Genomic DNA, 288,358 nt, shown 5'->3' with positions numbered 1-288,358 from the left:
TGTATTTTATTCAAGTCCTTTATATTTCAGTAAAATTACACTGGGAAAAAAAAACCAAAAAAACCCCAGAAAACATCAACTGTTTGGTAATTCATCCTAATAATGAACACAGATATCGTAGGAAAGTATTTTAGCACTGCACATTAGCACCTGATTGCTTGAAATCCTGCTTCAAAACCACACATAGATCTAGTGTGAGTAATACCAGTATGTCACTATGCACAGTATTGCAAAATAATTAACAATTCCAGCTTTACTCAGCAAACCTGCCATTTGAAAGCAACCTGAAAAGAAGTTAGATTTTGGAAGTACCAAACATACTTATAATTGTATTATGACTCACTGGAGTTAATAATGTTAAAAATATAGTGAAGTTCGTGCATGAGTATCAACCACAGAGTGATTACCTACACACAGAGCACCACATAAAGATATTTAACTCAAGGTTTTGAAATAGGATTAGCAACTCAGGCTCTGTTTCAGAAAATCGTTTTTAAAGTCCTTATTTCATTGAAGGCTGAAATACCTTTTGAGAAGAAACATTCCTTGAAATATTTTAGGCTAAACAACTTACTTTCAGTTGTGTTTTTAGTATGTTGACCTGAGAATGTTAATTTGAACATTTCTTCAGTTCAAATTCTGTCTAAGCTATCGCCATTTTACTGCAGTCACTTTACATTAATAAATGATGTGATCCTGTGACTGTGAACATGCATTCAGGTTATATAGATCTTGTAACACAACGTTGTACAGTAATACCTGGAAAAGAAACATTATCTTAATGTGTAATAGAATGTTTATATTTGGGGTCAGATGCTCATCAAGAGTTATCTTGTAAATTTATGTGCCATTTATTACTCCTGAAGTAAGCAAGGGATGATGAATTATTGAGAGACTTTGGGTTGAAACTCTGAGAGCTTGACAGCCTTTCACTAGGAAAGAGAGAACAGAGGAAAAAATCTTACTATGAGGTAAATTAGGAAAACATTTCTTACGTGACATGTAAGGAACTGTAGCTATTACAGGGAGGTTATGTAATCTGATTTTTATTTATTTATTTAAAGAAAAGTTCCTTCTAAATTGAACACATGGCAAACAGGATGATGACTACTACACACTTTAAGGTAGGTCTGGATGATTTGTCTTTGAAGGGAAATAAATTGGAAACTTGCACTGCTTTTGAAATCTTGAATTCCTTTCCTGCAGATGTTTACCATTGTAAAAGCTTTGACAACAATTTCTGCTGTCATTACTTGAATAAAATGCTTTTAAGAGAGCTTTTAGATTAGACTTTAAACTGCAGAAGGCATAAATGTATAGAAAAGTCTCCACTGTCAGTATGTTTTCTATTAGCCAGGCTGTCAAATAGCTAAGCTTGACTCAACCCTGGACTTTACTTAAAAACTCATTCATATGATTATAGAGTGTGATAATCCATTTATGTTAACACATGTTCTAGCTGCAGATCCATGGAATGCAGAACTCACTCTTCCTGCAGTGCATTTCTAATCCATGTTCACTAAAAGTGGCAGCTTCCCTGGAAATCTTGATGTCTTTATTTTGGTGTCCTAGGCACAGTTACAGACACCTTCCAGAACTTATCTTACAGATGAATCTAGGGGAGCTGTGTGCTAATCCTTAGTATTAGATGCTAAATGCAGAGTTCTTTGGAAGGCTGAATTCTGTAGATGCTGGATTACTCGTGGTGAAAATGTTGCCAGAATTCGTTTGAGATTCTCCTTCCACTTAACAGCCATGGCAGGAACAGGTCACATGTGAATTAGGTTAAGTACCAAGTTCCAGCTTTGCCTTCTGGTGATGTGGATCCATAGATATCTTCTTGACTTTCTTTTTAAAGTATTATTTACTTTAAAAATCATTGGGATTAAATACATCGTCCTGCTCTAGTGCACACACTCAGGCTCTTTCTAGCTGTGAGACACTACACAGATTCTCTCACTGTGATTTAAGATCCAATGTTAACAGACATTTCTGTCTACATCTCCTCCTTGACCACTTTCCTGAGATGTAATCCTTGGGCAATCTGATTTTCCCTGCATTTTATATTATATTGACATCAGCCTTTCTGTTGATCATGCTTGGTGTATAGTTTAATACATATCAGGTAGTTCAATGACAACTGAATTTACTGGGAGCCTTTTTAACCTGGTTTGGTTGTTTTATAAATCTGAATCTGGCACATTTCTTACAGCCTGTAATAATATCACTTCCTTGTAATGAACCTGAGCAGAACAGTAAATAGAGATATATTGTTTTTTGTTGAACTGGGGACTTGCAAGGTTGGTTTACTGACTTCAATCTCTTGAGGATTTTCAGGAAATTTGAAAAGTTTGTAGATACATTTTTCTCTTTTATTACTTCATGTTCTTTAAGTCACTGTCATAATTATGGATAGGTCAATTAAATGAATGCAATTCCAATCAAGTTGCCTTAGCTTTACTCTTAGCACACAAAGACCATTGTTGGTAGCTGCCAAAAATGTTATTGTAATGGTATTTGCTCTAGGGTTTGACTAATGTTATTATTTGTCTAGTGAGTTATCACTAATTATTAAGTTGAGGTAATTAGAGTAGTTGTATCAATCTGTGATTTGAGAGGAGACTTCTCAGAGTTTGTTTAATGCCAAGTCCTTGTCCTAGAAGAGGCAGCTTTACTTTTCACAAAGCCAAACTGTGACTTATCTCTTTACCATAATATTGTGTATTTGCCTTAATTTAAAAAAAATTAAAATAGGCATGTTTAAAGAATTGCCAGAGCAGTTTGAAGAAGGCCAACACCACAATAACTAATTCATAGTACCTGTAGTTTAGTTTCTTCTTGCCATTTCAAGACACATGTACACTGTTTATCAGAAATATTTCTGTGAAATTTTAGGGCAGAATAATCCAATCAGTTGTAATTGCAAGATTGACTTCGTACATAATCCAAGCCAAATAATTGTGCCACCCTGCTCATAATTAATTTTCGAGCATGTACTGGGAATTCATTGTGTCTTCATTGTCATTGGTGCTTCTGCAGTGCTTCTGAATGAATTTTTCTAGTATTTTGTATTTTAAATTAATACCTCCAGGTTATTAATCGTGGGTGTGTTCCATATAGATTGGCTGTGTGTGCCAGCCTGTGGGAATCCTCTGGTGTAGCTTTCACTGTTCTTTTTAAACTTATACAGACAGGAAGCACCACAGCTGGAAGTATGCTTGGTGTAGAACTTCATGGAGCAACACTTGAGCTAATGAGGGGTTTGTATTTATAGAAGTTGCTCTAAAGAGGCACTCAGAGCTTCAGAAATTAGTCTTAATTATTTCAGACTCTTGATTATTCAATGGACTATGTGCTTTTCTGATCTGAGGAAATTTCCAGCTGCTGGCTGCCAGCTCTGATTCAGGTAGTTGGCTGTTGTGGAAACTGTCAAGTTATCTGACCATAATAAAAATACATAATATATAATAATAAAAATAAAAATAGTTTCTGCTGCAGGGAACAGAGAGGTTTGAGGCAGTTTGTGCAAAAGGGGCCATCTGTGTATTTCAGTGTGTTTATGGTTAAGAAGTGGATTAGGGACGATGCAGTACAGACTTTGTTACCTTGCAGGAGTTCTTTTACATCACTCATGTCCTTCTGGAGCTGCCCTGAGTACAGAGTTAAATAACAGTTTCATTTTCTTCTCTGTCTCAATGAATTCTCTTTAGAAATACTTCATGGGAAGCAGAGCCTTTGGGTACTGAGGTTCCTAATGTAAATTCCATGCACACTGAATGTGACTAATAATACTTCTCAAAAAAACCCCAGAAATTTATTCCAAAGCCTCTGAGAAACAGTGCAAAGGTGATTTTAAGAAGCTTATGATCTAAGTGGAATGACTTTCTAATATCAACGCTGGGCATGAGATACATATCCTTTATAAAACACATTTTTAGTTACAGCTTGAAAAATGTGATTCCATGCAGAGTCTAAAGAGCTCATCAATATAAAGGAATTCAAGTTAAGGATTCAAAAAAACCCACAAGAGTAATGGAGTTATATTGGTGGTTACTTACAGAGGTTTGTGTTGTGTTGACTAAGACTTTCTAGGAACAGAAGAAAATGGTTTCATTTTATAATTCAGTAGCCAGAATATAGGGAACCAACACTTAAGAGCAACATTTCCAAGCAGTGGTAGAAAAACACCACCTTTCATAGAGGGAACACACTTAAGCTACAGGTTAATTAGCAAAATTTGAAATACTTACTTACTTACAGTAGGAGACAGGGAAGTATTGAATAAATTTTTAAGCATGTATAATTAAACCAATTAATCTAAGGCAATACCTTATTCTGCTCAATAAGCTCTGATGGGAAAATTATTATTTAAACAACTTCGCATATGTTAAAAAAAATCTAATTTTGTCATTAAATTATATAGGTTTATAGATATATGAAGTTTCATCAATACAGGTCTAATACTATCTAATTATACGTACAACAGCATTCTGTAAGGAAGATAAATGATAGCCTATAGCAAATTCATATTAATATATTAAATAATTTGGGTGATTGATTGTTTCAGGTTTCCTTTTTCTGTGTTGTCTCTTAGCCCATTAACACTTTCCAAGAGTCAGTGCCACTTTTTCAACTCTGCTTATAAGTAGGATTGGATTTTTATGAGAAATGAATCAAGGGGCTGTGGTTTTTTTAAAGAAGTATTTTCCTTCATTTCTGTGTTTTCTATCAAATCAGTGCAAGCAGCAGTCCTTTATACATATATGTGTCTACTTAGTTAAATGTATTTATCATTTTCTCAGCAGCTGGCTTCACTCAGCACTGATGACTGTGGCTGTCAGGAAAATAATGGAATATCTTTCAAGTGCCCTCTTCATGCTTCATTCTGAGCTACATTTTCAGTTCATTTTTAGAGATAATCAGGACTCTGAATTGCTTAACCAGATTAAACCAAAATTGACGAAAATTTAATTTTAATTAAAATAGAGTTGTAGCAAAGCAATAGCTCGTGCTTTTTCATGTAGTAAATTTTTGCTTGTTTCACAGCATTAAATACCTTTTCCACATAATTATTGTATTGCTCTTTGTGCAAAAGCCACAAATGAAGTAAAAGCACAGTAGAAAAGATCAGCTCCACTTACAGGCTAAAATAGTGTTTTTGCCCTCTGGTCTGTTATTAGTTAAATATTAGACTTGTTTACTGCAGTTGAACTGCAGGCAGTAAAATTGGTAGCCTGAAATTATGTAAAGGGGTATTTGAATTTTTGCCTTATAATGAGCAGTGGTGGACAACTCAACTGCTCAGCCAGTTCTGTCTCACTGAAGTGCCCTTATGCACCAGGTTTGAGAATGGAGTGTTGACTGCATAGGAAAATCATATTTGATCTTTGAGTGGCTGTAAATATTTGTTTCTGAGCAGAAAACAGATACTTGAGGGCAAATTGCAACTTTCTTACAGCACTATTGACAGGAAATGGTTTATTATAAAACTGCAAATGCTAGTTTGCACTCTTGCATGAAATCCAGTACCTGTGACAATAAAGAATGGTGCTACATGGTGTAGAGGCAATCACAACATGAATCATCTGTCACTTCAGCAAAACAGTGCCAATTGAATTTACAAATGTGGCATCTACTTATTTCTACCAGTACTGAGAAGGAGACAAAATGAAATGGAAGTGATGATTACTTGTGACACATTCCTTTCATGAAAATAACTTCTTTAACTCATGTTGTTGCAATAGCTCATGTGTTCTTTTTATTTGTGTTTCTTTCAGTGAACCATATTTCTGTGTATTTCTTGGGCCTTTTACCTATCAATATGATAGAGTTCAAACATCTACTACCTACAGTAGAGCTGTGGTGCTGGCTCACCAGCTCTGTGTGTCTTTGAGTAACTTCAGGCAAAAAAAACCATGGAACTGTGACAGTGAATAGAATCAGAATATAGGCAACACTGAGGGCTGGATTAGCAAACATATTTTAACACAAATGCTGAATGAACTTTGCAGTAATGATTAAGTGATGTAGGAGGGTGATGCTGTGCCTTTCTCATTGAAAAAAAATCTTGGGTGAGGTTTGTGTCAATACAACAGCACATCAGAGCTTGTGAACTCTGCTGGCAGGTGAGGTTGATGCCCAGACTGTGCTCTCCAGAAGCACATCAGTGGCAGCTGAGAGTTCTCCGTTTCATGCGACACAGGCTTGGTGTGGGGGTGTGTGCGAGCACATCCATGTGTTTGCAGGTCATAATAGTCTGTGTAGGTATCTGTGCCATCATTCTGCCTTAGTTCATAGAGTCACAGGATCAGTTAGTTTGGAAAAGACCTCCAGGATCACGGAGTCCAACCTCTGACCATTCCCCACCTTGTCAACTAAACCATGGCACTAAATGCCACATCCAGTCTTTTCTTGGACACCTCCAGAGATGGTGACCCCACCACCTCCCTGGGCAGCCCCCTCCAGTGCCTGACCACCCTTTCAGTGAAGAAGTTCCTCCTGATGTCCAACTAATTATTGAATCAGAAGCCTGCATGAGGTGATTTTACCATAATATCCAGACACATACATGAATTATGAGTCCTGAATACTTTTTCAGTTCATTTCTTTTTCTGTATATCTAAGTTCAGACATGTCAAGAGTCTTCTTGATAGATGTGGATGCTGTGGATCTTTGAAACCTTGAGGTCCCATTCTTCAGAGACAGATGTAGTCCTTGGAGATGTCAGAGGAGAATAAATTTTAATAGTAAGCTGTTGAAAGGGAGTATGTTTATTAGAACTGTCCACACTTAAGAAGTTGTCAAGATACCACCATAGCAAATACCTGTAACTTTGATGAATAAATGAAACAAGGAACATTGTGCTTGGTACTGACCTTTAGCATAAACAGGTCCTCTCCTTGGCAGAGTTTTTGCACATAGTTTGATTTATGTATCTTCCATGGACCTGCATGTTTTTAAAGGAGAGCCAGGTCCTCTGCAGTTTCAGCTTGTGGAAACAATTTACTTGCTGCAAGCTCTTTGCTAGCACTTGCTGTATTTCAGTAGCACACCTCTTCTAACAGTTTAGATAAGGTGCAGTTGTTACAAAGAGCAAGATTTGCATAGGCATTTCTGTCCCTGTATGTTTTATATTGTTCTAGGTATCATTTAAATTGCATTAAACTTCAGGGTAACTGTCAAAAGGAAACTATTGATTTCTTCTCCTCCACTGCTCTTTTGGTATTCTGCTGACCTGTGTTCTACGTAAAAATAGGAAAAAAATAGGGGAATGGATTTCCTGCTTTGGCTGTGACCCGAGTGAGCTCTGCACATTTAGCACTGTGGGAAGGAACAAAGGATGGCTCAGTGCTGCCATGTCCTTCGAATTCTGTGGCAAGACCCGAGCTAGGAAGGGAATGTTCTCTGAGGAGCTGTAAAGAGTCTGCCCTTTTTATTCCTCTTAAAAGGAAAAGTGTCTTCAAATGAGTCAGGGTAACACATTTGTGTTAATTATAAGCAATGCTTTGAGCCTGCCTAAAGAATGGGAAAAATCTGTGGAACTTCCCTGGTTATATTTTGCTTCTGAAATGTGATATTTCTACAAAATAACGTGTAGAAGCAGAAAAATGTAGAACATGATACCCATTTTTCATTATTTTAGTTTTGGTCTGTAAAGTTTCTGTTGTTTTCCATGTTCATTTTTCATTGTTCTAGCACTATATTTTTCTTTTTTGTCTTTCCAAGTTTTTTATTCTGTTATAGCATTTGGTCTTTCGCAGGTCATTCTCTGTTTAAAAACCTGAGATTCCAAATTCCACTAGCAGTGGAGTTCCAAACCCACTGCCAGGGGGTGCATTATTTTAGATATGAATATAATCTGACAAAAAAAATATTTATTTCCCCCCCAGAAAAAGAAACTTGGGGACACTTTTTAAAATTAGTTTTAAGTAATAATTCAAATTACAATATTCTTATTTTCTGCTGAATTTTAGTAGCTATAATTGGCAATAATCTCCACTGTGTTTGTGGCAATGTTGTTCTATTTATTTAATTTGAAAAATAATCCTAAGTAGCATTTTTTAAAAGTATGTGTAGGAGTATATGTTTATCACTGACTTGTCATTTAAAACATGGCCTGAAATGCAATATTCTGAAATGATGCTGCTGCTCTACCCTTCTTCAACAAGGAATTGGTTTTTTCAAGCATTGCCTTATTTTCTGTTTTCTTACAAATTTTCTTTGCTTCTGATCTTCGTAACTCGAATTGTCCTTGAATTTCAGGGAGTTTAACCTGAACATTAACCAGCTCCTCAACTCTGTTATTTGAAGAAAATGATTAATTTTTCATGCTCATCTCAGGTTGCACAAGCTCATTTGAGGATGCAAAGCTCCTTACAAGAAATGGTTCAGAAATCATTTAGGGGCCAAGGGCTCCTTTTAGAGTTTGGAATGAATATTCACAGAAAATATGCTGTTGTGCACAAAACAAAATCCAGTTCTCCTGGGTGTTTGTAATCGCCTTCCGAAGCTGAATCCAGCAGTAGCACGAGTCAGCATGAACATAATAAAACATTGCAAATACATGAGCAAGTTATTAAGTAAATTAAATACCAGTGTTCATATCTCTGAGGAGCACTGCAAATAGATTATGGTTTGTTTGTTCTGTAATCCAAGAAATAAACCAATATGTGTTACAAGGATTTCCATAGAGTCAGAATTTTAGGAATTTCTGAGCGTAGCTCTTTCTCCACTCTGTACTATCAACACGATTAATAGGGGTCTGAGAACACCTGAATCTTCATTTCAGAGAACTGTCATTTAAGATTGATTTACCAGGATATTTCTTTTTCTTCAGTAATTTTAATCAGATTATTACTGGTACATGACCCTATATATCTGCTTTATCTGATGTTGAGTGTGAAAGATTAATAAAGAGGAACTGAGAACTTGGAACACTTCCATTGCAATCTGGCTTTTTAAAACCACTGATTCCTCTCTGTGTTTCTTTTGACTGGGTGAAAGCCCTTTAGCACAAGACAAAAGCTGATAGAGATTTAATTTTTTTTTTAAACTTCATGTATGCCTTTGATACATATAATCAGAATTTAATGTGAAAATTAGCATCTCTGCAGTTTCAATTGCATGCCCCACCAAAACAAAGCTAAATGGTATTAACATACTTTACATTGCTAGACATGCATTATTAGTAGATTTATCGTCTTTTAAAAATGTTTTGACATTAATATCGTGCAAGCAAAATTAACACTACAGCTTCTTTAAACTGCTAAAACAGCAGATACATATTAATTATTTACAACTTTCAGAGAGAATATTAGAGGCTGTCTTTTTTTTTTAAATGGTTTTCTTGAATTATCCCGTAATTCCTTGAAAAAAATAGAGAAAAAGGATAATATAAAGATTTTTCAGTTATTTTTTTAAAATCTGTAAGAAGCTGTTGAATTGATGTGCATATCTAAGTGTCATTCTGTGCCTGGGAATGGCTTTGTGTCCTAGAGGATATGGGTATTGTGGGATACTGGAATTGTGGCTTGGGAATACAAGGCTTTGGGTTGAATTGGAGGAATTCTTGCCATGCCTTCCACCTCCTTGTCCCAGCTTACCTCTTACTCTGCTCATTTATTTAAGAGCACTGATTTTTGAAGTGTGCTGATCTGCTTCATAATATGGCTCCTGAAACAATTGTGCTGGCACAATTAAACTCTGGTGATGCCAAACTGTGACTTCTAATGATTTCAAACAAATCTGGAAAAATGCATCAGAGATATTTATTATTTGAGAAAAGCATGTGGTACCACAGATAACATACACAGTTTTATTTCACGACCTCCTCCAAATATGTACAGACAGCACGTGGTTGAGTCATTGCAATGTTCACTACATGCTATAAACAAAATAATTGTCATCCTAAACCTGTCATTTTCATTGTTTTCTTACAGAGTTTCTATTTGCATTCCATTCCTTGTAGAGCACTATAAGGCTTTTATTATTTTTAATAACAGTAAATCTCATTATTGTGAGTAAACAGGGATCTGTGCTTGTTCATAATCAGAACAAGGGTTGAATATGTTACCTGATGTGTGTTCTGGCAGCTGCAAACCTACTGCACATAAAGCAAGACCCTTCTTTTACTAAATGTAGTCTTGATCATCACTGAAGGGAAGGAAATCTGTATCAGTGTCTCATTTCCATGTTTGTTGCTTGTTCCATCTGTGGTCGCCATCACCAAGGTTTGTTTCATGAGGGAAGAAGCTCTAAGACCAACCCATTAACTCTTTAATATGCCAGAAGTTCCTTATTTCTTGAAGTGGTTAACAGAAAACATAATTCATGCAGGAGGTGCTGTGTGCTGTGTTTGCTGATGGGACTTCATGGTCCTACTCTGTTGCAGGATACTCCTGCTTGGTGGCTGCCTGGATCAGGAGGGAGAGAATTGGGGTTTTTTTCAATGAAACTGATAACAAATTCCCTAATGTGCTTGGCACTCGAGTTAAAAATGTTCTGTAATGTATTAGTTTTAAAATCCACCTCTGCCAAGCTTAGTTCACCAGTTTGATTTGTGTTCCCTCCTGCACAGACACACACACACACATACACATGAGCTTCCCTCCAGATTCCAGTCCAATATCCTATAGCTAATAGTCTGGGTAATATATTTTCTGGGAGCAACAAACAGGTACATTTCACACATAGGCTTGCAAGTATAGGATTCCTGAAGTAGTTTTCCCTAAGAGAAGGATTAAAAAGCAAAGTCCAAATATGTGTCTGATACTTAATAATTTGGATTGTGCAGTAGTTCTGAACATCAGAGCAATTGCTTCAAGTAGTTCTGCTGAACTCTATTGGATTAATAACTTTGCATATTTTAGGAAAGTAGAAGATATCAAATTATAATCCAAATTAAGATTTGGATAATATGGTTGCAGCAGTTTGTGGTCAGCTTTTTACATGGCTGATGTTTCTGAGTGTTTCCAATCTTTTCAGCATTGATTAATTCCACACACCCCCCTTACAGTGGGTTGTAGCTATGATCTTATATTTAATGAAGGTAGAAGGTGCTAAGCAGATTTTCTGCTATCAAGAATGCCTCAAATAGAATCCAAAATGAAATACTAAAGTATTGAATATGCTAGTTTGAATTCAGTATGAATGGCAAAGAATAAATTGTGCAGAACCTTATATTTATGATTATTGAATTTTTAAAATAAGCTTATTTTTAAATCATCAAGAGAGATTTATTTTTTGTCTTGTAACCCATAAGACTTTGATTAACCCTTTTAAATATCCACCACCACTGTTAAAATGTTGGACATTGGGAGGTTTCTTTGTCATGTGGCCAAACCTGCTGTCTATCAGTGGAGAGTTTCTTTCAGTTCCGTAGTGAGACAGGCATTTGCTAACACAGGAAAACCTGAGAATTGTCTTGCCCGTTCTCTCCTGCTACATTCCATTGTTAGTAGAACATAAAAATATGATTTAGCTATTTGTAATATGTGGAAGAACTGCTCTTTCCTTTTTACAACTTAGTGGTTACATAATTGTAGGATACTTAAAAAGGAAAAATTTTACTTCGTGTCAGTTGATGTGGAAATGTTATGTAATGCTGCTCTATTTTGGCCACCTCTATGTCATTGTATTTATTAGTCGCTACAATGAGCTAAGTGGAAAGGGGGATTTAAAATGTTGAGGGTATTGTGCAAAGTTGTTTGGTTTTCTTTTTATTCTTGCCATTTTATTAAATCTTCTCAGAAAGGAGCAGGGAAATTAATGAGATGGTTTTGCATCAGTGTGTCAAAGCAGTTTCGCTTTTACACAATAAATGTGTTGCTTTTTATTCTATGTATCATAAAAAGAATCAAGACTGACAGTATTTTTAAAGTACATTAAGTAGGCATTAAGACAAGAGTGATTTGCACTGAGAGAGAGGGGAGTGATGTTTTTTTTCTCTTTCATGGTGGTTAAACACATTTCCTTGTGAGGGAGGGAAAAAGATGACAGCAAGTTCTGGAGGGTTTGGGTTTTTTTTCGTATTAACTATGGAATATTTAGGTTTATTTTTAAGGATGGCAGAAATCAGTTTAAAGAGACAGTCTTGAGTAATACACAGATTTGCATCCACTCCCTTGACAAAATGTTATGCAAACAGAATACAGTGAATATACTTTAAAAAGCAAATCAGTATTTCTATAGGATTCTGGTTTTCTCTGTGTATCAGTGGATGTATTATTATTATTTGGGGAGTTTATCACAGGTGGTATGGTATCTTCAGTTTTCTTTTAAACTTTTTGTTAACTCCTAACATCATAGGAATGTGAATATTTTAAAAAGCTGTTTTTGAAGAATTTTTTTTAACTATCAGCAATGTTAAGACAAAATTGAAAAATGTTTTTTAGATCCTTTCTGAGAATTCTCAGTAGCTTGTTTCTCTTCTGGGTGATCCTCACTGCCTTTCAGTTCTGTATTTCCTGTAAATGTGCATAAACCTTTCACAGGCACAGACATCTTCCTCACCCGTATCTCCAATCACTACATAGTTCTAAGCATCCCCTGCCCATTTGTGGTCATGCATCCTGAAATGCAAGCTGCCACGATGCTGTTGTGATTCATCATCTCATGCTCCATTGCCTGTAAAGCTGCTTTGAAAGGCCTTTCTTGTGGCTGTTGTTAAAATCCCTGGTTGCAGAATTCTAAACTTCTTTTTTTTTTTTCTTTTTTAATGGAAGAGAAGCAAATGTTTTTCTCTTCCTCCATATTTCTACAAGTGGCTAGTGAAGCAAAGCACTTCAAAGCTGACATATGTTCCACATTGTAGTTCCAGTGGGTAATTCATAGAGAACTGAATAAAGACATAGCAGGAAACTTCTTGTTACCAGTTCTACTCTGTAGGCACCTGCTCCAGGTTCTGCTCCTCTTGGGTAACTTTTTTCTGTGCCAGTTATTTTTTTGCTTATCCTAGCTGATATTTGACAGTCTGAAGTTTGGTCTTCTCCTTCCCATTAATAAAATCAATTCTTACTTCCATTTTAAACACCATGGAGTGTTCAGCACCATTTTTGTTAGAGGAAGAGGTCTCTCTTTAACTTAATATGCAGAAAAACATTATTTGACTTTGGAAGTCCAAACTGAGCAGATGTGGAGTTCATTCCTAGAATTTCCTGTTCATAACTATTTGCAGAACAGCATCAGTTTTTCTGGGTCAGTATTCTGACTGTATACACTTTCAGCAAGAAATAACAGCTAGAATGAGTTTCTTTGTTCAAAGAGAAAATTTAGGAAGGCAAAAAATATGTCAGTGACTTTGTGAGGTGTAGCAGGCGGGTGCATTTTATAACAGAGGCTAAGTGGGATGTGAAGGTTTACTTGAAGGCTGATTTTTTGGGTTAGAATAGTTTGCTTTTAAAATGGACATGGGGACAGTATTGTAAGCAGCTGTAGCTGAAGATTTAATCAAGTAGCTGCTGCATAGCAAAATTACAATGATTACCAGTCATGGTGTGAGTTTAGTACCCAGAGCCACCAACCAGCTCATGAAGCCTCCCTGTCATAGGTGCTGCACAGCTCATTTCAGTTTGAATAAAGCCAGAAGAACCACAGATAAAATGATTTTTTCAGAGAAATATAAACAAATCATTGTGGCTGGCTGCAGGAGAACCAGTGGGAGCTAACAGCTGTTGAATGTTACCAGCAAAGGTGGGGGGAAGCTGTGTACGAGTTCAAAGCACAAAAAACATAAATGTCTACGACATGTCAGTTTGTACATCTTTGAGTTTGTCATGCTTAATACAAGATCAAGTGCTGACAAAGGACAGTGCAGAGTATGCACTGGGAATGGATAAATGGAATGCACTGCACTAACTGTTCACTTCAGGCAACTGAGTGACAGAACTGTCTTACTTGACCAAACCCATGTTATTCTGTCTTTTATGCTCTAATTTATTCCTGTCACGTGCTGTGAAGTCCTGCTTGGAGTGTCTATTCTCAGCATAAAACTGTTTGTCAAATTTCTATTAAGCTTAAGGTGAAAAATTAATGAGCCATTCACTTCAGATATTTCAAAACTAATACTGCTGTATTATTAATGCAGCAGAAGGTCAAAGATGTGGGTACGTACAATTACGCCCCATTGTTCAGTCGGACTACTTTTTTTGTCTTTATTTTTGGGGGAACATCATTAACAGTGTTTCAGGTCATAGAAGAAATTATTTTGATGAATTCTGTCAGTAAACTTTTTAGACAGTTTTAGTTGTTAACTTTTTGGTTTATCTGATCCTGGCAGAAGGTGCCTTGAATAAACAGATAATGATGACATACAGTGCTCTGTCCAGTCTCACTTTGAATTTGGAATTTAAACAAAAATGAAGAGAAAGTTGATTTATATAGCACAAAACTTCTAAGGGAAATATAAAATACTATTTGCATAATACCGAGGAAGCTGTGGGTGAAGCAATATTTTGGGGCTAGAGAAGTATGACCTTGTGACTAACTCTGATTTTTCAGTCTTCAGAAAAATCACTGAAATGATGATAAACTTGTACTTTAACCTAGAATCGAGTGGGGTATGGTGCACAAGTGTTACTATTAAGTTCAGAAATCTCAGAACGTGTTACCAGTATGTAAGTAAGTAAGTAAGGTAGTAAGTGAAGGAGGACTGTGAAGTGCTGGGTTAGACTGAGCAGTGTGGAAACTGGTGCTCAAGGTTTGAGCTTGGATTGAAAAAGAAAACATCAAACATCAAAAGTCACTGCAGAAGTAGAAATGCAGGCCTTGCTTTCCATGCAGAAACTTTCTAAAGATTGCATCTTTTTGTGCTCCTAAAATTAACTTAATAATTGATTACTGTATTTTCCTGCTCGCTTTACAGTAAGTTCTCCAGAGACTTTCCTAATTAATAGTGGTTCTAGGCCTGGCAGGGTTACGCTGTTAGACTTGCAGAGAAAAAGGAATTCTGCTTCTTGGAAGACTTTCATGCTATAAAACTAAATTTCATTACAAGCAAAATGTCAAATTTAAATTATCCTCGAAGCATTTGTTGTTCCCACAGATCCTGAAAGAGCTCTGTGCTCCCAAGGGTTTGGCACCCAGCAGAGAAAGTGCCAGCAAGAATTGCCAAGTTCTTTCGATACGCTGGCTTTTTTATGAAGTTGCACTGCACTGTTTCACTCTCACTACAGCACCAAGCCCATGAGTATTTAAAAACTGAATGATTAGGCTTTAACTAGAGCCCTAGAAATCTCCAGGATTTAAATGTGCACTGCAGAGATTGGTCTTGAGTGGTTCACTTTCGAAATCTGATCATGATGCATATTGCCTTCCTCAGCCTCCTTAACAAGTGGCAACTAATAAATGCCTGGCAGAGGGAAAGGAACTCCAGCTTTTTCTTTTCACTTCTTTTTTTAAGCATTTTTTAATATTAATTCCAATAGTGCTTTTTTTCTTTGTTAATAGTTTGTCAAGTTCAGTTACTACAGAATTTTATAGAAATCAGGCCTGGAAAAGATGTCAAGAGGTCATCTAATGTAGCACCTTCCCTCAGGGAGGGAATCAGCCATATCTGCATCATTCCTGACAGATGTTTGCTTTCATTTTTCTCTAAAAAGATTTCAGTTGAAGAGATCTTATCACCTGCCTAGTCAAGTCTTCATGAGTTCCTCTATTAGAAAGTTTTTCTTTCAGATAAATCTGCCCAGATAACTTAAATCTGCCTTTCTATAGATTTTTTTTTTCTTTTTCTCCCGTACGTCAAACTCCATCTTTATTGTGAAACGATTAATTTTTAAATACTAAGGGTATATAAAGGAGGGGTTTCTCCTGTAAGCTGTTCTTGAAAGTGTATCTTTCACAGGTTATTCAGGTATGGATCTCAAGTAACTGGAGAAAGGAGAGATTTTCCTCATCTGAAACTTTTTGAGCTTCATTGCTCCTGTAGTACAGTCTGCAGATTGACAAACACTGGACAGAAAATAATGTCTCAATTTCACATCTCTGATGGACTTTTTAGGATTCTTTTTGATTGCAGAAACAGACTTCCAAAGCTTGACCAAAGCGATTTTGCCATCAGTTTACTGAAGTGGCAACTTTAAGAGATTTTGAAGCCAGACAAAATTTGATGAAACAAAGCTTTTTAAAAATTATATTTTGAATGAGCTTTACCTTTCTACTTAAATATTTGTCTGATTCTCTTCAAACTGAGCACTGATAATCTTGCCACTGTGTGTTAAAGTGGAACAACACCTTTTGTCTTTCCATAATTAAATGGTATAGCTTTGGTCGATTTTTGCATTATGATTAAGGGTATACTGTAAAAAGTTTCAGAAGTTCCTAGAACAAAAAGAAAAAAAAAAAAAAGAGGATGTGTCTAGATTTTTTTTTTTAAATGTGATTCAGTAGCAACAGTCCTGATAGTAGTTTTATAGAAGTTTATTTGAAACGTGCTGCTGGTTGCTGATAGCTTTCTCCCTTTGTGCCTGCGCAGAATTTAAAGGATGATGTTGGGTAGTAAAGAACTCAATGTCGACAGGAAGTACAGTGTTTGTTTCACAGAGGTCTCAGGGAGAGGCCTTGTATTCTGAATCTTTAGTTGAAAGTTTGGACATGATTCAGCAGGGGCAGATACACTGGAAGGCTTTGAGGGTGTTTCAGGTTGTGTTAGAGCTGTGTCCTGCCCCAGGCTATCAACCTCTGCTCCTTTTCCATGGTGTGCTTTTCTTCTGCCAGAAGTGTTCTTGCTTTCCATAGGAAGAGATGGTCCCCATATTAGGGCAGCTGAAATAGCTGAGAAAAAGAGGTGTTTTGTGCTGAAGTGCTTCAGAGCATTTCCATGTGCAAAATTAGGCACTTTTTTTTGCCCGGTTCTGTCAGTTGGTCTCCCAAAATACCTCATTATCTCATCAGAAACCTTTCCATGGTCAAATGTTAGGCATGTGTATGGAAACTCACAGTTTTTCAGTTAAAGGGAGATTTTAATATTTGCATGAAACTGCTAATATTGAGAGGTTTGAGTAATGTCTTCTTAACATCTTTAAGCTGTGAATTAGGTATTCTGATGCTTTCTGATCCATATCTTTCTCCACTTGATGTGTGTATTTAGTACCCTCCTATTCCAGACCTCCTCCAGCTGTTCAGTTTTTACTTGAATTTGAAAGTTATTGCTGATCAGTAATTCTGTTTTTCAGTGATTCCTTTAACTACACACCAATTTAATTTGTTGTGTTTAATTCACAATCAAATATCTGCTTGGACTCTTTTAACAGTTTCTTCCTTGTGGAACTATTGCCCAAATACTGTAATATGTTCATGTAATTTTGTAGTACATGTTCTTGAAGAAGCTTTTTTTTTTCAGTATGGTAAGCACAAAACAACAGCTGCTTATCTAAATCACTTATTTGAAGCTATATGGTAGATGTTTGCATTTTTGTATTTGGTTTATGTAGGAGAGAAATCTAATTTTCATTTACTAAATTGCTTTTCTCTTTCTGTTATTTAAGATGGAAGCTACAGGCAAAATCGACTGAACCTCACAACACTTTTGGTACAACCAATTTCTGCAGTGCTTGCCAGAAAACTTGTTTCCCCACCTGAGGACACTGCCCAGAAAGACAGGTGTACTCCCCTCCAGCTGCCAGCTACAGGTAATGCTTTTCAAAGACACTTAACACCTGTGGAATGTTCCTCAAGGACTCCAAATCCACTTTCTGTAACTATACAACTAGGAGGTTTAGCTGATTTGAGGTATGTTTTGCTTAGATGCTTTTTAGAAGAGCCTGTGAACAGTCTAAAACTATGCTCCTAAAATCTGATAGATGGAAGATGTGGTTTAAAAAAAAAAAAAAAATATATATATAAGGCATTGAGCACTAATTCTTAATATTGACTTGAAACCTTCTCTGTGTAGATACCATCACTAGGGAGGGTTTATTAGTGCTGCAGTATGGTTCGTTAGGCCTTGTTGGACTACTAATAATGTGATTTTTAACATTAAGGCATCAGTAACGCTATAATTCTGTGGCTCTTTTTTCTGGTTTTGGAATAACAACACTTAAATTCTAAACATGTCTCTATGTTCCTTAATTTGTTTATTCTGTAGAATAAACAATGTATTGTTATCTGAACCTTCAGGCAGCTTTTTCTCTAAGTTTCACCAGGAAAATGTACATCATGATAAGAGCAAAATACCTTAAATAGAGCCAGATGAATGCATTCATGGTATCTCCCTAGAAATAATGCCATTAGCAAAGTCACACAGATTATTGCTTGAAAAAACTTATTGCTGATGTGGGGGAGGGGGAAAATAAGACTACAGTCTTCCAGCAAAGTTGCTGCACAGTGTTTCATTGAAGGAACATCTTCCAGAGAGCATTCTGGATGAGGTGCATGTTTAAACAGTAATTCAGTTTTGTTTTGTACGTGTCCATCTTTCACCAGAAAAAAAATGTGTATTTTATCATAATGCCTGTTTAAATGAATTGATTCGAAACTGTGGTCTTGGAAGGGAGGAGGCAAATTAATTTTGCCACTGTATCCTGTGCTACACACAGTGATGATAACAGTAAAAACAAATTTTGAGGGCAACCAATGTACTTTCATGTGCTGTATCCCTTGTTTATTGCTTTTGGAAGGTTATTGTGGAATAGGAGTACAATACAACAAGTCATGAAAAAGCTTGATTAATTTTATGACTTGTGTTAGCATACTAAAAAGGAAGGCAGAGGACCTCATGTTTCATGGCTTAAGCTGTTGTGGTTAGGCAGGACTAATGTTGTCCATGCATGGCTGACTAGATATGTTAAAAATGAACTGATTGTCTCCACAACCAGTAGAAAAGAAGAAAAGGTTATTTTGGAAGGAACAAGTGCTTAACCATTCCAGGTAGGATGCATGAAGCTTGTTAGTATTGAAGGAATTTTCAACAGCTGAAGTGCCTGGAGCAAAGCATGAATTTGGGCTGGAAAATGACACTCATTTTAGAAAGATAAAAGGCTGCACAGTGTCTGTTTCTCAAAAAGCTTTGTCTGGAGGCTGCAGGACAGAATCATCTAAAGGGCAGCTTATTCTGCTTTTTCTGTGACAGGTTTAGCATGTCTGTTTTATTTCCCTGAGAAGACAGGTATTCTGTGAGAGCAGAATTTTTGGAAAGAAAGAATATTCCTAGCCAGCAGTGTATTAAGAGCCAGTCCATGTCTGGTTGACTCTGGGTGAACACAACAGCTTGTGTCTGATTTCATGTAAGGTTCTGAACTACAGTAATCCATGTGGGATTTTTAAAAAACTCTCAATTTATTGAGAAAATAGGGACTATAAGAAGAAGCCTTGTATAATTCTGTAATGTACTATGATACATTTTTCCTTGAAGTAATGTGAAGCTGTTGATGTTCTGGAGCACAGAGTGTGCTGTTGTTCAGTAGCAGCCCTAATGGAAGAGAGAAAGAACTGGTCTTTTGATAAGAAATTGTGTATAACTATTTAATAATAGTAATAGCTAAAGAGATAATGCTGAGGACAGCAATGCATTTGAGAAGAGTGAAGGTTGAATTTGCAGTCTTCCTGTTGATTTGAAGAAGCTTAAGAGAGAGATTTCACTTCTGACGTAGGACTCATCATTTATTTGTCAAAAGAGGTGAATGAGCAATTCAGATGATTGGTTGGCTTAAAATTTGTTAGGATAAAATGATCATCATTCTCTCATCAGTATGTTTCAAAAAGCTGAACAGCAGATTCATCAGTAATGATTAAACATTTATATATAGTTTTCTCACATTGCTGCTTTTTTCCCTTAGCCTTGCAGTTTTCAAGAGACAAAATGTGACACAGGGAGTGGGGGGATGGAGGCAAACATCCCAGACAGATCGAGTGCTCAGGACCTACATAGCAAATAGTGGGAATTGAAGTTACCTGTTAGTTTTGTGTTAGGTGAAGTCAGTAATTAAATTTGCTTTTTGTTTGGTATGGTACATTATCGTTAAACCTCATTAATCTGAAATTCTCTGCTCCCATGAACTTTCTCCCAAAGATAGGCAATTAGAATTTCAGAGTGAACTTCTATAGAGAAACTGTAAACTTTTGAAGCTTCCTTTTTTTTTATAAAATCTTACCAGGGTATTTGCTAGAACATGGTGAAGGTTGTTGTAAAACTAAAGCACTCCTATAAACATAAATGAAGAAAGACCTGCTGTGTACAGTGAACTGTCTTTGTTGTTGTTAAGTTTACCACTATTTGGGAGATTGCAGTCATGTACAAATTATCCTTTTCAGTTAAGCTCTTGGGTTTTTAATGTAAATCTATCTAATGGGAATTAATTTACAAAGTGTTTATTGCCACTAATGACCATATACTTTGGTTTGAATGGAAATCCTGGAAGCCTGGTGTTGAAACACATCAGTATGTGTTTAATTTTTCCCTTTGGCTTTAAGTGTCAGTTTTCCTACTCACCTGTCTCATGTCTGAGAAGAGAGCAGATGAGAAAGATCTAGGATTTCAGTAGTGATCAGTCTCCAGGTGTCTGTGGCTCATCCTACTCTTCCATTCTTCCCCTCATTTATGCTGCTGGTCACTCTTGGAGATAAGGACTAGATGACAGGTTGGTGTGACCCAGTATGCCTGAGCAATACAGCTCAATTGGTAGGAAGTGTAATGCAAGCATTCATGCAGTGATCTCACTTAAAAATCCCATTTCTTACCACTTCCTAATGCCTTTTCCTGTGCAATAGGGGTAATTTTTTTTTAATGCTTTAACTTCTAAAATTATAAAACCGAAGCATGAATGGTTTGAGTAACTTGAATGATATCAAACACTGTGTGAATAATAGAGCCAGGTATACAAAGACTCCCAGCATTCTGCTGCAGACAGTAAAATTACTCAGATCAAAATGCTTTTCTAGGTAGAATCTTTTGATCTTTTTTTGGTCTACAAAATACAGTCACTGATCAATACTGAATCATCACAGTGACTGCAGTGCAGAGCTGCATTGTAGGCTGCAAACAAATCTACCTCCTGTAACAAAACGGGTGAGTGGAACAGATAACCAGAACTGACTGTTACTGGAAAGGTTTGTAGCACAACATAATGAATTTTTATGAGACTTTGAACATCTATTTTATGTAGTTCCACATGTCAGATGTTCATTATACCGAGTTTATAGTCAACTCTGATCATGTGAAATTCGAATCATTAATTATACAAGGGGAATAATTGGAAGAGTCCGTTACTTTCCGTATTATACGATCCTCATCCAAGATAAATAAAGTTCTCTGCCAAGTTCTGCACTAGTGCAAATCAAGCCTGTCTTCTTTTCAGTCAGAGGAAGGGCATGGAGTGATAAAGAATATATATCTCCTCCTGTTAAACTACAGCCTTGTGATAATATTATATGTGTTTCTCCTTCGTAGTTTGCTACCTGTCAGAGAAAATAAAAGACTACCATATTTAATAAACTCTGGCTGTGCCATCTCACACTATGATATCAATATGCAAAACAGTACAATAATTTCTGGCTATTTGGACTCTGCTAAACATGAATCCAAGGAAACAAATAGAGAAAGATGCCAGCATACTGTGTGGCAGTGCATGTTATTGTACCTACCAAATCTAGAGTCATAACAGTAGGAAGATAACAAGGTTCTGCAGATGTCTCTTAACTGGCATTTGAAAGAAGAACAAGTTAAATAGGGAACTGATCTAATTCAGACATCCTGTATATGAAAACTTACAGACATTTATACCAGTACTCTTGGATTTTATTTTCATGATCACTTTAAATTCTGTTCGTTTTTTAAACAGAAGTTCATGAGAAGAATTAAGCATGAACAGTGTGAAGCATTTTTTATGTATCTTCTCTCTACTCCCACCTGAAGCCTCAAGAGCTTTTCTAGCAGAATTGTAAATGATTAAGATACATTTTCAGAATTCTGTTCTGCGCCAATATTTTCCTGTGTGATGCTTTGCTTTTGATTGCTATAAAGCAGGTAAAGAATGAAAGTAGTGTGAGGTTATCAAATTCAACTACACCATCTGAAGCATTTTCAATTCTCTTTGATGTTGACTGTGACACATTTATTCTGTATCACATTAGGCCATCCTAGTTTAGAGCCTCCTTAAAGGACTTTATTTTAGGCATTGCTTATTTGCAAACGCTCTTCATCTGAAGTTTTATTTCTGGATTCTTCATTGTAGGTCAGAAAAGATGATCAAATATCACAGAGTTTATTCATTAAGCTCTTGATAGTAGGATTAGGCTTGGAGTCTCAAGATCTGTGAATATTTGTTAAAAAAGGAGAATATGTTGTCAGTAGGCAGCATACTTGATTCATCAGATAGAAATCTATTAGGCGAAAAATATTAGGGATACCAGATTTAGATGGGGAATTGTTTATACACAAAAAAAAGTGAAGGCTTTTCATTACAGGGACATCTGTCTAGGTGTTCTGACATATTCCTGTACAAATAGTTTTATACACACTGTACATTGCATAGATTCAGTATTGATTTTTGCATATGCAATTTGATAGTATCACAAAATATTTTTCTGAGATTATATGCATTATTAAGTATATGCATTTTCTATTTATTCACTTTTTTAAGTGTATCATGTTGCATGCAGTGTTTTTTGTATGTAAGTCCTGCTGTTACATAAATGCGTGTGATGATTATATTTCTTCACTTAAAGTTCTGTGTTTGAACTTAATTTAAAACTGACATAAAATACGTAGTAGATAAGGTTTTGCACTCAAATTGATATGATGATCTGTCAAGTGCAGTTCAGCTCAATTAGTGTCCCCTAAGTCACATGACCATGGATGTTTGATAATGTTTGAAATCTCTAGTTCAGTTGTGATTTCAGACTGATATGTGTTTATTCAGGTGTTGATTTCAACAGGAGCTATCTGAAAAACTGTATTACTTGAAGTTATTCAATGTACCTTATTTCTGCAGTCTACTGAAATAACATCTGGTTTTATGATCCAGGAGCTATTCCATTGAAATCAGTTAATACTTGATTTTTTCTATACTGGAGTTAAATGTGCATGTAGGGAAATCTTGGTCAATGAGTAGCAAAAAATCTTGTCAAATGAATTCAGTTTTCAAACCTGAGTCCCTAAAGATGCTTTTTAAAATCCAGTACTCAAATGCTCAGAAAATTGTCTGCTTAGTGGTATTTAGCATGATCAGGCAAGAATTAACCAACATGTTTGAAAATTAGGTTAAAGCTTATACTCCTGTATGTATGAGCCTGGGATTACAAGCAAAAAAAAGAAGCAAGCATAACACATGTTCTTTTAACATAACTACTGCAAATAGAAGGTTTTTCTCATCCGAAGTACTAAAATTGTCAGTCAAATGAGAGGAAAAGTAGCCATGGATTTCTAAAAATAACTATATAAATGTGAGGGGAGAATGTAGTCATTTGGTATTAGACAATTTACAGATTCCAAGTCAGGGAAGAAATAAAAAAAGTAGCAGTAAATATGTTTGTGTTCTTCTATTCCAGAGCTTACATAAAGACAGTGTATCCTGAATAATGTTAAGGTAGAGTCTCCTCATAGCTTTCCAGAGAATACAGAAAAAAAAAAAAAAAAAAAAAAAAAAGGTGCAAGTTGTCAAGATCCTTAAAATACAGTGTTAGGATGAGAGGTTTGTTGTCAGAACTGTTTAGAGAGGGGATTAAATTTCGCTTCTGCTGTATACTCCAAAGAGTAGTTTCAGCCTTTTCATCTGGTGTTCTAAGCCTTTAAGCCCAAGTCACTTTAAGCTGACTACTGTGTTACATGACTATTAACTCAAGTATCTGATTTTAGAATATGTGTATTGCCAGAAGTTAATTTTCTGTGTCTTTATTGTCAGCTGGAGACTGGATAGCTGATGTCGATTAAGGAAAAACAGTGAAGTCAGTTGTCTTCAAAAGGATTTATCTTCTTTTTGTCTGAGAAGGGGCCTGAAGGAACAAACATCTAAAGTGTTGTAGGAAAAGGAAAGGAGATCACTTTTGACTTTAAAATATCTTTTTTTAAGAAGAGTGAATTGGCTCTAGAATGGTTGTAGGTGAGAAACAACAGCAAGAAGTAACTTGCATAGTTTAGATTAAATTTAAGATGCTTAATCAACATAGACGGCTTGAGCTGTTTCCACTTGTTTTAAAAGACCCTTTGGGAATCCTTTGGGGTATTTTTTTTAATGATTTTTTTTTTTTTTAAATTCTAAAATAATATCTGTGCATTTATTGAACAAACACGATTCATTTACATGGCATTAATAAATCTTACAGTAACTTACATCAGAAGAGCAAAGTTAATTATATGTCAAATAAAATATTAACTTGCTGTGATTGTTGCAAAGTCATGTGCCGGGGTTTATTTTTAATTAACTGCTTGTCTTGCATTTTCCTTACTGGTTTGTTCAAGCAAAATCAGAATTGTCGTAGAGCAGACACCTGTTGATAACAGAAAAGGTTTTGTCTGAATAAAAATAGAATAAATATTGCTAGTACATTTTTTTTTTAAACAAAGATCCTAGCAGTTGGCTTGCTTTTTTCAAAAACCAATGAAGACTAGTGAATTCAAATATATTTTATTTTATTTTTAATAGGATTTTAAAGTAAATTTACCATATGAACCAGCAAATGAACCCTGAAGAACAGTAACGATGTGTTGGTTTTATTTCACACGTTGCAGTAAACTCCCCACTTGCATATTCTGTGCATCTTGGGGAAAGAAAGCCTGGGAAGAAACAGTTACCAGATCTGTGGGAGGATAATAGCCTGGGACATAGAGAGCAGAATGCTCTGTGGAATATTTTAATTTCGGTCTGTGGCAGCTGGGGTATGGACATGGAAGGAATTCTGTCACAGAGATGCCTTCAAGCACAGTTCTGCCACAGGGCTGGAGCATTTGTGGATGGAGGAGGATCTCCCTGCAGGTCTGGGGTCAGGCACTGGTTCTTGTCACACAACTGCTACTTGTTAACTTCCAAGCAGTTTAGGACATTTTCATTTCTCTGTGATAGAAGTTATGACATTTTAAGTGAGCTGGATGTTAACACAATCTGTTACCATGCAAATTAAACGTTTGGAAGGTGTCAGCAGCTCCCCATGGTTGGTTGGTTGGTTTCCACTGTCACAAACTGCAGGAACTCATGTGGTTACTGTGTCCCACCTTCTTTTCATCTATTTAAACTCAGACATTTACTTTACTCTGGCTTTATTCTGTGCTGCAGTCTCAACTGGCAATGCAAGTTCCTTACATTTTAGCAGCTTTTGAAGTTGTTCTGCGTTTGTATTTGCACCATTTTCTCATCTGATACCAGCTAAGCCAAAAACCTGGGCTGCTGTGGGCATATGTTCATAAGGGTACCACCAAAGGCTGTGCTGGCAAAGCTGTGGGGAGCTCTGACTGTTCCCATCTGATTTAACCTAGGGGTTTTTCTCCAGAAGGAAATGTAATACAAACCAGCTATAATTTGGTGAACATTACTGATAGATTGACCTGGGTGAAGGATTAGGTGAGAAAAACCTATGAAGATTAAGGCCAATTTCGTTATCACAGAGTTATGTAAATCCTACTCTTTTAAATTTTTCCTTCTGTTGTATTCTGGCAGCATTTATTGAGTGAATTCAATGATCTTTTAACTCAAGGAGTAGAGATCTCTTTTGAGATTCTGGCTTTGAATCATGCTGCTAAAAGGGGACTAAGAAAATAATGTCATATTTCATGTTCTGATCTGTGGTTCCTCTTAATTTTTTGCTCTTTTAACCTTTTTTTTTTTTTTTATGTGTGTGCAATTTATATATGTGGCCTGTACATTTCTTGGCTAAATAAATAAGTTTAACATTTTCTTTTTTTTTTTTATCTTTTAACAGGCAAAAAAACAATCAGTCTGAACATTCAGTCAGTCACAACTTACAAGACCATTTCTAATGTCATTGGATATTTAAAAGGAGCTGTATTTCCTGGTAAGTATCCCTTTGTCATTTGTATTGATTATTTGTTTCATGATGGCTGAGAGTCATAGCTGGGATCAGGATCCTATTTTGCCAGATAATTCATTAATACAGAGGAAGGAAAAAGACTTTTTTGTAGCCATTTTGTAATTTATGACAGGAAAGAACGTGAGGGTTAAAGCATGATCTGAAGGGGATATTGTAGTTACAAAAAGCATATTTTTACACAAGCAGCAGGTGTTGCACATGGAGCACAGAGAGTATCAGTAGTTTGTACCAAGTAACTGTGGTATTTCATTTTAATATGTTTTTAACACTTGCTGCTGCCTTATTTTGTGTTTCAGTCATGCCTTAAGCTAGTTTTATACAGTTCTATGAATAATAATTACTGTTCTCCATGTCTGATAATTGAACAATAAGACTCTAAGTGCAACTGGGACATAAAGCACAACCCCCCTCTGTCCTTTGATGCTGTACATAGATAATGTTGTAATCAGGATATCATATGATCATTTTGAGATTATTTTGTTAGTAAGTGAATTTACCTAAAAGGTGAAGGGTTTCTGCAACATGAATGAATGCTGGTTACTTACATAGTGCAAACAGTTCCTGGTGTGCAGATGTTCATCAAAACATCATCATGCTTGCCTTAATACTATTTTATTAGGTTATGAAGAAAGAATGGTAATTTATTTACAGTCCCTTAGGAGGTGGGCCAGTCATTTCATATTTTAAGTAATGGAAAGAAGGAGGTGGAAAAAATTTTATTCCTGTTGGTGAATTAACGACTCAGTTTTGTGTGTGCAGAACGCCGTACTTCTCGCCAGAATTTTTGTTTAAAGCAACAGAGGAAGCAATTAGCTCAGTGAATTTCATTTCTATGAAGGATTTAATTTCCTTGATGAATTTGAAGTTACCAGTCTGCTATTATTAATGTTTTGCAAATAGCTGTCATGGAATTGGAAAGGCAGAAAGTGCCATGTTTAGACATTCTGTCTGCTGAATTCTGAAAGAGGCAAGAAAAAGAATAATAAGTGTGCTTCAGTTTCTGTTTAACAAGTCTTCTATCTTCTCTATATCTGAACTTTTCATCTTATTACTACATTTTTAATCAGAAACTAATTTTAGAAGGTTTGCCAATAATGTAAGGATTTATAAATAAGTGAAATAAGTGAAGTCAGTGGCAGTATCCAGATGGCAACAATTTGTCTCATGGATGTCTGGCTCAACAAGGGCCATAACAACTGTCTTCTAGCATAGGCACAAGTTAAATGTCTAATGCACTGTAATGTTTTGTACAGAACTGATGTTAAACCTTTGTTTCTTTCTCTACTCCTCCTGGTTGACACTACAGTCATTCCTCCTCAATTGCTTTGAATCTTGATATTTTCATGGCATTGGTTCTCTGTCATTTTGATGGGGTGTTGCTCGTTTCATACGCATGAAATACTCACCTTTATGATCACAGAAGTACAGAAAGAAGGCAAAATTTATCATTAGTGCCTAATGAAAGACTGCAGAGCATCACCAAGGGTGGAATTTATTTCTTTTTGCTTAAAGACCACCTAACACACGCAGAGAAGCACATCTCTGTAATGGTGACCTTAGCTGGCATTTGCTCTGAGGAGTAGGAACGAGCATCTGAAATGTAACTGAGATGTTAAAATATTTAGGAGTAGATGAAATGTGATAGTTGGTAGCATTTTTAAACCCAAAAAATGCAACAATGATTTTCTGTTGGACATGGTTAAAAATGGGATGTATAACAAGAAAAGACAGGATAAAGAGACTATTTTTAATGATAAATCCCTGTTGTCAAGCCCATCACTACCTTGAACACTATCCTGTCTTATCACCTCCAAGGGTATCTGATGGATATTTTTTCTCTATCTCTAGTCCTTTCTCTTTTCTTTTTTTTTTTTTTTTTTTTTTTGCCATGTGATTCTGAGAAAGGACAGCTGCTTCCCCTGCAAGCATGACCATCCTTTCTCCTATGCTTTTCCTTTAGTCATTTGCTTTAGGGTATTGCCTCTCTTTGAGGGAGAGATGTGCAAAGAAGAATTTCAAAGACACCAGCTGTTAGTTTTGCCCCTGCTCATTCAGCTGGCATCTCCAGCAGTAAGTTGCTGCTTGCAGCTCCTTCTCCATCAAAATATCCTGCATTATTTTAATAAGGGCTCTCTCCTTTCACACAGTCTTATCACAGGCTAAACAGAAATTATTATACAGGGCAAGCATTGATCCTGTCTGATCCGTCTGTGTTAGTGGCACGTTCTTTAATGGCCTAGAGGCCTGTAAGGCCATTCATTTTGGTTCCTAATTCCTGTCATTAAATGAGTGGAAGATTCTGGTTTTTCATTGTCAGTGTAACCTGTAATTAAGCGTTTCATGGTGGAACAGGCAAGTCGTAAAATTATGTGATTTAGATTTCATTTTGTTACATTAAATCATTATATAAGTCTAGACTGACACTTTCTGTATCTGTTTTTTCAAAGAAATTCTCATTTCCACCCCCCCAAGCAGTAGATTGAAAACGTTGGGTTATAGGTACATACCAGATCCTCTCTTTGGGTAAAGCATTTTTGATTCCTTAATAAACAACATGCTTAAATATTTTGTTGAACAGTACTGGTAAAACTCCAGTTTGATAGAGAATGCTTTTATAATCAAAGTGTTCTATTAATATTGTTTCCAGGGAGCAGTCACTGCAAAACATACTGAGTAGATATTTTAATTTTATAAGAAAATACAAAATGTGGGCAACTATCTTAATCCACTTGGCTAAAGAAAGAAAAAGAAAACTTTTGAAAGCAAAATGGCAGAGATTGCTGTGGATCTGGCATCACTTGATAACTGTTCTTCTATTGTCTGTCAGTATCCTGAAATAGGGAAGGAACACCTTTAAAAGTCTAGATCTGGACCAGAAGGAGACTTTACAAAATACCAGGACAAAACCAGTAAGCAATCCTTCAAAGAGGGTTGTGAATTTATCTCACACAGAAGGTGTAATAGTTTAACAGCTCATTCAGAATAACTCTGCTTTGACTTCTTGACAAGCCTCAGTCACACCAGTCAGTCATGTTATGTCATAACACATCGGTTCTAGAATAAAATAAGGGGATTTTTTTCCCTTGTGAGTGGTATTAGGGTTATACATAATGTCTTGAGAGATGAAGATTTAATTTCATTTATCTGGAAAAATTGTTGGGTTTTTTTTTTGGGGGGGGGGGAGGGGGGTGGTTTGTGAGTAACCATAGGCATGTTCTCTATTTCAGGTTGAAACTTCTTGCTTTTCATTCTATAGATGCTTTCTGCCAGCATTAACACAGCTGCTAGGTGTGACTTACCATTTCTGTATCATTCATTATCTCTATCCCTCTGTCATGTCTCCTCTCTGAACCTGCAGTCCAGGTATTTTAATGTCTCCTTCCACGGAAGGCTAAGTCCTGATCTCTAATTTGGCTGCCAGCTGCTCAACTGCTGTTTCTGCCATGTCTTTTTTGAGATAGGGTGGGGAGCACTGAACACAGTCTTCCAGGTGAGGGAGTACTAATACTCTGTGTATTTTCTTTATGTTTCCCATTGTACTGCCACACCTTTTTTTATATTTTTTTTGGATGCTAATGTGTATTGAAGATCATTTCCTGCTTATTATTTTGTAGTTTTTTTCATAAAAATCTACTGTGAGCATGGAAATTTTAGATTGTTTATATGACCTAGTCCTGGCTGTTAAAATGATCTCTATCAGATCTATAAGGAAAGCAATAAGCAAACAATGAAGGCAAGGGCATGGGGATTAATTTAGGAAACTATATACATATATTTATTTACTAGTTCATTTTTAACTAGTACTCACAGTTTTGTGTATATTTGTTGTATGATTGTCTTGTATATATGATCGTGTACATTTTTGTAGACAGCTTTGTGTTGCATTAATGACATTACACACTACTAATACAGTTCATTTTTAGGGTTATTTGGAATTCTTTTAATCTGAGTATCCAGAAAAAAAAAAATTATTGTTTTTTGGGGTTTTTTTTATTCCTCATTTCAGACAGATACGTCGTCGTTGGAAGCCATCACAGCAGTCTGAAGGGTTATGGTGGGCAAGGATGGGCCAGCAGCACTGCTGTCATCACAGCACTGCTCCAAGCCCTGATGGCAGAGGTGAAAAGGGGCTGGAGGCCTGACCGGACCGTGGTCTTCTGCTCGTGGGGAGGAACAGCCTTTGGGAACATCGGCTCCTACGAGTGGGCCGAGGTAAAACAGCTTTAGGAGGATCATTGCAATAAGGATTACTTCTGCTGAAGGCATGGAAACAGTATGAAATTACCACATGGAAATTGGGGCTCATTAACTGGTCTCTGAGGTCTGTCTGCGTTCATTCGTGTACCACATAGCAAATGCAGGGGAAACATCTTTGGAAGCTGTTCCTGGGGATAATGAGATGGCAGGATGTGGCCATGGCTGTGGAGGTTGCACATACAGCACCTTTGGGATCTGATTTCCCTCTCTAATTCAGCACAGCATTGTGAAAGGGCATTGCCAGGGTTTGACAAAGGGAGGAAAACCTCAAAAAACAACATAGGCCCAGGAACAGCTTAGAGAGCTTTTTCACCTTCTTGAGGGTTTAATATTTAATCATTTTTAATTGATGGGCTTAGTGTGGGGAGAAGTGAATCAAGAGAGGAAGAAGAGAACCATGCCATGGTTTACATTAACTAGATAAACCTTGCACTGTCTCCATGGCTGGTGCTGATTCACTTCTCACAGATTTGTGTTTAGGAGTTGGGTAGAATCCGGAACAGAAAATTCCTTGGGCTTTTACTTTCAACTTAATAGGAATCAGCTGAGTGAAAGAAAATACTTCAAAAAGTATTGATGATCATACATGGCTAAAGTGGACTTTGGGTCATAAATTAAAGGAGTAGCTGGCAGAGAGTTTCATGGCTGCTTTTCCAACTCTAATGGTTCAATGAATTAAAACAGTAGATAAAATGACGAGTTAATTGCTTTTTACCGTGCGTAAGAAGCAGACAGCCTTTATTGAAATTTCATACTTCCAACATGATTATTCTTCAGAAACAAGAGGGGGTGAAAAAATCAAATTGAAAAGATCCAGGCTGGAAGCAAAATTTGTTAGGTTCCACTTCAAGTCAGCTTTGCATCAGATGTAATTGAGTTACACCCCTTCTGTTTAATATAAAGAGCCACTTCATGCAAAGAGGAACTCATTACTGAGAAGGCAAAGGGGATCCTTTTAAAAAAGAGATAATAATTGAAACAGTTTGTACATGCTATTTTTATAGTCTAAAATATAATAAAATGAAAACACTGGAAAAGTTATGCAATTCATATCTGAATTTGGTCTCTAAATATTTGAGTCCTGTAACTGTTGATAATGACTGCTTTTGAAGTTTGTCTACTGTCAGGCTTAAGTTTAAAAGGCCATCATGTTGTTTCACAGTGTGTAATGTTTTCATTTTGGCCTTACAAGTGTAGTAATTTTTAATTCCTCCCAGACCTGTTTGCATTTTCTTTAGATGATGTGTGAAATGGAATTATAACTTCTGCTATGTAGAGAAATAGCACTAAGATATTGTTTGAAGTTCACAAGAGCATATTGTAAGAAGCAGTGGTTAACTAATACTCCAGGCATCACAGAGGAGGGAAATGTAGGGTGCAGTTTTCCCCTAGAAGGAACCAAAAGAATAAAACCAGCCTTAATTATAATGATGCATAGTAGTAACCATTCTTCTGCTTTTCTTGTAGGATCTCAAGAACGTTCTTCAAAGAAATGTTGTGGCCTACGTTAGCCTCCATAATCCAGTCACAGGCAACTCAACTTTACACCCTGTTGCATCCCCTTCTCTTCAGCAGCTGGCAGCAGAGGTTAGAAATAAAATATTTGGCTTCATGTGTGGTTTATGAAGTTACATGGTTAATCCCCTTAAAATCAGTTGGCAGTAGACAACGATACGTGGAAGTTGTTTTGAGAATTTTAACCTCACAAATACACATGAAGTGTTTTTTACTAAGTAAGCAGTTAAATTTTATTTTGAAAAATCATGGATTAAGAGGTTGGAAGGGATAACTTGTTTTTACCTGTTCATTATACAAAGCCTCACCATACTTTCATGCCCTACAGCTTTTTTTACCTTTTGACAAGTTTAACATATTTGTTGTTCTTAAGCACAGAGCACATTTTTCTCATCCCATTGAGGTCTTTCCAGGCTGTTTCTCAATTTAAACCTGTGTATTTTCCAGATGTAACATGACACATGGGGAGAGTGTTACTCTTACCATAATAAATACTGTCTAAAGTGAGTATGTCAGGTTCAGTGCTCAGCGATGCCTTTGCAGCTCATCTGGAGTCAGAATATTCCATGGTTGCATTGGTGTAAGGGCACATAGCCCTTAAACTAATGACCTTATTGCTGTTCCTGAGGGTTCTGAAATTATCAATATTTGACATGAATGGAAAACAGTATAAGGCACATTCTAAATGATAAAACCAGTTTGAAGTGATATGCATGAAATGGAGTTCAGTTTGACTTTCATAAATTATGCTTTTTAGATGTTTTTTCAGTAAGTTTGCCAAACACTCTGATGTTTCTTTGACTTGCCTCTGAAGCATTTGTTAATAAACACTCATCAAAGCAGCATCTTGGATTAAATGCAGTTTAAGACTGATCTGGCTTGGCAATTGTTCAACTAAGTTAGTAAAATGATATCAGTAAATTGCTTCTTAGCAATGTCTTAACCACTTCTCCTGTCCAGTGATTAAGTGGTAATTTCCTCATGGAAAGAATCTGCATTTTTCTGTGCAAGTATTATGAGAAATGTGATGCAACATTGTTTAAGAGAAAAGAAAAAAGCTTCAATTTGTGGAAAATTATTTATAATGTTATATATGTGAGTCTTTAGGTGTTATGGATATGTCAATTCAAATTTTATTATCAGTTTTAATATTGTATTTGCAAGAAATACTATCCTGAAAAGTTGCTAGCCTTTTGCTAACCTAGTGGTGTTGGCAGTTCTGTCTCCATTAAAACAAGTATTTGCCATTTAAGGGAGTAAGTTTATTACATTAGGTCCTTGAGCTATTTGGTTTTTCCTCATTTTATTTCTTTGACTTCACAACACGATCCATGGCAGTGATCTGAAAACTAAATTGTCTGGAGCTTTGCAGCAGTCTCTTTATTGTCTATTTTTCACTTTATTAAGACTTGATTCTTTCATTCTAATAAATGTCATGTTAGTATGAGTGTTGCATTCATGCCCTCTATTTCGGAGAGGAAGCAAAGGAAATCTATTTTGCACTTCTACTTTATTTCTGTGGTGTTTTAATATTTTGTAATTCTGGTAATAGCAGTTGTGTTCTGTTCAGCAGTATGGACAGAGCCCCTTTTAGCAGCCTTGCCTTGCAACTGTTAATTAGTAACACATGACCAGAACTTTTTTTTTAGTCCCAGTAAACACCTTCCACCTCACTTCTGTTTCTTTAATTTTGAGAATGTATCCCTTCTGCAAGTTTACCCTAAAGCCCCATTTAAAGAATAAAGGTTAAAATGCCTGGGAGAATTTTATCTGTATGGCTTTCCTTTCTGTAGTATTTATAATTAATATAACTGTCATATAGTTTGTGACATTAAAAAGGTTTGCGGGAATTATTGCTTCCAAATGCTGGCTAGATTTCTGAATTCATGTCAAATGTATTGACAGTGATGGAACAGCCCAGCACAGATCTTCATTTGTTCCCATGGGTGCTCACAATGTGTCCAGAAGATTTTCTCTGGAAAACTGATCTGCTTATAAAGAATATTGATATTACTTCCAGCACTTGCCAGGAAGACAGTGTAATTACAGATTACCTCTAAGTTATGATAGTGCAAATGGAGTGAGATGTGACTTTTTGGAGCACATCTCATCTTGAAGACATTGTGAGTCTATTCACATGAGGTTCTTGTTACAGGTGCAGGCTGCAAAGATGAGCTTAAAAATTCTAATGAGAGAAAAGGATCATTTTAATTTTTAAGAGCTCTGAAATTAGGTTAGAACAGAAAACAAGGTGAAAAAGGAAATTAGAATTAATGATATTGGTCCATTTTAAAATGAAAATATAGAATAGCCTGTCTTGTTTAGTTAGATACAAGCTTTCCATAATTTGTGAATACATTGAAGATACTGCACTGTGCCTTTGGATTCAATGGCAAAACTCATAATTCCATTTTTAGACCACAACAGAAGAAACTGTCATGCATTATTTTTCTTTCTACTGCTAAATAGTGTCATAACATTGTTTGGAGGTAAGGGAGACTGAAATCTCACAATTTGTGTTGGGTTTTGTTCAATGCTCACTGTTGTGCTAAAGTTGTGTGTGAAAGAGAGGGAGAATGTATTCCTAGGGAAAATTAATACGTGTTAGAAAAGCCTGCAGAGTATAAGTTTTAGGATTCTAGGGATAACAGTGAAAAACTGTAGTTTGTCCTGGAAGAGAACTCGAGTAATAATCACACTGTGGATGCTGCAAGGAGCATAATTTAAAGAGAACTGTGAGGAAATAGCAAACTTAGATGAGCCAATGCACACAGCAGTGTTCTCTTTCTGTGCTGTTCTTTTTTCTAAAAGAAAAGCTTGGACAGCTGCTAATCGCTGCAGTTTCCAAAATACTTGTTTTCCCTTAATTTCTGGGGAAAAGTAGGGAAGAAGTTTTATCTGAAATGCAGTTTGTATGGACATTCTAAACTTAACAATGAAAAGAAGAATCAGGAAACTTTGTAAGTTGTCTGCTATGTGAGGTCTGGCAATCAGAGAATAGAATAAGCACTTGGCTAATTAACAGAGACCATGTTTCTTAAAGATGTTTTGTGTAAAGGGATTATATCTTCATATTAGTTGCAGGTTTCAAAAGAGAGCTACATAAGCAGTCTGCAAATAATAATTTTATATGCCTGTCTGTGGGATTCTGGTTGAAACACCAAATTAACACGAAGAAGCTAATTTAAATATTTGGATTAATTAAGCAAAGAGGAACTCAAACAGTTCTGAGACCTTGACATATTTAATTCAAATCTTTTTTATATAACTAATTAGTGTCCACATTAACAAGAGGGAAGTACTGCCAAGTTATATTTTTGTCTACTGTTATTTTGTGAGGAAAATGATGGTTAATTCGCTTGCTCAGTTGGTGAATCACCATTTGTTGGCAGAGTGTCATTGGTAAATTGGGTTTGTTCAAGGCTGGGATTCATTCTCTCTAAATAAGGGCATTAATGATTTTTTCTATAATGGACATGTCACAAAGGAAAAAAAAAATATTATGAAACATAAATTCATTGCTGTTGTCTTTTAACTGATTGTGTGACCATCAGACTCCAGGTCTGCTGTTACTGCTGAGCCCAACAAAACTTACTGCTCCTGTCTCCCAAGGAAAAGAGTGATTTACAGCTATTGATGAACGAGTTGATCAGTAAAAATGACTGTGCCAAGTATTTTTCCATGCTATTTATCAGTATTTGTTTCCACTAATGGAGTAAAAGGCATAAAACATCTCTGCATTTAAAGGTGGTGTTATGGACAGAAAGCTTTTTTTTCTTTATTAAGTAGAACCAAAGATAAGTTTCTCCATAGATGTTACTATCATTATTTCTTGATCTTTTTTCAAAAAAAACCCTTACCTTAATGTCAGCATTGATTCTCTTCTTTCAATTTCTATGTGTTTCTCATTTATTTTTTTATACTTTCATCATTAATAGTGGATTTCTTAGTGCTGTATATCAGTAGTTGTGAGTGAGAAAAAACATGATTATTTGAGTTGCTTGTTCTATGCCTTATAACAGAAGATTTTTGCTGCCCCGTGAGTTTTCAGTCTTTACCTATTATCACTTTTAGCATTATATTTGATTGCTGGTGTTCCTTTTTGTATTTGTGTTGCGAACAAAAGAAAATCTCTTGAGAATCAGAAGTTTATGCTGTGAACTTCTGTCTCAGGAATTCCTAAGGATTCCTAATCCGAATGATGCTGTTAATATAGACAATACTTCATTGCAAACTCTATTAAATTATTAAGATGCTGCTTCTCTAGTGGGAAAAGTTTCATTTAATGGTGGATTTGATTTGCAGGAGGGTTTTTTTTTACATCTTCTAACCACGTCTTTCTTTTGATAAAGTGCTGCTTTGTCCACTGTTACATATATTTTTCATCCTTCTTCCAAATTGAATAATTTTAATAGATAAATGCTGATTCAGACAGTGAGTAATTTAAACCTACTCATATATTCTGATGTTAGGAAAATACTGTTGCTGTTAAATGTGGGGAAAAGGGTTTGTTAGCAAGGCATAATGCAATAATGAACCAGTTTTCCAGCTGTGATCTTACTGGAGATCTGGTACAGTTCCTTTGTTCCTGATGACTCCAGCTTTCTGCTTCCATGTCCTTCCCTGTATTTACAACATAGATTTCTAACAGAGGTGTAAATGATGTATATTTTCAGAAAGGTTTTCATGTTTTGAAATTTAAATGTCTCTTTGATAGCTATTGTGAATGAAACTGAATAAATCTGAGCATTTTATTACCTTTAAGTGTAATGCTGGAGTAGGGAAGTAATTCCTTTTCTGCTGCAAAAATGGGGTTTGGTTCAAGGTTTCTATTGTCCAATCTAGTTAATACTGTCTCATATAATGAGCTGTTCTACATAAGGGAATTGGTTTTTTCCTTCCAGACACTAGCCAGATGAAAGTATTAGAAAAACTAACTTCACTTCTGTCTAAATATTCCTTTGTTTAATTTCATCTTGATTATTTCTCTCCAGAACTGACTTTTCATGATGATAGAAAGATGTTTTCTTAGCAGTAGAAAAGCTTTCATGTAGAGAGTTTAAAAGTAAAATTTAGTTCTTCCAAAAGAAGATAGATTGAGAACTCTGGACATTTTAAATTTTCTACATAAACACAAATCATTGTTTCTTGCTGTTTCTCTCATCATTATTAACTATGTTGCTGACTGAAATTAAATTGACTCAATAGCTATAAGCTGTACTACACAAACGGCCCATGGGAAAGAAATGCACATGCAAAAATTAGGTGTATGGCAAAATAACCAGAAAGAAAGAAAGCACCTTTAAATCAGAATTAATAAGACATTAGTATAAAATGAAATGAGGCTTAAGTCAGGTTATGTTGTTTGGCTCACAATAGCTGCAGCCATGGGCTTTACTATGGCATGTCACAGAAGAAAAATCGTAATTTTGTGCAGCACAACTCACTCTTTAGTTTGCAGATCCATGTTGGGAAAGAAAGCACCTGGGTAATGAAAAGCAGACCATTAGTTTGTCATAAATAAAAATGTGACCTATTTTCAGTAATGCAGTATATATTTAACCTTGCCAAAAGTATCAGTATGGCCTTTCTGAGCGTGCTAAACCTCGTATCCTCCAAAGGGGAAGGTTTGAAGTGCTCTTTAGCACAGTACTACTCCCTCTGTCTCAGTGTGCCTTGGAGCTGTGGTGGATTATTCTTTGGAAAAGCATGAAGATATTTATTTTTAAATGATGTACCTCTCCTTTCTGGTGTAAAATTGTGAGCTGTTTCATAGAGTACTGAGCAGGTCACATACTGAGAAGTCAGAGGAGTGGGAAAAGCTGCAGATCTGTAGAAACCAGGGAAGGTGTGGGGTTTGTTTTTTGTTTGGGTGGGTTTTTTTGGTTGGTTTTTTGGGCTTTTTGGTTTGGTTTGGTTTGGTTTTTAAGCTATTTCTCCCAGGAACAGTAAAAGTATCTCTGTAGGATGGTAAGCCACTAACTGAGGTGAAAATGTTGAGCTGAGCCCCAGTGGGTGCAGTCTGGAATTCCTGCTCGTACTGAGCGATTTTGAGGTTAGAAGTTCTCTTTCAACATAGACCCTTGCCATGCTTGGAGGACTCTTACCTGTCTTGTAGGGTTCAGGTTTAGAAATCACCCCAAAATTATGGTGATTGGCATATTTTTGTTACATAAATTTGTCACCCCTTTAATTTCAATGTTGTCGCAGTAACAGTTCTTACATGTGAAAACAAAAGCTGGATTGCTTTAAGGCTGTTAATTGAATTTCTGTGTCTCTTGTTTAGGCATACCTATATAATAAATATTAAGATTTGAGAAGGAAAAAAAAAGGAAAAAAAAAAAAGCCAAAAAAATCCCCAAACAAACACCTGACCTGGTTAATGTCAGTTATCAGAAGGAAAAAAAAAACCTCTCAAAATTTTAACTTAGACATATTTATTGGCAAGAACTTAGTAATGAATTTCTTTGATGAATTCACTGAAACCAGGTGTGAGGAAAATCATTCCAAATCCATTTAAAACTGTGATAGTTTGAATAATCACAAGCATAAACTTGAACTGTTCTGGGGTTTGCCTGGTTTGTTCATTCTTCATCTCTTTACCACAAGCATAGTGTGGTGATGGTGTCTCATCCAGTGTAAAAAAAGAGACTGAACCGAGCTAGAAGGGGGATTATTGGGACACCATAAACTGGGAATGTGAAATTTCAAAAGTAATTTCAAGCCAATTGAATATATGTGAAAAAAATACGTATTTTTCAAATTATTCCTGAGGTTTTAATTAATTTAATGTAATTAATTGTCATGTAGTTGAGATGCATTTTTATTTATTGAGACAAAAAGCCACAATTCCCACAATTCCTGTCTTGAAGTGCACACAGAATGGGACCTCACTGAATATAACAGAGAAAAATTTTGCAGCAGATAATCTCAGATGTCAGGAAAAGCCAAAATGCAAGAAATAGTTTTCTTGGACGTTCTGCAAAAAGCTTTCTTTCAGCAGCTAAAAGGTCATAAAGCTCCAACCTTTGTCTCTTGACAGACCATTGAAAGGGATTTCAAAACCTGTTTTGTAGCCTTCTATTTTAACACTTTAAATGCTTAAGTTTCCCTTCAAGAGGAGCCTTAAAACATTTAGGAGAGCTGCTGACTTCTTTACTTTCTGTCATGTCATCCTTCTCTCAATTAGATATGTTACTGAATAATTACTTGAAAAAGGATCAGTGTTCTACTGTCCATAGGTAATTTGGCACTAGAAGGGAGACTTATAAAAACAAACACCCCCTAAAAAAATCAAATTGGAAAATAGCTTCCTCTCAGTTTGAACATGGTTCATTTTTTATTCTAACATGAGGATGATCACTTTTCATTTTAGTTGTAAATATTTTTAAAAAGCTGCATATCCAGTTCTAATTTATTGCTATTTATATTTTTTTTTAAAGGCTTTTGAGCACTCCTAGGAAGCCACTGTGTTTTGTGTCTGAATGGAAAGGAAAAACAATATTTAGTGTTAAGGTTAATAAACAACTCATGGGTTTGTGTGAATAGAGATGTAGGTGGTCTTCCTGATGTTTCATACGTTAGCAGTGTTGTGACAGGCAAGGAAGAGATTTGCAACAATTCTGGCTAACTAAAAGTTTTGAGATCACCTACTAATTTTGCAGTTTGAAATCCAAAAATATGTCCAAACATTTGTGGAATAAACCCTTAGTTTATTCACATTTTCTACTACTGGTAGTTACGTAATAAATATCTGTTCTGAAATGCGAGTAATACTCAAAAAGCTTTTGGTCATTTAGCTTTTAGTTTTAAAGTTTCTCTCATGAAATGGACAAGTGACCAGTATACTTTTAAAATCCTGTAAGTTTAGCAAGTTTTTATGTCAGGCTTCTATCAAAAAAAATTACAGAGGTTAAAAATCAGTAGAAAAGGAGGAATTTAGGCTACTAGGCAACATAAAAAAATAGTACAGAAATACTTCAAGTTGTTTTTTCCTTTCAAATTGGACTAGAATGAGGGGAACGGCTGTTTATGGTCATTTTAACTATATAAACGTAAATCTATAGTCTACTAATTAATAACTTACGGGCAAAAGAGAAATTAATGTTATATGGAATAGGCTGACATGATAGCTGGTGTACACGAACTCCATAGTACTATGATATTTTAAATTTCTGTGTCTCATGCTTAGTTACAAGACATCTTATTTGCTTTTAAATTCATTATTTATAAAAAACTTGTCTCGTATGCTGTATTTTATTTCTTGCATTTTTTCTGTTGCATTTGGCTGCTTGTCAAGGTTTGTGTAATGATTAGATTTTTATCTGAGACAAGTAGCAGTCGTTATTTGCAGCTGTCAGTCAAAATATTTCATTAACTCCAAACACCACAAAAGCATCATAAATCTTATTTACAAAATATGTTCAAGTAAGCTTGTAAAACATTTGCCTGCTAAAAACAGCTAGAATGGAACTGAATGCTCAGAATTGAGGGTGCTTTGAAACCAATTATATTGGAGTACATATTTCTTTGGGGCTCTGGGGAATTGGGGGAGGGGGCAAAAAAAATCATTTAAAATCTTTTTCTCCCTGTAAATTAATGGATCATTGTTATAATTGAAACAAACGTGTAGTTTACTTGGTTTGAGTTTGTTTTTTGGTTGTTTTTTTCTATAAAAGGAAATGAGAATTTTATTTTACAGATGCCAAATAGGAGGTGTGATGAGGTAGGATGTACAAACAAATGAATATGCAAAGCACCTTTGATGACACAAAAAGAAGACTTACAAGGGCTTCAAGCAATCGTTTGATTCAACTCCTTGCTCTGCTGCAAAAATGAGTTTCTCTGATGTGTTTCAGCTTCTAGTCTACAAGATTATAAAACTTTCTCAGATGATCTGTGCCTGACTTCTATCACAGTAATTTGGAACAATTTTTATCATTTATTGAAGTCACCACAGTTAAAGAGTAATGTTTTTTTTCCCTTTCTTGCATGGGTGATCTTTATTCTTTTTTGCAACCACCATTTTACGTATTGAACAAAAGCTATCATTATACACAAAAGAAAATTACACACTTTGTACACTGAATATCAGCTTCAGAGAATTGGTACATTTTCCTCAAAGTTAATGTGAAATTTGGTGTTTGAAATTAACTGATGTGTCTCAGACAAGCAAGGGAAGTGACTTTTGGATTAGTTTTTACCACGACTGACGTTTTTCAGATTAACTACTAATAGGAAATCATAAAAATTAGAGAAGAAAATGTAGGTAATTCTCTCAGTCTTGCTAAGTAAATATTATGTTTTTAAATATTGTAAGTATACCAAACACAGCATCTGTAATTGCAAGTTACTAAAGAGCTATGGCATCCTGTCAGTGAAATGAAGAAAAAGCTTGAATGAATTGTGCTGTAAAGTCTCAGTATCCCATAAGAACAGAGCCCAGGGTATCCAAAGTGAACTGAAATGTGGAGGCCAGAGGTGTTCTAGAAGCTAAAAGTGAGATAACATTGAATTAACATTACAAAGGAGAATTGCAATGACCTCTGTAACTGTAGATTGATTAATAGTGATAATAACTCAAGATAAAATGAAATTATAATTGATTTTAAAAGATTTAGAAGGAGGGTAATTAATGCCAGTAAGATTTTTTTCACAGATGACATCTCTGTGTCACGAAAATTCTTTTTAGTCTTTTGAAGGAATCCTGTGTTTATTCTGTAAAGGTAGCAGCACAGACTTTAATGTAACATCTTCTGTGGTACTCTGGAAATCACAGTAAAAACAGCGGTTTAGGATAATTATTAATCATGTATTTCTAGTTTACACAAACTGACTGATAAATCTTCAGAGGTGTTACATGTCAATGGAGAACTGTCTTGGAATGGAGCTTTTCCTACCAACATTTTTCAGACAGAACCACTAAATTCAGTGGTAGTCAACACCTTCATTATTTATTGGATAGAAACCTGCTACTCACATGAAAACAATTGATCTCAGTATAAAAATATTCCCCCTTTTTGAAAGAAAAGTATAAAGTAGACAATATAAATGTTGTGTTTGGCTTCAGACCCACAACTCTGAATTGTGGCAGAAAGGATGTTATTAAATATATCTGAGTTCTTACTTGTGAATTCTGATAAAAATGCCAACCAGACCAACAACCAGGACAATGCAAATCATGTTCTGGAACTTCCAGGCTGTTTATAATTTGAAAATTCCTCTGTGTGTGTGTGTCTGTTTGTGCAAATACACACTTGATTTTGTACCTACAAATAAAACTGGTAAGCTTAGGAAAACTATTCCTATCCATACAATCATTTGTATATACAATTATAGCAGCGAGGCCAGAGATACAAACTGTGGCAGGTGTAATGCACGGAGAAGGATTTAATATTGAAAAAAATGAGTTCATGTTTATGGAATTCAGTAGCTTTAGTCCGTTAAAATATATTGGATTGTGAAGGAAATTTTTTCCACATTGCTGACTAGAACCTGCACCTTTGAAAATTCATGTAGATGCTGTATTATTTAGTATTCTCAGAAAAATATATATGTAGCATTCACTATTCTTCCTTACCAGAGTAAATAGCTTTAGATTGCACTTTGCTGGATTTGTCAATTTGTTTTCTCAATTTGTGCAGTGAAAACATTTCTTCCTTACAGACTGTGTGTGCATTGTTTCAGGAAGTTAGATTTATTGCATCAAAATTAACTTCTAAAGATCAGACTTTGAGGATTAAACCTGAAATATAATGTTCTAGGTACTTTTCTTAGATTATATTGTGCAGTAATTAGAAGCTATCAGTTTTCTGTATTACAGAACTCTGCTAATCAGTTCTGAAATAAAATACATTATCAGCCTTTCTGTGATTTGCTTGCTTGCTATGAAAAAGCTGTGACATATCCCTGAAACCTTGTTAATAAAACTCCACATTTTATTAACAAAATTTAAATGTGTTTTTAGTCCTGTAGTACTTGACAGTACATAGAAATAACAATATCCCTATTCAATGCTATACTTAGGTTTTGGAAATATCTCAGATAATAATCTTAATTTTCAAGGTGCAAACAAACACATCATTTAGATGTATGATGAGTTTTGGGTAATAGCTGGCTGCTGTGTGTTTCATTGAAGATCTTTTCAAAGTTCCTTGGACTAGATCAGATTCATGTGTCTGGTTAAAATTACATGTTATTCAGTTAGTTGTAGTTCTTCTCCCAAGACTTAATGTTTTATAGTTCTTGAAACCAAGTTCAAGTGAACTTCTGTGAAGTTCTTCTATGAAACCAGAAAGAAAAAGTCATTTGACCATATGGCTTTTCCCTTCTCTAGTTTTTTCTCTTCTCCTTTTCTCACTGCTATTTTTTTTTCCTGTACAGAGGCAACACCAAGGACAGTTTCTCATGGTTTAAGTAGATAAAAGTTGGAAGAATCCAGTCAGGAAAAGAGTATTACAGTACCCCACTGCTGTAAAAATAAAATCATTTGACATCTTTTGGATCATTTAATTTATCTTGCAGTGGAGCCTGGAGACCTCTATTTGTGGTACTGACACACTTTAATAAATCTGCTTTGTAATTATCTTTCTGAAAAATTCGATTTCTACATATACTCGATGTCTTAAGTGCAAGTACTGTTATTATACCATTTGCTCAATTCCCACTGAAGTCCAGAAGAGGATTTTTATATGGAAAGTATGATGGTAGTTTATTGACCTTCATGGTCTGTGTGGAGTGGTGGGAGTGTCTTTCCTTCAAAGAATGAAAAATAGGTTTTGTGTGTGGCTTGAAGGGGGTGATTTGTTCATGCATCATTGCTATTGAGAAGTTTCAGTGTCAGACCACAGGTTTCAGGACAAGGTAAAGCTTTGTCAGCAGTAAATTTCTTCAGCCTTGTTCCAGGCTGGTGCCATGAGGCAAGATCAGCCATAGTTTACCCATGTGTCAAGAGAGTTCTTCCAAGAATTATGTCTGATTTTTGGTGTTCTGTGCCAAAAAAAAGCTTCTTCATGTGTGTCTATTGTGATTAAACTTACTCCAGTCTTTGATTACAGTAATAAAGCCAGAGATTTTGATGGCCAATTTCTCCCCCACTTCAAAAACCTGACTGTTGGACTGGCTATACCATGGTTGTTTATATATACGTGTCCCCTCTTACCTGGATAATGTGGTGTTGTGGGTCTGTCCTGCCTCTGTAGAGGTGTGCAGGATGATTCAGTGGGATTTTAGGGTTCTTACAAGAGCTGATATAGTATTGGATATTGGGAGTGTGTGTGGAGGAGCAGGGAATATGTGGCATGTAATATGTTCACTTGTAGGACAGGGATAAATGATTTTCCTTGTTATTTCGTAGTGAAACCCTTGAGTTTATGTTGTGCTCATAAACAGCAGATTGAAGATCTCAGCACAGTGGAAGAAAGCCCTGCATGGGGAAGGGGTGGCAGAAGGCTGACCTCAGCAGAGTTGATGCATCTGCATTTATGGGTCAGCTTTGTGATAAAGCTCATCAGGGTGTCTTTACTGAGCTGATTCGCACGTTGGCAAGTGGTGGTGTGTTTGGGAAGTAGTGCTAGCAAACATTTCTGCTAGAAGTGCCACAGATCCTGAGTTCTGTGTAGCTCAGGAAGTGTGACATGGAATGCTGATAGTAGGTGGGAAATGTAAATTAGAGTAGTTACAAGCTGTAGTATCCATATTACACCCAACTGTGGGCCTAATTTCTAACATTAGGTGCTGCAATACAAATGCAAATTTTGCTCTTTGTGTGGTGTGGTTTGGGTTTGTTTTGTTTTCCAGAAGCAGGCTGGAGTTCTGGGGTGGTTTGAGCCATGTGGTTCCCTAAGTGGGAGCCACTGCTCCTGCTCCTGCAGGCATGTGCTGTGTGTACTGAGGGGATAGTGTTGGTCATTAAAAACCCCATAAATTTACTTTCATGGTTTGCTTTACCAGGTGAGCCTTAATTCACTGTTGTTGGAAGGATGTCATGGAAGCTTTCTCTCCAAATTTTTTCTCTTTGTGCTATTGTATTGAAAACCAGTGAGGAGTGTGTTGCTGCATATTCATTTGGCATCCAACCTCCCACTGACTGACCTGTCTGGGATACTCATGAGATCCTGAAATATAACTCTTCAAAGAATAGAGTGAGTGTGTCTGTCCCCTTCAGAGTGAAGAGACATCTTTCTTCTTTTTTTTTCCTGTGGGGTATGGAGAAGCAAGGCTGTAATCTCACTGGCATAAATTATTTATTATCCACTTGGAGGGTTTAAATGATGCATCCCAAAAATGAGTAGCATGGCAGAGCCTGATCATCACAAAGTTAGACTGCACCAAAATAGGTTTGCAGTCTTTCTGACTCTATGTGTTACAGAATGAGAATGCCTCCAGGTGTTCAAAATGCTTTACAAGCTGCAGCTTGGAGTACAAAATATCAGCCTTTTGAAAATGAGGCCTTGTTGTCAAATCCTAATCATTTTACCTACTTAAGCAGTGTTTTTATATTAGCAACAAATCACAGCACAAAACATTTGGCAAGTCATGCAGTTCTTGTCAAGTCCCAGATCATTAGTGTTTTATACTAAACCAAATTAATTTGCATTTTATCAAACCTGGGTTTCACAGTATCTCAGTTATATGTGTGACAAGTAACACTGACCAGTTTTCCTGCTGCTGAATTAACAGCAAGAAAAACCTTGAGCACCATTAAGTCCAGGAGAGTTCTACTTTTTACATTATCAAAAAACAGAATGAGTGCATCCTTTAATTACAAATCCAACCATTCCATGCTCAAAAATTGCTTATATTCAAAATTTGAAAATACAAGCTCTAAAGGAAAAAAGCATCCAAAGTTTTCAGTGTGTTCAGAGTTGGCTCTGGAGAGAGGTTCCCTCTTGATACAGTATTTTCTGGGTTGTCCATCGTAACAGAATACAATTTTAAGCAGTTTTCTGAAATTTACCATCAATAAACATAACTCACTCAATAGTGAGGCTGAGCCTGTGGTCATGGAAATTCAGTCTTTTAAGTCACTTTACCCACCGTGTTGGAGAGTTTGCCTTTACCTCTGCTGATGAAAAAAATATGGAAGAAGTTCTAATGCAGTATTTTCTGGGGTAAGTGCATACTTTGGAGAAACACAGCTACCAAAGGTGTGTGCAAGTTTCTCAATTAATTTTTTTAAACCTTATAACTCTGTATTTTTAAGGTACTTGGAGCTGCTGATGGCGTTCCAGTTGCAGTCTTGCCACTTATATAATTCATGCTGTGTAATTTTAGCTTAAAATATTTGATTGCTCTGAAATTCTCTTATCAAATGGGAACATACCTGCTTGATTTTTACCTTCCTTAAAAAGCCATTAAAATTCCTAGCAGTTTGTACTGGGTGTTGGCAACATCTGACTCAATGAGGCATGGGACTTCAATTTGGGTATAGGAAGGATAAATGTAATCCAGAATCATATAGCAAGCATCAGGAATCAGAGAGAGACTGTCAGTAGATAAAGTTAAATGTAGAAAAAGTGCAGGATGGAAAATTAAATTTACACTATATAATTTTTTACTACCTTGCTTTTGTATTTCTTGCCAGTTTGATGTAAATTTTGCATCTAAAACGTGATTTAGTCCCATGAAGTACCATTTATTACAAAGATCTTACACTTATGGTCATATTTTTTTAAAAAATAAGACAATTATTTAAAAGTATGCAAATGCTGCTTAACAGAAACCAAAGCCTTGAACAAGAATTACAGGATTAAGTTTGTCTCATGTTTTCTAGCTGTAAACTAAATAAAAAATAATTCCAGTTTGCAAAGTAGTGCAACATACAATGATATATTTAAATTTTTTGCTCCAAGCATAGATATTTATCCATGGTTTGTTTTATAACCGCTGGTATTGTAATTTGCCTTTTTTTTTTTTAGGAAGCCGCCATTAAAATGCAAAAATTTCTTCACGCAATTTTGAAAGGTACAACTGGAGTTTTATTTTTGGCAGCCTGTGTTGCTTAGGTAAACTGACTTTTCCTCAGTTCAGTAGAAATCTGAATACAACATCAGAACTGGTTCTTGGCTAATCTTGGTTTGACCTGACCTTTTGAAAGTATTCTGTTTTTCATCATTTTCTGTTTCTTCTTCTCCTCTGGGTGAAAAAGGCCTTCTCTGTCATGCGGAATACCTGCAGGCTTTTTCAAAGAACAATTATTTTAAAGCCATGTGGTTTATCTCTGAGGCAGTTTTTTCTTGTAAAAAATACCTTCCTGCACAGCCTAAAAAACTGTTTACTCTTGGAATTTCCAGGTGTGGTGCTTTTGTGTAAGAAAACACAGAGTGCTTTGGAAGTGGGGGAATATTAAGTGTCTAATGGTGATCCCTGGGGTTGTAGTGATCTGTTGGAGAATCACCTGCCCTGTCATGAATATCAGAGGGATTCAGATGATGCCGAATTCTTTGTCCCTGATGACTTTAAGTATAATTCTTGAGGGAGTTGTTTTTCCCTGGTGACAAGTTCCTCTCAGAGGAACATGTGTGTGTGCAAGGAACATCTCTCACTTCACTATGTTCAATGCTGAAGAACCCAAACTAGGAGCAATTTCTGGGAGTTAAACTTCTCTTTTCTGTGACTGATTTGCAGTGCTACAGAATTTCACCACAGCATTCGTGTTGCCCTTAAAGATCATTAAATAATGTTCAGATTTTGGGTATTTTCAGTAAAGCTTCATACTTGTTTAAATGAAAATATGTATAAGCAGGAAGGAAAAATTGCTAAGAAACTAAGGAGCCAACATTTTACTCATTTTAAATTAATTATTTTAATCTAAATATAACATTAATTAAATGCAGCAAGGTTTAGTCACTCTACCTCATAGGATTTCTTGGTGTAGTTTTAATCAGGTAATCAAATGATTGCATTGTATAAATAGGCAAATACATCACATTAGTGGTGGGTAACATTCAGGCTATTTAAACCACAACAACTCTCCATCTATAGAATATTAATTATCACCAGCACATTTAGATTTTCCTTTCTTATGTAGAGAAAGAATGAATATAATTTAGAATTATATTTATGCACCTACTTGAATCATGTCAGTTTGGTAAGGTTCAAAATTGGGGAAATGTTGTGCATTTAATTTTTATGTAGTTGTTTTCCTTTATGATGTTGGGTAAGGCAGAAATATTAGGTACCTTGCTTGCCTTTAGTTGATTAGAAAGCACTTTGAGGTCTACAGGGCAAAATGCCTTATTAAATCTCCCTAATAATTTTATGAAGAGCTGATTTGCATTAGTAGCAATATATATAATCAATCAATAAAGACAGAGCAGAACAGGATGTTTATAGCCAAACCTGTAGTCAGCTGGAAGAAAACAGAGAAGTATGCTTGCATAGAATTAATGCAATTCCTAGGAACTCCATGATTTTTTTTCAATAGCCTTTTGCAGTCATCCAATAATATTTTTTAAGAACCATCAAGCCCTCTGCCTCTAATGATCTGTTTGCTGGAGTGTAGCAGGTGTTTCTAGATGAGAGACACAGACCTGTGAGTCCTTTGCTGTGCAACTTCTCTGGCCTTTACTACCTGTTGCTGTTGATTTACATGTTTACAGTAATAAAGATGCTAATCTCTTGCCTTCTGCATTTTTACAAGGTCTGTGGTGAATTTAATAAATTCTGTAGCTCTTTCTTTAGACAATTTTACTTCATCTGGATGGTCTCTTACACTTCAGGTCATTAATTGCACCAGTCCCTGACACAGGTGGTGATTCAGCTCAGAAATAGAGACTGATTATTCATGTAGAATAAGCTTCCTTGTTGTAGTTCTGAAGCTGGGATCACTGACATACTGTGAGAATAACTGGTCATTCTTTACTTGCCCTGTTGAAAGCTCTTAAGACGTTTTAATCCATTTTCAAAAGGTGGTAATGTTTTAAGTTAAGCTGGAGTCAAGTAAAGAAAATTAGTAACCAGAACCAACTAATAAGATCTGCAGTGAAGTACCACTTGATTATACTTTAGATGTGTCAGATCTATTTTAGAACATTAACTCAAATGAAATGTATTTAATTGGCCATATGGTACTCTTCATTTCCTCAAATTTGTAACTTAAACCTGTAAGATGGTGCTAAAACCCAAAATGAGCTCCAGAGAAATAAAATCATGTGAATATGAATAGCCTGTGAATCCTTGCACTGACACGAAGCACTCCTTGATTACTGGCTCACAGTGGCTTGGTTTGTTTCCAGTGAGAAGTCTTGACTGACACAGTGGAGCTCAGCCTGAGCAGCTGAGTGCTCTAAATGCAGCCAGTCTGTGTTTTTTCTGTAAGGCTAACCAGCTGAAGAAATACAGTTTGGCCACTCTACAACAGGGAGTTAGCTGTGTGTTGCTAATAGTTTATCCCAGATACATTTTCAAAGATTTTTTTAAAATTAATTTTATTAATTTTATTAATTGTAGAACATTGTTATTCTTTAAGTCCATTAGTCTGGGGAAACACTTCATTTGTTTAATGAATGCAAAACAACTTTGCAGTTGTTACCAAGGAGTTGAAGAATGCTGGTCTTGTAGAGTCTGCATAACAATAAAAACAGATTGGAAGAGCACAGCATCTTGCATGTAAAGCATTCTCCCATATTAGTGCTGGGTTAAATATTTGTTGTTGAACTTGTCATTATCAGAGACTTGTGTGTCAGAACTGTGAAAGTGAAATAAAACAGTTAAACTCTTAAAATGCTGTACTATTGAATTGAACATTGCTATCGTAAAAATATTAATCCTTTACCATCAAGGATAGTGATATAAAACCCCCAAAATACCATATTTTATAGTCCTCTTAACCAAAGCTGTAAACATTTCATATGTGAACTTCACACATAAGAAAAAATAAATTTCATTGTTGCTGTAGGAAGACATCTCTTCAGCTCCTGATAGGCTGGTAGGAGTGGGGGTTGGTGGATATTCAGAATTAACTGTCAAAAGCTGTATTTCAGAATTTCACATCAATCAGTGAGCCTTTAAACATTAAAGGAAGAACAGGCTACTCATCATTTATGAAACTTGACCAGCTGTGGTGGTGGGCAGTATGAAATGAGGAGAGTCTGATCTCTGCTGCAGTGTAGAGCACTGGGTGATCCTTAAATGCCTTATAATTCCTGGAAGGAGCAGTGGATCTTGTACACAGATATATGCATAAAATCATAAACATGGCTTTTTGTGTGGATGTGTGCTGTGCAGTGGGTTCGAGTGGGAGAGACTGTAGGAGATGCAAGTGTGGTTATTAAAAGCACCTTTTCCAATGACTTTGTTGTTTGCTCTTCTGCTATTTCTGTTAGAACTTTTTGGACAGACCTTAAACAACTGTGAATGTATGTAAGAATGGCAGGAGCAGAAATGCTTAACAGACTAAAAAAAGGAGTAATACAACCACCTTTCAAAATTACTTATGAAATGGAAGCTATTTCTTGAAGGTATTTTAAAATAATTTTCTGCAAGACTCTGCAGCCTTTATTTAAACTGTGTAATATGCAATTGCATTCTTCATAGCACTGAAATGAACTGTTAAGCAATAATTATGCTAATTTTGAATTGGGAAGATACCAAGGTTTGTCTAACATTTTCCTGATAACCTCGGAGACTTTAATATACAGAATTTGCTGTATTTTTGTGTTAAAGTAGAACCAATCTTAAGCTATTCTTTTAGAAAGCCTGTAATTCTGTAAGTAGAGGTGAGGAAGTTATACTATGTAAACTGTTAGCTGAATGCAAATAGTCTCCAGTACTTCAACTTCCTAATATTCCTGAAAAGAAACCTAAGTATCTTATTTGCTATAATAGATGTTGAAAGCCTTTTTGCCTACTGTTTATTAAGTGTTTAATTACCTGATAGATTTAAAAGCTACACAAGTATGTAGCACTCAGTCTGGGCTTGATTTCCAGTTTCTGTATTTATTACAGTTCTGTTGCTAAGATTTCACCATTAAATACTTACGTGAATGAAATACAAAGATTTCACTGACTAGAATTGTTTTCAGCAACTTACACAGAAAATTTGTATTGTGTATCTTTAGCCTTTGCATTCTGTTTTTCTCTTAAGCCCTACTTTGCAGTTGTGGGGAATTCTTTACATTGCCAGCATTTCACAGACAAATCATAGATTGAATATGATAATCTCATGCAGCTTTTTGTTGTGGCAGAGCATGCTATTAACTGAATAAAAAATTGATTCCTTAGTAGCCATTAAAGATCTCAAAATCTTCCCAATGGTACCATGATGCCTTCTAATCTCCTGGCCTGCATGGGACATTCCATGTGCCTTGATTCTTCTCTTGCCTCTCCTGCCATCTAAATTAAATATGACTTTTTTTGTCCTCTGAAAGACTCAGTCATGTTGCAGCAAAACTTCATTCTCTGCTACGTTCAAGATGCTTCAACCCAAAGAATGCTGTTTAAATGAGATATTGCTTTAAGTCTTTAAGAGTCTGACTGCAAATAATTAAGTAGAAGTTCGATTTGTGTTTGTTTTTTCAGAGCCAGGGCTTCAACTGTGTGGAAAAGACTAGATGTCCAGGATCCAATGTGAGTTCTGTGCAGATACAGGGAGATTCGGATTATTTCATCAACCATCTCGGAGTACCTGCCACGCAGTTTTCCTATGAGGACATCAAAGCATCAGAGGTAGCTATGACTAGAAATGGAAAAACTGAAAATAGCAGAAAGATAGAATTATGTTTTCTCAGGCTGTGTCCTGTTGTAGTGGAAATTTATCTCCTCTAAGTACATTTTTTAGGTCTTCAGAGGATTACCACAGAGCTTCAAAGTGACTGGTTTTGTAGGGATATGGTATTCAAAGAAACAGATAAAAATTGGAGGATGTTATGTTAAAAGTGTTAATATTGCTGATAGTTTTATAGGCTACATGTTGTCTAACCCAACTTTTCAGACTGTTTTCAACATAGAGGAAACAGGTATTGATGTGTATTTTTTTACTGCACAGTAGGATGTGACAATCTTCAAAATGAATTCTATATCCATTTGCATACCACGAGAAAAATGTGATTCTCTAGTATAACATTGGTGGTAAAGATCTGTATGCTTGATTGGAGTGTTCCAGACACCACGTTATTTTTCAGTCCATCAGCCTCTGCAAGGTAAGTGGAAGGAAGAAACATTTTATGCTGTTTGGAGTTCAGGTTGGAAATGGACACAAATAAATTGTTAGGAGAGTTTGTCCTTCCTCCACCTTAACTGCTCTAGGTTATTTGCAGCTGGACAACTCAAACTTACCCCCTGTTGGTCATCTGAGGATCAGGAAGCCTGGCAATATTAGTTATTTCAAGATACAACAGGCATGAGAAGAGCTGCGAGTTTTCATGTAAACGAAATGATGCACTGACTTCATATTCTTCTCAATTATCTTCTTTATTCACTTCACTCTGCTCATCTCCTGTGTACACTTCTTTCCAAGTTGAGGAACAAAGCTGAGGCTGGATTGAGCTGGAATGTTTCCTGACACTGCATGCTAATATGCTTCTCTTTCACATATGCAAAACAAAGCAGAGATGTGCCAAATACCGAGCATTGCTGTCGCGTTGTTGTGTAGATTAAAATAGATTAAGTCAAGAATTTATATAAATAAGGAGACTTCTGTTTCTAAACATCATGGCACCTATTAGGCAAAGTTTTCTATTTCAGATTAAACACAAGGCAGAATGCTGTAAGGAAAATCTGAAGGCAGAAGATGTGTGAGTGCAGTGGTTCTGACAGGCTTGTGGTCCAGAGGAATTTTTGTTGTCACTTAGCAGCTATTCCACATAGTTTTCATTCAAGATCTGTGTATATACAATCTATGGAGCATGAGATAGAATCTGCAAAGTTCAGTATCTCAAAATAGTAAGTATTTCCTGGCGATATTTACAATATGAACACTGAAGGTTCCCTTGGCTATTGTCTACTTCAATCCAAAGTTATTCTTCGTGTTCAGTTAACCTTGTAAATGTGCATTTTTGTCTCTCAGAATGACTCATCGATGTAATTAAAATCATAATAGAAAATATTTCCATATTTGCTTAAACATGACACTGTAAATTTGGTTCTTTGTTAAAAATTCAGCTTTTGTCCTTCTTGAAAAATCATTTCCTAGAAATAAACTTGGTAAGTGTAATCTGCAGTCTTTAAGTAGACATACTGCACTTCTCAGACTGTAGGAGACCTTGGCCCCCTGAGATCTGTTTTATGTGAGAAATAAATCTGCTTGGCAAAATGTGTAAATTTCTCTTGGCAAGAGGATGGAATTTTTCCCTGAAACTGAAGTTACACAGAATGATTAAATTTGGATTATTTGCTGTATCTTTGTTATTTATTGTATGGGTTGTTAACAGTCCTTCAGAAGACAGGCTCATTGTCTCTCCTATGTTCTATCAGACAAGCAATCTGTTTATCCTTTACTGTTTATTGCCATTGTTTATTATAGATTCTGTTTACTGACAGATATTATAAGGCAGATAAATTACTGTGTGTTTGCAGCCATATTAATAAACACTGTAGGAATTTCTGTTCGGCAGGTTAGGGGCTGATAAAAATCTGCTGGTTTGCAGGGAGAGATTTTTCCTTGTTTGCTTCGATCCAGCTTTTTAAACTATGCCTCAGCTTTGTCAGCTTCATTGCAAAACAAGATTTGGGAAAACAGGTTTCAGAAATGGACTGTTCTGACATGATTTGTAGGCTATCATTTTGCCAGGTCGGTTTCCTCTTCTCTCTGTTTCACTGCTGTGACCTACTCAGGAATCACTCTTCGTTTGGAATATACATTAGTTGTTTATTTTATCCACCTGTCAGCCTGCATGCAGTGTCAGGTAAAACTGATGCTATTCCACAGCTGAAAAAATCCCTGGTTTAGAGTTAAAAAGCCCAGGACCTGTGCTTGTATTCTGCCTACAGAGCCACAGCTCCAGGTCAGCTTTAGCAATGCATTTCTTACACAGTCGGTGCAATGCCAGTCCACAGAGAGAAGGTCATGAAAGCTTTTCATTGACAGGAACCTGAGGAGTAAATACAAGGAAATAAAAGTTGTAAGAGGAAACATTCAGGCCAGAAGAGTAAGTAAAACTGTCTGGCTTGGAATTACGTAATACAGTGAACCACAGCCTCGGGGAGGTGAAATCTGCCTGGCAAATGCCCGTGGTCAGGTCTGTGAGCCAGTAAAATGCATTCTGAGAATTCAGCCACTGCTGTAAAAATGCACTGGGTGAAATGCAGCTCATTTGTTCACTGGCAGGAAATATGCAGCATTTTAGTCTTAAAGTAAGTAAACTTGGAAGAGTTTCTCTAGTGGTTAAAAAACCGTAATACTGGTCCAATTTCTAAGGTTTCTCTTGCAGTTGCTGAAGAAAGCCTTCCTCTCCTCTTTACCTCTGGTGCACTGGCTTTGCCGTCATACAAGGGTCACATTCTGATTTGTAATGTGTTAGGAGACAAGCTGATCAGATTTTCCTAATACCTGCTGATTATTTTGCTTTCAGGAGGAGTTAATGCTATTTGAGATAATGATTAGTGTGTATCCAGGTCACTGTATAGAGTCTCCAGAGAGAGACCTAAATGTTGATTTCAAATCAGAGTTTCTCTGCTACTGAAAGCCATGATTAGTCTATTAGTCCTCACCTCAGCAGAGAATAGTATTGGAAACATACTCAGTTATCTTTACAGCACCAAGGAAGAGTAGCATAAACTAAGAGAGCTGTTAAATCAAAGACTTGCCTTAGTAACTCTCTGTACTGTATAAAAGCTGGATGTCAGTCAAATTACATGATTGTATGAACATTGGTATGTCAGAAAAAACAACATGGAGCAGGTGATTAAATTCTCCTTTTTTTTCCCCATGTGTGGACTGTTTCTGTGCTCTTGAAAATATTAGTCCTGTTTGTAGAACAATGTATTTTCAAACACAAAAAATGGTGTAACAGGTATAACACATACATGTCCTCCATAATTATAGAAAATACATGCATATAACAGACTGAAGTATCTGTTCATCACAACTCTGCTTAGTGTCTTACATATAAATTCCTCACCTGTGGTGTTTTGACTTTGTAAACAAAATAATGTTATTTATGTGACTGAAACTCAGCTCTTGGTTACCTGACTGTAAATTAAGAGTAACTCTGAAAACACTAGATATGGTGGTGTATGATCTTTGAAACTTAACCTTTGCAACAATAAAAAGTTCATTATTCAGATCTGCAGCTGTAGCAACAGAAAATGCTTTTAGTCACAGTGAAGGCTCGCTTGCTAACTCCTATGAAATTTCTTACAGTGGAGACATGAATGGAAAAGAAACATGAATCCAGGTCTTGAAGTGTTTGGCATAAATCCTTCCTTTCATTTTTACACTGCATTTATTGTATAAAACCAGCATGGCCTGGAAATCTTTGTGTTGTTTCCTGTCTGTAGCTATAGATTTATATAGTTTTATCTGTTGGACAGACTCAGTATGGCAGAAGTTGATCCATAACTCCTCTTTTACCCTCCATCTCTTTCTCTTCTCTCCTCTTTTTCTTTAAGCTTTGCCTTGTTTTTCTTTTTGTATGAGCATCATCTCTGTAATTTTTTATGTTTAATTCAGTTTAATTTTCTGTGTATAATTTTCTTCTTGAAGGAGCACCTTAAAGTGTAGTTTGCTCTGCTGGATTCACCATTCAGATGGCCTTTTTTCTTTCATGAAAGAGGACAGAGAAAAGTAGCTTTTAAAAGATCTGTGTAGTACTGGGCTTCTTCCCTGAAGGGAAAAACACCAACCCCCTAGTTACAAGTCAATTTATTTTGATTACATCTTTCATAGCACAGTTTATAGTGTAGCTGCTGAAGTCCTGGAGCACAAGTAACCAGAGACTGAGAAAAAGAGCCTTGCTGTGTCTGCCTAATGTTTGGGTAGAGAAAATATAAATTGGGTTTTTCCATGGTTTCAGTCAGAGATTTGATTATTTCTTCAGCATTGTAACTCAAACATCATCGAGCTGTTCAGCATTTTGAGCTCCATCAAACTTCAAACTTCAGCTGGTACAGGTGTATTTTGAGTTTTTTTCAAGATGGAAGTCAATTGACTGTTACCATCCATTTCTGTGTCATTGCTGTGAACAGTTTCATGAGGAATCTGGTTTTTTAAATTATAGTTGGATGATTTCCCATGTTATCTGCATATTATTCATCCTTCTCAGTGCATCCTATTATAGAATGATTCCTGTCTGATAAGACAGAATCTTAAATCCCCTCTGTGATAATGTGATAGGTTACATCAACATTAGCATTATCATTTTGCTTGGGAAAAAAAATTGCTGCACATGCACATTATTAAAAAGCAAAACCAACTTTTTTTTTTTGTTATTTATTGATGGACACATAATCATCATGAAACATTTTGTAGCAGGTGTCCACGTTTGGGTATGCAGGACTCACAGAACATTTACTTTTACACCTAGATCATAAAAGTTGTTTTCCGTATCTTCACTCAAACTTAAGTTCAGGCAAGGAGTATAAAAATTACCTGTCACATTATTCACAGGCTAGACCAAGGCAGTGTAATACCATGGACCACTAAGCTAATTTAGAAGAAAAATGAAAAGAGGTTTCTTTATAGAAGGCATTTGTATGTAATATATGTAGAAGAGTTTAGAATTTTGACAGTTTGAGATTGTATCCTCTTTAGAGAGAATGCATAATGATTTTTATTTCTGTTGAAATATGCATAACTTTCTGAAGGTAACTTTCAACTTTCATTAGGGCCCTTAAAAGTGATTTTCACCCACACTGGTGTAAAACAGAGGGCACTAAATCTTAACTCTTCAGTGAATGTGGCTTCTCAGTTGTTCTTACCATCAGCCTCTACATCCTCCTTCCCACCCCATCCTGACCTCTTTTATTCGTTTTTATCACTCTGTGGGCAAACTTACTGCAGTTTCTTGATTTCAGTATTTACATTCTTAGACTGACACATCATGCACTTCTCTCAAAAGAAATTAAAAGCTTTCCAAGATTTCTTTGTTGCGAGAAAAGAAACAGAGGAACTGTCCTTGATGGAGAGGACTTAGGGTCTAGTTTACAAAAAAATAACTCTCGTGTAGCAAGCTGCTTTTGTCTCTTTGATGTGCTTATGTTGTTGTAGAGGGAGGGCTTAGGCAGCTTGGAGTGTGTTTCAGTGCATCTGCCCTGTATCTGTTCTAAAGTGAATGGGAAACTGTATTTGAACCCCAAGCACATTTTATTTTAAATGCATCTGTATATATAATCAACGTGGCTTTGGGGAAGGAAGCAAAGTCTGTGGAGTAGTTTCAACTCCACAGGTACAACCTCGTACCTGTGTGTGCACAGAGAAAGCAAACCTGAGTAGTCTGACCTGCAGTATTCTTTATTGAGAGCTGCTGGGTTTGTATCGGTAATGTAATCACTGGTCAAACAGTTCCAGTGCTTCAAGGCAATCCACTTTCACGTTCTGAAGTTCTGGATCTCCATATTCTTAGTGCAGTTATCTCACTTTCTTGCATCACAGCATTAATCTCGTTGTTACTCCATATCCAGGTCATTTTCTCCTTTACTTCTGGTGTGTCCTTTCCAACCAGGAAAGAGTTAGTATGGCCATGTACATAGTCCTGAGATTTCTGACTGACTGCTTGGATTATCTACAGCTGACCAGGCTCTTCTGGTAAATGTTCTGCTGTTTATTTTATGTTATTAATGTCCTCCTTGATTAAGTGTTACCCAATACCAATTAATTTATCAGAGCCAAGTATACTTATCAGGAAATTCCATTAGAAGCATCACAGCATCATTTTCTTAGAGGGATCAGGGCATACTGTATGCAAAGACACGATGTGCTTAATTCAGCCCTAGCTGCTCAGCAGAGAACTTCAGGGCCTGTGGCATTCGTGTGAATGTCCTTGGAAAAGATTTAGCACTGGTTGTCTGAGTCTGTAATTCCAGGGAGATTCTTACCCCAAACAGAAGCCACGTTTCTCCTTTTGCATCTATGCTAGTAGGGAATTTGCATAATAGCAGTGTGTTTCTATGATGATCTGCAATTTGATAGCTTTTCCCTCTGAAAATAAAGCTCTGCATGGCTCCCCTCATTCCCTGTTTTACTTCTCTTTTCTCTCTGGTACATGTTAAATTTTTTCAGGAAATAACACAGCTGGTAGTTGCCCATGGGGAGTTACTGGAGATGTTTCATGCCTGTATGAAATAATCAAAGTACCATTGTGCTTAGTATACCAGAAAGTCTTAGCAAAGGAGCAAACGTGTATCAGCCTCAGGACAGTTGCTTGGGAATCCAGGATTCCCTTTTCCGAACTGCCTCTGGAGAGTTTGATGCTGTTGCACTTGCTGCTGAGAGAGTTTATTAACTGTGTAGTAGAACTTCATGGGCAACAAGGTGTAGCAGTGGGAGTCAGTTGTGTCAGGGTGAAGAGAGAGGTTTCATTTGTGCTTGTAAAAGCAGTGAACTGCCAGCGTGTAAGAAGGAATAGTTCCAGGAGTCCCCAGCAGGTTGCCTTGGGACTACCTGTGAAGTCCAAACCACAGCTGCCTTTCTGACTTAGGGTCTATGCTGTCTTTATAATAGCTGTGCTTTTCTTTATTCATACTGATTTTTTCCTGACCAATGTGTTTTCTCTGTCTCTAGCATAAATTAGTGTTTTTTAATTTCTCAGTTCAGTCAGGGGTTAGTGTAGTACTCACCAATAATTCTTTAATTCATTAGTCCATCTGTTCATTTGGGCACTAATTGAGTTGAATTTGGTAGTGAGAGCATGGTGAAATTGTTAAGGTTAATGACTCGGTGTTTTACAAGACAAAATGCGTTTGATGTTCAATTGATTGCTTGAGTTGTTTTATTGAATAATATGATTATTTAGCTACTTAATTTCATGGAAGAGCATCTTTGTTATTGCACTAATGCTAGTGAAACTGATGACGTCCTCATCAGTTTGGATACATTACTCTGCTCCAAAAAAATCTGTCTGGCCTCACAAATCCTGGTGCTTTGATGTACCAAACATCACACAGTGCATCCAGAAGGGAAAATTTCTTTATGTAAACTTGCCTTATAGTATCAAAATCACACAGCTTCTTTAGCATTCATTCACACTGCATGAGTACATGTTTGTGTAAGCTCTGTCCTTGCAGATTCTCTCAGAGGCTCCTCAGTGTCTTGGAATTGACTGAGGATTGTTGGAAGTCAAGGGAAGAAAGCCTGGGAATTAACAGGATCAATGGGATATTGGAAAATGTGAAAAATTTGTTTAGACACGAATTAATTGCTTCTGTTTGAAGCATCTAGTTACTGAAAATCTGTATTATGTAAGGACAGATGTCACTGAATTATCTGTTCTCCCTGGAGAATTTAATAGCCTGTTGCATTCATGGTAATGTTTTACCACTGTACTTCTGAGTGGCTAAATTCAACTGACCAACTGAAAATCTTCTGGTAGAATATCTGGAATAAGTATCAAAACTTGTTTTGTGTCAGTAGATATTAGTAGTGTGACACTCAGTTTTGTCTTTTAATACTTGGGGGGAAAAAGTCAAGATGACTGGGCAATCAAAGAGCTGTGGTTTGAGTCAACGATGCATTCTCTCTGATAAAATTTGCAATATTTGAGGTATCTTATTCTGTCCATTAAAAAACTGGTTATTAAGGCTTTGATAAATAAATATTGTTTGAAGACATTATTATTCTTAGCAAAAGACAATTTTCATTCCTACTGCAAGGTGGTGAGCCTCCCACCCACACAGCATCTGTCCAGTGTCTAGCATCAGATCTTTTCTTTCAGTGTAGTAAGTATCTATTTGAGCACTGAAAATAAAATCTGGAAATAGGAAGCATTGAATCAGGAAATAAAAGCACTGTGATTGATAATATTTGTGATTGTGAAAGACCTTGTCACTGGGATTCATGACTTCCAGGACAGTTAGGATGATCTTCCTGGAACCTCATGTTTCCGTGTGATTTGAATGTTCACAGTTGATGATAAAATGTTACAAAATGTTCTCGTGTCCTTCATACAACACATCCAAGAAAAGCTGTTTTCTCTCAGATGTAGTGAATCTGAGCTGAGCCTCCTGTTTCTAACATTCTGAAACTTAGGGAAGATCCTCTGTCAGGTTCCAGATTTCTGACTGGGGCCCCTTCCTCCTGCCTAAACTGCTGATTATGCTTTCAGTGTAAAAAGCACCAGGGGAAAACTGCAGAGGAATAAAGCCAGGCAAGTATCCTGACATCTTAAAAGTTGCTTTCTTTGTGCTGCAGTCTGTGAATTTATAGCTTTACAGTGATTATTTCAATTCACTTACTAACATAAGGAAGAAAACATTAAATTAAAAGAGATGAGAGAAATGTGCTTATATTCTTTTCCTTATGACTGTTGGCTGGGGTTTTTCTGGCTGCAATTGAGTTGAATAATAAAACAACTTGTGCAGCAGTGAATCCAATTCTGCCTCTCCTGTATTCTGTGCAGTCTTGTTTGTCAGGCCTTGCTCATTTTGTCCAGCATTGAGTGGCATTGCAAGGTCACTGCGCATCTTTACTAGAATATTCAAACAGAAAATAGATGTGCTTTTGTTTCTTTTCTGAAAGTTCTTCAATAAACTGAAATGGTAAAAATACCAAAGAAAAGACTCTTGCCAGAAGCTCCTTCTGACAAGCCCATTTTCCAGAGTAGGGGCATTCTCACTTTGTAGACACGTGTTAGGCTGTGGCAATTGCAAAGCTTTGCTTTATTAAAAAAAACATCTATTTTATGTCTTTTGCATCAGTGAAACGATCTTTCACATCACTTTATAATCCTTTGTGGATTTGGGAGGTCATGTTTAATTAGATATCTGGTGCATTTTCTAGAAAGGGTAAAGTCAGCTTGCTAGTGAGATGGAGAGGCAGGAGCACTTCTGCAATATATTTGCAACCCTATGGGCCTTTATTGGTGAGAAATCCTATATGCAATACTTTAATGCCTGGTATTATTTCATCAATTCAATTTAACCCACACTTTAGAGAACCATACTTTGGCTTCAGTCTGTTCTATTCTACATAAACCACTTTTTCAGTAAATCTGCTTTAGTCTGCAGGACCCTCCCAAAGTAAAAGTAATCCAGATAGCTGATGATAAGCCATATTTTAGTCTATGAGATACCTTTTCCATTACTCTCTTTTTGATCCTTCTTACAGTCAAACCTCTGGTTCAATCACCCTGCCAGGAGGTTAAAAAAAAAAAAAAAAAAAAAAAAAAAACGGAAAATGGGGAAGAGATGGATTTTTAGCTTAGGTGAGGTGAAACAACTCTTTCTTTTCACTGTCTGTGTGAAGAAAATAAACATTTTTCTCTTGGCTTCCATCCTTCTTTTGTGTGTTTGCCTTGCAGCCTTTTTAGCAGTGTAAGATTAGCACATTTATACCTCTTGCCTACCTGTACAAATTTCAGAAGGATTTCTGCTCTCACTGCTTCCTCTCTGTTTGTACCTTTCCTGGTGCCTTCTTTTTGTCTTACTTCTGTGCAGTATAAAATTGGTGCCATGAATATGGTGAAGTGCTGAAGGGCAATGCTGCCCTGAGGATGGACAATTCAGACAAATGTTAACAAGGGTGAAGTCAAACTGGATGAAGAACTTTAGTCTAAAGATCGTTTTTGCAGATGGAGCATTATTGCTGAGTGGAGAAACCTCCATTAACTGTTACTTTCAAAACAAACAAACAACAAAAAAGCCACACCCCCCTCAACAGCACAAAAAACCCAAAAAAACCCAAAAACCAAAAAAATGGAGATACTTGTGTGTTATTCACCAGGTTAAGAACAGATGTTTTTAAACCATCCTTGATGGCAAAGTGGCTGAAAAGATTCATTCTGTTAAGAACAGAAGGATATCTTCTTGTAAAAGCAGGGGAACATTCATCAGGCAAGAAAAATCTATTCCGGTGTGGAATGAGAGCATATTAAGGAATTATTACTTACATAATTTGAGTGCATAATTTGACAATTTCTCTAACTGGTAATTTTACTGTTTCTCAAGTAATAGTCCAGAAAAATAGTCTTGAGGATTCAGCATTGTCCTGGCCTAGTAAAAAAAATTCGCAGGTATTCACAGAAATAATTGCAGTTCTAAGACAATGTGTGGTAAAGTTTGATATTTTTTAAACTTTTTTTTTTTATTTAATGACAGCAAAATAAATCTCTAAAGCATGTCTTGGTCTTTATTCTGTTTTACATTAAATCACCAGAAGTGCTGTGGGATTTTATTCGTGATTTAAAATGCAGTGGTTGAAAGTTGGCATATAAATTGAAGGCATGTTATAAGAGAGTACACAAGGGATGGCAAATTTAGTACCTTTAGAAGGTGAAACATTTTGTTCACTTAATTAGTTGGGGAAGGATAAGTTAAGTTAGAAAAATGAGTGTAGTAAATCAGAAGTGAATTTTAGTGCAAGTGTCCATCATAAATAAGCAAGAGTAAGCCAGATTTGGGGTTTTGAGAGATTTTCACCTGCATTTTTTGATCTCCATTTAATTGATTCATATATCAATTAATTACTGTCACAAGACCCAAGGGCAGCAGGAAATTGGGTTCAAATTAAAAAGAAAAGGAGACAATTTGTTTTAAGATTGAAAGTTGAATGTTCAGTCGAAGTTTAATCAGAAGTGACCCATTATTTGAAAAGTGGAACATCAATGTCATTCTAATCACACAGAATGCTTCATTAAATGAGTATTGAAAAGACCAGGTTAACTGGTCATTCCAAAAGGAAGACGAGACAAAGGGAGGGTTTGGAAACTCACTTCCAAATACATGTTATGCTTGTTCATTTCTCTTCTGATGAGTTTATAGAGGGAATTCAAGGATTATTAGGGTGATCCTTTTTGGATTGTAAAGTTTGTATGATGAAAATGTAACTTCATCTCAGAAGAGCAAATGTTCTTAATCCATTTGGATAGCTATGAACTGAAAGGAAAATTAACAGAACACAATGAAAAGCAAAGGAGAAAATTTTCAAAGCATGACTGGAAGTTTGGTCTCCTAAATTTTAGGATGTCTCACAGTGGTCTGGCCTTGAAAAGATTTTTCCATAGTTTGATACCATCTCCAGAGCATTCACAATGCATGGAAGACTCTGCCCTTTGTACAAGGTGGGGGTGATCCTAATGCCTGGCTGGGGCAGAGGAGGATGATTTGTGTTTAGGAGGTGAATGTGGGAGAGGATGAAGACAGCAGCTGCAGCTGTAGCTCCTACTGTGGCTGAAAAGCATAAAGGAATAATACAATTGGTTTTAATGGTTTTGATTAGCAGGTCGTTTTCTTGGTGTGCATTTACTAGAAATTTGCTTAGCAAATTGCTGTTCAAAAATACCAAAATACAAGACTCACTTGTTATTGTGAGCTTGGTGAAAGAAACAGTGAGAAGTGTGATTCTGTTTCCAGCTCTTGGAAGGTGTTGCTCTTCCTGTTAAATGCTGAGAGGTGCTCTTGGAACATCACTGGGACTCATCTCTCTGCCGTGTGCTCCCTGGGATAAAGAATGGACTTCTGTTAGTTAGAAAGTTCATGCAGCTTTCTCTGGTGAGCATACTGCTTGAAAAACAACAAAAAGCAAGAGAAACAAAGTTGGCCTTTCCAGCAGTTCTTTATGGAGGAGCCTTTTATGGAGAAAAAAAAAAAAAGAAAAAAAAAAGGCAACCACAACTGTTTCAAACATTTCCTTTTACAAGTGCAGAGCAAGATTATTTCAGATGCCAGAAAGCTAAACAGCAATCCTTTTCAAGCAATCCTTTTAGCAAGGAGGGTCTTGATTCCTTCTTGAGCAAAACCACTTGTTATGTCCAAATGTGTTTTGATTTATTTGCTGATCGTTGCCTATTTGTGTTGAGTTCTTCCAAAGGCAGAGGCTCAGGCAGCAGAGGCTGCTGGTTTACCTGGCAAGCTGGAGTCTAGAGTGGAGTGGGAGGAAAACCCAGTGAGCAGTGTCTCCCTGCTTTCCAGGCAGCTGATCCACCAAGCTTTAGATTCCAAAAAAAGGATATTTGTCGAGATGGAGCAACAGTCTGATTCCTGTAGCAAATCTCATTTGGTAGTCATTCCCTCCACTGCATCTCAGTAAGATACTCAAGAGTAAATATAAATAATGTAACTGTCTCTAAGTTATTGATTGCAATTATGTGACTGATGATGAACAGCATTAGCACCACCGCAGCAGAATGAGGGCGTTCCTCAGCAGCCCCCCAGTCAAATGACACAGCTCTGTAAACTGGTGTGCAGCTTGAAACAAAGATGAATAGTTATGAGTTAATACAGAAGTATGTATTTCATCTTTGTAATAAATGACTTCGTGCATCTTCTCCCTGAGATCTAAAAAAAAAAAAAATTCTGAAAGAAAAAATGGCTTCATTTATTTTTGTGATGCTTCTGTGACAAGTTATGCAACACACAGATGCATCACTGAACACAAAAAATTTGTGTGATGCAGTGCTAATTATATATTTATTTTTTTAAAGAAAGTGGTGGGAGTTTGCTACCAGAAATAATCTCCTAGAAATGAATGAAAATACTGATAGAATATGGATCATGAAGGCATCAATTAATAGAAAAATCTAACAAGCAAACTTGCCGGCAGTGTAATGTAATTCCTGTTTTAGGCATCTGGGCACCTTTGAGGCTTGGAGGTTTGTTTCGTATTGCTTTGCCTTTTTTTCCAGTCCACTCCTTGGCATTGGTTTCCTTGAGACAGTAAATATGCAAATAATGTCTTGATTCCTTGCAGTACAAGGAGAGATGACCATCATCTACAAACAATATATAAAGATTGTCTGGTATTAAAAGAGTGGTCAACCTAAAGTATATCATTTTAGGGAATTGACAAAAATCCCTCATTATATAGGTGGTATTACTGGATAGAGAACTAGGATGGTTGCAGAAGATAAAAGAGTATTATTTGATTATTGTGGTTACATTTCTTCTGAAGACTTAAATCATAACGTAGTTAATAAAATGTCTGATTGCTTAGCCCAGAATAAAAGCTGTGTGGATTTTTTTTTCTCCCTGGAGGCAAAATTTTTAGCTGCTTTGGGAAGCATAATTACAAAGACAACTGCCATTCCAGGAATAAAGTCGTAAGACTTAGGGGGTTTTTGCGTTTCTCGGGGACTCGGAATCAGTTAATCAGTGGATCGGTGAAATAAGTTTCATAATCTTCAAAACTTAAGAAAGATTTGAAGAGTTTTTCAATCTGTCAACAAAATCCAATAACTAATTGAATGAGGAAATCAATGTGGAATCCTAAAAAGCTCCTTCTTTCTCACAGAATTCCAGCTTTCTCTCCGAAGCTCTTTTTCCTGTGCATGCAACAAAAACTGAAGAGCTGGATCCCTCCTTCAGCCTGCACGAGACCATTGCAAAGGTAAGAGAAATGGAGATCTCATTTATACATACTTTCCTCTTGAATTTGCTAATAATTTTGAAATATAACCTATTTAATTTCCTGTCAGTCCTTTGAATGTCATTAGAAACTGTGGAGCTCTTTTCACTGAGATCCACGTTGGGAATATTCTTTACTGTTGCACTGGTCAACTTGTGTGATCAAAGCAGTTTCATGTGCAGATGCTTCTTTTCGTGTGATTCAGTTGTATTTTGCATGTTTCACGTTAAACTTCCTGCCATGAGAACAGGGCACTGAGCCCCAGTTGGTGGCAGGAAGTAGCACTTTGTTGCTGTGCATTTTCCAGTGGAAAGGACTCTCTGGGGCACCTTCACACGCAGGTTCTTGGTGTTCCGAGCTGTGGCTGTGTGTTCCCATGGCAGGAAGGGGAGCCCATCCCGTGGTTCTGGGGAGTTCCCTACAGAGGGGATGCTCCCAAAGTCAATGTGTTCTGACTCCCCTCTCGTGCTCCAGTAGAATACTCCCTCCATGTTAGTTATTAACACAATCAAAATTACTCCTTGCTCCAAAGTGCTGCTGCTTCTGTCAACTCAGCAATGTTTCTGCAAAGGGACGTGACTGCAAATGAGCCCAGCTTAATGGGTTTGTACACTTCTAACAATTGCTTACAAACCAGTGATGTAGGTCTCACAGATTTCTTTCTTTATTCAAAGCTGCTTCTTTTGCAAAAGCAGCTGCTGTTGAATCATCTTCTGGTAACAACAAAAGTAAATTCTCAAAAGATCAGCCACGTGTAGATTTAACATGTAGGTGGCTCAGTGTCTTTGGCAAAATAGACAGTGAATGATCTTGGGGTTGTGGTGGTGTTTCTTTATGTTTGTTTGTTTGTTTTTAATCATTATGTTTGCTTGGTTATTAAAAAAAAAAAAAAGCACAGAATCCTAGACATGATTTTAAAGCCTGTCAGAATGTGACAGTTAAGGAACAAGCACCAGACAAGAGTCTTCTCTGAAGCCCTTTTAGTGGAATTGATGTTTTTAAACCATCCTTGATGGCAAAGTGGCTGAAAAGATTCATCAAATATATTTCCAGAGTCTGCAGGAAATAGTTACATGATTATTTACTGCATAGTTACTTTGTGATTTACTAAGTAGTGTAATCGTGTGTAATCTGGATAATCTGAAATTTAGTATTTGGTCTATAATGTTGACCAACGCGGAAAAATTTCTTTGATACTTGACTTGAAGTATTTTGATTCTGTTTAAATAATTATGTATTATTTTAAATAGGGTCATTGAGCATTACAATTTTCTTTGATAAAACTTGATGGAGATTGCACTAAGATGTGACTGTATTTCCATTTTTCTTTTCAGACTGGAGCCCAGGAAGCTTTTATAAAGATGAATAGTATATGCAGCAGTGGAGTGACATCCTCAGCATTTAAGGGAAATGCTATAATTTAATTAGTTAACTAAGCAACCTTAATGCTGTTCCTTAGTCTGAAATGTCCATATTTTCATTGTGGTAGATGGGACCAAGTTATTTCTTCACAAGATTATGAATCTCTAGTTTTATAATAAATTACTCATTTCTGGGGGGAAAAAAAAAAAAAAAAAAAAACCTAAAAAAGGGAAAAAAACCCTAAAACTAGCAACAAATTATCTTGTAGTTAGAATTTCCAGTCCTCAGCTAGAAGTTTATACTCCTCAGTGGTTACCTGGCAAAGACCTGTTTATCACCCCTTTGCAATTGCAATTAAAGCCGGTGTCATACCTGCTTCAGAAATTTTAGCTTTTAAATTCAAAAGACTTTTCACACAAAGCTGGTTTTTTATGCTAAGAGAAATTAAATATTCAAATATAGTAAGTTCAACATTTGATAATTTTAATTGGCTTTTTTTCCATCAGAAATGGTTTATGAAAATATTAGAAACTATAACTTTTTATTCTTATTTTTCACTGCATATCACTCCGAGTCTGCTTTGCTTGTATGGCCACTCAAGCTGGTGGAAAAGCTTGTATTGATTTGAAGCCCTTCATCTCCATTAGGGAAATAGGATTTTAGGGATTTTTAGGTATTTTCCGTGTGTATAGCTTGATACTAAGTAAGGATGTAAAAATTTCAACATAGTTTTTTACAATAGGTTTGGTGTAAGAATGAATAATCAGCTAATTGTGCCGTGTGCTCTCTGGCATCAGTGGTTGCCTTAAGTTCATGAACACTTTGAAACGGAGGAGATTGCTGAATGAGGGGAAAAAAAAAAAAAAGAGTGAGAAATATGCAGCTGTTAAATAGATAGATCTGTAATCTGAGTGCCTAGAAGATCTAATTTGTCAGAACAATTCATATTATGATCTTGGCACTGAAAAGATGGATTTAGGGTGGATTATTGTGAGAACCAGGCTGATCTGAAGCATTCCAAGAAAGGGAAATATATAAGCTTCCTAGTGGTGAAAAATGAGGTATTCATTACAGTAGTGTCTTGCAGTACAAAACTTGGTGGTATCTTTAGTGAGATTTGCAGACCTTGTAATTTATCTATATATATTATACCAAGTATTAAAATGGAGACTAGGTGGCAGAGAAGGGATTTTCCCATTTGACCAGAAGTCAGATAAAACTCCTTCCTTGTTATGGAGTGCACACTCAGAAAAGTATGTGCTATTTTTAATAAATTTCATCAGTGTTGCTCAGCACAGTGTTTCATGGTAACCAGCTAATTCAGTGATTAACCAGTTTGAAAATAATTTTGTGTCTGCTGTGTGCTCACCAGAGTATCCTCATAAGACTGGGATCATGCAGACCCCTAACAGGGGATGCCACTGGAGCCACTTACCCCAGGATTAGCCATGGAATAATCTCATATTGATTGTTACTCTGGCAGGCACCAAAGTCATGAAAGCCACACCAGAAGTGACATAACCGGTTTTATGATGAGTTATGGGTGCTGACAGATAACTCTTGAGAAAATTCTTAGTGAACCTGATTATTCTACACTCCAAGTATGGAATTGCATAAAGTAGAACTACTCTAATGCAATTAACCTCTAAGTATTAAACGTAACAGCAAGAGGGAGGAGTGTTTCCATTTCTAGAGGAAATAAGGGGGTTTTGTGTAACATACTGTGATATTTCCATTTTTTAAAAATATAAACACTTCCAAGAAGATGACAGGCAGATTCTCTTCCTAAAGCAAATAGAATGAAAGGTATGCAAATGGAATAAAGAGGCTGGTGGACTGTTGGTAAATGAAATTCACATTTTGACCACAGATAAGGTGCAGCACAACAATATTGACTTGAGGCATTCTCTAACAGGATCATACTGTTCTGTTCCTTTGCAGCCTGGAAGGGATATATCTTCCCATTTACCCGTTTTTAGTCCCATTAATTCTCTAATGTAGGGAACACTCATTCATCTTGGCAATGCAGTGATGTCCATAACTTTGGTGGTTTCTTTCTCTGTAATCTCTCTGAAAATGAAAATCTGTGGTTTGGTGCATTCTACCTCTGCCAAGTATTTTGATCTTTCTGCACAGTGTCTGCCAATGAGCTTGGGTTTTTTTGTTTGTTTTTTTTGGTGGGTTTTTTTGTTTGTGTGTGGAGGGGTTTTTTGTGGGTTTTTTTGTTTGTTTTGTTTTGTTTTGGGTATTTTTGGTGGGGTTTTTTTTGTTTGTTTGGTTTGGGGTTTTTTGAGCACGCCAAGATAATGCAAGGTCTCAAACTCTTACAATTCCAAAGACTTTTGGGGTTTTGCATATTTTGAATCACTAGAATAGTACTGTCAATAGAACATCTGTGTGGCCGAGTTTTACCAGAGACATTTCTAACAGTGTGTTATTCCCAGTGTAGGTATTTCAACAGTGTACATTCACATTCCTGTGTTGTTCCTACTGCATTGTGCCCTTTTGGGATTCAGATCCTTCTTGATAAAGCTCTGTGGTGTTGCCAATGACCTTTGCATCGAGGCATCTGTACATCTGTACGTTCCATTGAGGTATCTTGTGTTTTCATTTAGAAGTTTCCACTGTGTAGAGACAGAGGATTTGGCAGAATTTTTTGATTTCTGAGCAGCAGAGACACAAAATTCCATCAGTCAGAGCTACAGCACCTAAAGTGTTAAAGAGTTTGTATGGTACATGCAGAACTCATCTGAAATACTGAGAAAACAGAAGTCTGATGCACCTGAAAATATCTCATATCCAAGCCAAGCCCAGAAAACCTTTTGTCCTTGCAAGACCCAGGCAGATGTATGGCAGCCTTCCCCCACATCACTGTGTGGAGTGCTATCTGGAAATTCTTCCTGTATGCTCTGATTTCCATCATGAAAATGTGACACTTTGGAGTGTCAATTTTCACAGGTAATTTCTCCAGTTAGCTTTGTTCAGTGATGTATTCTGTTAGATGCAATTTTTAAAATTCCTGTCTTCAGTGGCATGTGCCAGACTTTCTCATCATCTCTGTCTCTTCATCAAAGGCACAAGTTCTGCACAGACCAACAGAACTCTCATGTCTTTTTGAAGGTGAATTATGTTATGATCTTGTTCTTTCAAAACAAATTATTCAAGCCTCCAGCCAACAAACAGGAATATGGACTGGGGTAGGTGACAGAGGTGCCAAATGAGGTTAACATAGCAGAAGCTACAGGTCTCAGTGTATGAAGTGAGGACCAAGCTGGGGGCCTGATCAATATCCATATTTTAGACAGCCTACTGTTGATACTGAATTTTTAGATGTGGAGTTTGACCTTGTTGTGAATATACCAGAAATGTCTGGGGTACCATGTGTGTGCTCTGTCACACATGAAACCACCTGCATGGGTTTTTTGGGCTAAGAAATTGCACTGTGACTTGGGGCATCTCTTAATTTTTTTCTTTGCCCTCCCACAGCAGCAGTTCATGGTTTGTTCAGAGCTCTCCTCTGCCTCAAGGTGAGGTAGCAGCATAGGTGCAGTGTGATGTGCCAGTTGCTATAATCACTCCCTAAATTAAATTATTTGCTTTTTTTTTTTTCTGACCAGCATCTCATACACTGGCTCTGAGAATCTTACTGGTATTTATGGTTTGATGGTATTTGAGATGCTCAAAGCACAACTCTACTGTCTGTGGTGACACTCTGAATACACACAAACCCAGACTTGTCTGTGTTTTTCTGCAGAGCAGCACAGGCACCCAAATTTCACAGGAATGGTTTGATTTAGCACGTATTCTTTTAAGCACACAAGTGAGAATTTTTGTTTTACCTTTAGCCTTTGTGCATGAAAGAACATATAATCCAGTTCAAGCAGAGGGTAAATACAAACCTGCTGAAAACTCCCTTCTACCACCATGTATTTTATTCTGTGGCTAGTGTCAGCAGCAATAAAAACAAGAGCAAATCTGGTGATATAACCTGGCACAGTAACTTTGGGGATGCTCTGTGCATTGTGGTGAACAGGGAAGTAACAACATTCAAAGGAAAAAAAAGCTGTCTGGGGATTTTCTCAGCATTAGATGTGAGAGAGGTGACTTTGCTGCTAAAGACATGAGGTTTTCTGACAGACAGTCATACTGTGTTTGGCCAGACAGCATATTCTCTATGTGCTCCAGCCTAGTTAGGGGAGATATGCTTGGAATTTTTCAGTAGTTCTTTGTTCCTAAAAGCAAGTAGCCTCAAGGACTCTTGCACTTTATACTTGAACTCTGATGGATAAAGACTAGGTAATAAAAATAAGCTGAAATTGCAGAACCCCTGGTAAAAATTTGATGAACCAGCTGCACCATCCAACACAGCTTCACTTGGTTCAGTCAGGTATTAAAAACCAGCTCTATTCCCCTACCCTCTGAAATTTTCCATACCTTTTCTGCTGATATGCTAATATGCTTACTTCAAACTGGAAGAATTATTACAGGTCAGAACTAATTACATTTCCTCCTGTGACATATATTCTTAAGGTTGTGGGAAGATGTCAGTATTACAAGATTGTTTCTGGGCTTCTTTTTTTTGTTGTTGTTTGTTTTTACAACAACAGTATTACAAGTATTACAAGATTGTTTCTGGGCTTCTTTTTTTTGTTGTTGTTTGTTTTGAGTCACTGGAATATAACGCTTTCAGCTTAGAGAACTCTGACAACCAAATCAAAGTATAAATAAACAAAAAATATAAAATATAAAGGTATAAATCAAAGTATAGCTGCCATTAGTAGCATGGCTTGTGTAGAAACCATCCCCGTGGATTGTCTGTGTACATTCTTACCTGTTCAGTTCTCTGACTGAAAAGAGAAAATTATTTCTACATTCCTTAAATAGTTTTGATATTGCAGTAAGACTGCATGTTCTTTAAAAAAGTGATCATTGGCTTCTGTCAGTGTTTCTTAACCAGATTGCTCTTTGGAACTATTAGTTCCTGAAGTCCTCTTTTAGACCTAAATTGTACTTTGTTGCTCCCAAGATTTGTCTGCCAACTGTCAGTGAAAAGGAAGAAAAATATAATCGCATCATTTTTCAAACTGGAGTTGGAATTTAAGTGAAGGAAGCAAATATGTCAGCTCCATCTGATCCAATCAAACCACAGGATAAACACATAAGTTGATACATAATGTATCATCCTAAATCTTAGGATAGAAAGCCAAGATTGATGTTGTTTGTACATCTTATGGAAGACACTTTTTTACTGCAAATTACAGCAATCTGACTTAGCAAAAGAAGGAAGGTAGGAGTGAGAGGAAATGTTGTTTAAACCCTATTTTACATATGAGAAAATGAAATACCATGAGTCAAAAATGGTACTTACAATAACTGAGTAACTACTTCATTTCCTCACCTGAATACAGAATGAGCTTGTAAAATCTGATTTGTTTGACACTGTAGACAAAGACTGGGGCATATTTCAAAGCTGCAGCTAGATTTCTAAAGGTGGAATATGACAAATACTTGGGATTTGGTGAAATTTCAGCTACTGGCTGTGACCCACTGAACTTTTTTTTTTCTCTGTACTGAGGCCACAAGAGTTTCTGTGCTAGTGGGACTTACCCGCCTTGGAAAGAAGTTATGTTTTCCACAGCAGTTCCTTCCTTTGCAGTGCCTTGTTCTGGTTGAAATCTGACTGCAGCTCCATCTGCATTGGTGACAGGCTCTCAGGAAAGATGTCTGTGACAGGGGTCTTATTTTTTTGGGGAGGTTTTGTCTGCTTGTTGATGATCATGACTGTACAAAGAAGCCACTGTTTATAATTGCACAAGTCAAATGATTGTTTTCAGTTTGTCCAATAGTGGCTTTTTACTGTGTAATGAGAAAAATCTATTTTATGTCCTTTGCTTTTATTTCAAAAATATAAGTTTGCTGTGAGGGATGTCAAACAATTGGGCCTGTGCATGTGTTTTTTAAGGAAAGTCAACACATACACATACATTTATAGAATCGTAGAATAATTTGATTTGTATTCAGCCACTGAAATCCAACAACTTTAAATCTGAACAAATCTAAAAAAACTAATCTGAAGCTTGCTTCTCTAAGAGGTAGGAATAGGCCTGGGGTTATTTGAATATTCCCCCTGTTTCCCACTATCCTGTTCTTCACAAACTTACTGAATTTATCAGACTCTAATTCTACTAATCCATTCTTTAGCATCAGTACTACTGTAGGCATTTGTTATCAGCACACCTGTACTGAATTCGGTGGCTTTACAAGGAAGATGAATTTTTCTTTAAAGAAGATGCCAACGTTGTAGAGGGATGGTTCCTTTGGGTACTCTAAAAGTACTTTGTCTGTTGTAGCAGCTCTCTATAGGAGCTCTTCTCTGTCTACAGATCTTTTGACAAAGATGTCAAATCAGACAGTTCTTTCCCCAGTGCATGCATCTTAAAACATTAAGTTTCTACTAACAATAATGTAGTAACTGCTCTTTTATTTTTTCCTTTTTTTTTTTTTTTTTAATTTAGTGTATTCCAATTTACATTTGAGTGAATATGAGATAAAGTCAGTGGAACTTCAGTATGTGCTTTTGTACTAAGAGTTAATTAGCTGGTTTTGCAAACAACTTGCAGAAGGACCTGGGGAAATACAGCTGCTAAAGTGTGTGTTTCTTTGTTCATTTTAGTTTTTAGACCATACTCATAACTTCCTTTGGTGTACAGTTGTACAATGTATTCTAGAATGTTTTTCTTTATATTGTTCCATGATATAGCTACGATCACACTGCAGATCCTAAAGTTTACAGATACTGAAGTTTGCTTCATGAGCTCAGTCCTGAATTCAAAACCAAATTTTTAAGACTTCAGATTCTCTTAAGGAATTTTAAAGTGACAGATTTCCTTAGAAGGCCAATCCAGTGGTTTTAATCTTGTCCTTAAATGTGGACACCTGTTTTAGCATCAAAGTGATAGCTGAACTCTTCTGAAACAATGCTCTTGATGCTGAGCATTTCTTGGGATTGTAGCCATCCAGAGGGGGAGGATAAAACCAAAATTAAACATCTAGACAATGCATGAGAAATGTTTGTCCTGGGAAAAAGCTCCTAAGAACCAGCACATTATGTCCTGAGCTGAGGGGTGGAAGGCCTGAAGGAACCTAAAAGTAAAAGTTAAGCACAAACTAATGTCTGCCCTTATTTAAGTTTAGCCCATAAATCCTGGTCAGGAGCCAAAACAAACAGCTGAAACTTCAGATTTCAGTATGCAGTGCCATGGAATTCTCTATTTGCATTTTACATTGTGTGGCACTAATAGGAGTGGCTGGGCCTGTTTCAAATCCCTGCTCTTTGATGCCTTCATTGCAGATGTGCTGTGAAAATCTGATCCCAGTGGCAGATAACCTTTACTTGAAATTCTTATTCTGAATGGTTTTTTAACTGGTTATGTATGACAAACCTGATGTATTCTCAGTGATAAAAATCTTCAAGATGTTTTTGTAACATAATCCTGTGCATGAAACTGTAGTCTGCCCTTGTCCTTTATTTTCTTTTATTCTCTCTCCTAATACGTTGATATGCAGGCAGTTCAACTGGGTATAACTAAAAAGCACAATTAGAGAAGAGTATTCCCACTTGGATAACGAGGAGGGGCAGAGGCAAATAGACTCCTCCAACCAGGGTCAGTTTGGCCTTCAGGACTCACATGCCCAAGTATGATCCCATTTTCCATTTGAGTCCAACAGAATAGATTCAAGCCTGTGTGTTAACATTAATGAGATTTAATTAACCAACAGGAGTGATCATCCCACCCACCAGCAGTTCCTTGGGCCAGGGGCTGGGTTTTGTCTGTAGCAAACTAACCATAAAACCAAGCAGTATAAAAGATATACTTTCCTACAGTGGAAATGATATTTCTATTTCATAAGCAGAGATCGTATGCTGGCTATGAAGCTATTTTTTATTTTAATACCTTCTTGTAAAACTAATGGCTAGGAGTTTCATAAATTGCAGCCTAATTCCAACCATGCACATATAATATTGATTTTAAAAGGTGCAGCATCTGTATCATCTGCTGAAATAATTTTAGTTCAAAATTTAAACTAATATTACAAAGTGCTGCATTTGGACCTAAAGTGTTTCATGACAAGAATCCAGTGGCCAATAAATGAAAGACAACATTTCAGAAGGGTAGATGAAAAGAAGGGTAGAAATTGTTCTGGGGTGATGGAATAGTATATTCTAGTATGCTGCAGCCTTTTCCTCATCTGAAAGTGATATGACTGTAGAAATAGAGAGAAATGTCTTCAAAATCAGGTTACCAATAAAACTGTATGTCCTGAATGATGCTTACTATGAGGACTCATTCATCAAAAAGTAGTTTTTTCTTAGTTATGTGATAATTCTTCAATCTCAGAGAGTCCTGGTCTTTCCTGAGATGGAAGAATAGCCTGTTTATTTTGTTGCTGAGATATATCAGTAAGAGGTGTACATGGATATCGCATATGTATATTCTGACACAGTGCCAAAGTTCTGCTTAATCTGTTTTAAATTATCACAGGTAAGCCATAAAACAATCTCCATGTTGCTACAATCAGATGTGATCCATCCACATTTGTGGGCTTACTTCTTTAGAACAATGAAACTCTGAATGGAGAACATTTGCTTTCTTGTGACAAAACAGTTCTAATTCCTAAATGGCCAAGTAAATAGCAATACATTTGCATCTGACTGGCTTTTTAAAAATTTATTCAAAGCCTTTAATTGGCAAAGTCATTCTTCTACTGGCTTATTTGAGCTGTCTATACACACAAACTTCATGAAATCAAAATAAGTGGAAAAAGATGACTAAAGATTATCTGCTCAGTGATATTTTCTATATTTTTATAAGATATGTTAAATATAACGCAATTTTAATTTTTTTATTAATTAAAAGAGTACTGACAGTTGTACACTGTGGCAAACTGTACCAAACAAAAATTGACTGGCTTCTTCTCAAATTAGCTTATTTTTTTCAATAGATCACGATTCTAAGGGGTTTATTGCCTTTTATTTTAATAAGAGCTTTAGAACACAAAGGTGAAGATTATGTAGCTTGTATAATTTGTAAATTATTTTTAATTATTATTTCCTCTCTAAGATGTTTCCTTGAGACACCATTTTGAGGAATCTATTTTTAATAACATTGTGGCATCTGTCAAGGTGCCAGCATTTCTTAATCATTCAGATTTCACTTTTTAAAACTACTGATTAGTGCCCTCTGTTAGAGAAATGCACCTGACAAAAACAGATGAGCCCAATCTAAATTTGATTATAGTCCTTGTTCCGTGTACTTCACTGAAGTTTGCTCTGGCTTCACCCAGTATAGGAGCCAATGGTCGACATGAAGAGTGCATATCAAAAATACTGGCTGGTTTCTTAGCTGCTCATGAAGTGTTTGAGCCTGGAAGTGAAGATGCACTCTCGGATTTTCAGGTACAAACTGAGAGGCAGCAGCTGCAGATCCAACTCTTTATAATTCAGAATAAAATGTGTTGTTTTGTTCTGCTTTGTGAATGCCAGACCTGTTGGGAATTCAATTATAAACCATATTCTGGATCCTGTTGGTAATCCCCCAGCACTGTGCCATGCTTGAGACAGGAATTCAGTCCCAAGGCTTAAAAGGACGCAGAGGAGCAGTCTGCAGACAAAAGGCTAAATACTTATATTTATGCAACTGAAAAACTTGATTAGACTCAGTGGAATAAGTGCTCTGCTACAGAAGTTTTAAATGTCATTCAAAAGCAAAATTGATTGAATCAACATGGAGAAAAGTTTCTTTTTCTTCTATTTTCACTTCAAGTAAGGAGATCATTCCTTTGTATGAGCAGAAATTGAGGCTCAGCACACTATGGCCTTTCGTATTTGGGTATTGCTCTATCGTGAGATGATCTGGAAAATGAGTTTTTAATAGAAAGCCTGTATGTAATATAAGGAATTGTATAAATAGTATTAAAGCAAAACAATTTATGTAAGTACTTAAAGAAAATGTAGTAACTTTCACTGCTACATATCTGGTTTTTAATATAATTTATTGACCTTATCATGGAAGAACATCATTGGAATTTAACTTGTCAGTTCAACTTTTTTCCTGCTTTTTAGAGGTGTCTCAGGATGAGTAAACAATTCTTAAAATAATGAGAACTACTTTCTTCCACCTGTCTTTATTACATCACTTCTGATTCCCTACCTCTTCCCTTCCTGCCACCTATATCCCATCAAATTCTGATCTGAATGCCAGGTTTTAACACCTGCTGTTAGAACTGGATTTTCAAAAGGCTTTGAAGCTAATGTAATAATTAAGATCATCAGATGTCTCCATTGTTGAATGTTGCTGACTTTGTGGTTTCCTAGTCCCCCTAAGCCAATCTGGATGCTGCCACAGAGTGAGCAGGATTAGGTTCAATCTGACTGAAAAGTAATCATTTGGGTTTGCTGTTGGTTTTGCTCTAGGCTTTGTTTTGTTTTCAGCTCTCAGATCTGATTTGCCATACAAGCTTTAGTGCCTGTGGAAAGATGACAGTGAAAAGTGCATGTGGAGCATGGCACAGGGGTTATTCCAGCAACAGCATAATTTCTGTTAGGCTTTGAAATCTGAACTGAAAGGGTGTTAAAATTGGCCTGAGGAGGATTAGTTCTTTGCATGCAGTATGGCAAGTTGATTCCTAGATCTGCTTAAAATGCATGCCTTAAATTTAAATCGTCCTTTCCACATCTGTTGTTGATGTTATTCCAATAGAATTGTAGAAGCATCGTGGCTAAACATGCCATGTAATGACAAATTGCTGTTTTTACCAAAAAAACCCAACAACTGGGGTGTTTTGTGAATGGAGTGTGATTTATTTTGAACTTTGAATGAGAACATGAGAAACAGATTACAAAGGCTTTTATGAAATTCATTATTGCATCTGGACTTCAAGAACTCACTGTAGAAGTTTTGATTGGAATTTATAAAACTTGATTAAGAGTTGATGTGTGAGGGCTGTGTGAGTAATTTTAAATTCTGGTGCTAACATCTGAGCCCCAAAACTGCGATTTAGAAATAAATCTATTGCTTGTAATGGCAATGTGCATGGGAAAAATCAAAAACTAATCAAACTTTATTTAGGTTTTATTGGTAAGATTTACATATCTGTTATGGTTTGTATAAATCTGTTGTGGGGTTTGTAGATAGGCTTTCAGATTAGTAAATCCATTTGGACAATATTTGCTGAAAACCTAAGTGATATGCATTACTTGGCATTTCAGGAAGTATATGCTTTAGTGAAATTCCTAAAAACGCTTCCCCATTTTAGTGGTGACAGTCTTTATGGTGAGTTACTGAAAACTGAGCTCTGTGAAAGCAGATTTGCATCTCCCAGTTTTATTAGGGAACCACTGTTTTTATTTACCACTAATAAACTGGTTTCATAATGCAGCTTTAGTGTTGCTTAGTATCTAAAGGAGAATTAGTTCCCGTTCTGTATGTTTTAGAAAGCTCCTTTTCAGAGTTAAATCTAACACAAATCTGGTCAAGCTTGACTTCCAGCATAGTTTGCTGTTTAGTTACTCAGACTCCAGCGTTTTTGTTGTGTGCTTTTCATTTTTTGCAAACTGTGTCACTTGCCACAAGTTGCAGTTAAATAATCACAGTTTGTCTAATTGGGGAAATTACATGAATAAATGAAAGACAAATTAATATCTGTTTTTTTAACAGAAAGCTGTGTGTTCAAGGGTGCATGGTTTTGGTTTGAATGGCAGTGTCAGGTGATAATTTTCTACAGCCAGGTTATCAGATACAAAGAGGATACAGCCATTTAAAGATTTTTGCTTTCCCATTCTGGATAGCCAAGACAAGGACTGTCAGCAGGAGGACAAAGCTGGTGGAAGAGCTTTGGTGGAAGAACACAGGTCCTGTGAAGAGCAGCTGAGGACTTTGGGGTTGTCTTGTTGGGACAAAAGGAGGCTGAAGGGCAACCTGCAGTGACAGGACCTGTGGGAATGGTGCTGAGCTGTGCCAGGGGAGGTTTAGACTGGATATTACAAAGCATTTCTTTACCAAGAGGGTGGTCAGACATTGGAACAGGCTTCCTAGAGAGGTGCTCGCTCCCCCAAGCCTGTCAGTGTGCAAAAGGCATCTGTACAATGCCCTTAACAACACTCTTCAACCTGGTCAGCCCTGAGTTGGCCAGGCAGTCACACAGAATGATCCTTGTAGGTCCTTTCCAACTGAAATAGTCAATTCCATTCTATTCTCTGTGGATCCCTTCTCCTAGGCTTTTTCTTTAACACTGTTCACAAGCCTGGAAAGGTTTGACAATGAGTTTTACACCAGCTTTGTGAAGTCTCATGATTTATAATCTGGTTACCCAGCACACAGAACATGTTTTTAATAATTGACTCTAGAAATTTGCTTGTTCCAAACATCAGCACTAAGCAGCTTATATGAAGCAAGAGGGCTGAACTCTTAGTGAGAAACACATTTTGTATCTCTACTTCATCAGTAGCTTTTATTTAAAATGACAGCGAAGTGAAATGCAGTTAGTTTGCTGTGTCAGAGGTCACATTGCAAGAGGTGAAAGCACAGTACACAGTGCTGAAAAGTTCCTGGGAATTTCTGCATTCCTCTTCAGTTGATTCATGGGAACTTCCTTCTGGAAGAAAGAGCCATGATCCTACAGCAGTGCTCCAATCTCAATCAATACTTTTTTTATGCTTTTTAGCATAAAAGCTAATAATTCATACAGTCTCCAGTATTAACAGTTGCCATTCCTAACAGCTATATTGTAATAAAAAAAGCAACATGATAATGAATAAGAGATTGTAAAATTATATGAGCATGTTAAGACAGGTGTGTCTGTTGGAATCAAAGATCTGGTATGAGGAGCTGATTAGCAACTATTGCAAATACAGTAAGATTAGAGCTGCATGAAAGAACCTGAATAACAGGAGTGTACCTCTACCTGCATCACTGGAAAGGAAGGAGTAAATTTGAATTTAAATGAACACAGCCTGGAGAAGATCTTGAGTTAAATCATGAGAATTTTGGAATTAACTTTCACTTAGCCACGGAATGCTTTAAGATTGAGTATCTGGTCTCCCTGGCCAATTCAAATTTGAATACTATTTATCTTTTGTGAAAGTGTGATCCTAGAAAAAGTACTTCTCAGCTAGGAAAAGAGCACATAATGAGAAATACATGGTGAAATCATTGATTGAACCCCTCTCTACAGCACAGTTTGATTTTGGGGTAATTGGAGGGTGAGGTCAGGCCTTTACATAAATATAATCTTTTCTAAAAGTGATGAAGAAAATGGGCCCACAGAAACATTCTGTCTCAACTGACATAAGTGACATTCTTCTGAACGTGGAGTTCCAGCCAGTGCACTCGTTTTGATTGACATATCTAAGGGTAATTTCAAGCTTTTTTCTTCCTTTTTTCTTGAGATACACTGAACAAACTTGCAGCTGACAGGGTCTCATATGAGATCCTAATGAAGCAAAGAGAATGAAACATTTCTTTTTATGCTGAAGTGCCAAAACTGTAACGACATTGTATCATGGTTTCCAAAAAATATAAAGATTAAGAAAGCTTGCTTGTAACTCAATAGTTATTTTGCATAATGTGGTGGACTGAATGCTGAATGTTGAGGAAATGAGTTAATCAAACTTTTCTGTCTCATCTCTTTTTTGCCTTTTTCCACACGACCCTGGGAATCTTTCATTTGCGTTCCCTTTCTCTTACAGGAAGAAAATCTCTGTCCACAGTAGAATCTCACAGGACATGGGAGAACCAATTATTTGGCAATATGGGACTATTTCTAATTGTTTTCTAAGTAACAATTCTTTTTTTTCCAGATAAAGAATGCTATACATATTTTTTTCAAGTGCTTATCTAAACCAGCCTGTCTCAAAGTCTCTGTGTTCCAAATGCTTCATTTATATCACTTCATTTTAAAATGAGCATTATCCTAAATCCGTAAGTTATTTGCTGTTCCAAACACCACTACTATATCAATGAAACCCACATAAAAATAGCTAAATGTGAAAAAAACTAAGTTGTCCAAATACAAAGTAGATTTTGCTAAAGTAGCAAATTTTAAAAGTAAATAAAATTAGGAATTTCACTTACTTCAAAGCTTTAAAATTTCCTTCACTGGAAGAATTTTTATGATCCAATTAAAAAAACCCCATCAATTATTGAAAATTTCTTTTCAAAATTTCCCATTTTGCCTTGTTACAGTAAACTGGCAGTGCAATGCTGACAGGATTGTTCTTTACCCCACTAAGAATACTGCTGTAGTTCTTTGAAAGGCTCCACTTTCAGTGATTTTCTATTGAAAATTGGATCACTCCTGCTTATGTCGAGAGACTTGAAAGGATGAAACCCCGCACAGAAATATTGCAACATTCTTCTCTACTGTGTCAGAAGTAAACAAACTCACAAAACACAGTCCCAGTAGCAAAGAAGAGAGCAAGAGTGTGACAGCTGAAAGAGATTATGTTGGGATTGGATATTAGGAGGAAATTCTTGATGGTGGGGGTGGGGAGTCCCTGGCACAGCCTGTCCAGAGAAGCTGTGGCTGCCCCATCCCTGGAAGTGTCCAAGGCCAGGGTGGATGGGGCTTGGAGCAACCTGGGATAGTGGAAGGTGTCCCTGCCCATGGCAGGGGGTGTTAGAGATGAACTTTATAACCCATTTAGTTACAGTCTACCTTAGAGGCCTCATTTCTTTCCAAATTACAGTATCCAGTTAACAGATGAAATTATATATACTATAATTTTTAATGGGATAATTCCATTTCAAATCTTGTTTCTTGCTATCTGGCACATTTTTAAATTAATCTGTATTTGCTGGAGAAGTACCAGGATACTCTAGAGCCATTTGTTTTTCTTAGTTAAACAGAAGCAAACAAAAATAAGATACTTGGGTACGGCCAATGTCTGAATCCACACCAATTGCTTTTCTCTCATCATGCTGTTTGAGTTATTAAATCATCAGTCTCTTATTGCCTAGGTGTCACAAAAGAAATTCAGCTTGTTTTTTTTTCTAAAGCAAAACTCTGGAACATGTAACTTTTCTCCTCTTGGTGCCTTCTGCTGGGCTCTACAGCCACCATTTTTCCAGGCCACAGGGCAGGAGAGTGAAGGACTTGTTAAAGGTGCTTGGCTGAGGCTCTTCAGCCCCCATAAATGAACTGCTGGCAGAGATGTGTCTTGTGACTTGGGAGGCCTTGACTTTGGTCTTACTCAGCACTCATGTCCTGACAAGAGAGATTATCTTCTTGCTTGCCTAAGAAAACAGGTTCTTACACTGGCAGGAGCACCCAAATTCTGACAAGCTTTGGACAGTTGTGTTGCAATTACGTAACAGAAAACAGTGGCTACATGGGCACATTTTTAAAAACTGAGCTCTAGTTCCAAATTAAAGAGAAATAAATCTGTGTCCCATTTAATATCCTATGCATTCAACCTGCCCAGAAACAGGTGATATGTTGTTAATGATCTACTTTTCATCTCCCATTTCTATGCACAGTAAATTGCTGGTAGGTTTCCCTGGTGGACTTTTAAGAACAGAAACCAATACTTGCAAATTCATGCAAAGTTTTTAAATAGCAAGCCTTTAGAAAATATTACAGTGCATGAAGTTGTTGCCCAATCTATTCAAAATTGGATCAGAAACCAAAGCAAGGAAGTGAGAATCTTGGTGAGGAACACAAAAAAAGGAAACATGTGGGTTTGATCAGTATGTTCAATTTTTTTTTTTTTTCCCCCTGCTTATAGTTCAGCTATGTGCTTTTATTCTGTTCTAGCATTTGGAGGGGAGGAAAAGAAGCATAAATGATAACAAGAATTTTGTATTCTTTCACTAAACTGGGATCTCCGTTGTCTTGCTTCTGCAGAGATGTTTTATCCAGTAGCCTAGTTCTGGGTTAGGGTTAGTTTTGCTACACAGTGAGAAACTATTAAATAAATCTAGTGGGCATGCAGCTGGGTAGGTTTTGGTTTTTTGCTCTTTTTTAGATGTCGTCAAGAAACATTTTTTAAAGGCCTGTAGTTTCTTTCTTCATATTCTATCATTTTCACTGTGTCACTGTGGGAAGCAGGGTGATTCTGTTTACTGCTTGTGCTTTTCTTTGCCTCAGTTACTATTAAGACATATCTAAATTAAAGGTAATTATGAGCATATATGAAATAAAAAACTTGCATCAAATCAGTGGAGAATGAATACATGCTTAGTGTATCACTCAGAAAAGCTGTGACATATGCTGCTGAAATATTTAATTAAAAACCTTCAATTTTTGTACATTTCAGCTTGAATTGCTTCACTGATGTAGATCATAGGAGTAGAGCTGGTCTTGTGGGAATACTGTGGGAACAACAAAAACTACCTCTTTGCCTTAAAATACATCCTTTACTTGTCATGACTTTCTAGTATCTCATTTAAACTGTTTATATCCTCATGCCTTTTATTGTATTTAAGCAAAGGGGATTTTAGGGAAACACCTTAGAGCTTTAGAACTTTTATAAGGAAAAGACATAATTGGCCAAATTAACACTGTCACAGTCCTCACTGCTATGCAGCATTAGTCTACAGACCTTGGCAGTGATCATTGCTGGATACACATCCTTAACATACCAGGAAAGGCAATTCACTATTACACATGAATTAGACTGAAATCTCTGTACTTTTTACTGGAGACTGAGAGTCCAAATCCATGTTTAAGGAATTTACACAGCACTTCAGATATTCCACTCTGGTTGTACTGCCTGTCTTTTTTATCTGCTTACCTACAGCATCTCATACTGGCTATAAATGTTCTGGCACACTGCAAAACATCTCCACTGACTCCAACTCCAGGAGTTGGGCTCCTTGGTTGTGCCCAAGGCTGTCATATAAGCAGAACTCTCAGGAAGCTGCTAATGAGCATTTTCCATATTCTTATTCCTTATATTTCTTCCTACTTTCATATTGTCAAGTGTAATCCGTTAAAGGTGTGTAAATTGCTTTCAAACAGATGATTGAAATTTATAATACCTTGAATAATCACGTTTCTCTTCAGTACATTACTTGCAAGTTGTGTTCCAGACCGTCAGATAGTCTCACCTTAATTTTTAAACAGCAGCTTCAAAGGGACATAACACGTAGAGAACCCTCCTCCAGAACAGCCCTTCTCTGAAAGATTGTTTTAATTTAATTTCCCTGTAAACCTCTTAAGGTGTAAATTTAATTTCTCTGTAAACAGTTAAAGGTGTAAGCTTACTTTTTCCTCTTTTTGTTGTTTTTTATTTGTTTGGTTGGTTGGTTGGTTTGGTTTTTTTTGGTTTTGTTTTGTTTTGTTTGGGGTTTTTTTGTTTGTTTGTTTTGTTTGGGGTATGTTTGTCCACAGTCTTTCTCAGGCACTCCGTGCATTTCTGTTGGAGGCTGTTGGCAGGGTATTAGCCTGAGGAGAACTCAACCTTAGAGCTCAGCTTCTTCTCCATCAGAACACAGGTCTTGTGTGTCACTCATAGGAGAAATATGGAAGCAGTCATAAAAAACTGGAAAGTAAACAGAAATACAGTCATTTGATTTACAGGTTGACACTTGTCATTTTCACCAGGAGGTAAAGAAAACAGTGAATTTCCAAAGGTTGTAAGAGTTGAAGGCAGTACTTCTTTTAAAATTTCTATTCTCAGCTTGGACAGTTCCCTAAATTTTCATAGAAACTCTAGAAAAACATGTCCTTGTTATTAAGCTATTTCTACCAACTTTTGAGTTTTATTTGAAGATGTGAAGCAATACCACCTTTCTGGAGAGAAACTAACCAATGTTTAGTACTTGCACAAGGAAATTTTTTTTCTAACCTCACTTTGAGTCCTTGTTAATTCATTGAAATCTTTCTTAATTAGAAGGAGAAAAATACATAGTGACCATTCATTCTCCTCACTCTTTGCATGAGCATTTCAGAACTACTTGAACTTAAACTAAGCAACTCACTAGCAAAGTTCTACAAACTTCTAATTTTTGGATGTGTGATTTTCCTGTATTTTCTGAAAAACAGAGCAAAGCATTGGGGGTATATATACCATTGTAAAATCCTGCAGTCTCTTCTGATCCATAACTGTGTTTCTTGGACTATTTTTACCATACTTTCCATAGTTTTAATGGACTTTGAAGCTTCCATTCTTGTATGACTAGGTAGGTAGAAAAATTGTTGAAGTGTGACTTTGAGAATGAGCAACTAATAACTTCAAATTTACTGCCTGTTCCAGTAATCTTAGTTTTCAAAGTGTCTCAAAAGGCATCAAAACTAGAAATCTGGCTTTTAGAGTCCATGTAGGCAATACTTGAGATGATTTTGAGGCATGAGATTTTCATAAGAAGATTTTAATGGTAAGAAAGAAGCTCTTTCTCGCTTTCAGTTTGGTTGGTTTAGTCCACTGAGTTGTGTTGCTTTTCTTGCTAGGCTTAGTGGTTTTAATTCAAAGAAAGTAATGACGAGAAAAAAGCAAAACACATCCTTTACACTGCTAAACAACCACAGTAATATGTTTAGAGAATGTATTGAGCTGCCTAATCCAAAGCTCATGGAAACTGAAAGCAGGTTGATAGCAGTGGGATGTAATTAAGCTTTGCTGACTTTTTTGTTTTTAACCCTTGTGAGTTAAATAAGATCACTTTTCCTGGGAAGCAGATAGTGAGGGAAGGGATGACAGTATCAGGGCTGAGATAAGAGCCAGGGTTGGCTGGTGTCCACTCACGTCTTTGAGACAATAGGTGCTTTTGAAAGGTTATTTCAAAGCTCAGGATCCATTTCCAGAGGGACTGGTGGCACCAGCAGGTAAGCAGTGTGGGATCTTGCTGACTCTACCACCTTTATTTAGTACTTGCCATCTAATGTGCAGTGAGGAAACACATTTTCCAGTTAACATCTCCAGCAATACAAGAGGATTCTTTTTAGTGGACTAAAAACCAAAATTAATTCTAGACTTTTTGGGTTTTTTTCCAAGTCAAGTTTCAGTCACACTGAGCAGTAAGACACAAGAGACAAGATTGTGTTAAGAGTTCTGCTGACCTTCACTGTTAAAATAATGCCTGTACGTAGTGCAGATGACTACACATAGTTTTTTTTATTTGCATTAGTCTAGACAGACTTTGTGACATGCTGCTGACTTTCTTTCTTCTCAAATATGAATTCAGAACGAAAATAAAACACCATGGATGAGATACTGTGAACCATTATGATAACTCATGCTAATTGAAGTTAGATTTCAGGATTTATGAATTATCTCTGCTCATTACATTAAACTAAAGAACTTTGAGGTCATTTAGTCCATTCGTGCTGGTACAATATACTTACTTCCTTTCTTCCTAGGTTGTATTTAACTACAAAGAGAAAAGTCTTGTGCTGCTTTATTTGATGAACTGTTCCACAATCCAGAATGACTTCTCACAAAGTTTTTTTCCTTCTCCTGTTCAATAGAAATAGTTGTCCCTTGATTACATCACTTTTAGTTGTTTCTTTTAATTTTTACTTGGAAACTTGAATTTCCTGTAACTACTGTGTTCTTGATTTCTTTGGTAAAAGAATCCTTTATTTTGAGATCAAAGAATTCTGATGTACATTAGCACTTCAATTATAAGCTGCAGAATGATAGCTGAATGAATAGGGTGAAGGCTTTTTTAGGCTAGCAGGGCTGGCAATTAGAAAGGCTTTTTCATGGCTTGCAGCGTAGTCTATTTTTTTTTTTGTTAAATATGGCTATTATTGTAAATGAAGATTAATAATCACTAATAGCTACTGGGCTCTTTTAATGTAATATTCTGCACAAATAAAGCCCTCAGCTTAGATGGTGCTGGTGCCCCCCTTCATCTCCTCTTTTGCAAATGTCAGTTGTTATTTAAGCAGAGTAAGCAGAAAAGGCAATTAACTCTCTGTCTTCAGTCAAGTTTAACCTCTGTCTCAGGGACATGGGGGTTTTGTGCAGAGAATTGCTGGAGGACTGGGGGTAAAATAAATGGTAATAAATCAGCATAGTATAGTGGTCTAATTTAATATTGTGTCTAGAGTCTGCTGTTCTCAGAATGGAAAATTTAAACATTTGGGAATGGACAGACACAGTGATGCCTCCAGACTCCCTTGGGACAACCGTGTTGACTGTGACCCTCAGCAGGACCCAACTAGCAGCCCTTAAAAACAGCAAGATTTAGTGCCATTTCCAGTTTTCCTGTTTCAAATATCTTGAGAGGTCAGTATTGATGAAGTGAAATGGAGTTTAAATGGTTAAGAAACTTGGAGTTTGTTACTTGTTACCTACTCATTTTGCCTAATGAGTGAATTCTAAAATCTGTCAGTTTCTAAAATTCGTCTGCAAGTGAAAACTATTTTTTTTTCTTTAAACCCAGTGTCAAATACACATTCTGATCAATTCCTCACTCCAGAAATTCCCCAACTACTGATTATTGGATGAAGCTTGGATGAAAATATTGTTCATTAGGGTTCAGAAGCTGTTACAGCATTATCCTACACCCAAAAGATCAGTTCCTGGAGGGCTTTTTAGTTTTTCTGAAAAATACAAGTGAAAAACTAAACTGTGTTTTGTTTTTTTGATTTAGACATTGTACAATAACTTCTAGAAATTTCACTCTGATATCAAAATTCTTTTGAAGATGATTTTCATTGAGTTTAAAGCTATTCAGAGTACATCAAATGCCCATACCCATTTCCTTTCTACTGGCTGGGGGAGGGGGAATTCTCAGAGTCCAGAAAGTCTTAATGTATTTTTAAGTATGAAAATTAATTTTATCTGTAATTGCATCTGTCTTCAATTTTAACATATGGAGGAGTTTTGAGATGAGTTTTTCTCTGATGGTGAATTGAAGCGCACTTGCACGCGTGCATGCCTGTATCACTTCAGGTGCAGTCAGCTCTGCCCCGAATTTATTTGTTCACTGTGGGTCAGTGCCATATTCCACAGCACTTCTTCAGTTTGGGGGACAATTTATTTGGAATTTTACATAATGTGGGTCAGTTATGCTGAGTGCACTCTGATTACAGTATGCTGAAGGACGTTCTAGGATTCTGATACATATTCATTCTATAGGATTTTTTTAATTCCATCCTTTTCTCCCTACCCTTGTGATCAAAACGTTTCTCTACGCTGTAATTGTCGCTTGTCTTGACATATTTGCCTTGCAAGTCTTTTCTCCTCCTGTAATCCATCTTTAGTGTTGTGTCAAAATTATGTTCCTCAGCTGTTCTTTTAATCTTGCCTTCTCCTCTTTCAGACATTGCCCAGGCTCCTGTTGATGTTGTGCAGCAAATTCCAACTTGTTTTTTTTTTTTCTAAATAGTTCACCTTTTTCAGACTCCATCCCTTCCACTCTCCAGACTCTTGAGCTACTTCGCTTTCATCTTACCTTTCACTGCAGTGATGAGACCTTCACCCTTGTTGTCCTTATATTTGGAATAGCAAGTAGTAACATCTCCTGCAGTATTGTAAGATTATATTCTTTTAATATGTGCTTCTCTGTGTAATATTTGCTGTTTCCATCAGATCATGCTGCCTTTCTCCTTTTAATACGGAAAGCACATAAAGATACAGTGGAATGAAATGGCCATCATAATTTAATAATTTTAGTAACAGGTGTATGATTACAGACCCAGATGTGCTAATAAATCTCAATTTTACCTTCAGATACTTTGAGCTTTACTGCTAGGGTTCCTTATGAATTTCAAGGGCCATTCTGTGATCTGAGTTTTCTTCCTCTGTTTTATATAAATATTCTGTAATGGTAAAGATTATTTATTAGGTCTTTATTCACTGTTTTCCAGGGACTGGTTAGAAAGATGAGAGAGTTTCTTTTTCAGGTAAAATGGCAGCTTCAGGAACATGCCAGCTAATTATAAAATACTTCAGTAGGTTCATCAAAATGACCTGGGATTTCCAAAGACTCAAAGAATTTGTCAGACTTGGCATTTCCCCCAAGCCTGAGGGTAGGTTGCTCAGACCCAAACACATTCATCTTTAATTAATGGTTTCTTTTTAAAAGAAAACAACTAACCTTACCCCACCTTTGTTTGTAAAGTTATACTGTTTAATTACAGATCTTTTGAGGTTTAAATATCAAATTATTATTGTAAGTCAACTGATTACTTCTTATTTTAGTTCCATTGAAGATTGAATGTTCTGATATGAAAAACAGTGTGAAAAAATTCACAGAAATTCCTCCTTTGAATTCTGATACTAGTAAGAAGTCTAAATACTTTTCCGGCTCGGTAAATACTATGCAAGTAAATCCAAGAGCGGAATCTAATCCTAATTGAAGTAATTGCCTAAGAAGGAAATGGAGCTTCTTGGTGGATGTTGCAGCATATATTGGTGTCTGGGGGTAGCCCCAGTGAATTCTCCCCCGAGGTAGAATGTGCCTTTTAATGTTGATGGGTCTTTTCTATGAGCTCTGTACTACAGTGTGATGTCTTTTCAGCTTCCCTTGGATCCTCAGCACTGTGGTTCACTGGTGTGTCTCTCCCTCAGGGCCAGGCTGTCGTGTTTAATGAACTGTCAGTGCTCCAATCCTGACTGATTAGAGTGACCTAAGCGGAAAAATTCGTTGTACCTTTGCATCAAGAGGTGGCAAGAGAGAAAAGAGCAATATTTTCTCTGTATAACCATTAAATATCTCAGCTTTTCTGAGTTTGAGAGGATAGGGAGACTTTAATATGTAATATCATTAATCTTTCCATAATGCTTATTCTGTTGAGTATGCTGAATTGACTGTCCAAGTTTGACAAGTTCCTCAAGGAACTATTTCCTCAACACATCATGGTTGATTTTCTACAGGTGTTTCAACTCCTAAATTCAATTTCTTTATTTCATTGTCCCTGGTTCTCCCTAAATTCTGTCTAAGGACTGGCTGCTGCCTAGCATATATTCGTTGTCACTTAGAAGACATAATTCCAAAGAAAATTTGGGCTAAACAGAGTATGGTTTGAGGCTTCTCTAGTAGCATTTCCTCATCCTCATCTCACAATCTCCATAGTCAGGTCTGACTCATTTTGAAGGTAATGCAATGCAAAATTTAAGGATGGTGGTATATTAATGCATCTCAGTGTCCTGATATCGTGATCATTAATGTTGAAAAGGTGTATAAATGAAATGGAGATAGATGAGGAAAAGTAGAAAAAAAAATGTATTGTCACAATAATGGAAGAAAAATAATAATGAACATCAAGGAGAATGACTGTTCAGTGCTGAAGCAGATTATATGCATTATTTTAATGAAGAGTGCTTAATAGTACATATGGTTTCCCTTGAATAATAATTGTGTGCTGATGAAGTATGATTAGAGACTTTTTTTTGGAGTTCAATTAAATCAAATCCATTTTTGTAAAAGGAGAGTGATTAAAAAGATGATATCAAGGTCTAAAGCTGAAGGTTGTGGTTGAAGCTTCCTATTGCAGATTTCTTTATTATTGCACTCCTCTGATGACTATTATCTAGTTTTTAACAATGCCACAAGTTTCACACTGAGTCCCGTAGATTCAGCAGGAGAAGTGGCTTTACAGTTCAAATAGAAACTTGGGAAGTACTTGGATGTCCTTGAATGTGTGATCCGGGGATTGTTTCCAACCTGGGAAGACTCTTGGTTCATGCATGTACCTTGAAGCAGGTGAGGAGATACTTTGATTAATTAAGGCTGTAAGGCAACATAGTGTTTTCTGGGCTGATCTGTTTCTGTAGAGTGCTTGTGAACCTGGGTGATTAAATGCAGACTTGCACTGCTGCTTTTTTTTATCTGTAAGTCATTACTGTCTGCCTTGGAAGGCTCCGAGACCAGCAGGGCCCAGCCAACTGTCTGGCAACTGTTAACAAAATTACCAATTATCTTGTTGAGTCCCATCATCTTGTGCTTTGATTATCCTGTGAGTAAGGAGGGCTGGTTGTGCTAACATCCTGATTGGCGCCCTAAACACACACAAAAGGCAGGGAAGGAGAATGATATTCATTAACTGGGAGCAAACACAGGGAAGGCCGTCGGTAGCGTGGAAGATCGTGGTGTCCTGGCTCTTAATCCTGGCTTGTGTTTTCGTAACACTCCTCAGGAATCTGCACTGATGCCTCTTGTCTGTTATTCTGAGAGGACTTTTACTTTCTTTACTTCAAAATTCCACTTATAACAAGAAAAAAATACATTTTTTTCCCGCATAAGTGTGTGCACTGATAGCTAGCTGCATGTTTTACCCTGCAATGTTCGTATTACACACGCAAATAAGAAAAGCAAGCTAGGTAGTTTTGGTTTAAGGTAGTTAACATCTGTCCAAGATTCAGTTTCTGTACACGATCACTGTCATTAGAGATCTTTCACTCTGATCTATGGAGATAAATTTTGCTTCATATTTCATTATATATTTCTCTTTGTACCAGAACAATAGCTAAATCTGATTCCTCGGGGCTGTCTGTAGCCATCTCCAGGCAGCTAACACTGCTTTTATAAAAAGGACCCAGCACTTCTTCCCTCTCTGTTCCATACCTAAAGAGGGTCAGAGAAGGAAAGAAAGAATCTAAGAAGTCATTTCCTGTGAAATGGTGGTATCTGGGCTTATGGGAATGCTATGTGCAAATCATTCTGCTTTAAAAGCAGACTTTTCAGTATCTGTCACCCTTAAGTCCACAGCTAGTAACCAGAGCAACCTGATGTTAAAGTTGGAGCTAAAAAAGAATTAACACTAGAGCAAATCCTTAAAATTCTCTATAAGAAATCCAGCATGAGGGTTTGTAAAGGTGTAAAGATTTGTGTTGTCGTGGTGTGGCCTCCTCACCCAGAGGTCAAGAAGTGCAGAAGACCATTCTGTTACATCCTTTTGCAGGCTCATAACCACACACTCTGGGGAAAAGTCTGACTAACTCTTTTTTTTTTTTTTACAAAGGTTTTGATCTAGTGGCCCTTCTAGGAGTTAATTCAACACTATCTTTGCACATAGATACCACTAGAATTTGACATACACTAATATGAAATACATGATTAGAAAATCATCTCAAGATTATTGCTGCTTACAGTTATGTGCTCCACAGGTGACTTCATGGCTTACTGTGTTAGCAGTGACCCTGGGTGCTCTGTGCAGACAGTGGCTCTGCCTCAGTTCCAGATTGAGCACAGGTTCATGTACACAGTGCCAAGCCTAACTCAATAAAGCCATTATATTGGAAGTGAGTTGATCATCCCTCTTCTCTGCCCCTGCGGTAACAAGAGCATGGGAACTGCCAAAAATGGGCCACGCTCTGTGTGAGGAGCAGCATGATGTGGATAGAAGGTAAGAGTGCAAAGAAACTCTGGATAATATCAGGGAGTTATAACCCAGGGCTTGGGGAAGCATTGCTCACTATAAATTAATGCAATTTAAAATACTTTTTTAATAGAATCATATAAAATCCTGAGTTGGAAGGGACTTAGAAGGATCATCGAAGCCCAGCTCCTGGCCCTGCACAGGACAACCCCATAAATCACACCATGATATTAGAGAATTCACGTAAATGCATTTAGATACACAAAAAAATATATATCCCCATATACTTACACATATAATCTGAAAGGTAGTAATTTCTATGTGTACACAAAAAGCAAAGCAGAGATAAGTAGGAGTTTCTTTTTTGTGCAAGAAACTGAAAACAGTGGGATGAATGATCACTGCGAGCTGTGAATGAAATCCATCCAAAAAATACTTTCACTGCTCTAAGTGCTGTATATTACTAAATTGGCCAACAAATTAGTTTTTAAGCAAATTAATCTCACTTAAAAGGATACTTTTGACCTTAATTTTTCAGTGCCTCAGAACCTCATCATGAGTCATGTAGAAAGCGTAGTGTGTGATCATGGAAATTGAGATCTGTGTTCCAGAGTGAGCCCAAGCCACCATAATTCTGGATTACCTTAATACGTAATTTTGGGGATGCCTAGTGCTGTGTGCCACACTAATACAAGCAGTTAAGTGCTGCTTGCTGTGCACAGGATACCTGAAAAGAAGGAAAATCCATATTTTATTCACGATTGCTTTTATTTCCTAATCAGTATTTTCTGTGCTAAATGTAAATAAAACAATACTAAATTATAGGGGGTAGGGGGAGTGTTGAAATAAAGTATTTAATATTTGCAAGACCTCACATTTTCCTTGGTCAGAAATAGGTATGTATTATAAATTACTGTGCTCTGATTCACCTGCTGTAGCACAGACTTGCCATACTCCTTTCTCAGAGAGCCCTCTACTGTCCTAAAATACAGCATGTTCCATTGAGTGTCTAATACCCCAAAATATCATTTGATCTGTGATGTGAGTACACACCCTGGTGCCAAGGTAGATTTCAGTAAGGAAAGAAAAAACCAAACAAAAAACAAACACATATGGTACTACTGAATATTTAAGAAATTTGAATTGTTGAAGTTTGACAGCTTTAATGCAAAATGAACATGTTTATGGCCAGATTTCTATTTCTTTGCCTAATCATGGAAATGTGGTTTTCAGAAAGATAGATGCTCAAAGAACTGGTTGTTCTCTCATGCTTCTGCCTCTGATTTTTCTTGTGTGAATCAATTAACTTTTTTGGAGGGTGATGAATATAAAAAAACCTGCTGTGTACTGATTGTACAGGAAATTTTTCCACAGTAAATTGAGATCCCACTATTAAAAATGCTCATTAATTTATCATGAGTCTCATGACTGCTGCCATTCATCTGGTAACACTAGGTGCTGAAATTTTTATTGCCAGGGAATCACAGATTTCATTTAAATAGACTCAATTTCTCATGTTTAATTAAAACAGTCCGATAACAGTAAGGAAGTTGGGTGGATAGGGGGAACCAGAAGAAAGCATATTCATGAAATTTGTCTGTATTGATAAAAACATTTCTTTAATTTTGGAGGGTGGAGAAGGTGGGGAAGGCTGATTATGTTAACACTTGAGATTGCTAATGTTGTGCTTCTGAGAGGAGACCTTAATGTATGCAGGTATTCATTCCTTATTTACATGGGTGTGGAGGCTGAAGCTGTTGTTTATAATTGGTTTAATGTCAGAAGATCTCAGCAGGTCACTCTGCTCATCAGTATGTGTGGGAAGAGAGACTCTTGATGCAAAAGATGAACACCTGAGATTAGACAGTGCAACAGCCAGTCACGAAAGTTGAACCTTTCCACTCACCTTTACAAGGAAAAAGAGGAAAAAAAGTGTTGTTTCCAACACACTGTTATTGATCCCCCTAAACAGCACAGAATCTTGCCATGCTCTTTCCTCATCTGTGAACCCCAGGGTAATGTGTGAAGGGAGAGGTGCCGGGTGTGAGGGCAAATGTGACTTGAAAACAGCAGTGTTGATATCAAAGGAAGTTGAGGCTCAGAGCTGCTCACTCCCTAGGATTGTTTGGGTCTGTAGTAGGCAGTCTTAGGGGCAGAGGGATGTCGAGTCTGTAACTGGGAATTTACACAGGTCTGCTGCACTACCATATTGCATTGCCACTTCTCTCACATGGTTTGTCATGGTTTTGGCAGATTACCTGCCGTGAGTGTGCTAATTTCCTCTGGAAGTGCACAGATGTCAATAAAGTGTTGTTAACGTGCATACAATAAAAATTTTTAAAGTATTTTGTAGGGGTATAGGGCTTGAAATGCAAAGAAGTTGCTGCTGCACAACTCAGGTTTCAAGTAGCTGAGCCTAATTCTTTCCAGCAGGTAAAATTGGAGTATGGCACTGCTGAAGACAGTGTTCACAGAAGGATAAACATGGCAGTTTACCTGATTTTTTAAGTTCTGTTGTTTGTAACTACGCATATGAAGAGATCTGAGATGTCTGTTTAGATTTTAACACTCCTAATGTAACTGAAAATGTCCTAAAGGCTCAGCACTTCCACCCACTGAGGTTTGCATAGTGCAGGCTGGGTACAGCGCAGTTTCAGATTCACTAAACAAAAAACACCCAAGAAGCCCAAGACTGGCGTGTAAACTTCTGTGTTAAACTGCATTCTGTGTTAAACTGCCTGCACACTGCATGCTGATGTTTATTTTAGCAGATTGATCTCTCTCACGCATGATATTTTCGTATGTTCACTAAATACTTTTTCATTTTATTCATCTTGCAAGTTTCTGCTGCTATGACAGAATGGAGGGTGGGTTGCTGTGCCTGCCTTGTCAGTGAAACCAGACAGCACTTCAGGCGTGTCCCTGCAAGGCAGGCTCAGTAACAGCATGCCCCCAAAGCAAAATGGAATCTGTCTGAAGAGAGACTGTGTGGAGCCTTGCACATTTATCTCTAAGCCTGGGCTTAAAGTACTCATGTTTTAAAAAAAAAAAAATTGTATGCCAGTAGACATGCTCTGTGTTGCTAGTAGGCAGCTGGGATTTTTGGGAAGCAAGTTGTCTTGAAAACTGAGTTTAACTCCCTGAGGAAACAGCTGTGACATACAAAGAAAAACCCCAGCCGAACCTTTGATGAGTCCCCCTGAACTCCACTTCCTTTCATTTCCTTTTTTGCATTGTAAAACAGATAAAAAGATAAAATATATTTATAATTTATGTAGAGGAACATATTGTGTGTGTTTAATCCAGGGGTTTTTTTGTCACGGTCCTTTAGGAAGTGTTCTGGATCCGCCTGATGCTCCTGAAAACTGGCTTTTATAGTCAAATTAGGCTTGTAAGTTGAGTAAAATTGCAAGAATACATAGTTCCTGAACGAATAGTTTGTAAAACTTCAGAAGAGAGAAGATCCTACAGCTTCATTTGGAAGTGTCACATGATACTGAATCATCATTAACACCAGCATTTTTGAAAGTTTGTGGGTTTTTTTATCTTTTGGGATCTGCACAATGTCAGAGAGGTGAAGGCAGGGACAGCAGTTATTTCCTTCCTACAAAGATGTTTATGCTTTAAGGTAAAAAACCTTGAAAGAATGTTACTTTGATATAAACCTGTTGTAAATATTCAGATTTGTTTTGCAATATGCATAGAATCACAGACTGGTTTGAGTTGGAAGGGGCCTTAAAGCTCGTATTTGAGCTTTGCCATGGGCAGGGACACCTTCCACTATCCCAGGTTGCTCCCAGCCCCATCCAGCCCAGCCTTGGACACTTCCAGGGATGGGGCAGCCACAGCTTCTCTGGGCAGCCTGTGCCAGGGCCTCCCCACCCTCCTAGAGGAGAAATACAGTATAACTCTACAATTACTGTTAAGTTTTATATTAATACTTATTTTTAAAGTAATTGGAAGTTCAGCAAATACATTTTCACTTACTGAAGAGTACCTTTCCCACAGCCAAGTGCATTGGAAGTGTTATTCATTATTTTTTCTTTCTGAAATAAAAAAATCATTATGGAATGAATTAGCATTCGAACTCTAAGATCTTTTCTTAGACTTGCTAATTGTGTAAATGTTACATCAATTTTTGTGTGTATTGTATGTGTATCGTGTATAAATGCTGTTTGAGAAGTTGTCATTAGTGTTTTAACCACTTCATTATGGGAATAGAATCAATCATGCTACTTTAGCTTTTCACTTCATGAGGAAATTGTTGTCTTTACTCTTTGCTAAATTATTCTTTCATTTAATAATTCAGTAGTCAGTTTGATCCATTTTTCACCTGGGAAAAGGGGGTAGAAGCTTGTCTTTATTTTCCATGTATATTCAGCGTTGCACTCAGGGGAATGGTATATCCAAAAATAAGACTATAAATAAGAAATCAGTAGCCTTTTCTGTCTTGCTGCTTTATGTGGGTTTGATATATGCTTCTGCAGCATTATTACTTACTCTGTTCAAATCAATGCTCTGAGGTTTCCTTTACATGATTGATTTCTTCCAGATTAGCCCACGAAGTACGTGATTTGATAAACACCACTGCTACCTGTTTGCTAGCACACAGATGTCTGCAGTGTTAGACAGAGACTCCATAAAATTTCCAAAAGTGCTTCAGTCAGTCATAAGATTTGGATGGTATCACTTTATTTAAATAGGAAAAACAAAACAGATTTGGTCTTCTATAGTTGAAAGCAAACTAAAATTGCTTGGAAGAAACAGAAATAAGGCAAGAACTTACAAAAATGAAGCCATATTCTGCAGGAGATAATGATAAAAAGGAAAGATGCTTACGAGGGTATTGTCCTCTTTAAATGCCACATTTCTGCTTCAGAAAAGAAGCATTTTTTCCTTACTTTTTTGTTCTTAAACATTGTGTAACGTAAAGTATCAGCACTAATGTATAACTGTTGCTGTCCCTTCCTAATATACCTATGAATGTATATTTGTATTGCCATTTAGTGAAAGTTCTTGCAGAAATGGGGTGTTAAGGAAGAATTTAAGTGTTTTGTGTGATATATTGCTATCCTGGGGTTCAGTGGGTTTGGGGTCCATGTAGAATACCTGCTTTTTATTAGGATGTTGTTCCATTGCCACAGTTGCTTATCTGGAGCAACTCACAGGGTGCTCATGTTCTGGGCAGTATATATTGAAAGAGTGCCATGCAGGACATGGAAGGATTTTGTGTGGCATTTGAACATTTAGAACCAGATTTTTTACAGTTGCTTATGGCTGGATTATATGGACCTGGTTTGGGTGCAGTCTTGTACAAGTTTTAGTTTGCCCTAACAGTTTTTGTGTTTCTATAATACCTCTCTGGTATCTCTAACACCAATGTTTTTAATGCTTTCCAGACACTTTTTGTGTATAATCACTGATGGAAAATGTAATGGTTTTTGAGCACTTATGGCCTGAAGAATTGGGAAGTTTGGGAAAATTTCTTCATGAAAAGTTACTGTGTAATACTTTAACACAGATGTCCAGACACAGTATTTTTCATCTCTAAGTTCTCTCTTAGTTCTTTGTTGTTCCTGATACTGGCCTGAAATAACATTATTCCTCACTATATTTTCTCTCTGTATATATGGTAGGGTTTTTTTTTTCTTCATGCCTTCTGTGATATTGTTTCCTCTAGAGGTAAATCTCAATAGCTTCAGAGCACATCTGTGCTCAGATGTGGGCTGCAGTCTGATATACAGCATGTTCCCTCAGTCTCTGTACCCAAACCACTCTGTGGCCAGGTCATTTCTTCAGTGCTTTCTGAGAAATGTCGTGAGGTTCTATTAATCTTTCTCCAGGAAACTTGTATTTCTGATATTACCCTGCCTTCATCCACTTTCCTGGGAGATGGTTTTCCTTTTCACTTGCTGTACTGTTGTTTTTAATATTACTAAGGCTTGTTGCCTTTTCCCGCCGCTTTCTATTGGAAAATTAAAATGCTACTTTTGGCACAGAAACAATCATATTGCTTTTGAAGGGCAGATATTATTCTTGCTCCCCCAACACCTTGGGAAGAATTGTACAATACGATTCTATTCAGCCCACATTTTTATCAACACGGTCACCATCACCTGCAGCCATCATTCCATTTTAGAGCACAGCCTTACAGGTATTTTTTCCCTTTTTGCAATATCAAGATACGAAGAAGATGAATGAAAGTTTCTTGCATGTTTTTGTCAGTGTGTTTTTATAGCTCCTATGAACAGTGATGGACTTGGCAGCCTGGAGACTGAAATCCTCTGTTTAATCACAGCTAGGTATAGTTCAGCAGAAAGATGTATTTCTATACACAGCCCCTGTAGCATGTCTAAGCCTCGAGCTGGAGAACTGACCTTCTGTAAGCAGAAAAAAGCTCTCAGGCCACTCAGCCCCTGCCTTATCTGTGAACTGTTCAAAAAGAAGCATTCACACCATTGAGTTTTTGTGACAGGTGCTGATGTCTAGTCTGGAGTTGACTGAGAGTTCTCTTTGGGGAATTTCTTTCCCTGAGTTGCTGAGAGAAAGCAGTGTTCTGTCCAGTCTGGAAGTTGTACATCTGCGTGCATCAAGTTGTCACATAACACTTCAAAAGGCAGTGGGTTTTCAGGCCAGCTTGCATTTAGCCCTAGGCTTGATCTTCTGATCATTAATGTCTGTGATTCTTTATTTTAGTTGTGAAAACTCTCAAAATCCAGTAGCTAAGACCAGAGAACTAAGTTAAACTCTAAACTTCATTCCCATGTTTTGAGTATTGAGATATTTTATTTGAAAACAAAGCAAAAAAGTCCATCAGAGACTGTCTGCAGCATCCTAGGTCCCGAGGAGACACACTGCACAGAATTCTTGGGTGTGGTCATAAATTGTATTCTCTGAATATTTTGTGATGTTGTATAGAAAGGCAATGGCCCTGTCCTATTCCTTTCCATAAATATGTGCTTATGGGGTTTGAAACACATTTCCCTGAAAATCCAATATAGTGAAAACATGTGCTATTCCAAAGGAAGTGCTGGCTATTAAATCTGCTGGAAATAATTTGACTGGGTTTTGGGTCTTTTTGTATTTTTCAGCTAACAGGACAAGTGACTTTGCAAATTGCCACTGATCCAGTTTTGCCGTTTAATGCCCTCGACATCGCGTTAGAAGTTCAGAACAATCTGAAAGGTAATTTTCTTTAGAGGAATATCATTCTCCATTTATACAGGGGGGGAAAAAAATCTACCTACTAATCCCTGATACATATTTTCAATACTGGAATAATAGCCAGTGATTTTACTAGTTAAATAGGGTCATTATATAATGCTGAATAAAATGCAGGTTTTGTTGCTAAATAAAGCCGTAAAGTCTTATATTTCTTCTGATGTTACTTTGTCAGTTAATCAATACAGATTACCTGTAGTGTCCTAAGACCTTTGAAAATTATTTGTTTATAGGTTTATGAAACTCTCAAGTTGATCTGTTAAGTAGAGAAGTTCTATAAAATCACACCCGAACTTCACATATCCTTGAGCAGATTGTGGGATCGTATCTCAAGTGTAAAGACTTTTTGCGATCTTGAGGTGCTTCCCCTGCATTTCATTCACTCCCTACACTATAAAGCACCATTTTTCTGTAACACATACTCATAGAAGTATGATACCTTTTCTTTAATCTTTGCCATTCATCATTGTGAAGACGTAGGAGTCAGTAGGCAAGTATTGGTCTGGAATCAGTGAGCATCTAAAAAGACAAGTAATTTTAGCTCTGTTGTGCCACATAAACATTGGTTTAGTTCAGCCTAAACACAGCAGGGGATGATCATCAAATGAAAAGTGTGGCTCAGCTGGTATTCTTTCAGCTGAACATGAGATATCTTCCATTGTTCTTCCTTTTTTCTTTATTTTGAGTAACGGGAAACGTTGATTTAAACTGACTTTTTTCCTCTAACTTCAGTTAGATCATTTATCTCCACCACTTCAGGGGAGAGAAAATTATTTCCTAGGCTGTAGGGCCAGCAGGATAAATTTTCTCACAGCTGTTCACTTTGGAGTTTTGTTTAATGATTTTGCTCATGGCTTTCATGTCTCGTCTGTCTCTGACTTGTATAAAAGAACAGTTTATTTTCGATTTGGAAAACATTAAGACAATGGTCCTTTTTCAGTTACTTAAATGAGAAGTTGTGCTTTTTTACATGGCTCATGGGTTTATTCATTCTTCAAAAGATTTTATGTTGTCCAAACTTTCCAGTTCAAAGTTGGAATGTCTAAGTAAGCTGTTTCCTTCTCCAGCTCAATGCAAGCTGTAAATGTAGAAAAGGTGAAGGTAAGTCTGCATTGACACGTAAAATATGTGCTCTTTAGGCTTAATTTTGTGCCTCTGGGATCTGGTTCAGCCAATTTCTTGAACACAGATTTTATTGCCTGTTGGACTTTCTCACATGCTTGAAGTTAAATTTTGTGTAAATATTTGAGTCACTGTTTTGCAATCTCCTGGATACTTTTTAGTACTGTGTTTATTTATGTTTCTAAAGGATTTAACTCTGTAATGTGGTGGGTGTCTGTACTATTAACTCTGCTAAATTCCATGGGATACTACTCAGCATTTTACAGACCATTTCTTACATTCAGGATAGTCTGGATGGCCACTTATGTCATCCCCAGCATGTTCTTGTGGCTCATGGCCTGTTCCTCAGAAAGATGGGGAGGAGGCTGATAAGTGACATGTGTTCTCTCCCCTTGCACACACCAGAACTCCTGGAAATGTGCCACTGCTTTTGGGTTTATATGAAAGGATGGGTTGGGGCTGGAGAGATTTCTTTTTCTGCATCTGCTGATGCTCTGATGTCTAACAGGAAACCTTGTGGTCATAACTGATAGGAGATGCAGGTTCCAAGACTGAAATCCAGATCCCGAGGGCTGTCAGGCTGTTGCCTGTCTATTCACAGATGTGATATTTTAGAAAAATTTATAAATAGGTAACTGCTTAGAATATTCTCATTAGCTACACCTTGCAGTTGTGTGGTATTTTGCCTTCCATACATTTAAAATCAAGACCCATTGCAACTTGAAACAAATACATTAATATCTTTCTAGGCCTTGTATCCTATGAAAATCCAATTAGTCTTCTGAGGTAGGGTGCAGACAAGATGTCAAATCTGGTGTGTGAATGATACAAAAGGTGCTTTTAAGCACTCCTGTAGAAGTGCTTTTTATGTATACACAAGTAAAAATGTGCAATCATTTGTATAGAAGTATTTTGTATGTATACAATCATTTTTATCCAGAACATATTTGTATTTTCTGCTGAAAGCTCTTAGCACTATGCTCCTTGTAGCCTGTCTTTAGAATCTGGTGTCTGTCACAGCAAGTCTCAGGGGTTGATGATGGAGATTCTCAGGTGTCTCGTTAGGATTAAATGCATTTCTGTACCTTTGCATCTGACTGTCTCAGCAGTAAAAAGTTCAGCCACCCAGTTTACAAAAATAAAGTCAGCCAGGTTGATGGTGTCCCTTGCCTGGGTGCTGTTGGAGCTGATGTCATTTTATTATTGCCAGTCACTTGGACTCATGCAAACCTTTCAAAACTGGAGTCTGTGCCCCAGCCCTGAATTGTGGCTGTGCAGCACCAGGCAGGCAGGGTGAGATTCCCCACTTGTGGCTGTCAGCACAGGCTGCTGGAGCAAATTGTAGCCATCTCTGATAGGCACTGGCTGAGAGGGGGAGGCTTATGAAGACAAATTAAGGGTGGATGAGATTTTCTGGTTTTCCAGAAGTGCAAGAGCTGTTATTTAAAGCTCTTTGACTGACGCAGTGTCAGCTGTGTGTGGCTTCCTATGAGTTAGGCCCTTTCTTCTCCCCAGAATGGATGTTTTACAGATGTTACAGCAGCTGAAGTACTTGGGGTGATAGTAGTAGGCAGCACTAGCAGAAGTTTAAAATAATCTGGTTTATGATAAGTCATTTCCAGGACAGTCTGTGTGACTTTCCACAGCCCTGTCTCTACCCATACATTTCAAAACATCAGGCTAAACTCTGTCCTTAGAAAAATCAATACAGAAACATACCTCTCACATTGAATTGATAGCTGCATGCTCATTGCCTACAGCTATCTGCTGCTCTTCAGCTTGGCATCATTTTACATTCTTGAGTGTATTTCCCTGATCATTTTGGGTGCTTTTCAGAGTTACTCTCTCCACCTGTCTGCAGTGTTCAGAAAGTTTGCCTCTTTACTGTTCCCACCTGTTATTCTTGACTGCAAGAGAGGTGAAAAATGCAACAAATCTGTATAGATGACAGAAATACCTCCTTTGACATGAGACACTGGCATCTTGTCTTCAGAATCCATTCAAGGTTATTATATATTAGTACCTTTCTTCAGCCTTTAAAAAAACAATCATGGAAAAATGCATTTTCCATGAACAAACATTTGGTGCTGAATGGCAAGGATGAGCATCTATTCAGTATCAGTAGGCCATAAGTTTCAGCAGCTCTGTACAAAGTAATTTATAACTCCACAGAATGATAGAATAGTTTGGATTGAAAGGGACCTTTAAATGTCATCTTCTCCAACCCCCCTGCAATGAACAGAGACACCTTCAAGAGGATCAAGATGCTCAGAGCCTCATCGAACCTGGCACTAAATGTTTCCTGGATGGGGCATTCACCACCTCCCTGGGCAACCCAGTGTTCCACCATCCTCATTGTAAAAAATTTCTTCCTTACACCTTGTCTAAATCTAATCTTTTAGTTTAAAACCCTTACCCCTTGTCCTATTTTGAAAGTTTGTCCCAAATTTTCTTAAAGTTCGTGCCCTTAAAGTATTGAAAGAGCACAATAAAGTCTTCCTGGAGCCTGCTCTTCTCCAGGCTCCTGTATTGACATGCAGATAGTAAAATGTCACAACATTCCTCTTTTACATAAATTCTTTGAAAAAGACTTGGAGTAATATGAGATTAGTTTATTTGGGCTATAGCAGTCATGGTAGCAAAATTGAAGCTGATGGCAACATACTCCTTGCACTAAGGATATCTGTGGATTTGTGTTTCTGCCCCTTTAGGGTGCTTCCTACAAAGCTTTCCCGTTCAGATTTTCTACTGCCAGGTCTGCTCATCCTATTTTGCAGAGCATGAAAAATTGTCCTAGTGAATACAGCAGGACACCATAGCTGATTCTGAATTTGCAAGCTAATCAAAATCTGAAGCAATTTCCCTTCTCTCTTACATGCAAACACATGTTCACATGTATGGTGAGCAAGCATCATGGTGCCTTAAAATGCTGATTTGTCTGTGCTCCCTTTCCTATAAGTACTTGTAGGCAAGTACTTTCATAACAGAGGGCACAAACACAATTTAAAAATGCTAACTCTCTAGCTGTGCTTTTCATAAGGGCAATCAGTTACACAGGGAAGGCTATTGTATTCAATGTCTGTAAAAATAAATACCTATTTGGTGTAACTTGTTTCTGAATAGGATCCAGTTACATTTAGCAAGTGCAATGAAATTCAACAGTGTAATTCCCTGATCAAGAGTGCACATGCTCTTGAGTCACTTTCTTGTATTTGCAATTTTATTTTTACAGCAACTAAACAACTAGCTTAGATGATTCATCATGATTCGTACTGGAGACAAAAGGACAAAGAATACAAAATATTATAATGTGGCATTTTTTTCTCTTAAGCAAAGTAACACTTGTGCTTGATTTTCTCTGTAGAAGCATAACAAGGTGTTTAAAACATCATTAGTTAATGTGGGGTTTTATTGAAGAATCATTTGCCCTTCCATTCCCATCTTCTCAGCCTGAGAAAAGCAGAAATCAGTTTCCCTTGGTGGTGCAGTTCAGTGATGCCTGTTCTGTCCTTAGTTGGCTGAGGTAACACTGGCCAACTTGCAGGTTTTGTACTGAGGTACTGTAAAAGGGCCTGGGTGTGTGTTTTCTAACAGGTGGTTTAGAGTGTAAAACAAACACAGGGTTGGTTTAGGGGCTGTGGAGAACAAGTGAGAGCATTTACAGGATTTTTATGGTTAAAAGGATGGTATGGTTGGCTTCATTTCCAAATACAGAAAGATGGATTTTCCCTTTATCTCACCTTCCCTATTGAAAAGGCAAAGCTGACATTTTAAATTGTTTATATAAGATTCAGAATAAAAATTATAAAAGTTTTATGTTACTTGGAATACGAAGTGCTTTGCTGAAACCAAAGGATTCTTTCTAACAGGGTGAATTTAAACATTTCCATATGGACACAAGTCCCAGGGTAAGGTATGCACAGTGCCTGCATTATCCCAATATTGCCATTACATGGGAATGGAAAGTTCTTCAGCTGCACAGGACGTTTGCCGGAGATTTGAAAAGTAACGATAATGATATTTTACAAAATATCCCAAATGTACCATGCTTGGAGAATATTTTTCTGAGGCATCAAACTAACTTGATCAGAATTCAAATTATTCCAATTATTCTAATCTCAACTCATGGGTTTTAACTTTTTAGTTCTTCTCCCCACTCCATCAGGGAAGCCAGAGGGTGTGAGTGAGCAGTTGTGTGGTACTTACTTGCCAGCTGAGGTTAAACCTCAGTGTTCTCCTCAGTGTACTCCAGTTACTATTTGTGATTTTTTCCATGTATATCTTAGACAAGGAAGTTTAAAATTCATTGAACTTGAGTCTTGAACCACTTTCTTGGCTTAATTAGCTCAGTCCCTAAGGTACTGAACTCATTGAGGTTTGCACATTCAGGTAGAGGTGAGACAGCTCCTAGAGCTGTATGGTTTATGTTGATTAAACCATTATTTGAAAGATCTAAGGATAGGTGATTGCTTGTCAATAGGCAAAGTGAATTTTGGCCTTAAGGATAATTTCTGCATCCTGGGAATGTTTGTGCTGACTGATTCTGCTTTTGACTTTATATCAGGTTCAGGCTTTGCTTTCTCTCTCCATGTGCTTGTAAAGATGAGGACGGTGCATGTACACACTGGGAAAGGAGGCCATGCTCTTCACCTGCCCTGCAGGTGGGAGGAGGCTGCACATTCACAGTGCTCCAATTCACTTTTCTCTTTCTGGACTATGAACAGGGAAATACTGAAATTGTGGTGTGCTCCTAAGTGCTGCAGGCTTTTATTCCTTTGCTCTCTCAGTAGGGTTGCTAACAAGGCAATAGTTAACACTCCAAGTTTAAAAAGTTTTGAAAATATTGACTGGATTAGAATATGCATTAGGATATCAATTAAAGTTGGCTCATTGGCATATGACTTAAGTGATTAAGAGGAGCAATTTCACATACCCTCTACAGTTGCTGTTCACCTCTAAGATTCTAAAATGTTGACTCAAATTCAATTAAACTCTGCATATTACAATATTCTATAGAGCAGTCATTATGGAATCCAAGCACAGGCTTTCAGACTTGAGAGCAATAGCATCAAATGACATTGAATAAGTGCAGTCGCAGAAGGAAATGTTGTAGTTCTTGATTTATAACCATTGCTTCCTGCATGCCTGTTTTTCCAATGCTAGAGTTCAAGCTGTACCCCAAAATCATTCCTCACAGGTTATTAGATCTTAAAGCATCAGAGCCCAAATTGATCTTTGAGAAACAGACCAGAGGTTACACGGAATGATCTGTGGCTTCCCTTGACCCATTCCATTCTGCTCACAGGGGAAAAAGAGGCTCAGGTTTTAATTGGACTATTAATTTTGACTTGAAAGCAAGAGTTATAAGTGGTCTCTGAATCACTGGTGACTGTCTTGCTCTCCCTGTTCCCAGGTGATGAAGCAGGCATTCCTCAGCTGCTGGCAGTGGCATCACGTCTGAGGGACACGGCGGAGCTGTTCCAGTCGGATGAGATGCGTCCAGCCAATGACCCCAAGGAACGAGCTCCTGTCAGAGTCAGGATGCTCAATGATGTGCTACAAGGCTTGGAGAAAAGCTTCTTGGTTCATCGAGCTCCTCCAGGACTTTACAGGTACAGTGCCCCGTTGTTCTGTAGTTGAGCTAAAATGGTGTTCAACACTGCTTGGTTTGCAGAACTGTCTTTAGAACGAAAACCTCAGCGAGTACCCAAGAATAAAGCTATTTTTTTCCTATCACATCCTTTCTGCAGAAAAAATTAATTCATTACAATGCAAGGGGTCATTAGAATGCAGCACTGTAGCATTTCTGTCATGACATTGCTGCTAACAAGACGTATGGTGTGATGGCAGCCCAGGCAGCGTGGCAGAAACATGTGTCAGATGGTACAGGAAGCTTTCAGAAGTAGAAAATATTTTGAAGTCTAATACTGCTTGGCAAGCTCCACCTGTATTTTATTTAAAACTTTGTACAGTTCATTGACGATTCAGAACTGTACAAGAAACTCCATAGCATTATTTAACATATTTAATTATATAGCAGCGTTCTTGGATGCATTTCAGCGAGTTAAGAGCAGTACAGTTCAGTTAATGAGGAGGCCTGAGTCAGTCGCTGTTCATAACATCTTGTTTCTGCTTGGAATTCTTTTCTGCTATGTGTTCAGCTGCACTACCCAGGTTGGTTTTAAGATGTCGTAGTCATCCCATCTTTTAGTTTCTAAGAAAGAAGTCTGCAGGTCTCTGTCTCTCGCCAGAACCAACTAAAGTAACAAAACAGTATTTTGATGTCAGTTGATGGGAGAGATTATCCAGTGTCTCATGCAAGTGATGGTGTAAAGTGGACATAAAACAGACATGTGGTGGAGGTGGGAGAGGAAAGGAGAAAGCTCCAGCAACAGGAGGAATAGATTCTTCCAGTCATTAGCAGTGGTATAAAACAAATGCAGTCATCTTTTAACAAAAGCAAAGGTAAAAAAACCAAAGGTAGTTACCAGGAACTCAACAGTGTCAGTGAATAAAAGCCCTACAGCTGTAATAAAGAAAATAGAATAATTACATCTGGGGAGGGGCTAATTTACTTACTTCCTGCTGTGACTGGATTTATAACATAAAGATATAAGCCAAAATGGGATTAGATAAAGTCTAATATTCCAGGTTTAGCAGTGCTGTCTGTCTTGTCTGAACTAGTATGGTGTTGCAAAGGAGCCATAATTTAATAATAATGTTTAATAATAATGTAATATATGTGTGTTGCATTGCAACAGCAACATTCAACATCGTTGAATCTGGCCCAGCTCTTTATTTGTAAAAATAAATTATGTCAAAACTTAGGATTCCAATAAGAGGGGTTTTCACATCTTCTAATATTCGAATTCTTGCAGTGCTTGCATTATTAAGTTTGTTATTTACCAAAATATAATTCCTAGATACACAGACATAATGTAACAAATTTTTCACCTGCTCTCTGTAGTACTTTGGTACAGAGCAAAAGTACTGTCACACTGGCAAAGGAGACACTGTGGAAGTGAAAATGTTGTACTTGTTGCCCTCCAATTCAATTAAATTTGATACAAGATTTAACAATACAAGATTTCTAAGTCTGGGAGAAAACATTGGCTTTGACTTTATTCTGAATAATTTTACCTGACATCATCTGGAATATACAACAGTAAAGGACACCTTGTGCATCATCATTTAGATGCCATTTAAAAAGAATACACCCTTTGTACTGTGCCAAGGTGTGTAATTGTTACCTTTAATGGTAAACCTACACAGATAAACAGAGTCAAGGACGCTGTTAGATTTCTGATGTCCTTTGCTGCCATTTAAAATCTGAAGTATGTTTGCTTAATTAAAAAATAAAAAGCATCTAACCATAAGTCTTGTTTAGATTATTTTTCATTTTTTAGGGATTGAAAGTCCTTCTATTAGCTGATGAAGTTATGTTTTGTATTCTGAAGCTATAATTGTTTCCCAAGAACACTGGAAATACTTGAAAAAACTGATACACTTTTTTTTTTTTTTTTTTGCTTGTAAAACTTTAAGCTTATTCTTTTTGTCATTTGGTAAAGAAAACAAACAAAAAAACCCATCTCACAGCCAGGACCTTGTATGCCATGTTTCATCCCAGTCAGAAGATTGATAGGCAAGTTATAAAGCCCTGAAATAGTGGTTTATAATGGAAATGCTGGCAGCCCTTTAACTATAGCAGCACAAGCAGTACAGCAATAAATACTGTGCTTCATCTGTAAACAGAAATTTAGGATGCAGTTTGCAGCCTTGACCTTCAGGCTCCAACTGTGTTTAGATCATTAAGATTCCATAAATACTGTAATTTACAGCCTTCTGAAGGAAGAATTTGTGTGCACGGTAAAGGACATATTCTTCATGAAAAAATGATTGCTTCCTGTATACCCATTTGGACTCATATTCTCAACCTCAATCAAAGCACTTGACAAATTTGCTGAAGTTTTAGGCATCATTTTTAGCCTTGTGTTTGCCCTAATTCACAGCTCTCTGGATCTGTACTATGTTTTCTCTCCTAGAACTTGAATTAAAAAGAAAGGTGGATTTTTTCTTTATTACAGGGGGGTTGCAATCTGCTTGTGCTTCTCTACTACAGGGGAACTGATATATCTTTTATATATAATTTTTCTATGGTTTGCACACACATTCCCATAGCTACAGTCTCTTACTATATATATGTACTGTAAAAAAATAAATGCCTCATTCCAGTCAATGTCCTAGGGCAATATTTGGGCGTAATTGATGCATTATGCATCTATAACGAGAAGTAATATTAATCAAACTTACTAACAGAATTCAAATTACTAATTTTTTTTAATAATTGGATGAGGATATTTGATTAAATTTAAGTAACCATGATTGACATTGGCAGGTTGTTCAATAGTGTCAGTAAATGCTGTAGTTCAGATGCTCATCCCTCTTAACTGAACTTCCTGACATTGAACTGCAAATTTAACAACAGCACATGTTCCCCATGATCTCTATTTCCAGCTGAGCTGGAAATGAACAAGTACAGCTTTCATCAGGGTATTTTAGTCTTATCCAGAAATTTAGGCAGAATGAAAAATAATAGGTTGAGGAATGTCCTGCTTTGCAAAAGTTACCCTGGGACTTGATTTGGGGTTGGGAGAAAATTGCTGACTTTTATTGTGCCTGAAGAATTTCTTTGAATCCCAGTGGTAACCCTGGGTAGATTTTCTCTTTCCATAATAAATGTGTAGGAATAGAATAGGATTGCTGTTGGTATTTTTCATTTATCTCTCTTTGTTTCTTATAACATAATCATAATATTGATTTGTTTTTTAATTTAAAATTTCTCATTATTTTAATGGGTTAATGAGTAGAAATCAGTTTGTTTCTTACCTTTAGCCATTTTTTGCTTTCCACTCTTACAATATATACTGTTGTGGAACATTTCTGTGTGTTTTCTGATGATCACATTTTGCTGCTAGAGATAATAATCATAAGTTACACAGCAGTGGCATGTACAAGGTTAATGTAAGAACAGAGCCTCTGTTACTTTAGGCACTGTACAGGGGAAAAAAGGATTTCAAGCATATTGTCCTCTCCATGAGATGGTCAGCCTCACCAGAGCCATGAGAAGATTCCATAAATACTGATCATGTCTGCTGTCGTGCTTCTGCATGTTTTTCCCTCTACAGAAATACCAACCAAAACACTGCCACCAGCAATATCAGGGACAGCAAGACAGCATGGATCTTCCTGGTTTTCATAAATACTGAGTTCAAGCCTTGTGTTTGCCTAGGCTCAGTAAGAGGGCTCTCCCTGTTCCTTGTATATTTTGTTTACTTGCTGATCCCCACAGCTTCTGACAACCTGTCAGCCTGATGTGTCTGTCAAGTCTGTGTATGCACTCCTCAGGTACTCACACAGAGATCCTCTCCCTGTGTTGAAAGGCAGAGCTTTTCAGTGTACAATAGTATTGCAAAGAAAGGAGCTAACGAAGCAAACTTCATGGAGATCAGGCATGGCACACTCAGTGCACTAAGATCTCCAGTCTTACTGAGAGTGTCACATTTTTTCAGGTCCAGGTCTAATTTGTAGATTTGATGGATGCTGTTGATACAAGATGGATCCAGTAGTAAGTATGCAGGATTTCCTCGAATACCCTGGGGTGCTCCCCCAAAATTTCCAAACCTAAAAGAGTCACTAAAATCACAGTTTGTGTCTTCAGTCTAAAATTAAAGCTGAAAAGAGGCGTACAAGGGCTCAGGCTGTCATTTCTGCTCCAGTTAGGTGGGTTTTATTCTTAATGGACCATTGCCTAAGGATCAGTTATGTCCTGACTGACAGTTCTTTTAACAGTTTTATAAAAAAAATCAAAGTCAACTTGTGTAAAACCTTTCTTTTAAGAGTTTTATCTTAGCATGCCAAGTTTGTCCTGTCCATTAAGGCTGTATGCACCTGCCACCACTATTTATGGAATTGTTACAAGGGTGATTGTGCTTTGTCTAATCGATGTAATTGAGTGAATTGAGTAATAACTAGGTGAAAAGTAAGGATTTTGAAAGCAATCTGTGTTTTCAACAAAGACCTCCAGCAGCTTTTATTGCTCATTTGTACCAGTTAAACTTCTTCCTTTTGCTTTTCATCACAGATACCCAAGTGTGACATTAACACTTCATTGGGCTAAAAAATTTCAACAAATGGGTACATTTTAATGCACTGAACAAAATACTGGCAAAAAGCAAAGATAGATAGTGCACCCTGAATTTGCCATGATGAAATGAAGGAACAATCAAAAGATGTTTTTAGTACCATTCAAAAAAGGCAATTTGCATCGCTCCTGAACTTGTGCCACTCAAGTTGGTCAACAACTCGTGTGGTGTTCACCAGAACAAATACTTTCTTTTCAGATTGAGATTTTTTATGTACATTTCTGGTGTGTAGATTCTACACAGGATTTATTTCTGCTTTGCTGGTAAACTGCAGCAGATTCTCAGGTTTCAGAATACACATGCCCTAAGAGTCTAGTTTCTGGAGATATGTTTAGTAGGAAAATTAAAGACCTTATTATATCTCCATGAGTAAACAAGCTGCTCATTGGATTTACAGGGGACAAGCATTAAAGATGCAAATATCCTGCTAATCTTAAACAGTAACGTGGGTAAACATGGAGTGCAATGTCACCTGCAAAATAAAACAAAACCCTAGCCCAGAGTTTCTACTGAAGACAGTAGTTCTGTCTCACTGTGTAAACTCTGGAGATTTGTTTCTCCATTTTGAATTATTCATTTATGACTTCAAGCAGAAAACATTTCTGTCTACTTTTTAGTAATATTTGAGATGTTTTTTGACCGACCTGAGCCAAATGCATGGAGTGTTTTTATTGTTCTGCATTGTATTATGTGGAGCAGAGAGTGATTTGATCCAGTGTCGATGATCTTAGTGTGGGAAATACTGAAATAATTCATGTTTCACTGGCAGCAGTAGATAATGTCCTGTCTCTATTATCTGCCATGTGCAATTTGTAAATACAATGCTAGAATTATGTTGGGGGAGAAGGAAAGAATTGTGTGCTGGTTGTAGAATTGTGTACCTCAGATTTCCCCATTCCGTCCGAGTAAATGAATTTTTGTCTTCCAGCAGAGCAATGATTTCCTGCCTGACTTTTGACCCCCATATTTTGCATCTTTCAAAATTTGTAACTTCTTTTCTTCTATTATTTTTTTCACAGCTTATAAATGGAGTTATGAATAGTGGCATTACTTGTTTCCCTTTCTAATCCTTCTCTGGTGTTTCTCAGTTCTGCAGTTGTTGTTCAGCTCCCTTCTCTCTGATAGGTCTTTGTCCAAATGTATTTTCTACACCCAAAATGCCTTCCCATTTTCTTCTGCCTTATTCCTTTGAACTTTACAGTGTTTGAGCAGTGTTATTGTGGTTTATGCGACTGTAAGTATGGAGCAGCGCATTTATCCTAGCACACACCAGTAGCATTTACTAGGTTGATAATGCTCTTACAAATTCCTGCTGTGGTTACTGTTTTTCTCATGACTGATAATGATGCTGAATTATGCCCTTTTTTAATACTGAGGAGATGCAATAAAGTGAGTGAAACTCTTACTTACACCTGATCCATCTGAGTGGCAATTGAGATGTTTTTTTTCCTTTGGAATCACTGATACATGTAATGGCCACGAATTAATGACTGTATTTGTTGTCTTGTAAATTTTTACTATTTGAAGAGCATTTGCTGCATAAATACTACTGAATTAGCCATCTGCAGAGCTGTAATTATGGCAGACTTTAAAGCTTATTTAAACAGGGAACATGAAAATCTTTTCATTACACCTGCAAAAGCAGAAAACCACTGTAATCAGGGATTATGTCATGGCTTGAAAACAGATTTCTGACTTCTCTGATATGAAAAGAAACCTGGTTTTACATATATTAATTTATTTTTCCTCTATGTACTACTCATGAATTTTCTTCCATCTTTTTAATTAGGTTGATTTGTATACTTGCAGAGTTCTCTCTGTACCATACATCAGTCCCATTATGTTTGTGATCCAGTAAATATTATTATATTGTAATTTAACCCAGCATTAGTTGTCCTGAAGACAACACTTTTTCCAGGAAATAAAATTCCTTATGCTTCCCATGAATGTGCATGATATTTGCTGTGCAAAAGAAAAGTAGGCTTTTTTGTAAAATGACATTTATTTTAATATGTGTCCTTATTGGATGTTTTAGCCCATCTCACAGCAATTGTTCTGCTGACTGTAAAAGCCCTTTCACAGCTGTTCTGTGAGCTCAGTGCAGAGCTCTCATGCCAACCTCCAGCAAGTCTTGTGGTTAGGATGCAGCTCCACTCTGTGTCCCTTGCTGGCAAATCTTGCTTGGGTCTGCACTTATGGTGCTAAATAGGGCAAGAATGTCTAGTTCCAGAAAAAAAAAAATCATCGTGATCTCAGGAAGCTGTACAAAGTATTAGATTCTGAATCGTTTATTGAACATGACAGAAATTTAATATTTTATACATTATTTTATCTTTATTATAAACAGTAGGACTGGTAACATTTTTTAGATCCAAGAAATATATGATTCCACATTTTTTGATCATGGCAGATAAGAACCACTCATGTATGGTTGAAATATTAGCCAAGAACACTTCTTGAACATGGGACAAAAATAAATGGCATTCATTTGGAAAATAGTTAATATGCAACATTCCCCCACTAAAATATTACCCAGGCAACAGAGCTTAGAAATGTGTTGATGAGATCATTAACAGGAAAATTACCTTACCTGGGACTTGAGAAAGGTGTTAATTTTGTGTGTGTACCTGCCATTGAAGGTAATAATGATGCCACTTGAGGCATTTCTTTAAGGATGGATTATGTATTATGACATAATCTTTTACGCCTCGTTAACTCTTACGATAATGACCTGTGGTAATTGTCTCATGTCACATGGCACGGAGTTATTTAGGGTGATAAACCCAGTCAGGATCAGAACTGGAGATCAAGGTCAGGCCAGTTTCCTGCCTTAAGCACTGGACACTGCATGCTGCTTTGTTTAGAAATGGGATTCCTCCTTAGGAAGAGGATGTTTTACATCATTTCTAAATAAAAAACTCCATGAAGCCACCAGAACATCAGCTGTGAGCCATTTGGAAATAATTTTATTAATTCACTTCCCTCAAGTTCTTCAAAATAGTAGCACATCTGCTTTGAATTTGAGTGTTTCAGACTGAGACATCCTTAAAAGACAGATAGTTTCCTCCAAATTATGCACACAAGCATATGTTTCCTTCACTTGAAAAGAAAGTGTAGCATAAATCATTCAAAGAACAACATGCCTACATTTGTTACCAACAGCTACATTATTTGAAATTTAACAAAAGAGTATTTCATATCAATTGCTGCCAGCAAATAACATTTTAAAATAGTTATATCAATTTTGTTCACTGCATAGTCACTCTTTTAAGTATAGATATAAGTTCTTGTTCTAAGGAACCACAGAAAACGTATTGGTGGATTTTCAAGGAAGTTTTACATTTCCATGGGGTGTACATCATTCTCATCAACTGCATAGAGGGTTTGGAAGCTCTGTGGCAAAGACTCATAGTGGGTTCTGTGGCTTCTTCAGGAATTTCTACATAAAGTTGATTAATTAATTTCTGTAAAACCCTAGAGAAAATAATGCTTAATTAGAGGACTGCTCTTTAGCAGTGATAAATAGTGATTTGCAGCTTCTGAAGAACTAATGCATCCTATTTTAAATTTTTTTGTTCCCCGTCTGTGTAATCTACAGCTTCTGTTGAAGGTGTAGATTGGATTCTCCTTACCTACTGATCTTGTTTACTCCAAAACAAGAAAGAAATCAGCTCCTAAAGTCAGCAAATTTTCACCAGGAGGAAAACTGTGAGTGCATGGTAATAGATATAGCACTGGCCAATAGATATTTTATTGAAGCCTGATTTACTCAAACTCAGTCTTTAAGATAGTCAAGCTTCTTAGCTCCATTATTCTTATTTGAGGCTGTTCCAGAACATCAGTCCTATTATGATCTGCTACTTGCCTCAAGTTGCCAGCTCCCGTTTGTTTATGGTTATTATACATTATACTAAACACTGTTTGCTATCAAAAGCAACAAAAATTAGGCCATGAAGTAATTACTGTTTATTTAACAAAAGTGAAAAGGTTTGGCTACAGGTTGTCTTAGATTCAGTATTTAATTTTTTTCTCAGCCATTGCAGGACACTGTCCTATTATCAGAAAATCAAGCTTAGCATTGTTAGCTTTACTTTATGTCAATCTTTTCTGTTGGCAGAAATTATTTCACTATCAAAAGAATAGTTTCCTTACATATTTCAGAACAGAAATGAAAGCGAATGTGTACTGTGAATGTTGAGTTTTGGGCATAAAAAAAGTCCTCAAGCAACCTTTCTTGGTTTAAATTCTTTAATAAATAGACCTTTTGCTTTGTCTTTAGGATTCTGATTGCTCATACATGTGCTTTGGAATCTGGTATTGGTGCACTCAAGGCACTCACAAAGATTTAAAGTTGTCAAGGTGCATCAAGCTGAAATTTATGCTAAAGTTAGGGTTAGGTTAGGCTTTAGTGATCCTTCAGCAAGAGATTAGTGTGTTTCAGGACAGTGCATCCCTTACCTTTAAAAGGGACTGTAATCAAAGAGAACTGTAGGGAAATAAAAGATAATGGATCTTGTAACCCGCTATTCTTCCAATTTGGCTTCTCTTTTTCCACTTGTTTATTTGGCAGGCAGCCAAGCCAAGCATTGAGACACTTCAAAGAGCTGCCAAAATCAGGATTAATTTTTTTAAGACCTATTTAAAACTGACCTCTCAGAAATGTACTCAAACCTGGAATAATTACCTCCTTGTAGTCCCATGTCCCAACAGGATTCTGTTCATGCAGACTTACCACAACCTGCATTTGCCATAATTGACTCAATTAGAGGTGTCCTGTCTTTTATTATGCAAGATAAATTTGTATCTAGCAGGGAGTGAGTTTACCTGGTTTAGCACTGTCACATAACAGTGCCTTTGAAATGCCTTTCAGTTGGTTAGATTTTATTTCAGTTTGATATCTAGATTACCTGCAGCTTATCAACTGCTGATGACGTGCAAATACATCCCTTTCAGGCAGACACTCACCTCTGAGTGTACAAGGTTTTAAATGTATCACTTCCTGGAAAATATATTGGTAGAACAGTTCGCAGCCTGTAAATGAGTGTACTAAGGGAAGGCAGCTGATGGCTCTTTAAAAAATGAGAGGATGTGCAGGAAACAAAAGTTAGGAACAGCATATTACAAGTAGAAGATCCTTAAAAATGATGTGCTGGGTTTGTGGGGACTTAGGGCAGTGAAGGAATGGTGACATTTACAGCTGAGTTGCCCTGAATGATTGGCTGCCACATCCCCCTCTTCCCTGGCCATGTGTGAGTTGTTCCATCCCATGGCCCCACAGCCCGTGACTTCCAGCGTTCGGTCCAGCAGGGAACAAGCATTGTAGGAAATAAAGGAGTTTCTTCTGGATCAGCTTTAATGACATGTAATGACAGTTCACCAGGGCGTATATTTTATCCTGATAAAAGTTAATCTTACATGGCCAGCAGCTGTAATTTTATAATTATAAACCTTCTGCCACAATAGTGCTGTGAAATAAAATAGGTAAGATAACAAAACTGCATGTGGGTGTCAAAAAGGTTTAAAAAATAAGAAGAGAGGAAAGGAGAAGAACCACTGGAGATCAAAAGGATAAGGGGCCCAGAGGAAGAAGGAAAACTTTCTATATGTTCACCATAAAATTTCTGAGGTGCAACTTGTGTAAATAAACCAGTATAAATCAACCTGTGCTGTTCCCAGAGAAGAAGAATTTTTGATATTTTTATGTCCTACAATAAATAACCACCATGTGGAACTGGAAGTCCCAATATGTAAATATTGCTAATAGAGTGCATTTACTTATTTACCATGGTCTTACATTTACCATGTCTTACAAACACGAATGAAAACAGACTCCTAAATGTAAGAAAAGTGCATTCAAAATTGAACAGTATCAGGAGAAAGGGAAATTCAGAGAATCCTTGTTCTGGTGTGCTTTTTTTATTTTTTTTTTCTTGGAGAATACAAGAAAAAACAATTTAGGAAATTATGAAATTGAGTTTGTGAGGATGCCGAAGTGAGGATGCACATTGTGTTGTAACTGGAATAGACAGAGGCTGCCCGTAGCATTTATCACTAAACAATTCTACTGTGATTCCACAGAGAAAACCTGCAGTCATTTCATGTGGGACAGTAGACTTACAATCATGTCCTAATGATTGAATAGTTACTTTTCAAAATCTCTAACATGGGCTCTTAGATAGGAGTTTGTTTGTAAGTGCCTGAATAATTCATCTTGTGTTGTACATTACCTACAGACAAAATTTTCTTGTAAGCTAAAAAATCGTTTTTTGTGACAAGAATAATGTGGTAATCTAGTTTCATCTTGTACTGTCCAGTTGCTCCAATATTGAAGTTGTATTAAAGTCAGTATATTTTTACTGTGATCTGTCATTCAAGAATTTGTCAAATTCCTTCTGGTGGGTGTGACAGTACCTCCTTATTTGTGGTTATGTAGAACAGCATTTAATGGCATTATTTTGATCAGTAATCCTTATGTTCCTAGGCCTGCCAAGGCCTTATAAAAATTATAGAAGAGGCTCTGCTTATAGTTTCTTTACTTTGCTAAGGCTGTTTTGTTTGTAGCCCTTTTATATCTTTCAGTGGTACTGCCTGAAGTTATTAATTGGGTTTCCTACTTGAGTGCTACACTTTTCAGGTTACTGGGATGTGTCGTAGAAACAAGCCCGTTAAGATGAATGATGTGTGTTGTAATTTCATTAGTGTCATCAATAATGTATTGCAGTTTTTCTGTTTAGGAGTGTCTTTTTGTTTTGTAGGGGTCAGGCTGACTCTGTGAATTATATTTATAAGATCAAAATAGTTAAAGATGAAGGTAGATACTTAAGCAATTAGGTCAGAGGCTGGAATTGTTTTAGAGGTGTAGGCTACAAAACCAATTTGTGTTAAGGAATGTTTAAGTAATTGAATTTCACAGTGTAAATTAAAGTTTCTTGCTATCATTCTGCATGTTGTGGGCACATGGTGATACCTTGTGTCAATGAAATGGCTGGGTTTTATTTTGCAGTCCATGTGTAATCTTTAATGAAAACACTTTCCTGACTTGTAAAGGCTTGGAAGTAATAAACTGAACTGACCATTTTTTTCATTTGATGGACCTTCAACAGAGATAAGAAGTAAACTTGTATAAATTGACTCTCATGAACATGCATAAAGAGAGAAATAATTTTATGTGACAAAGGGGTGGCATGGCTTGCCAAGCAAAGGTAAGTAATTGGAAAATACAAGATCCCAGTGAGAACTCGTAGCAGAAAATTTGAAAAAAAGGGGTGCTGTATTATGTTACTTACTGTTGTTTGCATACATAAAAATAAAAATTAGGTTCTGTTATACTATGTAATCAGCTATTCTGAAGTCATATTACTATTTCAGAAGTTAAGATATTATTTTAAAATTATGACAGTGGACTGCTTGTCTCTTTCATTCATCAAACAGCTCAGATTTTCTCATCAGACACTAATTTGCCCTGCATTCAGGTGGGGTGGACTAGGAATACTTGTTTTCTCTAGGATCACCTGCCTGTGGATTTACTGTGGAACCAACACCAATTCCAAAATCACAGAAGTAGATTTAAACTGTATTAACACCCTTATATGTCAGGTTAAACCATCTTTTTAGCTTGTGTGCCTTGTTTAGAGCACATTTGAAGACAGGACATGAGATCTGTTCCTATTCACCGCAAACATTGTCTGAGCAGTCCCCGAATGTTCCAATGTTCAGGCCATCCTGTCTTTAGGGTCTAGTTTCTGGCACTTAGTGGCAGTTTCTGAGGTAGTGCTGCTCTGCTGATGGTTGCTGTCTTATGATATTGTTATAAGTTGACATAAAGGAATAAAGGGATCCTAACACAGTCCAGGGCACCAGTGTTGTAGGCGTTTGGAGTAGAATTCCAGCTCAGTCAAACTCTCCCAGCCACCAGCAACCAGATCTCTCCTGAGGGTAGAAAGAAATGTGATTATCTCTAGCACTGTCCTTGCTGTTGGAGGTGCTCAAGGGGCTGTGAGCAGGCTTCTTTCTCCCTGTGAACTACAGGAACTATAGAGGAGAGTTCTTCAAAAGCCTGGTTCTGCTTGCACTGATCTCAGCAGGAGTCCCTGAACTGAGGGAGCAAAATCAATCCCTGCTTTGAAAAATGCAGTGTTTCCCATATCTATGCCTATCCTTAAAAACCAACCAACCAAGAATTTATCTGGGTCTCAACATACACAGTTTTCATTTACTGTATCACAGAGACTGCTTTGGGACAGTCCATGAGATAACTTAAGTCAGCTTTGAGCATGAGCTCCACCATAGCTAGGGAACAGTAGCATCAGCTCAGAGCTAAGGAAGCAGGGAGTTGTCCAGTGGCTGCTGCAGTGCAAGCTGAGGAAGTTATTGCCACATCTGCCTGTTTCTGCACTCTTGATGCAGGTTTCTGTCCCCACTGAGCTGTTCTTACATGCACTCCTAACCTGTTTCAGGCTAAGTGGTCTATGTCAGTGATGACCTATTGTTTAAACTGTTTCTGCTGCAGTCTTGGATTCAAACCCTTTCCCTCCTCTGTTTAGAAGTCCAGTGTATTGCATTGCAGACCCCTTGAACTGTCTGGATGTATTGCTGTAAGGGGATGAAAAACTTACCATTCCTTCTGCACACTGCTGGGTTTGGATGTATAGCCAATATTGGGGGGCAGAAACATACACTGAAAAATTTCCTTATGAGGACAGGAGTTATTTCACATCTTTGAAAAGCATTGATTCTCATACAAAACATTTTTTAAAACTGAAAAACATGGCAGAAGATTGTAGGTGTTCTGTGGTGTCATTTACTGGGCTACTTTGTTACCTTTCCCCCAGGCAGACTGTCAATTAGGTGATTCATAGAATGGTAAGATACACTTCGGTGTTCGTCTGTCTCATGTAAATAAACTTGGCAGTTTTATTACTAATTTGGAGTTGCCATTTGGCATGTTCTGTGGTGCCATTAGGTTACTAACAAAGTGTGCGAGTTGTCCTGGTTCTTGCTGGATTCTCCATAAAACAGCTTCTCCCCTGCCCTGACACCTGTCCTGTATTTAAGGATAAGGTCCTGCACCAAATCACTCTTGCTTTCCTGTTTCAAATTTCACTCACTTATGTTTACAGTCAAAGGAGCTCCTGGGTGGAGATTTATGATATTTATGTGCTCTTCTAATTAGTATAATGATTACACCTGTTTTTGGATAGCATTTATAGTCTGCTTCAAAGAGTCTCATTAAAATCACTGACTAGCTTTGAATCCTGAGCCTTCCACACCTCATACAAGTAACATTTCCAAGGGATCACACAATACTCTTGCATCTGTTTTCTACAAACCATTAAAAATTTTTGCAGATATTATTAGAAGCACAGATTTTGTTTCACAAGGGTTTAGCTGTGTGTGCTGCTTGTTTTCTTCCTTCAGTATGGGACATTAAAGATAGGTTACTCTTGTTCTGATCCCACAAAGGATTATTGATGAAGTAAAGTCTCTGCTGAAGGCAAGGAGACTTTTACCATTGACTTCAATGCAGCTGGAATTTCACCTCTGAAGTGTGAAATAAATAACATGAGAAGACAGGAAAAACAAAAACAAAACCAAACCTGTGCTGAGGGTTCACAGCAATAACCAAACTTTTTTTAGAGGGGAATAAATGGAATCCATCTGAGACACAAAATCCTTCATGAGGGGTGTGATAGGTCTAGGCTCATGCTTTTGAATAAAATCTTGAATGGTCAAAGAGGAATGTGAGATTTCTTTGATGGATTTAGTGACTACTCCAATATAAGTACATGCAGTTCAGTGAATAGGTTCAGTTTATAAAGGCATAATAAATATGCATTTGCCTCTTGCTCTGTCACAGGTCAACTTCACTGTGCACAATATGTATCATCTGTAAGCTGTGGCTGATACTTGCAGGGTTTCTTGATGGCATCTGATGGATTATTTTTGAGTAGGAAGCTTACCATTCTCTCCATTGTTCTCTTTCAGAAATATTCTTTACAGACTGGATGACAGGACCAGCCAGTTTTCAGTACTGCTGGAGGCACTGGAGCACTGCAAACTACATCAGTCAAACGAGACCATTCAAGCAGCCTTGTCAGAGGTTCTGAACAGCATCAATTCAGCTCAGGTTTATTTCAAAGCAGGACTTGATGTGTTTGAGACCACCTTAGCTGGAAAGAAATGAGAGGATTCTCTGCGTTCTAAGACATTTGTTTACAACTTGCTAAACAAAAGTTCAACTTGGACCAGAATTGCTCTGAGGATCAAAGTTTTTCTTCAGCTGGCGCTTAAAGGTACTGCAACACGTGGTTTAAGAAATGTAAAACAGTATTTTGCACTGTTCACAGTATGTCTCAAATGTCTGTTCCTGAATGTATAAAACATAAAGAGAGGGAGTTAACACTTCAGAGATGATTTTTGGAAGGACATCTGCTGTATTTTTGTATGTAGAATACATTTTTATGACTAAGAGCTCAATCTTGCGAAGTGCCAGGCACGTCCTGCGATGTGCTGAAGCCCTGGTTCTGAGACACCCCAGATGTGCACCCAGGGGAGATTTCCATTTCCTCTGTCAGAAAAATCTGACTCAAGTTTCCTAAGGTCTTCAGCAAGCTCATCTTCTTCCTTACTCCGTTCAGAGTAAGTAGTTGAAGGATGTGGTGTTTCCATGGGTATCCAGCACCGGAGTGGAAATGCACAAAACACCTTTACTCCTGTGGAACAATAAATACCTCAGTTCTGAGAATACAGATAAACTTTGATTATTCCATTTCTGTATGAAAATAAAGAGTTGTTTTCTCTAATGTTTCTTGGAGAGGAAATTTTTGTGATGATTTCAGATTATTTGAAGTGTGTGAATCAGTAGTTACACTTGCACAAAAATGCTTTGAATATTTATGTTAAATAAAAGAATTGCCTAGTCTTACAAGGCTACAAGCCTTACAAACTTTCATCAAACATTCCTGAAACATCCCACTTCACGGTCTCTAAATTTCCAGAGAGCTGTAAATAAAAACAAGACCTCCAAATCCTGGGAAAATTTTTGGGATTCCATCACTCTTTGCCACACCACCCACTATTCCAGGCTGGATCATTCCATCAGGCCTGGCATGTAGGACCTGGATTGTTGTCAAAAAACCACAAGGAAGACATAAATCCATTCCCTGCTGTAGAACCAGGAATTCAAGTGTGCAGGCACAAGCTGGTGAGGCATATTGCAGGGCTAAAACTCAAATCTGTTTTCCATTGGTGGAAGGTTCTAATCACACCATTGCCTGTTAGCCAAAGTAATCTGTGAGTGAAAGGATCAGGAGGTTCAGTGTCCTCTGAGGGGATGCTATATATGTTTGAGAACTGCAGGTCTTAGTAATAGAAACAGTTAAAATTGTTAAGCCCTTTTTGGGTTTTACAGTCTCAAATGATTCTAAGTTTAGAGCTTAAATAATTAATTTTATATAGATACTTAGGATTTAAATATAATTTATTTGATGGAAATGTTAAATGCATTGTTACCCTGTTTGCCATGGAAACATTACAGGATCATTTCAGGTTGTAATAAAAATGGAAAAAGTCTCTGTATTAATGTTTAAAAATTGCCTTCAGGAAAATTTCTGAGTGCACAATTTGGTGAAAAACTTTTTAAACTTCACATAGCAAGAAATGAGTTGTTTACAGATCTGGGTTTCTGTTTCCAAAGTCCTTGGCAAAGGGGCCTCTCCAAGCAATGGCCCAGGACTGTGTACATACAACACATGGTGTTGCTACATTTCTTCATAAGTTATGACTGAATAGTGGGCAAAAGCCCCCCGGGCCTGACCAGAGGCAGAGCTGTGCATTTGTACAGCAGCCTCTGCAGTGGGAATTTGTTCAGCACCAGTCAGTGGGACTGCATGGACTCAGACATTATTATCTCTAGCTCTCCTTGGCATATGATTAGCAAAAGTTGATGATGATTCCTTTGCTAATGCTGACACCAGTTCTGTTTAGTGCAGAGAGAATTTGACTTGTGGAGAGTAACATTGTTTATGATGTTGGTTCATCCCCTTGTTTTCATAGTTTTAATTATGGTAAGATTTAAGTGGTTGAATTGTATGTTTATTTTGGGGACTTGGGGATGTACTGTGGATGCTACACTTGAATTATATTTGTAACAGGGACCACTCTTCTAACAGTTCATTTAGTGACATATTTTCTTTAGAGTGCTGTGATTCGATGGTGTTAAATGATGAAGGGTCAGGTGCCATTAGGAGACCAAAAATAGAGATTAACATCTTCTTTAACTCTACCAGGTGAATTTAATAATGGCTTCCTCATCCTTAGAATGTTCCACCAAACCCATCTCTAATGCAACCAAAGTGTACTCAGCAAAGTCAGTGAAATCTGGTGGGAGCAATATCCCTCATGTATGATTTCTCAACCCTGTAATCCCTAACTAAAATATTTATCTTGTTTTCTCACTAATGCCCTTCTGTAACCACTTTTAAAATAGCAGACTTTAAAGTACTCCACTAGAAAGTCACTGCTATTGTAAATGTCTGTCTATTCTAGGACAATCAGATGTTCTTGTTGGTGAGATGAATCAGATGAGCTATTTAGGGACTTAAATGCATTGATTTCAATGTCATCTCACACTTGCAGATCTTTTGTAGGCTTTTATTTCAATGTTCAGATCTTACATGTAAGTGAGTGCTCAGTGATAATATTTGTACCATTATGGCTTTGAAAAAAAAGCACTTTTGAGCCACATCCTTCCATTGATTTTTAAATCCTACCTATTGACTTCAAAAAATTTATAGCAAGTTAAGGTCCTAAGTACCTGATGTGCTTCTAACATAGGGGTTTTGCCCAACCAGCTGTGGAACATCAGCTAAAGGAAGGAGTTAGTAAATCAGAGCAGCTTACCCAGACTGAGTTCATTCCTATGTTGTACTGGAATAAACAGAGTGCCCTTAAAGGCAGAAGTACGTTTGCAAATTGCCTGAATGATACTAAAAATGTGTTAGCTTTCCAGAAACATCAATTGCAAGAGACACTATAACAAATGCACTGATTGCTACTTAATCTAGAGTCATGCTCACAGTGACCAGAAAATCCCTGCAGCCTGCAATATTTGTATGTCGAGACAGTTGATAATAAAAAGCCAATAAAGTTTTATTAGTATGTATTTTAAAGAGTCCATAAAAAAGCTAAAGTACAATCAAGTCAGATGAATAAAAAGTACATGGGAGCTGGGTTTTGAGTACTAACCTTAAAAAAGGCAGTGAATTGTTTTTATCATCCAAGAAAAAAGAGTACCTGTGTGAATATGCAAACACACAAATGCCTTGTATTTTCAATATTAATTTACTTGCAGTGATATGATACATCTACATAAACATAGATGTAAATAATGACTACATGAGAAAATTAGCAAACCCTTTGCACTACCTCACTTACCTTTTAGGAAAATATTTCAGTCTAGAGATGTGAAAGGAGGCACTGCAGCTGACCTCAGTTCTTGCAGCTGCAGGGGGAAAGGTTAAATCTCAGGTATTACAGAAGGAACAACTGGAGGTTCCAACCTCCCTGTTCAAGCAGGGTCACCTAAAAACAGCCTCTCCGGGGCAGCTGTGTTCAGATTATTTTTGAATACCTTCCAGGGATAAAGATTCCACAGCCTGTCTGGGCAATCTGTGCCAGTGCATGGTTACCCTCACGGAGAACATGTTTCATTCTTCTGTAGAAACAGTTCCTCCAACTTTCTCCCTATATTTCTGAGTTGTTAAGTCATTGTAATTAGTTCAATTGCAAACATTCAAAAGGTAACCATAATTTCATTTAGTGAAAACTCTCAGCCAAGGTCTCTAGGATTTCACAGTTACATGTTGGAAAGTTTGTATGAGATTTGTCCTTCAAGCCATGGAGTTTAAGTCATAGAAACTAATGTCCTTATCTTTTGAGGTCCTTTGTACAGTCCCTGGTCCCCAATCCTGGGATTTCTCTGTACTTCAGGAGGCTGATGGAGAACAAGAGATGCATTAGAAAATGCAGGGAGGGAAATCACTCATCAGCACGTGTAGCTGTGTGCTATAAATGCATCTACTTTACCCAGACTTTGGGGGCTCAGTAGGGCTTGTGTTGAGTGGAAAGAAAAGTAAGACAATTCTATGGCTCGTTCTGGCTTTAAAAGAGTCAAATGCTGTAAGCAATGTTATGTCTGGTCTGTGTTTTCCAAGGAGCAGTGAAGATCTCCCTGCCAGGCCCTGTGCTGGGAGCTGTTATCTGTGCCACTCAGAAGTGGGCACCTCTGGCATCGTGGTGCGCTTTGTCGCTATCTCAGGAAACAAGCACAGTGTGGAAGATGTTCCTTCCCTTTGGCACTCTGTAACATTTTAGCAGTGTCACACCAGTCCCAGAAAAGTGAGTGATAGAAACAAATCTCATTTTAAATGCCTTGGACCTGAGTTTGGGAAAGAGTTAGCCTTGTACAGCACTCTTGGTGTTCAAAACAAAGTAAAGTGTCTTCTTTTGGGGCTCTGAATCTACAGAATTTGAGACAAGAGTCTCCAGTAGCACAAGTAAATGTCTCAAATATAGAATACAAAAATATTTATGGTCTATTAAATGTTATAATAATGATAACAATTTCTTGGATACCAATGCAGTGATAGTTTTGGGTGGATTTAACCATCTGGCTGTTTTCTCTCCCTCTAACACCATCTTCTCCAATCTCCTGCATTCAGCTTCTCTAACATCTTTTTGTAATGTGATGATTTTTCCCATCCCTCACCACCTTTCTCAGCCATTCCCCCTGGTTTTCTGTCTCCATTCTGCTTCCTTATCACTTCTTAAGCTCCCCTTTAATTTGCCAACCACCAAGTTAATCCCCCTCTTTTCTCTCTCTGATCTCAGTCATGCCTTTTGTTCCCCTTTCAGTTCTCAACTCACCTCCCTCAAGTTTAAATTATTATTCCTGGTACAGCTGACCATAATAAAGAGCTGAAAGTGGTGGAAAAGTCCTGCTCAGATCCAAATGGATAAAGTGTTAGGAGACATCATCTGTTAAATTCAAAGTATTCACTTCTGAGTACATGTGAGCAGCAGGTTTTCAGTTATAGCTTGACTGAATGGAAGCAGATTTTTTTCCTATCTTCTTTCTCTCTAATGTCTGGACCAGGGAATTCCCTCAAAAGTAGCAGTGTAGCCAGGTGATAATCTTGAAAGTTTTGAAACAAACTTTTGAAGTTTATTTGAATCCAGTTCTGCAGTTGGATGAATAAGAAATTATAGACAAAGAATCAGAATTGGTGCTACCTACTACCTGTCTACAAAATAAAACAGGCAGTATCTAGGCACAGAATTTCTCTGACCTTGCAGGTACCATCCAGCATTTGCTAGATGATGGCTACATACCAAACTCACGTGTGTAATTATGCTGTCCTGCAGTGTTTTACATTTTTAAGGATGATTCAAGACCTGTGCACAAACCTGTACTTGAACATGCACATTTGAGCCTAGGAAGTGCCTAAGAATAATGAATACTCATCTGGGAAGCAAAGGCTTTAAAAATACCTAAATTAGACTGTATGTTTACTAAAATGATGGTGCTGTTAAGCCTTTGGATTTTTCTAATTATAATCCCACTGCCGCTGGTTCTTTCTACTGTTGCTCATACACACTTGTCATAGCTGGAGAAAATGTACACCTGCATGGATTTGCAAAAAAGATTATGTTGCCCCTCAGTCTTACTGACCTGGTCTGGTTTTTTGAGCAGGGTTTACTTTACCATAATTACTTACCAGGGTCCTATTCCATGTAAGCAAGGTCAGCAGAATTTGGCCACTATTAATGGAATTTCCAAAAAGATTCGGTATCAGAAGATCAATTATTTCTGTTTAGTCTGTTTTCTTTAATCTCTCAACATAGACTAAAGCAAGACTATGTATTTTTTTTTTAATTGGGAGGAGTGTCTTGGTCAATGTTAAGTAAGCCCACAGTGCAGAATATAAATGTGTATGTACAAGTGATATAATCTAGAATTAACTTTATAGCTATTATAAATGTTGGCATGGGTTAATGCAGACATACTTTTATAAATTTTGCAGGTTGAAATTAATACAAGGGCTTAATTTAAGAAATTTAATCAGAATAAAGGCATAGAACAACAGTTTTGCTGTGTAAATATAGTATATGCTTCCTCATCTGCCTAATCCATTTGGTTAAAAAAGATGAGCGTTTTATTTAAGCTACTTCTCTCTGATTTATTTTCCAGCAAGCCTTTGAAAGTGAAATCTTGGTCTTTATTTTTCTTTTAAACGTGTTCTGGCTTTAATGTTTACGGAACACTTCTCAAGTGTTCAGACAGTGTAACACCACCTGGTCTGATCGCTACTGCATTATTTGATAGGATTGAGTGGAATTTCAAAGCATGGTCTTTGGGAGAGGGTCCTTTACTGACTGTTACTGTGTTTGATATTTTATACTAGAGTGGCTGCTTTACCATGCAGTGCTGTAGGTGTGCAGTGTGATGCTTTGAGGCACTTATTTAAGAGAATTTATTTTTCAGTCGTTTTGCAGAGACCTGTTAATTTTCCCTCATTTGAAGCTGTACTCCCCTGACCATGCTGCTGACAGAGCAATGCAGTACCAAGTGCTGTTAGCACCTGCTACGAGCCCTTACTGCAGGTGGCATGTCGAGGGTTTGTCTGAGCTCTAAGTACATTTCCAGTTTTTAATTAGTGTCCTTGTAGCCTCACTTGGGTTTTGTGTAGCTCACTCTTGATGCTGGTGTGAATGACCCCAAGGAGAGGTGGACGGGTCTGACTTTTGGGTGAACTTGCTAAAGAAGCTGCTGATGCCCCTATCCTTAAAAAAAAGTGAATAAAATACTTGGCAAGGACTTCCCAAGCTTTTGGTGTTTTCATCCTGTACACTGAGGATTCTGAAATAGTTTTGGATACTGTTTGTTTTTTTCATGCAGTCTCATTTCATGTTCTCAACAGCTGAAACATCTTATAGTCTGTGAATCCACTAGAGGGGAAATAAGGAGATCATTAATATTTCATCCTCAGAGCAAATAAGATGAACACAAATTCCCTGTGTTTTCCATTTGCAGTTTACGTGAGTTAATATGCAACATACTCTTATCCCACATTCTGTGATTTGGTATTCTGAGACAAATAGAAAACGAATGTGATTCCCTATCCAGAAGAACTATATTGAATTCAGGGAATGTTTCATGTCCAAGTATTTTAGCTGTTCACATACAGTGTGAGCAAGCACAAGTTAAGATACTTGAAACAGATACTTTTAGGGGTTTTAGTAAGGTGTGAAAAATAATATTCTTCTGTGTAAGGCCAGATTTTAGCATTGCATTCATACCCAGGTGTGTGGTAACGTGTTGTGTGTCCTCATTGCTGCACCTGTGAGATTAATGCTCAAATGCTGTTATCAGTGTCCGTGCTGCTCTCAATACAAACTGGAATTTTTTAGTCTGCAGCACCTTGCAGAGTTTACCTACTCAGATGGAATATGCAAGTATTTCTGTCTTTTGTGTGCAGAAGAGCAGCTGTCAAGTTGTGTCACCTTTATCAAGCCTTGACATAGAATTTGAGATGCCTGAGTGATGACTCTGTCATTCCATCTACTTCTACATTTTCACGTAGCAAAATCACGTTGCCAAAAATGATAGCTAGTCAATGCAGAATATTAAGTAACTACTTTTTTCTTTTGACCATGAAATAATATAAACTTGATGCAGTGATTTCTGGAAAGCAATAAATATCATGTTGTGTGGAAATGTGCAATGAAAGGTTGATTTTTATGACACTTTATACAATGTTGAGTCTGAATAAAACAGCTTATTTGCAAAATTAGTTTACTTTGTATCAATTTGTACTTTTATAACATAGTGCAATAAAAAGGGAACATTGGCCATTAATGTAAGTAGATTCTATATACTTTGATTAAGAAGCACATTTTATTTGTTTGTGCTCTGAATATGATTCTTGGAGTTTGTGAGAGTGTTTGTACAGAAGGCACTGTGGGCTGAAATTCAGTAAGAGGCATTTTGTGAAAGCACCGTGAGTTAGACAATGTTTTCTTCCATAGTGATATTGTTGCCAGAAATTAAACTGGAATATGCAGATGTGTATAATGTACATTGCACTGAATAGCTTAGAATTATATTCATTTGCTTTTTTGTTGTTTTTTTCTTTCTTTTTTTATAATTGGTTCTGCCAGTAAGCTGTAGCATATTTCTCTCAAGCTGCTGATTCAGTAATGGAGATCCCAGGGCATTAAAGCATAATGGGAACAAGGAAAAAGGCAAGGAAGGAAAAAAACAGCTAGACAGAACCTCAGAACCTGAGATGGAATAATTTGCTGACATGTAAACTTTGAATTATCCACATTTTTGGGTGCTGGTATATATAGAAAGCCCAGATATTCAGGTAATTGGTCTTTCAGGTGGGAAGAAATTGTCCCTCTATTTTTTTAAGAACATAGATTTTGAAAAGTAGTCAGAGACTTTGGGTCAAACTCACAGTATTCAGGGTAAGACTCCTAAAATATATAAAAGAAAGCTGCTGAACAGCCTCAGTACTCTCTGAAGAAAGAAACCAATCCATTCTGAAAATCTTGATTGTATGTAATATTCTGATTATATGAAATTCAGATGATCAGGCTTTTTCCTGTGGTTCAGAGGTCCAGAGATTATAAAGTGGGTTTTATCTCAGGAAAATAGGAATTCCATTTTTTTGCTTATATTACATGAGAACTTGGAGGCTTTTGTGTACTTAAAATGCACTTGAGAGGTGTAATGGAATAGTGCCTTTGTAAAAGAATGTGTATTTCCAATTTTTATTTTCAATTTGTGTAGGGTTTTGGTTTTGAAACTGCTTTCCTGTTCACCATATTGAAAGGAAAAATGAATACCTTGTTGATATTTTCAATCATGGCTAGATAGTTAACCTCATTTGATAAATTAACTCCCTATAAAGTGGAGCTCTGACTGGAATATCTCATGTAATGTTAAAGACTAATTTGTGAAAAATGTTCCTTCAGGATATGTTTCCTTTAAGCCACGTAGACCTGTGCCATGAAAATAAAAGCCACCTGTATATCAACAATTTTAGATAAGTCCCTGATTTGCAATTCCTGGTGATAGATTTGTGGAAGTCAATACTAATGAAAAATGGCATTGAAAAAAACTGGTTTTGCCAGGGTACCAATATCTTCCTCTGTGGCTCTGATTAGGAGATTGGACCATTATCCTCAGTATCTACCTGAGCAGGAATTTTTTTTAAAAAATATATTTAACACATAAGGATTCCAAGTAGTCAGGCTTGGTATAGAGCAGAGAATTTCCCAAGAGATTGGAGCTATATATATCCAATCTTTTCCACTGATTTCTCTAACCTTGAGATTGCCATGGCATTAAGAAATGTATTTCTCATCCAGTAGTAGGACAGAGATCCATGTGGGATTCAAGTGTACAGGATCATGTAACTATGAAGGCATTTGCTTTTTACATGGAGTGCAGGTTTGGTAACCATGAGAATGAAATAATGAATAATTTGACGCTGTCACAGTGAAGTGTTTCTGTACCTGGCTGATGAGCACTAAGGGAGTAGAAACAGATTCTGCCCAGGTTCTGATGGGGCCAGCAGTGGGTTGGAAGTCCCCAGTGCCAGAAATGGGTGTGCACTGGGAAAGGCAGTGCTGATAAGGCAGTTCTGTTGCACCAGGCACCAGAAAGCACAGGATGGAGGGCTAGCTCTTGCCCAAACAACTCTGGTGCTCTGAGTCTGCCTCCAAGTGCACTGCAGACCAGCACCAGAAGTTCATCCCATCAGATGAGAGAGGTGCTGGGAGCCAAATTTTGGGATACTCAGTAACAGCAACTGGATCACCATTTCCTCCCAAAAGGCGAGAACTGGAATGGATGTGGATGAGGTAAGCTGGGTGTAAATATCTGAACTTAAAAAGCCTTGAAGCCTTTGTTGAGGCAAATGCCCAAAGGCACCAAAGCAAAGATTTCTTTCAGTACAGTGACCTTGAAGAGTCCATTGACTTTATTTCGAACAAACCTCAGTGTCTCTGTGCTGATGGGCCTGCTCTGGGCACAGAGGCTCTGGGCTGTGTCTCGAGTGCTGTACGCTGAGAGCGCTCTCTGGGGCTGTCAGCTCACATCAAGTGAAGGGCTCATCACTGGTTGGAGCTCAGCTCAAACAAATGGAGGCATTTCTGACACTGCTTGACTATCTCACTTCAAGAGAACTCTGGTAAGGTTTCTAGTCATTGCCTCCAATTCATCTTCGGTGTATTTGAGTGAGGTCAGTGCTGTGCCCGAGAGGAATTACCCATTGGGTCAGGGGTTACTTTTCCTGCCCAAAAGAGAACACACATCTGAACTAATCCCTTGCCAATACCTACTTCCTTTGAACGTGTGTTGTGGCTTTAACAGCAAGCACTGAACTTAAAACGGGGCCGCTCCCTTGCACAGTTACCTGCTTTTACTTTGTATAATACAAACCAGTTTCATACAGTGTCCTGTATCTCCTAGCTCTGATTGGGGAGGAAGATGATGAGCACAGTGCCCCACCAGAACTGTGGCACTGTATCTTCTGCTTGAAGAGGAAAGAATAGTCAGAAATGAACTATGAAAGCTGAAAATGCAGAAATATAAAATATAAAACTTAGTAGGAATGTTCAACATGGTTATGCAATTTAGAATGAAGGTTTAAGAACTAGTATCTGGAGTGACAGAAAGTGGATAAATATTATGTCAATACTGAAGCATCAAAATGAGTGAGAAAAGCTTTCACTTTCACAGTATAAACCTGTGGAGATTGTTAACACACAGGGAGAAACTTAGGGTTAAAAACTGGTTTGAGTCTAAGCTGCATGGATATGTGCAGGTTGTAATGTGAGAGAAGGTCGCTGCTGTGTGACTTTTCAGACACTGAAGTGTATAATACCCATCAGAAATGAGCTGTTACATTCCCAACTGGAATAGGGCATCCAGAGAAACAAGGACAAAAAAAAAGGACATTGCCATTTGCATCTACCACAAACAGGTTGACATTTCTAACTGTATTTCAGTGTTTTTCCTCTGAATAATAAAAGACCTCAGTGCAGGAATTCGTAGAGGTGGATTTGTCTCCAGCCAGGGTGACAGGCAGGTGTTTGTCAGCGTGGGACTGTGTATGAAAGATGGTCAAATTAGCTGAGTAAGTTTCCACATATGTCATGTGCCACTGCTTTTCCTAAAGTGAAAGATCACTCCTTTAACTGAAATGAAGATGCAGAACTATGCTGGGAGACCTTGATGTGCAGGTGTTACTTATACAGTGAGTGTGAAAAATTAGAGAATATCCCCACGCATGAAGTTCACTTTTTCAAATTCTAGGAGGATGACCCTCTAATGAGCACTGACTGAGCTCACTTTCAGGACTGTGCCATTCATAAAGCATTTGTCATGCTCTCCTAGCACAACATAATCAGGGCCCTACGAGTGAGCAATAGCCTTGTATTCATAGCAAGGAAATTTATTATCCTGTATGTAAAATGACAACTTCATTATCATTCACTATTATAAAATAGCAGGGAAAGTAGCAGTTGAAATAAAAAGGCATCTTTTTAAATAATTCTTTTTACAGTAAGAAAAGCCAATGCATAAATTCACGGCATGTAACATTTTTATTAATTTATGAAGAATTTAACTTGATGTTCTGTGGCACACTTCACTGATGCTTCATTGTTAGATTTAGTGGTAACAATTTGCAGTGACTGGATGCAACATTGTGGTACTTTTTAAACTAGCTTTGTACCTCCTAACTGTGTGGTTTTAGATTGGCAGAATTCTGCCTCGCTTACTTTGCTGGCCATCCAAGGAATTGATTCTAGGCTGTGCAGTTTGATGCAGCTTTGTAAACTGACTGCAGGTACTTAGTTCTGGTCACAATACAGTGCAAAATATTTGACAGATGATTCATTTCTCATGGGTTTTGCTCTTATTTCCATGAGGCCTTCACCATCCATGTGCAATTACTAACTGGTCAGGATAAGATAAACTCCTTTTCAGAATAATTCTATTTACCCAATTTTCTGTCATCTCTTAGCATTTCTGAGAAAACAGCCTTTTCAGAATGTGTTAATTTGCTTCAGATTGCATGTGCTGATTCCCATCACTTTATAATTTTATAATAAATGAAACTAAATGATTGCCCATGATGCATAACTCGTTAAGTAGACATAGAGCAGGTGATATCTTAAGGTGTGATCCTGGTGGAATGGTTGGAAAGGTCCTTCCCAGTGTGGCAATATTGGAATTAGTAATGGTAACTGGGAAGGAGAGTTAAGTGCATTGGGAAAGGGAAACCCCAAACCATCAGATTTACAGGACAAGAACGGGAACAGCAGGAAGTTGAGAAGGCTAATGGAACTTTTTTTTTGTTCCCATCATAATATTTTAGTAAGTTTTTTTTATAGCTTTTCTGCACCAGTTTTCTTTGCAGAGAGTTATGACCAGGCCTCAGCCAACACACTCCAGGGATCTCCAGTCCAGCCCACGCAAGGAACTGTTTCCAAGTTTGTAATTACTTTAATAAAACCTCTTAAGAGGGGGCATTGGCTACTGCTGCAATGCAATCCTTTTTGGAGAAATGTGTCAGAGAAGGTATTTGCATTCCAATACTGTTAGGAATTCAATAATGAGTAATCAATATGATGAAGGCTAAGGCAGAAAGTTGTTCTGAACCTGTAAGTAAATTTATGAGGGAAAAATCATTCTTGTAAATTTTACATGAAAATAAATTGCTGTATTGTGTGATTGCCCTGAGGGCTCTCAGCTGGGCAGTGTCACAGCACCCTTACAACCTAAAGAGGTTTTCTGTTTTCCTCTGCTATCGACAGTGGGACTAAGAAAGAAAAATGCAGGGAGGCTTTGGAGCTCCTGCATTCCTGCAGAGAACTGTGACTGCTGGACTGTCTTTCTTATGCCTTTGTCAAAGACAGAGATTTTTTGCCAAGATAGATTTCTCTAGTCAGAGAACAGTTATATACTGGAGGGTTTTTCATGTTGGTTTTTTTTTTTTTTTCCAAGAGGATGTACAAAGACTTAAGAATTCTCTCCCTGACCAATTGTATGACACTTTGGATAAATCTTTATATGCAATAATACTCAAGGACCTAAGTAATACATCATATTTGATCTGACCTGGCATAAATCATTTATTCATGATATATCATTCATAACTTGATTCATTGACTCATCTTAAGACAAGACAAGGTCAGTAGGAAAAAATGATTAAGCTTTTTGCCTGCAGGAGGAAGAAGCTTAAACAACAAATTCATCTTCACATCTGACCTCATGAAACTTGACAGAGAAGATTTTAAAAATAGAAGTAGACTTGAAAAGCCAAGTTTTACTCCCAATTACACTAGTTTAAGGTCACAGTTACTCCACTTACAATAGAGCAAATGGGAAAAGGCTCTGAAAGTCAGCAGAATCACTCTGGAGTTCGTACCATCAGGAATGAATCTGACTCTGAAAGAGGGTACTTGGACATTTAAAGTTGAAAATCATGTGCCTGAATATTTTAATGGATCAAAGATGGCAAGTCAACTCTGTACCCAGTTGTATCATTAAAAATCTGGTAAGATGACATGAAATTTCAGACCAGTCAGAGCCCCCTGGCAGGCTGAACTACACAGATTCCTTGGTTTACAGTTAATGTTTTAGAATTTTAGACCAAAGCCCTGTTTGCTTAGAATTGAAGACATTACGCTTCCTAAAACATTACCCTTTAAGTTGATACATTTTCTTACTTGGACACACTTAGCTATATATTTACTTTATATAAAAAAAAAAGATTCCAAATTAAGCAAATGCCTGGGCTGACAACCTCAGCCCAGAGATGCATGATAGTTCCAATTCAGGTCTTTTCTATTGTATTTGAAACATAGAGGAAATCAGTTTTACAGGTCAATATTAAATTTATATAAACCCAGCACCAAGCACATATATTAATTGGAGTTTTTTTAAAAAAAAAGAAAGAAAGAAATTGTTATTGGCTCCCTCTTTCATATTGCATCTTTTGAATGAGTAGAACCATGCTATAAAGATAGGAATAAATCAATCACCCTGTCTGGCTGTATTTCTCAATTGCTGTTAAGAACAAAAACTATTAATACTAAAACACGGTGCTCAACAAATAAGGTCAAATTCATTCTGCAGCTATAGTGACAATATAATTAATGAGAGATCTGTATATAGCAAGAAGGAAGAATATTGACCCATTAATACACATTTAAAATCAAAGACAATTTCTCTCCTGGCAATTCTAGCACGTGTGGAATGTTACGTGATTTTTTTTCCCTTTAAATGAAGTACAGAAAAGCCATTTAAAAATTAAAAGTGGTTGAATCTATCAATGACACTTGAAAGTCTGAAACTTGTGCTTCATCATATGTCAAGGTAGAACAGGAAGAGCACAGAGTGATTATATCAGGAGCAGCTGGAAGACTACAAAGATCTGTTCAGAATTTCAGGCTAAGTGCTTTATCCTATGCAGAAAGTATTGTTATTCCATTGTATGTATTAATTAAGCATAAATGTACTGCCCAGAGCTGTTCATGAGAATTCAGGAAAAAACCCTCCAAGATCTACAGTCCACTGTTGTATTCAGTAGAAAACTGCTTTTCTGCATGAGCCAGGGTGGCCTGTGGAACAGAAAGAAAATCTTTAAACCATCAGGAAGGTGCTTCAAAAGCAGAGCACCCCCACATCAACATGGAGTTACTGTGAGACTTCCCAGAGCCTGAGGAGAGGAACAAAGCAAAGTGGTACCCAAAATGATCCTCCTGCACTGTGGGAATGCTCCCCATTTTTGTTGGTGTGGTTCTTCCATAGGGAAAACAGGGCGTTTTTACTGAGTTGAGGTTCCTCTGCCATGCTTGCCATGGTTGTGTTTCTGCATTTCTGTATTTCTCTGCCCTGCAGGTGAAAATATTAACTCTTACAATTGGTTTACTCTTTTGCTTGACATAAATGTTTGGTTTTTACATATTTTATCCTAGTTGACTTTATGTTTTGACAAAGTCTGTGTGAGATCTTGCTACAAGAGGTAAGGGAATCCTTTTCTATACAATTTATGTACTTTCTTCATTAGCCATAGAATCCAGTCATTTCACATCCAGTCATTTCTTGAACACTTCCAGGGGTTTCTGGTGACTCCACCACCTCCCTGTATTATTAAGGTATCTTATTTTTCAGCTTTTCTCCAAAAAGTTAATAGACTCATAGCCATGAAATGGCTGTGCCAAATAAAATAAAGCAAAGTCTTCTGTGCCTACCTCTGAGTTTTTATCATATTGTTCCCTGTGGTAAGTTCAATAACACTAACAAAACCTCTGTCTGTTTTTAAGATTTGTTCTGTACAACCTCTAACTCAAATAACTAAAAAATCTTTGCACCAGAAAAAAGAATGTCACATAACTAAAATACTTGTAGATGTATTCTGCTAAAGCTGTGTTGCCACTGTTAGAGGAAGAATGTTTGTAATTTTCTGATATTGTTTATTGAAATTATTTAAGAAAAATATCAGAGTTTTTTATTTTGAAGACATCAGTCTTAAAGGTCTCTAAATTCAGTCTTTTCAAGAACTCTTCAGTCACCTGTAGGGGATCCAGTTGATAACAAATAAGGCATTTTTGTACTTCTTAATCCATGCTGTGAGTATATGCAGGTAAGAACTTTTTGCAATCCATAATCACAATGTAAGCAGAAACACTGGAAGTTTGTTTGGTCTATCTCAGATAAAATGAAAGGGGAAATTCATAGTTTTAATTAATTTCTCCATCATTTTGGATAAGTAATCAAAAATTACAATTGTCTCTATGCTTAATTTCATGCTGAAATGTCTTTGTCACATTAAATATTTTCTGACCTCACAAGAACTGAGCTGTGAATGAATGTCAGTGCGAAGTAAAATGTCAGCTGACTTGGGATCTGTTAATTCATCCAAATTCCAGGGAAAAACTGCCTGTTGATGTTTAATTGTAGTTGTTTCCCATGACAACTATGTATTTATAGTTCCTATAAAGTTTTTAAGTTCTCCATATCTTTTTTCCCATGAAAGGCATTAAAATGTATAAATGAAAGTTGTTGCTTGTTTATTGGTTGGGCCTTTTACTGTAATATTAAAGTAATATTAAATTTAATGTAGTATTAAAAACTAGCAACCAGTTTCTCTGCTAGGTACAAGAGAAGGCAGAATATTAAGGTGAGAGAAGAAAATAAATTGGTTTGGTTTGGGGGTTTTTGTTGTTGTTTCTGATTGTTTTCATGCAGTGTATCTAATTTGCCCAGCATAGTGTGCTCTCAGGGTTGATCATTACAGAAAAATAGGTAAGCACTGCAAAAGTTACATATTTATATATAAAGTATGATTTGTTTTATGGAAAATCTATACTCTTCCGAAACAGATCTGTCTGAAATGAATCAAGATGTATAATGTGTTGTATGCAGCCTCCCTTCTTAAAGCAGGTATAAATTCAATGTTAAATTGCCATCGTTTTGGCCATGTTTAATTTTGCTTTTTAAATTTTGACCAGCCTGCAATTTATAGCAAAATGCAAAGAAAATGTGAATTCCCGTTAAACAAAACCTAATGCTGTTTTCAGGTTTGGTGCAGTCAGTGTAGTGATAATGAAATATGTTTGCCATGTATCCTTAAAAATTACCACTCCTTGGTTTCATTCTTTCTACTGAAACAGTGGCCTTGAAATTGATTCATTTTTTTCCCATACATTAAATTTGTTTTTAGGAAGTTTATTATATAGTGCTGACATTTCTGTTGTAGGCAAAATACTTGTGTGACATTTTAAAGCCACATTTTTTTTCCCAAACTGAGTAATGACCTATAAGATCTGTGCAAATATTCCAGATCCTTTAAATATTTGTGTTATTTCTAGGAAGAAGCAAAGTTGAAGGCTTTCAAACATGGCTCCAATCTGGATTTCTCCTCCAAAAGTCTGGCTGAATTAAATATACAGTAGTCTTTGCCCAGTACATTGGGAAGAAATGGTGACTTCTATATATAAAGCTGTTAGAAAGATCTGCTTAGTGCCACAGCCTGGTTAGGTGGCTGATGCCAGGATGGTGCAGGCAAAAGCACCTTGGTATGCCTCTCTCTAGGCATAGTTTGTGTAAAAAATGAGAATTTAAAGTCTGCAAATTAAATGGAAATCAAGAATCTAAATTTTTTCCCTGGCTGTGAAAGTTCCTGGCTAAAAAAATAGAAGAACTCAGTTTTCTAAAGGGGTCAAGATAATCGCAGATTAAAAATATTATTTAGTTGCGTGCGTGAATACATAATCTTATGTCATGTGAGAGAAGATGGGTAAAGCAATATCTGTGTGAGAAACTAAGTCCAGTAATGAGCTTTCTTTCCATTTGGCAACAAATAGCTGTGCAGTAATATCAGAAGAACATTTCTGAAACTAATTTTCAGTAATGTGACTCCTTGATATTACAAATGCATGAAACCCATTAAATAAAGTTAATTGAATTTTAAAAGGCCACTTACAGCTCACATATCAGGTAGTTTTCTGTACAACATCATCAGAAATATTTTTTTGTGAGCGTAAAGCAGAACAGAAACAGAGCAGCAAAACCAAAACAATTCCCCCTCTGCCTCTAGTGATTATATTTTACTCCCAAATATTCTGCACTCAATGTGCTGGCACTTCATGCTCGAGAGGTCTGTTCCTGACCCCAGTTACACAATGAAGTGGCATTTCATAATAGTGTAGGAGAAAAAGATTCCCATGTCAAATAAGCAGATCTTAAAAAAACCCCAAAACTCACTGTCTGTGTCGTGGCAAGAAGAAATTAGAGAGGAATGAAACAAAACCTGATGAGAGAAAGTCAAACTCTAACCTCCTCCTGCAGCTGGATGAGAAGACAGTCGATATTCTACACTAGAACAGGTGGTTAGTGAGGATTAGGAGCAGCCTTGGAGTTGCTGTTCTACAGAGGGAAAGAATTGAGCAGATATTTGTGCAGAGCTGGGGTTTACAGAAGAGCCACCCGTTTGCACAGTGCAAGTGAAGCTTTTAGCAGCTCACCTGGCTAATGGGAGCATCGTAGAGCCATAAGATATTCTGGGTTGGAAGGGATGCACAAGGATCATCAAAGTGCAATTCCTGGCCTGTGGACAGCCCCAAGAGCCCCACAGGCTGCCCTTGTGAGTAGAAGGGAAACCTTTCTTCTGCCCTAAGAAAAGGCCAGCTCATCACTGCTATCGCTATTATCAATTCTTCCCCAAGACCTTGGTTCAGTTGTCAGTCGTGCCAGTGCCCTTGGATTTCAGGAGCTGGGTCAGCATTGTCTCACACCCACATAACCAAAACTTAACCCCAACAGCTGTTTTTCAAAGGAAATCCTTCAGGAGCCACAAACCAGTTAAAAATGCAATCACTCTTGGGCTGCAAAGGAGATGAGAAAATTAATAATCAAAGCTGAATAATGAGCAGAATGGCAGTTTACTTATGGAGGGTGCATTTTCATCTCCAGCAAGTGAGGAAGAAATGACTTCTGAGAATACAAATGAGGGAAATAAAATACCTCAAATCTTTGGGAGGAAATTTTGACTTATCAGATAATGAGCTCGCTTTTAGTGATGAGAATGATAACGATTCTGTTACTAATATTGATAACAATAACAATGGCTGTGCGTAAGCTTAACAACATCAAATGGTTTGCATCTGGTGAAAGAAGAAATTGTTAATATAAAAATAAGAAAGACATGAAAAGATACATTTTTTTGAAAGCAGTGTAGGCACAAAGCCTAACAGTAATAATAAATTATAGGGGGAAAAATTGTTATTATTATTTGCAGAAACTAGAATAAAATTGCCAGGTTTAGGAAACTTGAATTCAAGCCCATCCTACTACCATCCTCGAGACTGAGTGCCACGATAAACAGTCAGATGGCCAGAAAGATCAGTGTATGTGCCAGGTTTCAATAGCCTCATCACTTGGGGCTGTCTGGAGGGGGAAAAGAAAACCAACAAACAAAAACCCCCCAAACATAGACTAAAGACAGTGTCCTTAGTTTTCTAGAGCTGAGAACTTTCTGCTTCTTGAAGATGATTCAATGACAGTTATTGCAGCCCAGTTAGACTGAAATGTGACCTACTTTCCCTTGATAGCAGCAGAGCCTTCTCATAGGCATTGATAGGTATTGGAATGAAACCAAAATTATCAAGAAGATTGATAATGACTGAAGTAATTGGCTAGTTGATTATCAAATATACAACTTAAACTGTTTCATAAATCACAAACTGCCAGACTGAGCCTCAAGGGAAGGTTCTACAGAATCAACATGCAAAGTTATATTGATACAGAGAATATTATCATCTGCTGACATTTACCTTCCATCGCTTTATCTAAAATCATGCCTCTATTAATTCATAATCTATGATAAGTAAAATATACACGAGAGCAATACTCTAGGTAATAAACCCTGCATTGTAATTTCCAACCAAGGTAGCCAAAGCTACAGTTTTAATGAAGTTCCACTTCCCACTTGGAACTCTGCAGGGAGGGAGTCAGTGATTCCAGTGGCCTTTAATGACAGTGTTGATCAGAGAACCCCACCTCATGCCTTGCTTGTAGTTTCTCACCATTAGCATTCAGAGAGGAGATGAATTGAATTAAACACGGACTAAAGAGAGTGTGAATTCCCTGGAATCTTAAGCTGCTGCCCCCTGTCCCCATGGCTGCAATAATGCCTTGCCCATTATGTGAGTACTGTGCTACTCATTGAAGGAATTTGGTCCTAAGTGAGCAGCTTCCAGGCAAGTCAGGGCTGGCTGGTGAAATAACACAAGTATAGGACAATTTTTTTAAATGAAAAAAGCTCAACCAAACCACAAACCAGGTCAGTTTTTTCTAATCTTTCTCCTCATTAGTTCATCCTGGCAGACTGAAAGTAAATTTAACAAAAGAGACCAAGGCATGGCAGAAAAGTGGTATTTTCCCTGCACTGAGTGTTTTCAGCTGCTCTCAAGACATGCTTTGTGTCAACTGTACTTAATATTACACAGCTGTTCTAAGTTGTAGACTATTAAAAAACCCTCTGATTTCTCTTTGTTGTAGTTCCAAGATTTCCTGTCCTGAAGGAAATTGGTTTGGATACAAATGTGGAAGAAGTAGTCTAACAGTTCAAAGGATTTTTTCTGGAAAAGTTAGTCACACTTTTGCAGTAGAATTTCCTGTGAGTGGAAATAAAATTATTCCTTCTTTTAGTTAAAGTATTGCATGGATTCATTGTCAGCCAGTGGGTGAAGGTTACTTGTTACAATAAGCTTGGCTATCTGGCTCAAAGTAAAGGCTAAGTCTCATCCAAGCCTTTCCTTCACAGTCACAGCGTCAAGACACTCTCTCACTACATCTCTGCACTTGGGTTTTTTTGGGGGGTGGATTCTGCAGAGAACAACCCCAAGAATCACTCACAACCTTGGGCCTGAGAGCATTGTCTCAACATTTCTTGGATTCTGCCAGTCTTGGTGCTGTGATCACTTCTCTGGGGAGCCTATTCCAGTGCCCAACCACCCTCTGGGTGAAAACCCTTTCCTAATATCCAGACTAAACTTCCCTGACATAACTTCAGGCTGTTCCCTCAAATCCTGTCAGCAGTCACCCGAGAGCAGAGATCGGTACCTGCCCCTCCACTTCCCCTCATGAGGGAGCTGCAGACCCCGATGAGGTCTTCCCTCATCACAGGGCAAGTGAGGTGAAAATTTTGTGGGTCAAGATAAAGACATGGAGATCACCTAACTATGACTGTTGCACACAAAACAGACTCAGCTTGAGGAAAATTAATATATTACCAATTAAAACAGAATTGGATAGTGAGAGACAATGACAAAAATTTAAAGAACACCCTCCTCTCACCCCTTATTTTCCAGCTCAACTCCCACCTCCTATCCTGCCTGTGGATATGGGGAATGGGGACTGAGCTCTGACTCACTGAGTGGTCAGTGGGACCAGAGCTTTGAGAAGTGCACAGTGACTCTTACAGCTGTTGTATTTCACACTTCCTTTCTTCTTCTGTGTCTCCTAAATTAGCTCTAATTTTGATCACAATCTCTTTAGCTCAGAGTGGATCTTCCTTCTAAAGGGCATCTGTATGGGTTGATTTCCATACACAGGGGCAAATGATTTTGCCTAATTTGACCTGTAAATGGAGAAAGAAGGGATTGAGCAACATACACAGTGAATACAGGGACTGTGACTACATGCAATATATAGGACAGCTTTTAAAAACTTACATTGATTAATAGCTTGTATAAATTTAAGCAAGGCAGTACCAAATACAACTATGATTTATCAATATTTAACTGTGAGATGGATTAGGTAATCAATAACAACAGACAATTAGGATACTGAGGTAATTAAGAGAATGGCAGTGGATGGCAAATGGCTCTAATAGCCTCCCGAAATAACTCTAATGATGATAATGGTAATGGGCAGTTGGAGCAAACTGCTCAGCACACAGCCACAGAAATGTGAAAGGCACAATCATGGTTATGTCAAGCATTCCCAAATCCTTGAGCTTTCCCAGCCCACTGTGGCCACCAGGCACTGCTGTTGGTCCTTAGAGTCTGCACTCACAGCTGGGGGCTCCAAACTCACATCACACTGTTCCTGGAGCAGGTGTTTGCTTCCATAGCACTTGTTCCCTAGCAGTGAGGCCTTTTAATGCTGGTCTGTTTCTCCTGGTCCCATCTTGGTATTTTTCTGAGTTTTCTTTTATCCCCTCAAGATCCCCTCTGGCCTTCTCTATTTCCTCAGTTTCCCAGGCTGACAGCTCACTGTTTCTGCTGAGTCACTTTCCCAGTACAGAAGTTTCTTTGTTTCTTTGGGAAACTACTTTCCTGAAACCACCTCCCGTATTTTCCCATATCAATATTCCATATTGACATTTGAATTCCATATTCCAAAGGCAATGTTCCTTTCAAATAGTTCCTTTTCCCCTCATTCTGCAGCTGTCCTAGCTACGCTGTTCCTGCATTATTTTTCCTATGTGCTATTTATTGTGTTAAATCAGCCGTTTGTTAGTTCAGCAGTTCCGCTGTGGTTTGTAGATATTCCCGGGCCTTAAAATTATGCAAAATCAGCTGTTTGGTTAGTTCCTGTCTCACCACAAGTAATGCCAAATGTATTTTCACAGGGTTGGCAAAAATTACACCGAGGCCCATCTTGTCTTTAATGATCCCCTCTCTGCTACTCTGGTACAATATTATGTTAAGCCTATCCAGCTCATTGGTTCCCTTCACCTGAAACAGCAAATTATGAGGGAGTCTATCAGCCTGTCTTGGCTCACTGGTTCCCTTCCCCTGCTATGGAAAAAAAAGCATCTCTCTTGTTTTTGGATTTCCCCTTACATCGCCTCCATCAGGAGAGCACTTAAAGAGAAGTCAGCAGCAAATTCCTCAATTTAGAAAAATCATTTTAGCCTTATTGATGAACAGAAAATTAGCTGCATAGCTTGAAATTTGTTCTTTATCCTCTCTGATACCATTTTTGGGATTTTTTTTTTTCCCTTGGAAATAGATTATTTTTAGAATACTTTTTCAAGAAAATGGCAAAAAATCACGCCTGTACCCAGAGTTTCTATTGCACGCAACATGTAGTATTGGATGCTGGCATGGTACAATGGCATATTTGTATGGGAAAACAATTGAAATGTACTTTATGTTTTAGCTGATAAGGTTACATTTTGAGATAGAGGAAAAAGAAGCTATAAAAAAGCTAGATACCAATTAATCTGTGATTGATAACTTTGAGAACTTTGCAATTTTTGTAAAGAACGTAGCCATTGTTGGACACAGGATATACATGTTAATTAATTGTTGTTATGGTCTTGTCATTCTTACCAATGAAATGGCAATCTTGGTATCAAAAACAATATGTTATTGGTTTTGAGATACATTTTTATTATATCAACATGCAGTCAAGGCAGCCAAAGTAACTGTAATTTTAAGAAGAATCTAATTTTTATTTCTCTTTAAAAGCCCCTGGAATATTTTATGACCATTCAGGAGAAGAATTTTTCAGAACAAGGCCTAGAGGAAGGGTGTTATATCCTTAACTTCTGTGCACTTTACTATTCTTGTAATGAACCTGTTCTACCAAACTCATGAGCACCAAACTAATTTCTGTATTTATCATAGAAATGACAAAACACTAGTTCATGTTTTTCAGTTTGAGATAGTTAACTTGCTCAGAATACATTTTATTACCAGGAAAGCACAGCCTGGACAATTTATAGATTAACAACTGAAAAAAGTGGGTTATGGTTTAAATGAAGAATGTGCCAGTCCTACTAAGAAGTAGCACCCTTTTACTATGAGGTGGGAAATAAGATATTTGTGAAGAAACTGTGTATGTGCACCAAATATTAAATTTTGAAGCATTGCTTTATTTTAACATTTTAACAGGCCTATTTTAACATTAAGCATAAACTAGAGCAGGTTGTTTCAAGAAATTTATTGTCTACATTGAAAGATACTGGACAATCTAAATCTCCCTTACATGTCTTAGTGATATTCTGTTTCATTTTAGATACCATTTTAAATATCTGGTGAGTCATTTGTAATAAATTAGTGTGTGGGGCATAAAACCATTCCTGGCTGGTATCTTGGGAGCACACCATGGATTTTGCCACTACAGATGTCATTCTGCACTATTCTGTAGTGAAATCTCTGATTAAGTGCCCTACCAAAGACTGTATCAGTAAATTAAAATCACATCTTAACACAGTGCCTACGAAATCTCTTTTACTGAAATCGCTGCAGGATTAAAATGATCAGATTATAAAACATCCAGGTGCTGTGTGGGCTTGTGGGTGATACTCCTTTAGCAGCAGCAGGTAATGCCACCAGTTTTAGCAGCAGGATTCCTGCAGAAGCTAGTGCATACAAGGTTCAGTTCTGTTTTCCAAAATTACATCATGGAAACAGCTCTAGGAGAGACAAAATAAGGTGTTTATATGCACTGGGTAAAGGGTAGATGTCCTTGGACTTTCTGACTTGTGTTTTGTAAGGATGGATTGATGGGGTTTCTTTCTGACAGAAACGCACAGCAGCCCAAAACAACACCAGATGCTCTTGGGATGTTCTCCCTGTGGCAAGCTGGTATCAGGGATCTGCTGCTTCCCTGTGATGGGATTTTTGCCTGTAAAGGGCTGCAATACAGTCCCACAGTGTAGCTGATAAAAACTGAAGAATTACTGCTAATTAGAATTAAAACAGTTCACATGCGTAGTCTGTTTTTTCCTAAAAATGTTTTGAAGGATTTGTTGTTCTTGCATCCCTCAGTGAAATGTGTTTGGCAGAAAGACATTTGAACCTGCAGATACGTCTATAATTTGTGTGTGTGCCTCTATATATTAATATATATATGCATATACATGGAGATATATATAAACATTTATATGTAAACATGCACACCCAGTGCTTTTATTTTGTGATTTTTGTTTTCATGAGTAAGGCAGACCTTGAAAAAGCCTGTGAAACCTTTTGAAGTGTTTTTAGGAAGTTTCCAACCAATTTACTACAGATTCTTTAATAAATTTACATTTTAACATCCTATTAAAGCCTAATTATTTGGAACAACCAAAGAGGAAAACTCAGAATTAAAAACAGAGGGAACATTTAAAGCCCTGATATAAAATGTTTTCTATTTTCATATAGTTATTTACAACTGTGTTGTGGCTGAATTAATGAGTTAATTTATTACCTGTATATGAGTATTTATGGGTGGTGTCATTATCATGTGACTGTAATTTTAATTAATTCCTTGACAGCGTGTCTGTGATTTCTGTGTGGAACATTAAATGTCAAATTGGTTTTCTTTGTTGCCTCATTTGTAAGTATTAAAGTATTTATGTACAGTACAAAGAAATTAGTAACAATTACTGTAAGAGATCTACTGTATATGCTAAATGAAAGCAGAGTGCAAAAACCCCACCCTCTTGAGGTTTAGAGTACTTTGGATTGTTTACAAGTTAGATTGAGCACATAGCATGGGTTCAATTGCAAAAAAATAATAATCCGTGTACCACTGTTGCATGTGTGTCCATTTGTGTGTCCATTTAGTGCTTTCTGTTTGATTTTTGAAGAGCACATTATAGAAGGATACTTTTTCCAGTGATACTGAGGCAGAGGTGGGCAGCAGCAGTCACCTCAGTGCTGATTAAGTGATTTTGTGTGCTCGTTTTATTTATATTTAGATTAGTGAGAATCAGCTCTTCAGACTAAGTTTATCAAGAGTCCTCACTTTCTAATTATGTTCAGTGTAAAAATGTTTTCGGATTCTCAAAACCTGAGCATATCAATCAGAATTTTTTTTTTTTTTGCATTTGAAGTATGTATTCTGGCAGCAGAGGAAGTTCCATATAGCTGGAGAATTACTGGACTAGCCTGAAAGTCCAGATACTGCCCCATGCCTTCCCAGCAGCAGCAGGAGTAGTGGTAATAGTGGTAGTATGACCCTGGAGGTCTGGTTTTCCTCTTAACCTCACGCTAATTCTCACTGCATAACTGCTTAGCCAGTTTTATGTCAAAGTACCATGAATGAACATAAGAACTAAGAAAAGTGTGGCATGCAAGATGAATGTTTTGTGAAAAAAAAAAATCTATTTCAATTTTGTTTCTATTAGAAATAGACTCTTATAGATTTAGGCAAAACTTTTGCTTCTTTCAATTTTGTAATTAAATTTCCCATTCCACAAGCAAGCCTTGAAAGGACTGGGCGCTGAAATTTTGCAAACCTGCTAAAGCTGTGAGTAGTTACTACAGTGTGTTGACACCCTGTAATCATTGTGAAGCCCCTTCCAGTTTTTGTACAGGCCCAGAATAGAACTTTAGAGTCAAAGCTGTTAAATAGACTGAAGATATTTTATCATAACTCACTTTTTGAGGTTGTTGAAGGCATGGATACAAACCTCAAGGACAAAACTAAATCCAATTTTTAGGTGCAAGTATTTGGTAGTGAACTAGAATAGGAAACCTCTAATTTTACTCAGAGTGGTCATCCTTATTTGATTGATTATTCTAATTATATAGATTTTTTTATTAGCCTATTAGGATACTGTATTCCTACCAGCAGTTGAAATTTAAAATAATAGATATAAAATACAGATTGGGGAAGACCATTTAATTAACAGAAAAAACTGAAAACATAGATCCTAAGAAATCCAACCATAATTTTAGGTTGATGAGGTAGCCTGAATATATTTTTTTATATTCCGTATTTTAAACCTTAACGTAATTAAAATAGGCTAAATCTTTTAATCTCTACATTTACTTTTTATTTACACCTATACTGATAAACAATCCAGGAGATGCCAATGGCTTTATATAATCCTGACTGCAAAAGAAAACCTTATTTCTCACAGCAGAAAAATCCACCCACATGGAATTTTTTGAGTGGTCCAGATAAATATCTTCTGTATTAATGAGGCTTATATGCATGGTAAACATGCTTATTTTGTGTTTTCCTGCTTTGGTGTCATCTCAGCCTTTCATTTGCAGATTAAACAGGCAACAGAACATGGGGATTTTTTTGTATAAACCTTTTTAATTTTTTGGTTACAGTATTCTTTTGATCCAAGAGCATTACAGGTCAAGATGCTGATCTTTTATGAAGACACCATTCTGATGTTCACATAATACAGTATATGGCTAAAAAGAGGCCAGTGTTAAAGGGAATAATAAGAAATTTCCTTAGGTTCAGGTATCTTCTAAGATTAATGCAGTGGCATAATTAACTGAAAAATATTAATGGGTTAATGAAGACCTACATGAAGGGTGTTGAGTCCACAAAGTTGTCATGCAGTTACTGCAAGAGCTGATTCCAGTGTAACCACACACTGAAGCATTTATTTCATTTTTCAAAACTTTTCAAAATCTGAGCCACAGCTTTCTCAGGACTTGCTCATCAAGTGGCAAGTTTGATCTACATGGGTATATAAATCCTCACATTTGAGCTTCCATAAATTAAGACTGGTTTGACCTGGAGCACAACATTATGGCAGTACTTAGTTCCCCTCCAGAGCAGGGAACCATTGTTCCGTGCACAGGGCCTGAAGATGAAAGACAGATCTGCCCTAAAGAGTTTCCAGTCTAAATAGACCTGGCAAATAATAGGAGGAAAAAGCTGTTATTCATATTCTCATACCTGAAAAACTGATTCATAGAAGATGTTATGAAAAGCCCATAAAAGTCAGGAAAAGGCTCCCAGTGACTGCAGTGGATCTATGATGTTGTATCAGCCAAGCGCTTAGGGACATGCTTAAATGATTGTCTCACTCTAAGGCCTATTCCACACAAGGTTTGCAGAATAGGCTGGAAACTGTATTTCTGGTGCCAGGACTGGATGAATTACCCACAAATGCTGTAATTTTGCCAAACAGTAAATCTATTTATGGAGGCTGTTCAGTCTTTCATCAGTTAGACAATCCCATATGTATGGGAACGTGCACCTTGCATTTCAGTTAAAGCCCCCAGATCTGATTTGTAGCCTATGAAAATCAATTCAGCAGACTTTGCCTGGTGACTCTGGGGAATTTCAATCATTGATACAAGAATTCCAAAATTGATCTAATGTTTAAGAAAGAATTTCTTCCCTGCTACCACAGAAAATGCTGGATTTGTATCATCCTCAGAAATGTCTTATTCATTCTCTCTGAGTAATACACAGTAAAGTAGGTCATAATCTGGGGCATCTGAAATATTAGTGAGTCTTGCATGCAGCAGCCAAGGGCAAGTTTCTCTGCACTCTTCTATTCTCCCTTGCATGGTCTATATTCAGGCTCCTCATCGATGGCAGTAGGAACTCAGCCTGTGCTGGGGTGCAGATTGTGCCAGGAAGGAAATGGAGAATCATCTGGGGAGTGGGAAAGAAACACTAATAAAAAATGAGGTGGTAGCAAGCCATTAAGGAGAGGCTAGCTTGTTCCAACATACTAGAACATTAAATTCACGTTCTGTTATGGTGGTATTTATTAGCATCACTAAACATTATTAATTATGCAAGGAGACAGAACTCATGCCATGCATAATCTCACACACACACACATGCACACAGCATCGTCCTTGTCCCAGAATGTTTATCACCTCATATTTTCATTTGGCCAGATGAGAATGGTCTGGAGTAGAAAAGCATGTTTCCAAGGCACCAGTAAAATTTGTGGTTTTGGCTAGAGATACCTCTAGGAATGAGAAAGGAAAGGAAATCGAGGTCAAAATCCCTTGTCATTCTCACAAGGCAAGGGCATGGCTGTTGTTCTGGCAGCCTTGGTGACTGAAAGGGGGGAAGAAAAGAGAGAATTACAAAAACCAAGCCAGGGCCATTGGCTCAGATGGATTCAGAACACGCTGCTCTGTTAAAAATCATTTCATGAGAAAAAGTGTTGGAGAAACAACGTGGACAATGGAGGGGAGAAAAAGTGTCCTTGCACTCAATCAACCACAAGAGTTCTGTGATAGCTTCACCACCACAGCTGAGAAGATTTAACATTGAAATAATTCACCTGTCCTTCAAAAATCTTCCATGTCTCCAAAAGATGTGTTGTATAGGGGAAAAATCAATTTAATACAAACTCTTTACTAAAGTTAGTTGCAAATATTTAACTACCTGTGCAAGGCAGGAAATTGCAAGTTTAGGACTGTATCTCTGGACTATATTTTAGGACTATATATTTTGTGTTAGGTCACAAGTGACACCAAACTTGAGTGATCTGCAACTGTGAGTACAGTCAGAGCTGCCATGTGTAAGCACATCTGGTTGCATTACAGATGTAATCTCAGCCAGGACTTGGAATAGAAGAGGACTATTGAGGATTTTTGGGACTCTTCAGATTGAAAGACTGGTGGGATATTGAGGACTGTTGGGATTGAAATGGGTCCTAACTATTATTGTAATGTTAAATGTTTCTGTTAAATGTCTGAAGCAAATATTGTCTCCTTGGGTGTCCAGCAAATCTTTAAGAAAAGCCTCGTCTTGCATGTGACACTCAAGAGTAAACACTGTAAATTTAATTTACATGAAAACTTGGTTTTGTTATTGGAGACAGACCAGTGGTAATGCAGGGTAAGCACTTTTCAGTTTTACAGCAGGTAAATAAGAGCTTTCAATGCTCTTGTTTTGAAAGAAGCATTCCTGTGCTTCATTTTTTTACGTAATAGGAATCTGCCAGTTTTGCCTCAGTTTATACTGGGTGTTTCTCCATGCCCTGATCACTGTAGCTGATGAGAACACCTGCAGCCAAAAGCTCTGTTAACTTGTCTTGGCAACTGTGGTTTGCATGTTTCCCTGCCTCTGGCATGGTTGTTCATTTTGCTGTGTCTTTGAAGTTAACTTAGGCTTGCTGTTAGAAGTATGTGTGATTTTCCCTTTCCCAAATGCTTTATTTTCTCATTGACTGACACAAATCTCCCTTAGTTGTCAATGTTCATTAAAAATCCTTGTCTCTTATTCTGGACTTAGATAAACATTAGTGAGTTTCAGGTTCTTTTGCTTTCCTGCAGTTTAAGCAATTCTCAAGACATTCCACATTTTTCAATGGCAATGGTAAGCCTTTTGCCTCTTACTCTCTGAGGAAAAGCTGGATAAAAGTCCCCTGAACTTGTCTGATTTTTGTGGGTTCTGCTGGTAATTAAGGAACCACTGCTGAGTTTGAACAGAAAATGCCTCAGTTCTTACCTGTTGTGAGTGTATCTGGTAGGATACACTCTGGGATAGTATCTGGTAGGATATCCTATCAGATATCTGATGTATCTGGTAGGATGCAATCTCTGGGGCCCAGAAGAAAGGTCCTATAAAGTTTGATTACTCAATACAGAGTCTCCAAAACTACCTGACCATATCTGCATTGCAAATAGCCATTGATAACCATTTGTTTTAATCATATGGAATATTTGGCTGCTAAAGAAAATGCAGCAGAGGTTGAAAACTTGGAATCCTACCAGTTTAGAGACTATCCCTGCTGTCTACAGGGGAAAAGCCATCTGTAAAGATGGAAAAAAGCCCCCAACTTTCTATTGACATTAGATTAGTAAGAACTGGAAAATAAAGATTGACATTTCTGGATATTAGGCTGTTCATAGATTTAGAGGAGAGTTGTGTATTTCATCCTGAGGGCTACTGGTATCAAATAAGCCCTGCGATGCACCAGACGATCCGCAGGGGTGGGGACTCAGCTCTCCAGGGAGGTCCCCCCTGTGTGGTTTCTCCCTTGGCTGGGGAAGGCTCGGCGAGGAGTGTGCAATAATCAACAGTGCCATCTTGTGAGCAAAGCCCACCCCTGCAGATCCATGCGGGAATTCCAGGCAGCAATAAAACGCACATTCCTATGCTGCTGCCTTTCAGGAGTAGCCAGGTCTTTCTGGGCAGCTACCTGTTCAAAACGCCAGGATCATGGATTGTCTCCTTACACTAGCAGACTCCCGTGCTGGTCATACCCTCTGATCTTGTAGGCAGGGTCGTCTGGTAGTTTATCCTGTAAATCAATACCTACTATCAAATACGGGAGTGCACAGCAGTATCTGTACCTCCTTGCATCCTCTGTGACCTTTCTTCTTTGCTTTCTTATTGTCATTCAACAAGTAAGAGCATGCAAATCCACCATGAAAGGAATTTTAGCAAATAATAGTCAATCCCACTTTATAAAGAATGATTTATGGTATTATTTCTGTTACTCGTTATTGGCTCCATTCCTTGAGATGATGAAGGACCTATCTTTATTAACCTCAGCTAGCTGAAAACATTTCATCTATGAGTTTTTTTGAAGAAATGCATCTCGGTAGCTCATGATGGAAAGTGTCTGTGCTGACCCATCAGTGCTGCTATGACTTTCAATATATTATACTTAATAACAGATAAACATCCTTAGCCAGAAACAGAATCCTGCACTGCAGCTTGATTACATCTGCAAGGAGCAGTGATTGCCCTGACTATTTGAATACAAAAACAGAGAGTGATGGCAAGCAAACACAATCTGTTTAAAGCCCTACTGATGAAATACTTTCAATGCTCAAACCAAGGGTTTGTCATTATTCCAAGGTGGTGTGTGCTCCCCCCATTGATTGTAGCAGTTGTCCCTAATCTGGGTGGGGAGACAGTGAACACAGGGGCAGTTTTCCCAGGAACATGCAGCTGAACTTTGTGAAGTAAAAGTGAGGCAAAATGGCCTCATAAAAGATTGCTGGAACAATGTAGTCAAGAGGAACAGCCACTGTGGATTTCTTCATACCAAGGCTGGATGCTGCCTGGAAGATAATGTTTGGACAAATGTAACTATTGTGCTCAAGCAGAATGATTGTAAGAACTATCATGATGCATTGCTGTTATTTGCTTTTAAACCAATTTTAAAGACCTAATTGATACTACCAAATTTATTTTTAGGGAAAAATCCTTAATCATGAACAAAGGTATTATAAAACTTAATAAAAGAATGAAGCCTTTGATGACAAATTTTTTTCTACCTTTGTTGCATTAGTAGCCTCTGTGTTTTGAGGGCCTCTGTGAGTCTCATTGATATTGATTTTATGCTCTGGGTCTGCAACAGGTCAGACGAGATGGATCTCTAGTAGATATCACCTGGGAGGCCACAGTGTGTACAGTGCAGGTAGTAGCATTCAAAGGGTTCAACTTCAAAGGGTTACTAGAATTTTAATGGGTAAATTATTACGGAAACAGGTTTTTGTGGAATAGCCGGTCTTCTTCCTTTCAAGGCCCATTAATTTAAAGGAAAATAGTAAGGAAAAAAACAAACCAAAACAAAACCAGAAAAACCTAATCCAAATCAAATCAAACCAAACCAAAAGAACCTATTCAATTATTTTGCATGTCTTCACCATTTTTCTTGTGACCAGGATATTGTTATGGTATGGTTGTGTTCTGATGTAGAAAGCAAATAATTTTCTCTGTTAGTGCTTAATTGATTTATATATAAACACATACATATCCAGTATATATTGCTGATGCAATACCCAAGGGAAAAGAAAGTAGCAAAACAGACATTTTGGTGTGTTTGTTGTCAGGAAATGTCATGATTCATCTTTCATGAGCATCTGCAAGTATACATCTGCCAAATCTATTTTACTAAAAGCTTGTTCCCAGCCAAACATATTCTCACCCCAAGAGCAGAACATTTTTGATTGACAAGTAGAAAAGGATTAATGATTATTTGAATGTCTCTACAGATTCCCACACTCCCATTTTCTGCTGCACAATAGGAACAAGGACCATGATTCACTCTCACTGTCACATGGTAGGAATAACTTTATCGTTTTTCCAGTTCTGTACACATCCTTTTGAAGTGACACAGAGGGAACAAACAAGGCTTTACAGGATGAAGAGTAGGGCCCACCCTCAGTGGTTAGCTTTGCTTAAAAATGCACTTGGTTCCTAACTGCTTTTTCCAGAGCATTGCATTCTAATCTGCATGAGGCACTACTAATGAAATGAAATTTATGGAAGTTGGTGTCATTCTTGTTTTGCTCTTAAGAGGGTCTATGGCAGTCCAACAGATAGAGCTGTGGTAATTATCAGAGCTCATCAGGCCACACAGTTTCCTGTCTTTCTCTGATTTCATTCAGTTCTTGCTCTCACACCTAGAGAACAAAATTTCCCTTACAGATGTGCAACGAAATTGTAACCAATGTTTTAACAGGCTGAACACAAAAATTGCACTGGGGCATTAAACTAAAGTTTGATATCTTCTAATAAGGATTTACTTTGCTATTCTGTGACTACCCTTCAGTTTGAGACTAAATATTGCAGAGCACATGAAGTTGCTATTGAGCTTCCTGACAGTTCTGAGGCATAGTCTGTTGGTTTTCATTAGGAGCAGGGGAGAGAAGGGAGAGGAACTGTTCTTATTTATTTTGGCAAATGGAGTTGTCAACATCTTCTGAAACCAGCAAATGGTAAGCCCAAACTGGGCACATTAAACTTTATTTAAGATCATTGAAATAACTTTTGTCCCATGATTAGGATTAAAGCTCAGGTGTTTTAACATGCAGTGTTCCTCTCTAATCTTAAACACCAGGTCATTTCAATATGGAAATGAAACCATGCCCTCCAGATTGCAACTGAATGTGGATAACATGACATCATGGTTTGCCATGAGGATTATTTTTGGGTACTGTAAATGATAAAGTACAGAGAGATCTCCAATGATTTCCAAGTATCATTTTGTAGCATGGGAAATTAGACAAAAAAAAAAAAAAAAAAATAGCTGTGTTCCAACAGTATTTGCTGACTTTTCCTTCTTCATCCTTAGTGGTGAACTGACAGCATTTCATTAGTTTATATTGTGTTTCCTTCCTCAAAAGCTCCATTTCTAACTTAATCTGGTTTTTTGCTGGAGAAAAAAAAACTTGATTAACCTCATCTTGTTTAATGTTTAATTGTATTTTTATCTTCTCTCTAAAAGTAGCAAACCCATCAGTAAAATGCTTTGGTGTGTATAAATTCCCTGTTGCTGTCCACAAAAGCCATTTAGAAGGATTGTCCCCTTTATACTCTTTTTTTTTTGTTGTTCTCTTCATTGACATAGACTAAAAAAAAATATTCAGAACAGGAAAAACACAGAACTTTTTGTGGTTCATTTCATTTCTAATGTGGGGTGAAGGAGTGTGCTTTCTGTGCTGGAAATGCAAATACCTGTTTTGGCTAACTCCCTCCCCATTCTACTGCCCACCCCTCTGGGGTGCAGATTTGAGACATGGTCTCCTGTATATAGAGGATAAGTGAGCTAATGAAAAATAAAGTACATAGGAGGCCGGAGTAAATGGAGCATATAATTTTTTCATGAACTGGTCTCTTAAGTTTCATTTTGCAAGGCAGCATGATTTTCTACATATTTATGAAAATATGAAAGAGTGAACTGGATGCTTAATGTGAAATCTACTTAGCAATTTTAAGTAAGGCTGTATCTTGCTTTCCCTGTCAGAAACCCAGGATCTTCTGCAGGCACTACCGCAAATGATAGCAAGATCTGTTACCAGTTTCTGTAATACTGCAAACCTTCCTCCAGAACTACGTGTCTTACAGAACAAGTCTACGTGCCAGTTTGTGCTGTTTGGTAACATGCAAGCAAAAACATTGTCAAACTGTTTCTCAAGGATGGAATGTAATGCTTCAAGAATAGAAGTTGCTTAAGATTTGTATCATTGTATACATATAAAATAAAGTACAACTCTTAAGAGAGATGGGTGAATATAAACTTTTGAAAAAGTTATGAGATAGAAGTGGGGATTTTTTTCTAGCATCCAAATGGTGTTTTCAATCTTGAAAGCTCTAAAGCAGTTTATAAAGATAATTAGGCATAAATGTCCCCATTTCACAGCTGTGCAAACAGAGGGAAACAGTTCTGCAACCTACTTACCAAAATCTTACAGAGGTAAGCAAATCTTGAGCCACCAGATTGCAAGCACTGGTTCGTTAACATTGCTTTTGTGTGCCTGCTTCTTTGTAGCTAAATTAATTAATATTGATATATCAAAGCAGCAAAAGTAGACCTAGATCTCATTTTTGTGTAATGTTACATTTCTTTGATAAGACATCAGCTTCAGAGCAATTCAATGCATTTCAGTTCTCTGCCTCATTGCAGCCTTTGAGTACCACTAAAATTTCCAGTTTAATGGGTAGGAAGTTGTAAAGGGAGAGGTACCTGCCTGTAGCACTGCAAGAGCAGCACGCTCAGGAATGGTGCAAGGAGCCATCCAGGTGCTACCCCAAGCACCATTTGCAGGGCATTCAGGAAAGGTGCCTGTACACAGACAGGCTTTGCAGTTTTCAAAGTACACAGCATATAGGCTCCTGCTTTGGCAACATCTCCATGACAACTGCTTTATAATTCATGCCACATAATATATAACTTTGCTGTTAAAAAAAAAAGAAAGAAAAAAAAGGCCCTGCCAACATACTAACAAGGCCACATTCTTGAAAATTAAATGAACCCGAAAGATTTTTTAGCAATCAATTAACCATTAAATAAGGCTTAAGGGACATTAGACACTGAGAGTGACAGTATTTATGGCTTTGATGTGGTCATGAAATCTCATTCTTTGCTTCTCCACCATTCACACCATTTCAAATCCCCATAATTGATACTGATGCAACATTTCAGTCAATAGCTATAAAAGGGAATGAGGAGCACGAAATGGCTCTAGGGCATTTAATGAGTAAATACTATCCCACTGAGCTTCGTATTTCAGAATTTTTTGCTAATCAGTATTGTTTTAACTGAGAGTTGAAGCGTTTGAGGCATGTCAACAGGTTTGGGGATTGGCAAACAATACAATGATAGCAAAGATAATGGAAAAAATGTGTTCTAATGTGGTGCAGAGAATTAAAACTATTAAAATGCCCTTCCCAGTTATTGCTTCAATGCCAAGGTAACCAATCAACTAAAACTGCTGCTGTAAGATTAATAGACATTCTGAAAGGTATGAAATGCAGTGTAAATTTAGTTCTGTAAATTTATCAAGACAACAGAAGCATAGATAAATAGTGAGAGGGAGAAACAGACACCTAGGTACCAAGTTTTTACTGGGCATATCCTACTTCAGGAGGCAGAAAAAGGAAACAAGGGTAGCAGGAAAAGCATGTTATGTTCACTGGATTTTGAGCATCCTATTAGTAGTTCTGGTTTAATTAACATCTTCTTGTTTTTAACTGGTAATTTTATTTTAGAAGTCAAGTCTAGGAAATGTTGGGACACAGGCCTTGACTCCTTTCATAGCGTGAAAAGGGGATCTGCCATCATAAGACTGCTCAGCTGTTTTTATGCTGGCTTTTGTATTTGGAATTGTGTGTTATAATGTATAGACTATATATTGATTTCAGAACTGAGGAACAGAAACTGCACAAGATATCAATAGGAAGGAATTATCAAATCACAAATTACTTCTGTTGGGTTATGAAACTCAGTTAAAAAAACACCAAGGCAAAAAAACACATTCTGGAATGAGAAACACAAGTCCAAAATACAAGGACCTCCTCACGAGACAAGTTACTGACTTAAGTTTACAGGTTTTAGCCACCAAAAAGACAAGCTGAACTCCCCAGTGAGACCTAATTCAGAAAAAATTACTTTACTGGCCAAGTGACAGCAGCTGTGCAGAGCTAATCCCAGAGCAGAGTGTGCTTATATCAGAAACACATGATGATTTTGACTGTTTTCTGACTTTCCTTACTGCCTTTCCTCCAGCAGATGAGAGGAGAATTGAACTGAAACATCCAGCAATGATTCGTAACAGGACTGATGCTTCACCCTTTTCAGCAGGGTTCCAGGTATGAAGTATTATTTTCAGATTTATGTGACTCTGGAGCAGAATTTGCATTGCTTGGTTTACAAAGAGGTGGAATTTTGGTTTGAAAATGGACAAAATCTGGTGCTCAATCCTAAGGAATTGAGGCAATTCTTTATTTCATCTGTTCAGGGGTATATACTAATGTATTTTGTGGGGTTTTATTTGTATTGACTGTCATGTTCCTCAGTTACTGGGGCCTGTGCTTCTGCAGAACACTTAGAATTTAACAGCGGGGGAGTGGAAGAAGGGGAACATCTTGTACAGCATAAGGACAGTTTAATTTTCCACAGCTAAAAATGATAAAAACTCCCAGTGGAGTTGAGCTGCATTTTTCTTTTAAACAACAAAAAATAAGCTCTTCTCAGTAGGTTCTACAAAGTCCACATCCAAACTTTCGCTTTCAGTTTTAGCAGCAGGTTGCATTAGAAATACTTAAATAAGGAATGAAGGAGAGATTTGCACACAAATATTGATGTCAGTGCAATGGCAGAGATGATCAGGTACAATCTTGTTGTTGCTAATTCCAGTCAGAGTAGCTGGGGGTCTGGGCTGAATGAAGCTGGGCTTTCCACAGATGAACCTTCTCTGTAATAGCACTGTGAATTAGGGAACCCTTTTCTAGTTTAATTATGTTGACCATTGACAAATATTCATTTTCTTTCTGACCGTGTCACTCCATCTTTCACTTTTCCCCCTAACCCTGTGTATTTATTCCTTTCCTATAGCTCTGGAATATTTCTTCCCTTGTACATCCAGTATTTGCTCTGTTAATTCTTCCTTTTTTCTCTTTCTTTGAAGACCTACTGCTGTGTTGAACAATATTCCTACAACCCTGTCTTCAACTCTCATCCTCCTCTTAGATTTCTAGACTGTGCTGCTGAACATGCTGATACTTGAGTCTTGTACAATGCTAAGAATATCAGTATTTAATAAATATCAGTATGTGAAATGCACAGTTGCTATAAGAGAAATAAATAGCACAGGAAAAAATCAAGATACTGCTCCTCTGCCACAGCCACTGGCTGCACTGACTGTGAAATGTAACTAATAACTAAATTGTCAGTTTTGGTGTGTGCTAAAGAAACCAAGCAATGTCACACACGCAGATGTTTACTTTCCATTATCCTGGCAACCCCCAGTATATATATATCCTTGTGGTGCAATGTAAACTCCTTTCAAGATGACATTTAAGAGGAATTTAATCTGTGTAGAGCACTAACAAACTGAAGCACAGCGGATTTATTCATTTAAGAGAATTATTCATTTAATTTTCACCATTTAGTATCTATATTCATTTACCATTCATTTATTCCCTTCATTTTTATTCATTTATTCATTTATCAAATATTCATTTTAATGGTTTTCATTATCACTATAGTAACTGTAGGGACAGATTTGCAATAATTTTATTCCTTAAATAGGTTTATTCTTGGAAAAACCTACAGAACAGGGTAAGGCCACTTGCTCTGTCAGGTTCATTCCCTTTTCTCAGAAGTGTTTGTCTCTTTACTCCCCTTGTTTCCTTACAGCTCTCCCTACCTTCTCTTAAATTCCTTTCTATGTTTTATGACTGCAGCTTAGTTCAGTGATATTAGACCAAATGCTTGACTGATGTGAAGTACTGAAATCTGAGTGTGCTATTCAGTGCTTTGGACACAGATTTAGTCTGCTTGTTTCTCCATATATTTTTCTATTCTTTTCCCTGTATGATGGCTTTTCTTCGAAAATTCACCGCTTATTCCCTTTTAATGCCAGTTCTATTTCTATGTAAATGAGTCCCCTGCAAGCCAGGAAACAATGACCTTCTAAGCAACAAGTGTTTTGAACTGCAGCAGAAGAAAGTCTAAACCTCTGAAAATATTGGGTTCTGTGTATTGATTTCCATTGGAGCATTGAGAATTCAGGTCTTTGTTGGTTTTTTTGGCTTTTTTGGTTTTTTTTTTTTTAAGTCTTTTTTTTTCTCTAATGTGAAAACAGTGGATGAGTAATATCTTTCAACACTACTGAGCATCAGATTGTGCTTTTGATGAAAACAAGGACTGGACCATCTGTAACCTTTCGTATAAGACCAGTGCTTTTGAGTTGGAATTCTAGTTCTTTTGTTACAGCTGTGTAGACTGATAAGTACTTACTCAGTTGAGTCCTTGAAGTGCATTACCAGTCACCTAAAAGGATATCTTCTTATGTGTAGTGAAACTTTATGCTGGCGAGCAGGATATTCACAGATGGACCCAGGCTTGTTCTTGGTGAAGAATTGTAGTTGTTTGTGGTTTTTAACTTTCCAACTTCAGTGAGCCCTAATATCCTAGAAAACATCTCTGTGGCTACCTTAGTGCTTCCTTGCATCACAATTTCAAACCAGTGACAGTCTTCTCTATCTAAACCTTTTCTTTCTTAATCAGACACTGCATTTGAAACTTAAACTCAATTGTCTTTAGACAACTCTAAATTCAAGCCATTCCCATCATGCAATCTTTCACAGCATATCTGTGCTCTGAGTTGTCAAAAACTTTGGTGCTGTGTTGACAACAGAAACACAACTGAAATACTTCCTGAATGGTTGGTTGTATATATATTTAACACTTGCAATTTTTTATTATTACTGTTTATATCACCAGAATAGAAAAAAATCCCCTATGCTTATAGGAAGCATCATGAACTGAGTATTCCCTACAATTCTATATCAAGTAAACCAAACTCCTTCAGATATTTACATTCAGAAGGTTATCTTTGTTGCCAGAAGAGCTAGAAGTAATTTTCTTTACAATGCGATCTTAAGTTTGTGGAGTATGTTGTGACTCTGCAGCAAAAACTCTTCATCCCCCAACCTGAGGCTGCAACTCTAATTTTGAGAACCATTGCTCTGGAGGCTTTTTATCAGCTCCAAAAATGTCTTATCTCTGGTTGCTTTTAGCTGCATAATAAGAGGTCATTTGAAATAGGTAATGTCTTCTTAAGGGTTTATCATCTAAAGCCCACAGTTGTCAATGAACATTCATTTATTTCAGGGACTCTGAATCCAGGTATTAATTCATATTATGTGGTGTTGGCTTAGTAAATTCAGTAGTATTAAGATATGAGGAAATGGACTGCCTATTAAAGCTAGACAGAAATATTCTGGTGGCATTTAGGTTATCAGATAAAGCCTTGGAATTCCTGTGAATCTAAATATTTTTCAGCAGTCTGCCTCTTTAATTAACCTCTGCCTGAGAAAGCAATCCTCTTTCCAGCTCACCTGTCCAGCTCCTCCCAGCTCCTGAGAATTCTTGTAGCTCTGGAGAGGAAGTCCCAGGGCTTTTGGAGGGCTGCAGTTCCATCTGTGGGGTTACAGCCTGCAGGGGCCTTGGGCCCTCCTCTTCCTGAGGCTGATTTTTCTGATGGTGAACCTGGAAGATTAGGCCCAGACACAGTATAAAACATCATTAATATAAATGTTTATTCTTCTTTACACTCAAAATAATTTTCATCAAAATATTAGAATTTCCTAAAAAAAAGTTGGTTTTTTTTACATCAGTCAATGAAACTTGCTTAAAAGAAAAATAATCAAGGTGTACATTCAATTAAGAGGAGACACAGTTTGTACTTTCTTTCATCTCATCTTCTCGTGCAGCGTTTGAACGAGTTTTATATTTGAGAGGGTTTCACTCCCTTCCCCCTCAGCAGAGGCTGAAGTCAGTGGGAAGAGATCTGATGTGTGCTTTACCCCTCTGGTGTGTGCATGTATGTTTTTTCATTAAATCTGAACATTAACCTTATGGCCTTTAGGCACAATACTTTCTGAAAAACTTAGGCGTGCTGATTATTGCTTGCTTTCCAACTTCAGATCCTCCTGCAAACACTACAGGGACCTCATTAAATTCTGCAGCTGTATTACCCTCCTTCTTTATTAACTTTCTTCAAATATCCTGCCGTGGTCTAATGTCTTCTCTTGTCAGCTTCACTCCACTTTATACACCTGAAGGAGACTTTATTGTTCTTATTTCCTTGCTCTGAAAACTTCATTCATAGCCAGTTTTGACTCCTCAGGATATTTTTTTTTAGCTCATCCCTCCATTGTATCAGCCTTTGTAGTCCCTTGATAATGTTCTGTGCTTTTTAGGCATGACATGCATTTTTTAATCATTATTTTAATTTCCTGGTTTAAATCTAAATAGGGCAAGAAGAACAGCAGAAACATAGATGATCTTGTAATCTTTTCCTTCATCCTAAAAAAGGGGGAGAACTTACAATAACATGAAAAAATAGTCTCAAAACCTGGAAAAACCTTAGCTTTATTTTTAGGAAGCTGTTAGTCCAGTGAGTAAACAGGTGGCTATAAAAGGCAGTCCAATTCACTGGTGTATCCCAAAAGTTGGAGCCACAGCCACTCACTGCCTCTTGAGTCTGGCCACAACGGCTTTGTATGGATTCTCCCAATTCCTGCTTCCACTCCAGGCTCTTCTGACCTCCATGGCAAACACTCATATTCCAAGGAAGATGGAACATGCTTTTGTAAGGGAACTCCACCTATTATATCCTGTCTTACCCTCATATTGGCCTGTCTACAGAGACAAATTTCATCCTTAATTTTTTTTACCAGTTTCAAGAGACTTAGTTTTATACACTTCACTGACCATTACTTTGTCCCATTATTTCCAGTCTCTTATTGTTAGAGATTGAACTTTTTGGGTCCCAACTCTGTGTCGCTCTCAGCAATAAATGAACATACAAACACATTTCAGTAAAATTAAGGATACTGGAAAAATGAATATGAAACTCCTCTTCACGAAAACTTGGAAATTATATAGACAGGAAAATTATTTCAAGAAAACAATATAGTAAAGAAATGTAGCAATTATTCCATGCAGTAATAGCTCAAATCAGCATTTTAAAGAAGTCTATATGTCTGCTTCCAAGTATTTATGATGCTCAGTGCAATCTTTTAAACAAAGTCAACTAGGCAAGACTAATGCCAAATCAATTACAGTCACTAATGTCTCATACAACTACAGAGCAAAAATATTCTGAGTTGAATGTAGCATTCATTACAAACAGCAATACATTCATAATCTGAGCTTCTCAAATTAAGTAGTCTGGTGGAGTACAAGGGAGAATTTACCATGTGTTAGGACTTTCCAGAACAAGTGCTCCCAAGTTTTTCTTATGGTTCTAGTCTTAAGGTTCATTTTTTCATGGTTGCTAATGTTTCTGCCATGCTGAAATGGAACTTGGGTCGTTGCTGTATTTTACAGGAAGTTGAATATTCAGTGTCTTACTGGTCTAACAGCTCTTCATTCTGATCACTTAAAACCTGTTCCTGTTGATTTCAGAATGTTTTCTGAATAAATCAGAATTAATAATGGGATGCAGAACTCAGTTTCTCAAATGATTCATGGGGATTTATTAGGAAAAAATAGATTCAAACCTGGCAAAATTACTCCTGCCTACAGGGACATATCACTGTGATTATATTTGTCCAGGCTGATAAGAGATCAAAGGAAACCCTTTGCTCTAGCATTTCCTTAGATCAATTTATGGGGCAATTCCAGCTGCCCTGTATTGTATTTTACCACCCCAGTATCCTCAGTAGTCCGAGAAGCAATGATGGTACCAACTCCATGTTCCTTGCCTCTGTGTCTAAGCTTTAAACGTTAAAATTTGATCATACAGTCATGGGATCAATCAAGACCACCTAATTCCAAACTCTTCCCGTGAGCAGGCACACCTTCCCCTATCCCAGGTTGCTCCAAGCCCCATCCAACCTGGCCTTTGACACTTCCAGGGATGGGGCAGCCACAGCTTCTCTGGACAGGCTGTGCGTTTTTAAAAGGCAGAAGATGTGTCTTTGTTACTATTTCTATCAGTTGGGTTCTCTGGGAATTTGATTCTCATTTTGGCTGCTTATGCTGGTTAGTTCTCACTGACCACACGATGTGCCCCATCCTGGCTGTGTGAACTCAAAGTCAGGCCAAGAGCTGTGCAGGCAGGAAACCTGCAAAACACACAAGACTTTTCATCTGTACTGTGTGCTTGCAGCCGTGTGCTTTCTTGTCACTGCTCAGACAGGGATATGTACACGTGGAATTCAGGTCCAGCAGCACTATGGATGCATGACTTGGAAAGCACTCACAGAAATCAGACTGAAAACTTGTTTTCTTCAGAGTTGGTTGCTTGCTTGTTTACAGGGGGTAAGCACAAAGGATGAGCACCGCAGATGGCTTCAGGCAAGGGCAGAGCTAAAGGAGAGGCCGAGTCTGGGGCCATCTGGTGTGTCAGCTCCCAGGAAAAATCAGTGACTTGGAGTGTAAGGCCAAGTCAGTGACACCTACTAGAAACTGCTGCTGCTGAGGAGCGTTTTGCTCAATTTGCTACTATATATTCCTGCTGTAATTGATTATAGAGAATGAAAAGAACTACTAAACCCACCTCTTATGGTACAAAAGAAAATGTTTAGGTCTTTTTCATGGCTGTAAAGAATGAGAATAGAAAGCAGAATTAACATTTGTTTTTAAAAACTCATCTTTACTCTCCCAGGATCCTGGGAAAACACCTGCTCAGTATCCTAGAAATCCCAAAAGATGTCCTACAGAACTTACATCCTTTTCAGCTGTGGGTCCCAGGAAGTTTATTTCATATCAGAAAAATTATGTTGTTTAAGGAATAGTTGAAAATTTTTAGAATGGCTTAATTGCTTAAAAAAACCCTAAAAGTGTTGGTGGGGAGGGGGAGGTAACATTTCAACACCTTTTTACTAAGCTTGAACTAGAGCTTCATTATTTGCACCTATGATTATTTTGCTGTTTGCTAGTTCTGCTGTGGTTTACTTGGGGTTTTCCTGTATAAATAACTCTGAGTAAATGTGCACCACAACATAAGCTTTGGGACGTGTGTTTATTTATAAGCTCTTAGAAGTTATAAAATATACTTTGAGTTACTTCTGTGTGTGTTTACTCTACTGTAAGGCTAAAGGTCCGTGGCCCTCTGCCCTCATGTCCCTGGCATGAAGGTTGGTTTGGGTGACCTCAATCTGTCAGCTCCATCTCAGAGAACGTGTGAGAGTGTGTTTAACTCATCCCCTGGCATTCCACAGTGTGGAAGTTCTGGGCTCTCCAACAGCCTGTCAGGAATTCAGCCGATGAGACGTGTGAATCTCAGAAAGAGAGAAATGTTGGGCAAAACATTTTGTGTTTAGTGAGAGGCATTTCCTGACAAAACTCTGCTGTGTTGAAATGTTTTCCATTCTAGTTCTGCTTCTTAAAAAACTAAATTTGCAACCAAATGCTGCATAGTAAATTGATGTAAATTGTAATTTACATCAGAGTAGGCTGTGATGCAGCAATATCTTTGTTCCCAGGGAACAGAGGAGTTGTGGCCAGAGCAGAGGTTTGCTCACATCCCAAGTAGTAAGGCTGCCTTTGTCACTGCTATGCCATCAGTGCTGACCAACAGCTTCTCTGAGCTCCAAAATTCTGGCTGTGAAAGAAAGCAAAATCTTAACACATTCCCAATTACTGTGATTCTTATCCTCATCTTTGTAAGATGTGATTGTCCTGCACTACCGAGTTCTTTTATTTGCTCGTTGTCTATACAGATTCCGCCCATTATCATGATATTAGTTCTCTTCTATGCCAGTGTAAATAAATAATAGTGTTTCTGAAGTCAAGGAAATTAAACATCTTGTTTTATCAATGCAAGTGAAAAAAAAAAAAAGAATCAAGCCCTGTATTTGTTTTATTCCCGGCTTTGCTTTCAGCAAAATTTTAGATGTGGTAAATACCATAAAAAAAAACAAAACAAAACAAAACAAAACCCCATGTTCTAATATTTCCAACGTGCGAGACAGCACCAAAATGTAGATTTCTTAGTTTCTTTGTATCTTAGTGTGTATATAGAATTAGTACAGAGCTCCAGAAAGATATGAAAGAGCCCTACACAGGGAGTAAGAGCACAGTGCCAGGCAATTAGTGTTGTACTGTGCTATTTGCTGTGCCCTATTTTCACAGACAAACAATTTCTGCCACCAAAAAATGCACATGAAAGTTCAGAAATTTCAAGACTCCCTGTGGTGCTCTAAGTTGTTTTTTCTTCTTCTGTTGTTTTTGGTGCTCTTATTTTCTTCTAACCAGTGCTGGCGTAAATTACTTATTTTCCTAAAGGGGGATTTCATTCTGTGAGAGGAATTTCTTTGAATTTCAACATGACCTTACTAAAGAAGGTGCTACCTGCTCCCATTTTCAGTTTCTCAAAGGTATAGCTCATCCAGGGGGCAAGACCTCTTGTTCTCCAGGCACCCAGAGATAGGGTATTTGGGACAGTTAAAAACAGAAGGTAAACAAAAAATTCTCGCTGTATTGTAAAAAACGGCCCTAGATTTCTATGTGTAAATGTAGTTTTATATCTTTAATATAAGAATTAATAAATGTCACAAATAAGTAGTAAAATATAAGGCCAAGCATGCAATATTATTATTGCATAATTATTATTACATATGTAATACATATATAATTATTATTACAATATGTAGTAATATTACATACTTCCTCTTATAAGATTTCTCTCTTCTGGAAAATAACACATGGATTAGGGGGAAAAATAAGATGGAATTTCAGCCACTGATGCTGTGTTTTTCTCCTCCTAGTCACAACAGTAAATACAGTTCCCTGAAATCTCATCACATCTGGCACTGAACACGTTCCAAGGCTCCCGTGTCAAAGACCAGAGTGCAGTCTTGCACATGGATCTACTGAGATCTATGTACAGAGTACAACTGAGTTTATGGAAAAATTTATAGCAGCTTTAAAGTAAGTGCCTCCTTTACAAGTGCTCTGGAGTGCTATTCTCTGTTCTGGAGGTACAGTCAGAAATCTGTCAGGTGTCCAAGGCCTGGGCATAGGGCTGGGTTGGGTACAGTCACTAACAGCATTTAGGTCCAAGGTTATCCTAAGTACTGGACCACCACACGATAGATCTGCAATAATTGAACAGTAATTGAAAATCCCTCTCCTCTACAGCTTCACCCCTCAAAGCAGAACCATAAGAAAATGTTGGGAATGAAGTAAGCTCAGTAACCCCAGCTGTCATCCACAGAAATGTCTTTACACCTAAGCAGTCATTCCTGCATTGCTGACAAACTTGTTTTCCATTTTAGCTTTGATTTAAATGTAAAATATGTTGGGTTTGTTTTTTTTTTTTTTTTTTTTTACATTTTGGCCATTGTAGTAAATTCTGTACTCCTAGATGTTGGCTTGTGACTGGAGCAATTTAATCCCTGAATGTCCCCTTTTAGTTCTTGTCTTTGCCTGAAGGTGAAGATTTCATTCTGGTACATGTTCATGCTGAACTATGTGTTAACCCAGCTCCTCCTGCCCAGTGTGTTACATAAATAAGGTAAGACTTACACTCTCCCAAATCCTTTATCAGTTGACAGCACAAGTCCTTTGACAATCCTTTTCTAGCTTGTGGTAATAGGTTAGGTTTTATGATGAATCCACTCAGGAGTTTGCCAGTGGCTTTGAGGGGAAGGACAAGGTATGAATACAGAAAAGATGGGAGGTTTTGTGGCAGCATTCATTAGACGGGCCTTCCATAAAATTCAGGGCCAAAGAGGCTCAGTGGAGGGCCAAGAGCTGCTGCCACTGTGTCCAGGTTGGAGATGGCAGCACCTCCTTCAGGGATAATACACATCCCACCCCTACTGTCCTACTGTCAGGACAGGACAGTCCAGAAACTGTGCTGGGAATCAGTTGAAGTCAACACAGCTGTGCCAAGTACCACATCTGAAGGCTTTTGTCTATATTAAAATAAAATCTGCTTTTCAGGTCTGCAGCATTATTCTTCCAAAATCTCTTTTTTGCAAGCTACCGATGGGGAAAAGTCATATTCATTTAGAGAGGAAACTTCCCAGTAGAAGTTCGAAATGTCTTTGAGAACACCATGTTATCAAAACCATGTTTTCAAGTTCTAACCAAGACTTGGCTCAACTTCACCTAGCTGAGGGTGATACTTTTGTTGTTGCCTGGCGATTGGCAACCCCCAAAAACGTAGCAAATAAGCACCTAGCCAGGAGTCCAGAATGAGCAAGATTCACAGCAGCTTTTCTCCAGTAGTAAAAATCTTGCTACTAAAATATGGTGTACTGATAGTTGTGTTTTTGTCTTGTTTTTATTTTGGTAGATCTTTAAGTTATCGTGTAAGTGCTCACAGCATAGTAATAAGGCCCAAGACAGATACAGAGAAATACAAGAAAAATGTGTATGTTTGTATATGCCTTAAATGAGCTCAAATATCCTTTTATCATCCTGATATCCCTTATATCATCCTGCTAATGTGCTGGCAAGGCATGCAGATGTGCCTCAGTACTTAAACAAATTATTGTATCACAAGATAATTTGATTTTAGAATGAGCAAAAGCCTACACAGATATGCAAATCCTCTGCTGTTACAGTGGGGAGATCTAGCCATATTTCTTGCTTTCCCAAAACTTCACCTTTAAGGAGTTTTCTTGAGCCACAAGTGGAAGGGAGATTAGGAGATCAGCAGTCCTCCAGGAGGAGTGCTGGTTATCCTTCCTAAATTTTAGACAGTGATGTTCACACATGACAAAGTGGGACCATTCCCTGCCTGGGTGCCAAACTGCGCCTCTTTAACCAGCTTCCAAGATTAGTTGATGATAAACTCTTCATTCGTTTAATGTGAGGTCAAATTTCTCCCATGCCACAGTGGTGGGAATGTTTCAGTTCCTTAGTACACGCTCCAAACTGCATCTTAAATTAACGTAAAAATTATCCATTTCTTTCCAGCCTTTATACAAGCACCTAAATGAAAACAGTATTAAGCAATTCATTAATGGCTTTTGCTCTTTGCTGTGTGCACTAATAACCAACTGCTCCAGTGGCACAGAAGGAGGGACTTTTGGGACATTTTTTACAGGGGTTTATAGAAGAGTGGGGAATTTTTTGTAACTATTTTCAGCAGAAAAGCAATACTTTTTCATGAATATTGCATTGCTCTGAAAGTATTCTAGAAATAGCCTTGCATGACTAATTCCTTCTTTTTTTTTTTTTTTTTTTTAGCTTAGGAAGGTGTTCAGGGCATAGAATGGGAGGAATTTTGATTTTTTTTGAGGTATGATCCAAAGAGATTTCGATATCCTATTTGGTCTGAGAACATTTTTCGTTCTGAAGTTGTTCACCACCACTGTCATAGATGATTAATTAAACTGGAGCTGCAGAAATAGTAACAATTAGTACCAACAGTGCTGTGCACCTAAGTACATTGCAAACATACATTTTATCTTACCTTTTACCCATTAAATGGTTCCCTTTCTCAGATAAGCACTGCTAATCTAATGACTTGCTAGATCACACAGTGAATCAGAGGGAGAGCTGTGGAAACAAGTTTAAGGGCATGAAGCTACAAATACTCTTGACTATGAGTAACTTTACTCTTGGGAGTATTTCAATTAACTCCAGGAGGGATTATGTAGGGTAATAAGCTCTGAACTTCATGGAAAGTGTTCTCAGGACTGGTCCCCAAGCATATTCAATTGCAGTCTTCACATAAAATCACATAAATCTGTAGTCAGGGACTTTTAATAAACATATTTTATGCCATAAATTACTTTCTGAGGAGGATTTTTAGAGGTATAATTTTACAGCATTGACCTCCAATAGACTCATAAAATTCTATCATGTTAAATGTATATTTAATGGCTTCAAACATTTTATAGTAGTGATCCACTGGGCCTGGAGGACTTTAGTACTGCAACAACCTATTGCATCAATGGATATTTAGAGAGGTTTAAAAAATGCAGATTATTGACTTTATTATTGATGCAGAGGAGCCACTATATCTTATCAGGCAATTAAATACCCTTTCATAAAGTGCTTATTGCATGGGGACTGAATTTATGGAAATGATGAAACTTAATGGCTTCACAGGAATTGTTACATCTGGTCTGAAACTCTTTTTGGGATATTAATATTTATTTTCACATTCATGGTTGTAGTAATGAGAAATTAAGGAATTTTGTAGTAAATTACAAATGTAAGTATGTAGATATAGAGGTTGCTATATTAATTTAAGTAAATCCTAAAGACAAATGTACTTGCATCATTTCTTTCCTGCCTTTAAAGTTACACAGTTAAACCAGCCCAATGAAAAGAGATGGCTGTATTTTGATAGCTTGTGTAAATCCAGAATGTGCCAGGTCAAAATTTACAATTTTAATTTTCGTTTCTACATCTGATTTAAGAACACTTACCCACACTTTATCCCTTTCCACTAGGGCTATAATTTTGCACAGATTATTCTGACATATATTTGACAGCTAATGAAGGATTTTAGATGTATCCACATACAATATGGCATTGGACCTGGAAATTGCTCTGCTGTTTTCACTTGAGTTCCTCTGCAAATTCAGTCCTAAATTCAGCCTTCCAGTGAGCTTCCTCTGGCTGGCAGATTTTTCAGTATTAAGTGTGTGTATTGTCCAGACAGGTTCCCAGAGATTTAATTTATTTTTTTCAAGCACCCAGATTTTCAGAGTTATTTGACGTTGGACACAAAGGAGTAGAAAATATGAGCAGTGCACCACAAGAATGCTGGATTTTTGCAGAGTTTTTGTTTCCTGCTTAGGGTAGCATATCATCCTTCTGGAAATGAAGCTGCACCTTTGTCAAAAATTGCCACATCATTAAACCCCTCTTTTTGGCACTCTCAGGTCTGAATCCACCCAAAGAGGTGTCTCTTGGTCATCTATTCTAAATTTTACTGTAGCTCCATTTAGTCTTTGCTCTGTCATCTCCTCTTACTTGGCAAAAAAGGCAAATTCAAGGAAGGTCATGTTGCTCTAGCCTGTGTAGTCCCTGGGGAGAGAAAATCTTCCAATTGACTATGTGGATGTAGAATTTAAATAAAAATGTTTGCGGATTTTCTTGGTTTTACAATCTCAAAACTGGCTTTTGCCTTTGAGATTGGCAAAATGCAACTGCAAGATTTCTTTGTGCTGCCAATAACACAGTGTTGCCCCTACTTGAGTAAAGTTTTCTTAAATACCCTCACGTTAATAAAGCCGGGTTTACCTATGTTACAGGTTTACCTGGGTTATCAAATAGCCCAGAGTTTTTTGTAACCTTTTAGAATCCCCAAATCTATATATTATGCCTAATGTATAGATTATGCCTAAAGTATATGCTGAAACATAGGTGCTTGTATACATCTTGGTAGATTTGGAGTAGAACCAGAAAAAAAAAAAATCACTAAACAGAGACAGTGCTTCCTAAGCCACTAATTTAAGGCAGTGCTTAAGATCACAGTTAACTTTAGGAATCTCTTTAGTTTCCATTCAAGTCAAGGATGAGACTTAACCTGAAGAATCTTTTCTACTAAAAGGTTTCTCTGAATAGTGTCCTTTCTAGTGTAATAATTAAAATAGAAAATTTTAAAAATTCTTTTTTCATCCTTGAATTGCTTTCTTACTGCAGGGCTATGTATATATGATAGTAAAAATGCTATCGCTTAAAAGAGGTAATTTCTCTGTTGTTTCTGTGAAGAAGCTTTATAGACTATTACAAAATTATTTAAGGTCTTTGAAATGTTTGTTTTTGACACTTTTGTTTTCATGTGGTTTTGGGTTTTTTTTCATAAAAAATGTGCCAATTCTATAAAATAAATTCTTTTGTAGAAGGAGACTGTAGAAAAGTCCCTGAAGTGCTTCACTTTGAGGAGCTTTGTTCATCAAGGTAGAGGGCTTTGTGAGCCACAAGCATTATAATTATATGTTTTTTCTCTTTTTTAAATCAGTGGCAAAACTCTTGTAGGCTGCAGAGGCAGCAAGAGTGAAAGGAACTGCTGTGCTTTGGTTTATTGTTCCATTTTCTGATTAACATCTTAAACTGCATTTCGATCATGCAGCTTCCACTGTCAGAGAATGCCTGATGGTCTTTCGTTGATCTTCTGAGAGAACAACAGCTCATCTTGATGCTCAGCCAAGGCATCTATCATTTAGCTGTCCCTCTCAGTTACTGTGTGAGAATGCAGCACAGGCCTGGCTCAGAGTGTCCTCACTCCATCTGGTGACCTGTCAGAAGAGTTCTTAGACTTCTTTCCTTTCACCACACAGCTACGAATTTTTTTTCTGCACAAAATGTATTTTTAACATTAAGTGTTGAATAAATTTAACAGGTCAGACTCCAAGTAAGGTTACTATCATTCAAAAAGTTACTCTGCACCAGTTTGGCCGCAGTGGCTGCCCAGAAGAGGTATTCTTAGCCTGCAGAAAGTATTGTGTCATTTAACTGTCCCAGAGGTCAATGATAGAAAATAAAAAATACATCATGTTCCCTAACATTTGTTGCAATGAGAAGTATGAACAAGTGCTGAAGTCTAGCTAACATATATCAATTTGACTATGGAATTGAGCCATCTTGGCATTTATTTCTTTTAATTTTCCTAAACAGATGGTTTTTATTCCCACCACGCAATTTTTTTCTCACCACTGCTTTTTTTTCTGAGCACTCTCATCTAGCTTTCATTAGCTTTTGTTCTCCACATATTATTCAGGCAAGTGTGCTGCACACAATCTAGGATTGCAATTAAACAGGAGCGGGAGTGGGGTAAATGAATGGCAGATCTGTACTTGTGCTTCTGCCAGAGATAATGGTGGATAGGTGCAAGGGTCCATTCTTTCTGCTACATGCTATGACTCTGTTATGTGTAGGTATTAAACAGAGAGGACCAGTATTTCTGTTTCCTTTCCCTTTCACTTCTGCCTCGTACCTGTGTCACACGACATCATCAGTCACACAAAGGCCGTGTCATGTGCTTAGTTGTTGCTGCCAGAAATAATATGAAATCAGGCCTGGCTGACATGTAAAAAGCAGAGCCTTCTTTATAGCAGGCCAATAAAAGTCACCAACAAAAAAAGCCTGTGGATTTTTAATGGAGAAAAAGTACTAATGAATAGGCATTAATTGAAAACTAGGGCAAGAAAGACAGAGAAGAGGTAAGACAAATCAATTTCTATACTTATAAGCCTGAGTTGACAATAAACAAACAGCAATAGCAGCAAGATGCATTGGACCAAAATAATCACAGGTGCAAATGGTGGGAAGTTAGGTGTGAATAAATTAGTTTAACAAAGGTCTACTAAATAAATCCACGACTGAACACGAGTGGAGTGACTGTACAAAAGTACAAAAGAATTTAAGATTTTTGCCCTGCCTCTGGTAGGAGATATGATGATTGACTGTGGGAGCATAAAGAAACAAAAACCATGGTGGCTCTTTCCTTGGGCAGTGTAGGCTCTGCCCCTGTGTTAATTTTATAATCTTCTGTAGAACTGGGGAGGCTCAGTTCCCTCTTGTGCTAAGCACAGATGGTGCTCATGCCAGCTCCACGTTCAGCAGATGGACACGTGTGCATGAAAGGTGATGCAGAGGAGACAGTTTGTTCTCAGTAACCTTGCTGTCAGGTGACTTCGTTTGTGATGTGAGTGGGGAGAATTTACAGAGTCACTCTGTGCTTCAGGTCTCCTTTTTACAATGATAACTTATTTTCCCTCGTGTTGAAAGCCATATTCAGGAACTGTACTTCAGTGTTCTCTTGCCTTAACTTCCTGAAGAGCCCTAAATACTTTGTTGGCTATTCCCAAAAAATTAGAGGCAGACACTGGGCAACTCATGGCTGAACATGGAAGAGGATATTTATGGAAGACTTATAAGGTCATTTACGAAATCTTTGTTGCTGTTCTGTTTTCTGACATATAAAAATTGGTTAGTATTACCCAGATAATGAACAACTTGTGCTGTTCTTGCTTTAAGCACTGCTGCTTATTTAACCTGCACTGTCTGGTGTCCCAGTGTGCACGCACCAGGACACCTTGGAGGGAAGGATGCCGTGCCTTTGTGATTGCTGCAGAGCAGCCAGCATTCATTTCAGTTCAGAATTTTTCAACCTGAAATTACAATCATATTCCTGCTCTCCACTGGCATCAACAAAACCCATTAACTGTAATATCAGGACTGATTTTTTCTTATTAGGCATTTATTACGAGCTAAGTATCTTGATAAAGCAGAATGTTCTGCAACTTGACAGCAGAAGTGAAGCATTCTGGAGAGTGCTCCTATAATCCATCCTCCTTCCTGGTGGTGATGAATGTGCACCATGAAGAGATTAGATAATTTGCTTCACTTGAGTAATAAAATGCTCTCTGCACTTTCTCAGTAGTCAGATTGTTGATTCTGATCAAGTGGAGGACTTGGCTGATCTTGGGATTCAGCTGATAAGAAAATGGAAATATTTGAAACTCAGAATTGACTGCCAACTACATAGCTTCATACATTCATCTATAATGGTTAAAATATTGTATGTTCTTATATTTATTGCTGCTCTTTACAATAAAGAGCTGTCCCTGAATTTAAATAGTTGAATTGATTTTTTTTCTCTAAATTTCCTAAAGCTCAGGAGCTCTTCTATCAGAGTAACTATTCCTGGGCTCACACTTGAGGCTAAGGCACAGGCATGGGACAATGCTGTGCCATACTCAGAGCATTGTCTTTGCACTGCTGTGAAACCTACAGATTCCAGCTGATGTATCTGGGAAGAGTTAACAAATGAAAAAGTCACAGATGCAAATTTCAAGTGCATATAAGCAAATATTTTTCTAGAATAGTTAATATGTTTTTTTTTCTGATCTGAATCTATTTGAGAATTCAGGTTGAATCCTATTTAATTAAAATCTAACTAATTATGCTGCTTGTTTCGTAGGATGGAATTTACACTCCCATTTCCCAGAAGTCCCAAATTGCTAAATGAATCTGCAATATCATATTCTAGGTACAGCTTTTTCTCTTTCAGTTGAACCTGTCTTACTTTGTGTAATGGAGTGAGCTGCTGCATCAGAAACTAGGAATCTTATTTTCTGCCTTGGTAGCAAGGAGTCTTTATAGTTATTCAGTCTTCCCTCCTCTTTGTGACTATCATGCTTAGTGGAATATTTTCTACAGGAAGAATTGAGACTGACCCCAGTGTGTCTGCAGTAACTGAGATATGTTACAGCATAATGGTTAGGGGCATGCACATACAAAAGAGGTCTTGTGAATTTGTATCCTCTCAGGAAAAGGAATGCTCTCAAAAGCTATTCTGGAATTTATTGTGTAGTTTAGAAAAAAAAATAAAAAGTAGCCTTAAAAGCCTCAGTTATTTTCAGGTAAAATACAGACCTAAGCATTAACTACTGCAATTACTACCTAGCATAGTTCCCATTCACTCCATACACAAACTAATGTCTTCAGGTTTCTTTTCCCTTTATTCTGTGTGGTTGCTGAGAGTAGAAGGGAATAATAAGCCTTTGATTCAACACAGTTTGCACACATGTGCTTCCATACACAGCTGTTACTTTAGCATTTTCCTCTTTTAGGTACTTGCTGTATTGTAAAATAAGCAAAGTCCAAAACTATATGCCTGTCCTTTATGCATTGCCCAGAAGGACACAGAGTGATCAATGTATGGATTAAACAGCACTATCAATTAATCTTCAAGTTTGGAATGACTTGGCAAAGGCTTTCTGTATTATTCAAGACAGAATATGTGGCCCTGCAGTTTTCTTAAAGGAATTCTATACATTTTTAAACATTCATGCAGCAATTTACTAATCCATGTCTGTGCTTTGCTGTAAATACCTGGAAACTGCATTTCTGAGTTATGGTCAGGTGACCTGGGTGTGATCAGATGGTTCCAAAGGTGCCAGGTCTGCAATCATTGGGGTTTAGTTAGTTCAAGAGGATGCTTGTCTCGATACAATTTAATTATACATGGGAAACATGTATACAGTAGAGTGCATTGGTAAGATGATAGTGTTACGATGGAAAAAATGTTTTGCTTTATTCTGAAATCTATTCCATAAGACAGTTGGCATGAATTTGGTTTAAAATGGCTATAAAAGTTCTGGAGGCTCAATTCTCCTTAAACCAGTGGAGTTGGGGAGGGGGAATACAATATAATATGTCAGGAAAATAGCAGGCATCATTTGTCTGTCTTAGCAAGGAGAAAAGTTGCTGAGATTTGCATTTAAGGATGAGAAACTCCTTTCAAAACTTTTCTTTACAATACTGCAGTTTGGGAAATACATAACAATGAAAGCATGTTTACTTTGTGTGGAATTCATGACATGATGAGGGTAATAAGACCCTCCAAGGCAATAATTGCTTCACTGTAGGGTGCTTCTGCATCTCAAATTGCTCAGCATCTGGGTTTTAAATCATTTGTGTTCCTGGTGGGTAAAGCTGCCAGCTAAACAGGCAGGCAGACGAGTAGCATTTTTAAATTTACACAGCATGATCATGGCATGTGTGCATTTAAGGCTGAGCTTATTATCATCAGGAACTGTGATCTACACCATAGAGACAGACTCCAAATAGATTCTGTATGATACAATCTTAATAAATTCTTTTCATTCACAAGGAAGCCATTCGGCTTATGCTACAGATGGGCTTTGGGTATTTTCAGCAGACTGTCCAGCAGGAAGGCTTTTTCTTCTGAGCTCAGAAGAAGTGCAATAAATCCCACAACTTATCTGTGCTGTGCTGAGCAGGCGACTGTCACTAAATGCCATGCTGAAGATCATGTTATAAGCAGGAAGAGGCTTTGCTGTATTCCCAGAGAATTATGATCTTAACATGTAAAGCAGACTTCAGCTTGGGAAGAAGTGAGGCCATTCTGCCTGTGAGAATCACTGAAACTGATCCTGTGTTTCATTTTTACTGGGGGAGGGCTGGACTCTGGTGACAAATATTCTGCCTTTACCGTGCGGGTTCTGAATGGTTCCATGGAGAACATTCTTCCACCCCTTAGCCTAAGGAACACTGAGGATGTCCTGGTGCATATGGGGCATAGTTGTTTTGGTTTTGATTTTTGAAAATCCTGCTTGTGAGAAGAGCACCCTGAGGCGGCTGTTTGGTGGTGGCTGGAAGTCCAACTTGAAACAGCAGATCTGCACCTTAACTATCTGAATTACTGAAGTGTGGGCAGCAGTGAGACTTGCACTGTCCTTGCTCTGTCCATCTCAAATTATGGTTTAACACGTGTTCATGTGTTTACATCCCCAACTCCCAATGTTGGTGTTTTGGGCAGGTTTTCAAATCCTGCTCTTGCCTATGTTCATCATGTCCCTGTGCTAGGACAGGCTCTGTCTGTGTGCTGCTGTCTGTGCAGGCTGTAGGTCTCAGATGCAATGCCAATCTAACTGTCCTGTAACTGTGGCTCTGGAGAGACCCAGGCAAGGCTGTGACTTGCCTGACATTTCTTTTTGGTTCCAGTGGCAGCTGCTTTGAGTTTTTCTTCTATTTTTTTTTTTATTCTTCCTTTTTTTTCCTCCCTAGGTTATTTTTAACTCAGACCAATTCCCTGATCTGATTCACTTTACAGTCACACAAATAGTTGTACTGGCACAACAGAGGGAGCAGCAAGAATTGGCAGAAGGAGCAGTGACTGCACACAGCAGCCCTTGTACAAGAAGAAAAACACCTTAAAGTCCTCTCTACTGTGTCCATTTGAAGTGCCCTCATTTGATGTCTGTTACAGGTGCTTTTTTTGTTGTTTTTGTTGTGGATTTTCTTCTGTTGCTACACAGGTGTTTCCCCCCTACAACATGTTGTTTCAAATCTGCCTGTACTCATCTGCCATCTTGTTAGTTGTCTGCTGACAACTGAAGCACTTGGGAAAGAAGCAAAAGTCTCTGTGAACTTCTAAGCCATGTTAGCAGGCAACTGAAAATTAGCAGTAAGATAAAACATTACCTGATCTTCAAAAGGCAAAAAGAGTAATCATTTTCTTGTTAACCACACAATTCTGGCTTGAAAGCTGACAGTCACACATGCAGAGTGGTTGGGGATACCCACTGCACAAGGGGCTTTTCCCCTCTGCAGTCAGGGAAAGAGGTTTGCCAAGCCAGCCTATGCCAGTGCTTGATGCTTTCATGCTTCTCTGGTATCTACAAGGTGGTGTGAATCAGCATTACCTGATGATCTTGAATGTGTTAATTATGATTGTGGTCTGTGGTTTGGCTCTTTGCTCACAAGTTTCTATTTTTTTTCCTTTTTTCCATGAAGAGAGATTGAATCACTTGGAAGGTGATTCTGCTCTAATGTGATTCTGCTGTCTAATGTGATACTTCTCCATGTCAGTAGTCATCCTTGATATGAACTTTTTAATTAACATGAAATCATCCTTTTTTAATTTTAATCCTCAGTTTTGGGAAAGGGGAGAAGTTAGTCATAAGAAAAATGTTTTATGTTCGCTAGATTTCAGAAAAAGATTCAGAGCTAGGTCTTGACTCTTCTTGAGCCAGTAGCACCTTCAGTCATCTTTTATACCACTACAAAGTGAACACGATCCTGCCTTTCTTCTTCTCTCATTTGAGAGTGATACAATGAAGTGGAAGATGTACATGTACCAAACCTTATGACAAAACACCCCAGTAAAACACAGATTTCCTGAAAACTTCAGCATTTCTATTGCTTTTCGTTGCCTTGTGCTTTGGTAATATTTGGGTTCTGGGTGGAATGGAGGTTGCTTGGTAGCTGTGAGATAAGAAAAAAAAAAATAATTATGCTAATAATAATAATGACGATAGTAATAATTTTAATGAAAAGAAGAGAGAGAAGTAACATCTGACAGTTGTTCAACATTCCCTGACCAATACCCAGTCCTGAGCAATGGTCAAGCCTCTGGCCAACTCCCCCTTGTTTATACACTGGTGTTCTGTGGTATGGAGTGTCCCTTTGGCCAGTTCCAGTCAGCTGTCCTGGCCATGCTCCTCAAAGTCTTCTTGTCCACCTGCTCACTGTCAGAGTATGGGAAACTGAAAAGTCATTCACTTGGGGTAAGCATTTCTAGGAAGAAAATTTACTTTATCCCAGCCAGATTCAGGACACATCTGAACTGTGCTCGGAACTCTGCAGCTAGGTAGGGTTCTTGGAAACAGCTGTAAGAGTGGGGAGAGCACTCAGATCCTCTCTCTGTGCCAGCCTAGAGCAGAGAAGTTTTTGTTTCTGGAGCATGGAGAAGCCTTTCTGATACTTCATGTGCATTAATGTGTTCACCAGGAAAGCACAAATCAGTGCTCTAGGAGGTATTTTACTTACCCTTTGGCACAAAATGATAACTTTCAGCAAAGGGGACTTTTTTTCAGCCAGATCCATCAGATTACAGACGTGAACCTGAAGGCAGAGGAGATTGAGTTCTATAAGGTATATGCTACACAAAAGAGTGCTACAGTTTCCACCAGTTTAGGAAAGTGTCTAGAGACTTACTTTATTCTGCTTTTACCTATATAGGTCTAAGGCAATTAATCAATAAGCAAGGAGACAGGGTGAAAACATATGGTCTTTGATATTTAATAAATGGATTAACAGAGTCCATTGCTTAATATTCAGCCTCTGCCTTAGGAGTATAAATTAATAAGCATTACGTTCATTTTAATGAGGAATTTTCCCTTTTAAAACCTGAATGAATTATCAAAAAGAGCTCTGGCAGAATTTCAAAGACATTTTCTGACCTTCTAGTATTCTGGCCTGCATGAATTTTTAACAAGATGCTATATATCTGGAAGGCCTATTAGAATTTGTCTGCAGGAAATCTATCTGCCCTGCAGCCCATCACCCTCTTTTTTTCTTTTTTCTTTCTTTTTTTTTTTTTTTTTTCCTTTTTTTTTCTCTTTTGGATAATCAGACAACTGAAGCAGAAAAAGGAGAAGTATCTATAATAGCAAGGGACTGTTTAATTTATGCAAATGAATTTTTTTAAAAAAGTCCTTATTCAAGTTAATAAAACTCCACACGTGGTGTTTAAATATTAATAGTGGCTGGCAAAAATCCTTTATTTATAGTGTTATTTTCATTTGTATTCCTTTTTGAATAGTATCAACAATGTAAAGTGTTCCAAGATCTGTTTGAAAATGCATATTTTAAAGTTCATAACATGCATAACTTACAATTAAATGCACATGGCTATGCTTTTCTTGTTTGTTGGTTTCTATCCCAGAAAACCTTTAAGAACTCTTTCTGGCATCTAAGACTGTTTGGAAAATAAATGTAATAGACCAAAGCAGATGTTTTAAGTATTTGTAGATTCATTTTCACTATAGTGCAGGAAGCTTATTGTCATTACTTGCTTTATTTTTTTTTTTCAAGGGTTGTTCTGTGACATTTTGAAAATGCAGAATGTTGTGTTTCATAAAAGGTTTTAGTTATCTGTGCAAATTTTTACTGATGATGTTTTGTATTCTAAAGGCCACTACAGAAAAATACTGTATCTGTTAATGAAAACTGAAGGGTTTCACTTCTTGACATCACAGTATTGGCTGCTCCTGCAGATGGGGCAGTCTGTTGGTGGGTTCTCTCTCTGAATTGCTGGAGCAGACTCCATGCTTCAGCTCACTTCTACTCAGTGCCATGAATTAGACACCTCCTCCTGGAACTACCTGGGGTTTTCACCTTGCCCACCTGGAAGCTGCAGAATAGAAAATACGTGGAAACAACCCTTGCTTCCAGACATGATTAATGTGCTCCATGATCCCCACAGGGATCAGCGCCCATGTGAACCAGGGGAGAAACAACTATTAGGTTTTAGCAAACAGATTATTAGAAAGTGGTTGTCTTTGTCTTGTTAATAATGCCAGGAACCACTAATAGGATTTCCATGTCACTATTTCTTTTATTCCACTAGTTTCAAGGGAAAGTTCCTGTCTGAGTTAATCCTTTTTCACAAAATACCTCCCCAGGATAAATAAATAAAACAGGAACTGTTGCAGTCAGTGGAATTGCACATCTGTTGGACCTGTGCCACTGAGAGTCACTGAACATCAAACTGTGAAATTCAGAGGCTGGTTCACACATTCAAATGCTAACTGGTCTCTTGAGTCTGGAGTTCACTGACATTCCCTGCCCTGGCTCTTGATTAGGGCCACACAAGAGTAGAAAATGATGCTGAATCTCATGGCTTAATAAAAGCTGGTTAATTATTTGCTCATATTACTTTGTCAGGACAGCTTAGCCCTAGAACAATTCTTCTGTGGCTGATTTTCAACAGGCAGCAATGAGCTGACACAGTATCATCTTTCTTTGATAGGATAAAGGGTAAAGGTTTAAACTGAAGGTGATTCCATTTAAGTTAGATATAAGAAAGAAGTTTTTTACAATGAATGTGGTGAAGCAATGCCACAGGTTGCCCAAAGAGGTGGTAGATGCCCCATTCCTGGGAACATTCAAAGTCAGGTTGGCCAGGGCTCTGAGATGTCCCTGTTTCTTCCAGATGGGTTGAACTTGATGGCATTTAAAAGGTCCCTTCCAGTTTGAATTATTCTATCATTCCAGTATTTCTTTGTGAGGAGATGCAGTTTTAAGGATGTATTGATTTAAATGTTGAGAATAAGGCCTGCAACATCTCATACTGGAACTTGTCTACCCATGTCAGACACTTGCAAGGACACAAAGCAAAGCTGGATGCATCAGTGTAATCAGAGGGCAGTCAAGGACTGTATCCCTGTTGTACCTTTCACTTTGTCGCCATTGGTTCTTTCATCCAATTCTGCACATGCAACAGGCAGCCTTTCTGAACTCATTGCCTCCAGGCAGTTCCCTCCCAATTCCCTGGTGGAGGGATGACAGGGAAGTGGGATGTCACTCTCCACAAAATGTTTTCCACTAGAGCGACAGGTGATTCCTGGTATGGGAAAGTGACTCTCATGGGGGACATTTATGCTATTTTTTGTTGTGAACTCATGGGTGCAAAAAGAAAAAACACTTGGACTGACAGGTGAGAGCTGCACAGTAACAGGGTAGGGAAACCAGAGAGGATCAGAACAAAGTCTCAGGAACATAGGTGGCAGGAGCCCCAAGGGTGTGTAGTAACACAAAGGGAAGACCTCTGTCTCAGACTTCTTTAGCTAAACCTGAGGTTTTGCTTTTTAAAAACATAGCACTTGCTCTTTCTTTGCTGAGGCTCAATGTAAAATAAGTTGGAAACCACCAATAACATAGAAGTGCTTTAACATGGGCTCCTCATTCAACATCTAAAGGGTGCATCAGGTTGAATAATGCTTGTACTCCAGTGTTTGTTGTACAGGGCTGTTGTACAGACTAGCACTGCCCAGAGAGTGGCCAGCAAACCTTCACAGAACTCATGCCAGAAGGGAGATATGCTGTGGTCTGGAGGGGTCATGTGTTTGATGGCAGAGAAGCAAACGAACAGAGTTTGTTTGGAGATCAGGCTCCTCAAAACAGCACACCTTGGAGTGATGTTGTGCAATTGTTGTGAACAATCGGTTCTAGTAATAAAAGTTCCCACAGACCAAGGTGTTTGACTTTTTAATTTCATTTTCAAATGTTGTCACGCTGCAGAATTAAAGGATCGGTGTGCAACGGTAACAGCAGAACTGAAGGCAGGATCAGTATGTCCTCATTTCATCCCAGTGAAATCTGTTAGGGAAAATAATGATGGGGTTTTGAAAGACACCTGGAGATGTTAATCACCCAAATGCCATCAACAGTGCTTGCAAATTACTTCTACATGCCTCAATTTGGATAAAGGGATTGTCAATACCTACTCAATTAAGCTGGGTCTCCCTGACAGTGCTATTGACCACAAGGGAAGTGAGTGTGCTACATAGATGATAAATGTGAAATAATTAACAAACAGTTGTACTTCAGTCAAGCTATTATATTTCCCCAGAGAGGAAGAAGTATGGGACCTTTTGTTATGGAAGTACTTTTTGAGTATGGTATCAGTGGGTTAGAAATTAGAAAAAGGAATAATTCTGCGAACCATCGTGCTTATCTTTAAGGACATTAAAATAAAAATAGACTGTGCCTTACATCTGTAAGATGCATAGGACTACATTTTCAAATTATATTTTTTTTCTGAATAAGCCACTGTACTTGCAAGGACTAATTTGCATTAAATGAGTTAAATGAACAGATATCTGCTCGGATGGGAGAACATGCACCAAAAGGGACTGGGGAGTGGAGAGCACTGACATTTGTATACTGAGCCAATATTTCTCAGAGGAAGCCAAGTCTATAGCTGAGCAGAAACAAAATTAAAATCATGTTTTCAGGTGGCCAGTGCAGCTGCTACCTTTGAGTTTGCCTCTGCCTTTGCCCTCTCTGCTGATTTCATAGCATTTCTTTATATGGCAAGACTTCTGATTTATACCATGTGACACAGAGCCTAATTGGTTTTTCTGAAGTTTAAAGTGACTATTGGGCGGCAAGTTTAAAAGAGTAAATAAGGCCAGGTGGAACAAAGAAAGCTCCCTTGCAGTCTCTTGTCTCAGCTGTTCTATCTGCAGGGCAGTGGGAAGGAGCTTTTCCCAAAAGCAACCTGGCATGTCCTGGGGAGTCCAAGATCGAGCAGCTCAGGCAGGGCACAAGGTGGGCAGCAGCACCCATCAGGGACCAGAGCTTCCTGGGAAAGTGAGACTGCAGGAGGAGGAGTCAGTGCTGCATGGCAGAGAGAGTAGGTGGTTTGTTTGACCATAATTTGACTTGTCAGGGGTCTGAATCTCCTGTAATGAAAGCTGTCCTCTTGGGAGAGAAAGGTGTAACTTCAGCTGCTTGTTCAGGGAGTTGTGGAGCACTGCCTCAAAGACACCTGGGGGGTGTCTGGTCTGTCAGGTGTTCTGGGGGGTGCTCAGTGGCTTAACACCACCACCTTTGCACTTCTTCAAGTTACAGTTTCACCATCCATGGCGAAAGGCTGACACTCACATCATCTCTCAGTGCTTTCCTAGACACCTCAGTAGTTTGATACTGGCAGAATCAAACTGGCATGGTCTAATATTGTCCTGAACTGTGATCTGATGGCCACTTGGGTAAATACTGCTCTCAGAACTTCTCCACACTCTGAATTTCTACAGTTCATCTGGGCTGCCAGATGAGTGCAGCTATCAATGGATTTAGATTTCTGGAGTAGGAAAATTAAATATTTCTGGAGGGCATATCAAGGAATATATATTAGAAGAATAAACAGTGATCAGAGGAAATTCATTAGCTTTTAAATGCAGGTGTTGAATCCAAATGTTTTGGTCAGCTCTCCTGTTTTCCAGTTTGTTCTGAAATGCTGCAGGAGAAGAGTGCAGAGAAGGTTCTGCCTCCTGTACACAGCATAGAAGGGTTCAGGAGCTTTTGTATTATGAAGTAAAAAGAGCTCACGAAAGTGCATTCAAACATGTGTACTTACCAAAAAGCACTTACAGTGCAAAGACTCAGATGTGTGTTCACACAAAACATCCAAGGGAATACAAGACAGATTTCTGTGTGCCCTGGTTTATTTCTGTGGTATGTCTTAGGCTGTAGCTTGGCATCTGGAGCTGTTTAAGGAAAGATTGGATGTGGCACTTGGTACCATGGTCTGGTTGACAAAGTGGTGTTTGGTCATAGGTTGGACTCAAAGATCTCAGAGGTCTTTTCCAGCCTCATTGATTCTGTGGCCTCTGCTCATTTATTGCTGCCTGGTGTGTTTCTCTGATGGGTTTTGTCTGATGCATCTGTCCACACAATCCTAAGCATCCATAATGGGGTTATCTTGGTGAAAAGAGAAAATGCCTATTTAAATGTTTACTGAAACATAATATTTGGGGGAAGGGTTAATTTCATCTGGGATAACCCTTATATCATCTGAGGATGCAATGCATTTTATAGTTTAAAATTAAAGATGTATTATATGAATGCTACAGGAAATTAGATATACCTGAAGGGAGTTGTTGCCCTGTATAAATAAGGTTGCATTAACTATGCATGAAAAACCACAACCAATTAGCAATAATTGTGTTCTTCATGCACGTAGTAGGAAGAAACAGCAATTTTGTGGCGTTAGGAGAGAGACTGGGAACGACAAACTAACTTCTAATTGTGACTCAATATGTGTCAACTGTGAAGCCATTGTGTGTCCCTCAGACAGTGCAAGTCACCATCCTCCCTGCTTTTTCCATCTCTCCATCTACAGGGTAATCGAGTACTGTGATTTTTTGGGTTTTTCCTCTCTCCACAAATAATGATTTGAATTTCAAAAGGTTTTGCTCTGAAACTGCTATCACTCTCTTTGTTTTCGCTTTTTTGCATATGTTCCATAATTTTGCTGGCAGGGAAATGCATATGCAGCAAGTTTTAACTAATTAGAGAATATTAATAGAGGATGAATTTCAAATTCTTATGTATGGCATTTCACACAATCTATTCTAAGTCATATGCTCTCCTCTCATGAGCTAATAATGTACTGTGTAATTTATGAGGTATGTCAAATGGGCTACCTCACAGATTTTGAATATCAGCTCATAAATTGTGAATGATCATATTCACAAATATTATTTCTAGAAATTAATTAAAATTAATAATAGATCTGTATACTAATTGTTGACCTCTGGTGGCAAAGACTATGTATATGGAAGAGGAAACCATTTTTCACAATGATTTTCTGCACAATTGCTCTGGTAGACAATCTGACTATGGACTGGAATATCAAGGCTTAAATTAGGTATTGAATAACAAGCACAGGGAAGGTAGGAAACTGCATTGTTTGTTATGCACTGTGCTGACAAGCATCCCACTTCCATGAATTTAGTTCCAGAAGTCAACTGCATTGAAGAAACACTAAATTTTCCATGGAAACATAACTGCTTTCTGGAAGACAGTAGCAGAACAGCTCCATGCTACTTAAACAAATGCAGAAATTCACATGTGAACGACTGCACATGGTCTTCCATCTAAGTGTATCAACATAGGACTATATAAACCCTTGAGGTTTTTGAAAATTCTGGCCTTGACCAAAACCCCCCCCAAGATTAAAGGTATATGTGTATATATTTTCCATCTGCAAACTCAGATATCCTTTAAAGATTCGTCTTATAAATCAGAAAACAACTTTCTTCAGGAAATTGGTTTGCTGCTTTACTAGAATTGTGGAGGCGGCCTTGCCAGGAGGAGCCCTCTTTTTCAGTTCAGTGCAAGTCATGCCATTTGCGTCATGAGAAATTATTCCCTTGGCTAAGAATTACCTCTGTGATATGAATCAGCTGGGCTTTTATAACTTTATTTATATCAAGCACATGATGTGATTGAAACACTGAACTAGACTCTTCTTGCCTGAGACTTCTTATCATTAAAGAGGTTAAATGCATGGGTAACAGAAAGCACGTTTGCAGATTCTTCGAGGTGACTCCAGTCTGTCCATGCATTGTTCCCTTTATCTCTAAAATGGGGGGAAATAGATATTGTGCTGTTTCAAAGGAGTGGGAGCAATGGCTCTGAATTTGTGAGCTATTTGGAGATGTTTTTGTGACAGGAGGTTGCCCTTTGTTACAAAGTTCTGCAGATTTCGTTTCTTTTTCCCTTCACACTCAGGGAAGTGACTGGCAAAGGTTTCCAGGCTCAGGTCTGCTTCTCTCTTAATTTCTCTACGTATCTTCCTTTGAGCAATCTTTGACAGCTTTTTCCCCTTTAGCTGCTCATTTTCTGACACTAAGATATGTCTAGGCAGGGGATTTGTGCACTCTGTGTGGTCTGTAAGCTTCACCTATGCTTGAACATCTTTCCTTACGAGTTCTGTTTTGTTCAGTGTAAATCCACCCCTAGTTACCCTTGTGTCAGCAGTGGCTTTCTACTGGCTTAAGGAACGCATGTGAGTTTCCCTAACAACTTGCAGTGCAGGTTTCAGGAGACAACAGTAGTTGATATAATCTTCAAAAAGAGATGAAAAAGGGCAAGAAGGGAATGAAGGGTTCCTGTGTGTTTCGTGTCACTCAGGCCTCAATCCATCTGTAGCCACTCTGCAAAATGGTGGCATGGGAAGATTAAAGCAGCTAAAGCACTTCCACGAAAGAGAAACAGATCCTGAATTGAGCAGGAGAATTTTTGCACTGGGGAGGTGTGATTGTAAGGAGAAAACGATGGGCTCTGAAGGCATGCCATAGACATTATAACCTGGATGCAAAGTACCAAAGAGAGGAAAAATATTCACCTGTCCTGGTGTTTTAGTTTCTCTGTTCTGTAAGGAGAATTCATTGTTCCTCTGGACCTGAAAGGAGTTCTTAGCACACCTAATTATGTTGAACTGGTCTCTAATAATATTTACTGATCACAGATTTCCATGATAATGGCCATTAGCATCTTCCAGTAACAGCAAAAAAGTCTTTGGTATTTTTCAGAATTAACCAGATGATGTACTTTGGCTTGTCTGTTATTATAAATATATGGATTGGCTACCCAGCTATTTGGTTTTAGGGTTTTGTTAAGGATTATTTAGGTCAGCTGCAAAGTGCACTTTGTTAATTTTAGACACTGAACATGTAGCTCAGTATTTTTTCCTTTATTTGGTTGCAAAACAAACAGGGCTTTTTGTTTGTTTATTTTGTCTTTTTTCTTTTTCTTTTCTTTTTTTTTTTAACAGAAAAGCCCTGGGGACCCAGGGAACAAATACATCATATATTTTTTCTAGTCATGCATAGTTTTATTATGTTTATAATTTGTTAGTCATTCTGTTTCTTACCAGAAGTAGCTGTTGTTTCAGGATTACACAAAATCTGTTGGGGATAGAGAAATGAGATATTTACAGGAGCAGACATCTTTCTACAGTTTCTTTACCGGATTAAAGAAGAAAAATGGTGGAATGAAAAGGAAAATGAAAAGAAATGCTTATTTGTTCTTGAGATAATATGGTAACACTATTCTGTTATGTGTATTTATTTCCAATCTTTATGACTCAAAAAATATATTATTGAATATAATAAAACTCTGGTACACCAAAAACAAGAGGTAATAAAACCCCACATTTTTCTAATTTAATGTATTTGACAAATTACCTCAAAGACAAAAAAATGGTTCTTTTATTGTTTTTTTTTTTTTCCAAGGCAGAAAGAACCCATAACCTTATCAGATTACAACTCCTTAGCATTGCAAACTTTGTTTATAATTAAAATAGTCTGTGTATCACTTGGGTTTTTAGGTTCAGAATACAATTCAACCTGTTTTCTGTTACACCATGGAGAAACACAGACAAAGACTTTATTTTTCAAGACTTTATAACTGAATTCATATGAGGCTTTACCTGGTGTCCTGCCCATTTCTACTGGTGCACTTATCTGATTTTACTGTGTTTGGTGTAGTTTGTTCTACAGTATTTCAATTGGAAAATATCAGTGAAAACATTAGTCCCATCATAGCTAGGAAGAGTTCATTCACTTCCTAACAAATGATTCCTCAAGGTTAAGTTTAAAGAAATTAACTACAATTAACGTGGGCAGACTAAAGGAAAAAAATATAAAAATCCCACAACAGCAATTAAAACTCCTTTTAGTGAGATTTTTATGTGAAACCTCCATTATCTGCAAAGAATCTCTATCAATTCTGTCCTTGTCCTCCATTTTTTGTTTAAAAAAACAAACAAACCAACAAACAAAAAAGAAGTTAACTTTAAGCTCACAAATTATTTTAAAAAATTTTCCATTAAATTAAAAAACACTTGGGACCTAAAGGGACACACATTAGATGTGATAAAATACTGCAGGACACCCCTTACATAGAACTGTGACAATAACACCAGTGTAGAAAATGCAGTCACCACTGAAACGGCTGGAATTTGGTGGTTGTTGTTTGCACACAGAGGATTAAAAAAGAGCTGGCAAAATTTCAGTACCCCAGAGAGGCTTGTGCATTCTGACATGGGTTTGCAACAAAGTTTGGCCTATATTAAATCTGATCTATCAGATGCCTCAATGAATCAAGAAAACAGGTTTCTAACCGAAATAGAGATGTAAGAGCATCTAAAAATGTCCCTATTGAATGAGCTGTCGAACTGAAAAATCAAAATCAGATCAAGTCAATCAGCAGGTTAGTTTTTTAATTAAAAAGCTTTCTTTAGTGGTTTCATATGTATCTTGCTAATTTGTCCAGTTTTGGTGTTTTTCTCCTGTGTGCTGGCTATTAGGCTGGACAAATTGAAAGACTTTTCTGCCTATGCAGGTCACATGCAGGGTAATGGTCAAAATACATCTTTTGACTGGTCCACTATCTTGGGATGTTCAAAGCAGCTATTCATACCAAGGTAATTGGCAGAACCATATTTCTTCACAGCCCTCAGATTTGTGCATGTCTTATCAATAAAAAGTAAGTGGTGGGAAAAAAATTCAAAATAACAGCTTTAAACCTGGCTGAATGAAGTATCAGTTGCCTAAAATAGACATCTTCCTAGTGCGACCTGGGAAAAAACACAATAATAATGAAAACCTCTAAAAATAGCTCTTATCTGAGCTGTTTAGACACAGGCAGCACTCATGACATTGTTCATAGAGAATTGTGTGACTGCAGTCACTTCACATCTTAATACAATAGTCCTTGATCCTCTGTTTCTCCTAAAGTGTGTGACAGTCTACCTTGCAGTGCACTTGCTGGAGAGGAGAAAAGAAAAGGATGAACTAGGCACACCAGTGGATGCTTCCTCTCTTTCTGGTATGATTATATCTCAGCCCGTGACTCCAGAAGAAAGAAGATGAGAAGGGCAGTGTAGATGAGGAGTACTGCAATGTACAATCATTTGACTTCATGTTTTTGTTCCCTTGGGTTACCAAACCTCTCTTGAAGAGTTAGATTTGAAGAAAATTGAAAGAACTATCATTTCTTTGTCCTACCCTGTTGCCTGTTGGATGACTTCTTAGTTTGGTTAAGTTCCTGGAAGCTAAAAGTCACTTAGACAGACAATTTCTGTCAAGGACATGCTTAATCAGCTGCACTCAGGTAGGAGGTAACAGCAGCTCTCTCTTGGGCTTTGTAGTAAGTCTTCGTGTAGATAAGCAACACGGTGCACTGGCAGCTTAAAAGTGTCTCTTGCGTTTGAAGCAAACTCCATGGACTCTAAGCTGTGTTCAGAGTTACTTTGATAAATGCATATCTTACATTTTCTCAGCCAGAGAAAAGTTTTTAAAACTGGTAGACCACCTTCTCCAAGCCAGTGAAAGTTTCATGTCATTTGCCTCTTCTATTTCCCTTTTTTTCCACATCCAAGCTAAAAGAATAAAGCCTATTATACTTCAAGAAATGTATTTTGATTCCTTTTATGCTGTCTTCTTTAAATATGATGTTATATGACAGTATTATTGCAAATCTGAGTGATTCTCTTCCCTTTGAAGCTCAGACCTATTCTTCATTTTAATGTGTCTACCAGCTTCACGTGGCCCGCTCTGCAAGGTTCCTGTGAAGATGCAGTGCATCTGCTTTTGTGAACTCTGTCATCTTCTCAAATGCAGAGCTGAATTCAACTTTGATATGAGATAGGCTTAGAGAAAAATTACTCTCTGCCACTGGAAATCCTTATAGTTTTTGTTAGTATCCTATTTATAGCCTGCTCTTTAGTGTTGCTGCATTCTGCTTGACTCTTGAGTGTTCCTCCAAGATGCGGTGAATGCCTTTGAACAGCGCTCGCACTTAACAGATTACGTGTCTTCACACACATATCTGGGTAATGTCAACAGTGGAATCTTATTCTTTTTCCTTCTGCTTTGACTAGGAAATATCACAAGATCATTACTTTATAACTTTGGTTATAGATCATATTTGAGACACAAACTTCTGTGAGCTCTTCAGTGTGGTAAACCTGTATCCAACAGCCAGGATTTATTTCATGATTTGATTATTTTGCTTTCAGAGATTCCTGTCACAGGGGAAAGATTGATCATCTAGTGGGACATCCATCAACAAGAGGATATTTATCTATACAAAGAACTGTTCCAGAATATCTCTTTCTTTGTCCAAATTAACTGTGCTTATGAATGGTCTTATTCCTGTAATATTCCTTAATCCAAAGTGTTTTCTGCTGTAATCAAGTCATGAGCAATAATACAGGCGAACAAATTTCTTGAAATTTGTTGAATAAGGTTGATTGGCTACAAATGCCTATGGTAAAATGATTTTGAGAGTATTAAAATACCTGCCTTTCTCTGTACAAAAACTTTTGCTGTATGAGTTTATACCAGCCTGAAGATTTGGCCCATGCATTGAAGGCAACGTTTGACTTTCCTTTCCTTATGTATAATTCATATATCTAGTCTTTGATATTAACTGGCTAGTGGTTTGTTGGGGTTTTTTTTTTATTTCTCACAAGATATGGATTTTAAGCTTTGCAGATATTTTTGAGAATTTATCTTTCAGATTCATATTTACAAAATGAAGCTCACAGAAACTGCCATGATAAGGAAATAACTCGTATGTGAAAACACTTGAACTTCCTTTTTCTGCTAACATAGTATTTGAATTGATTACATAGTGTTTATTAGCCAGTAACTGCTATCATTTGCGTATTGGCAATAAGTCAGTATCTGAAATTCAGGGTTTAGACTTTTTTGTCAGGTGGACCTTTGACTGTGGTGCCTCATGGATGCTGTATTTTGGTGCAGTGATTTGAAGTGGTTGTACCAGCTGCCAACATCAGGTTTACACTGAATTATGCTGATTTTGCTCTTGTAAAACTCCCTAACCTATATGCATCCTTGAGCCCTGATGATTTTTATTTTTTAGTCAAAAAATGCAGCATTTACTTTGTTTAGCCTACAAGACTTTCTTTCCTCATTGGAAGAAAAGGTTGACTTTTTTTCCTATCAGCATTTTAACTAATCATCACAATTGATCCTGAATATTCTTTTGATATGTTTGCTTAAATAAGAAGGCTTGTATGCTAATATTTGCAATTGACAGCAGGTAGTTATTCCTGATCAGTGGTACTGATAGATCCTCTTAGGAAAGTTCTAACTGTATCAGACTGGCTCTGTAGAGCAACCAAAATGTGCCTAAAACCATATTCTAGCAGAGGAGGCAGGATAGGAAATAGCAATAAAAAGCATCATGATTTGTACCTCTTGTTAATATTGCAGATATCATGTCCTGGCCTTCTGACTTGTGCAGCAACTTTCTGTTCTTTTGAAGAGTTCTGCTCAAACGTTTTCTACCACCAAGAGACTAACCCACTGACTTCAAACCCCCTACTTCCTTGAATACTGAAATCCAGGCAGGGTTTTGAAGGAATTGGAAACCTTTTATTTCCTCAAACTTGCATGAACTCTTAAATTGTAGTTAGCATCAGTTTAACAGCCAAACCCGAATTTTTGTCAAGCATTGCGGGATGTAGATGCAGATGCACTGATGCTGGTTTAGCACTTAGAGATGTTTCTTAGTTAGTGGTACCTGTCAGCACTGGACCCAAGCAGTGGGGTTGGCAGCTGGCAATTTCTATGGTTTGGGTTTTGCTACAGGTTATTTGAGGCTGTGTGTAAGAAGGGATCTGATCCTTCAGTGTTTGTGTTCATTGCTCTGGTGTTGCTGGGGAAAGAAAAAGCTTATAGTAATGTTATTTTTATTATAGCTTAACTTAGTTTGGCTTCCTGAGATATGCAGTTGATACAGCTTGTTAGATAGTATAAGAGTCAAAATATGTATAAATTCCTTTGTCTATCACCTTTTAATGAGTTATTTATTACACTTTTCATCATGTAGGGATTTCAAGCTTGATTTCATTTATGGCAAGCTGTTATGATATACACATGGAACTCGATATTTTATGCTTTCAGAAACTGATGAAAACTAAATAAGTTCATAAAAATGACTGTGCTTTTTTAGTCTTTGAACCTTTTAAATGCAGCTTGAGATCCTACAAAAAGAATTGAAGGATACAGTTCTGAACCATGTGGTTCATGTTCTTCTGTAAACAACTGTGCCTTTTAAAGCACAAAAATAATTTTAATAAAAAGCAAAAAAGCAAAATTTAACTCCATAAGAAACATCTGGTAAAAGTCTTTGTAGTCATTGTAGGTTATCTGTACAGGGAATCCATAAGAAATATATACAATAATATTAAAAAATGATGCTACAAAGAGCATCTTTGTAGAAATTTTTTGTCATGAAGTGGAGGTAAACATTAATAGCTTCATTTTTTTTTTTTTTCATGTGTAGTAAATACTTCCTGTTCTTGGACTATTTAGAGTTCAAAAATTTGTGCTATTTTTTCTTTCTCTTTTTTTTTATATTTTTTTTTCCTAAGCTATGGATGTCTAGAATTCAGTAGTTATAACAAGTGTTAGAGAGTAAGTTTCACATGCAAATAATGGCCTTTTCAGTGATAAGTGGTTCAATTGCCAGTGTAAAAATAGACACTTCCTCATACCTTTGTGCCATGCCATTTATTATTCTATATTAGCATCTTTGAAGTGCTATTTAATGCTCTTCAGTGCTGTGTGTGTGGCTCAGTAGCACAATGAGCCAGCTCAGCCTGACAGACCTTGCTGTCCTTTCAGCTGAAAAGCCAAGGCTTGGTGCAATATCCCTGAAAGAAGCAATCAGTGGATTTACAGAACAACACAGTGCACTAACTTTTACTGCCTGTCCCCAAAACATAATATTAAATTATGTGCTAAAAGGATATTAGGGGCACGGTCTTTGGAAGAATCCAACTTGCAACCCATCTGAATTAGCATATAGATGAGCTGGAGTCTCAGATGAAGCACAGCCTAGATGAGTTTTCCAGCATTATGCTGCTTTGTACATTATCTCTGTCAAAATACAGCTTGTGGATAGAGCCTTACACACACACACACACATTTTTGGAGATGTTGCATGGGCAGCAAGAAAAACAGCAACAGACACAAGGGACAGCATTCACCTCTGTTTCCATGCCTCCTGTGCCTCATCAAAACAGACCTGATTCATGTGTATGCAGCCCTGCATCATACAAAATGCTTTCCCAGTAAGACAAATCTGTAAGCCTAAACTCCTCTTGTTGTCCCCTGGAACAGTATTTAACCATTCCTAGCACAGAAACTGTTAAGCACGAAATAATTTTGAAAACTTTGTTAGAATTGCAAGTGTCCTCAGTCACATGACTTCTACATGTTCAGCCAGGACATTATTCCTTATACCAGTAACCCAGGGCCTGGGTATGACCTGGAAAATATTGTATAAGCCCCTTCCAGTTAAATATAAGTGAAACCTAAAGACTTATCTATGAAAACAATAATGTTTGCAGAATAAAAATAAATAGCACATTTAGAAATTAGGCCTTGCATTACTGACAGAACCTAGAAATGGGGTTGTTGGGCTACACAAAAACAATTGTCCTTTGGAGAGCTTAAGCCTGAATTGTACCTAGCAAAGAATGTAAATAATGACATATGGCCCCTTTACTTTGTTGCAAGTTGCTGCCGGTCTTGCTTGTGCATTTTGAGAAGTTAAGGAGAAATGTTTATATCTCTATGAATATTTGATGTAATAGTAAAACAGTGGGGCAAAGATGGCTCTTCAGTGTAACTGGCGCCAGTTGAAAGAGTTCCTCCTCTAATGAAGCTATTGTTTCCCAATTTATTTTGTAGCTACAAAGAACAGAACATTTTGCACTCCAGTGGGATCATTATTCAATGAAAATTGAATATAGGAATGGGGCTTTTGCAGAAAGGCCTTCTCCCACCTGGCTGTTGCATGTTCTCTTGCAGGCCAGGTATTAAACAAAAATTCCTCCCCACATGGAATATTGAGGCTGGGTGCTACCAGGAGAGAATAATTATTTTTCTGAGCACTGTTGGCAGGAAGAAAACTTTTATTACTAGCTTCACATCATCACAATAGGAGTTTAAAAAGAACTATTAAGTAACTGATGGCAGTGTAATGAATTATTAATACAAGCAGTTTATAAAAATGAATGTTTACTTATATTTGAAGTTCTCCTCTTTGTGAATGTGGGTAAATAAGAAAATATCTGTGTTGAATCAAGACTAAGCCTGGGGGATCTGCTAAGGTCTTAGTGCAGACCACTTGGGTTGTTTGCAAGAGTCTTACTGAATTCAGAACTTAGACTGTGTTGGTAGAGGAAAATCCATTTTCCTGCAATTACTTTACTTTGTTTACACCAGGGAGGTAAATATAACTTTGGAACCATCATTTGCATCCTTGCAACATACATTAGCAGGTAAAGAAAAACTAGTGCTTTCCACCTTTTGTTTTTACTTAAAATTATAAACAAAAGAACAAGAAATTGAAAAAGTCAACATTTTTTCTTTTTTGCATTATTTAAAAAATATTTATTTATCACACCTTTCATCAAGGATTTAAAATGTGGCTGTGAATGGATTCATGTCAATGAAGCTGCATTTTCCTACTATGTATTTCTCCACAGAGAGTCTAGCTGACTCAAAAAAAATGACAGTACCTCATAACAGTTGTAGCAGCATAACATTCAAAATATAATTAAAAAGCCTATAGCTTTCCTTATATCATACTGCAAGGCTTGTAAGGAGCAAAGTAAAGGTCAGGGAGGGTCCCAAGAAAGACTATTTGAGCCTCCTTACTGCTAGTCAGGTTTCAGCTGTGCAGGACTTGTCACCTTCCTGGCGGATATTTGGACATCTGCCCAAGAAAGGTGGGATACCTGGGTGGGAGTTACCATTGGAGGGGAATTACCATTTCTTTGAGACACACATCAGGTTTTGTAAATCACAGGCTGTTGATGGAATGAAAACAATGGGCATTCTTACCCTGTGTTTTGCTTTTTAAAATAGTCTGCTTTTGTCCTTGATCCTTGAGGTGTTTAAGTGACTAACGAGTAGGTCAGAGCAATATATATCACTTACTTGTAAACTTACTTTGATGTGGTGTGGTGCAAGTAGAAGTAGAATGAAGGTGAGAAAACAGGTGTTACCCATACAAGTGGACAAAGGGGAAACCAGTCTTGTATGTCTACCTAAAACAACAAATCTTGAAAGGATTTGAGTTATGGTAATTTTCAGCTGTTTGTGTTTGGGTTTTTTTTCCAGAAGCACGTAGCTGAATTCTGTGTATGTAGAAAATATGTCTCTGATTAAATAAATTCTCTTAAAAATATTGGGTGGTATCAGGAAAAAAATAGGAGAAATTTGCAGAAATGTGTTTAATGTATTGATGGTGGGTCAATGAGATGCTGCTCTGACCAGTGCCCCAGACAGTCACTGCACCAACATATTTTCTCTGAATTTTATCAGGGAGGCTTTTGTGCACTTTTCCATATATAGTTTGCCCTGTGGATATGAGAAGGTGTTTCTTCCACAAGAAACAATAGCAACCAGAAGTGGAAATTACTGCCAGCTCATCAGATGCAATTGAATAATAATGAAAGCTAATGCAAGACAACATTCAAGGTTATTTTTAAATCTTTGTAAAGGTCAATGCATTCAATGGTATTCAATTCCAACTGCTGAAAGAGTTGCTGTGTTTAAATATGATGCCCCTGTTGTTTAGGAAATAAAAGATCCTTACTAGGAAGGGTGAACAGGACAAAGTCTTATCTACGTCTTTTTATAGCTTAATTTAGGAAAACAATTTCAGAAGTATTATTTTGATGATTAGTTTCAGTCTCCAGAACCTGTGTACTTTTCCTCCATCTCAAGCTGCAAAGTTCATTAGTAGAGAAAGAGCAAGGTGCGTCCTTTGTGGACCTTTTCTACCCTGGATAGCTGAAGAAAGTAAAACCTGTCTCGTGACCCTGACTGGTGGAACCTCTGGAAGTTCTGGAGACGTCATTAGGTAATCATTTGGCCACTGTAAAAATATCACCATGTAAGTGTTGTAATGTTTATGCTCTTTTGTATTAATGACTTCTGCCCTCTTTTTGTTATTGTGCTTATAGCAGGAGAAAAGGACCCAAACTCTCAGAAATGGAGAAATAAGGAATAAAAGGAGGGGAAAAACAAAGAGACCAAAACACAATAGTGGAGGTACTGACTTTAGCTAGCTAGACGTGTCTACATCACCTCCATTATGTTGCTAATTGTTGAAGAATATGAGAAGTTTGCTTCACAATATCAAATTAAAAATACTGCCAGGGTGTTTCAGAGAGGGAAAATGCTGGCAAGGAGCCTTGTGCAAATGCAGAGTCCCTTCCCTGTACGCAGGAGGCCAGTGTCTCTCAGCATCTGTATCGAAGGCAGGAACTGTAGTACAGCACAGAAAATGAGATACTTGCTGGCTAGGTGATCATACAGCCAAAAAACAGCAAGGAAGAAGAAGGCACAGGAGTATAGATACGGGAACCCACAGCCTTTAATTTTAGAAATATTTATTCCCAAGTTAATGATTTATTTTTATTTTTTAAATTAAGGTAATATTGGAGCCATGATGCCTATGATTGATGAGATAGAATTATTATCCTGGAGAGAATCTCAAACTTTTCTCCTATTCAGATGTTCATATTCTCTGTCAATACATGTTGCAACTCATGCAACTCATGTTGTTTACTTGCAACTCCATTTGAAAGCTAAGAAAAATCATGACAAATGTAACTTAAACTCAGAGCAGATAATTCACAGGTATTATAAGTTTAACTAAACTCCCTTTGAATAGAAAAAATATTTTTACATAAAGATTTAATACATCTTTGTAATATAACACAGGCAAAGATTTTTAATAAATAATTCCTGGAGACAGCTTTGCATAAATATTTACCAGACTTTTTTTCCAATGATAGATAGGCACTGAAACACTTTTGAAGTTGTGGACCTTAAGACCATCTAAGAAGGTCTGTTCATACAAATGCTGCTCTCTAGCATTCGAATAAACCACCTGGATAAAGGCTAAAGGCAGAGATAGAGACCATTCAAGGACAGCTGACAGCTGGATTGCAATGGCCTTATCAAGACTGTCATTTTTTCCCAGCCCTATTGATGGAATTGTTTAGAGTTCAGATTGAAGGGAAAGAAGAACTAAAGGAAGAGGGTTCAGAAACAATTGGCAGAAACAACAAGCCGAGGAGACCACTCAGGGAAGAGTTTTACTTCAGTGATGTCTGCTAATTTGTTCATTGGGCAGTGCTGTGCCTTCCTTTAATTGTGTGGGTTTGGTGAAGAAAGACTTCTTTTGTTGTTTTTTTAAATTTATTACTTTAATTTATTACAGCTATTAAAACTTCAGATTAATGTGGAGGTGTGCTGGTTCAGCAGTAATGCACAGCTACCAGAGCTGCATTTGCTTTAGGAGGTTTAGAGTCATATTAATGGCTGTCTGTGGAAACTAAAGCTGGAAGAGATGCTAAGTGTGCCACCTTCTGCCATGTAGAGCTGAAGTGGAGAAAAGAGTGCTAGAGACTGTTTGAAAGCTGATGTGATTTCTTTGGTTGCAACAATATTATCACCAATTAACTCGGGTCCAAAGAGAATTTGTACAGCATTTTTTATGTATTCCTCTGCAGGTTTCTTCCCGTATCAAGTACAGCAGTGTGAAAGAACAGCATCATATCCTTAGAACGTACCAGTAAAGAGAAAATGTTTACAGCTTGTCTCTGAACAGCACTGCATGGATGATGAAGCACTTCTGAAAGGATATCTGTGAAGGAAAAAACCCATTAATTGAACAGAATTATTGCACACCAAAGCTACATGTTTGAGAGGTCTCCACAGTATTCAAATAACTATTGAACCATTTGGCACATCCCTAATAAAAACCTTTATCCATTAGCCCCATTGGTGCATGCTTAGGCAAATTAACTCTTTTATATGTAGATCTAAAGAAAATGGTGTGTTATAATTAAATGATTCTTTTGGGGGCAGTAAACCTCTCTTCAAACAGCTTGAATATTAGTGCAGTCGTTTTTCTTTCAGCCCTACTAATCACAGCAAATTTAGCTTGCACAGCCAGAGTCAGGGTGCATGTTACAGGACATTCTAGCAATGGCGATGAACAAATCCCATAAGAGCTGGTGTTTGGCTTATAAGAGGATTTTATCTGAAGTTAATGTAAATTTATCTGGATTCTTGCTGTTCATGAAATTGTGTTGCTGTTTAAGATGTCTGGTACTTGAGACATGGGTAGGTCAGAGCCCACCCCATAGAAGTCCATTGTATGACTGACTTTGGATTTGAATGGAAGATCTAGAGAGCAAATGGCAGCTGCAGTCATCACATTTAAAAACAGAATCCCTGCTCCTCCAGGTCACTCAAGTTGTTCTCCCCAGTTTCCAAATCATTTGGAATTTATTTGACTTAGGTGACATTTTGAACATTCCTTCTGATGGTTGGAAAAGGCACCAGATATTGAATCATAATGGAGCAGACCCTTAGTTACCTTGATGAATATTTAGGCCAGGATTTCCTGATGTGACTACCAATGGCTGGGATCTGATACTTTGAACTGTGCCTTATTTACTGGAAGTGCTGAATACCTGTTTTTCTGAAAACTGGGCTCTATGGACATGACCTGTTCTGACTTTTAGTTGTAAAGCTAAATGCTCCACATTTAAATGCTGCAATCTCCTGAGACCACACAATGCTGCTTTCAAAAAACACAAGCATATGTGTTAGCCTTTAGATATTTGTCTAGGATATAGAAAGCAGTCTTTATAACCAAATTTAGTTCTGAGTTTCCACATTTCTACTGGATATCTACCGGGATTAACAGGATGAAAGATTTATTCACACCTCTTTTTCTTTGCTGCTTTCTGTATTTTCTACTGTCAGGCTTGTGGGTGTGCTCCTGCTGAGCAGGGCAGGTGATTGCTCTCAAACAGTTCCAGTGCAGTTGGTTGGTGGCTGCATCTAGCACAAGCCTCTGTTGACAACTACATCATGTTATCGGCAATGAGGATCTACTTTTGGTTTGGGTTGTTGATTTTTTAGGGTTTTTGTTTTTTGAGGTAAAGAACTTACAGGAACTGCAAATTCTCTGTTGTGCCTTAAGGTTTGCCTTCATCTTTATGTTCTTCTAGGGAATGATGGGTTCCCACGTGAGCCACAGTCATCATCCAAATACCACTTTCCCCTGGCCTTTCTGGAAAGAAGTACCTGATGCCTTGGAGCATTCACATATGTATGAGGTACTTCACTATCTCATGGCTGAAGTCAAGAAGTTTGGCTGTTATCAAAGTAGAATCATTAAAATAGGACCTCTGATAGTATGGAATTATAAGTAGCATTAGCAACAAGATGTGATTCAAATGTTATGGACACTGCAGTTTTGAATTGCAATAAGCAAAGAAGATCTTTTTTTTTTTTTAAATTATGTGCTGCAGGATATAAAAGGGCAAGCAGTTTATCTCACAGGACCATGAGCTGCCTTCAGTTTGCACATGCAGCTTACATTGGTGGGAGTCCCAGCGTATTCTGAGGACTCAGTCCAAACCTGACAAATCTCTTAAGGGGAAGTGTTCAAATAGGAGCCATCCAATTTGTTTGCTGCTCTAAACTGGAAATTAGCACATTTAAAATGGCTAAACTCAGCATGCACGTGGATCTCTCAGGCCTCACCACTCTCACAGGGAAGAATTTCTTCCTAATATCTAATCTAAACCTGCCCTCTGCCAGTTTGAAACTCCTTTATCCTATAAGTACATGTCCTTGTCAAACGCTCCTCTCTGGCTCTCTTGTATCCCCCTTTGGGTACTGGAAGGTGCTATAAGCTTCTCCCAGAGCCTTCTCCTCTCCAGGTGAACAACCCCAACTCTCACAGCCTGTCTCCATAGCAGAGGTGTGCCCGCCCTCAGAGCATCTGATGTTTCTATGTTCATTTACATTTTGCCACTGCAGAATGTTCTTAGACTTTTTATTCCCACCTGAGAAGGATGATGTTGCCTTTGCTCCTGGTCAGGCACTGATTAACACTGTGCACTACTTTTGTTTAACCTGCCTAGGCTTTCCAAAGATGGTAAGAGACATAATTTCCAAGAAAACATCACTCCTTTCTTCTTCCAAGAAAACATGGTGAGTCCTTTTTCATTGATTCTACAAGATGAAAATTTATCCATTATGAATTTAGAGAAGTTTAGAAATTGCAGAAACAGTATTATTATTCCACAGTTGATTTGTTTCAGTGCTCTGTGTTCGTGAGGGCCACCAGTTCACTTCCAGGGAAGTGCAGCTTGGCTCCAGCTGTAATTCATAGCCATTGCCTCAGCTCTCTGCGTCGGGGTTGTTTAACCTTGAGGCTGCTCGTGCTCTATCAGAGGTGGTGCCTCATGTGCAAATGTGCTGCTTTGGAATGCAGAGATCGTACCTGGAATGTCCTACCTTGCAGACTGCATTAAGTTTTCTAGAAGGTGAAGCATTATTTTCCATGTCTCTCCTGGGATGTATCGAGAGCCTACTGAATTCTGTAAAGACTTGGTATTTAGTTAGCTTACCAGTCTCTAGCTATTATCAGATACCAAAGGAAATACATAATGCAGCGCACAAAAAAGAAATGATGTTTCAGCATTATGTAAAAATCACTGTTGTTCCACTTATTTGAGATGTTCTATGAGTGCCAAAAAAGGTCTTTTGGCATCTTAAGTAAGTCTTATTCATTTCCACATCCAGAAATATTTCCTGGTCGTGGGAGCACCAGATGCTGTCAAGAATCATGGGTTAAAAAATGTAGGGTCATAGGTCTGACTTGAGAATGAGCAATTTCAGACCCAAAGGAGGCTAGAAACATTTGGGATATTCAGACGTGGAAAATACTTTTTTTTTTCATTTATTTAATTTTCCTTTTTTTTTTTTTTTTTTTTCCTTTTCTCATCTCACCAAAGAAATAGTGTCTGAGCTCTCACAGAAGTTCATTGCTCAGGCTCAGGCAGTGACCAGGTTTTATCACTTCACAGTTCACATTGCCCCAGCTGAAGACAATGAGCCACAGCAGTTTTAAATGCTCTTAAAGTGACTTTATATTCTATCTGAAAAGCAAGGAGCAGCTCTCGTTAATCTAGCTGGAAATTTTCTGAAGGCTTTTGCTTCTATTGAAAAAGAAGGTTCATTGAAACTGAAGCATGTGGAAACCCACTGAACCTCTGACAAATTTCTAATGTAGGTAGGTTTTAGGGTCCTTGAAGCTATTGGATTCCCTGCCATCTAATTCCCAGCTCTCTGGTTTCCTAGTGCTATTGATGCTTTTGGGGGAATAATTGTTGCAGTGGTGGGGAAAGAGGTACTGAACTCTTTAAAATAGTTTTTCTGCAGTTCATAAAAGTAAAAAGTAGTTCATAACCTGCCCTCACCTCGACAGCCCCAAAATTTTGCACCACATTTATTCCAAATATGAAATTTTCCATATGGGGAGTTATTTTGGCACAACTTTAGACTTCAACTTTCTGCACTAATTGCAAAGCCACTTTGTTGGCTTCCTATAGACTAGCTTATAAGCATTTTTCAGGGTAATTAAATGGTTTAAGTAATTCAGCTGATCCTGTACCTAGTCTTATTTACAGTGTAATTAGGACCATTGCAAGAAGTGTGCAAGCAATTAGTGATTTAATCCTGGTGAAGAATGCTTTGAGTTTCAGGTTTGGCTTTTTGTGCTTTTAATCCTTTCACACCTACCTCTCTAAGAATGATGGTAAAGGAATACACAATGTGTTTAAGATTATCTCAAGGAGAGAACTCCAGTTTGGGGAGCATAATTGCTTTATATTTGCATGGGCTGCAAATGAAATAGTTTTTCTCTACACTGAGCAGTGTCACCTTGTCTTTCAACAGGTACTTGGGATTCCTGGTTTCCTCTTCTGACTTAGACATTGATTCACTGTCTGGCCTTAGGTAATCTATTATCACACCTTCAAATTTATGTGCCTGTAGCTACATTCAGATACCAAAAGGAGTGACTTAAGGACTGTCAAAAAGCAAGTAATTTATGGAGTTATGTAACAGTAGAACACAACCCCAGCTCTGCAAAAGCTAAGGATATTTAATTTTGGACTGATTGGAGCTGTTCACTTAAACTCTTGCATAACATTTCATAGGTAGGGGGACTGGGTATCTAATTTGAAGTATCAAATTTTGAATGTTCTGTCACTCTCTAAGAATGTCATTTTGTTTTCATGTGAAATATTTCCTTTTAAGCCATTTCTCTGATTCCAGGGTTATTTTTTTTCCCATATTAGGCCTGTAACCAGCAATTACAATGTCTGTTGACTGTGTGTGAGTAGAGAAAAGCTGATTACGTAATGAAATTATGCTATGACAGCTGCTTGTAAGAAAAAGGAAATAGGAAAGATTCTTCAATGAAAAATGCACAAACATGTTGGTTGCACTTCTCCATAATGAATAACCTTTTAGAAAAAAAGGCCACCTGTATTAACTCTCCTTCTCCACAGATCCCTTGCTCTGACATTACCAAAAAGCAACTTGTGAGATGTCAAAAATTGTCCTGCTAAGAAAAAAACCCAGTGCACACATTTCTCACATTTCCATAGCAGGGAAGAAGAATTAGAATATGTATGCATTTATCCATATAGATGGCTTGCAAGTGACTTTAGTTTTATCCTCAAGTTAAATAAGTGCTGTAGACCAAAGGTGCTGGTGTAGACAGGCAGGATAAGTTTCTGAAGAAAGTCCCTCTGGGATGGAAATAATGATCATGCCTGTGTGAACAACTTCCAGCCATTCCACCTTTTATGTACCCATTAGAGTACAAGCACCTTGGACTGCAAATTACACATATGCCCTCCTGTAGTTGATATTCCCTTTGCTCCCTAGGTTCATTTTCAAGAACAGGTCAGACTTTTCCCAGCCTCAGTAAAAAATTAATTTATACCTTAAAATGATCAGAAATTTTCTCTTAAAAAATACATTACTTGATTTAATTCTGTGTTTTTTGAAATAAGTTAAATGCAGTTTCCTGATTTCCTGCATATTTAAAATTAGGACCCTTTCTTTTAAATTGCTTATGATGTTTAATAAGCAAATCAAGACATACTTAAACTCTAATTAAAGCTCAGTGGAAATGCAGGAGAGTAATGGACATAGGACAGGCAATCATCTGAAAATTGAAAAAGTGGTGTATTACAGAAAAAGTTTGACAGATTTTTATTTTCAGAAGGCAGATACAATTGCTTCTACTGCATCAGTTATCAAGAATTTTAATAATTAGGTTCAGTATAATTAACCATTAAATCAAGGAGGTTGTATTTTTGTTCCTTGGTAAGGGATTTCAATATTTCTTTATTCACGGTAAGAAACAGTTATATCTTTGTTTTAAATTACTCTAGAACAGCTTATTTATATTCCTGAGCATGAGTAAATTTTACAACCCTCAATATTACATTTTTGTTGTTTTGTATGATCTTAATTCCAGTTCCTGTCAACGAAATCCTCTTAGGTTGGATTCAAACTCGTGTTATGTCTTTGTGCATTTGGCCAGGCCAGCCTGGCTGGAATCCATCTGGCTTCATATGGCTTGTGCCATTGCCTATACCTGGGTGTCAGGCCCCTCTAGCTTTTCATAATGTGCTTTTTTGACAGTTCTAAATGGTTCTGTAGCCTGTTCTTACTGCTTCTTGTGCCCTTGGATTATTAGCCATACATCTTTCTCTTGTTTTCTTTTCTTTTTCTTTCTTTATTTATTTTTCACCTCTTTTCTGCTAATTTTTTCACTGACTGTATGATTACAGTAGCAAACATGTTGTGAAACAAAGTAAAATGGTTTTGCTGCTGGTGTGGTTTCAGAAAGTTCTGTTATTTGGGAATTTGGCTTATGCAGAAACAAGGAAAACAAACAAAAATCTGAATACTCCCTATATGTTACGTGCAGAGTCCTTTTAAGTGTATTACTAGAAAACAAGAATTTTATAGCACTCCCTACTCATCAGTATGATTCCAAAGAATATGATTATATTTTAGTGGAGAGTGGGACAAATAATGAAAAAATCCACCCATTTTTTAAGGAATGTAAAGCAGGAGATTCTTGGGAAAAGAAACATCCATATATTTCTCAGCTCTTAAACATTACACGATTAACAAGAAAAAAATATTTTCTAATTAATAAAATAAAATTTATACATTCAAGTTAATGCAAAGTTCATTTTAGAAATAATTTGATTAGTGTTATTTAACCCAGTTCTAATAACTGTATTTCTTGTCAAACCAGTCAAGGAGGATCTGACAGTTATTAATAATGTGAAAGTTGTGTTAAAATAAACAGGGGAAATTAATGTGAGGTGCAAATAAATGCAATTTTGTTTGATTTCCTTTTGCTGAAGTTAGTTCTCCAGGAATTTTGCTGGAATTCAGGATTGATGCTTTCAATTTGTCTTACGTTGCAGAAAAGTTGTATTCAGCAGATGGAAGGGCTCTGATGAATGCAGCACTTAGTTTTTTCTGCAATCCAATAAAACTGGAACGACACTGTGTGAATCTGGGAGCTCTCGTAATCTGTGAGAAGTCAGGAGAGATTGTATTACAGTAATTGACTTCAGTAGGATCGAGACTTCCTCTAACAATTCCATGGGGCTTCCAGTATTTTTGCAGTCTATTTTAAGACATGTGCACACTGGTGGGAGTAGTGCTTCTAATCAAAATGGGCTATATTTTATTCAGACCTTGGAGACCAAGTAGGTAGAGCTAATTGGCTTATAACTGACCTGCTTAAAGGATGTCAAAATTGGCTGTTGGCTGTTCCTTTATCACATTAGTTTGATTGACTAAGAGTCTGGCAGCAAGATATGAAATATTATGAATCCAATTCATTAAAATTGTCCCCATTTTAGATCATTACATATTTTCAGAACAAATGGAACATACTTGCAGTATAAAAGAAATATGGATCTGTAAATTACTAACCCATCAGCCACCTCCTTCTCCTTCTGTTCCCCTCCCCAAAATAAAAAACTCCAGTTGATCGCATGAAAATAAGGGGAGAGAAGTGGGACATAAATTTTTCTCGTGGTACTATACAAAATAAGTGTCTTTAAAAAAAATAAAGAGGAGTATTCTGGGCTTGATTTGCTTCCAAGTTATCTGGTTGCCTGTCATGCAAGGACTCAGTTCAAGAGCACTGTGCATGAAGAACTATCATTACATCAGAATTCTGCCTTTCTCTCTATGGGGTGGATAATAGTTTTATTTCACCTTTTCTGAGTCACTGACTTTTACTCTGCTAGGTGCACAGCTGCCCTTTCTCAGGTGACTGATCTCATCCCACTGTTGGTGAGATGCAGTTCTGACCGTGGCATAACCACAGGATGGTTAGATGAAAGATTCATGTACTGTTTGCAGGCTGAAGAAACTGCACCCCACCATGCCAGGAGGATGGGGAATTGGGAAGTTGCAGTGTCTCTCATGGACATGTTTTGTACACTTCACACCCACTCTTAGACACTGCTATCAGCATAAAGGCAGGACCTACAGGATTGTTCTAGTTATAAAAATTAGTGCTGAAACTTGGTGCCTGGGTGTTTCCCCACCTGCTTACCACAGGGGGTAACACTCTTGCAGAGACCAAGTGTTGTTCCTCTGAATGCAGGAGGAGGTGGGGCTCTGCTCGTCATTCATCATTCAGGTGGTGATTATGCTGGAAATCATCTCATGGAAGTTTGCTTTGGGCCACAATCCAGCTGCTGCATTTTCCAATGTCCTTGGCTTTCTCCTCTCCCCAGGTCCTTGGCTCTATCCTTTTCAAACAGGTTCACTCAGCTCTGTGTAAAAGCAGCCACAGACCCTGCTTTGTTTGGGCGCTGCTGCTGTGTTACGCCTTGTTTCATAAGGGTATTCTTGTGTGTGTACACAGGTAATATTAATATCTTTTACATTCACCAGTTCCCATGAAGGGTAGTTTAAAGCACATCTAGCCATGGTGCTGTGCTCTAAGTTGTGCAAAGCAGGCTCTGTTCTTCACAAGGTGTTTCACATGTGCCCCGTGCCACAACCCCTCCAGCTGTGACAGAAGTGCTGCAGCAGAAGGGATGAACCTTCTGCAGATGGGAGAAACCTTCCATGGCAGGGCCTGGGTGCCTTTACAGACCCTGTGCAGGGCACTGCATGTGCTGAGCTTTCCAAAGGCAGTCTGTGCCCTGCCTGCATCTCCTCCACTGCCAAGGGAAGCTGCAGCCATGAGGAGGAGGAGCATGGTGTGTGCTACAGTGACTTTAAGAGGTGAAGGTGCATCAATCTGTCCTTCAGCCAAAGGTTTCTGGTTTTATCCTGCAGAATTATGGTACAGAGAGAGCTAAACTTGCATTAGAGCACACCTGTTTGCCACCTAAATCTGTTACACACAACACATACAATTTATGGTGCTACAATAGTGAACTCCATGTGAATGTGAGCTATGCATCTTATCCAAGCCTTTGGAGTTGTTCATTAATACAGATTGTTGTTTGTTCATTTTGGCAAAGCTCAGAAAATCCTACAGGGGCCAAAAGCAACTGAAATCCTCATTACCTCTAGCAGCAAATGATGCATTCATCATCTTTAAGCCGAAAAACACAGTCCTTTTTTCTTTTTTATACTCAAAATAGCTTTTTCAGGTTCTGAATTTGGGAACAGAAGGCTCAACATAATGAGAACCAGTCTTCTGAAAGAGGCAACATGCTAGGGAGGATTTGTCTTTCATGCTTTTGCTTTGTTGTTTTTTGCTAATGGTACATTGCTGTTCCAAGCACTGCAAGTTTCAGGGATGTTGCTGGGTGTTTATGTTCATCTATGTGTTCCTTAGCAAATTCTTTGACAGTTGGTAAATTGAATATCATTCTTGCTCTGCCACATGCTTCTTCCACAGCAGTTACCCCTGGAATGATGTGTCTCTGTCATGCTCCATTCCCATCCTTCACATTTCAAATCTCTGTTGGTATGTAGGGGGCTCAGATAGAAGTCTGGCACCATTGCAAAAGCCTTGTAAATATTATAAGGAGGAAAAAAAAATACAACTAAAATTAGGATGTCTCTTGGAAAACTAAATTTAACCTGTGGTAATGTCCAAAAACTCCTTGCTTGTGCTCCATTTTCTGAGTTGAAAGGTTCCTAATTGTTCTTTTCTATGGTGATTGGCTAAATTTGAAAACAAAGCCACAGCAGCCAGCATAAAGTAGTGCTTATTTTAAAGAAGGAATGATCTGCTGCTCTTTTTCACAGCACAGTGGGACTTTCTTTTCCCTTGACTTTGGCTTGGAGGTAAACTTTGCACTGAGCCTTGCAGCCAGGCTCTGGGGGACAGGGGAAGAGGCTTTGATAGATGGTGATGAGCAGAATTTCAGACTGAACATTCTAGTGCCTAAATTAGTTGCAATTATGAAAGCAACACAGCTCACTAGAGCAACGTATGCTTGTAAGGATATTCTCAGTTCTGTCTAGTACATTCTTTAACTAAGCTGAACCATGCTGTCTCCCGGTATTTCATCCAGCCTTTCCAGTGCTTTGTTTTCCTGCAGAAAATTTAGATTCTTTTTGTCATCCAGTCCAGTAAATGCTGCTTTTTTTACATTGTAAACAATGGGAAACTACTGGATAGATGCTAGAAAGAGCAGTGACTTGCCTCCAGTCTTCCTTCTGCCCCTCTAAAGTACTACTTCTCCCCATGTCAAATTTATGTTGCTTTCCATGATTCACATGGACTGAGGACCAAAAATCAGATAAATTCATCTGTTTGAATTTTATGCTCCCTTGAACCATTCTTACTGATTTGAGGCCTTGATATTAATCATTATCTCACAGTATTTCTCTTGTCTCCTCCCTGTCTACCACATCCCCTTTCAAATTTTGCTGAAAGCTCATTTAGTTTTTTCGCCACCATCTTTTCTCCAGCACTCTGCACATCCTACCTTAACTGGATTGTCCTTTTTTCATCTGTCTTATGTATTTATGGCTGGAATATGTCCTTTGCTGTACATTAAATCCTTTGGTGCTCCCAAGCCAGCCTTGGCTGTCTGAATTTAATGAGGGTTGTGTAGTGGTTGAAGTCGTAAGTTATCTTAGCCTGGTTTTTCAACTGTCTGCTTTTGGACTACTAGTTTATTATTTTCCTGATGTGGTGTGGATAAGGGTGCCCCAAAGGCTGCTCCTTAGAGCAGGCATCTCCTTCTCTGAAGGCTGTGGCTCATCTGGTGCAGGGCTGCAGCTGCTTCCCTCTAGCTCTGCATTTAGGTTACAGAGTGGGACATTCGTAGTGGGAACAATTCTCAAGGAAAGGTTTGTGTCTCCTGAGCATCTCCAGCACGCAGGGAGGAACATCCACAAGCAGAATGAAACTAGAAGCATGCTTAGAGTTGTGAGTAGCCTATCCCTTTTACAGACTAAAGAGAGGTCATGAACAGCGAGGATTGTGATCCTGACAGTTCCCATGCAGCTGCTTTCAGTGCAGGGTGTGAGCAGCATTGCTTTCCTAATCCTGTGGAGTGATTGCCTCTCCTCAGGAGGAGCTGAAGTTCTTCTGCAGTCATGGAAATTGTTCCTATTTGCAAACTATGGAGGAAGATCAGAACTGAAATTTGAAATTTTATTAATCATCAGGTAATCAAACCTAAATTGAAAAATCCAAAAGTGTAGTCAGGCATTGCAAGAATCTAATTACACATCTTCTCACAGTGTAAAATAAAATCCCTATAGGATAATTGAACACTTTTTATTTACCTGTATGTGTTCTTAAATTCAACTAAACTGGCAACACATCAAAAGAAGTCCTTTCAGGTATTCTGCTTGAGTCCTTGACTGTCCCTTGTAAAACACACTGCACTGCTGTGGCACAAATAATTACCAATGTGCTCTGTGACTCCTCGTGCACATCTTGAAGGTAATTCAGGAGACTTCTGTGTGATAATGAGGTACAGTATCTCAGCCTCAGCCAGCTCATTGTCAGAACGAGATCCATTGTTAGTAACTGATGGTAAGAGAAGATGTGAGGCACTGTACAGCTTTCTTCTCACTGTTTTCAGGTGTAACAAATATGTACAGCTCCCAGATTTACAGGGGAGCTGTGATCAGATAATTTACAACAAAAAGTGCTGTCCTTTCACCTATGTTTTCCTTCTATGTCCTCTAACAGTATCATGAGAGACTGTAGTTAGAGTAAGACAGTATTTTTAAAAGTTTGTTTATGCAGAGTTGTAGTATGGAACACAATATTGATTAATCATGTTATAATATTACTAAGCAGCTTAGGTCTGAATATGGAGCTCATACAATATGGAACAAACACATTGGTGCAATCTGGGGGTCTAATGCAGATACTGAGCTAATATGAAAACTAGCTGGGTACTGTGTGCCTTTTTTTTGGGTGCAAATGATGGAATAAAACTTCAGGTTGTTGGGGAAAAAACATTTTTATCTGAGATACCTTTCATAGGTATGCTATGATTGTATAAAGCAATCGTGGTTCACTGGGGACTCCTAGTTGTCATCAGTGTTTTAGTAAAAAGTGCACAGTGTCCCTGAAAAGTGCTGTGGAGGCCAGGGTCTGTCCCTCACCCTGCCATGGACCTGCACTGCAAGCACACACAAAATGCTTCAGCTCACTGTGAGCTGGGATCACCCCTTGCTGAATAAAGAAAAGAGCAACCACTTTCCCAGGGAAGTATTTTTGGATCCCTCGTGGTATCACAGTTTGTTGAATGGTCACTAAAGGTCTGATCATTCAGACAATAATGAATTTTTCCTTAGTCTCATTGGTGTGTACTTTAAAGCCAGTTTAAAGTTTTCATTTTTTTCAAACTATACATTATGCTGCTGTTCCTTTTCCTTGTGTTTTCTTTTCTCTTCTTATCTAATAGGAGGGATATGTGGGAGACAGTTTTATCTGGCACACAGTACTCTGTCTATTGAACTAAGCAATCAAGAGAGGAAATAAATAGGCACTTAGAGATTCTTGGAATTTTCTAAAGACAATATATTGGTCAGGGGCTGGTTTTGTCGTTTCTGGTTTAGTACAGTATATACTTTGGTCCTTTGGTGCCCACTCTCCCTTTCAGTCTTCTGCGTGCCTCTCCTAAAAGCAAAGTTATTTTCAAAGCTGTTATGATAGCACAAGCTGTCCTTCTTGAATACATGGTGCTAGTTATTCAGTCCCTACATGAAGAAGTTGGGGTTTTTCTCTCTGCTCTTCTGTGCCCTCATTCAGGTGAGATTTGGATACTCTGGTCTTGCTACAGCCTGTGGGATGATATTTTGTTGGGTCAGGATTTTGTTATGTTTTCTTTTCCCTCTTGCTCTACTGAAATTATTTGCTCAGAAAGCTGCCTTCACTTTTGTGAGCAGTCCTGGCACCTGGAAATGGCACTGCCTCTCCCCTCACTCCTGATCCCAGACCCACTGGGGAAACGTCAATGCTGAATGTCTTCATCTTTGTCAGGCTGAAAGGCTGCTTCATTTAAGTGCAAATTTCTTCCTGAGCAACTTGACCTCGGCTTACCTGGAGTCGTAATATGAACTTTTGCAAGTAAATGTGTATAACTTTTAATAAATCAAAGCACTTGTAAGCCAAAAAGCCCCAGGGATCTACAGATCTTTTTTGATTTTTTTTTTTTTTAAGACAGCTTGTTCTTTTGCTCTCTACTGAAATTATCTGGAAGTCCTGAGGTAATTACATTCAGCAGAAGTGGGGATATGAAGAGGACACCTATACTGCTTTTTCTGCTTTTCCTTTCAGGATGGTGACTTGTCTCTTTCCATGTCAGTGAGCCAAACTCTGTTCTAGACAAAATGAAACCCCAAGGTCAGCTGAATGTGAATTTAAGGTGTCAAGCATCAGACACAGCTCTGCAAAGGCTGATTTCTAGAATCCATATGGCATTATGAGAACATTTCAGTGAAGTGTTCAATCTGTGTGTCGTGGACACAGAGGTTTTGATAGACTTAAATGACAGATGCCCTTCTAAAATAATCTGGCATGACAACCTGCTCAGCGTGAATCACTAGAATTTGATAAATTATGCTTCTCTCAACCAACGTAATTTTTAATTGAGCTAGAAAAGAGGATTTTTCAAGGCATCAAATGTTGAAACCTCCCTGTATGCCCAATTTAATAGTCAATTATCCACACAAAATACGTTTTCTTTACATCTAAACATAAAAGGCTGATGGTTTCAAAATCTGAATTTTCTGCCTTTGCCTGAAGAACTCTTTATGATCAGGAACCCACCCACTTCTCACTTTTATGTTATACATGACACTGTCAAATAAATTTTCTTCATTATTCTAATTTGTCAGAAAAATTTGTGCAGACCAGGTATGGTGCTGCAGGAATAGCCTCTCCATCTTAAAGCATAGAACAGCTCTTTATGTTTCCATTGCTACACCATGCTTACACGTCCATTTTCATCTCTCAAGGACAATCCATTTCACAGGCACCCCAGTAGCCTGAAGTATTTTGAAGAAAGAATGGGGTATAAAATTTCTGGTGGAAAATTCTAACACAGTTATTGTTCCTTCACTACTGAAGCCAAAATACCATTTCAGAGGGATTTGAAAAGAATAGTGTGTTATTTCACTGTCCAGATGTAAATAGTGCTGTGGCTAAATCATCACTCCTTGTTGGGTAAGGCTTGGCAAGCAGGGTTTGACAGTCTTGGGTGCAATAATTTTCACAGAAGGCAATGGCAAAGAGTAGAGCACCCACAAATCTCGTATCCTGACACAGCAGAGGCAAAAGCACGCAGAGCTATGGGACATCCTCTGGTTGAGTTTGCACTGCTCACCCTGGTGGCAACAAGCTTTGATTTAAGGATCTGTCCCACTAATTCCAGGGTCAGATTGAGACTGACCTGTTAAATTGCTACAATGAAGCATCCACAATAAGAATATTCAGCTTTTTTTCATCCCGTTAACCGTTTATTGAGAATTCATCTCATTTGATAATTACGGTGAGTTGAATACACCAATAGGGATATTTTATTCCAATACAGGTGTTATCTCTGCTTCTCTTTGCCTCACCTTTAAAATATCTATAATTAGATTTGGAAAGAGAGTCTTTCATTCTTAAACTTATTGGAAAAAATGTATTGCTGTATTTCATACATAAGTAAGACCAATTAAATTCTTCAAGATAATGCTGTTCTGAACTTGCATCTGTTTTTGGAACATTAATTACATTCTGTGATGTTTCCTGTGAAAAATCAGAGACAGATACAAGCATTATATGCATTAATTAAATCTGAGTTAATATTTTTGGTCAGAGCTCTGCAGTATATACATGGATGTGTTTGCTGGTTAATATTGTCTGTATTTTTTAGCCCAGTTGTATTTTCCTATTAATTAAATGGAGTATATTGATTTTTATGCATACTAGAAAGGCTTGATTCAGTCAGGTCAAAGTTAATTTCTGTCCAGGTTATCCAAGATCAAACTCTGTTTTACACAGAGCAGAAAAAATATGTAGGTGCAACAAAGACAGGCTCTGAGAAATGTTAAACTGAAGGTCTTGTTGGCTGTTTTTCTGCAATTTTTCATGGAGTTTTGCTGGTTTGTTTGGGGTTTTTTTTAAGTCAAATCTCTAAAACTCTCAGTTTTTATCCCAAACTAAATATGCTGTTAGATTGTCCTTTTTTATCTCTAAACATTGCTGCAATTTTTCATCTTCATTTCTTTTTGTAAACTTAATTCACGGGCAGGTTTCCTTTTGCAACACTTTCACCAAGTTAGTCCACGAGGTTTTATATTTGTGCTCTTCATTTCCATTTTTATAAGGACATCATGGAAACTATAGTGTCAGCTAGGAAGCTGAGCATATAGATGAGACTGTGAGCATGAAATATTCATGCTACATCTCCCTGAAAGCCTTGCATTGATGTATAAGGGCTTGTTTTCTTTCCCTTTCCCTCATCCCCCATTATTTTACACTGAAAAATTGGTATTATCTCAAAAATAAACTGGGTCAGGAAGACACAGGATGTGCAGATCTTTCTGTTCTTTGGCAGGGCATTGCTTCCAGCAGATGTGGGAAGAGAAACTCCTGAAAATCTCTTTGGCCACCCTCATGCCCCTGCCCTGTGTGTCAGGAGGAGGCAGCTCAATGATATTTACCCTTCACTTGCTCATTTAACCTTCTGTATGTTTTCAGACTGAAAACTATTTTTAATTTGTTGAAATGACTTGTTGCAAAAAATTACAGTTCTGTGTGCTTGTGATATTCAGCCATTTCAGTCTGAAATTCTCGTGAAAATTTTAACTCTCTTTGCAAACTCTTGTGCTAGGTAATATGAATTTTTTTTTTCTGGGACAAATTTATTAACATTTAAAAAATAAATTGGCTTTGAATGCAAGGATATTCCATTTAGAAATTGTAATAATGAAAATCTGTGACTTTCTTCATTCTCCTGAATGATTCTTTAAAAATCACAGTGTTCCTGGTGACTAAATTGTGAATGTGTGCTGAAACATTTTTTTTCCACTGGAAATGTATTAGTTGAAATTTTTTTACCAGGTTTATTTATTTAATTATGTATTCTTGTGAGCATATTCTGGAATTATAACCCTAATGTACTTATAACATTTTGAGGACGTGACTGGAAATATTTTGATTTATAACATAGAAATTCATTCCGATTTCCATTATTTGGGAAAAATCTCACTGTTTTCTGGGAATTCAAGTAATATACTGCCTGAAAGACCTTCAGATCTAACTACTGTAAGCAAGTAAACTTTTTCAGCTATTCTTCTAAATAAGCAAACCAGGTTTTCTTTTACTGGTATGGTGCAGAACAAAAATAATGAACAAATATAATTGTGTAATTTACAATAGTTAAGTCATTGGGTAAACAGAGGTGCCATTATAGGCATTTTTGATGGAATTTGAAAATGAACCCGAATATCTTGGTGACTTATTTGTCCTTTTTCCTCTGGGGTTAGTTAGATGCTGTCAGTCATTATTTATGAATATATGGAAGTGTGCCACTGAGTTACACAACCTCTTAGTGGAATTAGTCCAGAATTATCCATTATCTGTTCTTCATTAGAAAACTTGGGAATTAAAATTGGTTATGTCTGTTTTCTAAGAAGTAAACTCACTGTAAGATTAAGAGGAAAGATTCTTTCGTGCTTAAAAGCTGCTCCATGGGAGACTGAGTGCTGCTGCTTTCCTTGTGTTCCTTAGCTGGGGAATGTGTTGCATGTTGCATTTCTGAATTTACTGGGAGGAAAGGTGGTCCCGCTGTCAGGGATGGGTGGCTGCCCAAACATCCAGTGTGGTAGAGCAGGGGGGACATGCAGTCCTGTAAAAATGAGCAGTGACCTTTGTGTATCAGGGTGTGGGATGTGCAAAAACTTCTGCTTTTCTGATGTTTGCTGATGGCTCAAAATTTATAAAAAGAGATAAAATTTATAAAAGAGATCAGCTTTCTATAGTTTCTACCATAATGTTCCTGTTCTGTGTATCCCTTTTTGACATTTGTCTGTTTGCAGGAAGAGAATATCTCTTAAACTGTTGGTTATTACTACTGAATTTTCCCATTTTGAAAGTCTGCTTTACTCTTATAATGAAAGACCTATGTTAGTTTTCTTATGCTGTGGTCCTAAAGCTGATTTGATAGAGCTGACACGCTGTTTCAAGCATATTGAGTCTTGCATAGTTTTTGCAGTCACATTTGAAATGATCCCTCAGGTAATCAAATATTGCCCCCATTAGACCTTAGCAAAGCAGAGGAGAATAATCTGTACAAACTGTGCAGTTACTGATTGCCATCCCCTCCCCTCCAAATAATAAATAATTTACAGCTATCACATGTTCCTTCTACAGTTAAGTGTACAGGCAAGAAAAGAAACTATCTCCATTTCATCATTAGCTTAATCAAGGCAGTGTATCAGTAACCTGCAGTGAAACTGATTGCTGAAGAGCAGGAGCAGTTGATGGCTGCAGTAACAAATTATTTTTGAAGATTAGGCCTTTTGAATTTTAGTCAATTTTAACTAAGGTTCCTAAAAACTCTTCTTTTCTATTAGAAGTTATAGTATTTTGAAAAGACTACCGGGGAAAACAATTTCAAAAATATTCCAATACCATAACATCCCTGTTCCTTTTCCTTGTTTGTTCCTGTGTGAAATAGGATTCTGTGAGCATTGCAGGAAAGGGTAACCTTAAAATCCAGCATCTCTGACTGGTGAGGGGCTGCAGACCCTCAAGGCCTGTTCTTGGCTGCCCAGCATAGAGGCAGCAATTCCAGAGTGCTGCTTTTGTAACAAAATCTCTGGGTCTGCAGCTTTTCACTATGGAGTTCATAGCCAAAATTCAACATCTGAGTAAAGCCAAGGCTTCTGATTTCCAGCTGAAGGAGTGGGGTGTGAGCCAGGGAACCCAGACTCAGAGTCCCAGAGAGAAGATACCAAAACCACAGGGATGGGGACTCAGTTCACATCAGTCTCCCAACCAGCCAGGTGCTTATGGCTGCTCTTGCATAATTAAATTAATAAATTCACATAAATTAAATGTGAATGATAAGGAAGGATTATATTTTTTTGTTTGGGAGTCGTATGGATATTTGTGGTTTAGAGGCACAAAAGATGGAATAGCAGGAACTCTTCATGGGTCTATAAAAATGTTTTCACTACCCAAAAAACTTCAGAGCCATGATTTGATTTTATCTGAATGTTTCCCCTAAATACTTTGCTTCTGGATGATGAAAATGGTGGGTAACTGCATACTTCTCTTGGAATTATCCCCTTTCTCCTTCTTCTATAATAATCTATTTTCCCACCTTCTTCAAGACACCTTGTGGCCTTTTTGTTCCTCTGTCTATCTCCATTTTTATTTTTTAAATATTTTTTTACTTTCCAGAGTTTTAAGCCCTTGGGTTATAAAAGATGAAGAAGGCAGATCTGAAATGCTCAAGAGACTTCACACCCTGTAAAAACAGCAGTGAAAATCAAAATGGGAAAAAATTATGGAAAAGCACAATGCACAGGACCTAAAGGTTTAAAAAAGGCTTAAAAAGAGACTTTCAAAAACAAATTTTCCCTTTGAGAAATATTCCATCAAAATGTTTCAGCTTCTTTTATCTCCTGTGTCTTCAGTGAGTTATGTTTTAACACTGAAATAGTCCCTTGAGTATATATGAACTCAGAAATGAACAGGAAACTAACTAGAAATTCAGGATTCTATTTTGTTCTTAAGATGCTCAATTTTTTTTCCCCACTGGGATGCATATGCTGGATTTTTCTAATTTAGGGATACAGGTAAGTCTGGAGTAATGGGTGGCAGCTTTTATTTTCTATGACAGAGTTAATTCCTTGCACATGTTTTGATGCTTTCAGGCTTTTCTCAGTATCAAGTCACAACCATTTGCCTCATGTTTTATAGAACCAATACTATAAGATGTAAGAGTTCATCAAGATATTAACAGTATAATAATGTCACAATAGCTAAAGCATTTTGGCTGCTAGAAATGATGATGACAAGCTCTAAAATTATAAATTAAAGTTACAGGAATGTGAAATATATTGACTAAAGATAAGCATATTTTCTGTGGCATGAGAAATAGACCAGTCAGGAGCAAATTCTGGGCTGCTTTACATTTCATAAGATCCCACTAGGCCAGATTCTAATCTAGATCAGATAAATATCAAATCAGAGTAGAACAGTAGAAATGAACCAGTTTATAGCCATTGAAAGAGAGATAAGAATCAAAGATGTTGATGTCACTGTAGCTGCAGCTGATACAATTCATTTCAGACTAAATAAAACATTAATGCCTTCACGTTCCTCTCTCTTATATGGAATGCTCCAGTTACGAATTTGAGCATCCCCAGGTAAGTTTCAGTGCAGAAATTTATTTGGAAAAGGGTCCACTGAGGATTCTGTGCTAAGTTATCTAACAAAGAATAATTTAAAATGAGTCAATGTCTCATATGCATTACTGCCTTGCTGAACCTGCTGCAGGATTTGGTGAGGTGTGAACAAAGACTGCCTTGATACAGATAATCTTGTTTAACAGCAGTGTTAAAACACTGAAAAAGGATTGCTGCTGGTGGATAGACTGAGGGAGGCTGATGGTGTGAGAAGACATGTGGGCACTTTTAATTATAGGAGTAGGGATGCCCTATCTGTGATGGAAGGCTTTAGTATGAGAATTGGATCTGAGAGTTTCGGGACCTTTACAAATGTTCTCAGCACTTTTGTGTTCACAGAGGTGATTTATGATTTTTATTGCTGGTTGGATTACAGCTAATGCAAAAGCGCTGCACATACATAGAAGCCTAGAATCAGGGATTTATTGTTGGGTGTCCAAATAATGTCTGGATAGACCTTGAATTCAGAGCTGGTCCTAAAAATAAACCCAAGTAAGTTTGTATTTATATATAAATAATAAAAAGTGCCATTCTAAAACCACGAGAAAATATCTCTTATTTTCTCCTTTACTTAGGGAGACAGTAAAATAAAAAGGCAGTGGTAAAATGCCATGGTTAAAAAAATGCCAAGGAGATGACTGGATGACCCTGATAAACCCCCTTTCCTAGTTGTTGGATAGATGTTCCCTAAACACAACCTTGTTTAGTGGGGTAGGACTCAGTGTGGGCTATCCCTCAGTGTGTAGGAAATGGGAAATCACAATTATTTATTGGGTCAAACACTTGATTTGCATTCAAATAGGGGTGAGAGGAACCCCATCGATTTGCCTTCCTGACTTATTGAAGGCTGAAGTTTTTATTTATGAAAGTTTCTAAAGCTCTTGGCTTCTCTCTCATCAACCTGAGCAGCTAGGGTGTGTTGGTGAGGGTAGTTCTGGTGCTCTCCTGCACCCTGCCCGTGTCACGCTGGGTACCACAGACCCCTCTGGCAGCACCTCTCACCACATCCATGATGGTCACAGCATGACCATCAAGACATTCTGCCAGCTGTAGAAATTCTGGGCAGAAAACAGAGAATAGGATCTCTTCACAGGTTTATTTTTTCTCAGAAGTAGCTCGCATTCTCACATTGTGTTTGAATTCCTGCTAACAGTTTTCTCAGAGTTTCTTCAGCAAAATGATGTATAAGTACTTTAATATTTCCAGGAGGAGACATTAGTGCACAAGGCAGTCAGAGGAGACAGGCAGGCAAATTTCCCTGGAGTGTAAATGATAACTCGGAGCCAGGAGATGACTTTTGTTCTAGCGAGAGAGTTATTTTCCCACCCTTTAAGCACACCAGCCCTGGAGCTGACACAGCCTTAGTTCTGGCAGTGAAGATCAGCTCTGTAAATTAAGCAAAGAATCCCTGAAAGTCACGTACCCAGACAATTCTCCCAGTATTACATTCAAGTGTTAGCGTTTAAAGCCAGGAATGTAGAATCGAAATGCAAAATTACATTGATTCTCCACACTACATCCTGATGAACTTCAATCATTTTTTCCTCCTCAAATGATCACTGATTAATCTAAAACCTGTGAAATTAAGTTGTTTGAACCAGGAATTAAAAATTTCCAGCAATTAAAAACAAAGAAACAAACCAAAACAGCCACCAGCATTAGAAAGTGATTAAACATGACAACAACTGAGATGCTGAAATTAGTTGTCCTCGTTCCAAAGGGTTTGTAACTAGTATGATGTTTTCAAAGCTATTAAGTGATAGTTAATCTGTGATATTATTTGTAAAGCAGCTACTTTTGTATCCTGAGCCCACTGAGTGAATGTTTTGCACAGCAGGAGACTGTAAGATAGCAAGCCTAATCATTGTCATTTTACTGTACAAGAGGTAATTTTAGAAAATGATTCCTTAAATTATAAGATCCAAACAAAGTTAAGGCTCTCCAGCTGGGAACTTTTTTATTCTCTGTCATTGGAAAGTGTCTTCTAAATACTGTGAACCTTGGGCAGTTTCACTCCTACTGGTCTAAATATAGTAAAGGAAATTTAAAATTTTATATATTTAATAACCTTTCTCTTAGTTAATGTAAATATGATGAGTTGTCTGTAGAGAGGGCACTGGTAACACGATGGATCTGATTCCCTCCTGAATTACTCTGGCTTGGCTCCAGAACCACTGTGCTGCTGTCAATAACACAGCACTGCTGTATATTTAAAGTAACGTGAAAAAGAATCAGATGAGATGAATCTAACATTTTGCATAAAGAGTTTGCTGATACTTATATACTTCTAGCAGTCTGGACTTTAATCAATACCCCCAGATACGCAGATGAAATCTGCTTTACTTCTGCTACACAGCTTTTGGAAGATTGAAGTGTACTACATGCACTGCAGAAGCATTTAGGGAGTGACCCACCATAACTTCCTTATTTTCCTATTCAGTGTTGTGTAGCATGTGCTCCTAAAATGAATATATTCCATTTTTTGCAGTTTTCTGCAGTACCACTGCCTTACATTTTTTTCCTAAATGACTTGCATAAACTATTCATTTATCTCCTAGTTCATTCAGATAACTTAAAATATTTTTTTCACCCTTTTATGTACTGACTTTAACTTTCACCCTTAGCAAAATGTCACTTCCATCTGGTTGTATTTCCAGATTACAAAAAATATGTTCAAAATACATGCTTAGCTCTGAGGTTTCAATATTTCCCCTCCTGTTGGCATTTTTCCCTCTCGGCAGTCAATGTCAATACATTACTAATGTTGATGTGATAGCATTTTACACCCACATTTCTGATTGCAATGCAAAGTGCAAGGCAGCAAGAATTAGGCCTACAATACACTGGGAGTCTCATGACAGTCAGGAGTTGATGAAATTTGAATTCCACCACATCTCCTCAATTCACTTTGCACATGGCATTCCTTTCAAATGCTGCTGGTGGGAGACAAGTCTCTCTTATTCCCAAAGGCAGCATCTCCCACTGTCAGCTGGTGAACCTGAAAAGAGATCCCAGGAGTCACGTGAGGAACACAGGCAAATAATTTAGCCTGCTATTAAACTGCAAGATTCTCCCTTTTTTTCCCATCTTGGCTTGCACTTGGTTATCAGAATTGTCTGGAAGTGATCACTGCTCTAACCAGCAGGTGTGTGTGAAACTGCCTGTTGTCATCAGCTCCCCGATCATGTATCACTGAGGATTGACACCGCTGGCAAGTGACAGGTTTGGGAAAAGGCTGCGTGCAGAACAATGCAGCTGTGCACAGGGGAGAGTGTGACAGAGAGGCAGGAAGGATCGCACAACTACTGGAGGTGCTAGAGGGGAGAGTTTAGTGACAAGTTACTGTGACATTTATGACCAGATCGATTATGAAGACTGAAAAAATCTATGGTATATTTCCAGAGTATTACTGTAGAGCCATCTGATATAGGGGTTGCCATGGCAAGTACAGATTTTCTATTAACCAGGAAGGTGAATAGTCTCATAAAGCCCATGGAACTTGTTAGTAAATGAATTGCATAGGGACCTCTATTGACCCCTATGGAAATTTAATATTTTCAAACAATGCTGTAAAGTCTTTTCCTTGGTTATTTTTAAAAAATAGTCTGTGGTACTGTCAAATCCAAATGCACCATTTCTGGTATTCCCCGTATTTTGACAGCCTAGACAGATTGGAAAATCAGCACTGAGATAAAAATACTAGTGTGGAGGCAGCAGGGTAAGAAAGTAAGTTACTGAATATTGTTAAATAGGAGGACTGTCTCTAGAGTTTTGATGCTTGGTAAGGTTAAGATCATCATCATTGCAACCTGAGAATTAAAACAAATAGATATTTGCTGTTTATTACTTGATTATATAATTTGTGAGAAACATTTCAGGAGACCAGTAAGAACAGGAAAAAGCATTATTGTTAATGCAAATTGGAGAAACTGAGCAAAGGAAATCTCATCAAGTATCGTCCATCCCCCCCAGTGCTGTATGTACATAGAAAAGAGACCCCTTGCTGTGTATTTTAACCACATAGAAACAGGCCAAGGGGAGAAGGAACAGAATGTCCAGAAAAGCTGTGGCTGCTCCATTCCTGGAAGTGTTTCAGGCTGGGTTGGACGGGGCTTGGAGAAACCTGGGATACTGAAATGTGTCCCTGCCCATGGTAGGGGGGTGGAATGAGATGATTTTTAAGGTCCCTTCCAACCCAAATGATTCTGTGATTCTTTAATTCTATGGAAGGGTAAGCTCTGAGGTGTCTTTCTTAGGCCCAGACATGCAGCCACAAAACCTGCTGTGAGGTGCTGGTTGTAGCAGAATGGCAGGAACATTGCCGGGCTTTTGCCATCTTCTGTTTAATGGAGTGCTGTTTTCTTCTACAGCAATTTTGGTTCACAGTAGGACAAGGAAGTTGTTAGTAAATGCTTTGCTTTCACTGTTTCTCACAGAGTACAAATTGGTCAGCAATTTATGATCTTGGGAAAGTCTGGATGAATACAGAAAATTCATTGATACTTCACTGGGCAACAGTCTTATTTAGTGGCAAGAATTTCTGCAAAGGGTCAGGTCAGATGCTGACAGTCCAGCAGGAATTGTTGCAGCTGTGGATGCATTAACTGATCTGATAGAGTATGTTCTTTACATAAAGGAAGGCAAAATCATGAGTTGTGTCCCTCCATTCCTGTTTCTTATTCATGCCAGAGGATGTCTGCTTTGACTTCTCCTTCCATGTCTCTGATCCTGACAGCTCTGCCTCGCTGGCCACTCCATGTGTTGCAAGAGCACTTGTTCAGGCAGAGTAACAACTACTCAGAGACAGCGCTGTGTATGGTGGCCATACAGCCTTCAGTGAGCTCTGCCTGTCCAGCAGAATTAATGCAAACAGTTAAAGTCACAGCTTTCTCTTATCTACAGCAGGTAATTTCTTATTCACTACATCAGCTGCATTTTTCTTAGCAATCATCTTCAGTCTTACACATCCTTATTAACAAGTTATTTTATCCATATGCTAAGTATCTGCTCTAATAATTAATAATGTGTATTCAGTTCATACCATATCTTTTTTAATGCTGTACATTCATATTTCCTAGTCCACATATCTTCCCCCAAGCAATACCACAGGTGTTTCCTTTAGACCTCTGTTTTCCTTTGAACTACAGTGGTTCAGCTCGTTAGCCTGTCTCACTTCTTATCAGTTACACTTGCTTCTCATTACTCTGGTTGCAGAGCTACCATAATTAGATTTTATATTTTTAGGCATTCATAACACTGCTTTAGTGTACACTGTGCTATCAGAAGCATTTTAGACAAGCCATAAGACCAAACTAATTTAAATGCTCCACAGAGACGTTTTAAAGGAGAGTTATTGTTGCTGCTGACTTGGTAAATTCAGGCGCACACAGCTCTGGGGCCAGGGAAGGCTGACAGGACAGGTTACTCCAATCTCTGCCTCTGAAGGTCACAGGACCTCACCCCATAGTTTTTGCTTTCAGGCCATTGTGTGTCCAATGTCCAATGTCAATGTGTCCAATGTCTCTTAGGAGAAGATAAGCTACATTTGGCTTTAAAGAGTTGGGTTTTGCCCTTCCTGGTATAAGTTTAACTTTCATTCCTGTAAGTTCTCTCCTCTTGCCAAAGGCAGTGCAGAGATCTTGAGCATCTAACTTTGTTCAGGTAATCAAAATACTTCTCAGAAACTGCAAATAGGGTGTCCCCACCCTATTCACAGACTGTGTTCATTGTATTCTCTCTTATTTCGTAGTCCCCTGCTAGGGATTTTCTTATCAGAGGTAGAATCTCTGCCTTTATTTCCTTTCCTGAACAGTTGCATTTTCCCTCTCCTATGAGTTGCTGCTTTCTTGTTCCTCTGGTATGGCTTAGTAAATGATGGACTGAGACAGTCCTTCCACTCATATAGGGGCATCTGTAGATAGATGGTCCTTGGTGACAGTAAGGAAAATGGGTCTGGAAGGCACCTGTGAGGCTGTGTATACCTGTAAGATATTTATGGAATTATTGCTGCTTTTGTTTTAAGATGTTTTTTTTTTTTGCAGGAGCATCTGCCACATACTCAGCAGTATCTCCTGAGATGTAACTTATTCTATAGTCTCTGTATGGAATGGGATATTTTTAGATGGGAGCAATTTTGCACACAGGAAGCTTTAAGTTTACTTCCTTTACTGAAATATTTTCTGTGTTGAATACAATCTGAGCTATTGAATTTTACTGGCTCCTAAAATAACATGCACAGATTTATTTATATTTATTTTGTAACTTAATTTGTATTTATAACTATTTTGCAACTTAATTTGTATTTATAACTATTTTGCAAACATTCCCTCTGAAACAAGAAAAATGACCTGGTGTTGTGGTAGGTTGCTCATTTCCCTGGAAACCCAGCTTCTAACATGAAGCTTACTTGGAAATTAGTTACGACAGGTGTAAGCACTCTCCACCCTTCCATCTCATTTATTTAGTCTCTGCTAGCAGTAGAAATCATTGCTTTGGGGAAGCAGAAAACAGTGTATTCTACCAACATAATCATATTCAGACACTTACTTTAGAATTAGCCAAAAAAGTTAAAGGTCTGTTTTACAAAATAACTCAATTAGTGGAATCTCTAAAGGGAGTAAGTAACAGTAAGAATGGAACCAGTATATGATACTATGTAAAAATAATTACTGCAGTCCAAATTTACATAAATAACTATTGTTCTTTCATAATCCAAACCAGTATATTTCTCTTCTTCTTCAACAGAGTGCTTGCTGTTGGATTTCCATAACTATTAACTGTTTGGTTAGCCTAAGTTTTGGTTTTTGAAAACCTTTTTGAAATCTCTTTCATCTGTATTATAACATGTTTTTACACTAGAATTTTCAAGACCATCTGTATAAGGGAGTTTGAGGGCACAGCTTCACTAAGGAATGCTGGATTTGTTCTGTTTAATAGAACAGGAACTCCAGACTCAAGGGCTTTGGGATATCACACCTTGATATATGTAAATAGATACACAAACTGCAGGCTTGTTTTCACGTGGTGAAGTACTCTGCACCCTTGAGCATGCACAAAAAACATTTTCCATGAAGCGCATCTTTTGTAATGGGTTTTTGTAAGCAAGGTTTTGTCTGCAGGAGTCTTTGCAGAAAGAGATTTCTTTGTCAACTGATACTGCTTGTGTTGAATCCATCATTTATTCCTCACACATCTTTGGAAAAAGAGAGAGGGAACTGTGGCCAAGTCTGTCAGTGCTCCAGAAGACTCTCTGGTTTTACACCCCATAAAGAGGTTGATGTTGTGCTTGCTGTACAAACACACAGATTGTGAGTGGATAAACAGGTGTCACAGCAGCGTGTGAAGAGTGCTCCCAGGGGTTCTTGTTGACTGTACCCTTCTTGTATTTTCATGGGGGAACATTTAGAGAAACCTTGAGTCTATCTCTGTGGGGTTTATATGCTTCAAGCAGTAAATAAATTGGTGCAGCTCTTTGCTGGGCTGGAGCACTCCATCCATGCCCTGCCCTCCCAGGAAGTGTTGACAGAGCAGATGGATGAGAGAGCACCGTCTGTTAGCTTGGAGATTCTCCCACACAAGAGCAAGGCAGGTAAACACCTTGCTCCTGCAGCAGATTGAACACTTTCAAGACGGTTTACAAATGGCAAAACAATACTTGTGTGGCTCAATAACTCAAATGAAAAGCATGGGCAGTGACAGAGAAGTTGGCTGCAGGAAGTGGGGCAGTGTGCCTGGAGAAAGCAGACCTGCAGCCCCAGCAGCAGCGGAGATAACAAGCAGATGTCATTTGAAAATGATGATCTCCACCTTTCAGGTGGGAGAACATGTTTGGTGCCTTGCTCCACCTTTGTCATAGATAACGATGGCATGAGAGCCATTGGCGTTTTCCTCAGGAAAGAAAACGTATTGGGGAAGATTTACAGAACTCTAGCTCATGCACTGGTCTCCAGCTAGGATAGGCTTGTTCAAACCTAAACATGAAATGTTTGCAAAAGCAGACAAATTTAGAAACCAAGAGAAAGGAGTGCAGCTGACATCCTGGGTTTGGAATTTGAGCATAAAACTTTTTCTCTCCCTAAGGATAAGAAGTTTGAGGGAATGGATGCTGTAGGGAACAGGTTAGGCATCTCAGTCAAATATCTCCTGAAGAACAATTAAGGAACATTTATCTTTTTAAACTGCCTTTTGCTTCTCCAGTTAGCAACTGAAATATTTACTTCATGCTTCTTTGTATTGTATTGCAGACAGTGTCCCTGTGGGCTCTGACCCTTCAGCCTGTTTGTCCTGTAGATTTAAACTGAGAGAAGCCCCAAAGCACTGCAGGGTTGGGCAGCGTCCTCTGTTCACACGGGGCTCACCACCTCCTGTGCCCGTGTTCTGGGCTCTCAGACAAGTTGCATTTGCTCCTTTCTCTCATTGTACCTCTCCATATAAAGTGAAGGTGGCTTTTTTTTACAGTCAGAGGGTTTGCTTTGTCTAGCAGAAGTAAGAGCTTGCATTGTTATTTCTGCCTTAATAGCTCAGCAGAGGTTTCAGTCTATTTAAAGATTCTTGTAATGATTTTGGTGATTTTTATGTGTATAGAGGGGGGATTTATTGATGTATGAAAGCCAATATTAAGTGTCAAAGACATGAAATAAGAAATGTGCCCATGTATGCAGGCTTTCTGTATAAACCTACAACCCCTAATCAGTTGTTAATGATGTTGATTTTTCTGTTTCTTTCGTGCCATAAGAAGTGTTTCAGAGAGACTTTAGAGCTTCACTGAATCCAGCTGTGCCTTGTGCACTCATTGTTCACAGCCTCGTGACGACAGGAGCTATCAGTGACAATGCCACAAGAGTTTGGGTCAGGGTCTGTGTGCTGGTACTGGTCCTTCAACTGACTTCCTCTCACGTGTTTACTGGTTTTTACAGTCTTTCTCCCTGTATAAGTTGTTAGTCCTTCATTTGTACTGACACCATTGTCTTTTCTAAAACGTTTTTCTCTAAAAATATTCTGTTTCTTGAAGCTTCATAGTTTCAAGTCCTTGCTGGGGACAAGCTTTTGTCCTGCTGAGACAGGAGAGAGCAGGAGGCATTCATTCTAGAAGAGACGTGATCTAGTACAATCAGGGAAAATACAATAAAAAAGACAAATCAGGGTTGTATAAAGAAGCAATGCAGTAATTGTGGCAAACTTGATAGTTGGCATTATCAGCATAGCCTAATAGGATGGAGTGTCTTTTGTTAGCCTTTTTCTTTATCTCTGAAGCACTGGTCCAGCAGTTTGCTGGAATACAGTGTGTTGCTGAGCTCACAGGAGAGGAGGAGGTGTTAAAACATCATGGCCTCTACAAGGCTGTAATTTGGATATCAGAGTAGAAAATAGAGATGCAGCTGGCATGTTCAGGACAATTAATTCATTTACATCCTTGCTGCACTGTTAGACAACTCCCAAGAAAAGCAATTCTGCATTTCCATCTCTGGATTTTGAAAGAGAGGAAGGAAATGAAAGCTGTTATCCCTCTGAGAAGAATGTTTCCCATTTGGTAAAATGAAAGCATTATTTCTGATGCAAGGAAAAATTATTGGTGAACAGCAAATAAACCTTAACAAGAAATATCCTTTGAAGGGTAAGAGGAAATAGAGAGCTCAAGGGTTCTAGGATGAACACATGCTTTTGAAGCAGATTAAAATCACTGAAAGAACAATTCACTCTTCTACTGGCAAATGAGCTGTTTAACCAATGAGGTGGTGTATTCATTTTTTTCTTTCCTATCCAGGGAAAAAACAGTGGAAAATTCTTATGGCCAGGTCTGGCCTCTGACTTTAATAAATCCCAACTGAGATTCAGAGGGCTCAATAGCTTATTCCATACCCAGTGGTCAGGATAAATCCAGACACTGTCACGTTACATCTATTAAATAGGTGAAGCACACTTTACAGTCCTTGTTCTCAGGTTGTTCTGAATTGGGACCTGCTCCTTTCAACACCTTTCTGGTTCACATACAGAATTTTTCCCCCTCAAAAATAAGGCACAGCAAAGGTTTATGCAGTATGGGATCTTGCACTGAACCATTTACTAAGACTCCACTTTCAAAGTTTGGGATTTTGTTTTGCCTCATTTCTTTTTGGGGTGTGGCATCATGCAGAAAATCTTTCCAAGGTCTCACTCAGTTCTAGGCCAACAGTGCTACAGAAACCCTCCTTAGGTCTAGACCATTTACAATATATCAAAAATGTGTAAATTCTATACACAGAAAATACCTTGTTTCTGTAGTATTTTCTGAAAATGTACTGAAAATTCACTTAAAGAATTAAGCCAGAACTCTTACATGCAAAAAGATATGCTTCCTTCTCTGCATTACAAGGAAGCAATTAGTGAACACTGGAGGCAAAAGCTTTTACTAATCAAAAGAGCTGAGTTTAACTTGTGTCTGCTTAAGCAATTCTGTTTTGGAAGAAAAGGGAAAACCAGACACACTACTGAACTATCAATTAAAATGCAAACATGCAACGCAACACAATTAATTCTTTTAAAAGCAAGAATTTTTCATTCATAGTGCAAGTGTGTTTGGAAAATGACAATGCCAATACTCAGTCTTTGAACACTGTATGATGTGAATGACTTTTAAGATTCAACCTTTCAAGTTCATGTCTGTTGGTATTAAAATATTTTTTTATTTGAATGCTTATAGAACATTGGTATTACATTTTCACCACCCTTTTCCATCTTGATCTTACTATTGACAGGGTTTTCCATCTTTGCCTAACAATCATATGTTCTTCATTCTCCATACGAAGAATCTGGTGAAATTTAAACAGAGGCCTGAGGAAGAATAGGTCTTTTCCAGTTATTACCGCATTTGACTGGATTAATATTGTCCTTTTTTTCTTCCTCCTCCTTCTCATTTTTCTTTTACTATTGTGACTTTATAACACATAATGGAAATTGAAACTAACTTAATATTTTAAAACAGTATTTTTCATGTTGCAGACAAAAGGCACCACATCTTGTCCTGATAGTTGTATTTTCAGCTATAATAACTCTGATTTAATCTTTAAATGAAACATCCCTACACGGGATTTGTTATTATTCATTTATACATTAGTATTGAGGAAACAACTCTCCTGGAATGTGGTGAGATCCAAATTGAATTCTTAACTTTGCCACAGACTTCCTGGTTCATGGGAATTTGTTAGGTTTGTATACCTGAGATGAATCCTTTGATGATATAAATATTACACAAGTATAATAGTTATTGTTCTATTGTTATTTCTATCAGAGCAATCAAAACCCCAAACAAGAGATTACATTTTTAATTTTCCCTCAGTCTTTTGACAAACCTTTTGTCTCCAGCTGAATACAGAGAGCTTGGTTGTTTGACAGATGCATAAGGGCAGTTGGGTATTTTTCATGGTTGGTTCAGCAGTATTAAATTGATAGACTAGATGGCAATTAATGATAATTTTAGTCTTGGGGTGAAGGGATGAACTCAAAGCATCCTTTTGGTCCTTTCCTGTCCTATGCCTATCCATGTCTAAAGTAACCTATCACAGGCTTTGCTAATCTTCAATTAAAGAGGAAGATGTAGCAGCCAAAACCCTTCAGCTTATTTTCCTATAGTCTCCACAAGGATACAGTTTGGAGAGAAAAGAATGTATAATCTAATGTTTTGCCTAAGATGTGATGTCTGCTTTCCAGATTATCAAAATGTCAGTGGTATATTTTCCAGTCTGTTTTCTCTTTCTAATTAAGTTTCCTGTCTCCCTGTCATGCTCCCACCCCTCACTACCATTTTTGTTCATCTCCCTCTCAAAGGTACCAAAGGAACAGGCCAGTTTTCCTCCTGCTGTGAAGTTAAAAAACTCAAGATAGTGTTAAATTGACATGGACTGTGTTGCTGTGCCAATCTCTGAAATGTCATTGCCTGGGCAGCCTGCTGGGCTCAGTTCAGCACCACAGTGCCAAGACTGCTAATAAAAAAGAATAAAGGTTAATGAAGGAGGGAGGGAAATGGGGGATGTGCTATTATCCAAAGTCAAGTTTTCTGCTTTCTATCTGTAAGGTTTGCTCAAGGCCCAAGGTTTTGATTTTTAATTCTTTCTTTTTCCCCTTGGCATTGTTTTTATTTAGTTCATAGCGTAAATCACAGTGGATTCATGGGACCTACTCCAGTATTTTGCTTTCAGCATGGTGTCCTTGGTTTCTCCAGTAGTCCTTGAAGTTATGAGTGGGTTACCCTCATCTGGCTCTGAGTAATTGAAAGACAGAAAGTGATGTCTTTTGTGGCTCTAGAGGTCCCAGGGCCATGCTCTGATAATGGAGATGCTTCTTGTCCCTCCCAGTGTAAAGACTTTCCTGTGCACTGGCTCTGCATTGCTGTGTGTTTGTGGTGTGAGGGTCTTGTCATAACAGGGTTACTTCTCTTGTAATGCTGGGTGGTTGTTCAAATTTTTTACCTGTTGAGCTCCATCAGAAGGCTCTGCTGCTGTGAACAGCCTGTGTGAAATGTAGGTGCTGATTGGAAGATAAAGAAAAGGTGAAGACCATTAGACACATGTTTTTTCTCCTGTCTACCGGTGTACAGTAGCTCTGTTTCAGCTCTAACCCACCAGGATTCTGCTCCCACCATCTGTTACTGATCCCCTCCCTCCTGCCATGCCCTTGCAAGTTGTCAAATCTGGTGTTTGTGTATTTCTTCCCACACCACTCCTAGCTCACATGCAATTCTTTCATACAAATACACACCCTCTGTACTCCATGATGTGATGCTCTGATCTTAGACTGCAGAGGATTCTTTCTTCTGCCTGGTGCCTCTGAGAGTGACCTGATCTTTCTGCCCACAGGAAGCAAATCTGCCCTTATTCTCCACCTTCTATATGTGCTTTTGTCACTGCAGTCACAGCTGGCTTGTCACTACCAAAAAAAGTGCACAAATAAGGACTTTTGTGGGTCTGCTCGTCCCAAGCCTATGAATTTTGTTTATATGGTGACTTTACAGTATTAGGATATTTCTGGCACATAACTGCATAACTTTCAACTGCAGCTGAGATGGAGACAGTTAAGTGTCTGTCCTAGGGTGAATTTTTATTTTTAGAATTATGAAAAATAACTTACTTTACAAACATAAGGATCTGTCTTACCTCCCATTCCACCTTTCTTTAGTAACCCCCTGAAAAGCAGACAGAGAGGCTGACAGAAAAATTCTCCACAGTAGCAAATAACAGGTTGGCATCTGACAGCTAGAAAATGTTCTTTGCTGTAAGTAATACTTATAGTAGTGGAGAAGTCTGAAAAAGTCCACCTTTTTACTTGCTGAAAAGCTGGTCTCAGCTTAGGTGATTGCTGTAGTTATTGCTTTTCCTCCTTCTACTGTAAACTGCTTTGGCAACTATTTTTTTACTGCTTTTTTAACAAATTAAAAAAAAGTCATATCATAATGGAAACAGTTAAAATTTGTGTGAGACCAGGATAAAAATGTATAAATGGCTGTGCATATAAATACATCAGTGCAGGAACTCACCCATCAGTGTATCCATACAGATACCCAGATTTACCTATAGATATGCATTATATAGTGATCAAAAAGACCAGGTCTTGTTTATCAAGGATTATTAAACTGGAAGTCCCCAAAGTTAAAAACAAGAACTGTCACAACTGGAACAAACTAAATGGTTCCCAGAATTTGCTGCTCTCGGACGTTACACTTTGTTACTTGAAAAATGACAGAATTTTACAGTAGTTTCTACCTGTTTATAAAATGAGTGGGAGGGTGGTGGGAGGAAAGGAGGTTATTTTTTTGTAACCCTCCCTTGCCATCAGTATATCAATGACGGAGAAAGTAAATCCCTATTTTAAGAAGAAAACAATGCACCTTGCCTGAAGAGTAGAGGGAAGTTGTTTGCTGTTTGTGCTTTTTTTGGTTTGGATTTTTTTTTTTTTAATTAAATTCTTTAGACTTGGGCAAAATACCAAAGCAAAGTTCATATTCAGCAGTTACAGGAGTTCTCCAGCTCTCAGTTAAGTCAGTGGAAATCCTCCCGTTGACAATCCCTGTGCATTGCACAGTGCTGGAGGCAGAATGCACAATGAGAGGGAGAACCTAATCTAAGCATTATATGCAGATACACCCTAGTGTTGCATAAAGTGATTTTCTAGAGTGTTATATGATGTAGTAAAAATATATGACAGTAAAATATAACTAGGGCTACTATATAGCAACACCATAGAAATAAAATAGTTTAGAGCAGAATAAAGGAAATAAAAGCAGATACTATTGACAAGAAAGTAGAATATTGTGGTGAGAAGGAGAAGACCATGCTAAGCTGAGTTTTTGGTTGAAAATAATTTGATGTACAGCTTTATATTTTCACATATAAAGGGCAATGTTTTAGAGCCTTTTTCAAAGAACTGCACTATTGAGACTAACTCAAAGGAATTTTGAAACAGAAGAGCAAAACTCCCTTGAAGGCAGGGAGCAAGAGCTCTAATTTGCTTTGGAGAAGCTGAAGGAACACGACTCATGCACAGATCGCTCCCATTCCCTTAATTTTTATCGAGATTTTTCACAGTCTGCTCAGAAGGTGACTCCCTGGGGCACACTTTTCCAGCCCCCATTATCAGCTCGAGTGGGTCGAACGCTGGCACTGCTTAGTGACGGGTAATTTGTCAAAGATGGGAGCGCGGCTGCTCAGGCGTGTGCTGAGAAGTGTGTACAGATACCACATCCTGCGTGCCAGATCAGGCGTTTAATTGTTCTGATTGTGCTCTTAGAAACTCCTTACAGCCTCTTCAATAGTTGTTACTCTCATTTACATAAACACTAGAAGTTTGCTCGTGCTGATGCTGTGTCCTGATTGCCGCTTCTCAGCTGAAAAATTAAAGGCAGGAGGAAAGATTCCCTTCTCCTTCCCAGGGGCCCATCCATGGGGACATTGCTTTCTACAGAGGCTGTTATGTTTTGTCAGGCCTGAAAAAGGGGCATATACGTGGTCCTGTGTCACCTATTCAGGGGATAAGAGAATGAGGCTTATGCATCAGAGCAGTGTTTCACCTGATTTTCATTTTTTTACTCTAATCCTTTTGAGGGAGGTGGTGAGAGAGGGGATCATGTCTCCCTGTTTTCTGATCAGGGACAAACTCAGTTTCAGGCATATTTTTAAGATGCCGGTTCTGCTTCCTTTATTATATCTGTTTAGAACAGCAAAGAGAAATTATGTTCCACTGATGTTCAGTGTCTCTAATTGTAATTAACTTTCTGACAGTGAACAACTGACTTTGTACTTATAATTAAAGGAAAAGTTTGCTAGTTCAGCTGCCTGTTGTTCATGAACTTGACTGAATTGGCATTTAGAATAAGAGGCATCATAAGGAAAAAGCATCTCTTCTACTTACAGGAAATAAATCTTGATTTCTTTTAAATATTATTTAAATTAGAGCCTTCTGGCCATATCCATCCCTGCTCTCATTTTAACCAGTAGTTTCAAAAGATAAGTGAATGACTACAATTCCTTGTTTTTATGAACTGCTGTTAAAAAACCATGAGTGTTCTTTATAGAATTGGTGTCTTTTGAAGCTACTCATGAATTGCTTCTTTTTTTTCCCTGGGTTACAGGAATCACTGAATTAATCCAGAAAATCAGAATCCACATCCATTTCTACCATCATTGCTGGGTTTGCTTAAGTTTAATACTTTCCTTGTCAGCTTCTTTTGTCTACTTTAATATGATTTGTATTTACTCTCTAGCAGCAAATACCCAGAACACCTATATTTGATTGAAACTTTACCATCTGTGATCTTCATATGTGTGGGACGTGTCTGGTAAATCAAAGTGTAACACTTTCCTGTTTTGCTGGGGCTGCAGATGGGAATTCCTTTTTGATGAGAGTTGATTTTCTCAAGGTGCTGTAGGAGCATAGCATGCAAGGTGGACTTGATGTCCTCCAAGTGTGCATCCTTGGTGTCCTCCAAATATATACCCCTGACTCAAGGCAGCTTTCCTTGAGGTTTTTTCTCCTACATTTTGAAGAGAACTGAACAGCTCTTGTGAAAAGTTTTGCGAGGAATTTCCTGACATTTATCCGAGTTACAGTCCAAATTCTATTACTTCACTGGCAAGAAAGATAGATTCCTAGAAAACCTGTGGGGTCTTTTTTCCCATGTGAGGCTAAAGGTTGAGAGAAAAATGGCTTTTGTTGGATGGGATGTGTGTGTAGAGTGGGTGGATCTGAGCTGCCTCTGTGTGTGCAGGGGCTGGAACCAGAACTGTGAGAAAATCCTGTGCACAGATACTGGGACTGACTGCACGTGGGCCAGGATGGGTACAGATACCAGCAATTCACCCAGCATTTATCCCACACTCTTCCTGCTCTTTTTGCATACCAGTGAGCACAGATTACTTCTCTCATGGATGTTGTTACTATATTAAATGAGAGATCCTCATGCCTTGTGGCAGAATGCTGCGTCTGGGATTGTCAGCCTGAAGCTGGAGCTGGGAATTATGCTTCTTTAGGCAGGATTGACAATGATTTTGGAGAATTTAGGTGAATCTTCACTTTGTGCTGCTTGTCAGGGTATGGTTCACCTGATGACTCAATAAAGGTGTTTACTTCTGTAGAGTTTTGCTTTATTGTCCTTGATTGTAATATTAAAATTGGATAATAATTTTGGCAAATGTTTTACTATGTAGGTATTACTGAGGCATCCTGAGATCTGTTACTGAGGCAAAAGTAAGGAAAGCATAAGGAATTTTGAAAGACTCAAAGCATTTCAAATGTTCTCAGAATCTATTAAAAAACGTGTAATTGGGAAAGGGAGGATGTAGTGGTGTTCCTCCCAGAAAATCCATGGCAGTGCAGGAGATCTATGGTGCTCCTGGGGTTCAAAAGCATAAGATGAATCCCTTCAGGTGTCTGTGGATATCTGTAGGAAAAATAACCTCCTTATCCTCCACTGAGAGGAAGGTGAAAGGACCAGGATGCTGAGATCACAGGCTGTATAATCAGAACCTTCAAAAGAAGAACCTTTACAGATCCTTTGACAATGCTACAGAATGAACATCTGTCACATTGAATAGACACGTTCTTGGGTAGGGAAGGGAGTCTGAGAGTGTAAAAAGTACAAGTTTCAATTCAAAAATCCAAATTTTGCATTTTAAAGTGCCAGTTGATTTTCAGGTGTTCTGTGGGATTTGACCTAGGATTTTATTAGGTTAGCACAATTATCCTGGAACCACTTATGGACATCACTGAAAAATACAGCTCTTAGGAGTGTGATTAGGAGAAGACACTCAATGTTTCTCAAGTGTTGTCTTTAGTAGTACTTGAGCAACTGACATTGCAGAGTAATGAGACATCATCTCCAGACTATCAAGAATTAGCCTATCCTAGACTATCAAGTAATTATTTCTTGAGCTCTAGTTCTGTACAAATATTTAGGGGTTTTTGCAGTGCAGTCACATTTGAGATTGTGAGGGATGTTCCACAACTGTAACTGCACAGGGATGGGTTTATTTACATGGGATTTTTCAGGCAGATGTTGGAGCACTTCACCAGTGTTGTTTGTTTGGTTGACGTGCCAATCTGACCAGGAGCCTTGTGGCTGCAGCAGAGCAGTTTTGAGTTCAAGACAGTTTTCACAGGCCTTATGAGCTCAGGCTCAGGACTTACCCAGTATGTCTTTCTCTTCCCCGTGGCCTAATCCAAATCCTAGTGAAAGGAAAAGGTGATTCCCCATTTATTTCATTAGTCTTGCAATCAGAACATGGTAGAAGAAGGAACTCACCAGGACAAGGGTACACTGCTGCCAGGCATTCACACAACTGAGCTTAGGATGTTTGTCCTTACTGTGTCACACTTCTCTGATATTTTCTTCCTTGATAAAAACTTTATTTTCCCCCTGATTACAGCAACTACAATTATCACTCCAAGTGTTTTGCCCATGACAAGCTTTAATCTGTTTTAACATTCTTGCCTACCAATGGCTAATATATTCTGAATGTGCAGCCAGTTTTTACCAAATCTAAAATGGCAGAAGTTATCTCAGTCACTGAGTTACTAAAACTTGTAATAATAATAATAATAATAAAAAATAATAATAGGCAGCCAAGGCAGAGGTAAGAAGAGAATATGTAAACTTAGTGCTCATCCATGAAAGAATAGTGGCAACAGGAGCTTAGTTTCCTGTGACTGGAGAGTCAATATAAAGATTCCCATAAAACAACAGAGAACTGAGGAGGATTTATTCGATTTGGACTAAGCCAAAAACACAGTCATCATTTTTCCTTGCAAAAGCCCCTCAATTTGTACATTATCAAAACTTGAGACTGACTTTTACAGGACATTAACATGGAATAGGGTGCAATTTGGGCTGTTAGCCTTATTTAACACATTTTCTGAATATATCTACATATTTCATTATAAACTCTTCTTGTAACTTTAGTAGCTGTGTGGAAAACAAAAACTGTGTTAGGACAGCAAACAGCCAAAAACAATTGCATCCAAACTTCTAGAAGGTTCAGCTTGTATTATTCTATTCATCTTGTTTTATGTCAGAGGCTGATGGGGAATTAACAACATGATTATTTTTCTTTAAGCATTTAATTTTGAAAATTCTATCGATAAGAAGGATGTGCCCTGTGCTGTCTTGCTAGTTACAAGACATAATTGAAATCATAATAATCTAGGTCAAGGTGCTCTGAGCCTAACATTTAGGCAGAACTGGCATTGGTGACATCCCTTGCAGGGCACACTTGGTCCAGCAGCACAAGGCTGCAGCTCATCACACCAACCCATGGTGATCTCCAGTTATCCCAGCCTAACTCAAAAAAACCCCTGGAAGGGATATCACAGTGCTAACCATAGGAGTCAACCAGTGCTCTGAATCAAGAGCACTGTGACAAACTCTTGCCTGGAGTTAATGTTTATGGCTGGTTTTATAAGCTGCTGGAAAGCAGGACGTATTGCTACACCCTGAAATATAATGGTGCCTGTGACTGCTGGTATAATAAACTGCAGAGCCTCCTCCCAACCTTTTGGATTAAGTATTAAAAGAAAATGATTAAGAGGGGAATTCCATCATTTATCTTTTGTTGAATAAAACACTTTTTTTTTTCCATCCCGACTCGCTAACAGCAACAGCCATGACAATGAATGATTTGGCTTCACCCAAAAGATGGATAATCCTGCTGGAAGAGCATGACAATGATAGACAGACATCTTCTGAAAGAAAAGGTAGTAGAAAAGACTGACACTTTGATAGGCACCATGATGAACAAGCCCTCGGGGCTGTGAGTTAATAGGTTAATAGAAGTGTTCTAGCTCTCCCAGCCCCTTTTATCTCTCTTCTCCTTTTAGAGCTCCTTCAGCAGCAAAATAACATTATGAGCAGAGGGCAGATGCATTTTGTAATTCACAAATGTGCTTTCTTGTGTATTCCTTAACACTGTGGTGAAACACAGAATTAAACTACTTCCTTAAGTGAGGTGCAGTGAGAGCCCACCCTGCTCAAACCTCATTAGGGCTTTACTTTTACCTTTTCCACCTCTCAGACAATTCTTGCAGGTAATGCAATGTCCTAAGGATACTGCACGTGTTGAATTTAGTCACCTGGGAAATATATTGTTGGAGCCCAGCTGAAGTTGATGATGGGCCACATTCTGACATGGACTAAGCCAGAATTTAGCCCAAATAGTTTTATTGACATCAACAAAATATGTACTTAATTTCTTGGTCAGCTGCCAACAGAAATATTTGAATATTATGAAAATAAAGGAGTTAAGAGTTATTCAAATTATGCTTAACTTCTTATAGCCTTTCTATTTATTCCCATTTTTTTCCTTATAAAACTAATTTTTTTCCTAATAACAAAAAATAACATTTATCAATGTGTATTTCATTACTTGTACATCTTTGTTGGTTTTTTTCCCCTTATTAATGATTATTTAAAGAGGCTGGGACTTTGCAAGCCCCACCATCTTGCCCTAGCAATTAAGCTAACATATAATCTACAAGTTTTTGTATCTTTTGCATTATGGAGTGTTTTGATATTAACTAAGAGTTCCTTGCTCATTGTTTGAAACCATCTGCAAGAACAGGTCTTGACATGAATGGTTTGTACAATGGGCTTGAACAATTTTACAGTAAAGTTAACTGTATAAGTCAGACTAACATGAGAAGAGTAATGTAAGTAAATGAGTAATGAGGTAAATAAACAGAAGAAATATAGCATCAATAAGCATGCTTTACAACTAAAGGAATTTAAGCCAATATATTTCAGAGCAAAAGAACGTGATGCACAGTTGGCAAAGTCTCTCTCGAGACTATAATGAAGAGTCATAATGCTATACTCGTCTGTGTTAGTACTAAGAAATAATGTATGGTTCACTCTGTGGGATGGTGGAGGACAGATCAGCTCCCTGACATGCTGCATTAACTTGGACGTACAAAATCCTTCTCTGTACTTATCTTTTCCCTTGCTTATTTATTTTTAATGCTCCTAGACATGGATTGTCAATATGTCTGCCCACACATGCCACATTTCTGTATAACCTTAAAAGGATTCATGTAATCCAAATAAGCTTGGGGGATGTATTTTGTAAACACGTGACAAATGCCTTTATTGATAGACTTGTAGTCTGGCTTCAGGACACAGTTGATATAAAATGTATAGTACATGTAGAAAAGAATGCTTTGATTAGTATATCTAAACTTTTTATTTGAATGCAAATAAGTTTACCTCAGCTACAAGTTTTTGCACTAACTTTCTCATTTAAGTGTTTTCATTAAGTGTATCTATTACTTTCTCTTCATCTAAAGGAGTATTTCTGATCTTCTGTAGGACATAACAGGGGTGTAATGCTGTTATTTAAAACAACACAGAGTTACTACATCAAGTGTAACCCCAGATTTAGTGCAGGCAAGCTGGTTTACATCTCTCTCAGGCATTACTTGGCTTTCTAGTACATGACTACAGGCTGCTAAGCAGGAGCATTGTGAAGCAATTTCATATGCTGGAACAAGATCCTTTAGAATTACAAATCCCATTACCCTGCTGGCCTTCGACCTGACCCCTCTACACCAATCCACAGGTTATAGGTATGTTAAAACTAGGTCAAAACAATGTCAGAACAGAATATTTCGCAGTACAAAGTGTGTCCTGGGGTAGAGAATGTGAGGACGCACTACAGACAAGGAAGAGAGGCTAAATCGCCCTCTGTGTTTTGGAAGTTACTCAGGTCCCAGACAACAGGGATGAAGCACACAGTAGATGTGAAGTTCAATCTGTTTTATTTCTTCTCACAGGATATTGCATATTTTTTAATCTGTGATTCTTATGAATTAATCAATAGTTTGTGTGGGTGGTACCACAATTAACAGCCTCTGCTCCAGGGAGTTTACACAAATAGCACACTATAAACAGAACACACAACAAAGTGCCAGACAGGTACAGTGATTGCAAGAAGGAGATCCAGAACTGAACCTCATGGGTATCATCCCTGCCTCATTTTCTGTCTAGCAATGAGCTGGTTAATGCTATCTGTCCTTGTAGAACTTAAAAATGCTCATGTTGAGGGGCTATGCAAGTTTGTGTTATACTATATTAACTAAGGGTCCATGAAAAAGACTGGACATCCATCCTTCTGGAGCAAGTCACCAGATGGTTTTGTACCTTGGTTTTCCCATTTGTAAAATCAAAAGAATGATTCTGAGTTTCCTTTGTAAAATGCCTGAAAGGTGCAGAAAAGTGGAGGGTGCTACACTTCTGGAGCGTCAGCACAGATGCCCTGGTGCACAGGTCACTGCTGTAGTACACAGGAAATGAAGAAAAATTTGATTTCAGCTCATTGCCTTTTCAGCATGTGCTGGCAGTGACAGTCCTGGCAGGGCCATCACAGCCCCTGTCTCACTGGCAGAAGGAAGTGGAGGGGCTGAACCAGCTCTGTGATTTACTGCTGGCAGAAACGTGGAGCTTAGACATACTTCTGGCTTTATGCAGATATCTAGGGCTGCAGTGAATTACCCACGTACACATCAATTACAGACTGATTTAGAGCTTATGCTTTTTGTGCTATTTTTAGCCAAATAGGTTAATGACTGGGACTTGTAGCTGTAAAGACAATTCAAGTAATAATAGTAATGAGCTGTAGATATCTGTGTTTTTACAGCATACTGGCTGCACAACCCATTGGTAATTGAAAACAAAAATGCTTTTGAAATAAAACCCACTACACCTTTAGTCCAGCACAATTCCCAGATCACAGATTGTCCATTTCTTTAATTTTTAGTATGCCTTCAGTGTCAATTACCTTTTTAGTCTAGTGTTCTTTCCCCCAGAAATACAGAGTTGATATCAAGTTGTGTTCTAGAAGAACGAGCTGATCTGAATGTTAAATTAATACATATGCATGCATGCACATATATCTCTATTTTAACTGCAAGGCACATATTTCAAATGTATCAGAAGGTTTTGTCATTTACGTATGAAAATTAATTCATAAATATTTTTTGTATTTACAGCAGCCCTGACAGAGTTTATCAAAAATGAGCTGCCTTACAGAACTATCAATGGATTAATAAAAAGAATCCGATCTAATATTCATGACACAGGAGACAAATGTAAACGGTCAGGCAACTTCATCTTTCTATTCTTGGAGAAGTGTTGTTTTTTTCATAACTTTTCCTTGTAGATTTTGTTTTCTCATTTCATAACTGCTTTAACAAAAGAACTGTGCCATCAATTTTGCTATATTGCATTATTCATGTGGAGGTAATACACACCAAATTCAATGCACAAAGGAGAGAAATACAAAAGAATGTTCTATATTATTATTCATATAAACCCAAGAAAACTTTCAAAATCATGCTGTCCTGTTATATTTACGACCCAATAATATTCTTCAACTGTGTAGTTCTTAATGTCCAAACACGTCTTTTTGTCCTGTTGCTCACAGGAAGTCTTAGTATCTATTTGTTTATCCTGATTACCTTTACAACGTGATTTTGCTCTGAGACCCAAGCAGCCAATAACTAATTTGGGGAAAGGATCATTCTTACACTCAGGTCTGTGACCTGAGCTGCTGATTGTAATGGAAGCTATTAGCCTACCACAGAGGAATGTGAAAATGAAATGTAATTTTTAGGAGAGTGATTGCACTCATGCTGGACTCTCAAGATTCTTTTTGAAGGTCATTTTTGTGCTGATGGTCTTAACTTTGGGATGATCTTGGAATGAGGTTTCCCTAGTTTGTCCCCAGAAGCAGGCCTGTCTGAGGCAAAGATTCTGCTCGACTTCTTGTCCTTATTTCCCTGTCAGCCTGCTCCTTTCCTACTGGGACGTGGTTTAGTGGTAAACCCAGCAGTTCTGGCTTAATGATTAGACTTGATGATCTTAAAGGCCTTTTCCAACCTTAACCTTTCTTATTCTAACCTTCCCTAATTATATTTCTGAGAAATCTCTCAATCTCACCTAGCTGAGTGCTTGGGAATTTATTGAAATCTTTGTTTGACTACTGCATAGTTTACATGAAGGTGCTTAATAACTTCTGGGCCAGATTCTCATTTGGTGGAAAAAGATGTGGATGCCAGGTAGGCAGCTCTTCTGCACACAGAGCTGCTCCCCCAGAGTGGCCATCTCAGAATCACTGCTGCTCTTGGACTATAGATGTTGCAATGTTAAGCTTTTTGGCCTGCTCAGGTGATGTTACCTTCCATTCAAAAGTAATTAGAGTCCTCAGTATTGCACCCATACCATTTACTTGCTTTCTAATTTAGTAGTATGCTAAGGATAAATTACTTTCCAACAGAAAATGTCAATGGTTTCATAGCAACCAGAGGTACCTGAGAGCTTTCCTTTCATGTTAAATCCCATTATAAGAGCATCAAGCCTGATGCTTTATGCCTCATGTTGGTGTGAGAGACTGACTGCTGCATCCAAGCAGCAGAGCCAGTCTCTGGAATCTGCTCCTTGTGCATGCTAGAACCAAAATATAAGAGGCCACCAGCTTGTTCTGTCAAAAGTTGGGTGCTTTATTTTAATTAACTTCAGCAGTTGCTTCAACACACAGAAGGCTGTTTTAAATGGGTTTTATCATCAGATCTTTTATTTTGTGGAATGGCTTGATTTTGTGCTCAGAAGCTGTGAAATGAGAAGTTACTGCAAAAAAATCAGTCAATATTAACTACCTTCCAGCTGCTTTCCTACCAAAACCAAATGGTAACCAATACTGCAGTCTGATCCAATGCAGACAATTGAAAAGGTGAAAAAAAGAAAATCTAATTTTTGCTTCTTATAGTTGTTGAATGTATTGCACCCCGTAGACTTGTGTTTTTGCCATGAACTGAGCAAAGACTATCTGCATGGGATTTAAACCAAGATTCCCCTGGGGGAGAGCCAGGTCCTGCTTGATGAGCCTCACCTCAGGGCTGTGCAGTGGTGCAGAAGGCAGGGAAAGCAGAAAGAGATGGGAAACCATTGCACTGTGAGACTGTGCTAGGTGATTCCTGCTGTTCCTACAATACCTGGGATGCACAGTGACACGTGGTTATATTTGCCTTTGATATTGCCTCAAGAGAAACATTAAATTTCAGTGGTTTCCCCACTTTTATAGCTCAGTCATGGCCCTCCACTTACTGTGTGCAGGTTACTCAGCCTTGTTAGGTCCAGTACTATGTGAATGTGTATTTTGCTCTCCAAAAATATGAGTGCATATGGGACAGTTGTCCCTGAACAAGTGCAGAAGTTCATCTCAGCACCCAAATACTCTGCGAATGTGCAAGCAACAAAAGCATAGGAGCTTGCAAATGCTTTATATTGCTGATTTTTGGATAAGCATACTTTTTTCTTGGTACTTAATACAAATTAACTATTTCATTCAGGTTTTATTGACTGGCTGTTACAGTGATTAGGAAGTTTTGGGGTCAATTTAATAAAAAAAGAAAAAAAGGACTGACTTTTGGCTTTGCTTCTTTGGTCAAAAGTGAGTTATGGTCTCAATGCACAAATCTGAACACAAAATAAGAAATTTGTCTTTGTTGGGCTTTGTATGTGGAAAGAAATGAGCTTCAGCTGGTGTGGGATTTGGTAAAATTAAATATGCCTGCTGGGGAAAGCTGTTATTGGATATTATAAGAAAAGATTGATTTCAAAAAGCTCAGACTGTTGTATAAACAATCACTGTAATCAGTATTTTTATACAGCAAAGGCATAAAAATTCCAATGAAAAAGTGAGTCTCAGTTTTTTCATAGAAACAGGATTCCAAAGCACCTTGAGAAGAATGAGGCAGGTGCCCCAGGGTTGACATAGTGATGAGTTGTCTGAACAAATGAACCAAATTTGCTCATTGCTTGGCATGGCTACAGCTTCTGTTACCTTTTTAGCCATCTTTTTTCAGTGTTTTTTTGTGAACAAGATTTTGTTATCCTAGATGAAAAGCATATTTCATACCATATCTTGATTATTCCTAAAACTTTAACTTTCTCACCTTCAGCTTTACACAGCTTATAAAAGATAATTGGGCTGCACTCACGGAGACCCTATGCACTTGGATGTGCAGAAAATTATTTTCCCCAAATAAAGCACCTCACAGCAGACTGGCTGGGTTGTCATGTTTGAACATTTATTGTGTTATGAATAAGCCTGAAGTGATCCCTAATTTTTTTTTTTTTTTTTTTTTTTTTTTTTTTTTTTTAATTATTTTTATTTTTTGGGAAATTTTTTTTTTTTTTTTTTTTTTTTTTTTTTTTTTGTAATCTGAGTCAGATTTTGGGGAGATACTCATTTACTTTCACTTAATTGTGTTGTTGGCCATGAGAGGGATAAACCCAAGAATTTAAGTCTTTGGCAGCTGTGCTTAGCTAGAAGTGCAGTTATAGGTTATAAAAGTAGACTAAGGATCTGTTAAAAACGGTTTATGTGTCGTGTTTGTATGTCACACATCACTTCATTTTTTATAAACTCAGAATTATAATTGTGGACTGTGAGCCATAATCCATAAGAAATATACATAGATATTTAAGATTTCTAACAGAAATGAAGCATGACAGTCGCAGAACTAAAGCTGATTCTTGTAAGAATAATAAATCCATGGAAATCATAGAAACACAGATCATTGCACAGATAGAGACCAATATAACAAACCAATAAGCATAAGGCTGCCCAGGGAGAAAAGTGATTATGAAGAATAACAAAGAACTTATGCTAGTCCAAATTCATAAGAAAGAGAACAAAAGAAAGTGAGTATGAAAATTGACTTGAACATTGGTACTTTGGCACTAAAGATAATTCCCTCAGGCTGCTGTCCATCTGGTGCCCAGTTTATGTCACACAAACCAAGGTCATCTTAACAAATGTGCAACATATCCACAGCCAACAAGACTTGTAACTTGCATTGTTTGTTGTGTTTCTATGATGTTTATTTAACTAACTGTATTCCATTAAAATTAGGCTGTGATTTCATAAGCTTCAGAATTTGTTGCACTTCTATGAGTTCCCCGCCTTCCCTCCCAGTAATTTTTTATTTTAATTATTTATGGGAGCAAAAGCTGAACTGCTCATGTTTCTAAACAGTCTTAGTAAATGAAAATCAATTGTGAGTACTGTGACCACCTTCAAAGTCTGCATTAGGCTGTTGGGGAACAGGATATTTATTTGGTCATCCCTTCGGCTCTCGGGATATTAGAAAGACACCATTATTAGCATAATATCAAACACAAAAACAAGGCTCTATCATAGCCATAATAAGTTAAACTGGGTTAGCTTTTTCCTCCTCCTTTTCTAGGATATGATTTGTTGAAAATGCATGCATGCTTTTCTTGTAAGAAGGCAATGCTTTTTTCCAGTACTATGGACAAAGATTGTAATGTGTGGGTTGCTCATCCAGCTCGCTCTGCAGGTTTGGCCTATTGGGCTCTAAATCTGACCTAATATTTTTGATTTCTTCAGTACATTGGCTTGCATTTAATGCCTCATCGCTTTTCCCTCGTGATTTCAATGGCAAAATTTGCTCAGTTTTCATTATGGTAAAAATTCCTTTAAGGTTATGGATAAAAACAGAATTTAAAGTAGTATGGTGATATTAAAGTCTCTAACCGTTAGAGATGAGTAGAGGAATATTGGGAATGTTCCCACTATCTGTGCTGCAGGAAAAAAAAAAAAGGATATGTACAAAGTAGAGATACAAGAAGGCTTTGGAGGGCAGAGAAAATGCATTCCAGTGGGAGATTTCTGTTGAGCTTCTAAAAAAAGAAAGTTAAGCCTGTATAAACACCTTTCTGTGAAGAAAACATGAAATACTACAGGGTTCTTTAATCTACCAAAGAAACATATAGCAAGAACCAGTAGCTGGGAGCTAAAGCAAGGCAATTTCAAATTAAAAATAAGGCACATGCTGTTGCTTTTTTCTCTGTTTCACAGAGATGGTAATTAAACTTTGGGGCAGGCTACATTGCAGTAGGAAAATGGTAGACGTCATCTCTGGAGACTTTCAGATACAGTCTATATACTTTCTGAAAGTTATTTTTTGGCTGAACACAAGTAATGGGGGGTTCAATATCAGAGGTAATTGGATGGAATATAAGTATCTGAAACAAAAACTCAGTGTAGATGAACTAATCTCTTCTCCTGGCCTTAAATGTATGAAAATATAGATTGCTTTACTGCAATGTGTTTGTTTCATACACCTAATTGGTTTTCTTTCAGGGCTCAAAAAGCTTTAGTCACTGCAGCTTGCATCACTAACCTTTAAGAATTCAAAACAATGCTCTTTACTGCTTGCTGAATTGTCACACAGTATATGTCTCTAAATCCATCTGAATGTGCAATTTCCAACTCCTGATTAGCACCAGGAGCCCAGTCAAGGATGACAGAACAGCATCCAATTTTGTTGATCTCTACTACAATTACAACAGTCAAAAGCTGCATAAGGGCCATCCTACATCTTAAATCTTTTGAGGAAAAACTGCTTGAAAACATGTTATATCACAGGGGTTATTGATGGGAGTAGGGTGATTGACAGGAAATTCTGAAAAACCCAAACCTTTCTAGGATGAATTACAGCACAAATATGTAACCCACAAAGAATGGACTGACTTCAGTGTCAATCTTTGTGGATGGATTCCCCACAAATCACTGGGTAGAAAGTGCCACCAGACGTTTGCAGTAGCTCCAATCCCAGAGCAAGATGCTTTCTTGATTCCAAGGACACAGTGCATATATTGATTTAACTTTTCCATATTCTGCCTGAGCGAGTCAGAAATTGCACTGAGTTGGATGTGTGACAGTGAGAGTGTTCAGACAAATTGGTGGGGTGGGGTTACACCATAAACTCTCTGTGTCCAAAATGCCCTATCAAGGAGCTCAGAGGATTGTTTTCTGAGGAGTGTCAGCTATGGCTGCAGTGCTGGTTTAATACAAAAATGTGTGCACCTACTCTGCCCTAACCCCCGCTCTTCTTCCTTACGCCCTGTTGAATTTACCTCCATCAGCTCTTCCAGAATGTGATTCCCCTCTCCCAAACACTTTTTGGTTTGATTCACTTTGTCTCGTCGGGTGTTTATCTTCTTCCTATTTCTGATTGCCACTGATGTCCTTTCTCCTAGAAGATATATTCATCTATTCATATATTCGCTATTTTTTCAGATTTTATTTATGTCGGGTCAGGAGAAAAATATAATAAATTACTGTGACTGTGGAGTGCTCACAGGAATAAATTGTCAAAGACTTTTAATAAAATTATGCTCTCTTCTAAGCTAGGGTCTTTGTAAACAAAGGCATTATACAGAATAAAGCTTTCCTGCCTAAGCTCTGATGACAGGTCTTGAGAATGCCATGCTTTGGTTACTCCATACTTAAACATGGATAGATGATTGACAATTGGCTTCTCACAAGCCCCGTGTGTCTGTAAGGACCTTTTCCTTGTCAATGTTGCTTTCAGCCCTAACTCCATGGACTCATTGCTCCTGATCCAGATTTTGTCCCAGTCAAGACAATGTGAAGAAGAGGGAAAAATGCCAGCAGTGCTTTACTCCCCCAAAACAATTCCCCTTGAAAAGTAGAGCTGTAAAAAAAAAAAAAAAAAAAAGAAATTCAATCTATCAATCCTCACTAATCTGACCCTTCAATCCCAACCCAATCCACTGTGTGGGGGTGACCTTCCACTGGTCGAACTCCTGAAGTTCAGAGCAAGTGTCCTCAGGTTCCAGTTGTCTTGCATGTTTGAATCTCAGTTCACCTGAGAGTGCAGTTAATTTTTTAAGCTCTTCATTAGTTTGATTCCTAGCTCACACATCTTGTTGCAAATTGAATGCATTATCTCCTTTTTTCACCACATGCTATTATCTAGGTACTTCTTGGGTAAGAAATTGTCTCTATTAGCATTTCTGTCATGCAGAACAGGCATTCTGTCAGTGTTGGCAGCTCTTTTTTACTACAGGTCTCAAATGTGAATTGAATTTTATATAAATTTCATGCTGTGACTTAAATTATCTCCCTTGAAGAACGACTACCTGTAACACTCCTTTTAGTGGAGAGTCCTCAAAGAATCCCACCTATGGGACTCATAGTGGAGTTAAAAATCAAGAAGCAGGTTTTAGGTGAAAGAACATTTTATCCAAAGCATTTGTCACAGTAATTTCAGCTGTTTCCACCTTAAGGAGGAAGGCTTGCTATGATTTTTTAGAGTTCCAGGTTCTTCTGCTGTTCTACATTCCTAAATATCAATTCCCAGGTGTGAAACTTGGCACTAAGTTGTTAAATCCTTCAGCTTTTAAAGCTTCTTCAAAATACCCTTCACATGTAAGGAAGCATAATTTTGGAAATCCTATCAGCAGCACATATGGTGTGCTGACTGTAGTTTTTATACCTCAAACGCCCACAGAAGACATGGGAGAAGCCCAGGAGAACCTTACATGGATTTTTAGTGCTGTCCAGAATTTCCCCCACAGAGAATTGGTGGTATCACACCACAGACACCCTTTAATAGTTTTGTTCCCAGAAATCCCTCTTTTGAAAATTAACAAAGGCTAATAACTTCTGTCTCCTCTTTCCTGTAGAGGAAGGAAACTGAAAAAGCAGTTGGAGGTTTGTGCACTACAAAATGATAGCATAGGAGCATTTTGAAAAACGTTTTTAAAAAAGCTTTTATCATGTTAACTGGTACAGCATCCAGCACAGAGTCAAAATCATGCTCCCTGTTAAAGAGAATTAACTTAATTCATTTTCATGTTGTGACCTGCAACAGTTTAATTTACCTGAGAGCATTCTTCCTGTTAATACAGGCTGGATGGAAACATGATAACTTCAGGTTAAGTTAAGTGTCTGATTTGTGATGCAGTTTACCTCTGCAATGACTGCACTGTTCAAATTAATTAATACCAGATCATTATCTTTAGATGGCAGGCAGATGTTGAGGTTATGGTGTTTGTGAGCCCTAAGCCTGTTTTTTTTTTTCTGGGCAGATCACCAGCAGTTGCTGTATAAATTGGAGAGCCAAGGTCTAGGCCTTCTGGCAATCAATTGGTTTTGTAATTATCTTAGTAATAGTTCTCAATTATTATTCAGTAAAGGTCGTCTTTCTTCTGTTAATGGGTCACAACACCCCTAGGGATCCAGAGATGGGCCAGTTCTCCTTTTTATCATGTAAATAACTTGCCATCTGTGTGCCACCAGGTTCATCTAAGGCAGTTCTGAAAACACTGACTATTAATATCAAAGCTGCAGATTCTGACAGGATTGTAGAATTGTTTTTAGATGTTTTTAAAGCTGGGCTTTTTTTCCTAAAATTTTCAAGACTCTTATTAAATGCTGTGGACAGCTTAGTGGCAATTCTCTTCAAGTAATACAAAGATTAAAAATACAAACTTTTTTTTTTTTTAACTAGATCACGTGTAATCTACTTGTTTATCTCTAACATATATCTTCTACTTTATTCACAAATTATGATGTTTGGAACACATGTTGAAAATACTTTTCCTTTGAAAATAGCCACAATCTGCAATGTTAACATTCAGACAGGTTACTGATGCACATGGAAAATTTCCCAAATATTGAAATGTTTAAATATTTCCAAGTCCGTTATTTTGAAATCATATTTCATCCTTTTAGTATTTTTATTAATGTGCTATTCAATATAACTCCTGTTATATTCATTCAGTAATATTTTGGGTTTTCACTACTGTAACACTGGCTGGTACAGTACTCTGCCTTTCCTTCCAGTGGCATTAGTAGTTAACAAACCCTGATACCCTTTTTTCCACCCCATCATTATGACCTGCCTGCCTTTATTTCTGTCCCATTGTATTTATTTCTGCCATGTGATTGCCTGGGGGAAGTTAGATTACCAACCAAAGTTATTGGACTTGAACAGAACTTTTTAATTCCCTTCTCTACATCATGTTTACATTGCAGGCTGTGCTGACAATGAATAAAATGAAAAAGTTAACAAAACTGATAAAGTCATCATTTGCTTCTACTCTGTTGCAATAGCCATGCTGTAATTGGTGCTGTTTCATATAAAATTACCATATAAATTGTGCCATCCAAAGCTGCAACATAAGGAGTAACAGTATTTACAATAAATGGCAAATCCCTGTTAATTATTGATAGCTTAATAAACACACCATTATAATTCAGTCTTATTATTCATTATCAGTAATAACTCTTATTTACTATTCATTGTGTAAGGATCAATTATGATTAACTGTTCTAAAAATGAATAGTCCACATGAATGTTTCTGTTTTCAGGGCTTTTTCCATTGAAGGAAAGGCTTTCCGTATTAAAATGCTCTGTTCAACAGGACAGAACATGGCTGTACCTGACGAGCTTACAGACACCAGTATCCTGATCCTGGTGTCTGTGAAAAGCTGCTATGAGCTCTGTCAGAGACACTGGATGATTTTGCTTCTTTGGAGGCCATTACTTGGCCCAAAAGTAGTTGACTTATGACCTTGGATGTTCTTGGCCTTCTTGGCCACCTGGGCAAAGAGCAGTTTACCTTTAATAGTAATGAAGTTTTGCTTTACTGCTTAGCAATGTCAGAGAGCTCTTTTTAAAATAAACTCAGCCAAAAATTCATTGAGGCATCATCATAAATCCCAGTGGCTTCAAAACTTAATTTTGCTGGGGAAGGAGGCTGAATTCCAGGCATTACAATGACAGTGTGTCCTTGTGTGGATCTGCAGAGCGACCATCACGTGTACTGTGAATGACGATGTCTTCTCCAGAAATGCTCCATTTATTGAGCCCTTGGTCTCGTAGTATTTTTTAAATAGATGCAATCAGCCCAGTCTTTCTAGGCTGTATTGCCAGAGTCAGGACTTTTACCTTCTGGTGTTGGTAGTGTCACTGCAGGCTGTAGGAAGGACAGGACTAGAAGTATTTGAAGCCAGCACTATTCCCTTTTTCTACGAGGCTTTTGATTTTCAGACCTCTCTTCCAAGCATAACTCAACTGCCAATTGTCACTAAGAAACAGCACTAGAGAACATTGATTTCTCACAATGCAGACCAAATTCTTTCCTTCTTTGTTTCAGTTTTTATTTTTCTGACCAGACTTTGGCTAATATTTGGCTTTGTCACTCGTTTCAGGTTTTTCATGCGCAGGTAACTCCACCATATCTCCTGTTAGATGTTAAATGCTGCAAATTCCATCTGTTATGAAGTGCAGAGACCATCAATCACTGTCCACCAGTGCTCCTGGAGTGTGCCCTAAGCGTGGCACACTTGGAAGTGCCCTGAAGTTTTCACAGTGACTTTAGTTGAACACAGGGCAGGAGAATGATCACTGTGTGCCAAGGTAAGGCCTTCCTTCAGATCTGACTGGATTTCCCACTGATTTATCAGTGGGGGTTTAAAGTACACTGTCTGCAGGCAGCATTCTTGAGTTATCCAGAGTTTCTTGGCACAGAGGAGTTTCTGCATATCCACTTTTTGTTTGACAAGGGTTCTCCACTGTCTTTCCCCAACTGCCCACTTCAGAATTTAAAATATCTGTAAAATGCTCTGTATTTTTCCATGATGTGCCAGTTCTCACCAGCTGTGATTTTCCAATACAGTGATGCACTATAAGGCAGCCAACTGACTTGTAAAAGGATATGAGTCTGTGTGCCAAGGAGAATTTAGCATAATGATTCAACTGCAAATATAAAACACAATTTCAAAGAAGGAAGAGAAGAAATTCAAAATGTATATAAACGTGATATGTGTAAATATTTTTTATTTTGTTTCAACTAACATCTTACTCTGCCATGTGTATGGCATCTAAGACACACCGAACATTTTTAGCATGTAAGAAATAATTCATTTAGTTTATGGACACAAAGCAGTGTATAAACCATGTAGCTAAATAAATGCTTTGTTTCCAATTCTTACATGCATTCCACTGTGACATATCTGGAATTATTCCAGAAAGTGTTTTCAAGAGAAGTCCTGCCAGCAGAATGAAGTTACAGCAGAAGCCTTGGGTAACTCGTGGCACCTCTGTCAGCGCAGATGCTGTAGTGCAGGAGGAGTGTGGGTTAACACCATGCATGTGCCTCATGTTCACACCTTTCCTCAAGCTGTGCAAGGCCATACCAAAGTGTCACTGCCTAAGCACTGCTGCCATTGCCCAGGCGAGGAGTCTCACAGGCTTGGCTGCACAAGCCACACCTTCGTATTCAGGCTTTGACACATCTTAAACAAGAGCAGAATTGCTCTCTCTTTAACTGGTCAGTAGCCCTTTGCACGGCATCCTTAGGCAGCTCTCCCAACTCCCCATGAGGTAATTAAATATTGATCTTGCCCCTTTTACAGATGAAGGAAATACTCATGCTGTGTTTCAAGAAAAGATCATTTTTTTGTGGTGTCATGGCTCAACTCCAGCCAGCAACTCAGTTTCACAGATCCTCTTCTCACTGCTCCCCAGTGGGATTGAGGAAAGAATCAGAAAAGTAACAGGGAGAAAACATGCAGGTTGAGATAAAGAGAGTTTAATAAGGAGAATAAAAGCACACAAGCAAAGCAAAATGTGGAATTCATTCCCCATTTCTCATGTCCAGGCAGGTGTTCAGACCTCCTCAGGAAAGCTGGGCTCCATCACTGCTAAGGCTGGCTTGGGGAGGCAAACCATCATTCTGAATGTGCCCCCTTGCTGCTTCTCCCTCAGCTGAGCATGACACCATGGGGTATGGGACACCCTTGGGTCAGTTGTGGTCAGCTGTCCCAGCTGTATCCCCTCCCAAATCCTTGCGCCCCCAGCCCCCTTGCTGCTGGAGAGGGTGAGGAGCAGAAAAGGCCCTCGTAGTGTAAGTGCTGCTCAGCCATACCTAAAACGTTCCTGTGCTATCAACACTTTCCAGCAAAAATCCAACACAGCCCCATGTTAGCTCTGTGAGGAAAATTAGCTCTATCCCAGGCAAAAGCAGGACACACAGTCTGTTAATCTAATTGATATAATTTTCCAATTAAGGTACAATTAATGTAAAATGCACTATAAATACTAGGTAGGAGTGAAACTGTGACCATCTACTGTTGTTGAAAATGTTCTATGAGCTCCATTATGCCATTGTAAAATAATTCTCTAAATGTCAGTGATGTGAGGAGCACAAACAAGAAGTTGCTGTTATTAGACCTGCTTTTATTATGCAGCCTAACTGAGAGCAGTATTGTGTTTAAGAATAAGCAGGGAAGTAAAAAATTAGGGATTTTGATCACAGAGAAATGTGCTTTACCATGTGCTGTAAATATTACTGAGGCAGCAGCATGCCTGCTTTTCAGAAGCCAGAAAATGAACCAAACAAAGGGAGGAATATCATGAATCGTAATTTGCTGAGAATGCAAGCTATTCAATGTATTTTGTCTTTTCTTTTTAATTTTATTCCTTTATTTTGTTTTTAAGTAAGGTAATATACATATTTTGATCGCTTTGCTGGAACCTCAAAATACGGAAATATAGCACCAATGAGGCTTGAAACCTCCATCAAACGCCTGCTGAAAAGTGTCTGTTGCTGGCACAACTGCAAGATCTTTTGCTATTTTTTCAACTAACATGTGCAGCATTTCCCACCTAGAGCAGGAAATGGTGGCTGCTTGCATAAACATATATTTAAGGCTTAAAAGAGCCAACTTGGAAGTTAGTCCAGCTGTTGGTGGTTATAGAGGAACGAGCATGTCGGGAGAGAAGCTGCCTGTTCATCAGCTCACTGTGGCAAATTTGCCTTTGAATTCAGCAAGGCAATAGTTAACCTCTCACTCCCGTTGCAGCTAAAATACAGCTCTGGTGCAGTGCATTTCTGCACCATCCTCCACGTTGCCTTTTGTGTACGGTATAATTATCAGCTTCATTATAATAACTCTTGCATTTAAGTATTATACTTACCCGAGGGCAACCTGGGAGATTTTATATCTGCAAGCCCCATTTCATCCTTCTGTAATAAAACTCTACACAGAACATAGGGTGGCACCAGGCAAACATCAGAATGTCTAATAGTTAAAGGATAAAGGATGAAGACTGTGATATACTCTTGCAGAGAAATGAAGACTGGTAGATTGAAGGCAACTAAACTAGTTAAGCCCAATATATAATTATTTGGCAATTTAAAGACTAGATATTCAATAAATATTTGCTTACTTATCAGATTAAACAATAAATAAATTAGTCTTCATAACAGAGGAATGATAAAAAGTTTTTTCTTTAATTTCACATTCCCACTTAAGATTTTCATATAAGCAGATTTTGATAACCTGGGAATGCAGAACTGTGCAAGCTGTGGGAAAATAGCAGCACCAAGGAAGTTATATTTTAGTTTTTCACCACAGAGATAAGTTCAATAATCAGGTCAGCTTTCCTAGGAGAAAAGAAAGCAAATAAACCAATAAACGCAGCCTCCCACCTGAACTTAATTTGATGCAGATGAATGAAATATCAGCAGGCTTTTGGACCTAAGTGAAAGGCAATACTTTTTGTTGGGAGATAATTTTTTGTTATTTTACACTTCTAAGATTTGAAACCTGCCTGAAAAATTGAACTCAAATATAGGTCTTAGTTTTTAAAATTATGTTTTTCTTTTATATGAACACAGGAAGCTTGGGATTATCTAATTTTATTGCTTTTGTGATTGTAGGAAAGAAAAATCTGTAACTTTATGTGCTATATTCCTGTGCCACATACTAGATTAATAGCAGCAGAAGGTCATTATCCAGGCTAAATTTTAACCCATTCCCAGTGCAGTCCTTTGGGCCTGTCTCACTGGGGACACTCCTGTAATGTATCACATTCATTTGAATATAAACCTCTTGTTTTAATGATGTTGTCTTCTTAAACCATGAGTTGTAGAGCTGCTGAATATCAAACATTGTTCAGTACACCCTGATGTAAAATATTTCCCTCTCTGGTAGCTGTGCCACATAACAAGTGTTCGAAAATCGCATGGATGTGGTGCTAAGGCAAAGGGTTTAGTGGTGGACCTGGTCCTGTAAGGTTAATAACTGGACTTGGTGACCTTAGAGGTCTTTTCCAAGCTTAATGACTCAATGATTCTCATCTGGAATCTGCACATGCACCTTCCCAGGCAGCTGAATACAGAACTTGTGCTTTTCCAGCCCCTGTGTGCCTGTCTCTACTTCTCCCTCTCTTTTCAGCTAAAGTGGCTTTCCCTGGGTGAACTGTCAAGGAGAGTGGGGTCCCCAGTTCTGCTGCCCTCTGGATGGCTCCTCTGCTCTCATCTCAGAGCAAAGGCAGCCATCCCTGCGAGCCCCAGGTTTTGAGGGAAACCAAGGAGGTAACAGAGACCATGGCATTAGGGGCAAGTGAGGGCTGAGGTGAAGAACTTCAATGGCAGTAACTCTGCTAGCGGGGAGACCAGGAGCTGGAGGAAGAGGAAAAGCACAGAGGAGTTATTTTATTCTGAAAACCCACTTATTGCATGTACAAAAGGTGCAGTTAGTATCATAACACTTGGATATGTTGTGGTATATTTTCTAATATTCATAGTGGGAAAGAATCAAACTAATCCCCGTTCAGTCCTGGCAGTATGGAAGTGCCTCCAGCAGCCAGTGCAAGGGACTGAGGATGGAAACAGCAAAAAGCCTTAAAATGCCTCTCTAACCCTGTAATGAGCTCATCCAGTGGCCCAAGCCTTTCTAGGAAGGCAGGTACACCCAGCACTCGGCACACTGGATGCCATGGCTGGCTGCACTTGCTGTGGGAGCTTCATAACACTGACAAATGGCCTGGGGGATTTCGTTAACCAGGAGCATGAATGATAGCAGAGCTAATGCACACTCTCAAACACTCTGTGCTGTATTTTGGGGTTTTTAGTGGTGTAGCCAAAGTGTAAAATTGGATGCAGGGCTTTTAAATCTTCCCAATAAAGGGAAAACGTTGTCTGAAGCCATGGAAGCTTCATATCCACTGGCATAGCAACTAATGCAGTTTGCTTCTGAAGTACTGCCCTGAAGTATCTTTAGATACTCAGATATAAAATGTAAGTACGTAACCTGCTGTAAAAAGCTACAGCAGTGCCCTTGGCAAGCTTCCCTGGCCTGTGGAGGGTAATTACAAGTGGAACACAAACACAGCTCCAAAATTGACCTCATTAGATGTCCAGCTTATTCTCATACAAATGCTGTGACATCTACCCATTGTTATAAGAGTACTTGTGGTATCTTGATGGAGAATTTTGTAACCTAATCAGAGCTCACTTGGCAAAAAATAAAAAAAAAAAGGAGAAGATACTTTTCCCATCAGTTCCAAGAAGGATTTAGACCCGTACACAGCCCTGCCAGGCCCCAATTTCAGACTGCTCTTATCCTCCAAGTCAGGAGTGCGGCTGGAGAGGTGAGTAAACCAGAAGGATCAGCTTGTTCTGGATGGAAACATGTCTACAGCAAAGGCCAGCTTGGAAATACAGCTTTGTGTTTCAGCCAAAAATCAGACAGAAATGGTCACAGCTGAAATGTTACATCAGGCCCTGGTAACTGTCACAGCAAACCACACAGCTGCCTCAGGTAAAATTGTGAATGTTCCTGTCTCCTTCTCATCAGTGCTATGGTTCCTGCAAGTGCCACATGTGAAAAGAAAAAAGAAAACATCTGCATTTTTAAGATGCTTTCACAATGTTTTAAGATAATTTTGTGATTGGGGTTTTTTAGGCATTTACCTATGCTTTTAATGGAATTATGGGATTTATGTTGTTAGATCACCCTCTTTGACCACATCAAATGATCTTTATCATGGCTAATGCTAGGCTAGTCAGAAATGTTTAGCAGCAATGGCTTGTGCTAGAATCATGAGTTCCCAAATATTCTCTGGAAATACAGATGTTCTGATAAAAACTTTAAAGCAGCTAGGTTGCTTTAAGGACTTTAATAAGGAGTTTATAAGAGAAGATTATGGAGAAGAGGGAAAACAGATCCAACAAATAATCAGCTCAGGTGTGGATGAATGAGATTCAGGCATCATTTCTGCAGACAGAGTTTTGGCACATATGCAGAGAAAGAAAATATAATTCTACATTACAAAAATTATTGGACAAGAAAATGAGCAATTTTATACAGATTTACCATTTAAAAATTGAGGTGAAATATTTGTAGTTAAACATTTATGTAAATGAAAGCTGTGTATGTATCTCTGTACAAATGATGAAGGTGACCCTGATTTAAGTCATTCCCAAAAAAAAAGAAAAAAGGAACATTTAAATATGTAAATCAGAGATGACCTAAGTTTAGGGAGGGTTATCAAAAATGTCTGTTATCTTTGAACATGAACATATGCTCACTATGCTAATTCTGTAGGCTCCTTAGATCAAATGCTGGCATATTTCAGTGTTTTGCATTGCTTTAAATTTTGACTTCAGATTTCATCCACAGTTTTCTTTTTTTTTTTTTTTTGTAAGTTTTTTTCCCCAATCACCAAATGCCAAAGTGAGAAGAACCACATGAAGGGAGAAATTTTCCTGTGTTTCTCTGTTAGACTTGAGAAGTTGCATCTTGCTGAACACTGCACTGAAAACAGTCCAGAAGAATATGAGACCAGAACCTGACAACTCCATAATTCATAAGCAAATGTAATGTATCACAGAGCATAAACTTTATTTAAATTTCCCTTAAAATGCATGCCTTTTAAATGGCTAAGAGCAGAGAGCCCCATATTTTCAAATAGATTGGTGGCTCAAGGTTGCTGGTGTCTATATGTACTTGAAGTCTTTGTTTAAAGAGATGATATTTGTCACAAAAGAAAACTATGATTTCATGTATTGAAAAAAATTCCTTAGTTCCTGATGGTCCAAGAAAATTTCCTGCAGGTTTCTTTCTGAAAACTTACTGAAATACGATGAGAAGATGAAGTTTGACTGCAGCTTTAAAAATCTCATTACCATTTGGGGGGTTTTTTTTGAGATGACTTTGTTAGCAGTTTATATTTTCATTTCTAACATAATCCACAAAACATTTTCTTATTGGTTTAAGCACTTGCATCTTCATTTCTTGTGCCCCCCAAGAGCTCTTTTGTTAAGGTGTAAATATGTTCCTAAAATAATGAAAATGCCATTATCACCCTTTTTTTCATTTAGCTGCCCAGGAAGGGAACTGAAAAGGCATTTAGCTAAAAGCATACTTTTAGTATAAATAGATAACATTAACACTGCAGATCATTAGTCTGGTTGTTCTCTTATATGCTCTCCCTTGAATTTTGTTTACCAGAATACAGTGTGAGATAAATGGCAGGCACGTCTGTGAAGAGAACTGGAAGTTTTCACTCATTGCTCACCTCTCTCTCGGCACTGAGCTGATCCACAGAGTGAGTATTCATTATATCCTTATCTCCAAGCTGAGGAACAGCCCTGTCTGAATCCTGTATGGCTGAATCCCAGCAGAAAAGAACAGGTGACTTAGTACTAAGTGATATTGTAAAACTGCTGCCTTGTGTTTGAAGAATAGAAACCACAGGAGGTTCTAAATGTTGTAGCATGAATCCCCAAACTCTTTATTTTTTACAGAGTGGTTGCATTGTCCACACTCTGTTCTTGGAATGTTCCACAATACCTGCAATGATACATTTTGGGAAATGGTAAAAACCCTGGAACAAAGTTGTAAAAAGATGTCAAAATATTTTACTTAAGAAAAAATGTTCTGATTTTTTCATACTTTTTGAGACTATGGTATTTTGACTTTTTGGTAGAAAAGATTTAAAATATTTGCACTTTGAATGAAATGACTAATAGGGATTTTATATGTGTAAGTATCCATTGCTTCCCTAGGTAAACTGTCCTGCTGGCTACCTCTCTGTAACATACTCCTTTGAATTTGAATTTGTTAGCATTAGCTTCTAGCCATTGCATGAAACCAAACTATATCCTACCCTTTATACCAACCATAAAAATGAACATTAGTCTAAAAATTTTACAAGAGTTTGCAAAATCAGCCAGGCTACTGGTTATTGTGGTGGTGTTTCAAATTTGAAAGCATTTACAAGTAATTTTGATATCAAAGGCAATGGCTATTAGGAGCTATGGTGAAGTTTGGCCTCGTAGGGCAGTCTTGTTACCAACCCACATGCAAATGAAATAAAGCAAACAAGCCTCAGCATCTCCAGTTAAAAAACTCAACTCTGATGTTCTGTTGTCCTTTAAAACAATTCAGCAATGCCCCTCTAGCAGAGGGCTGGGTATTTTTTGGTCAGCTAAGGGCCAGTCAATGTTCTTTGACTCAGGTTGTACTCTAATCTTGGGTGCTTTATGAATTTAAAGAGACCTGAGGGAGATTTGTGGAAAATGACTTGGCATTTTTCCATTACTGCTAATAGCATTAGAAAAGTGATGAATTGTCACTGGAGGTTTTGATATTTCCTAATAAAGAAGACAGTCTGCAAGCAATACTTGCAACCAGCTGTTGCTATTTATGGTGCAACTCCATTTAGTTTAAGAGCTGTTTGTTTTTCAGCACTCAGAGCCTCCACTATCTTTTTTACAGGCTGATCCATCCAGGTTTGTCATCCTTCCTGTATCCAGCAGTTGCTTTTGGAGTCAGAAGCTGCAGGAGACAGAGTTGGGATGTATGTTCACGTTTCATATAAAAAGGAAAAAGCAAAGCAGGAAGGAGAATTGTCACAGGTTTCTTAGCCTCAAATACTTGTTAAACTGACTAAGCTATTTGGGTAAGTGACATTTGTCCAGGTGATTGCTCCCAAGCTGAGGGTCCTGTAATCTGAGGGTCAGTGCAGTCAGTGATGAGAAGGTTCAGTTGTATTATTTTATGGTCTCTGCTTACAGCAGATACAATGTTGCCCCTCATTTACTCATCATGTAACACTTAAATAGTTTGCTAAATAATGTGGCTGCATGTCCAAAGTTTCTCACAAAACCAGAATTTCATGAGACTTGAATAATTTTCATTATCATGTTTTGTTCACTGGTAATAGATATGACGAGAAGGAGGAGATTTATACCTTTTCCCCGTCTGTGAGAAAGAGCTAAACTAATGTATGTATACTGGGTCAAAAACCTTTTGAATTACACCTTTCTTGGTTAAAATAACAAAATCTAGTGTGTTAAATCCCTGACATTTATGAAAAAAAAAGTATATTGAATTTTCTTCACCCAAAGCCACTTGTTTCCAAATTTTCAAAGCATTTCATTTGAAAACTTTCTAAGGACATTCCAAATTTCATTTTAATTTTAAGCTAATTAAGTAATAATGTTTCCAGAGAAAAATAGTCGTATCAAATGAATTATTTTAAGTTTTTATAATAAACATAGGTTATTTCATGTGTTACCTCACATTGGACTGGGAAATTTCTTTCCATTTATTCCTTATTTTTAAAAAGTGGTGTGAATGTGGTGATGTTAAACAAGTCAGAGCATTATTTTTAATAACAGAGTGTGTTATTATTCAATGGAAGTGCCAAGAATATATGTTCCTCACAAAAAACAAAACTAAACAGTAAACAAAGGATATTTCTAAACATTCATCTGTGGACAATTAGCTGGTTTTGGTGTTTAAATTGCACTGACAGTCCTTGTCCAAATAAAAAATGGTGTATGTTTAGACATAACCTAACCTATGGAAAAAAATTGGAAATACTCTATGACCACAGAAGAGTTAACACTTTACCTTGCTGACACTCCCTTAATACCAGGTAGTGTGTCTTGATAGAAATTGATCCTTTGGTAAGGCTAGAACAAAAAAATGGAGAAAGCAACTCAAATTAACAGAATAATTTAAGGACATTTATAGCCCATTTTCACTGCCACATTGTGCCAGAAGAGCAAAGCAGCAGAAGTGATAAATAGATCATTGATTTTTATCCCTTTCAGAGCAGCTCTTCTAGTATTTTTAATGAAACATTAAATGATTGTAATGTAAACTGTAACAGAATGGCATAGTTTTATACTTTCTTAATTGGATGCTAATATCCATGTCAGTATTTGCATGAAAAGTGGTGTACTAAGCCAAAATATCAAGGTTTTTAAAACTCATAATCATTCTTCTGCTGATACCATCTGTCAGCTTAATCTTCACCTCCCAGAATTCAAGGAAGCAGGTGCCTTAGGGGGAAGGAAAAGAAAAATTTAGCAGTTGTGAAAGTACAGTAAATTGAGTTTAAACCATGGGCTTGAAATCCCATTTGATTATATAGGCCTTATTAGTTATTAATTGTCAAAGTTGGAAAATAATTAAGAACTGCTGTTGGGGCACTGTCAGTCATCCTCCCTGAAGGAGCTGTGGGACCCACTGCAGGAGGGATGGAGAGCAGCACAAATGCACGGCTGGCACAGCAAACCCCTGATGAGGAATCATGGAGCTGCCTTTGAGAGCACCTGGAGCACCTGAAATTCCCTCTCCAGCAGTGAAAATCTGTGTCCCCTCTGCACTGCAGTGGAGGGGATGTGAAGGAGTCTGAACTGTGGGTGCTTGTGCTTCATTTTTCACAGAACCATTTGGGTTGGAGGGATCTTAAAGATCACCTCAATCCAAGCCCCTGCCATGGGCAAGGGTCCCACCAACTAAATCTGGTTGCTCAGAGCCCCACCCAACCTGGCCTTGATTCTCCTTTGAGCTTTTCATTTTTACAGCCCTCCTGCACATTCATAACCTGCATAGAGCTGTTGTTTAGGAGAAGTCACCTTGTACTTGTCATTTCTATGACACACGTCCCTTAGTGCACCATCAGACATCCAATAAGGAAGCCAAATCCTCAGAAAAACAGGGGAGGAGTGGAGCTGGAGAGCACATCAACTGCTGCAGCCTTTTCTGAAAGCAGAACATATGTGCAAAGCAAGCACACATCTCGAAGATTATCTCAAACCTCTGCAACCCTGCAGGGGCTGCAGGCCAATGTTCTCCTGACAAAAGTAAGAGGGTGCACGTTCAAACCTCTCCCGCTGTTAGCAAATCCTTGAACAAACAGCTACTTCACTAGATTGCCCTAAAGCCATTGTTCTCTCAAAATATTGCTGCTGTTGGAATTTCAGAGACAAAGGAATGCATCAGCCCTGTAAGGTCTGTGTCTGTAGAGCAGCTGTACCTCCACGAGTGGCACAGGTGGGACTTGGCTCCTCTCCCCTGCCAGGGATGGGCTGCAGGGAGGGAAGGCACAGGCTGAGCTCTGTGCCAGGAGACCCTTCACGAGCAGAGTGCTGTGTGTGAGCCCAGTGTGCCCCCTCCACCTCACTCATGCAAAAGGAATCGGCTTCACACACTCAAGTTTGCAAGCAAGCCCATGTGCAGTAAGTGGGAAAACAAGTAAGAATTGCTTCCAAAGTGCCAATCTAAAAAAAAAAAAGAAATCAAGTAAATAGATTTTATTTCATTTCTTTCATATACTTTAAACTAGTATCAGCACTGAAAAAAATATACAAGGCATTTTTAAATGATTTTTTTTGAACAAAAAAGAAATCAAAGTGTTTTAATGTTGAAATGCTTCCATTTTGTCTTCCTTTTTTTTTTTTTTTAATTTAATTTTCTTTCTCTTTTTTCTCCCCAGGGAATACTTGCAGCTTTTCATACTGCTTTGAACAGCTGGTCAGAGGAAAAGGAAGAACTAAAAACTTTATCTACTGATAGCTATTGTGCTGCCTTGCTAAGAACCTGCTGCTGTGGCCTTGCTTGCTTGCAAAGATGTGCCACAAGCAATTCTAAAAAAACTAAAGCAGGATGTAAGAAGTGTGCAGCACATTCATAGGAGGTGATGTTTTCAGGAGTCCCCACGGCAGCACCTGGGGAACCTTGGTTTCAGGTTTTCCAGCTGGGGCATGAGGTACAGTGGGAGGAGTGTAATCCAAGGAAGACAAAGGGGAGAAGAAATAATCTTCATATGAAAAAAATCTTATTTTGGCATAGAAAATTAAAATTATTCCAACAAAATTTTCTTCCAGCCTCTGGAATCAATGAGCACCCATGGCCCTCTCCAGCTCCTAACAGGGCAGAAAATATCAGACAGGATCAGAGCTATAGCACCAGGCAACTAAGCTTTTTTTCATTAATTCTATTTTCATAATGTCCAAAATAAAATTAAGCATGTGGTTAGCTGAACAGGGTGGGCACGTTGGCATGAGGAGAGATACTGTTAGGTTCTAACTTGCAAAGTGGTCTTTTTTTGCCCCAGGATCTAGTTTATGTATGTTAAATCTTTGTACAGAACAGCTTGCAAATTTGAGGTTTCATAAGGTCTTTGTATGTATGTGCATACATATATATACATACATATTTATTTATGTATTTATATAAAAGGCATTGTACTTTTATTGTACTTTGTAATATACATTTACCTGCCTCCCCACATCTCATATGAATTTTCTGAATTATTTGCCCTATGTTTGCTTTTCTGTGATTCCAGAATGACTCAAAGTGATCCTACTGAGCAAATTTCCCAGAGTCAGAGTCCTCAGATTGGTGTTCTGGTAAGTCAGTAGCACAAGACTGAGTTTTAGAGTACTTTAGAAAATGGGATCCCTGTTTTTCTTTTCTCTTTCTTCCTCCTCACCCTTCATTCAGTAAGGAATTGCAGACTACCAGAGGGAGGGGAGTGTTTCATGTCTTTCCTTGTAAGTTGTTTTAAAGCTCAAGTAGTTTATCCTACTTCCATTTATTAAGACAAGACAGCATCTAAAGTGCACAGAGACACATATTCATTTAGCAGTGACAGGTTAACCAGGCTTTCTAAAGAATATTAAACTCTGTTCAATGTGTCATTCTCCAGGTCTTTGTTTGGTCCATTATGGCGAATCTGAATGAGGAATTAAACTCCCACATCAGATAATAGTCAGTGGTTCTGATGTGAGAGAATTTCCATAATTTATCTGCCAAGGTGAAATTCCACCCAGGGCAGAGGACCTGAGCCAGAGGAAGGCAAACCACATCAGCCTGGCATGAGTCTATTGAAGCCTCAAACAACATAAATGCCCCGGGCTGCTCCTTCCAAGGAAACTTTTTTACTTCAAGACATGGAATCACCTCCCTTCTGGAGAAGTTAATTGTGGTTATACCAAAGGCCAGATTAATTTCATCACCATCTTACCAATCAAAGTTGGGTCAATAAGGACCAACATGCTACTTCAAATAATAAAATCCCTTACAAGGGGAGGAATTATTTGCCCTCCCTTTGAAGTATTTCTCTTGGGAAATTAAATGAAGAAGGGCAGAAAGTGACACCATCATCTATTTTATAAATTCTAAGTGTCTTTTCATATTCATAAGCCTTCAAGCCAGAGTTTCTTGTCTTTTCCTGTTGTTTCAAAGGTGATTTGAAACTTTTCTTGTGAGCATGCTGGTCTTACTTTTGGGTTTCACCTACATATTTCTCTAGAAGTCCACTTTAACTCAGAACCTGGCAAGTAATTTAGCACTTATTTATTGAAACATGTGCATGAGCCTTAAAACCACCAGACAGTTGCAGCACAAACATCTGTCTTTTCAAAAGATAACACCCTGTCAAAATGCCCCCGAGCAGAATCTCTTCCCTTGGTTTGAAGTAGAAGCAGCAGCAGCTACAGTAGTTAGAGAGCAAGTATTTTTGGAAAGATGACAGCTGGGTTGTCAGACATTAATGCTGAATTACACAATGCTTGTGTGCTACAGCAGAGATGTAATAAGCAATTATTCTTACATTATCATATATAGGGCTGCCAAAGTACTGTCTGAGAGGCAAGATAAAGGGCTTGGGGTCTGTACTGGTTCTGTTGATGCTGGGGGGTTTCCATCAAACGATGTTCAGTCTATTTTCAGTCTTGTCATCTAAGGAAGTATCAGCTTAAACATCTGTCGTGGCAAAAAGAAATCAACGAGTGGCATCTCCAAGGCAGAATTATCCCCAGCGTGAGGAAAGCAGGCAAGCTAGTTACTGTAACTGCTGCTGATCAGAAGTTAGCTTCTTCATCAGCAGATTTAGTACAGAGAGTAAAATCATATTTACTTAATCTTCAGTGTTGGGAATGTCAACAAATTTCATTGTATTTCACATATGTCATTTTTACACAGTACTGTTAAAAAGATCACTGCAGTTTTCAAAGAAAGTAAGAGGTCTCTGGGTAGTATTTATTTAGATCTTTTCTCATCTGGAAAGAGAAGAAAAAAGAACTCCAGTCAGGGAGAAGGATGAGCAAGCATATTGAATAGCTTCTTTCTCAGAGAAAACAACCAAGCAAGCCTAGGGCTGGAAAAGAGATGACTCAGGGTGATATGACACAGGTCTGTGCAATTATAAATAAAGAAATTAAGAGAAAGGAATTGTTCCCTGTTTCTCAAAATAGAAGAACAAGAGGACAGCAAATGGGCTGTTCAGGTTACAGGTTCCAAACAATCACAAGGTCATTTTCCAACATCCTGTTAAATGGTTAGTTTAGTTAAACTAGTTAGTTAAACAACTAGTCAAATTCATGGCTATGAGCCAGAAATATATTTGAGGTTAAAAGTCCAGCAGCCAAATGGATGAAAGGAAAAAACTCCATAGAAGACTTAGTAGGTGTAATTTCTGCCAGTTGCAAAGTCTTATCCTTGTAATTTTTCCCTAGGAATGCATTGCTAGAGAGTGGCTAAGACCTGATGTGGATGATCTCATGCTCTAAATCACAAGGCTGGAAATTTAACTCATTGCAATTGTCAGGAAACCACTGAAGTCAGGTGACCCATGCAGATTTATTCTGAGGGCCTCTCTATATTTTTGACTATCAGAGAAAAGGAAAGACCTTAGGAAAACAAAAAATATGAACAGAAAAGGAAAAAAACCCGTTATTTTAAAGTCTTTTCATTACCTTAAGATGCCACATATTAGAAATTCTATTTGAAATAGTTGTGTGATTTTCCAAGAAGCACCATTCAACAACTGCTACATCTCACCTCCTGGCAAAGCTTAGATGAGGACAGATGTGACTTTGCTAAACCAAGCTAGGGTGTTATTTTCAGTCAGATTCCTCAAAAAAAAAAAAAAAAAAAAAAAAAACAAACCCAAAACAAAACAAAATAAAACCCAAACAAACCTGGTTTCTTAGATTTCATAGATTTCAGCTCAGATTAAGCAGTAACTCAGCTGGACACGCATGAAAATAGTTGAATCCAACACAATTAAATAAATTTACAGTCGTTAAGAAAGATCAGTGTGTTTCCCTTTCCAGTTGGGGACCATGCAACACCCAACTGCCCAGATACTTTTGGGAAGAATGAAGGGCTTCAAGCACAATAACAACTAAGCAGAAGCATTACTTAGACTATCCAGTGAACGAAATGTGGCTTATGCCATCTGAAGTCAGTTTTGTGTGGCATTAACACATAAATATTTGGTAAGTATGTCACTGAGAGTCACTAAATATTGTTTCTCCTGTTAAACAGGATCTGCTTCCCCTTTCATTTTGGAGAGACTAAAACCAGTGAGATTCTTCTTCTCTCAGCTTGGAAAAGTGAAAGTGAGAACTCTGTGGTGTAGGTGTCTGCCCAGCTGTGGAATTCAGATCACGGATTCCTAATACCTCTGTTCCAGCACACCTGTTTTCCAGCTGGGCTCTGGCTTCGTCCTTCCTCTGGCTGACCCACATTTGGGCTGATAGCTGCCCAAGGACAGTCAGCAATGCCAAATATCCATTCAAGGGAGCCTCTAATGAATCCCCATTGTAATTCCATCAATTGTGCAAAGTACATGGATTAAAAGCTACTTGCCACACAGGTGAATGTTTTCTGGGGCGTGTATTTATTGGTAAGAAAAACTGACTAGCAGGGTACCTGAATTTTATTCACAGCATCTATTCATAGCACACAGACACATTCTATAATTGTAGTCACTATTAAGAAAAATCAACAAAAGGCTACAGCATTATCTGAGCTTCTCCAGCAATTTCCTCTCACACATTAGGCATGCCTTATTTTCCTTTTGTTGTCCAAGGAAGTATTATTTGTATAAAGTTCCACTGTGCTTTAAATAGTTCTCTAGCCGTTTTTCAGAGAAATTAAGAATAAAATTACCTGTTAGTGAACTACTGTTATTCCTTTGTTGCCTCAGATTCTCAGTTTCAGATGTGCTGGGGTTAAAAAAAAGTCCTCCCTAACTCCCCCAAAATCCTCCAGGGAGTCCCTGTCACATTTAATCTTTCCCTGTCTCTCTGTTTCTCAGGGTGTCTTCTGAATAACAGCAGTTTTGTCTATTTTATTTGCTCTTTCTCTTACACACACCCAGTTGAAGAAAAGTAATTGAAACTCTGGCATCTCACCTTGTGGTATCTGTGTAGTTTGAAGCAAGGTATATCTAAAGATCAAATTTCTGCTTATCAACAGCATAAATGTGATCCTGAGCCTGGAGACATCAGTGAACTCTGCAGGAGTTCACTTGCTGAGCAGGTGTTCATGGCCCATCACAGGAAGAGGGATTTGGGGTAGAAATAGCTTTCACCTCTACAAACTGAGTAGCTTTTTGCTGCAATTTGCACCTCTGGACCTACTGGTCAGTACAGAAACACCCAGGTTACTCTGAATGAGTCTGCCAGCCCAGGCTGAACACAATGCCGAGGCACCAAACTGCTGTATGTGTCCTTCCTGGATTTTGCTGTAAGACATAAACTGGGGATGCTGCAGGAGCTCTGTGTCTTGCCACACTTGAGCCACAGCAGCTGCATCTCTTTCTATGTCATTATACATAGACTTCTGCCTTACCATCAGAAAATTCTTCCCATTTTATACAAAACTGACCATTTGCCTTCAGCTAAGCAATTTCTTCTTCTTTTTTTTTTTTTAAGTAGAAGCTTGACTTTTTTTAATGTAAACTTCTAAAAATAAAAATAATCACCAGCGTTAAGCAACCCCCTACAGGAATGAAGCAGAAACAGGCCAGTCAGACCTCATCAGAGAAGACAGTCTTCTGTTGAGATAAACCACCCTGCTATTTCCCAGAAATTGAAGTATCTCATGGAAAACATCCCTGCATCTGGAAACAGGTCTGAGCCAGGATTCATTAGACTGCCTTCCAGAAGGGGGGAAACTTTAGCCCTGGGAAAGGCTTTGAAGCACTTGTGGCTTCCAGGCAGCGCCTTCCTTGTGGCCCCTCAGCAAGGAGTTTCCTAGAAGCTGTGGGCAGCCCTGTCTGCAGGTCACCCCTGCAGGGGAGGGGCTGACAGAGCCCCCACCCTCCAAACCTGACCCTGTGTGTGGCGGGGGGTGGGGGAATTCTCCCCAGTTCTCCTGGTGCCAGCTGTGGTGTCCCAGGTCTGCAGAGCTGTGAAATTACTGGGAAGATCTTTGGACATCTGTCTGAGCTGCCCAGGATTTTGGAGAGCACCTTGAAAACATGTTTTACTCCTTCCATACCTTCATGGAGAAAAATTTGGTTGCACCAACAATTGTCTAATTTGAGGTCTTTCTATAAAACTGCTATGCTGGATGGAACAATTTTGGACCCTGAATTGATCAAAGAATTCTATTCCCTAAACATCTCCAGTGCAGAGCTGCTCTTGTTTCTAATAGTGTGTGCTTACATCCTCTCCTTGCATTTCTATCGATAGAGACACATTTAAAACCTTAAAGCTGATATTTTTTTTAACCTAGTAATTGAATGTTAGGCTTCTCAAAGTCTTTTCCAGGGATTTATGCTTTAATTTCATTTTCAAAACCTCACTCTTACTAAGCAACAGTGATATTGGGATATTAAAAAGTTAATTCTGTGATGATTTTTACTAGTCCCATCTTCTTTCAGAACTTCACAAATTATCATTTTGTTATTATGGTCTGCTGGAAACCTATTCTTAGTGTGAATGATAAGACAGGTGTTTGTCATTTTGAAGACTCCAGTAAAGGTATTTTAAGGCAGTACTTAGCAGCATAAATTAAGTGTTCTCTAATAATCTATGTGGAATGTTCAAGAATATTTTCCATGCAATTATAAAAATAGACTAGGGAAATTATCACACATTCTCAAGATTGGATTACATTTTTATGTCTTATAATAGAGCAGTTAATTTCTGGCTATTTCTTCCAGGACCTAACCCCAGTTGCTGGCTCTTTCCAGACACACAAATGGCACAGACAGCTAAGTTAGAGTGGCATCAGTGTCCCAAGTAGGTCTTGGGATGTTTGTCCCATTGCTTGGGATCACTGTGTGGTGGGATGTTAGTGGTTCCAGAGGGGAAAAAAAAAGTCACAGTGAAACACCAGCCAGAAAATGGGTAATTAATGGATGGAAATGTTCTCATGCTCCACCTCTGACTGCTGACTTTCTCTGCAGTATATTTTCTTCTGCTTTTGCCCAACTCGTTTTGTGTTTTACTGTATCCAGTGAAACAGGTTGGAGTGTTTCCCTTGTGAAATCAAAATGAAGCAACTACACAGCCTTGCTGTCAAATCCTTTTTTTTTTTTTTTAATTTTCCCTTGATTTGAACTCTCCTGTTTACGCAATTCTTCACAGTTCTTTGTATTTCCATTCTAAGTATTTCCTATGCAAACACGGCCTTAAAATATCTGCTGGCTGCTTTCCGTGCCTTATGTTTTAGCCAAGCTATATCTAAATTACCTTGAATTTCTTTTTTTAGCTCATGTGAATGCTTACAATTCTTTGGTTAGGTTTTTTGCAGGGTGTTTTAATGCTGTGCTTTGCCATTCCTCTCACCATCAATGCCCTCTCTCCCATCAGCAGCGAATTTACGGCTCTGGGATGTCCAAGGGCAGCTGCTGGATCACACCGTGAGGATTCCTGCTGAGCTCCTGTTGTGGAAGAGCTGGCACAGACAGGAAGAAAAGCTGCTTTTAAGGTATGGTAAGATAAAAAAGAGTAGCTGCAGCTCTGTGAGAAGCTCCAGGGTTGCTCTTGCTCCCCTAGGATAGTTGACTGTACACACATTTTGTCTGGATGCCCATTTTTATTTTAGGCATTCGTTAGAATGGGGCCTCTTTTTTATAAGAGATATTTTCTTATTACAGTTGGTCTTTGATCTCCAAGTGGAGGTTCAGGCACAAGTACAATTTGCAATTATTTCTTAACAGCAGAAATTATAATAGTAGTTGTATTGCCTCTTTTAAAGTAAGTTTTGTCTCTGCTAGTGAATATCTGCAATTTGAGCTATTGTTCCTCAGTTGAAGGTGGGGTTTTTTTTTTACAATGAAGAGTTCTATTATCAAAGAATTGAAGAGTTCTTTGGGTAAACAAACCTCCTTTAATCTCCTTATCCTTTCACTTGGATCATTTATTCACTATAGATCTAATAATTGCGAGGAAACCCATACAATATTTTGTTCTTTTAACTGACAGTGAGGTCAACATAACACAGGTGGCCTTTTTCCTTCTTTCTCATTCATTTTGGGAAAGGTGTGGTGGTCAAAGGACACCGCCACAGTCCAGAGTCCTAATGTCCCTAAGGGCAATGAGGCAATGACCTCGCTTTCTTTGTCTAGCTGTGAATTTTTAGAAGATTTGGGAAGATTTATCTTCTTGGGGAGGCTATGAATTTTCATTTCTTTTGAAATTTATTCAAACAAAATGAGCACAAGTCACTTTTAAATACAAAAGTTTTGTTGGTTTTTTGTTGTTTTAACTGCATAACTGCAGCTGACTGATGTGTTTTCTGCCTGAGAACCTGGGTTAGTACGTGGTGTGAAATATTGCTACATGCCTTTCAGGAAGTAGAAAGCCCAAATATTGTTGCTGTGCAGCAGAAGTGATGGGGTTCTTGAGAATATTAGTGGTGAGCAGTTACTCAGGTTAATAAGCAGGATGTCTGCAGTCCACTAAAGAGCATTGGCAATCACTCAGACACCTGAGCGCTGTACAGGTGCATGTTCACACCAGAAAATGTTCAAATATATTGCTGAAAATACATAACATTTCTGTGAATAAATGAAGCTCAGAGTCATGCTTGGTTTACTCGCAACCTAACTAACAAAAGATTAAATGTGAGTGGGAGATGCATGACTTGAGATCTAATCAGTGGAAACACACGGCAGAATGAATGAGAAAGTGATTAAATGTGTAAAATAGGGACTGGGAACTGGACTTGGAGCTCTCAGCATGTTGTTGGGCTCTCTCTGTGCAGCGTTGCACTCACTGTGCACTGTTCTGCCTCAGTAAAGGGCAGTGGGTGGCAAATCCAGGCCTGAAACCCTGTGCCTGGACATACCTGAGTGAGCCAGTGTTTGGTCTTTTGTGATTTATTCCAGGGATGCAGAAGGGAGGAAAGGGTCCAAACCCACATTCCTCAATTAGCCCAGGCTCTATTAAGTGGCCTTTCTGCATTTGCAGTTCCCTATATCTTGATAGATAGTCGTTAATAATTTTAATGATCTTCAACCAAAACAACCTGGCATCTCAATATGAGCAACTTGTCAGGGCAGGTAAATGTACAGGGCTTCATAAAGTTGACAGTGGCTCTCTAGGCAGCAACTGCTCTTGATGGAAGGTCCCCAAACTGCTTAAGGTGTGTTTGAAATATTAAAATAGAAATGGCTGCTTTGTTTCCTGGCTGGCTCCAGTTTGAGCTTTAGGTCACATCAAAGTCAAAGTGTATTTTTTAATGATCAGTGCTAGCTGTGGTGCTGAACCTTGAGGGATGATGGGGGAAAAGGGGCATTAGGACTAAACTGGTTTCTCTTTAGGATGCTGGGAAGAGAAAGGCAAGCAGGATCTAGCAGGTAGTGGCAATGATAATGTTCCATAGTCACTTTTCAGTGTATCTCAGTCAGAAACAGAAACAAAATTACTTCATTGACACTAAACAGGTAATACAGCCTCCATGCCTGGCTTATTACAAATAATTAAGAAATATAATAAGAATACATATGTGTGAAACCTAATATTATTCACAATGTCTGGTTGGACTTCAGACCATTATTGGCATTGTGAAGTGCGTCCAAATTTGAGGTTATTGTCCTTAACTGACCATGATTTCTTCCGTCCAACAGCTTGACAAATGACACAATGGCAAGTTTTGGATAATTAAATAAATATATATAAATTAATGCTCAATATTTCTCCATTCCACTGTTCCAAAAGACCTTTAACAAATACATTTTCAAGGAAATTATAACTCTCTTTGTGTTATGAGTAATGCAATATTAAGCATATACCTCAGCTCTTGAATTATGGCTTCATCTTTGATGTTGGTGATCAAATATTCATTCCCTTGATTATTCAAATAATTAGACATTTTATCAGTTTCTTTGAAAAGCTCAGAAGTAAAGAGCCAAATCCCTTGAAGGGCTGTTCAATATTTAGTTTACTGTCAGCAGAAGAGTCATCAGGCAGGAGGATACTGAGACAGGGGGAAAAAATTGTTGTTGCAGAAAGTCTCAGATTTTCAAAGTGAATGCTTTACAACCTTTGCTGTGTTGTAGTTACTTCTTGGTAAAAAATTGGAGGCCAGATCCACACCTGAGGATACTTATCACAGTTTCAGGAGCTTCAACGGAAACAGAGCCATCCCTTACACAGAGGAAGGGTCTGCTCAAGCATCCATTCTGCTTTGACTTAAGTGGTGTTCAAAGACAATACCATGAGGAAATTCTGCTTCTCACCCTTGCAGAAGAGGTGGTGCAAGGCTTCCATTTTTATGCACAAAAATAGAATTAAAGATCATATATAATTAAAACTGGAGATGTAAATTCCTCAGTTTCTTTATGAACATCAAATAGTGGCACCAATGAAATCCCAATGTTTTTAAGGTTTTAATTTACCAGTGGCATAAAAAGAAAAATTAATATTTAGATCTTTTTTATGCTTTATTGTTTCAAGCTTTCTGACTGCTGTGTGGATGTTGTGGAACATTAGAATAAAATCAGCTCAATGTTCATGCGTAATGTGTGAGAAGTTCTTTCCCTGCTGTAATTTCTACTCTTTCATTCTAATTGTCATCAGCAGAGGATGCAGGCTATAGCTGTCTTGCTAAAGATAAATACAAATATAGCTACAGTATTTTTTGTTCAATTTATTCACCCTGGATATATACACCATATAAAGTGTATCTCTAAAGAAAGATAAAGAGAGTATTTCAGTGTATGTGCAGGGTAGAAACGGGAGGTGTAGAATGTATGTGCTTTTTTGTTGAGAGACAAAGTATAACAATGTTTTCCATCCCTTTCTGCTACAGATTTTGGTTATGCCTCCATGCTCCAGATGCTTATGGAGGCATGCAGAAATAGAGTCTCAAAAAAAGTCAGAAATTGCTTGACTTAAGTATTAATTATTTTACAATTTCAATCATTATATGTATTATCTATAAAAAAAGAGTTCACCACAAATGCTTCATAATAAAATACTGTTATACCTGTATATCACTGTGGGTATCATTTTATGTACATAAGTTCATAACAAGTTTGAATGTTTGAGTTCACCATCCTAAACTACCCCATTGCAATGAATAATACAAAGAGTTAAAACCAAAATGGTTTGAGGTTTTTTTCTAACTTAAGTGTTTGAGATGCTTTTATGCACATATGAATAGTTAAAAAATTTCTGAATAAAAATATGTGCTGTCCATCTTCAAGCACTACATTTTCAAGAGGCTTTTCTTTTTCCTTCATACTGGATCAGAAATAGAAACATTGCAGTTGTTACAAAGTAGACAAGAAGAAAGAGGACAACTGGGAACATTAAAAGGAGGCAAGTATTTTTATTTTCATTTTGGTTTTGCTACCCTTCCAACTAAGACATGACCTCACTGGTTTCTTTCCTTCAAGAATTTTTTATTCATATTGAGAGAATCCAGGGTTTCTATGAAACTCAAAATGCTAAAATAATTCTTTAAGCAGTATATAAAGAATTCACTGTCTTGCAAAGGCCAAACAAGTTCAAGTGCCACCAAAACAATTCACTGCCCTTCTCTGATGGACACTATCATTGCTGAGGAGGATGGGGTTTGCACAGATTTATTGCTGGCAAAATACCAGCAAAGACTGAGTGGTGTTCAGCTGGGCCGTGGACTGGAAGCACTGCATGAGAAACAGAAATCAGAGTCAAGGGAACACATCATGGAAGGGCTCTCCTGCCACAAAGCCCTGCCATCGACTGCTGTAACAAATCCACAGCCACACGTAGCAGTGTTGTCAGTTCATACCACTGTCCACGTGGAACAGCAGTCATGACTGCAGCTGAGTGCGTCCTCAGCTTCAGAACTTTGTAAACATCAGTAGGAAGGGAGGCAGAGTGTTGAATAGAGATTGAGTGTTTGTTCTTCGAACAGCACCTGCTTAGGAGGTGGAAGCAGAGCTTTCACTGACAGCTTCCTCAGCAAAATACCAAAAGGGTTTCCTTAAGAGAGCCTGTGGGTATCCAGAGAAGACCAAAGAAAAGGAAGGGAACTCCATTGTCTCTGACAGCTCAAAGAAGTGGAGTGGAGAGCAATTGTCCTGGTGAAGAACCCGCAGAGGAGATGGGATTCTGCACAGAAAACACTAAATTTGACAGGCAATCAAGTCAACATATCTAACACCTAAAGAATCTTTCTGAAGCCTTTCTCAGTTTTCTCTTTTTGGGGGGGTTGTGATGTCTGAATAGAGTGAATTTGAAACTGAGCCAATGGTCCTTAATCACAGCAAGATTTTACAGAGAAGCCTGCAATATGAGCAAGAAATAGAGAGACAAATATTCTGCTTGAAAGCAGCTGATTAAACATGTAACTTCTTTAACGGGGAGATGTGAGTAAACAGAATCCTAAGTGGAAATTCAATATATTTTTGTATTATTTCATACACCAAGATGTAACCTTTATAGTTCTCCAAGTGTTTAGAAAGCTGGATGCATAGTTCTAGAACAGACCTTGTCCTACAGAAACTGCTGAGCACAGCTTTTATATTGTTGTATCAATGCAATTTATTTACTGTGAAATGTTCACATTACTGAATCCTATTTTTCTCCCAGCTGGTCACACCATGGAAAGCAAACCATCCAGTTTAAATAAATAAAACAATACCATTGTGCTGGTAAGTCAGAAGATAGTAATTCTGTGTAATGGAAATGCAAATATGAATGCAATTGTTATTTCATGGATAAATGGAACTTGCAAAAAGGTGGTGCAATGTTTTTCCCCTCTTTTGTTCATCTCATCATTAGGTCACACACTAACCCATCCTTCATTCACCATATTCCATACACTTTAGTGCACTTCTGGTGGGAACAAATGGTATTTCAAAAGGGTTTATGAACATTTCTTTTCTGATCTAATAGGTTGGTGAGCAGAGGTTGAGGCATCGAATTACCCAAGGTCTCCAAAAGTTATTTCATAGACACATCCTCTTTGCTGAAGATTACTTCAGATAATAGCTGTTTGCCTGTGGGTCTCTTTTTCACGTTAGAGTGTATTCTCAGTACAACATCCTTTTAGGCAGCTCTCAGCACTCCAGACAATAAGCTACTTACTCACTCTGTCCTCCCTCTATTTTTGCACTCATTAATTTAAGAACAAATGTATAAACAGTCTTAAAATTCCAATAAACATTCTTATTGCCATAATTTTTTTAGTGCTCTAAAAGATGGTGAATATTTTGCTAATATTGTTTGTTTATTCTTTTTTTTTTTTTGTTTTTCTATAAACACAATGAAGTTTAGAATGGTCTGGGGTTATGAGAATCAGGATTGCAAAGTTAAAGGTAGGCAGAGGGAGAACATAATTAGTGAGGGGCAGGAGCTGAAGGCTGTACTAGGCAGATTTCTGAACCACGATGCAATGCAGAATGAGGAACTGAAAGCCTGTATTTCATGGTTCTCATATTAATCCTCCTTTAGTACTTCTAGTATGTGCACTGTCCTTGAAAAGAGGGGCCTGTGCACAGAACATTCCCCCACCTCATCTGTGGTGTGCAGCTCTCAGGGACAGGGGAGACTCACTCCGAGCAGCAGCTGCCTTTCTTGGTGCTTATCCAAGGCAACTGGAACTGTGAAACTTCTGAGGATCACCTTTCACATTAAATCTGTTTTCTTCAGGAAATAAATTCTCACTTCAGCTTGGCCTGTGCTATATAAGTATACAAATCAAGAAGTGTTTCCGATTGAAAGGGCACACAGAGATTGTTCCAGGCTACTAATACCATCCTTGTGTGAAACAAAGAGAGATAACCAAGAGGGGGCTCAAAAGTGATAATCCACACACAAAAAAGTGCTATTTTTCCCAAGACACTACACCTTCATCACCACTTGCTCAGAGAAATAGTGCTTTCTTTGTATTTAGTGACACTTACAAGGATTACTGCTAAAAGATGTAAAAGGATTCAATACCTGTATTAAGGCTACAGTATTTGAAAATAAGCTGATAAAGAGCTCAAAGATCTGGATGAGAACAGCAAAATATTGATATTTCAACACACAATGCTGCAATGGCAGAAGAAATTTCAAACTATCTTCTAACCAATGACTTTTACGGTCTCATCCTCAATATCTTTGAATCTGAACATCATTTTATCTTCCAGCTGAGTCTGATTCAATTCCCCCATAAAGGACAGAAAAACTTTCCATTAGTTTCAGTGTGGGCTAAGTGAGGTGTCATGGACAAGGTGAAACAGATAAATGAGCATTTACAGAATCAGGTATGAGCATTCCTGAATCAAAAAGGGATGATATGGTAATATATAGTACCCTATGGGAATGCTGAGCACCTGGAGAATGATTTTCATGAGGATGTGTCCTGCCTTACAGCTGGGACTGCCTCCTCTGAGGTCATCACAGTGTATTGTAAATACACAGCCTTATGTAAACTACCCCACATCAAGACAGGGACGAAATGGCACCACAAAAAGTGGGGTACCCGAGTCTCTGCTGGGTTCTGCATTGCAGAATGAAGCCTGAACCATTTCAACATCCTCTTGGCCCAGGAGAATATCTACACACCTGAAAGGTTAGTTTGAAATTCAATTTGTCCTCTATATTCTATAAAGGTATTTCTTTAATTCGGCATGGTAGAACCAACTATGTAATAAGGCGCTTCTCTTTTCATACTTTTAAAATAATACTTTCCCGAGTTATAGGTAAAAAGGTTTTCATCTGCAGGAGATAAGGGTAGCAGATTGTCCAGTAATATGGATGATTTTTCTTGCCTGTCTGGAATTTTTATTACAATGATAGATCCTTCACAGAGCAAAGAAAATGACAGGGAAAACATCGACAGCATTCTCCAGTGCCTGCTGAGGTCCTTAGCCTTTAAATATTTCAGGCAGCATCTCTGATTCGGAATGAAAATGGACAAATGAAAACATGGACTGAGTTCTTCAGGATGGGGGTTGCAGGAAGAGCTAGAGATGAGATTTATCAGGGTATGGAATAGGTTTCTAGTGGAAAGTTATGGCAAATTAGCCTGAATATAGTACTCAGATATATGGCAGGAAGCAATTCCAGAGAGTTATGGCAATAAACAAAGTAGCCTCCAGGTCTTTTTCATCTGGACAGTTTGGGAATGAGTCTGTGATTGGTTTCTCTCATGGCACAGTCTGCAGCTGGTAAGCAAGGAGGGGAAAAAAGTCAATATTATTTTTTTAGAAGTGTTCCCATTATTTTGCTCTCTGGCCAGTACTCACTAGTGTATAAGTCAAGTTCCCACTTACTCTATAGCACCCTGGAAACAATTTTGACTGTAGAAACAACCAATAGCCTCTTGGAGGTGGTGACAGGAAAGTAGGGAGGCAGAACCAGGAGGGAAAGACCAAAACTGCTCATCTCATCACTCCTCCCACTGCTGTAAGAGCACTCAGCTCAAGAGAACATTTTTTTCAGGCCATGTTCAGTCTGCCACAGTTTTAAAATCTCAAGTGATGGGGAATATTTTCTCACCACTTACTGGGAAGTTGGAGTCTGTCAGCTCCAACTAATAAATATCTGGTTTGATGGTGACATTTACAAGTCTTCTGCTCCACTGAGCTCAGTGCACAACAGCTCACATCCCAAAGTCAGCTCCTTAATTATCTTGTCCTTCCCCCTTGTCAGGAATTCATCTGATGATGTCCCAGATGGATGTGCTACACCAGTGAAGAAGGTTTTGCCTTCAACAAGCCTTTCTGGGATCCTGAGGACACCTGGCACGGCAGGAGGAAGTGACTCAGCAGTTGTTTCAGTGCTTGTTCCTCCGACCCCCACAAGATTTTCCTGAAAATGCATTTGTTTGAGTCTTATTCAACTTTTTCATCACACATTCAACAGAAAGAGAGAAGAAAAATCTTCCCTCAAACAATGTTCTGTATTATTGAAGGCAGTTTGGGGAAAAGATCTTGTATCTAGGACAGGGTAGAATATAAATTAACAGGGAAAGGACATGAGGAAGTTTAACACAGTGTATAGAAACCAGGATTTTTTCATAATAAAATTCTTGCTTTTTAAAGAGGCATGGACTCTTTCTCCTTCTTCACAGATTTTCCACTGAAAATTTCATATTAGCAGTCACAATATAGGGAGAGAAGAGACCAGAAGATCCTGTTGCTCTGTAATTGCACCTATTTTTCTCTCTCCTTCATGAAACATTATGGTGAACAAATAAATATAAACTTCACACTTGTGGAATGATATCTTCTTATATGCAGAAATTAATTATAAATCCTTCCAAAGTAAATCCTTATGATCTCATCAAATTACTGTATTAAAAATCATCATAAAAATATCTTTTCATGTGAGACTCTCAAGTATATGAAATGTAAATTAATTCTCAGAAAACCAGCCTGAATGAATACATTAGGCCTATTCTGTGGGTGGTTATACAGACACTTTGAAAATTTTTTGTTCATATCTTCTATCACCTACAGTGGCACAATAGTAAAACTCTCAAGCCTTCCATCTAATTTTCTGCAACCCTGGCACAGGAATTAGACTTTGGAACAAAAATACTCTGAGATTTCATTAAATTGTTTTATTCCTGAGCACCTGAAATTTAAAAAAAAAAAAAAATCCACAAAATACTCAATATGTTCTTTGACCAAATAACTCTTTAGAGATTAAGAGATGAAGGGATCATCTCTATTTACTCTGAGAAAGCTATACAGCATACATAAAAGCAAGGTGAACAAATATGTACTAGCACTAATCCACAATTCTACCAAAGTTTTGAAAATACACTTTCCTAGAAGATTTAATACTTTATCTAAAGGTAGGCAGGTATTTCAGACAGAGGCCTGTCATTGTTTTCATTAACTTAAATGATGGAAGACAGTACTCACGTAAAATTTACAGTGTACATTAAACCATCAAGGGTAAAAACATTCTTGAAGCCAGCATTAAGATTCAAAATGATCTTGATAAATTGGAAAGATGCTCAAGATTCAACGAGATGACAATGGGCAAGTGGCAATGTCCTATTCAGCATCACAAGAGAAGAACAGAGCTGAAGTGCCTGTGAACAGTGCAGGACTGTGGCAGAAGTGTGAATCTCACCTGCCTGTATAGTAACAGCACTGGCATATATAAAACATGGGAGGTTATCATTCTTTGGTGCTTGGCACTGATAAAAGTGTCATCCAGAGAACATCACTCAGGACTAAAGTAATCTTGAAAAAAAAAAAAAAAGCTAAACAAAAGACTGAAAAACTGTATATAAATTGGCAGGAGTTGAGAAGCATCAAGAACAACAGGAGTTTTAACAAACATCTCTGCATAAAGATAGAATAAATTGTAGCTTTTGTTTGCTTGTTTGTTTCCAAAAAAGAGAGACAGAGAGAAGAAGAAGAGAGAAGGGAATAATGACAGTTTTGATAGTGAGAGTTTGTTTTTAATCTATAATCCATTCAATATCAAAAGATGCAACTGAGGACAAACCAACCCCACAAGACTGAAGACGGTGATGTGTTTATTTTGCTTAGAAGATCTATAAAATGGGTGTAGAACCAAACAGCCACAAGTGCAAGATACAAAGCAACTCAGTCCTTCCTCAAGACAGTTCTGTACCATTTTTTACTTCTGAGAAACACCATGATACTTGTGCAGAGCAACAGGGAAGCAAAACAGTGGAACTGACATTAAACATACATTATTCTCCAAATGTCAAAAAGAAGAACTATCTACATTATTCACCAGGTTAATAATAGTCAAACAAAGACTATTCTTTCCCTTTTGTGACTCAACCTACAAAAGCTCTCTCATTACTAAGGACAAGACACCAGAATTAAGATTGCATCCACTCTCAACAACAAGCTCCACACAATTCTCTCCAGCTGTTCTTTCCTACAATTCTGACACACAATATAGGCTAAGAACTTTTAGATGCTGAATCCCATGTAATGCTGTTAACTGCAATAAGTATCTCTGCTGACATAAGGCATATTCAGTCACAGTTAATAAAGGCAAGCAGTAAGCATTGGATTGGAAAAAAATACTTAACATTCCAAGGTGGGGTGGGTTTTTTAATTTTTCAAAAATGTCTGATTTGTTCATTTAATAGTGGCATTGACTAAAGACTGGAAAACTTGTATCCTTGGTGGTGGAAATGTAAATGGTATTCATCTTTAGACCTAAGCAAATAAAAGAACATAATTCCTATAGTCCCTCATAATTAGATACTTAAGGTGGATTTTGGAGCAAAATATTAAGTACAGATATGCTTAAGTAGCTGTCATAACCACTGAGTGCTAAGGCAGAAGGTGTTCAAAGGATAGCATTTAGGAATTTTGGTCTTAATGAAAACTTATGGGATTGACAACCTAACTACCATTCCTCTGGAAATATCCCTAGTTTCTGGTGGAATTTTTTGAAAAACCTTTCCTGTGTGTTTCAGTGGTTTATACAGTGCCTGTTTGGACTGAGCAACTTCAAATTCTTTGTTAATTAATCTTTTCAAATGCATAGAATGAGTTTTTGCAACCTTGGTTTTGCTGAGCATTAACTCCAAGCAAGTGGCATGCTGTTGGTATAAAGAAAAGGTAAGACTGGGAAGCAGTCATCCAGAAAATAAGAAAATTCTGGAGAGGAAAGAGAGTACTAGGGAGTGGTTTTTGCCTAGGGACATTAAATAATGGGAAGTTACGGGGAAAGGTTGAAGAATGAATGACTCCATGGCAAAAGAGAATAAAAACACAGGATACACTCACAGCTGCCTTCTGAAATACACTTCCTGCTTCTTCTGCCCAGGAAAAAGCTAGAGTTTAACCAGAAATTAAACTTGTGCCATTTACATGCCTCTTGCATCAAGAGAGAGGTCCAAGCAGTATTTAGCCATATATGCTGATATTTTATCCTGCCTGTGCTATTCATTACCTTCATTACCAGGACACTGCCAGAAGTACTAAAATACAAGGTATTCAGCCTTCTGTAGGTCCTTCCTCAGAGTAAGGGTCTGGGTATCATTTAATGTCTGATCCCAGTCCCTGGTGCAGCCTGGACTGTGCTGCTGATCTCAGCTGCTGGGGGTTAGTGATGGCATTTCCTGAAAGGAATTTCTGCCCAGTTTGGATGTGGATGAAAATTTTCTACAGATCAAGTGCTGGAAATCCCTTAAAGGACTATAAATCCCTTAAAGAACTAGAAATGCCTCTCCTGAGCTTTCCTTGCCTACATTTATTCTCTTTCCTTCTCTTATTTCTATTCCTTTTGCTTTTCTGTTGTCTCTCACAGTCACAGAGCTGGATGATCTCCCATGGCAGGCACAGGCTCTGAGCAAAGCACACTGAATATTGCAGGGTCTCTATTGAAATGACTCCTAGTAACCAAAAAAATACACCTAAGGAATGTCATTAAAGCATCTGTCATTCCTCCCTGGATCACTGGAGTAGGCCTGACCATAGTACTGGGTTTCTTCATAGCAATATTTGTGGGCAAAGCACATATTAAAAACAAAAGCAGATTATTTTTCAATAAAAACACAATAAATATTAAAAAAAACAAAACAAAACCAAAACAATTAAAGAAACAATAAACTCTTCTCTCATAAAAGCAGTTTTGGGAACAAACTTCTTGGAAGCCTCCCTGTGTTAGTCAAGTTTCTCCTGAAAGAAGGCTTTGAACAAGGTACAACAATCTTGCCTTGTTTCAAAGCTTTTCCTATAGGAAACACATCACTTGGTCTTGTTAAGGTGTCCAGTTCAGCATCTGCAGAAAGAAAATGAAGCCAAGAAGAATAGCAAACAATTCCTTTCACACCAGGTACTGAAATAGGGATCTCCTGTTGAATTAGATAAAGCAAAAGTGCAACTGGGGTGTCAGAGCTGCTCACAGTTATCAGCCCTCCCCAGCCACACACCCCACAGTGCATGTTCAGTGACAGCCTCTCAGGGGACACAGGCAAAGCACACGAGGCTGTTTGGTGAACAAAACTCCCCCCAGCACAGGCACTGAGGCTGCCCATGCCTCACCTGAAGCAAACTGAGCTGGTTTTGCTGAAATGCATATTCACTCCCTTTGAGTTGTTTCCTAAGTCACCTTCTTGACCCTGGTGCATCCTGCTTGCCATTCCCACTCCTACCCTGGGAAAAGATGGGGAAAAACATAGTGGCTAAAGCAAATTCTGTTCTCAGCTCTGTCCAGCACCAAGTGTAGGCTTCATTCAAACCTATGTTCTGGTGATATTTGGCCCAATGTTTTCATGGTGGTTATTTTCTCCCTCTTGGCCCACTGGAGCTTCAGTGTCCTCTGTCCAGGATTCTCCCCATTTGTTCACCTGCTTCTACATCAAACACCTGGGACATCAGCTTTTCAGAGAAAGTGCTCTCCTTTTTTAGGTCTGCTTTACTGTAGAACCATTCAATGATGTGAAGTGAGATAGTGGCAGATAAATTGAGAGTTCAATTGAATGCTTCTATTTCCTTTATTTTGTATCATCTCCATTTTTGTGGTTTAAAAAACACATAAATATCACCCAGAGCTTGAATGTCACCCTGCTGAAGAGGAAATATTAGCAAATAATGTGAATTTAGGTACTTAAGCAGAGCATCTACAATAACACTGTAATGCCTGAAGGGATATTCTACAATTTTTAGTATTAGTGAAGATAATTAAAATGTTATTTTAAACAGACTGAAATACTAATTATTGCTTTAGCTGAGATTCCATTTATAGCAAGTTACATTTAACATCTCATTAAGAAAGCAAATGCAAGAGGGATCATTCATATCTACTTTGTTTGTGGGGCAGCAGTAAATTCAATTTATCATTAAGGTATTCAAATTAATACAAAATGAGCCAGTACATTTAGCAGAAGAAAACTTCTTGTCTTTTCTGAAACTCAAAGAAGCCAGAAGCAAAGGGGAAAAAACAGTAGGGAAAAAACTCTATTACAGCTCAAATTCAAGGCAGCAAATTACAAGATTTTACTCTCTATACAAGACAGAAACTTAAATAAATAAAAAAATTACTATCAACAAGAAAATCTGACACAGGCTGCCACTTCTCTCCCCATCCACTAAACTATATCATCCCTTGTGCTTTGATGAATTTAAGGAGCAAACCAGTTTTCTTTCTAACCTAAAGATCTAAAGATTGCCTGTAGAGTAGGGAATGTCTGAGATGTTTGGCAGTTCCCCCCATGGGTTGTACCCAAATATTTTTGCCTTGAACAAGAGAGTACTGGAAAGAGAGAGTTTATGGAAGTAATTACAGAACATTGCAGTTACTCACTCTTCCAACGCCAGCTTAACCTGTTCCCTGCAGGATTCCTGTTTACCCCACACCTCTGAGGACTCAGGTTACTCGTGTCAGCAGGAGTTAAAGACACTTAAGGACAGGAAAAACAGAAAATCTCAACCTTTGCAGGTCAACCTCATCTGCCTCTCAACCAAGACTTGCCATATTTTATGGCCTGAAGACCCAGAGGGGACTCCTAGCATGGAAACTAATGCCAGGGAAATAGAAATCCTTCCTAGCAGTATCCCAGGGCTGTGCTGCCTAGAAATCTTTACCCTTATTGATCCAGATTTCCTTAGAAGAGTTTTGCTCCCCAAATAGCCTACTCCATCTCAGATGGGAACTCAGAGCATTTGGGAAGTGCAGCAGGCTGTTCTTTGGAAGGTTGTACTCCAAAAGCTGATGTTTTTTCTTGAATCTTGCCTGCAAATCCCATGTCCCTGTTCAAGAATCTTTCTGTGCAGCTGATCATGATAAATTCCTCCCAAAACTTCTACTGTTTTCTTTCTCTTGCTCCTACTGTTTTGCTGCTGCTTGCTACCTGTCTTGTTTCTGGCTTTGTGGCAGCCATGCACCAGTCATCTCTTGGGGTTTTCTTTAGGATGTATCTTATTGTTATTTAATTTTGGCTTTTGAAGTACATACCTTAGATTTGATAGAAACTCAGACCAGCCACTGTTTCGGGAGAAGAGCTCACTGGATAGGGCTTGGGTCTTCAAAGACCTGGATTCCTCTCTTGTCTCCAGACCAGGCACACTCAGCAGCTGTGGATAAATCATATCTTTGCACATTTGGCATTAATTTTCAAACCATTTTGAGATTAAGATCATTCATTCCCATGTGCTTGTATAGAACCTGCTACACCATGGCCCTGATTTCACTTGAGTTTACTGACGTATGAAGGAATAACTACATTTTGGAGTGGAGATAAAGGCTGACATCAGTAGAACAACTGCCAGTTCTTATTACAGAATAATAAAATTGAATCTTACACTATACATTTATTTCTTAGCTACTTCTTTCTTTAAGACCTAGTCAAAATTATCTCCTTTTGTAATGTATAGAGAAAATCTAGCAAATAACCCCTGTTTTTTAAAACCAGAGGAAGTGGGAGGTGTAAAAAAAAAGAAGTGATACATGTTGAGACAAGGAACCAGGTTCATTTGCTTATTCTTGGAAGAGTGCAGTGATGTTCTTCCAGGTTTAGAGATTATTTACTTTCTGAAATATGTTTTAGAGAGTGTATTATGGTCATATTCACAATTGGCCTCAGAGAAGGACACGGACTTGGAGCTTATTCAGGGTAATTTAATCAATCTTATACAAAAAAGCAACAGCCAACCATTATGGCCCAAGTCAATACTAAAATGATTTCCCAAAACTCATTTCAAAGTCACTTCCAGGAATCAACTGGTAGCTTCAAAACACTGAGGCTCAACAATAAATTTAATTTTCTCTAAAGTCTGTAATTGAGCTTTTTTAAAATAAAAAATACAGTTTATTGCCATTTCCTTTAATGAAATACTGTGCTTTGGGTGACATGTCGTGTTCCTGGTAAATCCTCATTTTTTAACATAAATCAATATATTTTGTACAGTTGGTACCACCTCATAGTGACAAGAAATACTAACACAGCTCATTTTGTACAGGAAAAACAAACACATGGCATATATTTAATCTGCCTGCCTACCTACCAGATGGAGAAAAGAAGGGCCAAGACACTGATGGAGTAAGTGTTTAATCACATCAGCTTGGTGGCTTACTTACAAACACAAACAACTCCACTTGCACCTTTGGGAACTCACCATGTTTTCTCCCAACTTCTGAAAGTGCATGGTGGTTAATATTCTATTTACAGATGACACAGATATGTGATATGATCATGAGATAAGAAGGAAATTACATCTCTGTGACTACTGGCTCACCTGGACACCTGTATCATAACTACTTGAGAGCTAAACTGTTCCATTTCATGTACTGAGAATAATGCTGATTAAAAATTCTCATGTTTTGATGAATTTTTCTTATAAGTTGTGCAAATATATCACAAGTAACTCATAGAAATTTCATGGGCAGCATCACTTACTTCAAGATGTTTATTCAGGTACAGACAGTGGATATTTTGACACTTCCTCCTTCGCAGGATAAGGATTTGCTCAATGACAAAAGGTGTGCCAGATTTTGTCACATTTTTCGGTATTTCAGTTCCTGTTTAAATCACTGAAATTATTCTGTGGGATAAAAGGATACCCAGAGGAGCAGAGAATGGCAAATGGTTGTCTCAGAATACTTGGTGTTGGTGTGGGAGGGGGCACAGATCCTGTAGCTCTGCTGACTTGTTATTTGTCTGGAAAAGGGGGCAAACTCAACTCTTGCAAGAAAGCAGAGTTATGCCCTGTCTGGTTTGTGTCACTGGATTGTCACTGATGTCAGCTACCTAAACAATCCTCACAGGCTCTACAAACCAGAGAAATTGGATTCAGGAGGAATATTGGGGAACAAGAAGAGGAGAGAGATGTATTGGAGGCAACAGTTGGGATCATAAACCAAAAAACCCCATGTATTTTTCCAGGACTGTAGGAATGTCAGTATTTCCCTGTCTCACTAAATGTGTCCAGAAACACCCTGCATATTTTTAAATTCCTTTGTTGAATTATGGATTTTGTCTGCCACTTCTTGCTATTTTTTTTATTTTCTGTCCTATTTGGTTTTGGTTTGGTTTGGTTTTTGTGGGGTTTTGGTGGGTGATGAAAGGAGTGAAAAGTGAGAGAGAGGATAGAAAAAGGAAAAAATCTTCAATGATCCATTAAAGATATTACTAACACAGTACATATATACATATGTATATTTATATCTATATATAAAGATGTACTAATATAGGAAGATTACCATAAACTCTACACATACCTTTAACTCCAGAAAAAAAACCAAAAAAAAACAAGAAAAAAAATTTTTGTCTATTTTCTTAATTTTCTGGGGTTCATTCACACAAAAAAAGAAATAGAATCATATGGAAATATCAATGTAAATATGATGCCAAAAATAAGCTGCAAATTAAAAAAAAAACCTTTAGAGCAAGTACTTGGTGCATTTTATATTGCATAGTCTGTTAATAAGAATTGGTTTTCAATAAAAATGGTAATCTAAGCAGAATTTTGAGGGCTGGTATAGAAACCACCAGGTAAGGTTCTGTGGGCTTTGCTTTGCAGACAGTAGACCAGAACATTATTGTTGTTGCTTCTGGCCTAAAATCCGTGAGCCAAGGAATCACAGTGATGGTGCTGCTGCCAAGTCAATTAGCAGCACATAATCCAGGAGAAAGAATTAATTATCACATATTCACCTTCTGCCTTGACATCTATTGACCTTTCTGTTTGGTCATTTACCTGTGCTAGATTCTTTGGGTGTTTCACCCAAATCACCTCAGCTCTGGCCTCTGGATTCAGAAATCTACAGAAACAAAATCTTTGGCTCTCTTAAATATCTTAACTTGGAAAATGTTGCTGATGATAAACACAGGATTTGACACCTAGTCTTCCCCTCCATAGCTATGGATATGTGGGGCAGGAGGTTACTGGGACCAAGTGAACAGCTCCAGAATCTTGCTTGGACCTCTGAGAGACCTCTCAATTTCTTATTCCAACCTCCAAAAAAAAATTATCCAGTGCTCCTAAGCCTGTGCTTCTGGTGAAGACAAATTATTATGACTTTTACTCTTCATAGGGCCACCACAATTTTTCCCCTTTAAAATAAGCTATTTTTTTGGTTCTTTATGGGTTTTGCACAAAGCTCCCTATGGTGAGCTCAAGCAAAGTGAGGAGCGAGCAGGATATGCAACAGTTCTGTCCCCTCTCAGATTCAATAAATGGATCTATAACAGATGGCTAATTACCAATATAACTATTAACCAATCCTAGTAATGCTTAGCTCTTCCAAAAACATCATGAAGGGGTATTCTGGCACACTGTGTTCCAGCACTGCAACTGAAGTGAGCCAAACATAGTCTGCCCTAGGCTGGTGCAGAGATTGAAAAAACAGAATATCTGGTGTCCTGGTGGCTTATTTTGATTCTCTCTAACTGTGACCCTTTATCAGCCATGGAGCTTTATTCAAGACTAGCAAGGGCTGAATAACTGGATTTTCTTGGCAGGTAACCTTTCTTACTCTGACAATTAATCCAGAAGAAAAAAAAGGTCTCCTGATCTCCTGTGTGAAGAAATAACCAAGTGATCAAAGACTGGATTCCCTGTCCCAGCACTCCTGCCAGTGAGTACGTGTGATGCATATGTGGGCATACTGCTCATGCACCATGAAAGGGCACATCACTGGGTTTTTCATTCATCTGGAAGTTCAGTGTGAGCAACTAAGGTCCTGGGTATTCATAAATATGGAACAGATGCCCAATATAATCAAATTTAGCCTGAAAAATTCTGGTGGAAGAAAAAAACTTGTGCGGCAAAGGGATATGAAAATCTTAAAAGCATGTGCTGTGATGGACAGGCTACTGCTTCTCCCTGTGCTCGCTGGCCAATTAGTCTTAAACTCTTTCCTGCAGCTCCCTGTGTTCCATGAGATCTTCTCCCCTCTCCCTCCCCTTCTCCTGCTCCCACAGCTTCTGATCTAGGTACTATTTACAGAGAATGAAATACAGATGAGCATCCTGTTAAGCAGATGGGAAGGTTGACTGGGGACTGCACCTTCCTGGAGGAGCAGAGCAGCCCTTGGATGGCTGCAGAGAAGGTGTGATGCCACACTCTGCACATGGCAGGAGCTGAAGGCTGCTGTGGGCTGTATCACAGTCCCAGGATCATCCACATCTCCCCAGACAGTTCTGTTCTAGGTGGCTCATAGCCCTCTTACCCTTCTGAGTAAATCCACCCTTTAGTCAGTGACTTCTGCATCAGGAAGATTGGAGTTGTTTTGAGGGAGCCAAGGCACTTTTGAAGTAAAGGCAGAGATTCTTATTCTCCATGTTCCTGAGCTCTGGAACAGGGTCAGCCATAGCTGTCCCCTTTCAGCCCTGCATGGCACAGCTGATAAATAGGATTCCTTCTATCTACCAAGAGCTGTTCATTTACGTGCTGCCTGTCCCAGGGAGCAAATCTGAGCCATCCAATTTGTCCACCTCACTGCCCAGGGAACCCTGTTCCCTAATATACTTTGGGCTTATTCCTGGCCGCTGGGCTCAGAAAGGCAGAAGCTGCAGAGAATAAACCGGTCACTGGCTCTGGCTGAGCCTGAGATCAAGAAGAGGAGATGGGCTTTGGATTCTCCGTTACTGCTCTTCAGCTAATGTAAATCAACTTGATTCTGCTGGAATCAGTGGAAATGAGCTGATTCAGGCCATTTATAGTTTCTTCTTGTTTACTTACTGCATCCTAATGACTGCCAGGCATAAAAACACCTGACTGAGGACATTAGACACAAAGGCTTTATACCCTGAATATTTTGTTCGGTTAAAGACTAAAAAAGACGAGGACTTTAACTTCTGATGAGAAAGCCAGGCCCCTGAACACTTAGCACTAATAAGGTGCTTTTCAGTTTCTAAGTGCTTTACAAACATTAATTAATTATTCCTTTCAACAACACTTGGTTATTTTCAGTTACTAGAGTGCATGTTTACCGAGTTAGCTCCATTGGTGCACAGCACATTGTTGGCAGCAGGCAGGAGCATAAATTGATCTATAACCACACGCTGTAATTTGCAGCAGATTTGCTTCACCAAACACCATCAGCGCAGCACCAGAAGCAGCTCGGAGGAGTGACCACTCCTCCCCGTGTCCTGTGGTAGGGATAACCTTTACCTTCCCTGCTACACTGAGCAGAAACAGAGAATCTGTTCACTGCACAATTTAGCTAATTCCACAGAAACATATGTCAAACGGGAGCTTCACACAGCTGCAAAAAAGTAGCAACAAATGTTGTATGTGTCACACAGAAATACCCATTACACTACAGAAATGACACAGAGAACAGGCAGATTTCTGGTAAGTGAGGTTGCCACAGTGAGGCAGCAGAATTTCCTGCCTGCAACAGTTATTAAAGATACTAAATAATTCTTGTCTGTATCAGCATGCTGACAGTATCTCAAAAAAAACCGAACCCTTACCCAAAAATCAGCCAACCAACCACAAAAAAGAAGCATGACATATTACCATCCTAACATAGCCAAGGGGAGATGGAGAATGACCAGCAGGCAGGAGCTGGAGTCTCACATCCTTGCCTCAAAATGAGGGTGGTACAGGTTGCCCAGAGAGGTGGTGGCTGCCCCATCCCTGGAAACACACAGAGCAGTTTGGTCAGGGCTCTGAGCATCCTGATCTACTGGAAGGTGTCCCTGCTCATTGCAGGGGGTTGGACTAGGTAACCTTGAATGTCCTTTCCACCCCAAACATTCTACGATTCTATAATTCTCTGATTCTCTGCTTCTTAGATTCAGTGCTTCTATGATCCCTGCCCTGTTCAAGTCACACCAAAGACGTGACCCACATCTTGGCTTTCTAGAAGGTAACCTTAGCCACTGAGGTCTCATTTCTTTTCCCATCCTGTCTCTCTCTCTCCCCCCCCTTACACCGCATGCCAAAGGAAAGCAATGCTTTCTGGCAAAAGGGTTGTCTGGATCTGTCTGTTTCCACTGGAAATGAGGATTTCAGTGAACTGTGACAGATAATAGCAACTATTTACCATGGGCAAGACCTCTGCAATAGAAAACAAGGGAGTTGTTAAGCTATTGCTTTTTAATTAGACACACCCACAATTTTTCCAGGGAACAGACTTCTGACATAAAATGCTGAAAAGCATCAAGTTTATCACGACCATCAGCAGAAACCAGGCACAACCTCCTTCTGTGTCTCCTGGTTAGTGAGGGGCTGGTGCAAGGTAGCAGGACACAAAATGCTGCATGTACCCAAATCTCATTTTACGGAGCATTCAGAGCTGTTTGCCCCACACTGCCTGCCGCCAGCACTAAGGTGATTCCAGATGCTTCCTTTGACTTTCTTCAAACTCTCTTTGCTTGGGGCAATCAAGGACAAGACTTAGTGTCATGTACACGACAGGAATTAAAATTGCAGAGTCAGGAACTAAATCTCTCAGTATCAATAACATGCACTCCAGGAGGGATAAGGAACACCAAACTTTAATGCTCTCAGACATACAGCCTAATTAATTAGCTTTCGTTCACCTTGTTCATATTTAGAGCATTTTGTCTG

At 37.9% G+C, this 288,358-nt stretch overlaps 1 protein-coding gene and 2 long non-coding RNA genes across 13 annotated transcripts in view; 2 read left to right on the top strand and 1 right to left on the bottom strand.

The window, feature by feature from the left end:
- NAALADL2 (N-acetylated alpha-linked acidic dipeptidase like 2) overlaps positions 1-128,210 on the top strand; it is a 421,951-nt gene extending 293,741 nt beyond the window's left edge. For 8 of the 9 annotated variants that reach the window (XM_042041852.1, XM_042041853.1, XM_042041850.1 and 5 more), the window contains 9 exons: positions 17,484-17,627; positions 25,846-25,938; positions 29,981-30,186; positions 31,699-31,818; positions 51,268-51,414; positions 65,066-65,161; positions 98,905-98,998; positions 105,570-105,768; positions 120,343-128,210. In XM_042041852.1, the coding sequence (XP_041897786.1) occupies positions 17,484-17,627; positions 25,846-25,938; positions 29,981-30,186; positions 31,699-31,818; positions 51,268-51,414; positions 65,066-65,161; positions 98,905-98,998; positions 105,570-105,768; positions 120,343-120,541 (1,298 nt within the window). In that variant the 3' untranslated portion in view covers positions 120,542-128,210. Of the gene's footprint in view, positions 1-17,483; positions 17,628-25,845; positions 25,939-29,980; positions 30,187-31,698; positions 31,819-51,267; positions 51,415-65,065; positions 65,162-66,513; positions 68,727-98,904; positions 98,999-105,569; positions 105,769-120,342 lie in introns of those variants that run through there. The other variant, XM_042041856.1, reaches the window with a different exon arrangement.
- LOC121670912 lies at positions 63,142-73,049 on the bottom strand. The gene is made up of 2 exons (XR_006018326.1): positions 72,149-73,049; positions 63,142-63,274 (listed from the first exon to the last, which is right to left on the bottom strand). It is a non-coding gene; the product is annotated as an uncharacterized LOC121670912 (long non-coding RNA).
- Positions 128,211-156,538: 28,328 nt separating the features above from the next.
- LOC121671078 lies at positions 156,539-277,971 on the top strand. 3 transcript variants are annotated; one of them, XR_006018378.1, is made up of 12 exons: positions 156,539-156,718; positions 199,393-199,462; positions 201,212-201,271; positions 248,779-248,986; positions 255,066-255,236; positions 255,871-255,967; positions 257,140-257,323; positions 260,153-260,425; positions 260,544-261,068; positions 267,273-267,390; positions 271,161-274,455; positions 275,538-277,971. It is a non-coding gene; the product is annotated as an uncharacterized LOC121671078 (long non-coding RNA). The 3 variants fall into 3 exon arrangements; XR_006018376.1 differs by having other exon boundaries at positions 260,153-261,068; XR_006018377.1 differs by lacking the exons at positions 156,539-156,718; positions 199,393-199,462; positions 201,212-201,271; positions 248,779-248,986 and adding an exon at positions 253,573-254,178 and having other exon boundaries at positions 260,153-261,068.
- The last annotated feature ends 10,387 nt before the right edge of the window (positions 277,972-288,358 follow it).

The sequence above is a fragment of the Corvus kubaryi genome, unplaced genomic scaffold, assembly GCF_017639235.1.
Source record: "Corvus kubaryi isolate FWS band 111438036 unplaced genomic scaffold, C.kubaryi_AGA036_p1.0 37397, whole genome shotgun sequence".
Taxonomy (NCBI): Eukaryota; Metazoa; Chordata; class Aves; order Passeriformes; family Corvidae; genus Corvus; species Corvus kubaryi.
This window is presented reverse-complemented; position numbering and strand designations above follow the sequence as displayed.